Raw genomic sequence first — 288,358 nt, 5'->3', positions numbered from 1 at the left:
AAATACGTATTTTTCAGGAAACTTAGAAAACTATTTTAAAAGAAAGTTGAACACATATCAAAAGTTGTTTCTTCCTTTTTCAAGAGTATGGTTAGTTGAGTAAGCACAATATAATCGCCAGCTCCTAGTAGACACACCCATAACAGTGACTGAAGTGATTAGAGTTACGTTCTTTCTAAAATTAATTCAAATTCTTGTGAAAATTTATCACTGAAATGTGCTATTGTAATCAGCTTAATAATAATTTTATTTTCAAGATCTATGAAACACATAAGAACTGATTTACACAGAAAACTTACACAAATGTATGACATTATTAATACACTGATCGACCAGAACATTGCGACCAGCTACCAAAGAGCCAGTATGTCGACATTTGGCAAGGATAACAGCAGCGACGCGTCGTGCCATGGAAGCAATGAGAGCTTGGTATGTCGCTGGAGGGAAATGACACCACATCTGCACATACAAGTCACCTAATTCCCGTAAATTCCGGGGAGGGGGCCGATGAGCTCGGACGCCATGTTCAATCACATCCCAGAGGTGTTCGATCGGTTTCAGATCTGTAGAATTGGGGGGCCACCACGTCAATTCGAACTCGCCACTGTATTTTTCGAAGCACTACACCACACTCCTGGCCGTGTGACATGCCGCATGCTGCATGACTTCGGGATACATGATCGTCATGAAGGGGTCTGCAACCAGCGTACGATACTCCTTGGCAGTCATGGTGCCTTGCATGAGCTCCACTGGAGTCATGGATGCGCCTGTCAACGTTCCACAGGGAAAAATGGAACCGCCACCAGTTTATCTCCGTCCTGCAGTGCTGGTGTCAAGGAGTTGCTCCCCTGGAAGATGACAGATTCGCGCCTGTCATCAACATGATAAAGACGTTATCGAGTTTCATTAGACCATGCAACGCTCTGCCACTGTGACAATGTCCAGTGCCAATTCTCACGTGACCATTTCAATAGTAGTTGCCGATGTTGTAGTGTTACCATTGTCACACGCATGGTTCGTCAGCTGTGGAGGCCCATTAATAGCAATGTTCTGTGCACTGTGTTCAGACACACTTACTCTGCCTAGCATTAAAGTCTGATGTTAGTTCCGCCACAGTTCGCCATTTGTCCTGTTTCACCAGTCTGCCCAAACTACAATGTCCGACATCTGTAATGAGGGGTGGTCGCCCAACCCCACGACGTCTGAACGTCGTTTTACTTGGTTTCGCCGCTTGTTGAAGACACTCAGCACAGCACTCCTCGAACACCCGAAAAGTCGTGCAGTTTCCGAAATGCTCTTTCCGAGTCCTGGGCCACCACAATTTGCCCTTGGTCAGACCCAGATAGACTGCGCATCCTCTCCATTCTACACATGGGTAGCATGCCCACTGATACTACATGCACTGTGCGTGTGTCTAGCAGTCATTCCACGCCAGCTGAGACTGCTATCGCCTGGACTGGTTTATACTGATAGCAGGTCTGTGGTCATAATGTTCTAGCTGATCAGTGTACATTGCCTTTCACATTAACGGTAATTTGAGGTATCTAACACTTTTTGAAAATTGCACAACAATAATAATCTTATAATATTAACACCTGGCAAGGCAAATGCAAGGCTGCAAACAATTACTTCAAATTTTCAATGACTGTCCAAAATTTCAACGTAAAATTGCTGATAATCTTCAGGAATGTACTGCAAGATCTTCTTCAGGTCAGTATGTTTAGCTTCAGTGATGACAGCTGTCTGTTGTATGCCCTTGTTTGCGGTAAACACACATTTCACTTCCCAGTACCCTGTAGGATGCATGTACGTTCCACTGCTGTGTTGATGAATCGTGATGCAACTACTGCGCCTTGATGCCGAGATGAGTACTTGAAATGTCTTAATGTTGGTATCTGAAATGCAGCACTCTTCTCTCTAGAAAGATGTTCGTTTTTCATTGAATTTACTATTTTCTTATATAGAGTAGGCCACCAATCCTTGAAGTTAATTGCATCTTCAACGTCTACTATAGTAACGATGAACTTCCCAGGGAGTCTTGACTTTACTATTATCCAAAATACTTCTTTTGGAAGATAAATTCGATCGTGATTTTGCGAAAGCCTCTTCACATCACCATAATCACGGTCATTGGGGAGAAAATAATGTCCTCTCAGGGAAAGAAGTACTGGACTTTATGAAAACGCCCTGTTTCTACAAGAGCCATTAAAAACCTTGTGATTTCTGTTTTTACCTCGCAGATATGACTAAAGAGCTGCAGTCCCTTCACGTTCTTTGGAATGCAATCATCTATTTCATTTGGTCCTTTGTTACCCTGGGTTTCACCGTGGAGGTAAAAGTGAGCTTCTCCTGATTTTACATCACGAATTTCAAAAACGTTAAGGGTTAATTCTCGAAGATAAAACAACTCCTGCACCGGAATATTAGGCAATAAAATATTCTGCATGTAGTTAAATGTTATAATAGCTATATCCTCCACTTACTTGCACAGACTGATTGAAGCTTGAAGAGTATTGTAAAAATTTTTAGCACTTCTTTTGTTGGTCATTATTTATGCTTCAGCAATCTTCTTTGTCTTCTCGTTAAGGAACGGGGACTTCAGTTTCTGCTGTAGAAGTTTACATGTGCAGCAGGTTTCTACCTAGTCTCCCAAAGTTGAGGTGCAAATGGTCTTTGAAGTATTTCGCACAGTACTGATCAATAATGTCGACGTCAGGATGTTTTTCCTTAAACACCTGAAACATGATTTTCACATTTTACGAGGGTTGGAACTTTAATAGTGGCAACTATTTATTTACAGCTCATACAAAATAGATACGTGTTTCAAAGTTTTACTGACCTTCAAAGTAGTCACCAGCATTGTGTGTAACCCGTTGCCAGCGATGTGGAAGTCGTAGGATACTCTTAGCAGTGCCAGTTGTATTGACAGTTCGAGCGGCGCTGTCTATTGCCCGACGAATTCGTAGCAGTTCTGAAGCGAATGCCGTGAAGTATTTCGTTCAGTTTAGAAATCGAGTTGAACTCACGAGGACTTAAATCAGGGGAGTGCAGTAAGTGGTATAGCACTTAGCAGCCCCATCAGTCAAACAAATCAGTAACAGATTGCACTGTGCATGCTTGAGCAATGTCCTGCAAAATGATGATCAGATCCTGCAGAAAGTGTCTGGAAGGTCGAATGCGTCGGTCATGGGTGTGTCCTCGACGAATTCAGCTGGCAGGACGAGTGGTTCTCCATACAAGACCTCCGCAAGCGAAGTATTGAAGTCCTCCTTGTGGGCGGAACTGATGCCAAGTAAGACACAAGGAAGTGCCTCAGACCAAAGGCCACCGTGGCACATGAGTGCAGCTTTCAGAGTTCAGTGCCATCGCTCAACCAGGCTGTTCGCTTGTGGATGATAGGCTGTAGTGTGGAATTTCGCTACTTTGCACAGCTCGCACAGTCGAGCAAAAAGCGTGAACTCGAATTGTCGTCCCTGGTCTGTAATAAGTGAAAGGGGCAGCCAAATCTCGCCACCCACGCCGATAAGAAGGTGCGAGCAATGGTCTCTGCCGTAAAGTCGGCCAGAGGGACCCCCTCAACCCAACGTGTTACGCGGTCGATCATAGACAATATCTATTTGTATCCCTCGGAAGGGGGGAGACGACCAACCACGTCAATGTGCATGTGCCGCAGGTGACCCCTGGGGATGTCGAACTGTCCTAAAGGAAGCTGTGCATGTCTACCTCCTTTACACATGCGCGTGTCCAGGAGATGGGCCAGATTGTGTAAAGCGTCGAAGACCCGCACCGAAGAGGTGGGGAAAGCCAGTAGAAACGACGCAGAGGACTTGGGTCGACGACCCATACAGGGAAGAGGTTTTATGGTGAGCGAAGACTCGTTGTCCGAAACCAGTCGCTGTGTGTACGCGTCTTCAGTCTGAAGTCGAGCGAGTTCATCTAAGTTCAAGGATGCGGAAATAATTGAGATACGACATAGACAGTCAGCTACAACATTTACCGCACCGCAGATGTAACAAGCGTCCGAAAAATGTTGGCAAATAAAGTCCATGTGCCGGAAGTGTCGCGGCTGGAGATCCTTCGCCGGGTTGCGTATTGCGTCAACGAGAGGTTTGTGGTCTGAGTAAATAGTGAAAGGACGCCCCTCCATGCCGCTCCTGAAGTGTTTGACTGCGTCATAAGCCGCGAGAAGCTCGCGGTCGAAAGCCGACCATTTACACTGACTCCTGGTTCCTTTTTAAAGAAAAAAAATTATAAAGTGGAGCGGTTGTGTGGAGTCCGTGGTGTGCTGCTGTAAGACAGCGCCCACGCTGACTCGCTAGCATCGGTAGTAATAGAAATACGGGCCTCAGGGTCAAGGTGGGCGAGAGTGAATGGTTTCGCAATGGCCGTTTTCAGATTGTTGAATGCGTCGAGCATGGGCTTAGTCCAGTCCAACTTTCGCTTCCCTGTGGTATTTTTACCAGAGAAAGCATTGGCAAGGGCCGACTGGATGGAGGCAGTCCCAGGTATATGGCGTTGATAAAGGTTTACCATACCCAGAAGATGAAGGAGTTGAGTGTAATCCTCAGGAAGAGGCAGCGCAAGAATGGTTTCGACACAAGAATCCATTAGTCAGAGGCCGTCGTCCGAGGCCGTATGGCCAAGCAATGTAACTGATGTAGAACAGAGTTGAGATTTGTCATGGTTGGTAACCACACAGTTGACTGCGAGAGCCGCACAACTGTGTCAAGGTCAAACTGGTGTTCCTCAGCAGACGAGGAAAAGATCAGTATGTCATCCAAATAGGCAAAAGCGAAAGGCAGAGGTAGCAAAATGGAATCAATGAAACATTGCCATGTCTGCACAGCGTTTTTCAAGCCATAAGGTATATAACGATATTCAAATAGACTGAAGGGTGTGATGATGGCCGTGTTCGGAATATCCAGTGGGTGCATGGGAATTTGATACGCCTTTGAACAGTCTAAGACAGAGAAGAACTTCGAGCCATGCAGTAACTGAACGCAATCCTGGATATGAGGAATGGGATAGTAATCGATTATTGTCCTAGCATTAAGGAACCTGTAGTCCCCACACATGCGTAGCGAGCCATCCTTCTTAGGCACAAGGGGGATAGGTGAAGACTAGTTGCTGTCTGATGGTCAGAGTACACCCAACGCCAATAAATCATGAACGATTTTTTTCGCTCTCAGCAATTTGGAAGCATTAAGACATGGAGCTTTATAATGTACAGGTGGGCCATCCGTGGTGCAGATTCTGTGACAAGTGCCATTGCTGATTTTTGAAACCCTCCAAGGGACGCAGGGAGGGGGGACGAGTGGGGGAGGGGGGGCGACGAGTGACTATGGTTCACCTTGCCGGCCTGGAATGGCGTGGGCGGTGTGTCGGCGGCAGATGACGACTGAGGGCGTGGCGTGGCAGCCACGTGATGTGAGGGATCCCGTGATGTGAGAACATGTGCGTCCTTGCCAGGCTAGAGTGACATGGGCGGAGTGACGGCGGCAGGCTATGACGGAGGGCATGGTGTGGCAGTCACATAATGCGAGGGTCCCATGGGGTGGGAATATGAGTGTCCTGTAGGTTCAACTGCATGGAACCAGCAGCAAGGGGAAGGGAAACTCGGCACAGGAGCGATGCAGAGTGAAGACGCAGTAGAAGCGAATGATGGGTCCGAAACGAACTGCTCTGCAGACAGACTGCATATAGTGCTCCGTGCATGAGCCAGTTCAGCAGAGGTGGCAGCTATGCGGATACTAACTCCTCATTATGTGTGCGGAGCCCATCGATCTGTGTGCGGACGTCCGATAGATCGGCGAGACATGCAGAAATACTTTCGAGCAGAGATGCACATGTGGAAAGTGTAGCGAAGGATATGGAGAGCAGATTTGTGCTGAACTCGTTCGAGCACAGAATGGTAGAACCAGACACTTGGCGGAGCATTGCAGCCTGCAGGTCAGGCGAAAGTTCGTGATGATGTAGAAAGTCCAATCCGATCACAGGTTCATCCACATCGGCAACGTGGAAAGTCGAAGGAAAGGTCGCTACCGGTGATAGGCAAAGCGACTTCTTGATGGAAGCAAGGGCCGCGATCAGAGAGTGATTTGCGGCGATCAAAGCGAGGTTAGCAGGAGAAAGCGTGTTGCCCACTTGCTTGGCCAGGATAACGCTGACATCGGCGCTGGTGTCGACAGGAAAGCACGTGCCCGATGACGAGCCTGTGACGTAGAGGCGTCGCGCCGCTGGAGCAAACAGTGCAGCGTCGGAAGGTAGGCGCTATGGACGATCATGGCGGGACGTGGCACCTAAACGTGCCTGACAGAATCGTTTGGGTATGCACAAGGCACGCAGCTGTTGCAAGCAGCGTCCCTGTAGGGTGGATGGTACCAGCATAGCAGGTGAGCTTGGAGGCGATTTGGTGTGGAATGGGTGGGGGACGCAGCTGACTGTGTTGTAACCCGAGACCACTGAGGCTGCTGTTCGGGCGAGGTCGGCTGCTGTCGTGAGGTCGCAGGCAGTACCTCCTGCAGGCTGCCAGGAGGCAGCTCCTAGCAGGTCACTGAGCTGCTGAGGCGCATGCGCTGGCCCCTGCTGGCAGGGCACGGTACTGAAGGTGCAGGCATCCCAACTGAAGGTGAAGGCGATGTCGTCTGTGACAGGTGGTGTTGGTGCTGAATGCAAAGACGAACGTTGAGAGGGTCAGTTATGTGAGATAGTAGGTGAAGTTGTAGGTTCGAGGAAAGCTTAGCCATCAAATGGTTCAAATGGCTCTGAGCACTATGGGACTCAACTGCTGTGGTCATAAGTCCCCTAGAACTTAGAACTACTTAAACCTAACTAACCTAAGGACAGCACACAATACCCAGCCATCACGAGGCAGAGAAAATCCCTGACCCCGCCGGGAATCGAACCCGGGAACCCGGGCGTGGGAAGCGAGAACGCTACCGCACGACCACGAGATGCGGGCAAACTTAGCCATCCACAAGGTCCACAGTGCGTCATCTGTTAGCGCTTGGTCATCAATTAATGCATGAAAGCGCCGCCAAAGCTGTGAAGGTGTGCGGTCGTCGAGGTGCTCGTCATGGATGATGTGGTGGATAGCCTCTGCTGGAGGGTGAGAAAGGTGTTTGGTGAGCAATATTTTTGCCGTTAAATACTTGAGTGAGGCGGGAGGTGAGAGGAGCAGATCACTGATGAGGTCTGGATGAGCATGGAGGTGGCTCACCAGACAGACAAAACGTGCATCATCGTCCAAAATAACGTGGATATCCAGTAGATGATCCACCAATGTGAACCAAGTCTTAGGTAACATGTTGATGCTGCACTGGTAGGCGAAGATCTGTGTGAGCGGTGTAGGAAGCACCTGACGCCGGGAGTGCAGTAGCGGTGGACGACGCGTCGCTCTAGGTCTGCATGGTTGAGGGGGGGGGGGGCAGCCGCAAGCAGCACACGATGTGGAGTGAGCTGGTGCAACCGACGGCACGATGTGTCCGAACTGCAGGCCCGGAGTCGGACGCAGCGCAGGTGTAATGCTGGTGCAACAGTGGGCGGAAGGCGGTCGCGATGCAGCCAAGGGGGGGGGGGGGGGGGGTTGATCCGGAAACCGGCGCGGAAGAAACGGCCGGTGCCGTTACGAGAGCGGGCGGATGGCGATCATGGTGTGACCACAGAGCGATGGTCGCGGAAACTGGAGTCGTTGAGGCGAGCGGAGTCGCCGAAACGGCGTGCGGGGACGGCACAATGACGTCAGGCATATAAGAATGTGCGACTCCGTGCGCATGAACATTCGAATTACAGTTCACTAACGTCGTCGGCACATCATACCAAACCGAAGGCGACTGCTGAGCTGAAGGATGAAACCAACGTCCTTCACACGATTAACGCTCACAATGTCAATAAGCGGCGTGCACTGTCCGCGTAACAGCCATTGCTGTGAGGAACACTAGTAAAAACGCGAGCACAGATAATAGGGTGCGAGTCACTGGCAGAATACGACGCTGGTGGATCCATTGTTCCGAAGACAATGTGGACCAGTATACGAAGTCCGTTAAAGAAGTAAAGAAGCATAAAATAATTCCCGAACACAATATGACGATGTTGGGGTCACCACTATGGATAGTACGATTTGTAGATCGGTGCTAACACACTTTTGCATTCGAACGAACATTTGTTTTAACACTGGATAAGGCGAATACAATATGGCTGTCTGAACATAGTGCGCAGAGAGGGCTAGCAAGAAGTAGAGTCAAGGATCATCGGGTCCAAAGGCATGACGCTTCAAGCCAGAGGCGCCACAATTACATTAACTACGAAAAATAATTTTTGATAAATGAAACACATATTACATTTTCAACACACAATGATTTTTAGCGTTTTGTGAATGTTTGTTAGAAAAGGTTTACGTTATTGTTTTTTTATTATTCATTGTTCATAAGGGCATGTTATAAGGCTAATGAGCAAGGGCACTACATCAGTAGTGTGTGGTTAAGTTGAGAATTTGGGTCTGATGGGAAGCGTACTGGGGTAGTCCATGCAGTTGATGTGATCACTGTGTCCAGATGGGGTTGCTGTCAGAGAAGTGAGCAGGAGACTCGATTCCAATGCCGGTCTGATACAACTTTTCAACATGCCCCAGTGATACAAATCAATGTCCAATGGCACTGATGTCTTTAATTGCTTTGAGTCGTGATTTACAAGTATGTGGGAACAGTATGCATTATTCACACAACTGTTACATGTGCAGCCCCCTCATATTCAACACTGGAGTTCTTAGTGCTACTACACTGTGACCCCAAAGTTTGGCTAGCAGGAGCTGAAGTAAATATGGTATACAGAAGACCTCCGATTTTTGCCGATTTTTGCCGATTTGTGCCGACTGGAGCAGGGCTATGTTCGGAGTGTATTTTCATCCAGAAAGTAAGTTCCTTAAAGACTGTTCGACAAAGAGCGGAAAAGGTGAAAATCTAGGACCCAAGATCAAATGAAAGAGGTTGGTGCGGAATGACTTCCCAACCCATCTCCTGTATATTGTTTCCTGTCAGTGTAGCAGAATGTGGAACGTCGTTATCGTGGAGTAGCATCACTTCACGCGGTCTTACTGGTCACTGTTCCTAGATTGCGTCCTCAAAACGTCTCAGTTGTTGACAATAAATGTCAGAAGGGATGGCTCCAACTCGGGGACGTGATTCGAAGTACACCACACTGTCGCTGTTCCATCAGATCCATAACATTATCTTTTATGGATGCGCACAGGTCTTTATACGAGGAGTTGCTGGTTTGTCGGGGCTCAACCATTCCTTTCTTTTCCTATATTAGCATGAAGGCACCACTCATGGCACCAGTAAGGACACAGGATAGGAGAGGTCGGTGCTGTTCACGAGCCGATTGATGACAAGCAAACAGAGATGCACTTATGGGAAACCGCAGATTTTTCTGATTTTGAATTAGAGTATGCGGTACTCCTACACCCGATTTTTGAAAGTTCCGCATTGCACGCAGATGTCGCACGATGGTGGAATGATCACATTTCATCATATTTGCCAGTTCTCAAGTATACTGACTTGGATAGTTGTGGTATGATGCGTTTAAACGATCTTCATCAAACCCCGAAGATCTTCCTGATTGTGGAGAGTCACTAATCTCACAACTATCCTCCTTAAAACGAGAAAGCCATTTTCTTCACGTGCTCTGTCCAATGGCGTTATCCCCATACAAGATGCAAATGTTTGGGGCTGCCTCCGCTGCTGTGAACCCTCTATTGAACTCAAACAGAAGAATATGTCGGAAACGTTCCGATTTCTGCACTTGGCCCACCATTTTCTAGCGTCAACAGCTCCACTTACTGTCTCTAAACGACAAAATAAAATATTTACACTCAGATAGCGATAGTGAACCACAAACAAAAAATGTCAATTGATAAATAAAATCATACCAACCGGAGCACCAACATGCGAAACAAAAACGCTACGCCAGCCGCTGTGGCCGAGCTGTTCTAGGTGCTTCAGTCCGGAACCGCCCTGCCGCTGCGGTCGCACGTTCGAATCCTGCCTCGGGCATGGATGTGTGTTGAAGTCCTTAGGTTAGTTAGGTTTAAGTAGTTCTAAGTTCTAGGGGACTGATGATCTCAGAAGTTAAGTCCCATAGTGCTCAGAGCCATTTGAAGCTTTCCTTTTCTGTATCTGTGTCTGTTTCACTTTCAGTGCAATGTCAGCTGATTCACTTTTAATTTGACTTGCAGAATCAGTATCACTTCGAGTCTGTAGCACTTTCCACGTTTATGACCATCTCCAGCCATTGGCCTATTAAACTTTCACCTAAAATATACTGCACCTCAATTTTATTTACGTTTTCACGGCGTTCCTTCCAGTCTTGTTTTGTTACGGAAACAATTTGTTCATCTATAAGTGAGTCGATCAGTTTAGAAACTACGTAACTCCACTTTTTATGCAAAAGCCAACTGCTGTATAGTGGTTTTTGTCAGTCTAGCAGAATGCGGGCGCGTGTTACCGTGGAGCAGCATCACTTCAGGCAGTCTCTTACTGGTCGTTATTTTTGGACTGCGTCCGCAAGACGTCTCAGTTGTTGACAATAAATGTCAGCAACGATGTTTACGTCTCGGGAAAGCAATTCACAGTACATCACATTGTCGCTGTTCCACCAGATGCACTGTATTATCTTTTATGAATGCGCACAGGTCTTTGTACAAGGAGTTGCTGCTTTGTTTGAGCTCATTCACCCCTTTCCTTCCTTATTTTTGCGTAAAAACACCATTTCTCATCACCTGTAACGATAAGGATAGCAATGGTCGGTGTTGCTCACGAGCCAATTGATGACGAGCAAGCAAATGCGCACAAATGGCAACCGCTGATTTTCGTTATTTTGGCTTGGAGCATGCGGCATCCATATATCCGATTTTTGAACCTTCCGTATGTAGTACGATGCCGGGCGGATCACAGTTCAACACATTTGCCTGTTCTCGAGTATACTGACATGGAACATTGTGGACTTATGCGTTTAAATGATCGTCATCAAACCCCAGAAGATCTTCCTCAACATGGAGAGTCACTAAAATCAAAACGATCCTGCCTAAAACGCCTCTACTGAACTCAAACAGAAGGATATGTCGGAAACGTTGCGATTTCTGCATTTGGTACCCCATTTTCTAGCATCGATAGCCCTACTCACTATCTCCAAATGACAAAATATAATATGTACTCTCAAGCAGCAAAAGTGAACTACAAAAAAAATGGCAATTGATAAATAAACGCGTAACAATTGGAATACCGACATGCAAAATAAGAACGCTACGAACTTATGCACCAGCCTAACAGCATAGATACTGATAAGCGGAACTAGTTAATGAAATACCTATTTTCTAGATGATAGCGAAAGAGCTGATGAACGACATTGACTTTGCTTCCCATTTGGATATTACGAAAATTTTGAAAGTACAGTATGAGTAAAAGCAGAGTCTCAAATTTAGTTGTCTGGTCGATATAACGCTACATAGCTGCTGAACCTGATACCAATGATATTATCAATGTTTGCTTTACTCAAAGCAAGGAAATGCGGAATAAATTCTAATATGAACACAGGTCCTGGAAAGTATACATTCTCAACTTTTAGCTATAACTCTCTTTCTAGTTAATAATTTACTGATATGTACTATTAATTTATGAGGAACAAATAAAATCATTTCGTCATTATACATCATACTAAAACCCAATGTACAGTCGATAGGTGTAGATTTTGTTTTATTTTCCCTTTTTTGAAAAAGTTTGTACAATTTGTAATTTATTTACTGCACTGACACTTAATTCGTTGTGTGCAAATTTTTCGAAAAAAAGCTCATTTGAGTAATATTTATCAATAATGCTTAATTTTCATTAAACCGACTTACAAAATTATAAAAAATTATGCTAAATCGCGCAGAAGAAATTGTAGCAAGGTATTTCTACATGGGGAAAGGGGCGGGGCGCATCTTCAAAAAAATGGCTCTGAGCACTATGGGACTTACCATATGAGGTCATCAGTCCCCTAGAACTAGGAACTACTTAGACCTAACTAACCTAAGGGCATCACACATATCCATGCTCGAGGCAGGATTCGAACCTGCGACCGTAGCGGTCGCGCGGTTCCAGACTGTAGCGCCTAGAACCGCTCGGCCACCCCAGCCGGCGGCACATCTTCGTCATTTCTGTCACGGTCGCGACACCACCTCTGTTGCTTACAAAACACTCTTGTGACCTAGCCTAGCATATGCTCTAATTGTGTGTGGCCTTTACTAAACAGGTCTGCAGAAAATGTCGTATGTATTAAAAGGAGAGTAGCAAGAATGGTCACAGGTTTATTTGGCACGCAGTAGAGCGTCACAGAAGTACTGAAAAACCGAAAGTGCCATACCCTGGAGGTAGACTCTAACTGTCCCGTGAAAGCTTGCTTCCAAAGTTTTTAGATGTAATGGTAAGTGACTAGTCTAGGAACATACTACAGCCTCCTGCGTCCTTGTTACTCACGTAGGGAACGCGCAGATAATATCAGACTAATTGCAGCGCTTACATATACTTTGAAGCAGTCATTCTTCCCGCGCCTTATACACGAATGGGAAGAAACTGTAATTATGAGGTACAGTGGGAGGTACTCTCTGCCGTGCAGTTCACAGTGATTTCCAGAAAAGGTCTCTAGGTGCAGATGTAGATGAGCAAACACATACAGAAGTAGTTAGTGCCTTGTATACCTGCAGCCTCACTATAAAAAAATGTTTCAGGTGTGCTTCGTTGCGTAGCTCGACACTTGTCCACTAATGCACGACTTAAACCTTGAAATGACGATCTCTGTCTCGCAGTTCCCTCTCCACACGAGCTGAAGCGCAACTCTGACGTAACATTTCCATGTGAACACGACCTTGTCTTGGTGCATGACGAAGCTCCTTAGGCAACTCGGAACTGCGGTTTGCTTCTCATCGTTAGCCAAAGGACAAATCCTCTGAATCACGTCATCCAGTTCGTAGTTTTCTACCTAACAAGAGCTTATCCTCCCGTTCAGCATCTGTTAAGAATAAACGGACACTGGAAATCCTGAAGACATGGAGACCCGTCTGCTGAAACAATGAGAAGCTCAAATGCAAACTACAATATTTAAGATGTATAGAATTGTTATTTATTTATTCATAGGCGTGAAACGCATCCAATTTCAGCATTCAGGATACAGACACATTCGAGGACGGTTTGATAAGTCTGGTAAATTTCCATGAAAGAATGGAACACTTTTTTTGTGCCTTTACGGTTGGTAAGCCTGATTATTCCATGGACGTATAAAGAATTTCTACACTGTACAGCGTACAATTCATTGTTGACGGCCATTTGAATTTTTCACTGTGCCGAGTGCGACTGAAAATGAAGATAAACGAGTTTCGTGCTATTATTAAACATTTTTATTTGAAGAACTAGACTGCCGCATAAATCAAAACGGAACTGGATGAAGTTCATGCGGACGTGCGCTCCGGCCGTCCAGTTGAAGTCGCTACAAAGGAAAATCCGTGATATGGTAATGCACGACAGCCGAATAAAAAATAGCGAGGCTGCAGAGACTAAGAATTTCAACCGAGTGAGTACATAAATCGTACACTGAGAATTGGCTACAAAGAAGCTGCGCGCGAGGTGGATGCCGCGATTGCACACGGTCGACCAAAAGCGCACCCGACACATTTCAGCACAATATCTGACGATGTTTAATGGTAATCCGTAAACTTTCTGTTGATTGTTGATGAAACCTGGATCCATCATTACACACCAGAGTCAAAACAGCAGCCAAAACAATGGACCAGGGAAGGTGAAATTTCAACGAAAAAGCCCCACTGTTTTCCGAGATACCCAAGGAATAATCATCATAGAGTACTTGGAAAAAGGCAGAACCATAAGGGGACCCTACTATGCTTCATTGCTGGATCGTTTGAAACTTAAGTTGGCTGAATCAGGAGCTAGGCTGACAATTGAAAAAGTGCTGTATCACCAGCTTATTGCCATCTCACACATCAGCGATAACAATGGCAAAACTGCCTAAACTGGGCTTTGAGTTGGTTCCTCATCCACACTATTAACTAGACTGGGCTCCAAACGACTTCTTCCTGTTCCGCAACTTGAAACTTCAGCACGCTGGGAATAAATTTTCATCGGATGAGGAAATGATAGTTGAAGTCAACGAGTATTTGAGTATTTTGCAGAGTTTTAGCAAAACCTGTTTCTCTGATTGGGCGCAAAAGCTAGAGGCCCACTGGACCGAGTGTATATCGTTCCAAGGAGTCCATTTCGGGAAGTAACTGAGCTGTTCACGAAACAAACATTTTTTTCATGCTTTTCTGTCAGACTTATCAAACCACCCTCCCGCGCACATAATAGCGCTTATATACAATTTGTAGGACATAATCAACATTGGAGCTCAGATGGAAACCCAGTTCTAAGCAAAGAGGGGAAAGCAGAAAGGTGGAAGGAGTATATAGAGGGTCTATACAAGGGCGATGTACTTGAGGACAATATTTTGGAAATGGAAGAGGATGTAGATGAAGATGAAATGGGAGATGCGATACTGCGTGAAGAGTTTGACAGAGCACTGAAAGACCTGAGTCGAAACAAGGCCCCGGGAGTAGACAACATTCCATTAGAACTACTGACGCCCTTGGGAGAGCCAATCCTGACAAAACTCTACCATCTGGTGAGCAAGATGTACGAGACAGGCGAAATACCCTCAGACTTCAAGAAGAATATAATAATTCCAATCCCGAATTCCAATTACCGAACTATCAGTTTAATAAGTCACAGCTGCAAAATACTAACACGAATTATTTACAGACGAATGGAAAAACTGGTAGAAGCCGACCTCGGCGAAGATCAGTTTGGATTCCGTAGAAATGTTGGAACACGTGAGGCAATACTGACCTTACGACTTACCTTAGAAGAAAGATTAAGGAAAGGCAAACCTACGTTTATAGCATTTGTAGACTTGGAGAAAGCTTTTGACAATGTTGACTGGCATACTCTCTTTCAAATTCTAAAGGTGGCAGGGGTAAAATACAGGAAGCGAAAGGCTATTTACAGTTTGTACAGAAACCAGACGGCAGTTATAAGAGTCGAGGGACATGAAAGGGAAGCAGTGGTTGGGAAGGGAGTGAGACAGAGTTGTAGCCTCTCCCCGATGCTATTCAATCTGTATATTCAGCAAGCAGTAAAGGAAACAAAAGAAAAATTTGAAGTAGGTATTAAAATCCAGGGAGAAGAAATAAAAACTTTGAGGTTCGCCGATGACATTGTAATTCTGGCAGAGACAGCAAAGGACTCGGAAGAGCAGTTGAATGGAATGGACGGTGTCTTGAAAGGAGGATATTAGATGAACATCAACAAAAGCAAAACAAGGATAATGGAATGTAGTCGAATTAAGTCGGGTGATGCTGAGGGAATCAGATTAGGAAATGAGACACTTAAAGTAGTAAATAAATTTTGCTATTTGGGGAGCAAAATAACTGATGATGGTCGAAGTAGAGAGGATATAAAATGTAGACTGGTAATGGAAAGGAAAGCATTTCTGAAGAAGAGAAATTTGTTAACATAGAGTATAGGTCTAAGTGTCAGGAAGTCGTTTCTAAAAGTATTCGTATGGAGTGTAGCCATGTATGGAAGTGAAACATGGACGATAAATAGTTTGGACAAGAAGAGAATAGAAGCTTTCGAAATGTGGTGTTACAGAAGAATGTTGAAGATTAAGTGGGTAGGTCACGTAACTAATGAGGAGACATTGAATAGGATTGGGGAGAAGAGAAAGTTGTGGCACAACTTGACTAGAAGAAGGGATCGGCTGGTAGGACATGTCCTGAGGCATCAAGGGATCACCAATTTAGCATTGGAGGGCAGCGCGGAGGGTAAAAATCGTAGAGGGAGACCAAGAGATGAATACACTAAGCAGATTCAGAAGGATGTAGGTTGCAGTAGGTACTGGGAGATGAAGGAGCTTGCACAGGATAGATTAGCATGGAGAGCTGCATCAAACCAGTCTCAGGACTGAAGACCACAACAACAACAAATCTACATTGCTATAAGAGCTGCTTAGTATGTTGAACTCCACATTCACAAAGGTGTGGTGATGCGGAATAACACATTTTTGCAAACTGTCTTTTGACCATGCGACTCCAGTTCTGAGTCTGTTCAGAGTTTTCCAACACAAACCATGCTTTAGCGAAACCAGCAGCTAAATTTTCCGGTTATGTCATCTAATGGTGTTCAGACCTCATTTTCCACTTAGATAATCGGGAACACGTCTGTCGGCCAGCGTTATCTCCTGTCCTCATGAATCTTTACAGAGCCGGCCGTTGTGGCCGAGCAGTTCTAGGCGCTTCAGTCCGGAACCGCTTCAGGTTCGAATCCTGCCTCGAGCGTGCATGTATGTGATGTCCTTAGGTTAGATAGGTTTAAGTAGTTCTAAGTCTAGGGGACTGATGACCTCAGATGTTAAGTCCCATAGTGCTCAGAGCCATTTGAAACGTTACAGTTTCGTCGAAAAGTGTCTGTTTGTTTCCCATTAATAAGAAAATGATTCTGAAAGCGGTATTTTAGTTACCGAAACGATTCCATTGAGCGGTCCATAATTAGTCTACAGCGATATTCGTTTTATAGATATGCATTAACAGGGACAGTAAACACAGCAGCGATTGGTTAGAAAACGGCAAGTACCATATCTCGATTTCCCAGAAACTTCGCTCATTGGAAGAGGAGCCAAAATAGCGAACACCTGTCTCGACTTATCCGTAGATACGTGACCGTTTCAGAGAAAACGACCGTCAGATTTCCACGTAATTTAGATGTCTTTCGTGCCTTGTAAGATGTGCCTAACTGGTGGGTCACTGGCTAGCATCGCGACCTCTCACTTCTGCGTCGTTAGTTCGAAACCCTAGCATTGTTTTTATTTATGTCATTTTTTTCAGTTATCTGCTACACGTCCACAAAAGGTTACTTCAAGAATGTTTCTTATTAAGTTAGGGGATACAAGAGTATTATATTAATTGTAAAATTACAAGTGGGTTCCACAATAAGTGTCATACATTTATTATACGTATATACCTACTATGTATGGTATCATAAGAGGCTACAATCTTTCCAATTTTCATATTCTTATACTTATTTTTATATTAGTTCTTAATTTTTATATTTTGTTGTTGTGTTTGTTCTTCAGGAAGATTTGATGCATTCCCTTGGATGTTATCAATCGTAGAAACATTCGAAACATCGTGTGAAAACAGATTTCTTCTTATGAATCTCGCTCGGGGAAGAAAAGTCGTTAACATTGCTGAAGATTTCACGCACTGGCAATAATTTCACAATAAAACACGCATGGCGTATCACTTCTCCGAAAACACGTGCCTGAAATTGATTATGAATTAAGATACACTACTGGAACTTCACCGAAGACAATTTCAAATAATTTTTCTATTTATTTATTTTTTCTGTTTTTATTTCTTGTTAATTCCTTCACCAACATACAATTAGCAGACGAAGAAGGACAACGTTATTCCAGTGTACACTGACGTAATATATCGCAACACCACGAAAGAGTTGTGAGACATAAACGAAAATTGGTAGCCGTATTTCTACATCTTAAAGGTGGTGTCTATTCAAATTTCGCGCCAGTGGAATGTCAGAAGTTTGAACGTGTTCGGGAAGCTAGAAAATCTGAAAAGAGAAATGCTAAGGTTCAGTCTAAATGTAGTGGGATCAGTGAAGTGAAATGGAAAGAAGACAAGGTTTTCTGGTCAGATGAGAACGGTATAATATCAACAGCAACAGAAAATGGTATATATGATAGTCAGTTATGAATCGGAAGGTAGGGCAGAGAGTGTGTTACTGCGAACAATTCAGTGATAGGGTTGTCCTCATCAGAATCGACAACAAACCAACACCAACAACGACAGTTGAGGTACATATGGCGACGTTGCAAGCTGAAGATGTAGAGACAGAGAAAGTATATGAGGATATCGAACGGATAATTCAGTGCGTAAAGGGAGATGAAAATATAATGGTCATGGAAGGTTGGAATGCGGTTGTAGGGGAAGGAGTAGAAGAAAGGGTTACGGGAGGATACGGATTTGGTACTAGGAATGAGAGAGGAGAAAGACTAATTGAGTTCTGCAATAAATTTAAGCTAGTAGTAGCGAATACTCTATTCAAGAATCATACGAGGAGGAGTTGTACTTCGAAAATGCTCGGAGATACGGGAAAATTCCGGTTGGATTACATCGTGGTCAGACAGAGACTCGGAAAACAAGTACTGGAATGTAATGCGAACCCAGGAGCAGATATAGACTCAAATCACAATTTAGCAGTGATGAAGAGTAGGTTGAAGTTTAAGAGACTAGTTAGGAAGAATCAATGTGCAAAGAAGTAGGATACGGAAGTACTAAGGAATGAATAGGTACACTTGAAGTTCTCCAAGGTTATAGATATTGCGATAAGGAATAACTCAGTAGGCAGTTTAGCTGAAGAGGAATGGACATCTCTAAAAAGGACAAACACAGAATTTGGAAAGGAAAACGTAAGTATAAAGAGGGCAACTGCCAAGAAACCATGGGCAGCAGAAGAAGTACTTGAATTGATCGATGAAAGAAGGAAGTACAAAAATGTTCAAGGAAATTCAGGAATACAGAAATACAAGTCGCTTAGGAATGAAATAAATAGGACGTGCATGGAGGCCAAGGCGAAATGGCTGCCTGAAATACGTGAAGAAATCGAAAAAGAAATGATTCCAGAATGAAATGTCTTAAAGATGTGATTGTCGGATGGACTGACTCAGCATATAGAAAAGTCAAAGCAACCTTCGGTGAAACTAAAAGTAGGGGTGGTAAGATAAAGAATGGTTCAAATGACTCTAAGCACTATGGGACTTAACATCTGAGGTCATCAGTCATCTAGTCTTAGAACTACTTAAACCTAACCAACCTAAGGACATCACACACATCCATGCCCGAGGCAGGATTCGAACCTGCGACCGTAGCAGCAGCGCGTTTCCGTACTGAAGCGTCTAGAACCGCTCGGCCACAACAGCCAGCGATTAAGAATGCAATGGGAATTCCACTATCAAATGCAGAGTAGAGAGCGGGTAGGTGGCAAGAGTGCACTGAAGGCCTCTGTGAGGGGGAAGACTTGTCTGTTGTGATAGAAGAAGAACAGGAGTCGATTTAGAAGAAATAGTAGATCCAGTATTAGAATCAGAATTTAAAAGCGCTTTGGAGGTCTTGCGATGAAATAAAGCAGAAGGGATGGATAACGTTCCATCAAACTTTTTAAAATCATTGGGGGAAATGGCAATGAAATGACTATTCTCGTTGGTGTGTAGAATGTATGAGTCTGGTAGCATACCATCTGACTTTCGCTAAAATATCCATACAATTCCGAAGACTGCAAGAGTTGACAAGTGCGAAAATTATCGCACAATCAGCTTAACAGCTCACGCATCCAAGTTACTGAGAAGAATAATACACAGAAGAATGGGAAAGAAAATTGTGGATGTGCTAGACGACGATCAGTTTGGCTTTAGGAAAGGTAATCGTACGAGAGAGGCAAATCTGACGTTACAGTCGATAATGGAAGCAAGACTAAGGAAAAATCAAGATACGTCAGTAGGATTTGTCGATCTGGAAAAAGCGTTCGACAATGTAAATTGGTGCAAGACGTTCGGAATTCTGAGACAAATAGGGATAAGCTATAGGGAGAGATGGGTAATATACAACATGTACAGGAGCCAAGAGAGAATAATAGGAATGGTCGATCAAGAACGAAGTGCTCGGATTAAAAAGGGTGTAAGACAGGGATGTAGCCTCTCGCCCCTACTGTTCAATCTGTACATCGATGAAGCAATGATGGAAATAAAAGAAAGGTTCAGGAGTGGAATTAAAATTCAAGGTGAAAGGATTATGAATGATACGATTCGCTGATGACATTGCTACCCCGAGTGAAAGTGAAGAAGACTTACATGATGAACGGAATGAACATTCTAATGAGAACAAAGTATGGATTGAGAGTAAATCGAAGAAAGACATAAGTAATGAGAAGTAAGAGAAATGAGAACAGCAAGAAACTTAACATCAGGATTGAAGGACACGAAGTAGCTGAAATTAAGGAATTCTGCTACCTACGTAGCAAAATAAGGATATCAAAATCAGACTAGCACAGGGAAAAAGGGCATTCCTGGCCAAGGGATGTCTACTGGTATCAATCATAGGTCTTAGTTTGAGGAAGAACTTCTGAGAATGTACGTTTGGAGCACAGCATTGTGTGGTAGTGAAACATGGGCTGTGGAAAAACTGGAACAGAAGAAAATCGAAGCATTTGAGATGTAGTTCCACAGAAGAATGTTGAAAATTAAGTGGACTGATGAGGTAAGGAATGAGGAGGTTGTGCGAAGAATCGGAGAGGAAAGGAAAATATGAAAAACACTGACAAGAAGAAGGGACAGGATGACAGGACGTCTGTTAAGATATCAGGGAATAACTTCCATGGTACTAGATGGAGTTGCAGAGGATAAGAATTGTAGAGGAAGACAGACATTGGACTATATCCAGCAAAGAATCGAGGACATGGTTTGCAAGTGCTACTCTAAGATGAAGACGCTGGCACAGGAGTGGAATTTATGGCATGCCGCATCAAACAAATCAGAAGACCGATGACTAAAAGAAATGTATGTTTCACATCTTCTCCTAAGTCCCTGGATCGATTGCAAGCAAACTTGGTACACATAACATCTATTTTCTGCAAGAAAAGACTGTGGGGATATGAACCACCTACTCCATTTGGGATGGGAGTGAGTAGGAAGTGGATGTAGAGAGATGAGGGAAGAGGAGGCGGACAGAGATTGAAGAGAGAGGGGGAAGGAGGAGGTGGAAAGAGAAAGGGGGAGTAGGAGATGGACAGAAAGTAGCAGGAGTAGATGGACAGAGACGGGGGTGGGGGGAGAGTGGATGGACAGAGAAAGAGGGAGGAGAAGGTCATAGAGAGGAGGGAGGAGATGGACTGAGAGAGGAAGGGGAGTAGATGGACATAGAGAAGGGGAAGGAGTAAATGGACAGAGGGAGGAGCGAGTAGGTGATGGGCAATGATAGGGATGAGGAGAAGATGGACAAAGAGAGCTGGAGAAAGACATGGACATATAAATGGAGAAGGAAGAGGAGGAGGAGGAGGAGGAGGAGGAGGAGGAGGAGGAGGAGGAGGATGAGCTGGACAAAGAGGGGGAGAAAGACATGGACAAAGAGAAGGATAAGCAGATGAGTGCAAATAGTATCATACGCATACACAGGTGAAGTCGCATGTAAAAAGTTAGCTTGTAGTGAAGTCCAATTCAGGTGCTGGCACGTGGATACTTCGTAAAGCAACTGGGGCTCATCTGAAAAAGGTCAGTGGGTCTACAAAATCTTCCCAAACATCCAGGAAAGGATAAAGCTGCACCATGTCCCGCCTGGTCGAGGCATGGTTCACTTTCTGGCTGGGCACAGTAGGGAGGAATGCGTGGCTGTGGAATGGTAGCAGGTTCTCCAGAACACATTGTATTTCAGAATCCATTGTGCAACTTACGTAGACAAGAGATAATACAAGGAAACCGATTAAAAGTAATTGTTAAATATCCAGAGTTATGGGAAGTTGAGAACAGCTTGGCTGTCAACTGTACAACGAATACTTCAGTAGGTGTCAGGAAAATCACAAAAGAGGCTTTGAGCGCACAGCACAAAACACACGCAGCTTGAGTATCAGTGAAAGTAAAAGTGAAAGCTTTAGTGATGTGAGTGATGTAGTCTGAAATACTATACGAAGCATAATCAGTGCATCAGAGCAGACTGTCACCATTGTCTGAGTCACACACATTCTTTGATCATCTCTTTTAGCCACTGCAGATCTGAACAGTCACAAACACTATTGCAGATGGTAATCGTAGTTTGTCTTACGAACCAGTTAGGAAATTAAAATGTTGGTGGCTGAAGTTGACGATTCCCCCACGTAAAGACGTGAGTGTTTACAACCATAACATCGTGCTTGTCGTCAAGACATCTTTTGTCTCTTTCGCACCAACGTAGAGTAGGTAGGGGTAAACCCAGCAATTTTCAATTTTTCTAATATTGTGGTCAATGAGTGGTTGATTTTCCCGTGATTTCAAATTGAAGTCATAGGTTGAGTCGTTACCTATACCCAGAGAAACCAATAATATAGTGACGCTTTTAAGGGAGATGTCTAACCTCTGACCATGATTTTAAAGGATGTTTCAGAAAGATTTAGTCGCATTAAATTTCAAGTCGCACAAGCACATCACATTTTTTTCGAATGGATGACAGTGGAGTTATAAATATCTAAAACAAAACTGGCATACTTTGGTTACTTTTATTCTCTTATGTCATACAGTATCGTATTTTGGGGTAACTCAAAAATCGAAAAAATGATTTATAGTTCAAGAGTGTAAAATAACACTCCTCGCACTCCCTTGAGCCAAACAGTCTTCATTCTGTAGAAGCACAAACAGAGAAAAAGACTGTATGTCGACAACAGTATCAATTATTACAAGCAAACGTCGCTAGGTCTCTCGGTCAGGGAATAAGAACTATCGACGGCACTTCTCAGGATTAATAATTATAACAGTGATCACTGTTATAATATAGGCGGTCAATAACGGGGGCGGGAGGATTAAACAAAACTTGCTATTACACGAAAGGTCGCGTGAAATATGGGAGAGTTGGTCACCCGGCTTATAACCCATCCAGATCCCAGCTCTGTCTAATTATTAATTTCAGAGAAATTTACATTTTAGCTAGAACAAAAATTGCGGGCTTTTACCTCACGAAATGGGGTAGAGCCCCGCAGTGGAGATCTTTGACACATTTGAGGTAAACAGGAATAAAAATGGATGACTGCATAATAAAACACTTGAAGAAAGCCTTTGTAACACTGTTGTATTGTAGCCAAGCTGCCCAACACAATATTGGATTGAAATGTCTTGTAAATTTGAACATATTTATAAAAATACTTGTACAAAAATAATACTTTCTTCTCCACGAAAGGAGGATTAGTGGGGCAACCGAAAGAGTTCACTTACTGAGGCTAAGCTATCTAGGTACCTATTAAATAGTATATTATGTTAGGTCCTCTGATTCGCCTAGATGTCCCAGGCTCTTGTTCTTCTTCTTCGACCGAGCGAGGTGGCGCAGTGGTTAGACACTGTACTCGCATTCGGGAAGACGACGGTTCAATCCAGCGTCCGGCCATCCTGATTTAGGTTTTCCGTGATTTCCCTAAATCGCTCCAGGCAAATGCCGGGATGGTTCCTTTGAAAGGGCACGGCCGACTTCCTTCCCCATCCTTCCCTAGTCCGATGAGACCGGTGACCTCGCTGTCTGGTCTCCTTCCCCAAACAACCCAACCCAACCCCAACTCTTCTTCTTCGGATACTTATACGCCAAATAGTAAGTCCATCTGTATATCTGAGCTTCTGTCATGATGTGAGAAGTCTAAATCTGACTCCGACGAATAATCAGCAGCCTGTTTGATCTGTTTCCTACTTTTTTTGGTACTGATGTAATGCAATCTAGCTTACGTTGTTTTGTTTCTACAGCACGCTCTTTTCTTTCTTTGGCACGTATTTCCGTCTCAGTGGCAAAAAAAAAAAAAAGTTCAAATGGCTCTGAGCACTATGGGACTTAACATCTGAGGTCATCAGTCCCCTAGAACTTAGAACTACTTAAACGTAACTAACCTAAGGACATCACACACAGCCATACCCGAGACAGGATTCGAACCTGCGACCGTAGCAGTCGCGCGGTTCCACACTGAAACGCCTAGAACCACTCGACCACCGCGGTCGGCTCTCAGTGACAAGTTTTTCTTTTCCCATGCACTCTTCTTCCATTCGTTCCTTATTAGCTGTTGATGTTAGGAAGGACAGATTTCAATGCTTTGGCAGAAAGTTTCCCCTAAATCCTTATTTTAGACAGCGGAATTATTTTTCCAGGTGAGATAATCTGTTGGGAGTGTGCTTTGAATGTCATCTTTTGCAGGAGTTATCGTTGAAGATTGTCGTCACTTGGACAAACTGCCTGTTGACTTCTGTCTCGGGTTCTTTGCTCGACGTTTGCTTGATGATTTTTCTGATGCTTCGCCAGCACGACTGGTTGACATTGCCAAAGCTTCACTCCCCATTGCTAGAAGTGGACTGGAATCGAGCTCGCGGCCGCAGATTACATGTCCCTGGCGCCCCAACGTCCAAGGGTTTTTTCCATGCTCATTTTCGGTGTGGTTCTCCCCTTGCTACCCGCAACGGTCGTTCGCTGCAGCCCGGGAATCTGTGATCAGTTCACCTCGTGGTTTTCCTCTTTCTTGTTGAGAGTATTGTCATGTTTGTGTATTTCTAAAGCTTTTCTGAACAAGCGGATGTTATAGCTCTTCTCTACAGCAAGAACTTCCGTGCCGGCGAACTTTTTTACTACGTGATCGGTCCCGCACAGCATGTGTTCTGCCACGAACGATTTCTCCATCTGACCCAAGCTGCAATGCGGCTTATGTACGCTCGCGACCGCGAGCTCGACCTAAGTCCACCCCAAGCAATGGAGAATGAAGTTTTGACAATGTGCCAGCCACTCGTGCAGGCGAAACGTCAGAAAAATCATTAAAGAAACGTTGGTCGAAGAACTCGTGAGAGGCAGCTTGTCAAGTGCCCACGAAAGCCTCAACAATTTTGTCGTCATATTGTTGGACCTACGAGGATTTACGTAAAACACCAGCGGGGATTAGCCTCATTCCGCTATGTTTGATAAATGCGCCCTTGTAACTCTTGAGGCTTTCCCGGCGATCTAATGACATCTTGGGTTGTCGGGTGTTCTGCCGGATATCAGCGTCGTACTTGCACGATATTTCGGTCACGTAGCTCTTGACCTTCATCAGGTGCGACCTGAGACTGCTCCTCGAGTGGACCTGGTCCAGTATTTATGCCTATGGCCTTCCCCCTCCACCACCGGCTGCAGGCGCTTCCTCTGTGGTCCGCGCCCATTCCCTGCGACCTGCTGGAGCGTTGCTGCTCCGAGGCTCAGAGGCACACTAGATTAAGACAGGTGACTAAGTCAGCCATGGCTGAACACTGTCTAGAACTTGATCATGCCATGAAGTATGAGGATACCAAGATTCTAGCACAAACACCCAGATTTTGGGACAGTGTTATAAGAGAATCGATAGAAATTAAAATGGCTGACGATCTTATGAACCGTGACACAGGGTACCAGCTAAGCAGAGCCTGGGATCCGGCTCTGGAATTGTTAAAGGAGCAATGGGGCCAGCTGCAACACTACACAAACAGAAGAACCAGATACATGGAGATGGGAAACGAGCCCCTGACGGAACGCCAGGCGCACCAGACCGAAGATGGAACACCCAGAAGTGGGACTGGTGGGCGCGGACCGCAGAGGGAACATCCAGAGCCGCAGCGGACGAAAAACGGAGCGGCAACGCTCCAACAGGTCGTGGTGAGCGGGCGCTGACCGCAGGGGGAACACCTAGAACCGCAGCGGACGGAAAACGGAGCAGCAACGCTCCAGCAGGTCGCAGGGAATGGGCGCGGACCACAGAGGAAGCGCCTGCAGTCGTTGGTGGAGGGGGAAGGTCATAGGCATAAATACTGGACCAGGTCCACTCGAGGAGCAGTCTCAGGTCGCACCTGATGAAGGTCACGAGCTACGTGACCGAAATATCGTGCAAGTACGACGCTGATATCCGGCAGAACACCCGACAATCCAAGATGTCAAATGCGACCTTGTTAGTTTTGATGACCAACTGAAATAATTATCTCCAGACGAAAGTGAAGCTTAAACGCAGTAGTGTCAACAAGTAATTAATTGACTCTTCTTTTCAGCCCCTACATTATACAATGTTCCAGTGAAACACCAGAAAATTTACATGTAAGCGGTAATAAACGGATTTACGTCATTCTCTCAACTCTGGAGCGTCCTACCAGGACGAAATTTCATAGAACAATAAGTTACAATAAGGCAAACCTGTCACCAAGTGATCAACTTCTAAACCGTTGGCAGTCAATTCAAAAACTCGATGCAGGGTTTTACCACACATGGTGGTTCACCCCCACGTACCATAGTTGCATGGTGAGATTCAAAAGCCAGTGAGTCGTTCAATAATCTAATGGACACGCTTACCAAATGTTTTTGATGGAATGAAGACACTAAAGTGGGGGGGTCAGCGATGCTGTTATTGCTTTTAATGATGGCAACATCGGTAGGGTGAAAGTGCTACAGCATATGGGAGTTAATCCTACATCAGAGTACTTGAACGGATGGACAAGGTTCTCATTGATAAAGCAGAGTATGCAGCACAGTTGGGCACTAAGGAGTCCAGAAAGAAGAAAAGAAGAAAAAAACTCGGAAAAAGATCAAGAGGATGATATACAGTATGGTGCAGGGTGCTTCTGAGTGACTAAAAATATTAACTTATGCGCAGTAACTAGCTTGAGCTCGTCCCACGCCTCAAATCGTTGCTGAGTTCAGTACAGATTCTAAAACACACACAGGTAATAAATTAAATTGACATGATATATAGCCGGCCGGCGTGGCCGTGCGGTTAAAGGCGCTTCAGTCTGGAACCGCGTGACCGCTACGGTCGCAGGTTCGAATCCTGCCTCGGGCATGGATGTGTGTGATGTCCTTAGGTTAGTTAGGTTTAATTAGTTCTAAGTTCTAGGCGACTGATGACCTCAGACGTTAAGTCGCATAGTGCTCAGAGCCATTTGAACCATAGCCATGATATATAAATGGCAAATAGCGCACCTGCCTCCAAATATGACAGAGAAAATGAGAGCAGACATCTGAGTCCGTGTGAATCACAAGCATTTGGGGTTAACAGTGTATATAATTTACATAATTAGATAAACTCTAAAACATAAATAGACCTTTTAGTCTTAACTGATAGTTAAAACTTTTAAGATACCTAAACCCACAGAGACAATGCACCAGTACCACAGTTAAAGGCAAGTTACCTAGCAATGAGAAATTTTAAATATACCTTAGCCCAGAAAATATACACACACCAGTAGAGCTAATGACGACAAATCTTTCTCGAGGAAGGTGAACAGACAATGAAAAAATTTTTAAGATACCTAAACGCAGAAAACACTTGCACCAAAAATGCAGGTGCAAAGAAGTTTTTGTAGACCAGGCACTCACAAACAGATGAAAAACCGGTACACCACCTTTGTCCTACTAGTCCTGATCCATGGTGAAATTACCGCAATGCCCAGTACTCAAACAGTTCAAACAGCCATGAACATTCCATGCCAGCAGCAGTTATGGATGCCATAAAACCTATTTACAGAGACCTGGCAAATCCTGAATTCCTGAAGAAGTGTCTGCATGGTCAGATTCAAAATCCCAGTGAGTCGTTCAGTAATCTTATTTGGACAAGTTTATCAACAAATGTTTTTGTTGGAATGAAGACACTAAACTGGGGGCTCAGCGATGCTATTATTGCTTTTAATTATGGCAACATCGGTAGGATGAAAGTGCTACAGCATATAGAAATTAATCCTACATCAGAGAACTTGAACGGATGGACAAGGTTCTCATTGATAAAGCAGAGAATGCAGCACAGTTATATGGAAATGGAAATGAGCATATGGCATCGTTGGCCGGGGAGCCACATTGGGCGACTTGCACGCCGGTTTTGAGGATGAAATGATGATGAGGACAACACAACACCCAGTCCCCGATCAAAGAAAATCTCCAACCTGGCCGGGAATTGAACCCGGGCCCGCTTGTATGGAAGGCGAGCACGTTACCACCCAGCTAAGCAGGCGGACTGCGTCGGTTATAAATACCCCTGAATTCACTTTCAAGCCACATGGCAGTACACAGAACTGACAGCTTTTTCCAAAGAAAATAAAGGCATTGTATTTCCCAGACCACTGAAAGTGAGTCTTGCCCAAACAATTTCGCATGCAGCTGCAATTTTTATCTCGGTGGATTTGAGTTTCTTGTCTACTGCGACAAGTACACCAGCTCCATTCCCCACTAGCCTGTCGTTTTGATATAAACTTAAATTTTCCCCAAAGGACTCACTGGTACCAACTCCAGCTTTTAACCGGATTTGTATACCTAGTATTACATGAGCTTCACTGCTTTTCAGGAGCGCTTCAAACTCTGGCAGTCTGTTACGAATGCTTCTATCGTCAACTACAAGGATTTTAATTCTCTCGCCCTTAGGGGGTGGGGCGGGGAGGAAGGCATTCCTTTGGACATTACATTAATACTTCCAGCTCTGAACTGGATGGAGAATCGCCTAATCTAAAAAATTCATGAGTATGCCCCACACCTGGGGAGTAGTCTCTGATGTGTAGTACACACCTGACCCATTTAACGGAAATCTACAATTATCAGCCCTGCGGTGCAAGTCCAGGAAGTAGCAGCCTAGCTTTTCATAGAACCGAGCCTTTAGTTCAATCCTTCCTCTTGATTCAGAACTAGATGGCCATGATCAGTTCTAGGACAGTGCTGCAAATTGCGAGCTTCGTTGAAACTCTGTGTGCAAGGTTGGTCGTCTCAACTTTCTCTGTCAGTCGTGGAATGATCCAAATGTCAAGGGAGAACTCAGACAACAGGCATCAATTGTTCCAACGCGCGCCACAATCTGCAGTTGATTGCACCTTTTTTCCTCAGTGGCTGCCAGGAGAGTCATTTAAACATCTTGAATGAGAGCTGCAGGCTTACACACTAAGTTTTTTCCATTTTTTCCATCCATTTTTCCATGGAAAAACTGGTAGAAGCCGACCTCGGGGAATATCAGTTTGGCTTCCGTAGAAATTTTGGAACACGTGAGGCAATACTGAACCTACGACTTATCTTAGAAAATAGATTAAGGATAGGCAAACCTACGTTTCTAGCATTTGTAGACTTAGAGAGAGCTTTTGACAATGTTGACTGGCATACTCTCTTTCAAATTCTGAAGGTGGCAGGGGTAAAATACAGGAAGCGAAAGGCTATTTACAATTTGTACAGAAAGCAGATGGCAGTTATAAGAGTCGAGGGACAGGAAAGAGAAGCAGTGGTTGGGAAGGGAGTGAGACAGGGTTGCAGCCTCTCCCCGATGCTATTCAATCTGTATATTGAGCAAGCAGTAAAGGAAACAAAAGAAAAGTTCAGAGTAGGTATTAAAATCCACGGAGAAGATAAAAAAAACTTTGAGGTTCGCCGATGACATTGTAATTCTGTCAGAGACAGCAAAGCACTTGGAAGAGCAGTTGAACGGAATGGATTGTGTCTCGAAAGGAGGATATAAGATGAACGTCAACAAAAGCAAAACGAGGATAATGGAACGTAGTCGAATTAAATCGGGTGATAATGCGGGAATTAGATTAGGAAATGAGAGGCTTGAAGTAGTAAATAGGTTTTGCTATTTGGGGAGCAATAAAACAGATGATGGTCGAAGTAGAGAGGATGTAAAGTGTAGATTGGCAATGGCAAGGAAAGCGTTTCTGAAGAAGAGAAATTTGTTAACATCGAGTATAGATTTAAGTGTCAGGAAGTCGTTTCTGAAAGTATTTGTATAGAGTGTAGTCATTTATGGAAGTGAACCGTGGGCGATAAATACACTCCTGGAAATGGAAAAAAGAACACATTGACACCGGTGTGTCAGACCCACCATACTTGCTCCGGACACTGCGAGAGGGCTGTACAAGCAATGATCACACGCACGGCACAGCGGACACACCAGGAACCGCGGTGTTGGTCGTCGAATGGCGCTAGCTGCGCAGCATTTGTGCACCGCCGCCGTCAGTGTCAGCCAGTTTGCCGTGGCATACGGAGCTCCATCGCAGTCTTTAACACTGGTAGCATGCCGCGACAGCGTGGACGTGAACCGTATGTGCAGTTGACGGACTTTGAGCGAGGGCGTATAGTGGGCATGCGGGAGGCCGGGTGGACGTACCGCCGAATTGCTCAACACGTGGGGCGTGAGGTCTCCACAGTACATCGATGTTGTCGCCAGTGGTCGGCGGAAGGTGCACGTGCCCGTCGACCTGGGACCGGACCGCACCGACGCACGGATGCACGCCAAGACCGTAGGATCCTACGCAGTGCCGTAGGGGACCGCACCGCCACTTCCCAGCAAATTAGGGACACTGTTGCTCCTGGGGTATCGGCGAGGACCATTCGCAACCGTCTCCATGAAGCTGGGCTACGGTCCCGCACACCGTTAGGCCGTCTTCCGCTCACGCCCCAACATCGTGCAGCCCGCCTCCAGTGGTGTCGCGACAGGCGTGAATGGAGGGACGAATGGAGACGTGTCGTCTTCAGCGATGAGAGTCGCTTCTGCCTTGGTGCCAATGATGGTCGTATGCGTGTTTGGCGCCGTGCAGGTGAGCGCCACAATCAGGACTGCATACGACCGAGGCACACAGGGCCAACACCCGGCATCATGGTGTGGGGAGCGATCCCCTACACTGGCCGTACACCACTGGTGATCGTCGAGGGAACACTGAATAGTGCACGGTACATCCAAACCGTCATCGAACCCATCGTTCTACCATTCCTAGACCGGCAAGGGAACTTGCTGTTCCAACAGGACAATGCACGTCCGAATGTATCCCGTGCCACCCAACGTGCTCTAGAAGGTGTAAGTCAACTACCCTGGCCAGCAAGATCTCCGGATCTGTCCCCCATTGAGCATGTTTGGGACTGGATGAAGCGTCGTCTCACGCGGTCTGCACGTCCAGCACGAACGCTGGTCCAACTGAGGCGCCAGGTGGAAATGGCATGGCAAGCCGTTCCACAGGACTACATCCAGCATCTCTACGATCGTCTCCATGGGAGAATAGCAGCCTGCATTGCTGCGAAAGGTGGATATACACTGTACTAGTGCCGACATTGTGCAAGCTCTGTTGCCTGTGTCTATGTGCCTGTGGTTCTGTCAGTGTGATCATGTGATGTATCTGACCCCAGGAATGTGTCAATAAAGTTTCCCCTTCCTGGGACAATGAATTCACGGTGTTCTTATTTCAATTTCCAGGAGTGTAGTTTAGACAAGAAAAGAATAGAAGTTTTCGAAATGTGGTGTTACAGAGGATTGCTGAAGATTAGATGGGTAGATCACATAGCTAATGAGGAGGTATTGAATAAAATTGGGGAGAAGAGAAATTTGTGGCACAACTTGACTAGGAGAAGGGATCGGTTGGTAGGGCATATTCTGAGACATCAAGGGATCACCAATTTAGTACTGGGGGCAGCGTGGAGAGTAAAAATCGTGGAGGGAGACCAAGAGATGAATACACTAAGCAGATTCAGAGGGATGTTGGTTGCAGTAGGTACTGGGAGATGAAGAAGCTTGCACAGGATAGATTAGCGTTGAGAGTTGCATCAAACCAGTCTCTGGACTGAAGACCACAACAACAACAACAACACACACTAAGTGCACATGGCGTCCTTTCCTGTGGTCTGCTGCCATTTCCTTAAGGGGCCCCATTATTCGTCGTATGTTTGAATGGCTGACGATTAATAGACGCCTATCCTTTTGCGTCTGCAACCTTTTGGCACAGGCCAAAGCAAGTTTCCCAACAGGCAGAGTGAGTCCCACCGACTCAGTTTCAGTTTCACTGGAAGACAGCACTTCGAACCTGTTAGTCTTGGGGACACCCTGGTCTCTATTTACTATTTACAGGAGGCCCATACCAACCACTGACACGCCACTCCCGAAGTGGACGAGTAGTAACAGATCGCATACTTCCTGCAGAGGAGGCAGGAATCACAGAAGGTGGTACTTGAGATACCATTGGTAACTCTGGTACACGACTGTTGGGAACTCTTTCAACACAGCTGCCAATCGTTTGACTGTAGTCTGTTTGACAGAGTTCACAGTGGGGCTGCACTGTGACTAGTGCAATCTTTTACAGGGCAGTAAACAAATAAGTTTACACTAAGCCTCCTGATTACCTTTTAATCTGTTGAGCAAAAAATGTTACTAATTTTCCTTTAATAACTGAAACAGTTAGTACACAAAACGAGATTTCTATTAAGGCAAGAGAATAACCTGTGGAAAAAATTACTGGTTTCCCAACTTTTTGAAGTTACCGTCGCTAAAAAAATCGAAAATAGCTTTAAATTGCGATAAATGGACATAATATATACTCCTCTTAAAAGGGAAAACCAGACGCAACACAATATGTTAGTTATAAAATGTGCTACAGTAACTAAATCACAAACACTGATTTGCTGCAAAATGGTTAATGCAAACTACCATGGTACCTTCCGAAAATTTTCAAAAATGTACGTTTATTGACGTTGATATGTACTGAAATTCGGGCTGATAGAAACAGTAAATTACAAACGTTGATCTGCTACGAATTAAGTTATAAACAACACTTGTAACTTACGAAAATTTTCAAAAACATACTTTCGTAAATGTATCAAAGTTCTCAAAAAGAAACCTGTTTATCCATGTGATTGTAAAATGAAATTAGGAAACTATTGTTTCTGAAAGAGGATAGGCCTACTATTAAAAATTTCTTAAAGAGCGCAATATACGTTTAGGCGTACAGTTGATAGTAACAGAATCAGCGTCACTTGCAAATGTTAAAAAATTCGCAATATATCACGACGCATACGACTACTGACACAATTCACTTGGAGTCAACTGTAATACAACAATTGTTGTACACGGACACAGTACATGTGAACGCAGGCTTCAGCACATCCCCTCATTGACGCCCGCATACGTTCAAAAATCCCAGGCATATTCTGAAAGCTTTGATAACCAGCCGCAATGCATTTCCGGAATTCATCGCACTACTATCGGGGCTAGAACACACCACATCTTTTAAATATCCCCACACAAAAATATCTGATAGCTTCAAGTCGGGGGACATGGGCGGCCATGCTATTTGCGAACTATGACTGATTTACTTGCTATTGAAACGGTATTTACTAGTACTTAGGTAGCCAGAACGATGATAAATTCAAGTGAGGGTACTGCTGTGGCTGTGAAGATTCCGGCTCATTTGCTTGCACATGACTGACCCAGGTCATTGACCTTTCAACTACATCGTAAGATTACAACCCTTCATCTATGAGAGCACAAGCCACGCCCCTTTTTTTGATGATCTCATCAGGAGATGGACACCATAAAGTTGAAAACTAGTGAGAAATTTTAATATTAGGAATGGTGGTTATTAGTAATTTTTAAAAAAATGCATACCTATTTTTGAACTATTCACAAAACACACACACACACACACACACACAGAGAGAGAGAGAGAGAGAGAGAGAGAACACATGCATGCACACATGAAGTCAAAGATAGTGATAGTCAAAGATATTTATGTACAATGGCAGCCATCACTCTCCACTGACCAACATTCTCTCCACTAACCACCTTTCTCACCACTGACAATAAATCTCTGTTGATCATAATTCTCTCCACTTCATAGTATGCATGGTAATGGTGCTCACATATTTCCACATCTGCTGTACTACCTCTTCACAAATTTTCATTCCACACGCATGCACACAATACCAAAAAGATTACATACATTATTTCCACATCTGCCGTAGCATCATCTCTCTGATTTATACACCACAGTAAATTTCCTCTCTCTCTATCTGTAATACTTGCTGTGATGAGGCAACAATATTATAATGTATATTGCAGACAGAATAAAAGGCTGTAATGCTAACTTTAATTACGAAAAAACATTTTAATACATATTACAGAGGGAATATAGTTTTCCGTTGTGTAACAGCAAAGATGACGATGTTAGTACTGTACTGTTGTAGGCCTTCTGATCACGTTGCCATTCATTCCAAGATGTAAGGCAAATGCTTTTTGTGTTGATGTCATTGTTTACTTTGTTAAGTCTTGGTGTACTTTAGCCTGTATGTTGGATCTGTAGTACTCTAAATGAATTTTACTTTGTCAGTAAGCGAACTGTGTGCATTTTAATAAGTTATACAGACAATTTAGAAGTGGAAATATTTAATTTGAAGTTCCATTGAGCGTGTAAAGTGTGGTACGCCACCGAACTTTCTTCGTTAACCGAAAGGTTTTATCAGTAGTGCCAATACGCGAGCACGTCATTGTATGGCAGTGAATCATAGACAGGGAAAAACCGGAACAGAAGAGAACGGAAGCGTTTGAAATGTGGTGCTACAGAAGAATGGTTCACATGGTTCAAATGGCTCTGAGCACTATGGGATTTAACATCTGTGGTCATCAGTCCCCTAGAACTTAGAACTACTTAAACCGAACTAACCTAAGGTAATCACACACATCCATGCCCGAGGCGGGATTCGCACCTGCGACCGTAGCGGTCGCGCGGTTCCAGACTGTAGCGCCTAGAACCGCTCGGCCACTCCGGCCGGCAGTTTTATATCTTTTGCTCTGTGTATTATAATAGTGGCTTTATGCTAGGGTATGAACTTCATCTTTTGCTGCCACAGAGTGATAGCTATATGACAGTAAGATGAAATAGCGTATTTTCCTGGCGAGACATTACCTGGCTTCTTGTTCAGAGAAGTAGAAGTACTTAGCCACTCAGCCAGTACTTTCGCAATCTCCAAGCAGGAGATATATCAGTGACTCGACAAAATGTATGTGTGCTTTTCTCAGCACAAGTTGAGGTTTGCAAAATGCATTTTCAGCAAGTTGAGAGTTGCTAATGTCTAACTGGCACAAATATCATATTATGCCAAGTCGAGAGTCAAATGCAATATTGTCTGTCACATGTGTGCAATCATTACTTTTAGTAAAAACGTCCACTTTATTTTCAGAGGGCATAATAAACCTTGATAAGAATTAGAAGTGAATGCTACTTCAATAGCACCTTCTCACGACACTGTTTGTAAGCTCTTGATGTCGTGATGAAGAAATATCGTACAAATTATTGAGTAATTACCTACTTGAACTAAGTTTCGTCTCAGCTCTAATACTGAAATGGTAGAGAGCTAAGATATGGGAGTGGAAAGATAGTGAACATAAGGAAAATAACTCATTTTAACCCATTTATTTACCACAGAGGCCAAATTTAACATCGGCAAAGATGACCAATACTAATTCGCCACAGAGCCTAAGTTTAACTTAAGCAATTATGAACCAATAAGCTCACAGGCACACCACAAATGAAAAGTTTGAATTATAGCTTCTATAACAGCACAGAGAATTCCTTTTTTGTTATCAAAATTAAATACATTATTTGAACTCTATAAAGATTAGAAAATCGCCTGCGGTACTTGCCAGATCTAACAATAGTTTTTGCTACTTGGAAATCAGTAAAACAAAGACCACAATGTGCGCATAGTTTAAACATAAAAACTTCCAAGATAATGGAATACACAACGTCTATATAGGCTTTAAGAAAGTGAACGTTATCAAAGCGACAACCATGACCAGTTCATCAAGAACAACCAAACACAAATCCAAAGCAAATAAAAGGGCTGAAACACATCGATTAACTTATGAGCAGTAACTGGCTTGAGCTCGTCCCACGCCCCAAACGGTTGCTCAATTCAGTACAGATTCTAAAACACACACAGGTAATAAATTAAATTCACATGATATATAAATGGCAAATAGCACCCGTGCCTCCACATATGACAGAGAAAATGAGAGCAGACATCTGAGTCCGTTTGAATCACAAGCATTTGGAGTTAACAGCGTATGATTTACATAACTGGATAAGCTGCAAAACATAAACGGACCTTGTAGTCTTAATTGATAGTTAAAACTTTTAAGATACCTAAAACCACAGAGTAAATGCACCAGTACCGCAGTTAAAGGCAAGTTACCTGGCAATGAAAAATTTTAAATGTTCCTAAACCCAGAAAATATACACACACCAGTAGAGCTAGTGAAGACAAATCTTTCTAGATGAAGGTGAACAGACAATGAAAAAATTTTAAAGATACCTAAACATAGAAAATACATGCTCCAATAGTGCAGGTGCAAAGAAGTCTTTGTACCCAGGTACTCACAAACAAAACAAGATGAAATGGAAGTCCCCTTACGGACGAATAATATTGAACTCGGGCACGTCCTTGTTACTTGCGTGGTGATCCCCATTAAGCGTTTCGGCCAAAACAAGGACTAGCAGTATAAGCCACATCAGCTTACAGGGAGAACGTCAAACGAAATTCAGCAGTAAAAACACAGGGTTTTTCACGAACCATGGTGGACAATTTACTGTACACAAGAAATGATGCTCACTGTTACTGCTGTGTCAAGCCTACGAGAACTAAGGACGATGTATGTGGCCTCTCGTACGTAGATACTGTTTACGCTCCTAGGAACTTACATTGTTATCCAGAGAAAGTGCGAAAACATGTGCTTTTAACTGCTTGAGGAGACATTGTAACTCTTTGTAGCTGGCTAGTTCTCGCGTGCATTGTATTTTATCTGCCTTTAAGGTTGTCATTTGTAGCTCTTGGAGTGCCATAAAAAAATTTGCTGCGAAAATTCTAAATTAATAGTGAAAACACCCATGGGGCGAGATAGAGTGTTTAAGGCATAGTAAATGAAGAAGTAAAAAACTTATACCGATACAGTAGTGTCTGCTGGAGTATCTATCGAGCAAGCGCAAAATACTGCGAATGTTGCAAACATTGAATAAGGGTTGTTACTTGAAATTAGTATAATACTGTTTGCTGTGCTAAGAGCTAAGCAGTAAAATTACATTGGAAACAGAAATGATGAAAATCGAAATACGTCGAAGTTGCTTTCCACTTATAAGAACCAGAAAGATTTAATTTTTTTTATCAAAATACGCGTAGCAAGAAGAGCTGTATGGGTTGGCGAATATCGCGACAAAGGGAATCACATATTCTGAAGCCTCACGAATGTTCACAATAAATCTATATTATCGGATCTGAAGACGTGTTGAAAAACTCTCTATCGAGTAACTACTTGCTACCATCATAACACTCATACAATGTGTTCGATGATCTAGTACATCTGTTTATGCTCTAATCTAGCAGGTTTACGTCGCTCACAATCTGTATCTGCTCCACCCTTTAAAATCTAATCTCGACGACATCGGCACCTTTCCATTAACAACGAGCAAGTTTTGTTACATGGGATTCGTATAACTGCAAACTTTATAATAACCAGATGGAGCACAGTTACTCGCCGATATCTCTCCTCATACGCTAGAACTTGTGTCACATACCGTTAGTAACTTCTCACGTCAAAATTGACAGCTCAACAACTCAGTGTCAGCGATTCTCCTGGTCTCCACAGAATCTAATTTGCTTGTTCGATCGAAAATTCTCACAGACCGAAGGTGACTTATCTGTGATATTCAGACGATTGCTTATTTGATCGAAAAAATCAGAACTGCATCGCAGAACAGCTAGGAGACTTAAGAGTTACGAGAGTTAAGCGTTGCGAGAGCAGGCTGTCTGGGCATGGTGCAACACATGTTACTTGAGATATCTACAGACAGCTGTCCTTTTAAAGCCCACCGCCAGCGCACGGTGTCTGCTGAGGCAAGAAAATTTAAAATACGGCATGCTTCAAGGTTGCTTCCTGGATGTCAATAACTCATAATTTTTTTTGAGACATCAGTTTTCTGACTGACCGCCACGAATTCCTCTCTTGCTCTTAGCTCTTCATCTGAGAGTAGCACCTACAGCCTACGTTCTCAATTATTTTCTGGATGTGTTCGTGTCTCTGTCTTCCTCTACAGGTTTTATCCTCTACAGCTCCCTCTAGTAACATGGAGGTTATTCCCTGATATCGTAACCCTTGTCCTATCATCCCGTCCCTTCCTATTGTCAGTGTTTTCCATATCATCCTTCTTTCGCAGAGAACCTCCACATTTCTTTCCTTATCAGTTCACTTAATTTTCAACATTCTTCTGTAGCGCCACATTTCAAACGCTTCCGTTCTCTTCTGTTCCGGTTTTCCCCTGTCCCTGATTCACTGTCATACAATGACGTGCTCCAAACGTATGTTCTCAGAAATTTATTTCTCAGATTAAGACCTATGTTTGAGACCAGTAGACTTATATTGGACAGGAATGCCCATTCTGCCTGTGCTAGTCTGCTTGCTCCGTCCGTTGCTGGCTGTTTTGCTGCCTAGGTAATAGACCTTCACTTCATCTACATCGTCACCATCAATCCTGATGTTAAGCTTCTCGTTATTCTCATTTCTGCTGCTTCTCATTTCTGTTATCTTTTTACGGTTTACAAGCAATCCATATTCTGTGCACATTAGACTGTTCATTCCATTCAACAGTTCCTAGAATTCTTCGCTTTCACTGTGGATAGCAATGTTATCAACAAGTCTTATCACTGATATCCTTTCACCTTGAATTTTAATCTTACTCTTGAACATTTCTTTTATTTCGTCATCTCTTCGTCGTTGAACAGGGTGCAAATTTTAAGTTGACAAACCAGAATAACTGGAAAAATAAGCTTCACATCTTTTCTGCAACCATTTCGCCTTTACTGTAATGTACTTCCTACGCGTTTCATTCCTGAGGGATTCAATTGCTGTATTCTTGTATTTCCCTGAACGTTTTTGTACTCTTTCTTTTTTCGATCAGTTAAAGTATTTCTTCTGTTACCCAAAGTTTTTTCACAGTTTCTAGTATGTCCAACATCTGTGATTGCTCTTTTTAGATATGTACACTCCTCTTCAACCGAATTGCCTACTCTGGTATTTCTTACTGAAGTATCCACATCCGTAGCGAACTTCGAACTGTCTCATCATTTCTCACTACTTCAGTATCCCACTTATTCTTCTGGACGATTTACTTAAACTTCAGTCTGCTCTTCATCATTACTTAATTGTGGTCTGAGTCTATATCTGCGTCTGGGTACGCCTTACAATTCGGAATTTGATTTCGGAATCTCTATCTGACAATGACGTAATCCAGCTGGAAGCTTTCAGTGTCTCTGGGTCTTATACAAGTAGACCACCTCCTTTCTCGATATTTTAACGAGGTATTCGCTATTACTATATGAAATTTATTGCAGATCTCGGTTAGGCTTTTTCCTCTCTGCTGCCAAGTTCATATTGTTCGTAACCCTTTCTTCTATTCCTTCCCCTAAAACCGCGTCCCAATCTCCTTGATTATTAGATTTTTATCTCCCTTTACAAACTAAATTTCCCATTTCGTATCTTCATATTCTTTCTTCGTCGTGCTTGCGACGTTGGCATGTGTACCTGAACCATCGTTGTTGACGATGATTTGACGTCGAATCTGACGAGAACAACTCTATCACTGTACTGTTCACTGTAGATAACTCTCTGCCCTACTTTCCTATTCATAAAGAATCCCTATCCTGTAGTACCATTTACTGCTGCTGCTGAAATTACCGTATATTCGTCTGACCAAAAATCCTTGTCTTCTTTCCATTTCATTTCACTGACCCCCTCCAAATCTAGACTGAACCTTTGCATTTCCGTTTCCAAATTTTCTAGCTTTCCTAGTACTTTCAGACTTCTATATTCCACTCTCCGACGCATAGAATGTTATCCATTGTTTGTCAAGGTCCCCTCCCCATTGGCACTCCCCTACTGGCAATTCGAATGGGGGACTAATATGAAATCTTTTGCCAACGGACATGTCATCATGATGCTTTTCAGTTATATGTGTCTTTAATGCAGTGACTTCCATTGCCTTCTGCATCCTCATGCCATTGATCATTCCTGATCTTTCCTCCTTTAAGGGGCAGTTTTCCTCCCTAAGGCAAATAGAATGCCCTGAATCTCTGCCCGCTGCTCCATCGTCTCTGACAAGGCTGTTGGCTGGATGAGGGTAACTTGTTACGCCGTGTATTACTGTTACCCAGTCTTAAAGCAAACGTTATAAGTCTTTAGCAAAAGTAAAAATAAGTATGAGACAACCACCATAGAGTGTTGCGTTAGCAGCCGTCAGCTGGTAGTCACCAGTGTGACATGTGGATCACAATAACAGACACAGAGGATTGAAAGGCAAGGATAGCTGTGTGCAACAGTAAACTACAACGCACAATGGTAACCGTGTAACAAGCAGGGCGATGTCACCACACCAGGGCAAGTGTCTTGTTATGGGCGACGCTACTAGTGCTGGGTTTAGCAAAACAAATGCGCTCCGGAGGTATATGAATAAATCTGCATTTTGAAGCAGGGTCACTTCTCGTCGCCTGTAATCAGCAGCATCGCCAGTCCTTCATAGGGCTTGGTGCCACAGCCCCGTCAACCTGCCGTCCGTGCCTGCTGCCGACAACAATGAGTTCCTCGTGGGACTTAGCACTACAGCACCAGCCATTGTCCGACTCTTGCCATTGGCCAGCGAGTCATACCCCACACTCAGGTCTCTTCATGTGCTGCCGCGGTAATACTGTGAGGGCTCCACAACGTGGGGAAAGTGGTGCACTGATGACGTCAACGGCCGAGACATCGAACACATGATTGCCATCAGCAACATAATAGGGTGCCGTCCGTCTCAGCAGACAACTGCCGACCTTGTCAGCGGCGGTCAAGTACAACAGAGGGACATTTGGTTGTCTCACTGTGCCACGTATTGCAGTCAATAAAAGTCATTCTTAATTACTAACAGTGTTTCCAGTGGCCTCCCAGCCCACCACTCACCACCATACCCTTCAGTGTGATGTCTGAAGTGGGATCTCCAAGGCCATCAGGCGACGTTTGGTGACAACGGAAGGAGCAAAAATGCCTATAATTTCTTCAATGTGGGGTGAGTGCACCGGGTTTTCTCAAGGGCTGAGCTGTAGTTCAGTGAGTGACAGGGGAACACAGGCGGTATTTTTTGAGGAAACGTAAATATGTGTTAGTTTCCACTTGGTTGATATGGGTAGTATGGGGATCATAAGAAAGGGGCGAGGCTCATTGTCTAGTAGTATAAAAGCTGTTAACCCTCAGTAGTGATTTGGGAGTTGAAGCTAAGTTCAGTCATTTTTTCAGTGTATAATAATAAGTGTGCAGCCACTGAGGCGAGAGTGATTAAATTGTAGTAGGGACTAATATGAAAGTGTTACACTTAAGTGCCTCGTAATTTGGTTTGGTTTTGCGCGGATAAAATAATGAGGCTCTGTATTTAAGTATGTAAGATCTCACAACCCTGCGTGTGTTAGGATAGTGGTACGTTTGAGTGATTTTTCTCGTTGAAGATTGTGTAACTGCTAATAGGCATTCATGTAGTGGTCGGTATCGCAGGTAGCAGGGTTGTCAGTTGAAATATTACTGTATCTCACTGCTACCTATTAGAACCCCTCGGAGAGCAATAAAGATAAACACCAGTCCTAATTGTCCAATTGTAAAGTGATCTGTTTCCAAATTACATAAAAAAGTAACCAGTATACATATAATTCGAAAATGATGCTTTGCTGATTAACATTGTTCTTATGTGAGAAACACAATATAAATGTGAAATTAATACTGTAACTAATCGAAAGAAATGTAGCACATGGTCAGGATGTACCAGTAAACCTATCATTATAAAATTACTACAGCAAATTAAATAGGACATATAAATAACGCACGGTAAATGAATCTCCAATATATGTTAGCACTAAAATTCGGGCACTAGTTGATGTGTTATAAACACATTTAGAAATGTAATTGTTACCTGTAACATAATTGGCCAGAAAATGTTATATTAACTCGTAACTAAGTTGAAAATAGGTTCACCTTGTTCAGTCTGAGATTGTAAATTTTTAGCAATGTGTAGCTCATATTCGGTTTAACTTTTAATTGTGATTTTACATAAAATTGTAAATTTCATTGTAGGTAATTGTTAACAAAAGTATAAATAGTGGTCATGCAGGCGCCTTGGGGCACTCGTTTTTTGGCTAGGGTTGCGAGCAAATGTATTGTAGGCTCACTCGTTTGTTGATTGTTGAGAACTCTGCGTCGTTTGATGTCAAATTTGGGTACATGTGATGTAACTGGCACAGTTCACCAGGCTCGGACACCAGAGTCCTGGAAATATATTGGTGTTAAAAGTGCACTGTATTTTGGAATTTATTTGGGAGTCTTCCGCAATCCTTTTCATAGGCTGCACAGCGACGAGACATGAATCCAGGAATTTTACAAAACCTCGAGAACTAAACAACTCTCAATGTTGGTAGAAGTGACATGAAAACAACAGCGCATCAACTGGGCATTTCACTCAAAACATTTGCAACGCGGAGGTGGAAAAAAATAAAAATTTCACAGTACTGCAAGGAGCTACCTGGGAGCAGGTATTGGGATTCTTAAGAGACGAAGAAGATAAGCTACAAGACGAAACGATGGAGCAGGATAAGGAATTAGAAGCACTTGATGCCGATGTGAAGGAAATGACTATCATAAAACTCTGGATTATTGGGAGAAGTTGCAGAGAGAGTACAAGGAATGAATAATGGAAAATGGGTATACTGACATGAAAAATATGTTAATTATGGAGAGGACGGAAAGAAAGAAAAAAGGGGGAGCAGAAAGAAGAGAGAATGTGGATGATGAAAGGGGAAGGAGCAGGGTTGTGGGTGTTTTACAAGTTCCTGCAGAACGTCTGATGTTGATGTTTAAACCTGTTGATCCAATGAAGAGTAGCATTGAATGTCTTGATTGGTTAGACGAGTTTTTTGGCGGAAAGATTAAATTAGTTGTAGATGGTGTAGTAATAGTAGTTCCTGAGAATTTATGTGAGGCACAGTATGACGACGTTGTCGAAAGTAAGACCAGTAAAGTAAAAGTACCAGCTCTAAAATCCAATGGAATTGTGGAGTCTGTGGTTGTGGGAACGGATGTGTGCTCTTCTAGAGTGGCTAAGTGTGGGGTTATCAAGAAGGGTGATTTCAGAGCAGCAGTATCTGCGTCACTGAATGATGATTGGGTGTTGTTTTGATGCCGGAGAGCTTGGGCCGCATACACAGGAAAGGGCATGTGCTGGTGATTTTTGTATCGTGCAATGTGGAACCGCAGATGATGTTGTTTTTGATACTATAGGGAATAAATAAGAAGTTATTGATAGCTGTGTTGTAGATGTCGTGACAGAAATGGTACAGACACACACATTTTCCAGAATCAGGGTGAACTGAGGAAAAGAAAGAGGAGGCAAATTGGTTGAGTGGCTGATCAAGTCGACAGGACTGAATCTGTTGAAGAGTATACGGCAGAGGTTATGAATGTAGCGTGAACGCAAGTGCTGGATTACAGATTTGCAGAGCAAGCACGCCATGTGCGCAGCGAGCTGTTTACAGCACGGCCGTGGTCTGGCGTACGCGATGAGTATGAAGTGGGTGAGGGGTGCAAAGCGAGTCAGGAAGTAAATATTTTGGCTGGACATCACGCCAAAGTTAACCTTCGGTGACAGAAAGCTGTTGCCAGTGTAAACATGTCACGAGGCGAGTAAAATACACAAGGCAAACCACTTAAACCGTGTATGAATACAATAAGGAGTAATTCACGTGTTACTGTGCCACCAGGCACCGGGAAGTTGTTTTGGGTGAGCAGGAGTACCAGATAACCAAGCATTTCGAGTAGAATGCGACCGGTAATGAGAACGACAGTAGGTGGGAGAAGTGTGACTACCTGTCGAAGTGTTGTGAATGGTAGTGTTGAATGTGATTCTCTTGTACGGATGGTTTTGGGAGCGTGTTGCCTGTAGAAGCATAATGAGAACTGTTGTCTCAAGGACGAAGTTCCGAAAGTTGTTAAACAAATGGTTAAGAAACCACTGGACACACAGATGAGATGCCAAGCGGAAGAAGTTAATGAAGTCAGGCCATGTCTTCTTGAAGTTGATACATTAAAGATAATTTATTTAGAAAGAAAGATGAAACGTCCCCTTATGAAAAATTGTACATGACTGAGCTTAAACTGACACACAATATTTTTAGCGCAACGCAATCTGACTTTCAAAAATCCCTACAAAAGAATGGCCCTGACTAACATTAACCTATACGTTTCACAAATCACTTACCTCACAAAAATCTTGGTTACACGAACTACTGCAATACAGCGAGCGCCACTACTGCCAGCTAAATAAAAGATTCAAACTACGGAAGGCACTAACTACTGATAGGCATAGTTAGCAAATGAAAGATTTTGATAGAGAACAGACAATGTATTTACCTTAATAGTGTTGAAAAATCATAATATACATAGCAGTTCATGACATGCAGTCATACAAATTTCATAACTCCGCCATTTCTCTCCCCACATCCACCACTGCTGGCGGCTCACCTCCAACTGAGCAACGCTATGCGCTGTTAACATCCAGCTGCCGCTGCCCCACACTACAATGGCAGACAACAATGCAAACTAGCCACAGACGGCACACAGCACAGCCAGTGATTTTCATACAGAGCGCTACGTAACGTTACCAATAAGAAAACATAAACAGCATACTTACAAAGATAGTCATTCTAGTTTATAGGTATGGAATGGAGAGTTTAAAGTTGCTGTTGCATAAGCATGGCAAGGGGCCTAGTAGTGAAATATATTTCGTAGTATCTGAATTAATGAGGAGGGCAGAGGGAAAGCTAGGGATGAAAGATGGATTTACGAAGGTACATATTAATACAGTAATTGCATAATAGTTAAGAATAGCCTATTTAGTAATAAGTGATTTTTTCAGATTAAGGATAAAGGTAATTGTGAAGTTGGTTCGATGAACCCTCTGCCAGACACTTAAATGTGATTTCCAGCGTATCCATGTAGATGTAATTGTAGATGTAATCACAGTAGAGTCAGAGCAAGACCCGAGGGACTGAGTCTGAGTCTTCTCCAATAAGGGGGTATGTGGAGAGGGGGGGGGGGGGAGAGCAGTGTAGTGCCACTACCCAGTCTTGCAGGAAAAGTTATAAGTCTTTAGCAGTTTAGTATTCGCTATTACCATATGAAATTTTTTGCAGAACTCAATTAGTCATCCTCATTTCTCATTGCTGCTGCGAAGCCCATTTTCTCCTGCGACCTTTCTTCCATTCCTTCCCCTACAACTGCGTTCCAATCTGTCATGATTATTAGATTTTCATCTCTCTTTAAATGCCGAATTACGCGCTGGTGCCTGCTGACGCTGTCCGACTCCTGCCAGACGGTAGCAATTCATACTCCACGCCCAGACATATTCACGCACCGCTGCAGAGACGCGAGCAGAGAGAGGGTCTGCAAGAGGCCATGAGGGCTCCATGATGTCCAGGAAGATAGCACGCTCTGTCGTTAGTGACCATGACCTCTAAAGGTTCCTGGCCTACACGGGCCAACATCAAAAATGCAGGTCGCTGGCACAGCAGCCGCGATGGATACCGCAACCTATACGTCAGTGCTGGGCAGCAAAACAGAGATGGGAATGATTGCCTCTCTACCTCATGTACTGAAGTCAATAAAGTCATTCTCAATTGCTAATAGTGTTTCCACTGAGCCCACCACTAACCACCATAACCTTCAGCCGGAAGTCTTCTGCTGATGGTTTTTATTCAAAATTTGAGCTGTGGTTGGATTCGCACTCACTGAGCGAGGTGGCCCAGTAGTTAGCTCACTGGTCTGGCATTCTAGAGGACGATGGTTCAAATCCACGTCCGGCCATCCAGATTCAGATTTTTCCATGATTCCCCTAAACCGCTGGGATGCTACCTTTGAAAGGACATAACCAATTTATTTCCCCATTCTTCAAACATTCCGAGCTTGCGCTTCGCCTCTAATGATCTCGATGTCGACGGGATGTTAAACTCTAATCTTTCTTCTGTTTTTCTGTTTCATATCCTTCACACAGGATGTTTTGATTACTTGTTAACTTCGCTACCCCTAGATCACGAGTCTCTTAAACTCATACTGTGTACATTACGCTAATGATTGTTTATTTTTCGCTCTACAGACACCCAGCATGACCCTACGAATACATGATGAGTACTACAGGGTGGGTAGAAAGTTTATTCCTTTTTTAAGCCACCAAAGTGTGATGCTGTGTGGAGATAGTTCCACCTCACACCAACAGGTGGTTCTGGCTATATGATCTTAGTGCTAGTCTGTGTTACTTGCTGAATCACTGTGAACACATTCCAACAGTTGTTTGTCTGCTGCTGACACGTGTTGTAGTGGCTCAAAATGGTTCAAATGGCTCTGAGCGCTAGGCGACTTAACTTCTGAGGTCATCAGTCGTTTAGAACTTAGAACTAATTAAACCTAACTAACCTAAGGACATCACACACAACCATGCCCGAGGCAGGATTCGAACCTGCGACCGTAGCTGTCGCTCGGCTACAGACTGTAGCGCCTAGAACCGCACGGCCACTCCGGCCGGCCGTACTGTAGTGGTTCACTTCCTCTAATCAGATCATGTTCTTAAACTTATCATATCTGTTTTGGTAATTTCATTATAGTTTTTCATTCAATAATTTTTTAGGTATTCTTTTATATTTACCTAAAAAAGAACGAAAAAATAATTTATATTATCATTAAATTGCAATGAGAGATATAAAAATAGACAGTCTCCAATTTAATGGGTTGATTACACATTGCGTATTTAAATTGATCTTGAACTTTGTTTGTATACTGCTCTGTGGCTATTTGTGTATCTCATTCTTTTTCAGGGTGCCATAATTAAGAAATGGGACCAAAACATGAAAATGGTCCTTCCCAAATTCCAGGCCTCCTTTCCAGTGGAATGTCTAATACCATAATTGCTCGAACTTTGGGTGTTGATCCAAAAAACGTTACACATTGGGTTAAGAGAGGTGATCGTAATGTTAGTGACAGCAACAGAGTTGGATAACCAACAAAACTCGCACCAAACACAAAATATATTTGGTGAAGGATAAAATTAGTGTCAGTAGTTGGGCAGATGCCAAATGTCTGAATTTCTCAGATGGCTATCAACAAAGAGAGAAGACCAATCATAAGACAACTATAAAAGGCTTTATTTGTAGACCATCCGTGGGAACAACACACTTACGTTTAGCCAAGAAAATCCACGCAGTCAGAAAAAAAGTGTTGATTGTAAGGCATTATGAGAAAGAATGAACTATGATGATTTCTGTGATGCCAACCGTTAACGAAAGTCCAGACACAAGCCCTGTAGAGCATCTGTAGGTCAGACTACAGGATGCAGTCTTCAGGGAATCTCATCCTTGCAACGGAGGCCAGCTTATTAGTCATGGAACTTTCGGAAGATGGGAAAGATAATGTCTTCATAATCAGGGATGCCATACAAAATTCTGAAAAAAAGTGAAAAGATGACTGTCAAAATCATTCATTCATATGTAGAAATGAGTTTTTGTAAAAAAAAAAAAAAAAAAAAGTCTGTATGATGAAGATATTCCAAAGATACTTCAGGGGCAAACGTTCTCTTCAATCTATATAATATACATAGGGGTCATCGGCTGCTGTGCTGGAAAACCTACTGTTTCGTTAGGATGGAGGCCAAGGAATCTGCGTGGTGTCATTCAACTCAATAAAATAACATTAATTTTTACTTCTTTTATTCCTCAGAATATATCTTGTCGCCATGTCCTCTGCAAAAGCTGGTGATTTTATAAGCCAGAGTGGAATCTGCTGAATCCAGAGGCAGACTCACGGCTGCCGAAGATCCCTGCATCATCCTCTAGCACAAGCTGATGACTCGGAGTATGGTAGGTTGCCCATACATTGGTTCAGAAGGCGCTTCCCATTTGCTGGTCTGCTACAGATGAGGCCATGATTGAAGCACGTGTGTGTATGGCTCACACGCCATCCTGAGAGGGCTACATGAGGTTTCCTATCATGGGGTTTCCTACAAGGGTGCAGCAGGTATCGAAGCTGTCCCGAGCAACCGGTTCCCTAATGAGGTGTTTGCGAACTGAGCCTCCCCTACTGCTTGTCTATGCCAGCCGGAGTGACCGTGCGGTTCTGGGCGCTACAGTCTGGAACCGAGCGACCGCTACGGTCGCAGGTTCGAATCCTGCCTCGGGCATGGATGTGTGTGATGTCCTTAGGTTAGTTAGGTTTAATTAGTTCTAAGTTCTAGGCGACTGATGACCTCAGAAGTTAAGTCGCATAGTGCTCAGAGCCAATTTGCTTGTCTATCCCAGTCGCTCACCCTCAGTGCAAGTGTTGTCACCGTTTCTCAGACAGTGTCGTCGTCGATAGTTTTCGTTTCGTGTGTTTTCCTAAACGACTTCTGTTCTATGCAGTGTACACAATGGAAGTAATAACAACAACAAAAGGACGCCGTGTCTTTTCAAGGATTTATAGGAAAAAATGAAAGAATATACGAACTGGATGTGCGTCAAATACGATCGGAGTTGGTGCAAAGACCGTTTAAAAATTGCAAATTGTGAAATCTTTGCTTAACAGCAACATTCGTATCCACCTGAGAAAACAGATGTGGAGATAAAGAAAAGACTACATAATTGCAGAAAAATAGTTCGTGAAGAAAAGACAGTGCCTGTAGCCCAAATTTTTAAGCAGGAATTTCAAGATTTGTAAGATAAAGGATTGGAATTCGTGGCATATATTCCGAATTATGACAGCTCCAAGACTCAATTGTGTAAGGCGAGAAGAGGAGCTATTGGGACAACCCAGAACCCTGGCTCTAGTTCGGAAATTCACCTTAGCGAAGACGTTTTGAAATTAACGGAAGCTAATAGTTTTTGAAGACTGGTGATGGCTGTGTTCCAGGCAAGAGACTTCTAGTGTTTGCTTGTGAAGAAGCAGAGAAAATCCTTTGTGACAATGGAACTGGCTTATGGATGGGACATTTGAAAGCTCTTCGAAACAGTTCAAACAATTGTACACAATCCACGTCAACATCGGAAGTACAGAAGAGGCAACTAAGATGTTTCTTGTTTTATTTGCTTTGCTGCCAGACAAAAGTCAAAATTCATATAAAAGACTTTTTCCGGATTGAAATCTAAGATGCCTGGGTGGTCACCATAACTGCAGTGCTAGATTTTGAAATGGCTAAAATCAAAACAATGAATTCAGTGTTCCCCGAAACACAACTTTCCTGTTGTAATTTTCACTTTAACCAATGTCTTTGGAAGAAGATACAGGAACTGGGATTAATGGAAGACAACAGGGTAGGGAGGAAGTCCGATTGTTCTGTCGCATGTGTGCTGCAGTGGGACATCTTCCACTTAGCACTGTCGATGAAGCGTGGATTTTAATAATGGAACAAATGCCCAGTGGAGAGAGGATCACAGCATTTGCAAACTATATGATTGATCAGTGGATGGAAAACCCTAATATACCTATTGAAATGTGGAATGTTTTTAACCAACGACACAGAACGACGAATGCTGTCAAAGGTTGGCATAGAAAACTGAACTCCTCAATAAATCGGAAACATCCAAATGTGTACTTTCTGATTCCAAAGCTGAAGGAGGAGGCAGTCAATGCTATTTTTGAAATTAAAAAAGATTCCATTGGCCTAGCTCTTCAAAAGAGAAAGAAACGGTACATAGACCTTGACAAAAGATTAAAAGACATTATGAAAACATATGAAGGCTCTGGAGATTTGAAAAGGTGTTTCAAATCTCTAGCCATTTTACAAACAATTAATAAGAAATTACGATTGATAAGAAAAAAGGTTATCAATTTGCTGCTGTAATGTTGAACAACAACAATAACAACAAAGACTAAATAAAAATAGATAAAATGAAAAATAAAAAAAATTTAAACATGCCCATGTACTACGTGCATTCTGTTGTTCGAATCATGTAAAGATTTCTGTCGTATAAGGGGCAACATAGCTATAAAATATTAGCAACGAGATTACGAGAGCAGTCACTTTCAGTGTTACGAGAGCCTCAATATGTTTTGCCGGCCCGGCCCTCTGACAGGTTAGTGCGTCACTGAACGTAGAAAACCCCACGGTAGGAAACCCCACGACACCGTTGCTCGGCCACCTTTGACCAGACGTTTTCAATTGGTGAGAGATCCGGAGAATGTGCTGGCCAGGGCAGGAGTCGAACATTTTCTGTATCCAGAAAGGCCCGTACAGGACCTGCAACATGCAGTCGTGCATTATCCTGCTGAAATGTAGGGTTTCGGCGGGATCGAATGAATCGTAGAGCCACGGGTCCACTGTTCAAAGTGCCGTCAATGCGAACAAGAGGTGACCGAGACGTGTAACCAATGGCACCCCATACCATCACACCCAGTGATACGCCAATATGGCGAAGACGAATACACGCTTCCAATGTGCGTTCACCGCGATGTCGCCAAACACGGATGCGACCATCATGATGCTGTAAACAGAACCTGGATTCATCCGAAAAAATGCCGTTTTGCCATTCGTGCCCCCAGGTTCGTCGTTGAGTACACCATCGCAGGCGCTCCTGTCCGTGATGCAGCGTCAAGGGTAACCGCAGCCATGGTCTCCGAGCTGATAGTCCATGCCGCTGCAAACGTCGTCGAACTGTTCGTGAAGATGGTTGTTGTCTTGCAAACGTCGCCATCTGTTGACTCAGGGATCGAGACGTGGTTGCACGATCCGTTACAGCCATGCGGATAAGATGCCTGTCATCTCGACTGCTAGTGATACGAGGCCGTTGCGATCCAGCACGGCGTGCCGTATTACCCTTCTGAACCCACTGATTCCATGTTCTGCTAACATTCATTGGATCTCGACCAACGCGAGCAGCAATGTCGCGATACGATAAACCGCAATCGTGATAGGCTACAATCTGACCTTTATCAAAGTCGGAAACGTGACGGTACGCACTGCTCCTCCTTACACGAGGCATCACAACAACGTTTCACCAGGCAACGCCGGTCCACTGCTGTTTGTGCATGAGAAATCGGTTGTAAACTTTCCTTATGTCAGCACGTTGTAGGTGTCGCCGCTGGCGCCAACCTTGTGTGAATGCTCTGAAAAGCTAATCATTTGCATATCACAGCATCTTCTACCTGTCGGTTAAATTTCGCGTGTGTAGGACGTCATCTTCGTGGTGTAGCAATTTTAATGGCCAGTAGTGTAGTTATCAGGAGTAATGTGTTTATAGTTTGGTTAATACCTCCAAGTATATGTGGCAAGAGCAAATCATTAATGCTTATTTTCCTCTGGGCAGCACGCCAGGTGTTGAAGTGTGGACGTGTCGATGCAAAACAGTTAGTCTATAGTAACTGATGAAGTCCACTTCGTGGTGAAATTACGACTGTGCATAAAACATCATATAGTAAATTATGTGATGTGTTTGGGTGAAGACTGTTAGACGCAGAAAAAAACAAGTAACACAGTGAACCAGATCCATATTAAGGTACCAGTGATCACAATACTTGTACGTATAGCCCTAACACCAATTCTTTCTCTCTGTCTCTCTCGTTTTGTACACACGCACACCCACCCACCCACCCACCCACACACACACACACACACACACACACACACACACAACATCAAATCACATCACATAAGTTCTTCCCCAGCAGAGAACGGCACAATAGTTCTCACGAAACAATCAAAATTAGCGCCACGCTAAACATATGACAAACGATGAACAAGTGAGCAGCGACATCGACATAGCACCCGAAAAGGTGAGAGTGAAATTATATAAAATACCGGTATGGAGTGTACTCAGTAGCAAGACAAAGAGATATCCACTAGAGATACGCAACAGGACGGAAAATGTTAAGTTAAGTAACATACATAACCACTACCCACGAAAAAGTACTTCAAAATGCACAAATTTTCCTCGGGAATACTTTGCAGAGGACGTACTGCCAAAACTACAAAGAAAGGGCACAAAAACCGATCTCTAAGAATGCATTTTCACAAGGAATGTAATTTTTAGGTGAGTATTCGAAACAAACCAAACAAAATGCACGTGTTGTAATTTTTGGGCATACAGTAAGTAATGGATTAAAAATTTGTGTTATACTTTACGGAAATAAATTTGACTCACATAAGATGACACATAAATGTCGAAATCTGTCTGGGTGAATAGAAAGAAATAAACAGCGTTTTGCGCAAGGCGGATTTTAAAAAACCCAGATTTTAAATCGCAAACACAGAAAGGCGTCTAGAGGAGCTTCCAACCTGAGCAAGATGATTCTTTCAACCAAGTATTGTTGGTAAGCCTAGCGAAGTAGGATTCTTAAGGCGGTCAGTAAGACCTGCACACTTTAAAACTCGAATATCGTGCTCTGTCTGTTGTTAGTTGCAGAATAATTTTCTGGGGAAATAGCTGTGGATCTCATTCGATTTTAAATCACTCAAGCAACCAGTGACAATTTTATCATTTTAGAAAAAATATGAACACTGTAAGCCACTACTCAAACAATTTAAATTCTCTCCCTAGTGTGTATAGCAATGGAGCATTTACAGACCTAACACAGAAACTCCGATCACCAATTCTCTAACAGAGAAAAGCCAATTAGACGTCTCGCTGGGCAACAACATTTTAAAGTGCTTTGGAATCAAAATGTGCAATAATAGTGTGATAGTTCCATTAATGAAAAACACATCGTAATACTGTCATTCATGCAATGGCAATTATACGGTCCACCACTCCTTTTTAAATTTTCGATAGTTCCGATCCAGAAAAGGCTATTAAATGCGAAGAAAATCTTTTAAAAATATCTGGAACTGAACCTCAAGTGGGATTAATATTGTTAGTAAAATAAAAATAAAATGTCTCATATAACTTTTTCTTGTTAAGGCCGACTGATAAAAGAAGCGTGTGAAAGTCTTAAATCTCGCATCAACTTTAACAGAGATCGAGTTTACCGAGTGGAGCAACGAAGTGCACTATCTGATCAAAAGTGTCAGCACACACCTTTAGTGAACATCAATATAGAAAGTGCCCACCATTCTCATTTATGGCGGCTTTAATTCTGCTGCAGGCATTTTCAATGAGGTGTCCGAATGTCTGAGGAATGGTAGCCCGTTCTTTCTCAAGAACCGAAATCAGAGAATCTAGTGATGGATGCTGAGACCTAAGGCGAAGTCGACGTTCCAACTCATGCCAGAAGTGTTTCGCTGGGTTCAGGTTGGGACTCTGAGCAGGCTAGTCCATTTCAGGTATGTTATTGCCCACACACTATTGCCTCAGAGATGCTGCATTATGAAAGTGCACTTTTTATACTGAAACGATCATCGTGTCCGAATGAGACGTACAGTACACTGTACGCAATGTTTTAAAACGTGTCCGTATCCTTCCACATTTAGCGTTTTCTTAAACACGGGAACACACACTAACCACGGAAAACAGCCCCATACTGTAAAACCACCTCCTCCGTAGTTCACTGCTGGCGCTACCTGACGAAACGCAACATTTCAGGGCATTCGTCAGACCCAAATACAAACTCTTCCATAGAATTTCCACATGGTATAGCGTGATTCATCACTCCAAACAACTCATTTCCAGTCATCCACTGTCCACTGAAGCCGTTCTTTGCACCATTTCAAGCATCACTTAGTACTGACTACAGAAATGTATGGCTTATGAGGCACAGTTCGACCATCGTACCCCATTCTTTTTAACGCATTATGTACTGCGCTCTTAGAAAAAAGTGTTCCGAGACTGTTACCTGAAATGCTCCTCCATGATACTGAAAAGAGGGACATTGAGTTAATAATTAAATCACTAAAGACCAAGAACTCTCATGGATATGACGGGGTATCTAGCAGAATACTGAAGTATTGTTCTATGTATGTTAGTCCAGTTCTCAGCCATATCTGTAACTTTTCCTTTAGGAGTGGTCGGTTTCCTGACCGATTAAAGTACTCGATAGTGAGGCCACTTTATAAAAAGGGAGACAGGGATAATGTTGACAATTTTAGACCTATTTCTATGCCATCGGTGTTTGCTAAAGTTATCGAGAAGGTTGTATATACAAGGTTACTGGAGCATTTAAATTCACATAATTTGCTGTCAAATGTTCAGTTTGGTTTTAGAAATGGTTTAACAACTGAAAATGCTATATTCTCTTTTCTCTGTGAGGTTTTGGACGGATTAAATAAAAGGTTGCGAACGCTAGGTGTTTTCTTTGATTTAACGAAGGCTTTTGACTGTGTTGACCACAAAATATTACTGCAGAAGTTGGACCATTATGGAGTAAGGGGAGTAGCTTACAATTGGTTCGCCTCTTACTTTAAGAACAGAAAGCAGAAGGTAATTCTCCGCAATATTGAGAGTGGTAGTGATGTTCAGACCCAATGGGGCACTGTTAAGTGGGGCGTTCCCCAAGGGTCGGTGCTGGGGCCACTGCTGTTTCTTATTTATATAAATGATATGCCTTCTAGTATTACAGGTGATTCAAAAATATTTCTGTTTGCTGATGACACCAGCTTGGTAGTGAAGGATCTTGTGTGTAATATTGAAATAGTATCAAATAATGTAGTTCATGAAATAAGTTCGTGGCTTGTGGAAAATAATTTGATGCTAAATCACAGTAAGACTCAGTTTTTACAGTTTCTAACTCACAATTCAACACGAACCGATATTTTGATCAGACAGAATGGGCATATTATAAGCGAGACGGAACAGTTCAAGTTCCTAGGCGTTCGGATAGATAGTAAGCTGTTGTGGAAAGCCCATGTCCAGGTTCTTGTTCAGAAACTAAATGCTGCTTTATTTACCATTAGAACAGTATCTGAAATAAGTGACAGTTCAACACGAAAAGTAGTCTACCTCGCATATTTTCATATGCTTATGTCGTATGGTATTATTTTTTGGGGTAATTCTTCTGATTCAAAAAGGGTATTATTGGCTCAAAAACGGGCAGTTCGAGCTATATGTGGTGTAAGTTCGAGAACCTCTTGTCGACCCCTATCCAATAGTCTGGGAATTCTGACATTACCCTCACAGTATATATTTTCTTTAATGTCGTTTGTTGTTAGCAATATTAGCCTATTCCCAAGAGTTTGCAGCTTTCACTCAGTTAATACTAGGCAGAAATCAAATCTGCATGTGGAATGCACTTCCTTGACTCTTGTGCAGAAGTATTCTGCTGCATTCATTTTCAATAAGCTACCACAAGAACTCAAAAATCTTAGCAGTAGCCCAAACTCTTTTAAGTCCAAACTGAAGAGTTTCCTCATGGCTCACTCCTTCTATTCCGTCAAGGAGCTCCTGGAAGAACTAAAAAATTAAACAAATTCGAGTGTTACGTTCTTGATTTTCTTTATTTAAATTTATGACTTGTCGCCTTTTTTATATTTCATTTTATCTGTTTCTACTATCGTGTTATAATTTCATGTATTGACTCGTTCCATGACCATGCAGACTTCTCCTTAATTTGGTCCCACGGAACAATAAATAAATAAATAAATAAACAGCTACTGTGGGCAACGGCTTTGCCGCAGTGGATAGACCGGTTTCCGTGAGATCACCGAAGTTAAGCGCTGTCGGGCATGGTCCTCGTAATGCCAACTGAGGAACTACTCGACCTATTAGTAGCGGCTTCGGTCAAAGAGAACCATGATAACGACCGGGAGAGCGGTGTGCTGATCACACGCCCCTCCTATCCGCATCCTCATCTGAGGATGACACGACGGTCGGATGGTCCCGATGGGCCACTTGTGGCCTGAAGACGGAGTGCTTGCTTATGTACAGTCACTGTGCTAGCTGGAGTAATGGTAGCACTTTGGAACTCACGAGTGGTTCCCTCCGCTTGTTTCATGCAATTTTTTTGCAACCATCCTCTGCAATGCTCGATTTTACCTGTCTGCCAGTACGTGAAGTCTGCCTGGCTTTGATCGAGCGATATGGCGCAGTGGCTCGCACACTGGACTCGCATTCAAGAGGACGACAGGCTCAGTCCCGCGTCCTGTCATCCTGATTTAGGTTTTCCGTGATTTCCATAAATCGCTCCATGCAAATGCCGAGATGGTTCAGTTGAAAGGGCACGGCCGAATTCCTTCCCCATCCTTCCCTAATCCGATGAGACCCATGACCTCACTGTCTGGTCTCCTCCCCCAAACAACCCAACTCTACCTGACGCTGGCTTAACTGAAGTTGTTCCTCCGCATTTCCCCTTCACAATCACGTCACTAACAGTCGACTTGGCAGCTTTAGAAGGGTAGAAATAACGCTGATGGGTTTTGTGGTAACATCCAGTGACTATACTTCGTTCATCGTAAGAATTAACCTGGTGTAAACAAACACAAACGGGATGTTTTGTCATAAGCCATAGCACACGTTCACTGGTGTTGTTATGCTCTTGGAAGTAGGTCCTACTTATGTGCCGTCGGAAGTAGATTACTGGAAATTGTGTACAATCTAGAGGTATTAGCTGCTGAGTCCATACCACAGACAATATTAGCTTATTTAGTGTAAATCTGAGTCAACTGAGACACTGATGGCCTTCTCAGGTATTCAGCGATGGGTCTCGCTTTTGTTTGTAGCGGTCAAATCGACGCCAACAAGCCTGTAGATGTGTAAGATCACAGGAAGCAGCAATTCTCGAGTCCCTCCTCATGCTGTGTTCTGTTTGCTAGAATCTCTTCAATCCAGTCGCACAGTTGGTCTGATATTCCATACACTCGCATTTCATTCATTAGGCGGCAGTGCGGAACTGTATCGAACTTCTTTCGTAAGACAAGAAACACGGTACCTGCGCTTGTATCTACTGCTCTCTGTGTCTTGTGGACGAGCAGAGCGAACTGGCTTCCACACAATCGCTGCTTTCAGGACTTATGTTGGTTCCTACAGGGCAAATTTTCGGTCTCCAGAAACGTCATAATACGCATGAAACACGTTCCAAAATTCTACAACAGACCGACGTCAGAGGTATAGACCTATCTCGACGACGCTTCCTCTTACACATAGTGTTACAATCGATAAATTCACGCTAACATGGTGAAGTGCTGAGTGTCGTTCGTACCGCGCACCATCCACAATTCCCTGCACCAAGCGTCGGTCATCTGCAGGTCTTCCTTCATTGCGCTATAATTTTCTAACGTTGCAACTTCTCTGTATTACCAGCAAAAAGCCTGATGGAACTTCTGTCGTTATCTACTAGGTCACGTCTGCTAGGGAATGGGAAAGGTGGTTTACAATGATATTCGTACATTATGTACTCTCCGGTAGGCATTATACGAGGCATTTTCAGAAAGTAAGTGTACTAGATTTTTATATTCTTTTAGAAGAAGTGTACCTAAAAAAAAGAACTGTAAGATATTATTAGTACACTTATTGACTATTTTTCCACATAATCAGCATCCCGTTCAGTACATGATGTGAGCCGTTCCACAGGCTTCTTTATGTCCTCCTCGAGGACCCCCACCGCAGGCTCCTTCCCCCACTTCAGAACCTCTGTCTGCATTTGCGCGTCAAGTGCATGTTTAATTCCACTCATGTGTGCCTTCAGAGAAGTGTAAAGATGGTAACTGAAGGCACTAGCTCAGGGGAATGCGGGGCGTGGTTCAAAACATCTGAACCAAACGAGTCCAAGAGCTTTTTGGTGGCTAAGCCTGTGTGAGGACGGGCTTTGTCGTCCAACAAACATGCTCCTCTCTTCAGCATACCTCTCCTTTTATTTTGAATGGCCGTTTAGGGGTATTTTAGGGTCTAACATTATCATTGCGAGTTGATGGTATCCCCCTGAGGCAGAAATTCGACCAAAATGATATCTTTTCGATCCCAAACCACTGAAGCCATGACCTTTTTGCGCGAAACTGTGCTTCTGAATTTTTTGGCCACTGCGACGACTGTCTTTTTGTCTCAGGTGTGTAATGAGCCACCATGTTTCATCTCCAGTCACAGCAGAGCTCAGAAAGTCCTCACTGTCGAGTTCAAGTAGCTCAAGAAACACGCGGGTGCTATTGACTCAAAAAAAAAAAAAGTTCAAATGTGTGTGAAATCTTATGGGACTTAGCTGCTAAGGTCATCAGTCCCTAAGCTTACAAACTACTTAACCTAAATTATCCTACGGACAAACACACACGTCCATGCCCGAGGGACGACTCGAACCTCCGCCGGGACCAGCCGCACAGTCCATGACTGCAGCGCCCTAGACCGCTCGGCTAATCCCGCACGCCGCTACTGACTCGATTTTTCTTGTGCAGCTCTGTCAGCTGTTTCGGAACCCATCTTACCCACAGTTTCCAGTATCCCAGCGTCTCTGTGAGTGCATCGTGAGGTAATTCTGGAGAGTTGTGAAAATATCGCAGAAATTTCAAAAATGGTTCAAATGGCTCTGAGCACTATGGGACTTAACATCTGTGGTCATCAGTCCCCTAGAACTTAGAACTACTTAAACCTAACTAACCTAAGGACATCACACACATCCATGCCCGAGGCAGGATTCGAACTTGCGACCGTAGCAGTCGCGCGGTTCCGGACTGAGCGCCTAGAACCGCTAGACCACTGAGGCCGGCCGCAGAAATTTCATCCGCTATCAATCATCGGTCTTCACGAACAGTTTCCTCTATTTTTTGCACCAATTCATGAGTGAAAATGGGAGGTCTTCCACGTCTCAGTTCGTAATGAAATTTGTTCGGCCTCCACTTAACTTCTTACATCATTTAAGCACAACCGTTCTGTTGATAACACCTTCGCTGTAAACAGTTTTGATTCTCCAAAAAATGTGGTAAGTGTTGCTCCTTCTGCGAGTAGAAAGCGGATCCCAGCAAACGGCTTGTTCTTGGCGGGATTTCTCACTGACATCTTTCAGGCATTTGGACAACACAACGTGTGTTTATGTACTATCGTGTTCCTGCTAAGTGCTATACCACCTGTTGCACTCTCCTGACTTAAGCCCTCGTAAGTTCAACTCTATTTCTAAACTGAAGGAAACACTTCACGGCATTCGCTTCAGAGCTGCTACAAATTCCTCGTGCACTAGACCGCGCCGCTCGAACTGTCATCACAACTGGCACTGCTAAGAGTATCCTACGACTATCACATCGCTGGCAACGAGTTATACACAATGCTGGTGACTACTTTGAAGGTCAGTAAAACTTTTAAATACGTATCTATTTTGTATGAGCTGTAAATAAATAGTTGCCACTATTAAAGTTCCAACCCTCGTATATGAATGCTACTAAGTGGCAAGGCTTATCTCACTAGGGGTAGGATAGATACTGCCTAAGGGAAAATTGGAGAGACCTTTGGTGAGAAGAGAACCACTTTTATGAATATCAAGAGCTCAGATGGAAACCCAGTTCTAAGTAAAGAAGGGAAACCAGAGAGGTTGAAGGAGTATATAGAGGGTCTATACAAGGGCGATGTACTTGAGGACAATATTATGGAAATGGAAGAGGATGTAGATGAAGATGAAATGGGCGATACGATACTGCGTGAAGAGTTTGACAGAGCACTGAAATACCTGAGTCGAAACAAGGCCCCGGGAGTAGACAACATTCCATTAGAACTACTGACGGCCTTGGGAGAGCCAGTCCTGACAAAACTCTACCATCTGGTGAGTAAGATGTATGATACAGGAGAAATACCCTCAGACTTCAAGAAGAATATAATAATTCCGGTTCCAAAGCAAGCATGTGTTGACAGATGTGAAAATTACCGAACTATCAGTTTAATAAGTCACAGCTGCAAAATACTAACACGAATTTTTTACAGACGAATGGAAAAACTAGTAGAAGCCGACCTCGGCGAAGATCAGTTTGGATTCCGTAGAAATATTGGAACACGTGAGACAATACTGACCTTACGACTTATCTTAGAAGAAAGATTAAGGAAAGGCAAACCTACGTTTCTAGCATTTGAAGACTTAGAGAAAGCTTTTGACAATGTTGACTGGAATACTGTCGTTCAAATTCTAAAGGTGGCGGGGGTAAAATATAGGGAGCGAAAGGCTATTTACAATTTGTACAGATACCAGATGGCAGTTATAAGAGTCGAGGGTCACGAAAGGGAAGCAGTGATTGGGAAGGGAGTGAGACAGGGTTGTAGCCTCTCCCAGATGCTATTCAATCTGTATATTGAGGAAACAAAAGAAAAATTTGGAGTAGGTATTAAAATCCATGGAGAAGAAATAAAAACTTTGAGGTTCGGCGATGACATTGTAATTGTGTCAGAGACAGCAAAGGACTTGGAAGAGCAGTTGAATGGAATCGATAGTGTCTTGAAAGGAGGATATAAGATGAACATCAACAAAAGCAAAACGAGGATAATGTAATGTAGTCGAATTAAGTCAGGTGATGCTGAGGGAATTAGATTAGGAAATGAGACGCTTAAAGTAGTAAAGGAGTTTTGCTATTTGGGGTGGAAAATAACTGATGATGGTTGAAGTAGAGAAGATATAAAATGTAGACTGGCAATGGCAAGGAAAGCGTTTCTGAAGAAGAGAAATTTGTTAACATCGAGTATAGATTTAAGTGTCAGGAAGTCGTTTCTAAAAGTATTTGTATGGAGTGTAGCCATGTATGGAAGTGAAACATGGACGATAAATAGTTTGGAGAAGAAGAGAATAGAAGCTTTCGAAATGTGGTGCTACAGAAGAATGCTGAAGATTAGATGGGTAGATCACATAACTAATGAGGAGGCATTGAATAGGATTGGGGAGAAGAGGAGTTTGTGGCACAACTTGACAAGGAGAAGGGACCGGTTGGTAGGACGTGTTCTGAGGCATTAAGGGATCACAAATTTAGCATTGGAGGGCAGCGTGGAGGGAGACCAAGAGATGAATAAACTAAGCAGATTCAGAAGAGATGAAGAAGCTTGGACAGGATAGTGTAGCATGGAGAGCTGCATCAAATCAGTCTCAGGACTGAAGACCACAACAACAACAACAACAAGTGGCAAAATGATCTTCACTGTTATATGTCCCACAGCGCTCGTCTAATGAGCCGGCCGGCGTGGTCGTGCGGTTCTAGGCGCTTCAGTCTGGAACCGCGTGACCGCTACGGTTGGAGGTTCGAATCCTGCCTCGGGCATGGATGTGTGTGATGTCCATACGTTAATTAGGTTTAAGTAGTTCTAAGTTCTAGGGGACTGATGACCGCAGATGTTAAGTCCCATAGTGCTCAGAGCCATTTGAACCACTTCGTCTAATGATGTTGCAAGTGGAAAATATCTGTATCTCATGCACAGTGAATAGCCATAGGGCGAGGATTGAGCGTGGCTCATGAAGGCATGACGTGGGAGAGCATAGTGGAGCCACTGCACGTTGCAGGTCGGCCTCGACCGGTCTATCCGCAACGCTCGCGTAGCCGCCGAGAAATGCGGGTGGGCGCGTGGCCGGGCTGCCTTCCTTAGCGAGCTAGCTGGAGGGTCCCAAGGCGGCCCACACCTGTCTACTTTCTCCTGGCACGCCCGCCGATTAACGAACAGACCACGGCCGGCCTCGCGGTAGGTCACAAACCGTTGATTAGTTCAACCTCGAGCGTTCGACGAGAATTCTTTACGCTCGCTATTTAGATTGACCAAAAGAATTAGGGGAAGATGACTTTAAGGCGCCCGCCACACTCCACTGAGCAGTAATTGAGGATTAGATACATTTGTCGAATTATACTTTTGTCTTTCAAAAATGAAGTACACGACAAAACACGATTACATCTTCGATCGTTTATATAAAAAAGCTGGAAACAAGGTGCAAAGAATCATACATCCCGCCGTCCCGTGTGCTTTTCATTGGAGCTTCTATAACGTGTATGCCCTCCGTGAGCGTTTGTCACTGCCTGACACCTACGTCATGTACTCTGTAAATGTCTGCGGAAGTCACCCTGTGTGAGAGCCAATAAGAGTTCTAGGGGAGCCTGTGGTGGAACAAGACGACCCCAAACACGTCTGTCACGCTTGTCCCACAAATGCGCTATGGGGTTTAGGTCGGGAATCACCGCCGGGCATTCTATTATTTCTATGTCCAGGCTTCGCAAGTTATTCCTACTGACGCCAGCCACATAGAGGCTGGCATTAGAAGTAATTCAGGTCCATCACCGTATGCAGCAGCCAGTACAAGGTCCAACAGGATCTGTTCGTTGTAATGGCTGGTGGTAAGACGACCGTGGACTACTAAAAGATCCGTATGGCTGTCAAAACTAAAGCCTCCCTACAAAATCACAGAACCTTGGAAATCGATTTCCTGTGCGACATTTGGCTGGTACTCTCACCATGAGTCTCCGCACATGATATCTGGACTCGTCTGTGAATAACACGTATCGTCAGTGGTGAAGTTGCCAGTTGTAATGGGAATGGCAGAACTGAAGACGGCTACAAGATGTTGTCATGTCAAGCGAGGCACTCGAACAGGACATCTGGGTCTTAAGGTCCTTTCCCGTAATCTGTTCATTACAGTCTGATCGGCCATAGCGGCTCCAGTGGCCCTTCTGAGATCTTCTTGCAGTGCTCTGGTGGTGTCGGTATGAGGCTGCAACCCAGATATGGCGAGATATCGGTCTTCACGTGGGATTTCAATGTTTCAACAACCTTGTCCATCTCGCCTTGTGCACTGACTTGTCTCCCTGTAACATCTCCACATCCTATGTATGCAGCAACACGACCGAGTTCATCCATTTTGAAGCAAACAGACTGCCCTTGCAACTTGCATTGCATTAAGATGTCGTACTGCATGTGCTTGGTTGGTTGAGTTGAGGGGAAGGGACCAAACAGTGAGGCCATCGGTTCCATCGGTTTAGGGAAGGATGGGGTGTGAAGTCGACCGTACCCTTTCTAAAGAGCCATCCTGGCATTTGCCTGAAGCGATTTAGGGAAATCACGGGAAACCTAAATCAGGATGGCCGGACGGGGGTTTGAACCATCGTCCTCCCACTGCGCCACCTCGCTCGGTGAGTGTGCTTGGCTGAATACAATACCAAGTCCACACTGGAACAGCAACAATCACTTCCTTCCGAGGGGTCACCCAACGCTGTAATGCACAAAGCAGCCAATAGATGGTGAATGATTTTAATTGCTGCCTACATTGAAAGCGAGTATCTCAAGCCATGTAATAAGCCCATCCCCTGTATCAAAATAGATTTAACATACCGGACGGCGATACTTCTGTTCCTCCAATTCTTTTGAACATCGTGCGGGCATATTACTAAGTGGCTATTCCGAGAGACTGAATTCATACCCAGTTGCAGGTATCTAGCAACAAAAATTTGATTTTCGAGATTTCGTATAAATAGTGACAGAAGTAAAAAGTGTAAAACGTTGTCAGACTTTACTCATTAAGAAGTACAAACTTGTCTGAAAGCATCGGCGTAGTAAGACAAGTATTACCGATAAAAACTGTGTGTCTGCATTGGAGTAGCGTAACTCACTGCACGCGAATACGCAGACTGTATTCAGCAAGTAATTGAGAATGAGAGCACTTAGTGACTTCCAACAAACTTTACACATAATTTCTAATTTTTGCGAAACTTTTACTCGCTAACAACCCCCACAAAATGACGAAAGGGAAAAAGTTCGACAATGAAACTGCCGCATCAGCCATGACGTCCCAATTTATCCTTTATTCTAATTTATTACTTCTTTACAACGCAATGCTGGTGTGCGCACAAGTGGTCCAGAGCACACCGTTCATTGTACACTGTTGAACATCAGGTCTGCAGGAACCACCCCTACGTGTTCACATTTTGACCCAACGACATTGTCAATTACGACTGCAGTGGGCACAGGACCATCGGGTTTCGACCGTCGATCAATGGCAACGTGTCGGTTCTTCGGGTGGATCACATTTTTGTCATACTAGGTCGATGGTCATTTACACAAACGCCGTCATCGAAGTGAACGGCGCTTCGAAACGTGCATCTTGCCACGGACACTGACTGGTGGGAGCAGTATTATGCTGTGGGAGACATTCTCGTGTGCTTACGTTGAACCTGTGGTAGTAATCGAAGACACGTTGACAGCTGCGAACAACCCGCATCTCTTTACGCCTGATGTCTTCCCTGACTGCGATGTCATTTTTCAGCAGTGTAATTGTTCCAGTATCGGAGCCTGAACCGTGCTACAGTGGTTTGAGGAGCATTATAGTGAACTCACGTTGATGTATCGGCCACCAAATTCGCCTGATATAAATGCTCTGGAATCCATCTGGGCCGCTAACAGGCGGCATCACCGCGTACGCAAATCAGCGGCCCGTTATTTACGCAAATTACGTGACCTATACGTAGACACCTAATGCCACAAACCTACCAACGAACTGTCGGATCGCTGATACGCAGAATCAGTGATGTATTTCGATCCAAAGACGGTCAGACAAGCTATTAAGCAGGTTCAGATCCAAATGGCTCCAAGCACTATGAGACTTAACATCTGAGGTCATCAGTCTCCTAAACTTACAACTACTTAAACCTAACTAACCTAAGGACATCACGCACATCCATGTCCGAGGCAGGATTCGAACCTGCGACCGTAGCACTAGCGCGGTTTCGGACTGAAGCGCCTAGAAACGCTCGTCCACAGGGGCCAGCTATATTTAGCAGGTGGTCATCATGTTTTAGCTCATCGGTGTATAGCATATTAACTCATTTGCAAAGACGCCAGAAAGTTGAAGCTCTTTTACACAGAAAGTTGCAGCTCTTTTACAAATAATCGAGAGCTGCTGGCGTAGGCATAATGTGTTATCAAAATAAACTGCTATTCTGCCGCTATTCATGACGAGAATCTGCACAGCAAATGTATAAGATAGGAGGATAGGATTTAACGTTAAGTCGACATCGTTATAATTTTATAGGTGTTATTATCAGGTGTGACTGTACCCCACTCGATAGCGAAAAGATCTCATTTTTTCTCCATGTGTTCTTTCTTTCTTCAGTCTATTTTGGTCCGGTGTCTTCGCAGTATTGACTTGCCAGTGTGTCAAATCTGGTCTGTACGAGTTTCTGTCTAAGATTTTTGAGGAATTTGGTGTCTTCCAAAATACACTCCTGGAAATGGAAAAAAGAACACATTGACACCGGTGTGTCAGACCCACCATACTTGCTCCGGACACTGCGAGAGGGCTGTACAAGCAATGATCACACGCACGGCACAGCGGACACACCAGGAACCGTGGTGTTGGCCGTCGAATGGCGCTAGCTGCGCAGCATTTGTGCACCGCCGCCATCAGTGTCAGCCAGTTTGCCGTGGCATACGGAGCTCCATCGCAGTCTTTAACACTGGTAGCATGCCGCGACAGCGTGGACGTGAACCGTATGTGCAGTTGACGGACTTTGAGCGAGGGCGTATAGTGGGCATGCGGGAGGCCGGGTGGACGTACCGCCGAATTGCTCAACACGTGGGGCGTGAGGTCTCCACAGTACATCGATGTTGTCGCCAGTGGTCGGCGGAAGGTGCACGTGCCCGTCGACCTGGGACCGGACCGCAGCGACGCACGGATGCACGCCAAGACCGTAGGATCCTACGCAGTGCCGTAGGGGACCGCACCGCCACTTCCCAGCAAATTAGGGACACTGTTGCTCCTGCGGTATCGGCGAGGACCATTCGCAACCGTCTCCATGAAGCTGGGCTACGGTCCCGCACACCGTTAGGCCGTCTTCCGCTCACGCCCCAACATCGTGCAGCCCGCCTCCAGTGGTGTCGCGACAGGCGTGAATGGAGGGACGAATGGAGACGTGTCGTCTTCAGCGATGAGAGTCGCTTCCGCCTTGGTGCCAATGATGGTCGTATGCGTGTTTGGCGCCGTGCAGGTGAGCGCCACAATCAGGACTGCATACGACCGAGGCACACAGGGCCAACACCCGACATCATTGTGTGGGGAGCGATCTCCTACACTGGCCATACACCACTGGTGATCGTCGAGGGGACACTGAATAGTGCACGGTACATCCAAACCGTCATCGAACCCATCGTTCTACCATTCCTAGACCGGCAAGGGAACTTGCTGTTCCAACAGGACAATACACGTCCGCATGTATCCCGTGCCACCAAACGTGCTCTAGAAGGTGTAAGTCAACTACCCTGGCCAGCAAGATCTCCGGATCTGTCCCCCATTGAGCATGTTTGGGACTGAATGAAGCGTCGTCTCACGCGGTCTGCACGTCCAGCACGAACGCTGGTCCAACTGAGGCGCCAAGTGGAAATGGCATGGCAAGTCGTTCCACAGGACTACATCCAGCATCTCTACGATCGTCTCCATGGGAGAATAGCAGCCTGCATTGCTGCGAAAGGTGGATATACACTGTACTAGTGCCGCCATTGTGCATGCTCTGTTGCCTGTGTCTATGTGCCTGTGGTTCTGTCAGTGTGATCATGTGATGTATCTGACCCCAGGAATGTGTCAATAAAGTTTCCCCTTCCTGGGACAATGAATTCACGGTGTTCTTATTTCAATTTCCAGGAGTGTATTTTTTGTCTTCTTGAATCCAAATACCATTTTCGCTCGTTCTCTGTATATTAACATTTCTTGAGTGGGTCTTGTTGCTGGGAGTCAGTAGGTGTAGCAATAGTACACTCATGTCGGATGCCTGCCGCAAGGTTGGATAATTCTTACGTTGTTTTCTGGGATTTAAGTCAGTAGTCATCTTCCATTTACTGCGAAAATCTTTCTCAGAATTATGTGTTACCCTTTCAGGACGTCTGTCTGCCGCGAAGCTGTTGTTTTCAGGGAATTAAGTCTGAGCCGTCTTTTGTTTTCTTTGAGGAGAAAACCTTTGCTATTATTTTGCGTTCCTCTTTCAGCATGTTTTACATGTCACCTTTTATGTAAAGTGTGAATTTTTTGCTGGCGGACAAGCTTTTGATTGGATAACCTAGTTATAGTATCTCATTTTTACTTTTTCGGAGAGACATTTTTTGTTGTAGATGTGGTGAGTTCTTCCACAAGCTCTCTTGAGTTTCCATAGGTGAATTCTCCATTCTGTTTTTTCATCCAGTAGACCTGAGATCTAGCCTAGGTACTTAAAGTAAATGACTCTCTCGTCTGAACCATGTCCGACGGAATAGACGCACACATACATAGTACAATTATCTGTAAGCTTGACTGCTATGATATCTTCTGTGCAGATGCACAACAGGGTACGTGACTCTTGCGGGCATACAGGAAACGCTGCGAGAAAATGAGGTAAATGGACAGTGGATGCTTCTAGTCTGTGACAAGTTTAGAATTTTTGTGTGGATGGCCGAGGGGGTTAAGGCGACTGCTCACGTAAAGTTTCGAGACCCAGTCCGGCACAGTTTTCAACTTTCACCATTGGATTATTTCAAATAATATGGAAATATTTATTTTATTTAGTGTATTTAGTTTACTATAGAATACGGAGTTTTCATTGGGTTACACCTTCATCCTAAGCAGGGAGGGATTCATGATAATTCTATTCTCCTAGGTAGTATTGAAAATGGTGTTAAAAGATGTTATTATGAGCATAGTGGTCTTAGACGTATGTGAAGAAAGAGGTAATTAAGACTCAACGAGTGGAAAATGAAATCTTATTCTCACAGCAACCGCACATTCTTCTCACGAACCAGAGGTCGCTAAAACTCACTGCTGACGTCTGGGAGGCAAGAAATGAAGCACGCCGATTACATGGTATGTTCATAGACTTAGCTACTGAAGCAATCAAAGAGGAATTCTAATGGATATACAGACTGAATATAAGGAATTGAAGTTTTCCTACGAGAAACTAAGCGCTCAATTGCAACTTCTGACAGGGATGCTTCCTGAGTCACAAGTGCGAAAGAAGAGATGTTATTTAGACGCTGGTGGAAATGGTTCAAATGGCTCTGAGCACTATGCGACTTAACATCTGAGGTCATCAGTCGCCTAGAACTTAGAACTACTTAAACCTAACTAACCTAAGGACATCACATACATCCATGCCCGAGGCAGGATTCGAACCTGCGACCGCAGCGGTCACACGGCCACTCCGCTGGTGGAAAGCTGTTGAAAATAATATTTGGGACATCAGATAATAAGGACGTCGTGAATTCAAATAATACTATAGGGATGATACAGGAAATAAACAGCTTCACAGAAACGACTAAAAGTTTGGATATGACATAGATCACGAATATGGAAGAGGGAATGTTGAACAATATAAAAACTATGCACAAAATAACAACAACCGAGTTGCAGCAGTATGCTAAAGGAGCGATGGAAACGCTAAACAAAGATTTTAGAGAGATACAAAATAACTGAAGGACACTAGATGAGAATCTAGTAGCAGCCAGACTAGTACACAAACTAGCTGTTAGCTTCGGAGATGCCAGAATAGAAACTGAAAGATTACTAAAAGCAGTTCACCAAGCCGTACGCACTTGGACAGTTAAGTATAACAGTATTAATACTACAGCAGTTTTTACTAGAATTACATCAAACAGAAAAAGAATTTCCGTCAGGGTAATGACATGTTGTACCTCTAGTAAAAAGTAATACAGCATTTTCCTATCACGTTTATTCGGTTAAGGTTTACTCAGGTCGGATTAGAGCATACATTAACATACAATTTCGAGTAGCGGGTTTAATATCTCGATGCGAGTGTTTAACGTCAATAACGTCAATAAGACAGCAGTTATATCAAGGTGTCAGTCAGCATTTGTCCAGCTTAGGTGTTGCGAACTCAGTTAGTCCCAGGAAAAATGGAAGCACCAGAATGCAGTAGGATAGTCTCAATGCGAGAACCACACTTTCAGCCGTTTGGCAATCATTGTACTTATTCCACGTTCTCGCCACAGACATTAGTTGTTAACTGCAATAACAATAGAACATTTAAGGGTATGATAAAATTAGAACTGCGACTGTGTAGCTTACTGAATAACTGAAACACAGTTTTATCTTCCTGCTACAATTAGAGGCACAACGGTAACTACAAGAAATCGACGAATGTTGTATCGCCTGGAGAAATCTCGAAGCGTGTTACCCATGCTAAACCTAACCTTGCTGAAAAGTACATTGGATCTCACTTTGCTTCAGGCGATAGGTGAATTAATTATTTCAGAAAAAGGAGAAATTTCGATAGATAAAATGATACAGAATGTAAGGCAATATCAAGAGAAACGTAGACGGAATATCATCATGTTCAACGTATCAACCATTAGTGCTATCGGGATACTAGCATTTACCTGAGCAGTTTACTTTTGTCTAAGACGGAAAATCACTGTTCATGAGATTCCCATGGAACGGGTTCGTACTAGAAAGTAAGTCATTCTGGAATACGTAATGTACAAAGAAACAAATTAGGAAGATAATGTTAAACTAGGGCAAGATTTCTGTTACGATTAAAACAACCAAAGATTCAGAGTAAACGTTAATATGCGAGACAGGTAACTACAGGACAAAAGCACTGTGTCTTCAAGCCACAAGTGGCCCATCGGGACCATCCGACCGCCGTGTCATCCTCAGTGAGGATGCGGATAGGAGGGGCGTGTGGTCAGCACACCGCTCTCCCGGTCGTTACGATGGTTTCCTTTGACGACTACCGGACAACATAAGAGTAAAATTCAGGACGAATTTTATTAAAGTGGGGGAGAGTATTACGCGTCAAGATAGCAAGGGGACGGAAGAGATAAAATTTTTCTAACTCCCTACCTCCATTGTTCAAACACACAGAAGTATCAACACAAGCCAGGCACTAGGCGTAAACAATTCGACATGGTTGGTTGGTCCCAAGGGTGCGACACCAACATTTTTGTGTGCGAGCAACTCCAACAGGAAAATGTAAGACTAGTGCAGACCAACTTGTTCCCGTTACTCTCGTAACATTTTGTAAGAAGCACTAGGTAGGACGCAACAACATCTATTAGGGATTTGACGAAGCAATTATCATACTGAAACAAACTGACTAAACCAATACAGAAAAACTGTAGACGCCGACAACTCGTAATGAGCGAGACCGATTTGTCCATTGCAAGTGACGTTGCACAGCAAAATCGCTCCTTCAAGCTAAATACTGCACCACGCTAGCCTAGGGGCAATCGATAACATACCGTTATGCGTATGTAGGCGAGCGATTTGGCCACTGGAAGTGGCATGACGGAAGATGAAATTGTTGTATAGCTGAACGCTAGCGATACCAAGGCTCAGGGCACCCCATGTCAAGTTCGGCTAGATGGCCAGTACGGGCGGGCCCAGGTACAAAGACGAGCAGCGTCGCCAGAAATGCGTAAATCCCAAAGCTGGAAACCTGGACGGCTGTTGTGTTCATGGACTTTGTGCAGAAGATGCACCAGGAAATGGCGGAGTGTCAGACAAGCTGAAAGAGGGCTTCTTGCAGCTCTTTGAGAATCTATAATAATTTATAGTCAAATATTAAAGCAAATTTTCGATCTCAGAAAAATAAGGTGCATCCAGTGACACGACAATGTTTTCAATATCTTTAAATCTACAGAAGTTAAATTTCATAGTGACTAAACATTGTCAGGATGAACCTCAGAATTAACGACATTTAAACGTTTCATGCGATTTCAACAAATGATATCTCAGATGATAACATTGCACTGTAGCTATCATCCCTGAAACCCAATCTCCTCTATTTGTTTTATTTATTGATTTACAACGCCTTTTATATCTTTTTTATTAGGCAAATGTTTGTAAGAACATCGTGTCCTCCACTATTGCACAGCAAATGAATACAGTATGATTACCTCACATGTTGTCATACTTCTGTAATCATTTAATGAACTGTTTACTATTTTTTCCAAGGTGGGAATTTAAGGAGATGGGACCTGGATAAACTGAAAGAACCAGAGGTTGTAGAGAGTTTCAGGGAGAGCATAAGGGAACAACTGACAGGAATCGGGGAAAGAAATACAGTAGAAGAAGAATGGGTACCTCTGAGGGATGAAGTAGTGAAGGCAGCAGAGGATCAAGTAGGTAAAAAGACGAGGGCTAATAGAAATCCTTGGGTAACAGAAGAAATATTGAATTTAATTGATGAAAGGAGAAAATATAAAAATGCAGTAAATGAAGCAGGCAAAAAGGAATACAAACGTCTCAAAAATGATATCGACAGGAAGTGCAAAATGGCTAAGCAGGGATGGCTAGAGGACAAATGTAACGATGTAGAGGCTTGTCTCACTAGGGGTAAGATAGATACTGCCTACAGGAAAATTAAAGAGACCTTTGGAGAGAAGAGAACCACTTGTATGAATATCAAGAGCTCAGATGGCAACCCAGTTCCAAGCAAAGAAGGGAAGGCAGAAAGGTGGAAGGAGTATATAGAGGGTTTATACAAGGGCGATGTACTTGAGGACAATATTATGGAAATGGAAGAGGATGTAGATGAAGACGAAATGGGAGATAAGATACTGCGTGAAGAGTTTGACAGAGCACTGAAAGACCTGAGTCGAAACAAGGCCCCGGGAGTAGACAACATTCCATTTGAACTACTGATGGCCTCGGGAGAGCCAGTCATGACAAAACTCTACCATCTGGTGAGCACGATGTATGAGACAGGCGAAATACCCTCAGACTTCAAGAAGAATATAATAATTCCAATCCCAAAGAAAGCAGGTGTTGACAGATGTGAAAATTACCGAACTATCAGTTTAATAAGTCACAGCTGCAAAATACTAACGCGAATTCTTTACAGACGAATGGAAAAACTGGTAGAAGCCGACCTCGGGGAAGATCAGTTTGGATTCCGTAGAAATGTTGGAACACGTGAGGCAATACTGACCTTACGACTTATCTTAGAAGAAAGATTAAGGAAAGGCAAACCTACGTTTCTAGCATTTGTAGACTTAGAGAAAGCTTTTGACAATGTTAACTGGAATACTCTCTTTCAAATTCTGAAGGTGGCAGGGGTAAAATACAGGGAGCGAAAGGCTATTTACAGTTTGTACAGAAACCAGATGGCAATTATAAGAGTCGAGGGACATGAAAGGGAAGCAGTGGTTGGGAAAGGAGTAAGACAGGGTTGTAGCCTCTCCCCGATGTTATTCAATCTGTATATTGAGCAAGCATTGAAGGAAACAAAAGAAAAGTTCAGAGTAGGTACTAAAAGAAGAAGTGAAAATTTTGAGGTTCGCCGATGACATTGTAATTCTGTCAGAGACAGCAAAGGACTTGGAAGAGCAGTTGAACGGAATGGACAGTGTCTTGAAAGGAGGATATAAGATGAACATCAACAAAAGCAAAACGAGGATAATGGAATGTAGTCAAATTAAGTCCGGTGATGCTGAGGGAATTAGATTAGGAAATGAGACACTTAAAGTAGTAAAGGAGTTTTGCTATTTAGGGAGTAAAATAACCGATGATGGTCGAAGTAGAGAGGATATAAAATGTAGACGCAATGGCAAGGAAAGCGTTTCTCAAGAAGAGGAATTTGTTAACATCGAGTATAGATTTAAGTGTCAGGAAGTCGTTTCTGAAAGTATTTGTATGGAGTGTAGCCATGTATGGAAGTGAAACATGGACGATAACTAGTTTGGACAAGAAGAGAATAGAAGCTTTCGAAATGTGGTGCTACAGAAGAATGCTGAAGATAAGGTGGGTAGATCACGTAACTAATGAGGAGGTATTGAATAGGATTGGGGAGAAGAGAAGTTTGTGGCACAACTTGACTAGAAGAAGGGATCGGTTGGTAGGACATGTTTTGAGGCATCAAGGGATCACAAATTTAGCATTGGAGGGCAGTTTGGAGGGTAAAAATCGTAGAGGGAGACCAAGAGATGAATACACTAAGCAGGTTCAGAGGGATGTAGGTTGCAGTAGATACTGGGAGATGAAGAAGCTTGCACAGGATAGAGTAGCATGGAGAGCTGCATCAAACCAGTCTCAGGACTGAAGACCACAACAACAACAACTATTTTTTCCAGTAACTTTATTTAAATGATGATTCTAAGTGCTATTAAAAACTCATGGTAATTTAAGAAGAGGTCAATTGCATGTGTTAGGTGACACCACTATTGAAAAGAGTAAGAAAAGACGCTTCTAACAAGCTGGCCAAAATAATTATTTAAATAACATTTAATCACAATTCGTTGTCATTTAAAGTGAGTTCACTTGTGTACGAATACTAGCTTATTTATTTATGAACAAACTTTTATTAGCAATTATTCTGAATAAACTGTGTGTGGATATTTATAGCATTATATGGGATGGCGTTTTGAAGAGCAATTACACTAGCAGTAACCGCCAGGCATTGACATAATCAGTCGGATCAATGGCATTCATGTGTTTCACATTCGATTCTCTGATTATCATATTCTTACATCTTGTGTGATATTGTTCCAGTTTTGGGCATACTCTTGCTACCGAATGTGATGACCACCAGTCTATAGCCACATATGAATATGAACCAGCTTCAAGTACTGAAGCTTCCACTGATGGGTAGTCTACAAGACTACCAACACCGTTATAGTTCAAGGCACCATCTGATCTGAATTTTCAGCATAGTTCAGGTCAGATGGCCTACCAAAGGGGTAGCCCAGGATCAACATTCATCACGACATCAGTCTGATGGAAAACACGGGCAGTGACGTGAGAGGGACAGAGTACTGTCAGGGGTGTCGTGGGGTTTCCTACCGTGGGGTATCCTACGTTCAGTGGCGCACTAACCTGTCAGAGGGCCGGGCCGGCAAAACAAATTGAGGCTCTCCTTGCTGCCCCCTCCCACCCTCCTCACTACACAGGAGTTCTCCGAGAGTTTCAAACGCAAACGGGAGGTAGTCCCACATTACTTAGCACCTTCATTTTGTGTCGTGATAATTTACAAGGTATAACGTTATTTTACGTAACACTGAAAGTGACTGCTCTCGTAATCTCGTTGCTATTATTTTATAGCTATGTTGCTTCTTATACGACAGAAATCATTACATGATTCGAACAACAGAGTGCACGTAGTACATGGGCAAGTTTAATTTTTTTATTTTTCATTTTATTTATTTTTATTTATTCTTTGTTGTTATTGTTGTTGTTCAACATTACAGTAGCAAATTGATAACCTTTTTGTCTTATCAATGATAATTTCTTATTCAATTGTTTGTAAAATAGCTAGGGATTTGAAACACCTTTTCAAATCTCCAGAGCCTTCATATGTTTTCATAATGTCTTTTAATCTTTTGTCAAGATCTATGTACCGTTTCTTTCTCTTTTGAAGAGCTAGGTCAATGGAATCTTTTTTAATTTCAAAAATAGCATTGACTGCCTCCTCCTTCAGCTTTGGAATCAGAAAGTACACATTTGGATGTTTCTGATTTATTGAGGAGTTCAGTTTTCTATGCCAACCTTCGACAGCATTCGTCGTTCTGTGTCGTTGGTTAAAAACATTCCACATTTCAATAGGTATATTAGGATTTTCCATCCACTGATCAACCATATAGTTTGCAAATGCTGTGATCCTCTCTCCACTGGGCATTTGTTCCATTATTAAAATCCACGCTTCATCGACAGTGTTAAGTGGAAGTTGTCTCACTGCAGCACACATGCGACAGAACAATCGTACTTCCTCCCTATCCCTGTTGTCTTCCATTAATCCCAGTTCCTGTATCTTCTTCCACAGACATTGGTTGAAGTGAAAATTACAACAGTAAAGTTGTGTTTCAGGGAACACTGAATTCATTGTTTTTATTTTAGCCATTTCAAAATCTAGCACTGCAGTTATGGTGACCACCCAGGCATCTTAGATTTCAATCCAGAAAAAAAGTCTTTTATATGAATTTTGACTTTTGTCTGGCAGCAAAGCAAATAAAACAAGAAATATCTTAGTTGCCTCTTCTGTACTTCCGATGTTGACATGGATTGTGTACAATTGTTTGAACTGTTTCGAACAGCTTTCAAATGTCCCATCCATAAGCCAGTTCCATTGTCACAAAGGATTTTCTCTGCTTCTTCACAAGCAAACACTAGAAGTCTCTTGCCTGGAACACATCCATCATCAGTCTTCAAAAACTATTAGCTTCCGTTAATTTCAAAACGTCCTCGCTAAGGTGAATTTCCGAACTAGAGCCAGGGTTCTGGGTTGTCCCAATAGCTTCTCTTCTTGCCTTATACAATTGAGTCTTGGAGATGTCATAATTCGGAATATATGCCATGAATTCTAATCCTTTATCTTACAAATCTTGAAATTCCTGCTTAAAAATTTGGGTTACAGGCACTGTCTTTTCTTCACGAACTATTTTTCTGCAATTATGTAGTTTTTTTCTTAATCTCCACATCTGTTTTGTCAGGTGGATAAGAATGTTGCTGTTGAGCAACGATTTCACATTTTGCAATTTTTAAACGGTCTTTGCACCTACTCCGTTCGTATTTGACGCACATCCAGTTCGTATATTCTTCATTTTCTCCTATAAATCCTTGAAAAGACACGGCGTCCCTTTTGTTGTTGTTATCACTTCCAGCGTGTACACTGCATAGAACAGAAGTCGTTTAGGAAAACACACGGAACGAAAACTATCGACGACGACACTGTCTGAGAAACGGTGACAACAGTTGCACTGAGGGTGAGCGACTGGGATAGACAAGCAAAATGGCTCTGAGCACTATGCGACTTAACTTCTGAGTTCATCAGTCGTCTAGAACTTAGAACTAATTAAACCTAACTAACCTAAGGACATCACACACATCCATGCCCGAGGCAGGATTCGAACCTGCGACCGTAGCGGTCGCTCGGTTCCAGACTGTAGCGCACAGAACCGCATCGCCAATCCGGCCGGCATAGACAAGCAGTGGGGGAGGCTCAGTTCACAAACACCTCATTAGGGAACCGGTTGCTCGGGACAGCTTCGATACCTGCTGCACCCTTCTAGGAAACCCCACGATAGGAAACCCCACGAAGCTCGAGCAACTGGCTAGTTACAATAAACCAGTCACTACTCTTGATGAACTGTGATATCTTGTTGAAGCTGTATGGGCAACTCTACATCTACACATCATCCAAGCTCTGTTTGACTCAATGCCCAGGCATATCAAGGCCGTTATTACGGCCAGAGGTGGTTGTTCTGTGTACCGATTTCTCAGGGTCTATGAACCCAAATTGCATGAAAATGTTATCACATGTCAGTTCTAGTGTAATATATTTGTCCAATGAATACCTGTGTATCATGTGCATTTCTTGTTGGTGTAGCAATTTTAATGGCCAGTAGTGTATAATTATTAGCCTGGAAATGACTTGCTCTTGCCACATATACTTGGAGGTATTAAACAAACTATAAACACACTACTCCTGATAACTATAATTGTTAGTCTGGAAATGAAGTAAACACCGATTTATTGTCGTTCAGTACATTGTCCTCAGCCACCAATAAAAACATCTGCACTTATACCCCTAACACCCCGTATATACTCTGTACAGGGTAAGGCAGCTAAGACAGGCCACCCAAAATATATCCAGAATGCACTTATGCGCCTGACACCCTCTATATGCTAGGTACACGGCGTGGAAACTAAGACCGGCCACCCCAAATACACTGAAGAGCCAAAAAAACTGGTACACCTGCCGAGCACGTTGAAATGCCGCAACACGACATGGCATGGACTCGACTAATGTCTGAAGTAGTGCTGGAGGGAGCTGTCCATAAATCCCTAAGAGTTCGAGGGAGTGGAGATCTCTTCTGAACAGCATGTTGCAAGGCAACCCAGATATGCGCAATGAAGTTCATGTCTGGGGAGTTTGGTGGCCAGCAGAAGTTTTTAAACTCAGCATAATGTTCCTGGAGCCAATCAGTAGCAATTCTGGATGTGCGCGGCGCTCCATTTTCCTGTTGGAATTCCCAAAGTCCGTTGGAACACACAATCTCCATGAATGGATCCAGGTGATGGGATAGGATGCTTACGTACGTGTCACCTGTCAGAGTCGTATCTAGACGTATCAGGGGTCTCATATCACACCAACTGCTCTCGCCACACACCATTACAGAGCCTCCACCAGCTTGAACAGTCTCCTGTTGACATGGCAGGGTCCATGACGTTGTCTCCATATCTGTACATGTCCACCCGCTCAATATAATTTGAAACAAGACTCGTCCGACCATGCAACATGTTTCTAGTCATCAACAGTCCAGTGTCGGTGTTGACGGGCCCAGGTGAGGCATAAAGCCTTGTGTTGTGCAGTCATCAATGGTACACGAGTGGGCCTTCGGCTCCGAAAGCCCATATGGACGATGTTTCGTTGAATGATTCGCACGCTGATATTTGTTGATGGCCCAGCATGGAAATCTGCAGTAATTTGCGGAAGGGTTGCACTTGTGTCACTCTTCAGTCGTCGTTGGTCCCGTTTTTGCAAGATCTTTTTCGAGCCGCTGCGATGTCGGAGATTTTACGTTTTACACGATTCCTGATATTCAGGTTACACTCGTGAAATGGTCGTATGGAAAAATCCGCACTTCATCGCTACCTCCCAGATGCTGTGTCCCATCACTCGTGCGCAGACTATAGCACCACGTTTAAACTGACATAAATCTTTGAAACCTGCCATTGTAGCAGCAGTAACGGATCTAACAACTGCAGCAGACACTTGTTGTCTTATATAGGCGTTACCGACCGCTTTGTGTGTTTACTTATCTCTGTATTTGAATACACATGCCTATACCAGTTTCTCTGGCGCTTCAGTGTATATCCAGAATGAATAAATATATTGGTGTGCGGTTTTCGGTAAGCTATTGCTGGCAATATTGTGAATTTCCTGACATTCACAGGTATTTTTTATCGTTTACAGTCACCTAATTACCACATGGACTTCGTTTTTCCAATGGAACTATGTTCTTTTTTCCGTGGAATTTGAAAGAACTTTCTAAGAGACCTCCAGTGACATAACATGTGTGTGCCTTGATCAAATAGTATCAAGACAACAGCGCCACAAACCACTGCCCTACTGTCAGGTGAAAAGGTTCCACAAACAGGGCCCTACCAAATGTAAGCAAGCATGCAACTCAGATACGATTCCTTTGTTTATTATCACGGCTGTCATACCATGCACTCAGAGTGTTCACCTTGCATTGCTACACGCTAAAAAGTGGCTCTGGAGAGACAGTACTGGACGTTGAATTTCATCTGGAGTTAACGGCAGAACAGGCCAGTGTTGCAAGGCATTTCATGCCCTCGAGAGTCGTCGGTGTTTCCTAACAGGCCTTTTGTTGCAGTTTTCGCCAAAGGAAAAAGTACAGAATTGTTAGGTTTGCTGAGTGTGCAGACCCTTTTGCGTTTCAACAACGACCGTTCCTGTGCTCTCCAAATGTTTTCTTAAGAGGGTCTTTTGATACAGGTGCGGAATGTGAGGGACATCCGTCAGGTTGGTGCCACACTGTTTGCATTATGTCCAGTGGGATGTCTTCCAATAACTGCAACAGCAGTATAACGTAGGAACTCGAGACACTTGAGTGTATCTAGATTCCCATCAGTAAAACTGGGACCAATGATGCGAGTCTTCAAAAACACGCACCAAACGTTGATAGCGCAAGAATGTTGTTTTTATCCACTTCTCTGAGTCAATTTGGATTATCAACTGAAGATTAATGCATGTTTCGAGGATTGATTTGCCCATGGTTTGTAAACGATGCCTCTCCCTCAGATAAAATTTAGCATAGATATACCGCATCACTTTGTACTTTTCGTAGATATTCGGATAACTGTAACCAATTTTGGAAGTCACTATCATGAGGCTATAGATGCACTGAAATGTGAAGAGGATGAAATGCTATGGAATGTAGCGTTCGAAATGGTTCAAATGGCTCTGAGCACTATGGGACTTACGCGTGACCGCTACGGTCGCAGGTTCGAATCCTGCCTCGGGCATGGATGTGTGTGATGTCCTTAGGTTAGTTAGGTTTAAGTAGTTCTAAGTTCTAGGGGACTGATGACCTTAGAAGTTAAGTCCCATAGTGCTCAGAGCCATTTGAACCATTTGAACTATGGGACTTAACGTCGGAGGTTATCAGTCCCCTAGACTTAGAACTACTTAAACCTAACTAACATAAGGACATCACACACACATCCATGCCCTAGGCAGGATTCGAAGCTGTGACTGTAGCAGCAGCGCGGTTCTGGACTGAAGCGTCTAGAACCGCTCATCCACAACGACCGGCTGTAGCGTTCGGGGAACACTCCTTTTGTTGATCCCTCTCGTACTTCCGCGATGTCTCTTAGTGGAATTTGCATCACGTGTAACTACTGAATCCCATCGCTCGTGCGCCGACTATAACATCACGGTCAAACTCACTTAAATCTTGATAGCCTGCCATTGTAGCAGCAGTAACCGATCTAACAACTGCACCAGACACTTGTCTTATATAGGCGTTGCCGACCGCAGTGCCGGCTTTGCCTGTTTACATATCTCTGTGTTTGAATACGCATGCCTATACCAGTTTCTTTGGCTCTTCAGTGTATTTGATCAAGCCCCATACATATGTCGCTGAAGTTGTCGTAGAAGCTTCTTTCAAAAACTACAGAAAAAGTATACAGTTCCATTAGAAACTAAAATTCAATGTCGTAATTCGACGACTATGAACGATAAAAATTACTTGCGACCGTCAGGAAATTCATCATATTGCCCGCTATAACTTGGCGAAAACCGCACCTTAATATGTTTACTCATTCTGGATGTATTCGAAGTGCCCTGTGTTAGCTGCCTTAACCTGTATGAAATTTAATTCAGAATGCACAATTTACATTGACATGGAATGATTAAGCCGATTTTCCTCTGTCCATTCGACTAGTGATAAACTTTTACGGTGACCTGTATAGGTAACTCGCGAATCTACGAAATGTTTAGTCAGTTCGGTGGTCCTGTTTCTCCTTCAAGTATTCAGAGTCGTTCATACAACAGCTTCCTACTGTCAAGGGGCATCGGCTAAGAGAGAGTAATAGTGCAAATTGACACAATACACTCAAATTTCGAATGGTACAGTTTACACATCATCTATTAGCGTGCCCAAACGTTTTTGTGTATCCTCAATATTTTAAGTAATCTGTCTGAAGATTCATTATACTTGCAGTGGCAGTATCAAGCTTGCCTATAGAAAGGCCTTTACAAGTTGATTTGAAGTGCTTCGATAGCAGTTATCTACACGTAATAACGCACAAAGCAAATGACGACCTGTGTATGTGTTCTCATCATTGTATTTCCTCTAACATGTGAACACCTCTTTAGCACTAGGTCAATACTTTTTCAGTCGCTAGAGAACTGTAAAACGGCTAGTAAAGTAACAACGTGGGAGTTCGTTAAACAGCTGTTATTCGATGTTTTTGGTCGTCGAGACATGCCGTCACACTCGGATGCGGAAGCTTACGTCAGTATTCCTCCCCTCCGCTTTGCGCAGCCAAGCACGTGCGAACAGTAGACCGTTGTCCGTCTGGACACGCGTCAGCTTCTGCATTTGGGAACAATAAACTCCATTCCTCAGAACTCGACGCCTGCTGAAATATGCATAACGAAAAGACTGTCGAAACAGTAATGTTGCCTCCGCGTTTTATTACGTAGTGTGACGAGTCGTCACTCAAACCGTTAACACTTCAATTTGAGAAGACGAACATATACTTTTCCACAGCGCTTACTGACAATTAGGTTATCGGAACATAAGAGATGCTGGGGACTAGTAAAACCATAATCAACGTTGCGGAACATTTTTGAACAGAAGCCGTCCATGCGGTGTAGATCGTGATATTTTACATACTGTTCAGCAAAGTTGAAAGATGACACTGCTGGAAATACTTGAAATCAATAATAATATGCTACAGAAATCCAGTTTAGCTGTAAATGAGCAAAACAATTTTCTTTCTCCCTTCTCTGTTAAATTAAGTTTCCGTCAGGCAACTGTTAGATTACAATAGTAATCTATATTTCACATCCTTTTTGCAAATATGATGATTTTCACATACAACAAATAACTTTATTTTAATTTTTTTCTTAAATGTAACGATTTCTGCGTAATATAAAGAAGCACTTTTCATTGTAAACACTTTTTATCTCATCATCTGTGTATCTTCTGTATCTGCATCAGTAATATCTGTGTGAGTCGTTCGTCATTCTATCTGTAGTTGCGATATTCAGTTGTCACCAGACGATGGCTTAAAATGGCGAATGGCAGTTTGTAATCAAATATATAACATTTTGTACCTCACCAGGAAACTGGTTCCTATTTAATACTGGTATACCTCTGTTTCAAACCAACAGCTCAGTTTACCGAATCAGTACTAGGAATAAAAACAATCTTAGTAGCTGTTTAAAGCAACATGGGCATAGGGACATATACTGAGAGCTGGTGACAGAATGGTTATGAAGATATTTAAAGCTGTGCTTGAAGGTGCCAGCAGATTTGCAAGAATAAAGCTAAGGTGGGAGAAAGGTATCTGAGAGGACATAAGGAAAACTGGAATCCAGTGTTCTGTTCAAATGGATTGCCATTTTAACTCTTCAGCGACCTGGTTAACCATAAATTAATCGACACGATATCCAAGGCCAAGTTCAGAGGAACATTTCCGAAGGCCCTCATGAAAAAATCTGAGGTCAGACGGGGAGACAGACTCTCCTTTTTGCTCTTTAGCTGTGTTCTTAGTAAGGTGATCAGGGAATGGTCACGAAAACATAAAAGAGTGGATAGAACACGACTGGAATATAAGAAAAAAGGAGTACAAATAAACTGTTTGGTATTCACCAACGATATTGTGTTTTTATCGGAGTCATGAGAAGAAGCAATTAACCAAACCGTTTTCCAGAGACAACCGGCTTCTTTGTAGAAGTACACAGTATATGACGAACTTCTAGACACTGTTACACGGACGACATCAGAAGGAGGAAAAATTCAAAACGGCTAAATTCGTAGGAAAATCGACATAAACTTATCTGAGAGAAGAAAAATTACAACATCACGGACAAATAAGAGAAATTTAGAATACAAACACACAATGAACATCTAGAACAAGAAAAATCTGTAAAAGTGTGACATTACCAGACAGTGATACCCTGAAGCCTTACGCGCTATAGCACGTTCGAGCTTTGTAGAAGCACGATTACTTAGGATGCTATACATTGTGGAACGAAGGATTCTCAGGTGGATATTGTGGCCTCGGAGATGTACACGGACAGACATCCGACATCATTAGGAAAGGAAGATCCATGCTCATCAGATCGTAGAATGGACCGGGAAAGGCGGACACATCAGATATTGCAGTTTATTGTGAACAATAGGACCAAAGTACGCCGGATCCAAGAACAGCAAAGGACTGAATTAGACCCAGGACAAAAACATGATGGACAGGAGAGCGGAGAACGTAGTAAAGAATAAGAATGAAAGAATATTGGACAAGGGTAAAGACCAGAACAAAAGACGCTGATCTGAGTTAACGTAGTCTTCAAATGATCAAGAAAGACGAAATATGAATGTCATACTTCTACTAAATTCTGGCGGAAACTCATCCAAAGTTGGTGAAGATTTATAAGGAGTATGCTTCTCCATTATCAACAGTTGAGAAATAGGCTCACCAGGGAAGGTATTAGTAACCCCCTTAAAAGAGCACAGTGGTCACATTGGAGCGGTCTAGAGGGTGCTGAATTGTTACCAGCTGGTCACTGACGCTTCACCGTTGACGTAAGTCATGCTAGTGAAGCGGTGTGTGTATGTGCCAGTGGGCTGTATGAATTGGATGGGTCAACGTGGAGAAAAGCAGAAAAATGAACTCTCATATTTGGACGCTTACGCCACCATACCGTGAGTGGAAGTGCCCGATTTGTTTTTATACCAACGCGGGCTGTCCACCATATCTACAATGAATGGGGTCCCGCTGGTATCCATTTAACACGGCGTAATAACAGTGGTCGTAGAAAGATCCTAACCGACAAAGATTGGAGACACGTCCCACGTCTTGGCAATGAGAGTCGGGTTCAAAGCTGACAGGAATTTTTCTGCCAGTGAATATATGTGCATTTGAACCAGTTTCTGAGCGAACATTGCGAAGGGAATACATGCAATGGACATTTGGAGTCGGGTACTTTTGCTCGCAACGACACATATGGCTTCACTTGTACAGTGGGCGAAATACCACAGAAACTGGACAGTAGCTGACGAGTAGGGTGATGTAGCACGACGAGTAGCGATTTTGCCTCTTTCCAAGTGAAGTAAGGTGTCGATTGAATTGTGACCTGCAGCGACTAAAGGGTGTACTTCAGATCGAAGATGTTTCCGTGACATTTTCAGGGTGTTTTTCGTATCATGATTTGCACACACTGATTTACTTTAGCTGAATCTGAACCGAGACGTTTATTTCAACATCCTAGTTTACAAAATATTGGCCTCTCCTTTATATCTTCATGATGAGTATACTGTGGACAATGCCGTCTTTCAAGATGATAACACACGTGTTCACAGGCGTTGCACGCACACATTCTTGGTTTGACGAACACCCAGGCCCTCAATGGCACCACGACCACCTCGACTGGGCCCCCCATTAAGAGTCAGGATTCTGTTCGGCCAGTTATCAGACAGGCTGATTAGGGGAGGGGGGGGGGGCAAATGGAGGATCCCGACTGGGAATAAAAGGGAAAGGCTTAACAGTTCCAGCATGCACCTTAGAACCAAGGGAAACCCCCCAAAAACCTTGGTCGGAACTGGGGATTGGAAACACATTAATTTATACATGGTACATCATCCTTCGTTGAGGACGTTATCCCAAACAGAAATTAAACTGTTGTGTATGTGTAAGGTGTGTAAATGTTGTATATGTGTGCATGTACGAGTTTTACTGAACAGAGTGACATAAATTCCATACAAAACGCCTGGGACTATTTCTGACTGCAGGAGAAACGTAACGATCAACAGGCCCGCAATTTGGTTGCTCTACGGGATCAAATTATCAATGAGTAGCTTGAGCCTACCTGAAGCAACTTGCGGAATTTCTACCTCTTCGAACAGCCTTCATCATCCATGCTAGAGATGGAGTTCAACGGCATTAGCTTCACATACCCTGGAAGATGACTATTTTTTTCCGGAGCGCTGCAGCTTTATTCAAATAAGGTCGGACTACTCTTGAACATGGTACACTCAATGAACGTTCCAAGAATGCAGAAACTTGTAAACCCATCTATAATTTGTGCAAATACGGTATTGGATGATTGGCCATAGGCAAATCAGAGAAAGACTGTGTTACATTTTGCTTGTAGTATTTACTGTAATTTTGACAAGGTGAATGTCGTATTGCTTGAGTGCTGACAGAAAGGAAATTTGGAAACCCACATCCCGATCATTTATGAACAGTTTTAAAAATATTCCAACAAACTTTGTTCGCCGATATGTGACTGTGGATGAGATGTGGTGCTAGCTCACGTCAAAAATGAACGGCAATCAAAGCACCGATGGAAGCCACTAGAACTGCACGAGAGAAGATAAATATCGATTTCGAGCTGTTGGTTTAGGAACACCAAAGACAATATCGATTTCATTTACCTGAAATACAAGTGTTTTTCCAACTATACAAAAGGGGCTCTAGTTACACACCACCTTACAAAGTAGAGGCCTGTAACTGGCGGATATTACCGCATAATAAATGCCCGAGAATAGGAACTGATTTTTAGAAAAATAATTCATCGAGATAACGCAACTGGTCACTTAGCAATGGGAAAACTGAGGGATTTTAGGTACTAATTGTTGTAATATCCATCTGCTCGAATTTGCCCATGTGTGACCTTTATCCATTCCCATCTCAAACTTTTTTTTTCGGCTGAAAACATTTCGACTAATCAAGAGTTTCTGGCAACTGAAGATGGGAATTTTTGCAGACCCTGTCGAATCGCAATTATGTGACGTGACCTTCTTACTGGGAGGACGTTGGACAAGAAGCAGTAACCTAAAAGTGCACTTTTGGTCTAAAATTATCGATCATTATAGTAAGTTCGACGTAAGGGCCCATTTCCTTACATGTGCCTTGTAAGAAACTGTGTCGTCTCAGACACTTACTTTTTTTTAGTATAAAAAGAAGGTATGGAAAAGTGTTGCGAACTGATACACAGTATGGTAAGCACCCTAAGAAATTTAATTTCTTAGTTTTTTATGTCACTGATTGCGGAATATTATGTAAGACGTCGTTGTACTGAAACAATATTTTCTTTTGTTCCCTTCATGTGAAGCGCTGTGAGTCATGGGAGAGATGAACACTCTCACAACTGAAGGCGAAGATGTGGTGCAATGAGAACTTTCGCGGCGAAATCACCTTATTTCTGAATTTTGGCAACAGATGACTCCAATGTTTCTACCCACGCAAAAATTTAAACGTTCATTCAAACAAAAAAGAACTGTATAATAATGTATTGATTTAATGTAACTAAATGTTTCATTGTAAAAAAAGAGAAATTGTAAATATTTTATATGACAGAGAGACCATACACACTATGTGATCAAAAGTATCTGGACACCTGGCTGAAAATGACTTACAAGTTCGTGGCGCCCTCCATCGGTACTGCTAGAATTCAATATGGTGTTGGCCCAACCTTAGCCTTGATGACAGCTTCCATTCTCGCAGTCATACGTTCAATCAGGCGCTGGAATGTTTCTTGGGGAATGGCAGCCCATTCTTCACGGAGTGCTGCACTGAGAAGAGGCATCGATGTCGCTCGATGAGGCCTAGCACGAAGTCGGAGTTCCAAAACATAGGACTGAGGTCAGGACTGTGTGCAGGCCAGTCCATTACAGGGATGTTATTGTCATGTAACCGCTTCGCCACAGGCCGTGCATTATGAGCAGGTGCTCGATCGTGTTGAAAGATACAATCGCCACCCCCGAATTGCTCTTCGATGGTGGGAAGCAAGAAGGTGCTCAAAACATCAATGTAGGGCTGTGCTGTAATAGTGCCACGCAAAAACAAGGGTTGTAAGCCCCCTCCATGAGAAACATGACCACACCATAACACTACCGCCTCCGAATTTTACTGTTGGCACTGCACACGCTGGCAGATGACGTTCACCGGGCATTCGCCATACCCACGCCTCGCCATCGGATGGCCACACTGTGCACCGTGATTTGTCACTCCACACAACGTTTTTACACTGTTCAGTGGTCCAATGTGTACGCTCCTTACTCCATGGAAAGCGTCGTTTGATATTTACCGACGTGATTTGTGGCTTATGAACAGCCGATCGACCACGAAATCCAAGTTTTCTCACCTCCCGCCCAACTGTCCTAGTACTTGCAGTGGATCCTGATGCAGTTTGGAATTCCTGTGTGATGATCTGTACAGATGTCTGCCTATTACACATTACGACCCTCTTCAACTGTTGGCGGTCTCTGTCAGTCGGTCGGTCTGTACGCTTTTGTGCTGTACGTGTCCCTTCACTTTTTCATTTCACTATCACATCGGAAACAGTGGACCTAGGGATGTTTAAGAGTGTGGAAATCTGGCGTACAGAAGTATGACATAAGTGACACCCAATCACCTGACCACGTTCGAAGACCGTGAGTTCTGCGGAGCGCCCCATTCTGCTCTCTCAAGATATCTAAGGAGTACAGAGGTCGCTGATATGGTGTACCTGGCAGTAGGTGGCAGCACAATGCACCTAATATGAAAAACGTATCTTTTTGGGGGTATCCGGATACTTTTGATCACATAGTGTACCATAACCGTTAAGAAAACTATGTCTATGTGATCTATGATCACTGTTTTTTGAGTCTGTCGAACTGAAATATAGCTCGTTCTTCGCTTGTTGTTTTGAGTGACTAAATGTAATGTAATGGTTATCCGTGTAAGAAATTTTATTGAGTATTTTGTAGTAAAAAGCTGTTAAATGAATGTCAACTGGACTTCTGTGCACCAGTATGAGGAAACACTTTGATTAGGAAGATCAAGAGTATTAGTGGTTTTATCTGTGAAGGATGTAATTGTAAATGTGGTTCTGTGCAGTTCCGAACTGGTCTCACAGATCTAATTTGTCGTTTCAGTTTGTATTGAACTTAAAGTTTTAATTGTAATGAGGTATTTATTGCCGTTTATGCTTCTTATTACTCTAAAAAGTGAGCAAAATACACTCCTGGAAATTGAAATAAGAACACCGTGAATTCATTGTCCCAGGAAGGGGAAACTTTATTGACACATTCCTGGGGTCAGATACATCACATGATCACACTGACAGAACCACAGCCACATAGACACAGGCAACAGAGCATGCACAATGTCGGCACTAGTACAGTGTATATCCACCTTTCGCAGCAATGCAGGCAGCTATTCTCCCATGGAGACGATCGTAGAGATGCTGGATGTAGTCCTGTGGAACGGCTTGCCATGCCATTTCCACCTGGCGCCTCAGTTGGACCAGCGTTCGTGCTGGACGTGCAGACCGCGTGAGACTACGCTTCATCCAGACCCAAACATGCTCAATGGGGGACAGATCCGGAGATCTTGCTGGCCAGGGTAGTTGACTTACACCTTCTAGAGCACGTTGGGTGGCACGGGATACATGCGGACGTGCATTGTCCTGTTGGAACAGCAAGTTCCCTTGCCGGTCTAGGAATGGTAGAACGATGGGTTCGATGACGGTTTGGATGTACCGTGCACTATTCAGTGTCCCCTCGACGATCACCAGTGGTGTATGGCCAGTGTAGGAGATCGCTCCCCACACCATGATGCCGGGTGTTGGCCCTGTGTGCCTCGGTCGTATGCAGTCCTGATTGTGGCGCTCACCTGCACGGCGCCAAACACGCATACGACCATCATTGGCACCAAGTCAGAAGCGACTCTCATCGCTGAAGACGACACGTCTCCATTCGTCCCTCCATTCACGCCTGTCGCGACACCACTGGAGGCGGGCTGCACGATGTTGGGGCGTGAGCGGAAGACGGCCTAACGGTGTGCGGGACCGTAGCCCAGCTTCATGGAGACGGTTGCGAATGGTCCTCGCCGATACCCCAGGAGCAACAGTGTCCCTAATTTGCTGGGAAGTGGCGGTGCGGTCCCCTACGGCACTGCGTAGGATCCTACGGTATTGGCATGCATCCGTGCGTCGCTGCGGTCCGGTCCCAGGTCGACGGGCACGTGCACCTTCCGCCGACCACTGGCGACAACATCGATGTACTGTGGAGACCTCACGCCCCACGTGTTGAGCAATTCGGCGGTACGTCCACCCGGCCTCCCACATGCCCACTATACGCCCTCGCTCAGAGTCCGTCTACTGCACATACGGTTCACGTCCACGCTGTCGCGGCATGCTACCAGTGTTAAAGACTGCGATGGAGCTCCGTATGCCACGGCAAACTGGCTGACACTGACGGCGGCGGTGCACAAATGCTGCGCAGCTAGCGCCATTCGACGGCCAACACCGCGGTTCCTGGTGTGTCCGCTGTGCCGTGCGTGTGATCATTGCTTGTACAGCCCTCTCGCAGTGTCCGGAGCAAGTATGGTGGGTCTGACACACCGGTGCCATGTGTTCTTTTTTCCATTTCCAGGAGTGTATAATAATAAACTGAAAATGTTAATCTGCTAAAAACTCAGAAACCTTTTTTTTCTTTCTTTCCCCCCCCCTTTTTTTTTTACAAACGACACGAGAAGTAATGATCCGGTATAAAGACAAAACTGTTTTATTTTAGTCTGTGAGAGAAGTACGTGGGCTGTCAAGATAATAAATACTTCTGCACTCTTATACACAATATCTATACAGCCCTATTTAGACAACGAAGAAACCTGTGAGTGATCGGAGAGGCGTAGTATCTGAACGCTGAAACAGGCGTGTAAACCGGCCAATTCATATGAGGAAACAGTATCATCCGGGATAATCTGTCCTCTGGGTTTCATTCAACGGCTTTTGTTTAAGGGTTACGGTCATGTCGAGATTCTCAGAGGATCCCTCGGGATCGACCCAGAGTGATATTATTCCTGCCTTAGCTCGAATACCCTTGCGCAGCGATCAACCACAAACTTGGAACTACCTCCAGGTTTTCCGACTGAATTTTGCACCATGACTCTATTATAACAGTTACACCTAATTATGTAAAACATACCGCTCTATCAACAAAACACTATTTTTCGGTTTTGTAACGGTATTTAGCAAAATTCAGCAGACACAGCGTGAGGTTTAAGATGATGAATGTCATGGCAAGTCATGTCAGATTTGGTGACGGTTACGCGAGCGAGACAAACTGAAAATTACTGAAGTAAAGATTACAGCAAATGAAATTCATCTTTGCCGCCGGCCGCGGTGGTCTAGCGATTCTAGGCGCTCAGTCCGGAACCGCGTGACTGCTACGGTCGCAGGTTCGAATCCTGCCTCGGGCATGGATGTGTGTGATGTTCTTAGGTTAGTTAGGTTTAAGTAGTTCTAAGTTCTAGGGGACTGATGACCACATATGTTAAGTCCCATAGTGCTCAGAGCCATTTGAACCATTCATCTTTGCCACAATACCTTATTAAAGACTACAAATATCGAAAGATAAATCCTTTATCTTTAGGCACCTGTTAAAAGTGACTATATTATTAATCAATCGAACAAAACGTAAATGAAAATAATGAAGAACATATATTGAACCGCCAAAGAAACTAGTATAAGGTTGCGTATTCAAATGCAGAGATATGTATACAGGCAGAATACGGCGCTGCGGACGGCAACGCCTATATACAACAACAAGTGTCTAGCGCAGTTGTTAGATCGGTTACTGCTGCCACAATGGCAGGTTATCAAGATTTAAGTAAGTCTGAACGTGGGGTTACAGTCGGCGCACGAGCGGTGGGACACAGCATCTCCGAGATAGCGATGAAGTGCTGATTTTCCCGTACGACCATTTCACCAGTGTACCCTGAATATCAGGATAGCGATGAAATGCGGATTTTCCCGTACGACCATTTCACCAGTGTACCCTGAATATCAGGAATCCGATAAAACATAAAATCTCCGACATCGCTGCGGCTGGAAAAAGACCCGGCAAGAAGAGAATCGTACAACGTGACAGAAGTGCAACCGTTCCCCAAATTGCTGCAGATTTCAATGTTGGGCCATCAACAAGTGTCAGCGTGTGAACCATTCAACGGAACATCGTCGATATGGGCTTTCGGAGGCGACGACCCACTCGTGTACCCTTGTTGACTGCACGACACCACAAAGCTTTACATCTCGCCTGGGCCCGTCAACAAATATGATGTACTGTTGATGACTGGAAGCATGTTGCCTGGTCGGACGAGTCTAGTTTCAGATTATATTGAGTGAGTGGACGTGTACGGTTATGCAGACAACGTCATGAAACCACGGACCCTGCCATGTCAGCAGGAAACTGTTCAAGTTGATGGAGGCTCTGTAATGGTGTGGAGTGCGTGCAGTTCGAGTGATATGGGAACCCCGATACATCTAGATGCGACTCCGACAAGTGACGCGTATGTAAGCATCCTATCTGATCACCTGCATCCATTCATGTCCATTGTGCGTTCCGACGGACTTGGAAAATTCCAGCAGGAAAATGCGGCACCGCGCACGTCCAGAATTGCTACAGAGTGGCTCCAGGAACACACTTATGAGTTTAAACACTTCTTCTGGCCACAAAACTCCCCAGGCATGAACATTATTAAGCATATCTGGGAAGCATTGTAACGTGCTGTTCAGAAGAGATCCCCACCCCTTCGTACGTTTTCGGATATATGGATAGCTCTGCAGGATTCTTGCTCTCAGTTCCCTCCAGCAATACTTCAGACATTAGTCGAGTCCATGCCACGTCGTGTTGTGGGACTTTTGCGTGCTCGAGGGGGTCCTAAACGATATTAGGCAGGTGTACTAGTTTCTTTGGCTCTTCAGTGCCTTAATACTACAATATTAAAATATTTTTGGTCGATTTGTAGCTTACTTGACGTGAGTAATTATAATCACATGGCATATGATGGAGTACTTTTACAGTATCAGTCTTATTTTCCTTTAGCTCATAGTAATAATTTAGTCATTTTTAACCGACGGCTGAAGGTGTAGGATTAATTCCGAAACCGGTAGCCTTTAACGAGGGAAATTATAGCAGAACCGAATTTTATTCCTTGCAATTAATAAATGATAAGTCAGAAGTGGATAAGTTTATGATCTACAGATATTTTGTGCAAATAACGCTCTCCTGGCCACTACCAAGTACGCACCACGTTTGTTACTTAAACAGTTCTCTTAATGCGTAAATAGGTGTTTAAGTGAAATGGAGACATCGCATGCGTAACAGAGAGAAATGGCGTAAACTGAAAAGAAACACTGCTTCTGTACACGTTCGGCGAGAAAACTCCGTTCGAGGAATTCCGCATGCCTCACTGGAGTGGGCCAAGGGTAGATGCATTATTGATTAAGGTCACAATAGAGCAATAAAGCCAGTGGTACCACTACAGTTCGACTCCACTTCGCTGTTGTATGTCAGTTTTAACTCGAAGCGCAGGAGTTCGTCGGCACTCAATAACAGCAGATATATTTGGAAGAGGTTGCAGCTTTTACTCTAAATGTCATAAAGATTTCAAGATCACAAGAATAGGAAATAACAATTCGGAACATCGCCTTTAGCCGCAGACAGCGATCGTGCAGGCGCAAGGAAACGGTTTTAGGGCCGAGGTCTTTTCCTTGAGAGAGCTCGCTGGCACGTCAGAAGCGAAGCGGTCTCCGAGCAGGCAAGCCGAGCAACTACAGGTACGTGTCTTGTCAGTGTAAACAGTGTGAGATAAGTGAGGGCTTTTTCAGTATAGGAGCGTGCACTATGTTCACTGCTTCAAGTTTAATTGTCGCTGACGGTAAGAGTCAGTACAGGACTTAACGGTTCCGACAAATGACATGGAAAGACGATACGCCAAACGCTGAAGATTATTGCGGGCGTGCTCGTTTGCGAACAACGTGGTAAGCAATAGAGAATCGTCAACAGTAGGATGTATTGTCTCAGTACTAAATAAGATGTATTACGAAAAGAAGGGATTACTAAGTCGATCGCTTTTACTGCTCTTTTGAGTATTTGTAAGCTGCGTAATTAGGTGTGCTAAACATGCCAAGCCGGTTTGGAGTACACTCGAGCTGAAGGGCTGCTTTCGTTTATCTTAATTAATATAATTATATAGTTGTGCCTGTTAGCTAATGTACCGTTATTTTATGATAGACGAAGCAAGTAAAAGTTATGCCTTCTACGAAACTTTTTCATTTTACTTTTATGTTTTATTCTACAAGACCATTACAACATTGTCATACGAATGTACAGCATGCCACCACATTAAATTAATACTTTTTAAAGTAAAACTGTTGAAGTAAGGATTAGTAACCGCCCCCTACCCGATTCTTTAAAGAATGAATAAAACAGCTTCAAACACTGGAATGGAATGGTCTTTGTAATCTGACTCCGTTTTAAGAAAGTCTAGTTTTTCACGCTTATCAAAATTTTTGACGTCATATCTCCTGAATTGTGTGCAGTACATTGATATAATTTTGCAGGTACTTTCAATACTATATGTGGATGGTTTCTATAAAATGTGTTGCGAATAGATTTACTAGTAAAGAAGAAACAAATGATAGCGTTATACCTGATGCTCTAATTTTACTGAATGAACAGCGAAAATGTAGCAAGCAATAAACTTTTTACTTTTCATTATTTTGTGGGTAGTATAGAGAGAAATGGTTTAGAATAGGCTCGAAATGTTTTCTAAAGTTTATTGGAAGCCACTAAGTGCTCTCATTATCAAATAATGGATAACTTTATTCTAGGTAATTTGCGAGCCGTCAGTTGGCTGTATCAAGACCCCTAGACAGTTACCAATTTTAATACTTAACTTACTGTGTTAAACTTTTAACGCAGGATTATACCACTTAATGAGTAAATTATGACATTTTCAGATTCGGTGAATAATAATATGAAACAGCGAAAATCAAACTTTTGTTGTCTTTGGAAGTCGTTATGCAAATTAAAATTGTTAGTATTCGTCATGAGTGTGAAGATAACGTCCATGGCATGATATTCGAAGCCATATTCGTAAAATGTAATATCTACATCTGCACAAAAGCCACTGTACGATGTGTGGTGGAGTGCCAATATCATCGATTTTCTTTCTTGTTTCATTCGATGCTGAGCGAGGGAAGAGTGACAGTCTAAATGCCTTTGTATGGGCCCCAATCTCTTCTATCTTTTTCTCATTATTCCTAAGCGTGCTATGCGATGCTGGCAGCGTAATGGTGGCACTATCTTCAGTAGAAATGGTTCAAATGGCTCTGAGCACTATGGGACTTAACATCTATGGTCATCAGTCCCCTAGAACTTAGAACTACTTAAACCTAACTAACCTAAGGACAGCACACAACACCCAGCCATCACGAGGCAGAGAAAATCCCTGACCCCGCCGGGAATCGAACCCGGGAACCCGGGCGTGGGAAGCGAGAACGCTACCGCACGACCACGAGATGCGGGCTATCTTCAGTAGACGTACTCTAACTTTACCCACAGGGTTTCGCGAGAACTACAGCCCCTTTCTTGCATGTGTTCCCATGTAAGTGCACCGAGCTTTTCTGTTACACTTTCGTATTGTACCTTATATGATGCGACGTTCTCGATATGTTTACCGCTAATCTTGTAATCAGATACTACAGGGTTCTTTCTCTTTGTTCTAGGCATCGTAACCTGTTTAACTACATTTAAAGAGAACTGTCATTCATTACACCTTGCAGCAAATTTGCCCTAATCTTTCTGCAGTGCCTTACGATGGTCCAAAGAGGATGTTTTGCTGTACGCAACACTACCGTTAGCGATCAATCTTCTTGTGCCTCTGATCTTTTTTGACAGATCGTTTATACAGGGTGTATCATAATTAATGGCGTAAACGCATACAGTTGAAAGTACACGATATTAGAAGCAAAAGAGTCTCAGTAAACATAGGGTCGAAAATGCATACCTTAAGAGCTACGAGCAATTTTTCATCTTCGATACTGTGAAAAAATCTCTTCTACTGCAAGTTCTTTGCTTTCCATGTTTTGGGAACTGGTAGTATGGACCAAAACAAGAAAAAAATGTCCAACAAATATGTGCTCTAAAACGCATACCTTAAAAGTTACGAGCACTTGATCATTAGAAGACTTGTGTTTCAAAGTAGCAAAGATGAGCAAGCGCTCATAGCTCTTTGTTGTAGTTGTGGTCTTCAGTCCTGAGACTGGTTTGACGCAGCTCTCCATGCTAATCTATCCTGTGCAAGCTCCTTCATCTCCCAGTACCTACTGCAACCTACATCCTTCTGAATGATAGCTCTTATGGAATGCATTTTAGAGCACATGTTTACTGGACTTGGTGAGGGTAATTTAGTATTGCGGGTATTTTATCACCGATATCCATAACTTGCTTACAAACATTTAGCGGTAAGTCCAATTTTTATTTTCCTAAAATCATCCAATCTCAAGTTAGGGTCAAGCCTTTCTAATTCAATTGTATTTTAATGTAGGCCAATCTGAAGATGCCTTGAATTAGGCGAAAAGCGCGTCAGTATTGAATTAATAAAAGCAATGCAACATCGCAAGCAGGTCTATTTTCTTCTCCTGACATTATTAGGTTGGTGCGTAAGTTCGTAGCGTTTTTGTTTTGCATGCTGCTATTCCGCTTGCTATGGGTTTATTTATCGATTGTGATCTTTATTTGAAGCTCACTGTTGCTATTTGAATTTACATAGTATCATTTTGTTATTGGAGATAGTGAACGGAGATGTGGACACCAGAAAATGAAGTGCCAAGTGGAGAAATCGGAATATTTCGACATATTTTTCTTTTAGAGTTCTATAGTGAGATGACAGCAGCGGAGGCAGCCACAAACATTTTCACCATGTATGGGGATAATCTGATTGGATAGAACACGGCAAGAAAATAGTTTTCTCGTTTTAAGGAGGATCGTTTTGACATTAGTGACTCTCCATGTTTAGGAATACCTTCGGGATTTGATGTCGATCTTTAAATGATTTTATCCACAGTGAACTACGCCAGTATACTCGACAATTGGTGAATGTGATGAACTGTGATCATTCCACCATCGCGCGACATGTGCCGACGATTGCGAGGTTCAAAACGGTACGAAATTGTGCACCACCCAATATTATTAAGATCTGTTACATAAAGATTATGTGATTAGTGACTGATGGGTTTGCAGTGCTGGGACTGTAATATTCTGCTTACGTACTGCAGTAGTACATTGTCAGTTTGTCGCAGCCAAATCACTTCAGGGAACGTCTATTAGTAGAACCTATTTTACCATTAGATCACTAGTGCTACCGCAAGTGCTCAAGAGGACTGTGTTAATTTGGTTTATATGTCTAGTGACGAGTGCCGCCAAGTTCTACTACCACAGTTTTCCTCGACTGTTATGATCTGGCGCAGTACATAACAGCAAGGACTGTTACGACCTTACCGTTTTTCTCTGTCCTACACATTCTGTGTAGAACGTAGTTTGTGATAACTGATACTAACGATGACGCAGAGGCCGATGAAACAAACGGCGATTCCTGTGGTCGATGACAGCGGAGTTCACGAAGTGAACGGCTAAAAGTCCAGAGCGTTGCGAAAGTCGTATGCGTGCCACGAACAGTCCAGGAAGTGATCCGAATCGACAAACGTAAACACATACAAGGTCAATCACACTATCAATGGCACGTATCGAAGGTTTCAGAGAATAGCGAGAAGTATCGAACTAGTACGGGCCGCGATATTTACGTAGAATGTCACGTCCATGGGAGCGATCTGCGGCCGTGATATGAAGCTGGAGTATCTCCGTCCTTTCTTCCACATCGATACCCGGGTTGGTGGGCAACCCCAATCACCGTCAGATACAAAAATATGTTTCAGTTAAGACCCGATGCTCGAGCCAATCACACGTTTGCGAAGAAGGATCGTACACTGCTGGAAAAAAAAAATTAGTACACCAGGAAAGACGACGTCTACTTTGATCCGATGACGACACATGCCACCTGGGAGATAGTAGACGTATTCTTAGGGTCCCAACGTCGTCCACCAACAGATAGCGTAGTGGCGTAGCTACCAGAGCGCCATCTGTGTTTACCCTTTAACAGGGAGTGCTCACAGCCAGAAGGCTTTGTGTGGTGCAAACGTCTGAAGCAAGCAGTCAGCCGCGCCACGGAGACGCACTCGTGCTTCCTACAGCCAACTTAGCGAGTTTGAAAGGGGTCAAATTGTGGCCTTTCGAGTGGCGGGGTGGTCCTTTCGGGGGACTGCCGCGCTAGTTGGACGTGCTGCCTCAGTTGTGCAACGATGATGGCATCAGTGATCACGTGAACAGTTTCACACTTGTAGACGGGGTTCTGGACGTCCAAGCAGCACAGACGTCCACCAGGATCGTCGTATTGTAAGTGCAGCAGTCGCAGATCGTGCAGCTACCACAGCACAGATGAGGACTTGTGAGCCCAGACGTGTCAACACGAACTGTTGCGAGCCGGTTTCTAGCAGTGGGACTACCGGCACGCACACCTCCAGATCGTCTTCTACTCATGCCATACCATCGACGTACACGGCTAGACTGGTGCCATCAGAGGATCACTTGGAAGATAGAATGGCATGAAGTGATCTTCCGCGATGGAAACAGATTCGGCCTGCACGCAAGTGACGGTCGTTTGCGCGTGCGATATAGACCTGGTCTCCTACAGTGCATTTGTCCAAGACACATTGGCCCCAGCCGATGCCTTATGGTCTAGGGTGCCATAAGCTACAAATCTCGTTCACCTTTGGTGTTTCTGGAGGGCACGCTAGCCAGTGGTCGGTGCATGCATAATGTTGTTAGACTCATTCCTTTGCCGTTCTTGCAAAGGGAAGATGATGTGTTGCTCCAACAGAATAATGCTCGCCCACACACTGCACGGTTAGATTAGATTAGTTTTTCGTTCCATAGATCCGTGCTGAGGACATCCTCGTGGATGTGGAACATGTCAATTTTTTTAAAGCTGAAATAACAGCACTAATAGTATGAGTATATACAATACATCATTTGTTTCTATTAAAAAATTCGTCATTGGAGTAGAAGAAGTTGGCCACTAGTAGGTCTTTCAGGCTCCCTTCAAACTGATCTTTATTTGTAACTAAATTTTTTATGTTTGCTGGCAAATTATTGAAGATGAGTGTTCCTGAGTAGTGGACCCCTTTTTGAACTAAAGTAGGTGCTTTTAAGTCCTTGTGCATTTTTGTTCCTGGTATTGTATGTATGAACTGAGCTGTTTGTTGGAAAAAGAGACATATTATTTAGGACAAATTTCGTTAAGGAGTAAATATACTGAGAGGCAGTAGTTAGTATACCCAGTTCTTTGAAGAGGTTTCTGCAGGACGTCCGTGAATTTACTCCACAAATAATACATATTACACGCTTTTGGACTCTGAAAACTTTTGTTTGACTTGAAGAGTTACCCCAAAATATTATACCATATGCCATTATGGAATGAAAGTAGGCAAAGAATGCAAGTTTTTTTCATTTTTATGTTGCCTATGTCTACTAACACTCTAATTGCAAATATAGATTTGTTAAGGCATTTCTGCACTTCTGCGGTGTGCTCCTCCCAAATGAATGTATTATCAAGTTGTAATCCCAGGAATTTAAGACTGTCAACCTCTTCTATCTGCTCTTCTTCATACTTTATGCATATGCTGGATAGAAACCTCTTACAGGTTCTGAATTGGATATAGTGTGTCTTTTCGAAGTTTAATGTCCAGTGAGTTGGCTTTAAACCATTTATTAATATCCATGAAAATATCATTAGCAGATCTTTCTAGAACTACATTCGACATACTATTTATTGCAATACTTGTGTCATCTGCAATCAAAACGACCTCTGCTTCTGGCAGTGAAACTCAACGTGCTCTGCAAGATGTGCAGCAACTTCCTTGTCCAGCACGATCTCCAGGCTTGTCTCCAGTCGGGCACGTGTGGAATACGATAGGACATGAAATGACTCGTCAACCAATAACTCTTACAGAACTACGTGAACAGGTCGAGCAGACGTGGCATAACCTACCTCAGGACAGTATTCGCCATCTGTACCATCGACTGGATGCCAGAGACAGTGCCTGCATTCCCACCCATGGAGGCTACATAACGTACCAATGTGTGTGTTTCATCATGGATCGAGAAATGGCACCTCAGAACCGCTTGTGCACTCGTCTGTAAATGTAATCATTTCACGAACTCCAGATGCACTACTGCAGCAACAAATCTTGAATGAACTGGAAATCTCTGAAAGAGTGCACCATTTTTTTTCCCGGCAGTGTATTCTGGTTACTAGTCGACGATGTGGCACAGTGTTGAAGAAGATGAAATGTATTTGTTGACATGCATCCATTGTTTTTAAGATGTCTCGCATCAGTGAAGAAAGCTAGTGCTTTTCCTGAATGTTGTATGGTACTGTTGGGTAGAAAATCCCCTAGGGTTCAGTGATCTAACTCGAGAATGGTTTCATTCTTCGCACCGAATTTAGTGTCTTGAGAGTAACTGTTTTGCTGTAGATGACTGTGACGTGTGGTTGTTGAAAGGAATCTCGTATTTGTATTGTCGATGACGAAAGAGAAGAAAGAGGGTGAACCTCGGTGCTGATAAATAGACTACTCCCCTCGAAAAAAACAAAAGGGCGACGAGCTCGAAGTACTCATCCAACGGATGGATCACCCTTAACAATGTCACATATCCTCTCTACGTGACAAACTGCGGAGGGGTATTAAATGTAATTCGAGACTTCGCTGCAAATTATAGTGATTAGGAGGTTTACGCCACCACCAGTCCTACCATTGCCAGCTAAATACTGTAGGCACAAGTTTCTACTACCAGTTTTCATAGCAGCTAACCTCAGAGTCTAGTGCCCTACGTGTCTCACTTGTGTAGATATGTACCACTACATTTCACAAGCCACCTTATGGTGTGTGGCATAGCATACATGGTATTCTATTGTCACTTCCTTCTTTCCTGTTCCATTCACCAAAGACCAGCGGAAAGGAACATTGAAGAGTGGAGTTGGAAAACGTTGTAACTGCCAAATCTGACATTTGTCAGGAAGATGATAAACCAACGTGTCTCTATTGAGATCTGTATCCAAAAAAAATGATACCATAGAATTATGCTGCTCACCGCATCACCAGAGTATATAATGAGACAAATTACAAAGTAAATACTACATTAAGAACGTAGTAATTGCCGTACCAGGAAACCGACTGATTCTAAATATCAATAGGACAGTTTTTTGCAAGTTGATTCTTGCAAAGAAGAAAATAGCAACCAGTCACTATTAATAAAGCTACTGACTTACTGTTTTCTTTTCCAGCAACTAATGAAAGCAACGAAAAATGTAATGTAAACGTGAACAGCCGTCTCAAAATGAACCTGTCAGTACGAAACCGGTAACGGAGATATTTAGTAAATGAACATTAATTGTGGCTGATTGCTGTTTTCTTCTCTGAAAGATCAACTTGTATTTTGTACGCAGCCATGGGCTCAGAAATGTCAGTTATCGACAAAAGAGCAGAAAGAAAGTTTTCGTTTATAGTACCACTAATACTGAGACACTGTGTTTTGTTTGTGACAAAAAGAATACCGTAATACAGCATTAGGTTTCTAACTAGTAGAACTGTAGTCAACAAAAATCACTTCTCATACTTTTTAAATTTTAGAACTCCTGAGGGAAGCACAGCGTGACACAAAGATCAGCGCCGGCCCGAGTGGCCGTGCGGTTCTAGGCGCTACAGTCTGGAACCGCGTGACCGCTACGGTCGCAGGTTCGAATCCTGCCTCGGGCATGCATGTGTGTGATGTCCTTAGGTTAGTTAGGTTTAAGTAGTTCTAAGTTCTAGGGGACTGATGACCACAGCAGTTAAGTCCCATAGTGCTCAGAGCCATTTGAACCATTTTTGAACAAAAATCAGCTAGAATCTCACTACTTTTCCCTACATGGCATTTTCGCGAGATATACGTATGAGGAAGCAAATATATTGGTTAACTTTTCTACAAACCCTTCACGTTTTCTGAACAAAATTTCATGTTTACTGAATTAACCTTTCATGCTTACTGAAGTAACCTTTCTCATTTACCGAATGAACCATTTGCATTTACTGAACGACCCGTTTGTGCTTACTGAATGAACCTTTAAAATTTACTGAACAAGCCTTCCATATTTACTGAATGAACCTTTCATCTTTACTGAATGAACCTTTCACAGTTACTGAATGCTTTCGAGCTTACTGAACAAATCTTTCGCATTTGCAGAACTAACCATTTGCATTTACCAATTAAACCGTTCATGCTTACTGAACAAACCTTTCACACTTGCTGAATGAACCTTTTGAGTTTAGTGAAAAACCTTCCTTGTTTACTCAAAGAACCTGTAACAAAACATTCTGCTTCCCTTTACATTTTCTCTATTCCTCTATCAGTCCTATCTGATGCCAGTCCCAGAGTGGAGAGCAATACACAAGTTTCGGCCAGTCAAGGTTTCCACGGGTTCCTGTTGTCTAAATCGTCTACTATATTGCAGCTAGGCAATAACCTTTTATCGATTTGTACTCACTTATTTCTGGTTATAAACCTTATCTCACTGATATCAACAGTATCTAAAGCAGGGAACTGTCACATCGATAAACTATTCTAATTTTTCATTAGATGAACCTTACATAACTAGAATAATTCCTGCCTTTAGACAAGCTAACAGTTTTCTAAGTCTCTTGTGGTTTTGTTTCTGTAAAAGATAACAAAAATTAGGACTAACTTATTACTTTAATATTGTGGAGACGCTTGTATTACTTATATATCGCAGGAAACTGCCTATCATTTACACTGCTATTCTCAAAATATACTATCTGGCACGTTGTAAACATTTCAATGTTGCAAAAGTAGATATATGAAGTATACAAAAGTGCAGATTATATTCCAGAAAATTTTATATTCAATATATTGTTGAGACAAATACATTATCAGGGGTTCAGTACGTGTCTCTGTGACACTGAGTGGTAATATACATACGAATTCTTTACAGAAATAGAAAAACTGGTAGAAGCCGACCTCGGGGAAGATCAATTTGGATTCCGTAGAAATATTGGAACACGTGAGGCAATACTGACCCTACGACTTATCTTAGAAGCTAGATTAAGGAAAGGCAAACCTACGTTTCTAGCAATTGTAGACTTAGAGAAAGCTTTTGACAATGCTGACTGGAATACTCTCTTTCAAATTCTAAAGGTGACAGGGCAAAATACAGGGAGCGAAAGGCTATTTACAATTTGTACAGAAACCAGACGGCAGTTATAAGAGTCGAGGGACACGAAAGGGAAGCAGTGGTTGGGAAGGGAGTGAGACAGGGTTGTAGCCTCTCCCCGATGCTATTCAATCTGTATATTCAGCAAGCAGTAAAGGAAACAAAAGAAAAATTTGGAGTAGGTGTTAAAATCCAGGGAGATGAAATAAAAACTTTGAGGTTCGCCGATGACATTGTAATTCTGTCAGAGACAGCAAAGGACTTGGAAGAGCATTTGAATGGAATGGACAGTGTCTTGAAAGGAGGATATAAGATGAACATCAACAAAAGCAAAACAAGGATAATGGAATGTAGTCGAATTAAGTCGGGTGATGCTGTGGGAATCAGATTAGGAAATGAGACACTTTAAGTAGGAAAGGAGTTTTGCTATTTGGGGAGCAAAATAACTGATGATGGTCGAAGTAGAGAGGATATAAAATGTAGACTGGCAATGGCAAGGAAAGCATTTCTGAAGAAGAGAAATTAGTTAACATCTAGTATAGGTCTAAGTGTCAGGAAGTCGTTTCTAAAAGTATTTGTATGGAGTATAGCCATGTATGGAAGTGAAACATGGACGATAAGTAGTTCGGACAAGAAGAGAATAGAAGCTTTCGAAATGTGGTGCTACAGAAGAATGCTGAAGATTAGATGGGTAGATCACATAACTAATGAGGAGGCATTGAATAGAATTGGGGAGAAGAGGATTTTGTGGCACAACTTGACTAGAAGAAGGGATCGGTCGGTAGGACATGTTCTGAGGCATCAAGGGATCACCAATTTAGCATTGGAGGACAGCGTGGAGGGTAAAAATTGTAGAGGGAGACCAAGAGATGAATGCACTAAGCAGATTCAGAAGGATGTAGGCTGCAGTAGGTACTGGGAGATGAAGCAGCTTGCACAGGATAGGGTAGCATGGAGAGCTGCATCAAACCAATCTCAGGACTTAAGACCACAACAAAACAACATGCTGGTAGCCAACGCATCACTTCAGATACATAGTACCTAAAAATTTACTTGCTTTAGATTGAGAAGTGCCCTTGTACATGTCAAGTTCTAGCACATGCTTTATATATATATATATATATATATAACCAAATGGCTAAAACAATCGCCTTGTCCCAGGCAGACAGGTTGCTTCGAGAAACAACAAAATTTTGACTTTTATTTAATATACTTATTAAGAGGTACAATCTTATGTTAAGCCCTTAACACAGCAAGCCAAGTATTAAAGTTAGAAACTGTGTATGTCTTGAGACAGCATGTCTGGCGGCATACAAATTAGATCATATTCGTCCAATATTTGAGAATGAGAGCACTTAGCAACGTCCAACAAACCTTACACATAATTTCAAACCTTTTTCTCACTGACACCCGCTACAAAATAATGAAAGGAAGAAAGTTGATTGCTTAGTACATTTTCGCTGTTCATGCAGCAAAATTTCAGCATCAGGCATCCCATTTTCATTTATTTCTTGTTTGCTACTAAATCTATTAGCAGCAGATTTTGCAGACAATATCCACATACGTCACTGAATGTACCTGCAGTCAGTGTACTAACCACACTTCAGGAGATATGACATAATAAATATTGGTATGCGTGGAAAATTAGCTTTTCTTAAAATGGAACGCCAAGTATCCAGGATGTACTCATCATCTGTAGAATAGCCAGAGGTTTGAAGTTGTTTTATACTCGTACACATAACAAATGTCGTAGATTTTTGCAATAATTTTGAAACAGTTTATTCTGTTCTTCTCCAGAAATTATGGAGTATCCAATATAACAGATTTCTGAGGACTTTGAATCTTAAAGTATTTTCTTCCATGTTCTGTTGACATTTCGTGGCTGCCATACGGTAGATGGCTAAGGAACAAAATACTGTGATATATATCCGGCACACGCAGACAGCTACAGTTTGTCATCCAGTTTAGGTAAAGATCAATGGGTAGAGGTCATCAGCTGGCACGTTCAGACAGCTGCAAAGACATAATTCTTTAAAATACGCAATCACCTGCCCCATACAGTGTCACTTGACAGAGATGCATACAAGTGAACAATATTTCATAGGTATCAGTACGATTGTATTGACTTGGATGATCCAGAATTTTGGAGATGACTAAAGTAAGTTACTCAAAGGTAGCGAAAAAAACCGTAGTAATTCTGCTGTATCATTTCAAAACTCACGTGTCATCTGGACATTGACAGTCTTATCGGAAAAATGATTCTACTTTATTTTCACTTTTACTTTCCTCAGTAATCCTAGTGTCGCGGAAAATAACGCCAAGGGAGGAAGTAAAATGGGCAAATTAGATACTGTATGGCATATTGTCAAACGGGAGAAAGGACATCCAGTCAGTTTACAAGTTAACATAACAGTTAAACTAAATGACTATGTTGTGACTGATAATTCACAAGTATTTTTTGCCATCACATTGTAAATGTAGGAGCAAAAACAGGAATAAACGGTTCAGTTGAAGAAGCAAGAGAATATATTAAAAACAGAAGTCCGCAAAACTACCGCAGCTACATGTAACATCAACATCACATAGCAATTAACAGAATATTAAGGTTTCTAAAAAACAAAAGCACTTATGGTGTCGATGTAATTTCAAACAGAGCACTGGAAAGTTGTTCTAACTGAACAAGTAGTAGCCTCGGTGATATATGTAATGCTTCACTGACAGAGGGAGTTTTTCCAAACTGATTAAAATATGCAATTATTAAACCTCTTTATAAGTAAGATGTCAAGAGAGACTTGAATACTTATTGTCACAGTTCCTTAATAACATTTTTTTCCAAAATATTGGAAAAAGTAATTTACTTAAGAGTAATCTCACGTTGAAGTAGAAACGATTTGCTTAGCATATAACAGTTTGAATTGCAGAGTGGTTTCTCGACTTAGAATGCTTTTTATATATTCACTCACCAAAAACTAAAAGCCCTAAAACCGTCAATTTTTTTGCCCATTTGATCATGTAGATCATGTTACTCTCTTAGAAGAACTTTATATTTTTATGGAACTGATGGCTTTACACACAAGTGGTTTGAGTCATAATTAACAAACAGAACACGAAAGTCTGGGAAGGGTGAAAAATTTTAGTGATTGGAGGGAAACCAGGAAGGGCACCGCACATGGGTCACACCTATTCCTTATGTAAGTGAATCACCATCCATGTACCACTGAACAAGCAGAATTGGTGCTTACTACTAGTATTATAATAAACTCCACTAGAGAGAAAGCAAGAGAAAGAGCTTAAGAGATGTTTTTCAAAGAATTGTTAACTGTGTCCCTAAATTTTGAGAAAACGACATTTTATTCATTTCTGTACAACAAATAGAGTCATACCAACAACTGATGTAGCGCGTGATCAGGGATCAGTAAATAAAGCAGAATACTCCAAATTCTTCGGTGTACTTGTCGATAAAAACTTGAAACAGAAGAGGCGTATTAGTGAGCTACTCAAACAATTAAGTTCAGCCACTTTTGCTCTTCGTGTAATTGCTAGTCTTGGAAACAAACGAATCAGTCTCCTGACGTATTCTGCATATTTTCATTCAACAAAGTCTTATGGAATAATTGTTTTGGTGTGGATAGTGTGTCACGATGAATACGGGCATGCATCAGTGCAAGAGGACGTGCTACTGGGTATTAGAAGTACCGGTGTGTACAGCAATCTGGACCACCACCTCTGAAGACTCCCCGTATGGTGGTACAACATGCAATGTGTGGTTTTCATGAGCAATAAAAAGGGCGGAAATGATGTTTATGTTGATCTCTATTCCAAGTCTCTGTACAAGTTCCGGAACTCTCGGAACGGAGGTGACGCAAAACTTTTTTTGATGTGTGTATAAGCCAGAAATCGGTTGACAAAATAAATTAACAGTGAATAATATACTAAATACTTTGCTTTTAATTTGTGGTATCAAAAGACGAAATTTCGATGTACTAATGAAAAATGCTTACCTCTAAGGTATGAGGTGTGGCTAAAATAACGGGACTAATGCCGTCACAGTTAAATAGGCATACTCCAAAGAAGAACGACCAATAACTGTGAAGCGTCAAGCCTCCGAATGCGGCATCTCTGGTTCTGTAGAGAAATCTGTGTGGCCATGTCCTCCGTAGGTACAAAAATAGTTACTTTGTTTTGACTGAAAAATTATAAGTGCAATAATTGATCAAAGAACTGTCGTGAAGTTTCACATGAAACTGCTATTGAAACCTATCTTTTACTAAAAGAAGTTTATAGGGAAGAGAGTTTATCACGTATGCGAATTTTTGAGTGGTTCAAGCGTTTCCATGATGGCCGAGATGATGTCGAAGGTGAGTCAGATCGGAGGCGCCCTTCAACATAAAAAATAGATAAAAATATGAAAAAATAGATGATCGGATTCGATCTGACCGTCGGTTGAGTATTCCATCGATTGCTAAAACTGTAGGATATGACAAAGAATGCATAACGCAAATTGTACGTAACCAATTTAACATGAGAAAAGTGTACGGGACAACTGTTCCGAAAATCCTCAAGATAGAACAAAAAGGAACTCGTAAAATAGTTTGTACTGGCACTTTGAATACCAGTGAAAATGATCCTCATTTCTTGGTTTTTCACTTTTGATCAGGAACCGAAACGCCGATCGATGCACTGCTAGGCCGCACCTTCATCGAGAGCGAAAAAAACCTTGAATGAGGGAATTAAGAAACAAAGCGATGATGATTTTTTTCTACATGCAAGGAATTGTGGATCTTCAGTGGGTTCTGAATGACAAACTGTTGATTAACATTACTACCTTGAGGGTCTTGCCAAAGTCCGTGAGAAAATAAGAAAAAAAGGACCCGAGTTGTGAAAGAACAAGTCATGGCTTCTGCATCAAGATAATGCATCTGCTCGTACCGCACTGTCTGTTAGAAGGTTTCTAGCGAAGCACAGCATCCCATTGTGAAACCAACTATCTTATACGCGAGATCTAGCACCATGTGACTTTTATCTAGCCCCCAAGTTCAAATCTGGATTAAAATGAACAAGATTTCAGCCGTTCAAGTGGTGAAAGAAATTGTGGCATGCGTCATCAAGGAGTTCACAGAGGAAAACTTCATGTAGTGTTTCCATCAACGTAAAATTCGCATGGAGCGTTGTAGGGATAAAGGGGAGGGGTGGCAATAACTAAATTTGTACGTTTTTTTTTTTTTTAAACGTGTTGCAGCAACAGTCCCGTTATTTTACAGCCACATCTCGTATAACAGTAATCTACCTTCGATAAAATATTGACGGGGTAATTTCCAGACGTTTATGATGCTGTAATTCTTGTGAACTTCTTGTCAAATTTATTTCTTGGGGCACAACACGTTATCAAACTCAACTAATCAGCTGCTGAGTATAAAACTTGGCACTTTTTGAATCCTGCCCCTTCGATGCCTATGTTTGTATCAAAAAGTTGTTTTTCTTTCGCTGTTTTTGTAAAAAAAAATAAATGGTATTCCTCGTACTTGACTTTGGAGAGCGAAATACGCGATGCTGAAGACGCGACGGCTTGCAAACTAACGCCCGCTGGTCTGCGACTGCGACTTGCCGTGGCGGTGACCTTAACGTTCGCGGAATGATGTCACCGCCGTTGGTTGCTACTCCACGCCAACGCAAGCTCTCTCTCTCTCTCTCTCTCTCTCTCTCTCTCTCTCTCTCTCTCTCTCTTCCCTGAGACACGGTTCGTTTTAATTTTTAGCCTCAGTCATTACTATTCGCCACCTGCCTCCGAACAATGGACACTAGCTGGTTACGAGCATGAACGGAAGGGACTATTAGTTTTAGGCTGCCATCTCTAATCTGAGTAGGAGGACGCTGGAAAACGAGCTACTTGTATTGCATTCAGCAATATTTTTACGGAAACCGAAGGTTATCTGAGATGTGCAGGCAAAAACGTTACTCCTGTTTCGAAGTATATCTGTTGTCCGTACGTCGTCAGGAGACAGCAGTCAGACACAAATGGAATATGGGCGCCGGAGAGATGACCGTTGGTTTTGCGCGCCGGTTAATCTGGGTGGGGTCGTTTAGGTCTCCTCACCCGTCTAGCCGATTCCTCGGCTGATTTCCTACGTGTACCTGGCATAGTAGCTTTCTTTTTATTTTTTTCTACCTGTGTAGCTTTCTAATGGAGTCTTCTGTTTCTCGTCACCCTTCATTACTGATCTCCTATTTCAGGCATAGCCCTGTGTTGCTCTTCCCGTCGTGTGGTTCTAGGCGCTTCAGTCCGGAACCGCGCTGCTGCTACGGTCGCAGGTTCGAATCCTGCCTCGGGCATGGTGTGTGCGATGTCTTTAGGTTAGTTAGGTTTAATAGTTCTAAGGCTAGGGGACTGATGACTTCAGATGTTAAGTCGCAGAGCCATTTGAACGATTTTGAAGCTCTTTCCGTACTATCCTTAGCAGTTTGATTAACTCAGCTCATATATTGAAGTCTTTCTCTGCTGTCTATTCTTGATGATGATGAAGTCTCATACTCCATGACGGAGCGTAGGGGAACGATGCGGGAGACTCGCACTGCCGTACTAGGCAAGGTCCTAGTGGAGGTGGTTTGCCATTGCCTTTCTCCGACCGTAATGGGAATGAATGATGATGATGAAGACGACACAACAACACCCAGTCATCTCGAGGCAGGAAAAATCCCTGACACCGCCGGGAATCGAACCCGGAACCCCGTGCTCGGGAAGCGAGAACGCTACCGCGAGACCACGAGCAGCGGACTATTCTTAGCAATCTGATTATCCCAGCACGCATTTCGAAGACAACAGCTTACTGTAGCCAGTAATTTATGCTTCTTTACGTCCAAAACAGAGTGTTAATCGCAGCCAGTATTTTCATTGTTTCTAAAGTTTCCGGTACTTTGAATATTACTTTGTTGACAATCTTGTGGCAACATCGGAAGTGAAACGCGAAGGAAACAAATTAAAAGATTACACAGTGCTACAGCGAACACCTAAACTGCATGCAACCAATTAATTCTTACCAGTTCCACTGTGCTGATAACTACCATCACAAACAAAATTGAAATTTCGCTCTGATTTTTATTTTACGAAGTTTTTTATCCATATAGGAAAACAGAAGGAATACACTGTCAAAATAACTCTTACATATGACAAGAATGAAAGAATATAATAAAATATCATTCAGCATTCAAGACATAACAGTTCAGTACCTTATTACAGTTAGTAATGCAGCTGGTAGTGATTGTAATTGGTCCTTCTGTTTTCTTCCAAGGCGATTTTTAAACAACTAACGAAATATTTTGCTAGGGAAATAAATCATCTTGTGGCCGACAGATTCGAGGGCTTTTCAAAGACAAGCAGTTGGTAATATTTTGCACAGTGATGAGAAGGCTGAATTTGAAAGTCTTTAAAAATATTGACTGCTTACTACTATAAAGCTTTTAACACATACACCGTAAGTACTTTCTGAGGTAAGACAAAGAAAACCACGCACCACGAAGGAATTATCTGAATGGGATGGAAATCAGTACATGTGATTTACGTGTACAGACAAACAAATGGTCACAATTTCAGAAAAATTACGCCTTCGATGCCCATGTTTGTATCAAAAAGTTGTTTTTCTTTCGCTGTTTTTGTAAAACCGCGCATCCCTTGATGCACAAAATGTGTCCTACCAACTAATCTCTTCTTCTACTCACGTTGAGCCACAAGTTTCTTCTCTCCCCAGTTCTATCCAGTACCTCCTTTACTTTGGTAAGTGTGTGATGGGTACCCTGTGTTCTTACGTCGTGATGGTTCACTTTTCCAATTGAACTGAGTGGAGCGCAACATTAAACATCACATGTGAAAGGAAACGATCACTTTCCATTTCTACGTCCAAAATGATTTCACAACTCTATACATTGCTGCTCATCACCATCGTGAAGGGCTTGAAACAACTGAATCATGTACTGTTTGAAACTCACAAGGGCTGAGTGCACCTAGCTTGCCAACAGCACTCGGCAGACCGGATGGTCACCCATCCAAGTGCTAGCTCAGCCCGACAGCGCTTAACTTCGGTGATCTGACGGGAACCGGTGTTACCACAGAGGGAAGGCTCAATAACGCGTTTGTCCACCTCTGGCTCTCATGCAAGAAGTTATTCGGCGTGGCACTGCTTAACAGAGTTGTTTGCTGTCCCACCACTGTCTGGGACGTCTCCAGACACTCTTTCTTTGGTCATCGGGGCTCAGTTAGAGGCGGGAGTCATCACTCTAGCCAATGATATTCTGTGCCGAAGACATGTCAGGAAACACACTGGACAGCGGCGTGATACCAACCTGACTGTCGCCTGCCATACTGCCCGAAAACCAGGAGTGTTGGTCTGGGGTGGCATTTCGTTTCGTAGCAAGACCTCCTTGGTTTTCACCTGCTGCACCGTTACAGTGCAGCGGTACGTCGGCCATGTTCCACGCCCCGTTTTGTTGCCCTTCATTTCAACAAGATAATGCCCCACCCGCGCACTGCTTATCTTCGTGCTTGCCAAACCCTACCTTGGCCAGCGATGTCGCCGATCGCTCCCCAGCCAAGAACGTTTGAAGCAGGGAGCTCTAACCAACTCTGGATTTTAACGATCTGATGCGCCAGATGGAGGGAATTTCGCACGATACCCCACAGGATGACATTCGACGACTCTATCAATCAATGCTACGCCGTATAATTGCTTGCATACGAGGGGCGTTTCAAAAGTCCGTGCAAAGTCCGAGAGATGGCACCACTGGCGTGTATCGACGTCATGTTTAGTTAGTAGCATCTTTGGAAAGAACGCACACCAAGTTTCAGCCATATTGGTCTATTTCTTTGTGTTCGGCATTCGTGTGAATCAAGGATGTCGAGTGATTGTCAAAAAATGGACGAAAAAGAATTTCGTGTGGTGATTAAACATTACTTTATGAAAGGCAAAACGCCTCAGTAGACTAAATACAAGCTTGATAAACATTACGGTGACTCTGCACCTTCGATTAGAACAGTTTGTAAGTGGTTTCAAAATTTTCGGAGTGGCCATATGGGCACAATCGATGCTGAACGTTCTAGACGGCCTGTGGAGGCTACGACTCCAGAAATCATTGATAAAATCCATGATATGGTGATGGATGACAGAAGAGTTAAGGTGCGTGAGATTGCTAGTACTGTGGGCATCTCGAATGAACGGGTACATAATATTTTACATAAACATTTGGACATGAGAAAGCTATCCGCAAGATGGATCCGCGATTACTCACGCTTGACCAAAAACGGAATCGTATGAAGTGTTGCAAGGATGGTTTGCAGCTGTTCAGGAAGAATCCGCAGGACTTTAAGCGTAGTTTCGTCACTGTGGATGAAACATGGATACATTACTATGCTCCTGAGACCAAACAACAATCTAAACAATGGGTTACCAAGGGAAAATCTGCACCAAAAAAGGCGAAGATCATTCCTTTGGCCGGAAAGGTTATGGCGACTGTCTTTTGGGATTGGCAAGGGATAATCCTCATCGACTATCTGGAAGAGGGTAAAACCGAGCTGCAAGAAAAACGACGGCGATTGGACCGCAAAAAAGTCCTTTTCCATCACGACAATGCACCAGCACACACATCAGCAGTTGTGGTCGCAAAATTAATGGAAACAGGATTCCAACTCGTTTCACATTCCCCCTATTCTCTAGACTTGGCTTCCTCGGACTAATGTTTGTTTCCCAATTTGAAGAAATGGCTGGCAGGGCAAAGATTTTATTCAAACGAGGAGGTAATAGCAGCAACTAATAGCTATTTTGCAGACTTGGGCAATTCCCATTATTCGGAAGGGATCAACAAATTAGAACAGCGTTGGACAAAGTGTATATCCAGTTTTTCTCAAATTGTTATCATTTGTTTGTCCATACACGTGCATCTAAAACTAAAAAACAAAACTCCTCCCAAACAGGCCATGAAGGTCCAACGGTACGGACAGGCCGGTGTGTCATCCTGAGCCCACAGGCGTAACTGGATGCGGATGTAGAGGGGCATATGGTCAGCACGACGCCCTCCCGACCGTATGTCAGTTTACGAGATCGGAGTCGCTACTTCTCAATCAAGTAGCTCCTCAGTTTGCCTCACAATGTCTGAGTGCACCCCGCTTGCCAACAGCGCTCGGCAGAACGGATGGTCACCCATCCAAATGCTAGCCCAGTCCGACAGCGCTTAACTTCGGTGATCTGACGGAAACCGGTGTTACCACTGCGTTGGTGTACATGTACATCGCAGCTACCGAAAAACTGTTCCATCTGGGTAATTCCTTCGTGGTGCTTTTTCTTAATTTTTAGCTTAAACATAGGGCTAAGAACTTTTTTTATTTTCAAAAGAGCTATCCGATTTTACAAGAGAATATCTTTTAGATTCATACACATACAAACTGTACTTTTGCGAGCATCTCTGGAGTTATTGCATTCACTGTTATTGCTATGTGGGAGGCACACGGACAGAACCTCTCACAAAGCCCCACAATAGAAGAATGGCATACCGCGAGACCAGTGATGCAGCGCGAAATCGTACGCCCCTTACAGTTGATCTATCCTTCAGGTAGCTCATCGTTGAAAAATGCTCTTAGATACAGGTGCCAAGGGGCGGTGCTCTGTCCTGTTGAAAATCAGTTTTGAGTGTTGTTCTCTTAATAGTGCAAAAAGCCAGATCTCCGACATATACAGGTATGTGGTTCCAATAATCGTCGTTTCTGCACAAAAAAAGGGACTCGGCGGAAAACACATGAAGATTTGGAGAACCTCTCTCGCGCTCGACTTTGGTACGTGTGTGATGGTTTCCCCATATTCTTACGTCGTGGTGGTTCACTTTTCCAATTGAATTGAGCGGAGCACATCACTAAACATTACATGTGAAAGGAAACTGTCACATTCCATTTCTACGTCCAAAATGATTTCACAAAACTCCATACGTTGTTGCTTATCACCATCGTGAAGGGCTTGAAACAACTGAATCATGTACTGTTCGAAACTCAAATCTCACCGAAGAACACGCCAGGCAAACACACGAAGGATGTTTAACTCTTGGCTAGCACAGCGAGTAGACTTTTGTGGACAACGTGTAAATCTGTGTCTAATGCGGTCCACGTCTTTAACGAGCACACGGGGCGGTCTGTGGATTTCCTCGCAGATAGTGTTTTGAAGCTGTTTGAGCGATCGTCGTATGCTTTGAGCTGTATGAGTGCCGTTCTCTCAACGAAAAGCTAGCCCTACAATTATAGCCACAGCGCATATGTCCAACGCTTTTTTTTTTCTCCCTCATGACTCGTCGCACATTGGGTAACAGACGGGCAACCGAGCTAGCTGACCCAGGGCAATCTCACGAACTGGCAAATTATAAATTACGCCAAGATAAACTCTTAGCTACGATGCATTAGTTAAAATTTACTGCAAGTTTCTAGCATCATTCATATAGATGATATAGTCTTGTGAAACTGGATGAATCTTTTTAAACAATTTGTAATTTATATAGCAGTGGCCAAAGCTTGAACACTTCTATCCGCTAGCATTACAATACACGATAAGTTACCCCCAGCTGTCTACGTAATATTTATTAGATTTTTATCAGAAGTGGATATTCGACCGCAACCCACTTTTACTCCGCAGCTCGTGATCGCGCGGTAGCGTTCTCGCTTCCCGCGCCCGGGTTCCCGGGTTCGATTCCCGGCGGGGTCAGGGATTTTCTCTGCCTCGTGATGACTGGGTGTTGTGTGTGATGTCTATAGGTTAAGTTAGGTTTAAGTAGTTCTAAGTTCTAGGGGACTGATGACCATAGATGTTAAGTCCCATAGTGCTCAGAGCCATTTGAACCCACTTTTATGAGACCAAGAAGACCACTGAACGACGAACAACCTGGCATCTCTTCAGTTGCAGTCAAGTCGGACTGTATGTTACCACTGTCGAGCCGGCCGGTGTGGCCGTGCGGTTATAGGCGCTTCAGTCTGGAACCGCGTGACCGCTACGATCGCAGGTTCGAATCCTGCCTCGGGCATGGATGTGTGTGATGTCCTTAGGTTAGTTAGGTTTAAGTAGTTCTAAGTTCTAGGGGACTGATGACCTCAGATATTAAGTCCCATAGTGCTCAGAGCCATTTTTACCACTGTAGATGGCGGTTACCTTTGTGGTTGTTATGGTCTTCAGTTTTAGTTTGGTGCAGCTCTCTATGCTACTCTATCCTGTGCAAACTTCTTTATCTCCGAATAATTATTGCAGCTTGCATCCTTCTGAATCTGCTTACTGCATTCACCTCCCTCTTCGATTTTTACCTCTTCCCCCCCCCCCCACTTCCCTTCAAAACTAACTAGGTGATCCATTGATGTACAAAATGTGTCCTACCAACTAATCTCTACTTCCACTCACGTTGAGCCACAAATTTCTTTTCTCCCCAATTCTATTCAGTACCTCCTCATTAGTTACATGATCTACCTATCTTATCTCCAGCATTCTTCTGTAGCACCACATTTCAAAAGCTGCTATTATCTTCTTGTTTAAACTGTCTATCGTCCATTTTCCACTGCCATACAAGACTACACTGCATGCAAATATTTTCAGAAAAGACGTGCTAATACGTAAATCTGTATTCGATTTAACGAATTTCTCTTCTTAGAAACGCTTTTCTTGCCATTGAGAGCCTACAGCTTGTATTATCTCTACTTCGGCCATCATCAGTTATTTTTCTGCCCAAGTAACAAAACTCACCTACTACTTTAAGTGTCTCGTTTCCTAACTAATCCCTCATCATTGTTTTGCTTTTGTTGATATTCTCTAAGCCTACAAATGCTTTAAAAGTATGTCTGCTTTATCTTGACCTATCTTCTAAGATAAGTTGTCCGGTCAGTATTGCTTCGCGTATTCCTACATTTCTCCGTAATCCAAGCTGATCTCCCCCTAGGTAAGCTTCTGACAGTTTTTCCCTTATTCTGTAAAGAATTCGTGTTAGTAGTTTACAACCACGACATATGTAACTGATAGTTCGGTAATACTCACACTTGTCAGCATATGCTTTCTTTGGAACTGGTTTTGCTATAATCTTCTTGATATCTGAGGGTATTTCGCCTATCTCACGCACCTTGCACACCAGATGGAAGAGTTTTGTCACGGCTGGTCCTCCCGAGGTTGTTAGTAGTTCTGACGAAATTTCGTCAACCCTGGGGCCTTGACTCAGGTCTTTCACTACTCTATCAATGCCTCTCCCAGTACGATATTTGCCATCTCACCTTCATCTAGGTCCTCTTCCAGTTCTATAATATTGCCAAGTTCATCTCCCCTGATAGACCCTCTATATAGTCCCTCGACCTTTCAGTTTTCCCTTGTTTGCTTAGGACTGGTTTTCCATCTGAGCTCTTCTCTTTTCTCCAAAAGCCTCTTTAAATTTCCTGTAGGCGTTATCATTACGTCTCGCTTATTTTTTAATTACGGCTTCCCGTCACTGAGATTCGGTTTCCCGAGGAAACATTTATCCATTGCTTCGGTTTCTCAAGAATTTGTGAGCTCGGGTTGTCTTAACTCCGTGAGTGCCACTCGCCGAAATCTCTGTACTACAGTCTGGATTGCTCCAGAGCGCTATGAAGGCATCGCAAACGATTCAGAGCTCAAGGAACTACCGAACCCGTAGTTTGCTACAGGTCTCTCTCACACAGTGGCCTCCCAGTAGCTTAGATTACAGGAGTATTCCACGACTTCCAGCCCTTTTCTTGCTTATGAATACATAAAGAGTCAATATCTATATTAACTTAAAACTACGTTAGCAGGGGCAACTACGACTAATTACTCTCTTCAAGGCTAAATTGCGTCACGCAAAAATCAAATGAATGAAACAATCGCACTCGTTCTGCCATTAACTAAAACTAAGTTCTCAGCACAGACTACGGAAAACATCAGTGACCTCCAGTGTCGTCACAACACCACTGAGGCAAATACCTCTCGCTAAGCTTATACCATGGCCGCCCTCACGACTCCTCGTAAGCTGCTTCCGCCACTCGACGGACCGATGACGACATTGTTTGCACCACTCGTGACGTAGTGCATTCGTTCTTCTGGCCAGCGGGGTCCGGGACTATCAGCAGCATTATGAAAACAGCTGCCTATTGCCGGTGTTTTACTTATGTTGATGTTCATAATATAGCCTCTTTTCAAGATACTATCCATTACGTTCATCTTAATATCCAAGTCCTTCACCGTCTCTGACAGAATTGGAAAATGGTTCAAATGGCTCTGAACACTATGGGACTTAACATCTGAGGTCATCAGTCCCCTAGAACTTAGAACTACTTAAACCTAACTAACCTAAGGACACCACACACATCCAAGCCCGAGGCAGGATTCGAACCTGCGACCGTAGCAGTCGCGCGGTTCTGGACTGAAGCGCCTAGAAACGCTCGGCCACACCGGCCGCACAGAATTGGAGCGTCATCTTCAAACGTCAAAGTTCTCATTCCTTCTCCCTGAATTTTAATTCTCTTTCCTAGTTTCTCTTTGGCTTCCTTCACTGCTTGCTCAAAGTACAGGCTAACGAGAATTTCGATAGGTTACCAACCTTCCTTACGCCTTTCTCAACTACTGCTCCACTATCATGTCCTTCGACACATACAACTGCAGTCTGGTTTCAGTACAGGGTGTTGATAACTTTTCGTTCTCTGTATCTTATCCCTGCCATCTTCAGTATTACAAAGAGTGTATTCCGGTCAACATTTTCAAAAACTTTCTGTCGATCTACAAACGATAGAGAAGTATATTTGCCTGTCCCCAATATATCTGCTAAGATAAGTAGTAGTGTCAATACTGTCTCCCGTATTCCCACTTTTTCCCGTATCAAAAAAATTATCTTTCCTGAGATCAGTTTCTACAATTTTTTTCCATTTTCCTGTAAAGGTAATTCGTGACGTAATTTTACAACCACGACATTTTTATGTGATCCAGGCACATTAATGCCACCGCCTACATTCGACGTCAACGTGCAGTAACCACTCAACAGACGGCAGGTGGCACAGCACTAGCAGTGGAGGGTACATGAAGTGTGTTGGGGGGGTCCTGAAAACAGTGCAGTCATGGTCGTAATACCAAGCGGAATGATTTATCAGACGTCCAGAATGGTATGATCATTGGCTTCCGGGCCAAGCATGGAAACGTTTCCAAAATGGCTAAGTTTGTAAACTGTTCCCGTGCCACCATGTTTAAACTATATCATACATGTCAAAATGACGCTACCCAAAACCAGCACCGAGGCAACTGTGGTGCACCACAGGGCATAGATGACGGGTGAATGGTGGCTGCGGAGATGTGTATGAGCGAATAGATGTACAACTGTTGAGCAACTGACCGCCCAGATGAACCAACAGGCTGCCAGCAATGTCTCCTCAAAGACCGTTCAGCGAACATTGATGCTGCAGCGGTAACTTCTGCCACCGAATGTATCAGGATGACTAAATTTAGCGCGCAACATATTAAGACTTGTCCGAGCTATCCAAGTGATTTATTGTTTCCAACTGCAGTGCTGTGTTCTCCTCGGTCTGCATCATGGGATCCTGCAATGCTGAGGACACCACTTTGCTGTCTGTGAAACGGCTTGGCACGTGACCCTGCACGCACTGTGTGTCGGCCATGTTAGTCCAGTCAAATTGCAGATATACCTTGCAAAAGGTGGTGTAGAAGAGTTTATTTTTTCAACTCGTTCTTATTGTTGGAAAGATTAGAAAACCGAGTTTTGCCAACAAAATTTCGCTTGGGAAAACTTTCTGCAGTCAAAAAACTTCGAATATTTGGGCCTTTTTTCAGTTTTTTCAAAATATCTCAGTTTCATTTGCTCCTATCGCTTTAACGTCTATTTTCTTTTTTAAAGAGCACAAAACTCTCTACAAATTTGATTCTTGCCATTTTTTCTACTCCCAATATCTAAGGCGCTACATCGCCTAAAAAAAATGCCAATTTTTCAAATTTTGAGCCATTATACATCATGTTATATGTTGGAATTTACCACCTCACTTTCAGGTACTCAATTTCTCTGTATGCAACATGAGGATTGCTGTGCACCCAACTATTGTGATTCTTACATCACTACCTCAAGTTCAGTATAGGGCATCTCTGCCCTGATATTGTAAAACTATAAATATAAAAATACATCATTAAGACACACACACACACACACACAAAATAATTTGTCTCAGGAAACTGAACTATTATTAGCTGCAATAGGCAACCTAATCAGGTAGATAATTATTCTTGTGTATAAAAGCCACGCAGCTGACATTAAAAATAAGTAGCTTTATTACAATTAAAATGCATTGTGAGTTACTAAAAAATGTTGACAGTTCTGGGTGCTCAATACTTGTAATATCGCACTTCAGCGCACTTGAGACAGATATGAGCATCACTTCCAACGTTTTGATGGGCCAGGTTCCTCAGTGTCACCAGAAATACCTTCAGTTACGGATTCAGGGCCTGTACATAGAGTTGATCCCAGATTGACCTCTTCTTTAAACAGCGAGTCAGCCTCAGCAAGTTCGTTGATTTCGTCAGGGGTTTCCTCAACGTCCTCCATAACATCTTCTTCACTGTCTTTATATAAAAATTTTGGCACGTTTTCACAGTTGACCCCAATACATTTCTTACAAATTGAAGAACATTTCAAACCCGCTTTTTTGCAGGAGCACGCTCCGCCACAGTTCAGCTTGCATGAGCATGAAACAATGTGAAGAAGTGCTTCAGGTGCTGGATCTTGACTCATTATAACGGGTATTGGACCGTGGTCACTGTGATTCCAGCCCCATTTCTCAGGAGGTTTCCAGTTTCCCATCCAACTTTGGACTTGTTGGTAAGTCCGCAACGAATGATGTGCAGCATCTTGTGTAGGTGGCAACCGTGCAAGATTCAGTTTGCTTTTTGTGGCAGACTTGTCGAATAGCTGGTACCGCAAATGGTCTAGTGTGTGGGAACTGCTGACACCTCCACTATACAATGCGATAGTAACCTGTTCTCCTGCTGTTATTATTTCTACACGGGTAGCATGTGGTTTATTGAACGTGCAAAGGGCTGAGGTTAGGTGTTCATTTTTCGCAACAATATTGCAGCACTTAATTTTTCCTTGACCAAAAAAAGCGGATGTTGTATCACATCCGCTAAAGGTGTAAGTGAACAGAATATATTCACTGTCAAACTTGTAAGTTGCAGTGGAAAACCACTTGTCTTCTGCATTTCTTCTTCCTGACTTTAAGAAAAATAAGTTTTCAATGCCTTGCCCCAAACCGGTCATGAGCACAAGCAGGTCAACATCTCCTACAATGACAACACTTCCAAAATCTTTGGTTCTTGAAATGACAGATGTTAGAATCATAACGTCAGCATCTTCTTGTGCCTGGAGCGATTCAGTGCTACACTCCAGAAATTCCTTCTTAAGAAGTGTGATCTAACGCATCTTGTTTCGTTCGTTGTACAAGAACTTGTCCTGAGGGACTTGGTTCACCATCTCTGATTCAACCACAACATCAACCGAAGAATGTTTTTTGGACCTACGAATCCTCTCAGCACTCTTTGTGCTACATTTGTCTCCCTCACATGGATACCCATCAAATACAATAGCAAATTGAGATCCAAAATGACGTTGCAGGTAAGAAACATAGCTTTGGGCTATTGACTTGAAGCAAACATTTCGAGTTCAAGTCACTTTGTGGATAAGGTACCCTCCATCAATGACAAAAAATTTACTCGGTCCACCTGACTTCACATCTTCCACTGGAACGAAGACCAAAGAATAAATACGCTTTTGTCCGCTAAAGAACAATTCCTACATACTTTTTCTTATAACTGATCATTAACGTCAATCAACTGTAGAAAATGTACGGCACCTGCATGCAATCGTATTACATATTGTAACACAAATAAACTTCACGCAATCCGACGTGAATGTGTTCGTAGTTACTGAATATGATGCTGTTTGTCCTGGCCCTGCAGCAGAGTGAGATGGTAAATTCCAATGAATAACATGATGAGTAATATGTTTATACTACACAAATAGAAACTGAAATAACAGTGTTCAAAAATTAGGTAATTTGCCAATTTGCTCGAAATTTGAAAAAAATTGTATTTTTTGACGTGCTGTAGCGCCTTAGATACTGGGAGTATAAAAAAATGGTAAGAATCAAAATTGTAGAGAATTTTGTGCTCTTTAAAAAAGAAAATAGACGTCAAAACGATAGGAGCAAATGAAACTGAGATATTTTGAAAAAACTGAAAAAAGTCCAAAATTTTCGAAGTTTTTTGACTGCAGAAAGTTTTCCCAATAGAAATTTTGTTGGCAAAACTTCTTTTTCTAACCTTCCCAACAATATGAACGAGTTAAAAAAATAAAATCTTCTGCCCCACCTTTTGCAAGGTACAGGCTTTTTTTCTGACAGTTTCACTGGACTAATGTACACCAGCGGAGTTCCCGTCGTCGTCAGAATGCCAGCAGTTGGCTCAGCGGTCTGCATCCCTGCTGACTCAGCGCTGCTTGGTGTGAGCCGCAGACAGCCAACTGCGTGCTTCTCGCCGACATGGCTGAGAATGCGGCGACAACGAGCGCCTGCAATCTGGCATCCGAATCTGCGGCCCTCGCCTCGGGATGCTTCCGGCGTGTGTTGGAAGCCAGAACACCTGCCCGTGGCAGCGTGCTGTGGAGTGGCCCGCTGCTGGCTGTCTATGGACCCCGCATTGGCCTCAGAGGGTCGAACCAGCGACCCATCGTGGACTCTAACGCTGGCGCCCCATCTGCTGCTGCATGTAGCTGGTGGTGTGACACGCCCTGCATTCCAGGAGAGCTGCCACACTTAAAAGAATCTCGTTATAAACCCACACCTATTTATAAGCGGCTGTGCGCCTCTGTTTTGCCATATGTGCCGCTTCATGTCACGTAGTCATAACACGCTAGGTTGACCAGTGGGCCCCTTCTGCCTGTGATTTGTGACATGCAAAACCGCTGCTTATACTCTGTCAGTAATTTTATGGCCCTGTTGCCTCTATTCTACTTCGCAACTGTTGGTATGCATAACTCACTCACAGCAATCCGGCCCACACCTGGCTGTAACTTTTGCTCAGAATATTGCACAAAACTAACTTTCCCTATTCTAAACGTTGGTGCTCTTACAACGTGTATGGTCCTCCATAGTAGGCGCCTGTTTCATGCACCCATGCTGAACGCAGTTCATTGGCAATGGAGGCTGGAATTTGCACGCCAATACCGGATCTGGACGTGCACTGAGTGGCGACAGGTAGCCTTTTCACCTGAATCTCGTTTTACGTTCCATCAGCGTGAACGTCTGAAAATAAATATCCTGTAACAATCGTCGGAGTTTCACACAGCGGAAGGGGCATTATGGTTTGGGGACTGTTTTCGTGGCATTCCCTGAGCGATCTCGTTTTCTGAAAACCGCAATGGATCAACAAAAGTATGCATCTATCCTTGGGGACCATATCCACAGGGTTTGTTTTTTTCCTCAGCACGATGGCATCTACCAACAGGACACGGCAATGTGTCTCACAGCTCGCAGTGTACGTATGTGGTTCGAAAAGCACCAGGATGACTTTACCGTAGTTCCCTAGCCATCAAACTCGCCTAATTTAAACCCAATCGAGATTCTGTGGGGCCACCTCGATCGGTCTGTTCGTGACTTGGATCTTCATTCGAGAAACGTAGTGCAGCTGACCACAGCACTGGAGTCGGCATGGCTCCACATACCTGTTGGTACCTTTCAGAAGCTCACTGATTCTCCTCTGTCACGTCTCGCAGCGGTCCGTGGTGCAAAAGACGGTTATGCAGGCTTTTGACAGGCTTTTGACAGTTCGTCACATTAACACTGGACAGTGTATCTGTGTCACACAGGATTGCAGACATACTTTTCCAGTTCCTCCATCTTGCTTGTACTGAGTGATCTATCTCAGAACCCAGATTTCCATTACTTGCAACGGATCATTTGACGTATTTGAAGCAATCTATCCTCTACAGGCCCGTTCATTATGTCTGCGTCACCTTCCTCGTTTCCCAGGCATGAATACTCCGCTTTCTTTCTGCTGATTTTATGACCTCGTTCCTCCAGTGCACGTATCCAGTCTTCCAGTTTACGCTACACACCATCTTTACTGATGCTGCACTACTGGACCTGATCTTCACTGATGAGCCAAAATATCGTGACCACTTTCAACCGCGAGACTGAATGCTACCTAGTCGCGCAGCAGCGACGTGATGTGAAAGCACAGAAGCGCAGCAGAGACGAGTGGGAAATAATTCTAGCGATGATAAGGACCACAATTGGGAAACAGACTGACATAAACGACTCTGACAAAAGGCAGATGTGCCTGAGAACGAGCATCTCGCAAAGAGCAAAAGTAGTCGACTGGCCGCGTGCTACCATCGTGACGATCTACGGAAAGTGGTTGAAGCACAGTGAAAGCACGACTAGGCAATGTTGTTGTTGTGGTCTTCAGTCCTGAGACTGGTTTGATGCAGCTCTCCATGTTACTCTATCCTGTGCAAGCCTCTTCATCTCCCAGTACCTACTGCAGCCTACATCCTTCTGAATCTGCTTAGTGTATTCATCTCTTGGTCTCCCTCTACGATTTTTACCCTCCACGCTGCCCTCCAATACTAAATTGGTGATCCCTTGATGCCTCAGAACATGTCCTACCAACCGATCCCTTCTTCTAGTCAAGTTGTGCCACAAACTTCTCTCCTCCCCAGTCCTATTCCATACTTCCTCATTAGTTATGTGATCTACCCATCTAATCTTCAGCATTCTTCTGTAGCACCACATTTTGAAAGCTTCTATCCTCTTCTTGTCCAAATTATTTATCATCCACATTTCACTTCCATACATGGCTACACTCCAAACAAATACTTTCAAAAATGACTTCCTGACACTTCAATCTATACTCGATGTTAACAAATTTCTCTTCTTCAGAAAGGCTTTCCTTGCCATTGCCAGTCTACATTTTATATCCTCTCTACTTCGACCGTCATCAGTTATTTTGCTCCCTAAATAGCAAAACTCCTTCACTACTTTAAGTGTCCCATTCCCTAATCTAATTCCCTCAGCATCACCCGACTTAATTCGACTACATTCCATTATCCTCGTATTGCTTTTGTTGATGTTCATCTTATATCCTCCTTTCAAGACACTATCCATTCCGTTCAACTGATCTTCCAAGTGCTTTGCTGTCTCTGACAGAATTACAATGTCATGGGCGAACCTCAAAGTTTTTATTTCTTCTCCATGCATTCTAATACCTAATCCGAATTTTTCTTTTGTTTCCTTCACTACTTGCTCAATATACAGATTGAATAACATGGGGGAGAGACTACAACCCTGTCTCACTCCCTTCTCAACCACTGCTTCCATTTCATGTCCCTCGACTCTTATAACTGCCATCTGCTTTCTGTACAAATTGTTAATAGCCTTTCGCTCCCTGTATTTTACCCCTGTCACCTTCAGGATTTGAAAGAGAGTATTCCAGTCAACATTGTCAAAAGCTTTCTCTAAGTCTACAAATGCTAGAAACGTAGGTTTGCCTTTCCTTAATCTAGCTTCTAAGATAAGTCGTAGGGTCAGTATTGCCTCACGTGTTCCAACATTTCTACGGAATCCAAACTGATCTTCCCCGAGGTCGGCTTCTACTAGCTTTTCCATTCGTCGACTAGGCAATAAGGTTATGGAATTCCACGCTTCATCGCATAGTGTGGAGGTCGGTTTGTAGCCCGGTCTTTACAGTAGGATAGGCAGCGAGCAGGTAAGCGCCAGAGCACAATGCTGGAGCTGGCACAAGTGTTTCGGGCCACACCGTTCAGCTCACATGGGGCTTATCAGCGGGCAACCCCTATGTGTACACATAGCGAGCGAACGACATTGCTAATTGCGATTGCTGTGGCCGTAGGATATTCGAGATCGTGAAACGTCTCGCCTGGTCCGATGAATCACATTTCTTCTTACATCAGGTAAATGGAAATGAGCATTTGGCGTCATTGGCCGGGAGGCCCCCTACGGGCCAGGTCCGGCCGCCTTGGTGCAGGTCTCATTACATTGGACGTCACATTGGGCGACCTGCTCGCCGGATGGGGATGAAATGATTATGAAGACAACACAACACCCTGTCCCTTAGCGGAGAAAATCCCCTACTCAGCAGGGAATCGAAGCCGGGCCCCTTAGGACGGCAGTTCGTCACGCTGACCATTCAGCTATCAGGGCAGACCCTACATCAGGTCAATTGTCGTGTTCGAAACACGCTCCGCGTCACGGACGCAAAAGTGTGGGGGCTTGCGATTGTATGGGAGACATACGCCCGAGTTTCCGTGGGACCGGTGGTAATGTCGAAGGCACCACGCCAGCTGTGGATTGCGTGAACATTTTTGCCGATCAGCTGAGTCCCTTCATGCTTGATGTCTTCCTCGTTAGCGATGGCATCTTCCAGCAGCATAACTGTCCGCGTGACAACGCCAGAGTCGTGCTGCAATGGTTTGAGGAGCATGACATTTTATTCACGTTTGTTTCTTGGCTATTGAATTCGCCTAATGTGAACTCTATGGAACACATCTGCGACACTGTCAGACATCTATCGGGCATCAGCTCCAAGCCCAAACTGTGCGAAGACATCTGTTGTCACGTATCTCTGCAAACCAAGGATTTGTCGAAACTATACTACGCAGAATAGCTGCCGTATTGCGTTCTAAATGTGCACCAACACACTGTTAAGCAGATTGGTCAGACTGTTTTGGGCCATCAGTGTGATTTGTTCCATAGATGAGGTATGGACGAACACATCTACGATGTGACATGGCTGTATTCTTCAGAGCCTTACACAACCGCTATATCGAATGTAGTTTCAACGAGCCTTGATGTATCTTCTTTGTCCTCTGACAAATATTGAACTATAACTGTGACTAATTTGTGTTGTTGGGGAAGGGGTATCCTTTTGCGAATTGGGGACGGATCTCGAGCAAGTACACTGCCGTCATGTTTGTGCCTGGTCTTGTGGAACTAAGCCTTTCTACAGCTCTTTAAGGGATGATGGAGGAAATGACGAAGAAAAGATTAGAGGCTCTTTTTTGGTAATGTTATATAAAGATTTACGCCGTCATTAATCCAAAACAGCTTAGAAACCAACCGCGTGCCGAGAAAATTTACAGTGAACAGTCTGGCGATCAAACAAACCGTTGGTATATATTATTTGCTAAGACCATACGTTTCCTGCTACACTCCGCAGCACAGCAGGATCACAGACAATCGTTTCTAGAAATGCATGGGAATTTAGTAATGAATAAGTAATCTGTAACTCAGATTCCAAGAGCTGCAATTTCCTGTGAACAAACAGATGAAAGGGATTGGACTTTTCCAACAGCGAAACTTGCGATCCTGAAACGAGATATAGTGTGTCGGTAAGAATCGCCAGATTGTGCAAAATGTAATACAAGTATGAGTGATACTAATACTGTATGTGATTAATTTGAGTTGCTAACGAGAAAGACAGCAACGAAGTTCCGCAAACCTAAATTGATGGATAGCAAAGCATTAAGCACTGTAAAGTAACTTTTGTTGTTTTGTGTGGTGGAACGTGATGGTATACGAGCCTCGGACATTTGAACTGGATTAACCAAATCGTGTTGCAACTTGACACTTTTCACACAAAGTTATCATACCTATAGATAAAAGTGATAGGAAAAAATCTCACGAAGTTGCTTTACACACTGGCCTTCTTCAGTTATCTTCAAAGATACAGAATTTGGTCGGTTCTTAAAAAAAATAGCTCCATAAAAATCGCCTTTAAACATCAGAAGACTTCTGAATGCTGTTAAGTACATAATGTTTCCACAGTTATACTAGATTGCCCTATAGTCAAATATGTAATGTATTAATTTTAAAATCGGAAAGTCCCTGGTTCAGTTATCGATAGTACCAACATTTTTTGGCTTTTATTTAAATGTCATGTTATTTTTATTAATAAAGTATGATTAACGCTTTTGTTAATTAACATTTCCATTTGATAATACATATATAATTTAAATCAGAGAAGTAAGAGTCGATTGCGGGACCTCATAATTACATGACTTATACGATGTGTGACAAGGCCAGAGGAGCTAACGACTTTGTTAAACTAATCGAAATGTTTTGTACTTGTATTCAGAATTGCGACGTACATACATTAAAGGTACGAGGAAACTGAAGAGGGCCATATCGTGAGATACACTTGTAAGACCAAATGCTGGTTGAACCAAGATTTTTGGATTTGTATCCACGCGCTATTTTAGAGTGTATACATGCGTTGATTAGTTCAAGAATTTATCTGCTGTGAACAAAGAAGCAAAAATTTAAAAAAAATATTTTAGCTGATGAGCAGTTTGATGAAAAACGGTACTAAACACACTAATGTAAAAGTGATACCAGAACATGTGGAAACAAGAAAAAAGCGCCATTTTGCATCTATTACAATACTATAAATTGTTTTTGAATTGCATGAAGGCAACAGCAGATACAAATACATTATTCTGAATCGTTATTTCAAACTCCGATACGTGAAAGGACATTACACTGAGCCATCGAGCCACACATTAGTTTTATCAAACAGTGACTCGATAGTATGCCTCGGACTTGGTTTTTAAGAACAATTCGTCTATGTCCACTACCCCATTCGGTGATCACATTGGAGATATACTCCTACGCCAAATGTAACAGGGGCATCAGAAGGAAATGTCATATGGATTTTATAATGTAGTTTAAGACTGAATTCAAGAACGTTCTGTTACATAATTCTTTGTACTTCACTAAAGAGTATATTTACAAAAATTCGTAGATTTATATTCTAATCAATATTAGCACAGTTATACGATAATGTTTCCTAGTGTTAAGTAATGTCTTCGTACTGCATTTGAATAAAATGTACATCTCTGGCGTCTTTCCATACCTTTTCGCTATATAGATCGAATAAAATTAAAGTAATGTAGGGAAGCGGTGGCTTTATATCATAATCAATATTAACGCTGTTATATAATAACATTTCTCAATGTCAAGTAATTTGTGTTGCACTTGTCTAAATTGTAATTTTTTTTTTTTACTTCTTTATATATCTTTTCGCTGTGGTACCTATGGAATAAGAATAATGTAACGAAGAATAGCAATAGATTTATATTCTAATCAATATTAGCACTGTTTTATAATAAAATTTCTTAGTGTTACGTAATTTCATAGTGTTGCATTTGAATCAAATGCGCATCTTTGACTTCTTCCCACATCTTCTCGCTGTATCCATGGAACAAGACGAATGTAATGTAGCAAAACGGTAGCAAAAGTATTGCGTGCTAAAAGCTGATTAGCATGAGAGTGACTGATTGGTTTACCCATATTGGTAATTTCCAAGAATGATTGCCTATCGAAGTCGGACGTGCGATCGTAAATCGATCATGCGACTCTGGTGGCGGGCGTTATGAATATATTTACGTTGGTAACTACAGCAACGACAAAAGAAGAGCGTTACAAAAATACTTGTAGGCCTAATTGCAAAGGAGATGACTTACCTTACTCGTCGTCGGTGTTGTCGTCATGTGGAAGTCCATTACGGTGGTCTGGATGGATAATTTGGAAGAGTCGAACCCTGTATTCTTCCTGATACTCGTTCGTTTTCCGCACTGTCCGCAATGAAATTGTAACGGTATTTCAGCATCGAAACTGTTCTTACACTTCGCACCACCACAGTCTACTCAGTCCATTCCTTCCTCGTCCAGTAGTACTTCATATATGCGACAAAAAGTCGAACAATTTTCTATGCTTTACAAACGTGGAATTATATTCTCCGATGTGAGAGAATCCGCTGAAGAAACATCAAGAACACCAGACATCCCACTCACTAACGACGTAAATCGTCTGGCTTTACCTAGCAACTCACAAATATTTCGCGGAGGTAGGTAATTTAGACAAGTAAGGGAATGACGGAAGACAGATAAAAATGACGATCACAAATCATTGATCACAACGCCCGCCACCAGAGTCGCATGATCGATTTACGATCGCACATTCGATATGTATCATTTGGACCCACTGACTTCGATAGGCAATCATTCTTGGAAATTACCCCCATTCTCATATAACTTTGTTAAGAATACGAATATGGAAGTCAAAATTATCCTAGTATTTAGGAAGAGTCGGATTTAAAGACTTATTCTAACACTTCTAATTAACTCTTTGTTTGTGTCCCTTCCTACTGATGACACTTTCATTCCATTTTTTATCGGTTTGCAAACTTTTTGTCTGATGCGATGGCTCCGTAGATTTAACAGCAATGCTTCAGTCTGATATTATATACCTATAACATGCCAGTTGGAAATTATCCAATTTTAAGGAGACCGACCAGTCAGTAAACAAAGTGCAAAATCAGTAGAATAAATCGTATTTGATTTGACTATTGCCGTGTTCTATGATTTATTGTACGCCTTTTGACTTGAATTGTTTCATTCGTGGCAACTTTAACGTGAGCAGTTCATTTATGTTCACGAATGATAACTTACCCATTCATAGAGGAGTGCTATAAAGTCGTTTTATTCTCATTATTCACGATCCCACTCTCTGAGTGTGCGTCAAGGATTTTATTTACAGTTACTGATTACGTAAGTTTTACTTAACAATGCATTTCAACGAGTTCGTTCGTGGAGCACTGGCTGAAATTCAGGACGCAGTGTAAAGTGTGACGCATTCGTTGGGCACAGATTTTGTATTTAGCAACTGACAGTTCTCCGACATTGTTTCCAATCCCAAATCTAACAACAAAACACAACCTCTGGTCACTTCCGTTTCCAGTCGCATTTCAGACGCTGAAACGCTCACTGTTAGTATTCTGCTTTGCGTGTTGTTGGAAGTTTGTCTGTGACAGACGAAAACGAGTGTTGTGTGTTTCGAGAAGATGCCATGGAAACTGATGAATTCCGTGTGTTTGTTTCTCGGGGGTATCTACATTTGCAGCAGGTGAGTATAATACATGGCTTTTGTTCTTGACGTTAGCCGCCATACATTTTTTTTGGTTCATTTTTCTGTAATTGCGTTGGTTAGAATCGTTATGGTACGTTGTAATTTCAAGAAATAAAGGTCCTCAAAGTTTTTCGAACGTGGTTCTTCCGAAAAACATGGTAAGTTTGTGAAACGTAATTTCAATAAACCAGAGTTCACGAGAGACTCGTTAAATGTTATTACAATTCATAACAAATATATAGGAAACGACACTCCTGTTAACACGTAAAACGACTTTTCATAGTTTAATTTTCTTTGTTCAAATCACTGATTTTCCAATTTAAATTCGACGGCGGATAAGTTCGCCAACAGGCAAAAGGACGATATGAAAGTGCCAGTGTGTGCGTTCTCGTGGGAAACGAGTACCTACGAAGATAATTTCTTGCATTGTTTGTGAAACTTGAACAGATTGTCTGTTATTTGGCCTATATGCTTATGTCAGCCGTCTGAATCTTTGTATCTTTCCCACGTAACCATTGTCACATCTATGTAATATTTTGTCGAGAGCGTTGTAATACTGTGTACACAGCGTCTTCTGCCGAAAACCTACGTAAATATTCCTCTGTGTAATCGTGGTATCGGTAAACTTTTCTTCGCCATATACAACCGATGCAACAGCTAACGACTGATTTTTATTGTAGTATTGTTTGTCTTTGACTGAAAACGTGTTCTTACGGACGTTTTGCAATAATATGCACTTAATCTGCATTTACATCCATGCTCTTACCACGGTGAAGTGAATAACACATATTACGGTTTCTTCCATTACATCAGGGAGCGCGTGAAGAATGATTGCTTCAGTACCTCTGTACACACTGTATTTGGATAAATTGTTATTGGCGATTTTTTCAAACGGGATAAGCCATAGATCAGTTTATTTTTTTAATGTCACGTTCGTCGGCTTCGCCACTTCCAAACTAACCCATACCTCGGGCGTAGTGACAGATCAAATGTGTCACAATAACGAGATTTTTCTTTTTTTTCTTTTCTCTTAAAACTGTGGATATGTGCACCAACATGTGATATGACAGCAGTCATTAACCTCACTGGCCAGAGCCGACGAATCTTATTAAACACCCTCCTTGACCCCTATCTTAGTAAGTAGTCTAATCGGTGCTAGGCGCCTGTGTAAATTCTTATAGATTCCTCACTTAATACTGTTTCTTGAAACTGTTAGTAGACTTCCGTGTAATAGTTGGCGTCTGTTTGTCTCCCAGTGCAGATTTTGCAGTATTTCCGAGACGCTCTCCCTGGAGTCAAAAATATGTAACTATTTTTTTATTGTTAAGTCTTTGATTTTTTTTATGAAACAAATACACATGCTAACTAAGAAGCCTGTTGATGGTTGACCCGATCGAATCCGAAAGAATAATTGACGCCTTACTGTACCGTTACTATTGGTAATAACATTTCTTTTCTTCTCTTTTATCGTTCAGGAGTTTTTGAGAAACTTAACGTGTTTTTCCTCAGAGAGTGGATCTTGGTAAGGAGAAGAATATCAATTTTCAGATTTCAGTGTTTGTTGCCGCATGTCACTAGTGCCCAGTAACATACCATTTCTTTTAGAAATGTAAACAACGGAATGCTGATCAGTGAAAGCTTTAAAATTTACCAGATGCAGCAGGCAGTTCGTTATTCTGACAAAAAGAATGGCGCAAATACGGACGCAGTTTTTTCATTGATTCGTTCCCTCGCACAGCGTTTACTGTACCGTTGTGTCCAAATTGGAGGAGAACTCTCAGGAATGTGGAGAAACAGCTCAAAAAATAAATGTCTACAACAATGCTCCTGTCGCTGTATTTGTTGATTCCCTATATTGATAAATAACTACCATTAACTGTTGTGGCATTAGTTATTTGGCAAATAAGCTATCCATACTCGCATTTTCTTCCACAAGGGGCTATATACCATTTTTCAGTTTGATCATTTGCTGGTATCGCCAGAAGGTTAACGTGGCTTAAAGCCACACCCTAATGGCCTCAACTGGCAAATTCAGTTGTTCAATTAAAAGTATGTACCGCTGAGGAAGAGGGTACTATATGCTGATGGCGGTAAGATACATCAAAAGACATGTTGAGGAAGTCATCGACTTTATTTTGTTACGCACACGGTCATCTATACAAACTGGGCTTCCATATTTTTGTCTATATTCTTTCGTCCTAGAATCAAGATATCAATAGATCCAATCTCTGATTCTGGTCAATTTTTCTGGGAGGTTTCCCATGACTGTAAGGTAAATGAAAGAACTATTAATCCTCCGCCAAATATTCCCATTTGAGAACGTTGGTGCCCCACCAACAGCTCGCTGTGATTTGACTGAAAAGAACTCAGTTTTACATGAGCTGGATGTCATACTGCACCCTCGTCCCTTCGGGATAAATATCGAATGTTGACGAAAAGGAACCTTACATATTCAGTATATTTATTACAGACTTTACAAAGAAAGATCGATGGGTGTGACCACAGATGTTTGCTTGAGAGGAATACCCGTAAGCTACACTAAAACTTCAAAACATAGAATGATGAGCGAAATTCGTACTTACGTTGTCTATTTAGTTTCTAGGTTTTCTGCCTGTAGAACCTGTAGTACTTGAAATTCGTTCTGTTTGGTAAAGCAAAGATGTTCTGATTTGCCTGTATCTATAGGCAGAAGAAGCAGCAACTGTTACTCATCACAGAACATGGAAACAACGTTCTACCCTCTCGTTCTACTAGCGTTACTTTCGGCCAACCAGATTTAGGTCTTCATTAGTGCCCAAAATCACTTAAAGTTAATGTCGGCATGGTTCCATTTAAAACGCTACGGACGGCGTCCCGTCTCATTCTTGTCAATTAGATCGTGTTCTCCGTCTCTAAAAGCACGTAAATCTTCAATTTCGCTAACCTGATGAGTATAATTGTACATGTTTAGTGTGTTTACTCTAAATTGTCCAATCCTTTTCCTAGAGCTGAATTGGTAGAATTTAGAAGGCTTCGGCTACTAGTCATTTGTTTTTGGTTGCAGCCAACGTTAACTGGCTTACTGTACCATGTGAGGTAGCCATAGTTGTCTTCAGCGCTGTTCTTGTTGTTGTTGTTATGGTCAATCCGAAGACTGGTTTGATGCAGGTCTCCATAGTACTCTATTATGTGCGAGCATCTTCCTCTCCGAATAACTTCTGCAATCTACATCATTCTTACTGTATTCATCTCCTGGTCTACCTCTACGGTTTTTACCCCCCGTTCTCACACACACTTCCCACCAGTATCCTTTGACGTCTCAGGATGTGTCTTATTAACTGAGCCGTTCCTTTTGGTCAAGTTGTGACACAAATGTCGTGTCTCTCCGCTTCCATACAGTACCTAGTCATTATATAAGTGATATACCCATCTACTCTTCAACATTCTTCCGTAGCACCATATTTCGAAAGCTCGTATTCGCTTTTTGTCTGAACTGTTTATCGTCCGTCGGCCGCTGTGGCCAAGCGGTTCTACGCGCTTCAGTCCGGAACCGCGCGACTGCGACGGTCGCAGGTTCGAATCCTGCCTCGGGCATGGATGTGTGTGATGTCCTTAGGTTAGTTAGGTTTCAGTAGTTCTAAGTTCTAGGGGACTGATGACCTCAGATGTTAAGTCCCATAGTGCTCAGAGCAATATGAACTATTTGTTTATCGTCCATGTTTTACTTCCATACCTGGTTTCACTCCGTACAAATACTTTCAGAAAAGACGTCCTAACCCTCACATCTGCATTCGAAGTTAAATTTCTCTTCTTCAGAAATTCTTTTCTTGCCATTGCCAGTCTACATTTTATATCCTCTCCACTTGGCCATCATCAGTTATTTTGCTGCCCAGATAGGAAAACCTCATTTATTACTTTAAGTATCTCGTTTCCTAATCTAATTCCCCTGGCGTCACCTGATTTAATTCTACTGCATTCCATTACCCTTGACTTGCTTTTATTGATGTTAATGTTATAGCTTCCTTTCAAGACAATGTCCATTCCGTTCAACTGCTCTTCCATGTCCTTTGCTGTCTCTGACAGAATTACAGTGCCACCGGGAAACATCGTAGGTTTTATTTCGTTGCCCCGAACTTTAATACCTCCTCCAAATTTTTCTTTGGTTTCCTTTACTGTTTGTTCAACGTGCAGATTGAATAACATCGCGACACGCTACAACTCTGTCTCATTTCCTTCTCAACCCCTTTCATACACCTCGACTCTTGTAACTGCCGTGTGTTTTCTGTAAGAGTTGTAAATAGCCCTCCACTCCCTGTATTTTACCCCTGCTAGCTTCAGAATTTCAAAGAAATTATTCCAGTCAACATTGTCAAAACCTTTCTCTATAGGCGACTTCCGGCTTCATGTAAGCACGAAGCACAAGTTACGGTGCACCCAAATCGCTCGGCTTCGTACCCCGCTGCTGTTCATGTGCTCGCTTCTGCTCTCCGCAGCCTCCTTCGCCCCCTCTGGCTGGCTATCGTTCAGCGTACAGCTAATACACTGTGAAGTCTTTTAGAAATGGATCGAATATGGTACTATCTCGTTCCATTTAGGTACGTGAATTAATTTATTACATTAAAAGCTACGCAATTTATAGTACAAAAAATATGCATACATGTGTATATAAAATTTGCGTCGAGCCCTGTAGGATCACGCAAAGCATACTGCCTCATTTGAGCATTGTTTCTGATCTGACACGATTCTCTCTTTTTTTTCTGCATGGAGTCTTTTTGTATCCTGAGTCCACTTTTTCACTTGTTTCTTTGAGACTTAATTCTCTGACCCAACTTTCCACTTGTATAGCTTGTTTCTTTATATGTTTCTCTCTTGAAATTCTATTGGATTGATTTGTGAATTTTGTAGGTCATATTTGGCTTTTGTGATCAGTGGTATTGTTGACTTGGCCCATTTTATGTGTGTCGGAATTCTGTTGGTGACCCTTGTTGGTGATAGCCTGCTGATGTGCCCATGTAACTTTAAACATCTATTCCTGACATCTCCTGCTAAGTTTGATGCCTTCTTTCGAGTCTGCTAGAGTGTAATCTACATCACTTCAAAAATGGTTCAAATGGCTCTGAACACTATGGGACTTAACTTTTGAGGTTATCAGTCTCCTAGAACTTAGAACAACTTAAACCTAACTAACCTAAGGACATCACACACATCCGTTCCCGAGGCAGGATTCGAACCTGTGACCGTAGCGGTCGCGCGGTTCCAGACTGTAGCGTCTGGAACCGCTCGGACACCCCGGCCGGCCAATCTACATCCCCGTTCTGTCTTCTTTGGGCCAAGAATTTTCCCATGATATTGCGTTCTCCCTTCAGTATGTTTTCCATGTCACTTTTTGTAAGTAGTGTGAGTGTCTCACTTGCATACAGTATTTCAGGGTTGATTACTGTGTTGTAGTGTCTGATCTTTCTTTGAATGGACATGCATTTCTCATTATATATGTCTCGTGTTCAGCCGTAAGCTCGCTTCATTTTTTTTAAATAGTGTTTTCTGTGAGATCTTTTCTCCTACTGTAGGTTCGAGGATTTCACCTAGATATTGAAATGTGTGACTCTGTTTATCTTGCCGTATGTTGTGTACAATTTTTATATGTTTAATTTTGAGCAAAGAATTCAGACTTCTGGAAAGAGATTTGCAGACCAACTTTTTCTGCACATTTCTTTAGTATTTCTATTTGATTGGTTGCTGTTGCTTCGTTACCCGAGAATATGGCCAGGCGTCTGCCAGATCTAGGTTTGATATTTCTATCTTCTCCCGGGATCGTCCCACTCGTATTCGTGTCCAGTGTCCTTGGAATTTCAGTTCTTTTCCGAGTCCCTCATTACTTTGTCTGGAAACAGGTTGAACAATTGTGGGGATAATCCGTCGCCTTGGCGTACTCCAGTTTTGATCTTGAAGGGGTCAGAGATTTCACCCATGAATTTAACTTTCGATGTTGTGCCAGCCAATGTCTCTTTGATTAAGTCGTATTGCCTTGGGGTCGAGTCCCTGTTCTAAGACGTTGAATATCTGTGTCTATATGTGTGTGTGTGTGTGTGTGTGTGTGTGTGTGTGGTGTGTGTGTATGTGTGTGTGTGTGTGTGTGTGTGTGTGTGTGTGGGCGGGAGCGCGTATGCTCACGTATGTAACAGAAATATAGTGAAAACGTCAGGGGGTTGTAGAGGATATGGCATTTGGTGGTGAGCTAAATCGCACGATCCTTAAAAAAAAAATAGTTCTGGAGCGCACTTATATTAAATAATAGTATCCAACTACTTATTTTTAATGAGGTAACAGTATCCAAAAATTGAGTGCAACTATGTGAACTATAATATTGTATTTTTAATAGTCTGTTACAGTATTACTGTACTACCCATCAATAATCAGTAATTGGAACCAAATTATCAAATGGAATCAAAGAATTATCAAAAAATATATTAACAGAATCTTCCGTCGGTTCTTCGTAGAACAACATTATAATAAATGGAAAGCACCAGTTTGCTTTTGTTCTACAATATTACTCTGTTAACCGGGTTTGGGTTTACAAGGCCATCATCAGACATTTACTGATGATGGCCTTGTAAGCCGAAAACCGGTTAACAATAAAAGTAATATTGTAGACCAAAAGCAAACTGGTGCTTTTCATTTATCAAAAAATATTACAAGCTAAATACATATTGAAACAGAAGATACTGGAAGCCAATCCAGATTCCCGTTTTCTAGGTACAGAAAATCGTTAAGATATTAATGAAATCCTGTTGATTTGCAAATATCATATGTTCCATAGTAGAACTTCCGTTTCAAGGTACAAGATGGTGCACGATCGGCGATATATGGCTTAAACATCTGCATGCTACATAACTAGTTTTAATAATATATAGAATTTTACTTGCCATAACATTTAACAATAACTTCCAAGCCCTTGAACTAGACAACACTTGAAGTATACAACACCTGAAATGCTGCACAAAACACATCAAGTCTTACAACAAGGTTTGCCGGATTACATTGACAGAATTACCGAACATTGTTTGGCGAAGTATGTGCTGAGCTGATGGCTAAGGATTAACACAATTAAACATACAAATTATATTTATCATTGCTAGTTACAGCTATTAACAAGTTTTTGTTGCTTTTAATTTTTTGTAAAAGTCGTGTTTGTTGCAAATTTTAATTTACAGTGAACGTTGCTTTTACCCTATATCGACACTCAGTTTGTTTCTAGCGTCATACCATAAATGACCCATGTGACTGAATTTGTGATATGAATGGAATTCGAAAAATACCGAACCAGTCATACTTGTGTACCGAACAAGGGACTGAAACGCGTAAGAGTTCGGTGGAAAACCGAACACCCAGCTCTCAACAACAAAACAGTACTAAATGTCGGGAACCGCTAATGGCACCCTCTAGTGCACAGTCCTTCATGTCATTCCCAAATTGGTTACTATATTTTCTTCATCGTGAGAATAAACCTGATGTAAACAAATACAAACGTGATGATTGGTAAACAGCCGTAGCACACGTGTTTTGCACTCTTCGCAGTATGTCGTATAAGTATTAGATGTCATATTGGTTATTTACTGTAAACGGAATTTAAAGATTTTCTAATTTTCGAAAATCGTATACAGTCCCAGTGGTTGTGCTCTGATTGTCGCGCTATTAATACGCTGTATAAAAATGGCTGACGTTGTTTCCTGCTCCGCAGGGAAACAAGCACTTAAAACACCGTTAAAAAGTGGCGAGAAAAACAGGTTGTTCCTAATATTTTTCGTAAGTTTGCAGAAAAATAATCTGTCCTGAAGTTTTCCAAGGAAGTGAGAGTGTTTACCATTAAGGGAGACTTAGATGAATCGATACTTCAACAGAACGGTACTTACGTCTAGTCCATAGATCCACGGTTCACACATGCTTTCGCCTTTCTTTTTTTCGTTCAGTTTGGATTATCTACATTTTTGACAGTTAATACATATCCATTCATTATGTTTTATGAAAAAATCACATCTTCTTGTTTCTAAATACATCTTGCACGCAAAATCCCAGTTTTCATTGCAAATATAAATTCTTCATTATCGATATTTTATGAAAGATTGTTAATAAAAGTTGTTTAAATTAAGAAATCATAACAAATTAAAATTTTGGGACAAATGAAAAATCATATCTCCTTTTTGGGACTATATTCATTGTTATATACCACAGATGTGGTCTGTCAGGAGCCATAGTGATACGTATGATAGAAACATGAAAACCAATAATTTTCACAACATCGAGCACACCGTACAGATGCGGCATTTTTATAGTTGAACCATGCTATTGTAATATGAGCCCAACAGAACGGATCTAGAGCCAAGTTAAGGGATTTCTCGCGAAAAATAACAAGACATTTAAGCTGCCAGACGTGCTGGAACTAATGCCGAACCTTTTTTGCACATCACTGCCGAACAGCACGCTGAAAGAAGAAGGGAAAACGTGGCTTTAGATGGCTTTGTGGATCTATTGTTGATCGACGTAACAGATGACAGTTCCAATGCTAAAATGTATTTCTCGGGTTCGGAAATGTAAGGCGTTCACAGATTAGCAAACGAGTGACAACCTCTACGGTTGCAGGTTCGAATCCTGCCTTGGGCATGGATGTGTGTGTTGTCCTTAGGTTAGTTAGGTTTAAGTAGTTCTAAGTTCTAGAGGACTGATGACCTCAGATGTTAAGTCCCATAGTGCTCAGAGCCATTTAAACCATTTGAACTGTAAGTAATACACTCAGTGCCTCCAATGTTTAACTATACGATAAAATCTCTGGAACACGCTTTTGCGTCACACACGCTCGCTCAGAAAAATTACATCTTGTTTAAGTTGTGAATTTTCATCTCTCTTGTTTTTGATTACAATGTATTGAACGAGAGCATATTATGCATTCCGTGTGGTCCCTGAGAAGCGTGCGGTATTGCTGGAGTTTTATTATCACTCAGTCTATGCACTCTAACGCACAGCATAAAACGTGTCCTTATTATCGTACTTTGCTGTACCCTAGACAGCTTGGCTTCCATTCTACTTGAAATAATATCCAATGAGAGTCCAGCAAACGCGGAAGAATACATGATGTATGCTTACATCAGGTTTATTTGTATGGTAAACGCAGTTATAGACAGAAAAACCTCGGCCGCACAAAATACCGCGGCCGGTAGATGTGCAATTGGCAGAGCACGTGTGTGGTTAGCGGTAGTGGTGGGGGTTATGGGCAGGCGCTTTAAAAGAAATGCCAAACACTGAAGCTCACTTCTTTTGTAAATCTTAAGTGGTGCCCTTCCACACCCACACTTGCATGGTGACCATTCAAAAAAATCTGTCACCTCTGCTTCTTTAGTGTTGTGTACATAGTTCCGCGTAGTCAGCGCGCACACAACTTTCCCACTAGAGCGCGCCCCGTTAAGCACAACAGCACGGGCGCAGCGCTCGTCCGTCTCCGCACTACGAGATGGCGCTGCCTTAGAGACGGACCAAATTCTGCTTCCGCCGATCCGTGTACTAATATGTAACGCAGCCAATGAGATTGCTGCTAACGTAGAACCTTTTCTCCTCGCGGATCACACTCGCGCAGTGATACCTGAACGCGCGAGGTATTATAACGAGTGTACAGACCTCCGATTAGTCAGTCTGCATTAGCCAAAGGAACTTCAGATTGGCAATTGTAAACAGCATCCAGAATCAAGTTACGTAATATCTATGATTTTTATTATTTTAATAAATGTGTGTGAAAGTTAATCAAGTTCTGTTTAAAGTTGGTCACCGTCAATCTGCTACTCCAAGCATGCAAGTGGCATTTCTATCGTCTGACCTAACGGCAGAAGATAAACACGCCACAATAAGACCACGAGACATATTGCTGACACTCGCCTACTTCACTAGAGCGACAAGTCAAATAATCTGATGGTGCGTGTACTGAAGGTCTTACAGTACGCACACCACAATTAGCGTGTAAAAAGAATTCTGCTGAAAATGCAGCGATTTGTTTTCACTTAGCTTGTTAACCATTGTAACTCTCAGAGAAGCGTCATGACTGGCGAATTTTGTGTAAAGCCTACACATTTCTCGTGCTTCCACGTTAAAATTTACTTCTTTGGCCAAAACACAGCAGATTTAATAAAATAGTACCTCACTAACATTTTTTGCAGGCACAATTGCGAGAGAATTCTGAAATGGGTAACTGAGAAAAAGTAAGGTCAGTAGCTTATGTAAAAGCACATCCTTGGTACAAAATAAACGTGTAATACCTTCAGTTATGTTGTTCCCAAAGACACAGCATTTCTCGTTCCACCAGTTGTCGATGGTCCTTAAAAATTAAATTCTATCGTTAAAAAGGTCTGTAATTAGTGGAATAACACGATAGATAATGAAGTTTTGCATAATAAATATATGGAAAAATACTCTCCTCTTTGCATGCTATCATTTGCCAAAATGTCTTTTCAATATCTCTAATCGTTTATGAAGTAGCAGGAGTGTTGAGGATATCTCACCCTGGTTTTATCGCTGGCGCGGCGCGATCGCAAATGAGCGTGCTATATCGGATCAATTTTCTCAAGATTTGTGACAATTGAGACCTACTCCCAAGTCTAAAGAAAAATTCGATATGTTAGCTAATTTTCATACACAGCAGCGTATTTTGTAATATGCACCAAACGCAAAATCATAGCGACCAATATTTTTCATTACAAACTTTTTCGAATTTCTCCCAAGTCTTGCTTCCATGTAAATATCGCAATAATTATGACCATTAACGAAATGATGGTATTATCCTCATGAACCTGACATATAAAGCTGTAATTAAAGCATAAATAAAGTTTCTTACCAAATAACTTCCGCAGGATCGTTTGAGAACGATTGCAGGACTTGCGCCTCGACTCTGTCATCACCGACCGGACGGAAGATGGCGAACAGTCAGCCTCCCCTTTGGAACAAACGAATGAACTCGCCCAGCACTTGGGACGAAAATTGGTCACTGCGCATCGCCCACGTAGCCTGAGCTAAGTCTACATTATCCTCTTGTAAGTAAAACACTCTACACTACTCGCCTGTATGAAATGACGTATGGAACAAATCTACTCTCTGCAGGATCGAACTTCCACCTGCCAAAATACGCTAACACTTCTTGTAAAAGTCTTAACAGTTTTACCAATTGACGTGCTATGTATTTGCTTGGGTGCTTCTGGGATTTTGACATGAGGGAGAGCGAGATTTGGGAAATGTATGTTGATTTGATTTATACCAGTTGTTGACTAAAAAATTTTGCCTAACCCGTACAAACTATAAAAATAGATGTATGTATGTACATATATATCTATGTAAGTTCCACATCTTCTAAGCCACAGGACCGATTGCAACCAAACTTGGTACACATGCACTTTACTGTCTGGAACCAATCACTGTGCGTCTAAGAACAAGGGGGTGGATGTGGAGGTGGTGGTGAGAAAGCACTGTGGCCCGCTATGTGCTCTATTCATTCAGTATTTAAGAATGAGAGCACTTAGTGACTTGCAACAACGTTTATACGTAATTAATAAAACGTTCTCGGTTTTCAAGTCGCGTCAATTCGAATAAAATCCTCGAGCTTTCGATGACCATCAGCGCCATCGTCGTCAGGAGTTCACTGACTGCCTGGGTTGCTACGGTTTCTCGCTTATATAGGCATGATGACATCATCAGCAGCCAATCAGATAGATCCAAAGTGGCACGTGCGCGTAAGTCTACCTGGACCTTCAACCATAGATACTAGTAGACTGGCCTTGCTGTGCAGAAGCTAGAGGGCTGGTGTGGCTCCAACATAAACCACGTGACTGTTGGCAAAACGTGGCGGGATTTCAAATCAGCGGTCTGCCATCCTATGTTTGCATCGTATTTTACCCACATTTCTCAATTGACTGCCAAACGCTTCCAACAAAAATTATTTTTCTTATGTGTGAAAAATTATGACAGAACTACATTAGACCTGGATTTGTTCACAGTACCATTTATAAAATCTAACAAATACATCGAACGCCCCTCTGGTGGGCAGCGGGACGAAATTACTATAAACTATCAATTAAAGTAAAATGTCGTTAAAATTCTTTTAAACAGTAAGAGTGGGCTCGTGTCAAAACTTTAAACATTGGATTCGCCGCGTTTTGAGCTCTGATCACTTATAAAAGAAAATGGGATATGGGAATTATGTCAACTATAGGTGCCAAAATTGTCGACTTTAGGAGCAGGTCTATTTTAGAGTATCAATTTTAGGTGAACTTCAAAGGTTCAGTTCCTACTATTTTTACAAAAGTTTAAACTATCAGTTTTAAAAAATGATATTTTAGATGAAAAGTGACACTTTGAAGTTTCAGAAAATAAGTTTGGAGCCTACATTTATTTAATAGTATTAGAAGGTAGAAAAAAATTATCTTCATGTGTCGACTATAGGTGCTCTTACCTTATTATAATCTCACTTGTATATACAAAAAGGCGCGTATGTGCAGATGGCTTAAAATTTTTCTGTTTCAGGGCCTGTATCCAAAGCTGCCTTCGGTTTTCATCCTTAGGGAACCTATGAGTAGGAACGAGAAACAGTTATACTTCTGTAACCGAATTACCGCAGGTACTTTCCAAAATGTAATATGAGTCTGACTTTACAGGCATCACTTTCAACACTTTAAATTACGTGATACTCTATTTCAAGTGTAAAAAACATATAAAAGTCACGTCAGCAGATTTCAATAAAAGAATCTGCACTATTATAGAAACACACGTGAAATGTAATGCCATTTCCCCCGACAAAACGCTGAGTATAGCCATAAGCGCAACACGAAACAACCATGTTTTGCCAACATTCACGTGACCTTAACCCAGAGATGTTGGAGCCACGAAAATGACGTCAGGGCCAGTCTATTATATTTATGGTCGAAGACCTGGACAGCTAGCGGAGCTATTGCCCGTCGCAGCGCCGGTGACGTCAGGTAGCGCCCAGGGCAGGCGCCACGTTTGAAACTGCCGCTCCCGCGTCGCGCATCTGTCTTCGCATTCTTTCGATGTCCAACGTTCGCCCCGATGCCCTCCTGTGTGTGTGTATCCCTGGACTCTGTTGAAATTGTTGTTGTTTCGCTGTTAGGAGTCCGTGAAGGTTTCGACGTTAATGATATTCAAAAACGGCGTCCAGACTGCCGTGTGATGAAAATTGTTTCGCAGGAAATGCCGTCTGTTTACATTAATGCGCAACTGTATCTGTGTACTAATGATTGTCTAACACGTTCAAAACAACCAGGTGTTTCACTTGGAGTGTCTGTCGGTGCTTCGTCCCCCCCCCCCCCCCCCCCGTTTCAAACAAAACCTAGGTACTGGGTCACTGTTCCCAGTCCAACAGTTGGTAAAAAAAAAAAAAAATAAATAAATAAAAATAAAAAAACTCTAAATGTTCTCTTGACATCAACTGTAATGTCTGGTGCGATCCCTCATGCTGGAACCATAACCGTTGCCCGACTGCTTGCGGGACATTCTCCAACAGTTCTAGAAGCACTTCGCGGAGAAAGATACCGTCCACCGAGCACGTTCAGCACAATACCAGCCATAACATATGGTCCATATCTGTTGATAGTGAAACGCACGAATTGCCTTAGCACTTTTCAGTTGTCAAAACAACCTGGTGTTTCACTTATAGTGTCTGTCGGTGCTTCGTCCGCCAAACGACTTATCTCCCCCCCCCCCCCCCCCCTGCCCGTTTCAAACAAGCTTCCTCAAACTGGGCGACCGAGCGAGGTGGCGCTGTAGTTAGCGTGGACTCGCATTTGGGAGGACGACGGCTCAAACCCGCGTCCGGCCATCCTGATTTAGGTTTTCAGTGGCTTCCCTAAATCGCTTCAGGCAAATGCCGTGATGGTTCCTTTGAAAGGGCACGGTCGATTTCCTTCCCTTTCCTTTCCTAATCCGAGCTTGTGCTCCGACCTCGTTGTCGACGGGACATTAAACACAAATCTCCGTCGCCACCTCCTCAGCTGGGCAGTTCGCAAACTGCAGCATCTACCAGTTTCCCGTGAATCTGGGCTAAGGGATCCTGTTTCACGCAGACAGCCATCAAGTCATCGAAATGTGACATGATTTGGTAACTTCCTCCCTAAAAATCGCTCTGCATATCGGCGCCTTGCTGCTGAACTGTCGCATCGTGCCTCTCTGCGAATGAGATGCATGTCAGCTAACTCAGTTAGGTGCCATCAGCCATCAAGAACGTACGGACTTCGGCAGAAACTTTCTTGTAAACACAACACAACATAAACCACAGTCTCACATATACAGACACGGCACTCACAGCTGTGAAGTTGAAGTTGTTATCGTTTGACAGTCGGAACAACACTAGCGCCCCTAGGGGCGAGAAAGCAAGTGGTAAGATTAATGTTTGTTTTTAATTATTTTTCTACTTAATGAATGAAACAGTTGTTATATTTTTGCGTTCCACGCATTAATAAATCAAGTGGCATGAATGATCGTGAAATGAGTAAAAAATCAGCCGAATCTCACTGATTCAGTGACATAAGGTACAAATTATTCATCAATAAATTCTTTCGAATTTGTGTATGATTGGAGTTTATTCTGATACAAAGCAAAGAATATAAACACGTATTTCACGCGTGAGAAGCATTACTTCTGTTGTCTGTTCTTATTATGGTAGACACTTTCCTTGACAACTAAAAAAATAATGATATGGAGTTTACTGATTCTTATGTTCTTGGACTTCACTCGACTTTTTAATGCAGGAATATTTTTGTAAATTTATTTACTTTTGCTTCAAAAGCGAATGTCTTGAAGATTATTGCCATTTGTGGTTCTGATTTAGCAATAATATTTTTAATTGATTTCTACGGTGTTGGGAAACAGTTTTGTTGCTTTTGACGTTTTCTAGTCACGTCTGTGTGGTCCTCCCATCAGTTACAGTTGTGGCTCCTTACTTGGTACGTTAACTACTGCAGGTAGTGCGTTCCATACAAGTTTCTTAAGTACCAAATTCACTGACTTCAGTGGAAGTCTAGTGAATAAAACTTCACATTGTTGAGTAAATATGCAGAATGCCAAGTTTTCTGCTGTTTGTAATCCATTTATTTGTTGTTAAAAGAAAACGACATTCTTCAGTAAATATCTGCAGGTTACAAGAGGATCGTAAATAAACTGGCCTGTAATGTACCGTTTCATAACTAATTCTTCAGTAAATATGTTTAGGTTACAAGAAGATCGTAAATAAACTGCGCTGTGACATACATTTTCAGACCTACCATGGTTCTTAGGATACTAAAGAAAGACAGTGTGGTGTCATTTTTAAATTATCGCTGATTTTTGTAGCACTACGTGCCCCCTACATTGTAAAAGCTATATCACAAATCAATGTAGACGACCGCATTCGCTCTCATCCGATATCGTAATCAGAAATGTAGCATTCTATCCTCTTGGAGAGTTGCCGTCAGAATGTGTAACAAAAATGAACAGGAGTGTTGTGACTGACATAAGCACTGATAATGCAATTGTTTGTACAGGGACGCGGACATAAAAAATCTGTCTTTGCTAACAGCAAGATATAATCGTGTTGCGAATCAGATTCCAATGTCAACCCGTTGCATACGAAGCAGTAAAAACAACTGTGAACGTTGGTTAAAGACAGAGGTTTCCAAACTACGGCCCACGGGCCAAACACCGGCCAGCAAACACCATCAATCCTGCACGTGGTTAACGGGTGAAACATCCGTGATGTCCGCCCACCGTAATTTTTTTTATTGCAGTCGAACGTTGTTTATCGAGCATCATCCATAACGACTGATTCGCACGAGTGGAAGAAACTGTAAGAAATTAATTTTTTTTATTGCAGTCGAACGTTGTTTATCGAGCATCATCCATAACGAGTGATTCGCACGAGTGGAAGAAACTGTAAGAAATTAACTCACCCAACGAACGATGATTCACATAAAAAGCCTGTGGATAGTGTTTGTTTATTTTGAGTCTTTAATAATTATTTCAAAAACCACCACCTGGCCTTGATCGCCCTCTTTGGCCTCTGTAAATGAACATTAAGTTAACGTGTTCTCCTATAAGTCGCCGCTCTGTAGAGTAGGAGCTCCGACAATGTTGTATTCAGTCAGCTGTACTGATGGAAATGCATCTCGCGCCGCTATAGTGTCGCCCGTACTACTGCTCGGGTTTCCGCGACGATGTTGCAATTCTGTGCAACGATTTTGCAGGATCTTTTCTTCGCCGGCGCATGGTAACCCTTTCCCTTGCAGTATCTGTTTATGAATTCCAGTTCAGATTTGTCATCGTTAATGAACACCAGTTCACTAAAGATGCCCATAAGGCAGTAGCTGTACACTTTACGAATATGCTGTCTGTTTATTGACGAATTTTGAAGCACAGGCACAAACAAATGCCCTTAGACATCTTTCTTCTAAAACAGGATGTACTGTACTATGAATTACTCATTACAGTACTGTATTATAAATCTGTTTCAGTACCTTTTTCCGGAGTGGAACTCATTGACGTGCTCTACATGGATTTCTACAGTAAAAAGTGTTTCACTTACCGAGTGTTAATTACGAGTAAGATGCACGAACGAATCATGCTTATTAACCGAAGTAACAGTGTAAAAACATTTGTTTTTATGACCAGTTAAGATACACGTTAACTGACAGGTATAATGTTACTCTAATTAATTATATGATATTTCCCGAAAATTTACAGTGGCTAAGTGACATAATTCAATTCATATAATGAAATTAAGCATAGTAATTATGATAAATGAGGTTAACGTAACTAATAATTTCCCACTTAAAATTGTTTGCGGTAGAGGATCAAATTTATTAGTGGATCAGCAGCGACTTCAAATGCCCATCAGTTTGTTTAATCTGTAAGTATTTTTTGTATTTCATTTTGGAGAATATTTTCTCACGGGTAACTAGTGCGAAAGCAGAACAAAACAAACGAGCAAATTTATACAACTGGTCAAACTATGGGAGTGAAAGTCTTACAAAGTTACAGCAATGATGACTTTAAATACACTCCTGGAAACTGAAATAAGAACACCGTGAATTCATTGTCCCAGGAAGGGGAAACTTTATTGACACATTCCTGGGGTCAGATACATCACATGATCACACTGACAGAACCACAGGCACATAGACACAGGCAACAGAGCATGCACAATGTCGGCACTAGTACAGTGTATATCCACCTTTCGCAGCAATGCAGGCTGCTATTCTCCCATGGAGACGATCGTAGAGATGCTGGATGTAGTCCTGTGGAACGGCTTGCCATGCCATTTCCACCTGGCGCCTCAGTTGGACCAGCGTTCGTGCTGGACGTGCAGACTGCGTGAGACGACGCTTCATCCAGTCCCAAACATACTCAATGGGAGACAGATCCGGAGATCTTGCTGGCCAGGGTAGTTGACTTACACCTTCTAGAGCACGTTGGGTGGCACGGGATACATGCGGACGTGCATTGTCCTGTTGGAACAGCAAGTTCCCTTGCCGGTCTAGGAATGGTAGAACGATGGGTTCGATGACGGTTTGGATGTACCGTGCACTATTCAGTGTCCCCTCGACGATCACCAGTGGTGTACGGCCAGTGTAGGAGATCGCTCCCCACACCATGATGCCGGGTGTTGGCCCTGTGTGCCTCGGTCGTATGCAGTCCTGATTGTGGCGCTCACCTGCACGGCGCCAAACACGCATACGACCATCATTGGCAACAAAGCAGAAGCGACTCTCATCGCTGAAGACGACACGTCTCCATTCGTCCCTCCATTCACGCCTGTCGCGACACCACTGGAGGCGGGCTGCACGATGTTGGGGCGTGAGCGGAATACGGCCTAACGGTGTGCGGGACCGTAGCCCAGCTTCATGGAGACGGTTGCGAATGGTCCTCGCCGATACCCCAGGAGCAACAGTGTCCCTAATTTGCTGGGAAGTGGCGGTGCGGTCCCCTACGGCACTGCGTAGGATCCTACGGTCTTGGCGTGCATCCGTGCGTCGCTGCGGTCCGGTCCCAGGTCGACGGGCACGTGCACCTTCCGCCGACCACTGGCGACAACATCGATGTACTGTGGAGACCTCACGCCCCACGTGTTGAGCAATTCGGCGGTACGTCCACCCGGCCTCCCGCATGCCCACTATACGCCCTCGCTCAAAGTCCGTCAACTGCACATACGGTTCACGTCCACACTGTCGCGGCATGCTACCAGTGTTAAAGACTGCGATGGAGCTCCGTATGCCACGGCAAACTGGCTGACACTGACGGCGGCGGTGCGCAAATGCTGCGCAGCTAGCGCCATTCGACGGCCAACACCGCGGTTCCTGGTGTGTCCGCTGTGCCGTGCGTGTGATCATTGCTTGTACAGCCCTCTCGCAGTGTCCGGAGCAAGTATGGTGGGTGTGACACACCGGTGTCAATGTGTTCTTTTTTACATTTCCAGGAGTGTATATATCTTTATAAAAATCTCTACATTACAAATCAACACATTCCAAAGTTGTGTGAAGAACTGGGTCCTGAGTAAATAATTGCAGTGGATTTATCTTAAAGGCAATTTTAATTAAATACTCACTGTTAAACATATTGTATCTTCACTAAGAAACTGTAGTCACAAACCACACTACTCCCATTATACCCTACTGGCCATTAAAATTGCTACACCAAGAAGAAATACAGATGATAAACGGGTATTCATTGGACAAATTTATTATACTATAACTGACATGTATTACATTTTCACGCAGTTTGGGTACTTAGATCCGGAGAAATCAGTACCCAGAACAACCACCTCTGGCCGTAATAAAGGCCTTGATACGCCTGGGCATCGAGTCAAACAGAGCTTGGATGGCGTGTACAGGTACAGCTGCCCATGCAGCTTCAACACGATACCAAAATTCATCAAGAATAGTGACTGGCTTATTGTGACGAACCAGTTGCATTGACCAGACGTTTTCAATTGGTGGGAGATCTGGAGAATGTGCTGGCCAGGGCAGCAATTGAACATTTAGTGTATCCAGAAAGGCACGTACAGGACCAGCATCATGCGGTCGTGCATTATCCTGCTGAAATGTAGGGTTTTGCATGGATCGAATGAAGGGTAGATCCACGGGTCGTAACACATCTGAAATGTAACGTCTACTGTTCAGAGTGCCTTCAATGCTAACAAGAGGTGACCGAGACGTGTAACCAATGGCACCCCATACCATCACGCCGGTTGATACGCCAGTATGGCGATGAAGAATACACGCTTCCAATGTGCGTTCACCGCGATGTCGCGAAACACAGATGCGACCGTCATGATGCTGTAAACAGAACCTGGATTCATCTGCAAAAATGTTTTGCCATTCGAGCACCCAGGTTCGTCGTTGAGTACACCATCGCAGGCGCTCCTGTCTGTGATGGAGCGTCAAGGGTAACCGCAGTCATGGTCTCCGAGCTGATTGTCCATGCTGCTGCAAACGTCGTCGAACTGTTCGTGCAGATGGTTGTTGTCTTGCAAACGTCCCCACCTGTTGACTCAGGGATCGAGACGTGGCTGCACGATCCGTTACAGCCATGCGGATAAGATGCCTGTCATGTCGACTGCTAGTGATACGAGGCCGTTGGGATCCAGCACGGCGTTCCGTATCACCCTCCTGAACCCACCGATTCCATATTCTGCTAACAGTCATTGAATCGCGATAGGCTACAATCCGTCTTTTATAAAAGTCGGAAACGTGATGGTACGATTTTCTCCTCCTTACACGAGGCATCAGAACAACGTTTCACCAGGCAACGCCGGTCAACTGCTGTTTGTGTATGAGAAATCGGTTGGAAACTTTCCTCATATCAGCACGTTGTACTTTGTGTTTATGCTCTGAAAAGCTAATCATTTGCATATCACAGCATGTTCTTCCTGTCAGTTAATTTCTCGTCTGTAGCACGTCATCTTCGTGGTGTAGCAATTTTAACGGCCAGTAGTGTAGTTTTGCGAGGTGCCGGGGCTAGCAGTGTATTTAACACTCAATTCTTCTAGAATCTACATATGTACATGATGCTCTAAGCCCCCCTATTCTAACTCCAACTTTTGCTGTTGCACAAGGATAAAAAAATACGCGAACTGACTCTAATCAACCCTGCCAGTGGAGTAGAAGAGAGTTTGGCGCCTGCAATAATTTAATTTGATAAATAAGTTAAATAAACGAAGGTTTCATTAACATAGTGAGGAATGATGGGGTTGCACTACCGATTAACAGAATGAAAGTTCTGTCCAAAATAACAATATGATTTATTAAGACTAAACACAAAATAATAAACAAAAACACATGAAACATTTACAATACATCAAATTGGCTCAAATTGGATACTCAAACAAACGCAGTGAATGTGAAGTTGTCCCTAAACTAGATTGTGAGATTATGACGAAGTGGTATGTGCAGCCAATTCCTTGCAACTCAAATCTTAGAGAAAACACGTAGCCAACCCAACATTAATTGCTGCTACCCAAGACAGAACAAAGTTAGAAAAAAGACGAACAGGCGCGCTCTGCTGAGCTCTGATTATCACCTAGGAAAATCGCTATCTGCCGGTGCTGCGGACATACATTACCAAACTGTCTTCTTGACTGCCAGGACACGATCTGGCGTACCGGAGCCGTTGGCTGGTTGCTTCGACGTCCTCGACCGAAAAGCGAGAGCCGACTACCCACAAGAGCACCCGTACAAAACCGAACACAGAACATTCCCGCCCCCACGACAGTGGTTATACGTTCCAATCATCAACTCGAAAACCGGCGGAAAATTCCACTCCATTGCCGGAACGCTACCATTCCACCAATGGAGATTCTTGGCGCCAATTTCTGCGCCGATCTTGTTACGTCACGGAGCTATGCCCTGAGCAAGCCAATCACAGTTACTATTTTGCAGAAAGCGCGGGAATTTTCCCGCCACAGCTGCCTGGGTACACAAGTCATTCCCACGCTTCGCTGGTAGCTGCCAGAAAGTGTTTTCGCTAAGTTTCTGTGAAGTAACAGAACCTCTAGCCCAGCCGCTACTTCAGGCCCTGCGGGCGTGCCTCTTGACAATGTCGGCGTCTGGAAAGCATTCACTCGACTCCCTCACACCTGTCGGCTTACCCTTTCAAAGTCAAACAGAGCCCGCCTGTCACTGGACCACCCGAGTGATGAGAGACGCTGTGTGGGAAGTCCGCGTGTGAAGGAATAGCAACTTTCCACCGCATGCAATTAGAGAGGAGAATCGTAAGATAGAAATATGAGAGGGTGCTCATGCCACCTCTTATAGCCACTACGCCATTTTAGATTGTAATTGGTGAGCGGTTGGCTCACTTAGGAGCAAGGTAGTGAGTCAATCGCCCAAGAACAATCTCGCAAACTGGCTGCACATGCCGCACTCTATAAAGAAAATCACTGCAACTGAAAAATGCAGCTCATAGAGGGAGGATTATTTATGATGTAGCCAACTTTACCTTCTTAATATGGAACACTAACACTCACATCACACATCCATACCCAGGGAGCCCCTTCCAAACACCGATTCACTCAGACATTCACTCTCTAAATATGGCCCGGACATGTGAGCCAAATATGGAGCAATTTATTCTTTACAATCAGAGTTGGAGTGCTCTGCAATTAAATGCCCAAGATGTTACAACAATTTTAATCATTAAACTAACCTGAACTCACTCACACATGATACTATTTAAGTTAACAATCTCCTTGTGAGCTTTCAGAATCTAATTACAACCTCCGATTCATTCTGTCTCCCTTCAGCAAGAATAACCTTTACAAAATGTTCCCTGAACTGATGGTCCATTCACAATGACAGTGGTGGTATCTGCTTCAGTTTATGGGGATTTCAGGCACACTGTTTGCATACACACAACAATAAATATAAGATACAAAAAAAACATGGTGTGGAGAACAATACAGTAATTTGTAATAAGAATTACAGTGTAAAACAAACACATACAAGGTATCACATACATTACAAAAACAACACTAGAGAAAGAAATTTAAGAAAAAAATAAGGTTCATGGGACATTAAGTTGTGCGTGCACATTGCACACTGCTCTTGACTGTGCTGAGAATGAGGCACTAAATCACATTGTTAGAAATGTTCGAAGCACTTCACAAATTCATTAGTTTCTCTGAGGGGGTTGGTATGTTGAGTCATATGCATTGATGCACGTGGTTCCATGTCTTGAGCATCGGAGGGGGGCTTTTGGGATGGGGCCACAGTACTGACATCACATAGGGCTAAATGTCGGGTGTTGTTGCTACGTTGTTGCAACAGCAATAGGGAGTGCTGGAGCGTCTGCAGTACGCTGTTGAGATTGTAGTCAGACCCATGCATATGCTCACGGCAGTACGGTAGGAAGACACAGTGATAGGCCCTCCTCACGTCGATTAATTGTCTCTGAGGTCTACTTGTTGGGATTCATCACTAGTCTAGGTCTCTTCTCTCGCTGGACAGTACTTTACGTTTCCCAATATTGCAGTTCGACGAGGGATGATGGCATGTGGAGTGACTCCACAAGTGTGTGAGGTCATCCATACAGGATCGAACTAGGAGCGACGATTGCTAAAACAGCTCTCTAATAGAGAGGAGAAGTTAGAAATGAGACCATACATTTGTTAGTGTGGCACGATACTGCTTTGTGTATGCAGATCGGCCAATGCTAGTGAGTTGTAAAAACCCAAACAGGTGAGTATATAGCGTCCCTTTCTGTCCTGAGGCACATGAGACGCTGGTTATGACACCATAAGTGATCTTCTTCGTGTACTCACGACAACGTGGTCTGCCGCAGGGAATCCCTCCAAATGGCTGCCGCGTCCAGAGAGCTAGCTGGCTGTCGCGTGTGGGTCGCGTGTCAGTGTCAACGGCCAGCCTCACTTTCGCTTGTGGCCTGGCGAGGGCTGTCTGCCGCCTAATCCCTCAGGTATACGGCCCGGTGACTGTCAGCTTGTAGAACCGGATGTTCTCGCACCCTTCGCGTCAGGTGGCCGAAGACCTCTTGTTTTTGCGCTGGCTGGCCTCTGCATTGCCACGATACCCGTCATCTGCACAGTTCTGACAAAAATCTTATGCCTAACTTTTTTTTCATGACCTTCTATGTTATAATAAATTTACATAATGACACATTGATGGTCTGTCATTTCAGACACTCTTATTTTACTTTTATAGCTATTAATCTATGGCTATCATTATAACAAAATAGAGACCGGTCTCACTACTGTACATGGTGTGTGACGCTACACTGGATGAACAGCTAAATGTGTGGGCCCGCACTAATATTACTATTAATTATATAGAGCGACAGTAGACATGCTCAAGAATTAACTACCATTTGCCAACGATCTACATTCTATGTATTTTAATTAAATTATGTTGTTATGCAGGTCTAAGTTTTACTGTGCTATAAAGAACATGCAACTATGCTACTTTCGCTCGCCAGCCTTCCCTCCATCTCGGGTCTGTGGTTTGGTGATCTGAAAAATAGCATCTCAACAGGCGCGCTCTGCTGAACACTAGTGGTAGAAAACCGCCACACTATTAAGGATCTAGTTATTGTAAAATCCTAAAGTTTAATTTATCCTAGTATATGGTACTCTCTCTATTATTATTATTATTATTATTATTATTTACCTTATACAACACTCTTACATAATTCCTGTTCCGCTGAGATGTCTCGCTGCACGCCGCTATTGACGACAGTGATGTGCGCGCCATACGACATGGCCTCCGAGTTCTCACTACGCCTCACTAAAACTCCAGAGACTGGGTTAGCCATGGCTATATAAGACAATAAATTTATAGTTGCAACTTCTTTTTTTTTATGTTATGCAGTATTCGCGATGAAAGCACACCTTTGCAGAGGCAATGTAATATGACCAAGCCAGGACTGGTTCCTGTTGAGGATTCCGTCGCCCAACACACGCCAGCTACACAGTATGTCACGAATATCTAAGTATAAGTCCCTGGTTATTCATCTGTGACAGTCACGAGCAGCACGCTAAATCCCCAACCAGCACATTGGCGTGGTAGGCTTTATGCCCGCATTTCTCTCGTCTAGGGCACCATTGGAGTCAAACGCTCACAGGTTCACCCCGACTTGCAAGACAACGAAGCTGGCGCAGCTCTGCAAAAAAAACTATACTGCCCATATTCATCCTTGAAATCACGCAATATACCACAATCTTGCAGTGCACTGACGCGTGCCTGCAAGCATTGGTATGAACGTCTCACGAACTGGTTGTGGCCGCTGTGGAGCGTATCACGACTTCTCAGAACGCTTCTAAGAGCACGTTCTTGTATGCGCCCGTTTGTGCGACATCTCGTCACTCATCTTTATCCCTTAACATGGACACCAGATAGGAAAGGACAAAAACATTGCTCATGGAAAGGTAGTGCCTCTTATCGCAACGACAGAGGAGATCCCGAACATAGACAAAAAAAAAAAAAGTTAACAGCAGTAAATTCTTATGTGAGAAAACGCAGCGTGTTAATATTTTAACAATCTTAATCTATTAATGCAACAATTATTGTTCCCTGAAGAAAGGTTCATATATTTGCCTATTCTACTATGTACATTACTTAAACTACTATTATTCCACGAACTTCTTTGTGTGAGAGATGTGGTGGAATCCTATGGACTAGCGCCAATCCCTTGTTAGACTCCCCCTCTTCTGACGTGCATTAGGATTTGCAGGTCTAATTTCAATCTCCTGGTTCTCCTGTTGTCCTTGATTTCGCTCTCTCCAATTACGGTCGCTTTGCCGTTCGTTATTCCTCCTGTCCCAGATTCCTTGTCTAGATTGACCCTGTTCCCTGACGTTCTGGTTTCCGTGTCTCTCGTTTCCATAACCTTGAATAGCGTAACCTTGATTTCCGTAACCCTGGTTTCCTAACTGACGAGTGCGATTTTGCGATCTGTTGTCGTCTTCCCTTGCTGGCCCGTGGTATTTGTTATTTTGCGCCTTCTTCCTGTCCTTTGCGTCTTGTTTATCGAAGACTACTTCGAGTTCGCGCAATAGACTCTTGAATGCTTCTATGTCAGATCCACACTTCCCGACAAGTGTCTGTTGATACCTAACAGGCAATTTGGAAAAGCAAAATTTAATGATTTCTCCGTTGCTATATGGACTATCTAAAAACTGATTCTTCTTGAGTAAATCATCAAAAAATTTGGTTGCGTTCCTATGCCCGGACACTTCCAGTTCAGGACAAAATATTATTTCCTCCTTAATCCTGTCTTGCGTTTCCTTTGACCAGTAGGTCCGCAGGAATGCACCAACAAATTCCTGATAAGTCCGACACGTCGCTGCCACACCCCGCATCTTTTCCGCGGCTTGGCCTTCGATGTGTCCACACATGAATTCTAATTTTGCCTGGGTTGGCCATGATGACGGTAATGAATTTGTAAACTGCGTCACCCAGCTCTTCGGATGCATCGACCCTCCATTATCTTTGAACTTCTGGAATTTTAGTATCGACAGGAAGTGATTGTGATCAAAATCCTGTCCGATGCTCGCACTTCTGTTGTCACTCGTTTCCGGTACTTGCACGTCTGCTGAGTGTCCCGATCTATCTTGCTGATAACTGTGATTTGCTGCCTCTGTATTACAGTGGACGTGGCATTCAGCATTCACTCTCCTAAGTGGGCTGCAATTATTGGAGCTATTACTCTCTGTTTCTGCGTGTGAATTGTTAGTTCCGCAGTCTGTCACTGGGCTAGAGCACGGCGGGCTTTTCCTCGGAGACACAATTCTGTGTACTCCATCATTGGTATCCGAACGCGCAGTGTTCGTGTGCCCGTTTCGCTCTAGTTTTGCTATCCGACTCTCTACTTCTTTCATTCGTTTCGTGATGTTCGTAACCACAATATTACCTTGAGTCTTTAAGACTGCTAGGGATTTTGAGTGGGCTTGTGTCGCTCGTCGCAAGCGCCCTGCGAGTTGAGAAGTTGCTTTTGCGATTTTCATTGCCCATGTTGCTGCCGTTTTGGCTAGGCCTGCTACTTTTTGTGCTACCATTGACATTTGTTTTGCTTCTCCACATTCTTTCTTTATTGTTTGTAATTCCCCACGAATTTCCCCCATATGCGAAATTATTGCTTGAGTGTCCTTCTTGCGCTGTTCGTCAGCTTCTTCTTTCATTGACCGTAGGAAACTCAGTATCGGGTTTACGTCATCTTTTTGATCCTCTTCAAACGTGGGAGATGTAACTCTGGACACCTGGGCGCTAGAGCTCTGACGTGGCCGAGCTAGCCCCTGTCTGCTCTCGTTCGTTTGATTATAAACTTCTGCTACCGTCTCGACCTGTGTGCCTGTCTCTGTTTCATCCTCTAAATCACTATCATAATCACGGCCGCAACGCTGCTCTGAGATCGCGTCCAAACCACCTTCCTCATCAATGACCCTGGCGTCCTGTCCTGCTAAAAATGTGCCCATCTCATCTCTGAACCTATTCCCGTCAGTAAACTGCCCCTTATCCATTATGCTATCCTCTTTTGTTTTAGCTTCGCTCGATAATAGTCGTGCCTTACTTCTCGTTATCATTCACGAAAAACTAATTTATCTACGATGCACAGTAAAAATAATCTACTCCATATATTTTTCCACATAGACATAAAATTTCAACAACGCCGTTCCAACGCTGCAATTACATGCACGATTTGTTGTGGTACAGAAAGTGCACAAAAACCCGACAAAATGTGATGTGGTGCGGACACCACATCAAAGAAACACATAAAACAATGAACAAACAAATATATACACTGAAAACTAAAACTGTAATCATGCGCCGCTACTTAAAACTAAACGCAGAACTACCAGAAAAAAAAACTTGGGTATTAATCAATAAAAAAATTAGAGAAAAAAAATTTGAATTGTTCGTACTAAGAATACTGTTTGTTAATCAGTGATTCTCAGGAAAGATCCGAGGCTAAGGGTCGCCATTTTATGCGAGGTGCCAGGGCTATCAGTGTATTTAACACTCAGTTCTTCTAGAATCTACATGTGTACATGATGCTCTAAGCCCCCCCCTATTCTAACTCCAACTTTTGCTGTTGCACAAGGATAAAAAAAATACACAAACTGACTCTAATCAACCCTGCCAGTGGAGTAGAAGAGAGTTTGGCACCTGCAATAATTTAATTTGATAAATAAGTTAAATAAACGAAGGTTTCATTAACATAGTGAGGAATGATGGGGTTGCACTACCGATTAACAGAATGAAAGTTCTGTCCAAAATAACAATATGATTTATTAAGACTAAACACAAAATAATAAACAAAAACACATGAAACATTTACAATACATCAAATTGGCTCAAATTGGATACTCAAACAAACGCAGTGAATGTGAAGTTGTCCCTAAACTAGATTGTGAGATTATGACGAAGTGGTATGTGCAGCCAATTCCTTGCAACTCAAATCTTAGAGAAAACACGTAGCCAACCCAACATTAATTGCTGCTACCCAAGACAGAACAAAGTTAGAAAAAAGACGAACAGGCGCGCTCTGCTGAGCTCTGATTATCACCTAGGAAAATCGCTATCTGCCGGTGCTGCGGACATACATTACCAAACTGTCTTCTTGACTGCCAGGACACGATCTGGCGTACCGGAACCGTTGGCTGGTTGCTTCGACGTCCTCGACCGAAAAGCGAGAGCCGACTACCCACAAGAGCACCCGTACAAAACCGAACACAGAACATTCCCGCCCCACGACAGTGGTTATACGTTCCAATCATCAACTCGAAAACCGGCGGAAAATTCCACTCCATTGCCGGAACGCTACCATTCCACCAATGGAGATTCTTGGCGCCAATTTCTGCGCCGATCTTGTTACGTCACGGAGCTATGCCCTGAGCAAGCCAATCACAGTTACTATTTTGCAGAAAGCGCGGGAATTTTCCCGCCACAGCTGCCTGGGTACACAAGTCATTCCCACGCCTCGCTGGTAGCTGCCAGAAAGTGTTTTCGCTAAGTTTCTGCGAAGTAACAGAACCTCTAGCCCAGCCGCTACTTCAGGCCCTGCGGGCGTGCCTCTTGACAATGTCGGCGTCTGGAAAGCATTCACTCGACTCCCTCACACCTGTCGGCTTACCCTTTCAAAGTCAAACAGAGCCCGCCTGTCACTGGACCACCCGAGTGACAAGAGACGCTGCGTGGGAAGTCCGCGTGTGAAGGAATAGCAACTTTCCACCGCATCCAATTAGAGAGGAGAATCGTAAGATAGAAATATGAGAGGGGGCTCATGCCACCTCTCAGTTTTGCTTTTCAGATCTCACATGTTGCGCAAAATATGATGCTGTACTACTGCATTCAGTGTTTCTACTCTTCAGAAAACTTCATTACTATATATTTACCATTGTCGGAAGTAGTCGTAACAATACGTAAAGCGCAGCACGCACATTGTTTATCTCCGCGCAGTGAAGTAACATGGATGCTTGCCCGTAAGGGCCAACTGAAATTGCGGAGTGAAGTCCATCCCCGCTCCCTGTGCTGTAGATATCTCAATCACCGTCTAGTCCTGAAACGAAAATTTGGGGGTAATTCAACACTTCAGTATGTTGTATGATGAGCTATAGTCTGTCCAACTTTTCTTGAGCCACGTCAGCGGTGACCGCAGTGAATGAAGAAGTAACTAACCATTATGTCGCCACTTGACCAAGAATTTTACGGTCAGAAGATACATTTTATACCACATGCAGCTTACGCCGCGATCTGACCACCTGTGTGAGGTCAATGACACACGGAAGTAACAAGGCTTCGTGGAAGCGCGTTACAACGAATGCGTGATATTTATTTGTTGCAGTGTATGTAAAATTAAATTCAGGCGACAGCTCAAGGTGAAACAGTAAGCTGTTCACTTCGCAATGACTACTGCAGTGTCACTGAGTGTCAGCTCGTAAAGATTGGCAGCAATGGCAAGTGTCACGAAAATTTCTGGAATGTACAGATGGTTCAGATGGCTCTAAACAGTATGGGACTTAACTTCTAAGGTCATCAGTCCCCTAGAACTTAGAACTATTTAAACCTAACTAACCTAAGGACATCACACACATCCATGCCCGAGGCAGGATTCGAACCTGCGACGTAGCGGTCGCGCGGTTCCAGATTGTAGCGCCTAGAACCGCTCGGCCACCACGGCCGGCCTGAAATGTACAGAGGAGTCCGGAGCAGTGCTAGGGTATCAGGCCTCAAGACAGTTTAGACAGTCTATGCTGCTTCCTGGCCCCTCCTCCAAGCTCTACAAATTTGTATACCGACAAGGGAACGGTCTGACTTGTCATGCCGAAATTTGTTTAGAATTTTTTCATTGCTAATCAACTTAGCAAAAATGCCTCACGTAAAATTTCAGCGGCCAACATGAACCGAAAGTTAGTCAAAATTAGTTATGCAGTATGACTTTTTTCGCTTGGTTCCCATGCTTGCAACTTCCTCGTGTACAGCTCTGAATTCTCGCGCTACGCGGCACGGCATTGTCTGCTTCCATTGTTTCTGCGAGGCCAGCGCTGAATCGTGGATTGAAAGAGATTGAAACATAACTTAATATTCATAGAATAATACGACTTATTTCCTACATAAGTGAGAAGTATACGGAAAGAAATACAAGATTACCAGAATGTCATCATTTAATTTATTTGTTATAAATATTGCAAAAGCATGAACTATTGATAAAATGTTGGCGCAACGGGAAATCAAGTAAGGACGACGTTTCACAGTCATGAGACTCGCATATAGACTTTCATGCTTTTACGCAAAAGTAACAAGAGCTAGAAAAGAGTCGGGCCTGTTACCGGTACATTTCGAAATGCACCATGCGCTGCTGATTAGATTTTGAAGCTTAGAGAGAGAGAAGATACTGTGTATTAGTAATTACAATTGAAGAATATTATCACTGTGCTGGTCTGAAAAATGCACTGATCTGTCGATGGTATTTATTTGTCTTGATGATCTATCAAATGACTTCCAATGATGGAAAAATTCTCATTCTAATGGTTGAAATAGATTCGTCGTACCAGGTGGAATCCGACATAGCTGTATTTCTTTCCCTCGTTGATAGACATGAAATTACATATATCTCTTCATAAAAATTTTCTCTCTTAATGATCGATAAAATGCGTGTCAGTGATGGAGAAGTCTCACTCAAACGACCGAAGTACATTCATCATGCCAGCTGAACTCCGACTCTGTATTTCTTTGTCAACGTGATTTCGAAAATCTGTAGATAATGATTGAGGAATCTTATAACCTGAATAAGAATCTAGAAGCAGGAAGACCAAAAAAAAACGACGTTCCACGAAGCAATTATCCAAGTGGAATGGAAATTGATAGATATGATTTCAATGTGCAGACAATCAAATGATACGATTTCACAAAAATCGGATAATTTGTTCGAGAGAAGGAACTTAGATTCCCTCCTGATGGTCACTGTGCCAGATTCTGTTCAATTGAGGCGTTACAGCGTCAAAATCACGAGATGGGTGGGTGGGGGGGCTGCCCGTAATGGTCTAAAAGTGGTCAATTGGGGAGAGATCCGACAATCTTGCTGACGAAGGTAAGGTTTGGCAGGCATAAGGAGGAACAGCAGAAACTCTTGCCGTGTACGGGACGGCGTTATCTTGCTGAAATGTAAGCTCAGGATGGTTTTCCATGAAGGGCAACAGAACAGGACGTGTAATGTCGTCGACGTAACGCATTGCTACAAGGGTGTCGCAGATGACAACCAAAGCGGCCCTGCTATAAGAATAATAATGAGCGTATGGCATTGGTGGCTGGGAGACACCTTGCGGGGCGGTTCGGCCGCCGCTCCACAAGTTCTTTAACTACGGCGACTTGCGAGGAATGAGAATGAAATGATGATGAAAGACACACAACCCCCAGTCATCTCGAGGTAGACAAAATCCTCGACCCCGCCGGGAATCGAACACCTGACCCCGCGTGCGGAAAGCGAGAACGCTACCGCAAGACCACGAGTCGCGGACGGCCCGGCTGTGAAAAGAAATGACACGCCGGATCATCACTCCTCGTTTACGGGCCGTATGGTGGGCCACAGTCAGGTTGGTACCCCACAGTTGCCTGGAGTTTCTCCAGGCTCGTCTTCGTTGGTCATCGGGGCACATTTCGAAGCTGGACTCATCACTGAAGGATATTGTGCTCCGAACCGCTCGGCCACACCGGCCGGCAAGGTCGCCAAGTTTCTCGATAATTATGGGCAAGGCTCTCCAACCCTCTCAAGATTTTATCGATCTAAAGCAGGGGTCTCCAAACTTTTTAGTCCGCGGGCCGCATTGACTCCTCCACGAAGTCATAAGGGCCAAGATCTACATAGTGGGATTAAAGCACCCTAGCACTCCATGATCACCGTAATGTAAGGCTAAAGGAAAGACGAAATCGCAAAAATCTAAGGTTGTGGGAATAGCTAGCACTGAAACGAACTACGATTTTTATTTAATTACATAATTTTGATTGGTGGACGTACCTGATCGAAATTCTGGCGTATTTTATTCTGGCGAATTTCACCGACAAAAAAGTATGTCAGTGCACATTCTTCACGAAAGCGTCCTGCAAAGTTAACGAAATCTCAAAATCATTGTTAGCAATTCTATTACTACAAGACGTAACAGAGGTAGAGTATGTCAACGCATTGTTATTTCAAGCGGCGCAACAATAAATTTAGTTATGTAGTCTTGTAGCGAGTAGCAGAGCCAATGTCGCGGTGTATTGGTCGCGATAGGCCTCGAAACTCAATTGTTGGCAGTATAGGTACCACCTAAAATATTTGGCGGGCCGGATACCGGGGATGTCCGGCCAGCTAACGCGGGCTGGTTTGCCGGCCCTCGCGAGCCGGTTTCGGCCCGCGGGCCGTAGATTGGAGACCCCTGATCTAAAGCACCAATTGGACAGAATTTGGTACGATATCCCACAGAAGGACATACAACAACTCTGTCAATCAGTGCCAAGCCGAATAAGTGCTTGCATATGGGCCAGAGGTGAAGCAACATTTTATTGACTTGCTCAGTTTGTGAAGCTCATTCTCTTCAATAAATAATCCAGTTTTTCTGAACCACTCGGATAATTCCTTCGTGGTGTGCCTTATTTATGTGTTTTCACGAAACAGGGGAAAAGTGTGACACATGTTAACGTTCTCCTTTCTCTTTGTTCCCGATGTCAGTGAGGCTACCACAAGTTTCTCTGTGTATACTGTTATGGTCCGAAGTGTCGGTTCCATTCAAACAGATAATAATCATCCAGATTAACAACGGGCTTTTTTATGTATAAATATGTAAGTGCAGAAATCGTATGTTCTTCCCCCCTTGAACGACAGCTTCCTTTTAGTGTGCATTGCTTTTTCGAAATTAGACTAATTTGCATTGAACACACAAGATTCACGCAAGCGGCTCTAGGCGCTTCAGTCCGGAACCGCGCTGCTGCTACGGTCGCAGGTTCGAGTCCTGCCTCGGGCGTGGATGTGTGTGATGTCCTTAGGTTAGTTAGGTTTAAGTAGTTCTAAGTTCTAGGGGACTGATGACCTCAGATGTTAAGTCCCATAGTGCATAGAGCCATTTGAATTTGATTCACTAAAACTAGCGACGTTATCCCCTGAATTTGTAACAAATCATAATGAATCATATTTATATTCTCCAAGTTCCTAAATAAAATTTTGCTATCATTCTATCTGCAGTTTTATACTCTTTTTTAAGAGAGTGAGCCAATTTGGCTAAGCTGTAAATTCGTTATAACACGTAAAATTAAGATCTAAGATGGTACGTATCGAAAATAATTAAAAAAGAATCTTATTTAAATAAAATCGCCATAATTTCCAATCGACTCTTGTGTTCTACTGCAACTTCTATTTCCCTCCTATATACGATGACTCTGCCACATGTTTCTATTTGCATAACATTCACACTCAGAACGGGCAAAGCGAAATCTCTTTTCAGTACTACTGCATTCTCCACGCACGACAAAAACATTTTAGTCCTTGACTATTATTTAGGAACACTAATTAATCAATTTTGGTATTATTACTCGCAGATTCTTCGTGAGAATAACTATCTTCATGCCGGCCGGTGTGGCCAAGCGGTTCTAGACGCGTCGATTTGGAACCGCGAGACCGCTACGGTCGCAGGTTCGAATCCTGCCTCGGGCATGGATGTGTGTGATGTCCTTAGGTTAGTTAGGTTTAAGTAGTTCTAAGTTCTAGGGGACTGATGACCTCAGATGTTAAGTCCCATAGTGCTCAGAGCCATTTGAACCATTTGAACTATCTTCATCATCATCGTCATTGGATCCGCAGTATTTAATATCGAGTGTTTTCAATCGCTACGAACCATATGTTTGCACTGTTATTGATGTGTTGGCAGATGTGCCAACACCTTGTAGTTAGAGGAGGCCGAAATGCACGCTATAATCTAACGCAGACTGGCGTGAGGTCTGGAACAGGATACGTAATGAATGCTATAAAGAAAAGTACGTAGCTGCTGGAATACTTAACTTTAATCCATCATTTGTATACAGCATTCTTGATGATACAAGTGAGACTCTCTCTAGAAATGGTTAATGGCGCCTTGCTAGGTCGTAGCCATGGACTTAGCTGAAGGCTATTCTAACTGTCTCTCGGCAAATGAGAGAAAGGCTTCGTCAGTGTAGTCGCTAGTAAAGACGTCTCTCTAGACCTGCCGTGTGGTGGCGCTCGGTCTGAAATTACTGACAGTGGCGACACGCGGGTCCGACATGTACTAATGGACCGCGGCCGAATTACAGCTACCACCTAGCAAGTGTGGTGTCTGGCGGTGACACCACAGTTATATTCTTCTAGAAACTTGACCATCACTGCCTGCATCATAAGATCTTCACGCCTATTTCCTGTTTATAGAGTCAGTCGGCGACTGTTGTAGGGCTATATCTCCATATGACCAAAAAATAATTTCTGGAGTGCGAATTACGGACAGAACCATTTTTATTCAGCCGTTTACTAGAAATTAAAAGAAACAGCAGCAAAAACGATATACAATTCCAGAGCTACACTTACGTGATAAGTAACAAGAACCCAAGAGATCGTAAGTAGAACCAAACAGTAATTTAACCACACGAAACTTGCGCTTCAAAATAGTTGTTTCTTACTTAAAACTGAGAGAATAACGAAAAAACTCTAACGAAAATGAAAACTGCTCCCAACATAGCACAAAAAGGCGAAGATATCCTGGGCAGAGTTAGGAATCTAAAAGAAGAGAACTAGTGTTTCGACTTACCTGTCAGCTTCAGAGACATTTAAATCAAAACATCTAGACATATTCGCTCTTTCTCACTTGTTTGTATTAGTACCCATGTAATATAATGCACCATATCAAGTAAAGCCGGCCGGAGTGGCCGAGCGGTTCTAGGTGCTACAGTCTGGAACCGCGCGACCGCTGCGGTCGCAGGTTCGAATCCTGCCTCGGGCATGGATGTTTGTGATGTCCTTAGGTTAGTTAGGTTTAAGTATTTCTAAGTTCTAGGGGACTGATGAACTCAGAAGTTAAGTCCCATAGTGTTCAGAGCCAAGTAAAGTAACATGATGCGTCCCCCAGGTTCAAATCCACACCCAGAAATTTTATCCCCCCCCCCTTTCCCCAGAAAAACGTTTTTTAGCTATTGCATGTATATTCTTCAACCATATGACATTATTACATATTTTGATGCGGCTGGCGAATTTTATGGGTTTTTGGTACAGAACCAATTATTTTAGCCTACAAATTGCAAACTGCGGGTGTGCCAACAACTTGCACGGAATAGAGCTCACTGCGCTGGAGAAGTTGGATAACCCGCAAGAAAGCACGAATACGTCAAGATATTTCGATTTTTTGCAGCTGACAGGTAATTCGGAAAAGCTAGTTCCCTTCTTCTAAATCCCTAACTCTGCCCAGGACATATTCCCCTTTTTTGTGCTCTGATAGCATTTTTAATTCCGTTTCCCTAGTTTTACCCTACCATAATTTTGATGTGAGAGCGCCATAGCTTGGCGACCGATGTAGATTTTTCTTGACTTGGGCGACAACTGATCCGGTAAAGCTTTTTATTGTCTTTTCGAACCACGTTGCCTATATCGTAGCAGCGGATAAGCTTTCACAAAACAACAGAGCGCCAGTTAATTACACTGTATGTATTTGTCTATCTTCATACAAATTTTGAACCGAATCACACAACTTTGAATCATATAATTGCAAACATAAAAAACTCACAAAAGCGTGTTTTTTGCACGTACGAGGCGTGTTTTTTAAGTAAGTACCGTTTTGAAATTAAAAAAAAGACGTGCTAAGATATCTCAATAATTTTATTTTTACGTGAAAGCATGTACCTTAATATACGCACTGACGCCATTACAGTCAGATTCTTCCTTTTTTACGTTGTATGCTGAGTGTTTAAGCTGCCTCTGATAGTCGTGAGTCCCGCCGACTGTGAAGTACGGGCTGTCATAAGATTTCTTAGCGCTAAAGGCCTAAAATCGATCTATATTCATCGTGAGATCTGTGCAGTTTACGGAGAAAACATTATGAGTGATGGAATGGTAAGAAAGTGGGTGAAAGCATTTAAAAATTGCCGCACAAATGTACATGATGAACAACAGTGTGCGCGTCCTTCGGTCGTTAATGAAAGTTTGGTGCAGGAAGTGGACAATAAGGTGAGAGAAAACAGACGCTTTACGATTTCCTCCTTGCGGGATGTCTTTCCTATTGTTTCTCGTAGTGTTTTGTTTGGCATTGTGACCGAATACTTGAATTACCGAAAATTGTGCGCACGTTGTGTACCGAAAATGTTGACGGATGTGCACAAAACCAAACGATTAGTTAGTGTATTGACTTTCCTTGAGCGGTACCACAACGACGGTGATGATTTCTTAAGCCAAATTGTTACGGGCGATGAAACATGGGTGGCCTACGTCACACCAGAATCAAAGCAACAGTCCATGGAATTAGAGCAAGGGCATCGTTTTGCTGCAAGACAATGCCCGTTTGCATGTGGCGAATCAGACCAAAGATCTCATCACATCTTTTCGATGGGAAACTCTAGATCATCCTCCGTACAGCCCCGTTCTTGCGCCCAGTGATTACCATCTGTTCCTGCACTTGAAGAACCATCTGGGCGGTCAGCGTCTTCAAGACGATGACGAAGTCAAAACAGTGGTGATGCAGTGGTTAACTAGACAGGCGGCACACTTCTATGAATAGGGTATACAAAAACTGGTACAACGTTATGACAAGTGCCTCAATATTCACGGAAATTATCTAGAAAAGTAGATTAAGGTACAGGCTTTCATGTAAAAATAAAATTATTGAGATATTTTAGCACGTCTTTTTTAAATTTCAAAACGGACTTACTTAAAAAACACACCTCGTAAAATCCGAATGAAGGTGGATTTTTGAAAACAAATTTTTAATCTTATGGTAAAAACGCATTTTTTATTAACTTGAATCACTTTAACCCGTTTCCGCGCTTTCAATTCGCGTAAGAATAATTTTTACGTCGACTTTAAACCATCGTATCTCGGCAACGGATAAAAATTACTCGATAAAAAAAATCTCTTTTTCCTTTATCCATTTAACTACCTTTGTGCAAAACTATTCGTATAATTTTAAAGTGGAGAAGTGGTGCGCTCCGATAACCACCCAGATTCTGCGCTATAACGAAAATGTACGTGTAAATTTTATACAATACACTTGTTATAAGCAAACTGCCCCCCCCCCCCCCCATGAACCATGGACCTTGCCGTTGGTGGGGAGGCTTGCGTGCCTCAGCGATACAGATAGCCGTACCGTAGGTGCAACCACAGCGGAGGGGTATCTGTTGAGAGGCCAGACAAACGTGTGGTTCCTGAAGAGGGGCAGCAGCCTTTTCAGTAGTTGCAGGGGCAACAGTTTGGATGATTGACTGATATGGCCTTGCAACACTAACCAAAACGGCGTTGCTGTGCTGGTACTGCGAACGGCTGAAAGCAAGGGGAAACTACAGCCGTAATTTTTCCCGAGGGCATGCAGCTTTACTGTATGGTTAAATGATGATGGCGTCCTCTTGGGTAAAATATTCCGGAGGTAAAATAGTCCCCCATTCGGAACCCCGGGCGGGGACTACTCAAGAGAATGTCGTTATCAGGAGAAAGAAAACTGGCGTTCTACGGATCGGAGCATGGAATGTCAGATCCCTTAATCGGGCAGGTAGGTTAGAAAATTTAAAAACGGAAATGGATAGGTTAAAGTTAGATATAGTGGGAATTAGTGAAGTTCGGTGGCAGGAGGAACAAGACTTCTGGTCAGGTGACTACACGGTTATAAACACAAAATCAAATAGGGGTAATGTAGGAGTAGGTTTAATAATGAATAGGAAAATAGGAATGCGGGTAAACTACTACAAACAGCGTAGTGAATGCATTATTGTGGCCAAGATAGATACGAAGCCCACGCCTACCACAGTAGTACAAGTTTATATGCCAACTAGCTCTGCAGATGACGAAGAAATTGAAGAAATGTATCATGAAATAAAAGAAATTATTCAGATAGTGAAGGGAGACGAAAATTTAATAGTGATGGGTGACTGAAATTCGTCAGTAGGAAAAGGGAGAGAAGGAAACGTAGTAGGTGAATATGGATTGGGGGTAAGAAACGAAAGAGGAAGCCGCCTGGTAGAATTTTGCGCAGAGCACAACTTAATCATAACTAACACTTGGTTCAAGAATCACAAAAGAAGGTTGTATACGTGGAAGAATCCCGAAGATACTAAAAGGTATCAGATAGATTATATAATGGTAAGACAGAGATTTAGGAACCAGGTTTTAAATTGTAAGACATTTCCAGGGGCAGATGTGGACTCTGACCACAATCTGTTGGTTATGAACTGTAGATTAAAACTGAAGAAACTGCAAAAAGGTGGGAATTTAAGGAGGTGGAACCTGGATAAACTGAAAGAACCAGAGGTTGTAGAGAGTTTCAGGGAGAGCATAAGGGAACAATTGACAAGAATGGGGGAAAGACATACAGTAGAAGAAGAATGGGTAGCTTTGAGGGATGAAGTAATGAAGGCAGCAGAGGATCAAGTAGGAAAAAAGACGAGGGCTAGTAGAAATCCTTGGGTAACAGAAGAAATATTGAATTTAATTGATGAAAGGAGAAAATATAAAAATGCAGTAAATGAAGCAGACAAAAAGGAATACAAACGTCTCAAAAATGAGATCGACAGGAAGTGCAAAATGGCTAAGCAGGGATGGCTAGAGGACAAATGTAAGGATGTAGAGGCTTATCTCACTAGGGGTCAGATAGATACTGCCTACAGGAAAATTAAAGAGACCTTTGGAGAAAAGAGAAACACTTGTTTGAATATCAAGAGCTCAGATGGAAACCCGGTTCTAAGCAAAGAAGGGAAAGCAGAAAGGTGGAAGGAGTATATAGAGGGTCTATACAAGGGCGATGTACTTGAGGACAATATTTTGGAAATGGAAGAGGATGTATATGAATGTGAAATGGGAGATATGATACTGCGTGAAGAGTTCGATCGACAGAGCACTGAAAGACCTGAGTCGAAACAAAGCCCCGGGAGTAGACAATATTCCATTAGAGCTACTGACAGCCTTGGGAGAGCCAGTCCTGACAAAACTCTACCATCTGGTGAGCAAGGTGTATGAGACAGCGAAATACCCTCAGACTTCAAGAAGAATATAATAATTCCAATCCCAAAGAAACCAGGTGTTGACAGATGTGAAAATTACCGAACTATCAGTTTAATAAGTCACGGCTGCAAAATACTAACGCGAATTCTTTACAGACGAATGGAATAACTAGTAGAAGCCGACCTCGTGGAAGATCAGTTTGGATTCCGTAGAAATGTTGGAACACGTGAGGCAATACTGAACTTACGACTTACCTTAGAAGAAAGATTAAGGAAAGGCAAACCTACGTTTCTAGCATTTGTAGACTTAGAGAAAGCTTTTGTCAATGTTGACTGGAATACTCTCTTTCAAATTCTGAAGGTGGCAGGGGTAAAATACAGGGAGCGAAAAGCTATTTACAATTTGTACAGAATCCAGATTGCAGTTATAAGAGTCGAGGGTCATGAAAGGGAAGCAGTGAAGGAAGTAAAGAAAAATTCGGAGTAGGTTTTAAAATCCATGGAGAAGAAATAAAAACTTTGAGGTTCGCCCATGACAGTGTAATTCTGTCAGAGACAGCAAAGGACTTGGAACAGCAGTTGAACGGAATGGACAGTGTCTTGAAAGGAGGATATAAGATGAACATCAACAAAAGCAAAACGAGTATAATGGAATGTAGTCGAATTAAGTCGGGTGATGCTGAGGGAATTAGATTAAGAAATAAGACACTTAAAGTAGTAAATGAGTTTTTGCTATTTGGGGAGCAAACTAACTGATGATGGTCGAAGTAGAGAGGATATAAAATGTAGACTGGTAATGGAAAGGAAAGCATTTCTGAAGAAGAGAAATTTGTTAACATAGAGTATAGGTCTAAGTGTCAGGAAGTCGTTTCTAAAAGTATTCGTATGGAGTGTAGCCATGTATGGAAGTGAAACATGGACGATAAATAGTTTGGACAAGAAGAGAATAGAAGCTTTCGAAATGTGGTGTTACAGAAGAATGTTGAAGATTAAGTGGGTAGATCACGTAACTAATGAGGAGGCTATGAATAGGATTGGGGAGAAGAGAAGTTTGTGGCACAACTTGACTAGAAGAAGGGATCGGCTGGTAGGACATGTCCTGAGGCATCAAGGGATCACAAATTTAGCATTGGAGGGCAGCGTGGAGGGTAAAAATCGTAGAGGGAGACCAAGAGATGAATACACTAAGCAGATTCAGAAGGATGTAGGTTGCAGTAGGTACTGGGAGATGAAGGAGCTTGCACAGGATAGATTAGCATGGAGAGCTGCATCAAACCAGTCTCAGGACTGAAGACCACAACGACGACAACAACAACAAGCAAACTGCAAAGTGTATTCTATGCCACTGGTGATGCTTCGTAAATAAAAGGAAGCACAAAAATAAATAGTTCTTTATTTATTTGCATAGACGGATCACAACTTCAAAAATATAATAGTAATAATAACAATGATAATAATGTAAAAGCAACTAGGGAACGACAGAAAACACAAAAATAATGAAAAAAGAATATTAGCTTCCATTTTTAACAAAGCTTCGAACCAAGATTCGTCTTCAATGAGTGGTGAGCCTTTTATCAGACAGCTTCACTTCGCCGATCATGCGCAGTACTTTCCCGAATCCAGTAATAATCCTCTCTTACAGATATCTGCAACCTCCAGTCCCAGAAATACCTTTTTTTTTTTTAAATTTCCATTGTATATCGACAGATTAACGATGAGTGGTCAAAACATCACAGCAGTTTTCGACATGTCAAATGTGACAACTCCATTGTAAATTTCGAAGCTTTTATGAATCAGAATTGTGAGCATATTACGCTTATTTCCGTGAAGCATGTCTGGCCCAAGTAATTTTACTATTGGTTTACATAATCACTGTATTATTTCACATTTCTTATGTGAAACTACAATTGTTGATTGGAGCATGTCACTTGGTACTATTAAGCCTCTTTTTATTTTGTATTTGTTTATTTATTTGTTGTGACTTAGCCTGAAGACCATGCAGTCATCTTTCAGTGTTTTGGAGTTTTACAGAGTAAAAGAAATTCATAATTAGTTTTAAAGCTAAGATATTATTTTCGTCAAGGAGAATTGCTATATAGTAGTTGGTAATGGTTGCTGACATCTGATTAGCTGCATGAAGTCCATTTGCTGGTTTTCAGACAGTTTACATTAAAAAATGTGATTAATATTTCCTATTCTTATTCCATCACATTCACAATAAAGATTATCTCGAACGTGTATTCGGTGAAGATGGGAGGGAATGATCCATGATTAAATCTCATGTGAATTATGAAACTTATCCGCCTTAATTGTGTGGAACCTGGAGTTCGAGGGAATCTTTGGTTGAATTTCATCATAATATTTCCCGTTAGTGGGTACTTGTAATTGATATTCTTCTTTTCACTGGCGTCTTATTCTTCTGTGTAGCGTAGTCTTCAGGTCTGATGACCGTAATATGATTATTTTCAAAATGGCCGCTTTGAGCGGCGGGTTTCGCTAATACATCGATCATTTCATTACATTTAATGTTAACATGCCCTTTGATCTGTTTACATCACTGCTGACGTCGACAGAACAGGAATAAATTTTTGTTCAGTCGCTCAGCGTTTCTTGTAGTTTCTTTGGCTGTGTTATTAACATTCCAGAGATTGTTAATTCGTGAGATAAACTTATCATGTTTTCGTGACACTCCGTAAATATGGGTGGTAAGTTAAATTGTGAGTGGATTATTACTACATAAATAATGAAGACGACGATGATGCGAGTTTTATCATTTCGTATCTGTGAAAGAAGCTTCGAAACTGGCTAAGTGAGTGACGAGAATGACTTACGGTAAGATAGTATAAGAAACCGCTAACGAATGGCTAAACCGCAGTCGAACTACTATGAAAATGTGTTTAGTGCGGTAGCTGTAAATAAAAGAAAAATGTCGGAGCGTATAATTTTGAGCAACACTATACCGTTAATATATTGTTATCATAACAGACAGAAGTGAAACCGCGGCCGTATTTTATGCCGTGTAGTTAAATTGCTAGAGAGTACCTGAACCCAAGAAAAACAGTGTTCCCGCATTGTGGCACCTGACGAAACTTCGTATTTACATGTAGAAACTGCACGGTACTCCCGTCGTTCTGTTAAACAGCTACCTTTCGCATTTCCCATCATGTTGGCTGCTCTTCTCAGAGTCGTTGCATCTCGACTTCACGCAGTACAGATAGGAACTTTGTTTTGGTGAAGCACCACAGACACAACACAGTGCACCTACGACTTTCCTTAGAAGATAGATTGAAAAGACGATCCACATTTATAGTCATTGTAGATTTAGAAAATAAGCATTTGATAATGTTGACTGAAATACACTCAGGAATACTGCAGTTGCGTGTCCAAGGCCACGAACGGGTTCCAGTGATAAAAGAGAGAGTGAGATAGTTTTGTAGCTGTAAATTTAGAAAGAAATTTAATGTTCGTGAAGAGGGTGAAAAATCTTTAACTTCACCGATGGCAAAAGTCCTGGGTAGTTTCCAAGAATAATTGCCTGGGTCCAAACGATACATATCGCACGTGCGATCGTAAATCGATCATGCGCCGCCGGTGGCAGGCGTTGTGATCAGTTATTTGTGATCGTCATTCTTATCTGTCTTCCAGACGATTTATGTCGTTAGTGAGTGGGATGTCTGGTGTTCTTGATGTTTCTTCGGCGGATTCTCTCACACGGAAAAATCTAATTCCATGTTTATCCAGCGTAGAAATTTGACTTTTTGTCGCAAATATGGAGTACTACCAGACGAGGGAAGAAGGGACTGTGTAGACTGTGGTGGTGCGAAGTGTGTAAAACTTCGTAAGAACATTCGATGCTGAAATACCATTACAACTTCACTGCGGACAGTACGGGAAAAGAACAAGTATCAGGAAGAATACGTGGTTCGACCCTTCCAAATTATCCATCCAGACCACAGTAATGGACCTTAACATGACGACAACACCGACTACGAGTAAGGTAAGTCGGCTCCTTTGCAATTGCAAGTATTTTTGTGACGCTCTTCTTTTGTCATTCCTGTAGTGACTACCGTAAACATACTCATAACGCCCGCCACCAGTGTTGCATGATCGATTTACGATCGCATGCTCGATATGTATCGTTTGGACCCCGCGACTTCGATAGGCAATCATTCTTGGAAATTACCCGAACTGCAAAAGACTTAGAAGAGAATTTGAACATATTATATAGTATCGTGAAAAATTAGGAATATTTCTGCTAGTAATACTCTGCATTCAATCATAATGTTTTATTTTCCAATGCGTTTTGCAGCTCCAACTTAATTTTCAGGGACTTCATTGACTTTTTTGGCGTTACGTAGATCTGCCTCAGTTTGTGGCCTTTATTTGGCGGCTTCTGCTTTGGTGAAAATGCGCAGGTAAAAATTTGAGTCATATTTCCATAAAAATCCATAAGATAATACTTTGACTTTGTGGCCATGCATCGTAAAACAGAAAACAGTTTACAATATTTTCACTATGTGATTAAAAATATCTGGACATCTGTTAGTGGTCATTAATATGGGGAGGGTCCAGCCTTCCCTTTTGTGACGGCTTGAACTCTACTGAGTACACTTTCAGCGAGGTGTTTGAAACCTGTGGAGGGATGGCAGAACATTCTTCCTCAAGAGGCGAAAGAAGAGGCGGACGCTGGGGTCTGGAGCGAAGTCGACGTTCTGACTCAACCCCAAAGGTCTTGTGTTGGGTTCGGGTGGGAACTCCGAGCAGGCCAATCCATTGTTAGAATGTTATCGTCCACAAATCGTTGCCTCACACAGATGCTGCTTTACGACAAGGTGCATTATCATACTGATAGAAACAGTCATCTTATCGGAACTGTTCCTCTATGGTATGCAGTACACAACGCCGTAAAACGTTTTCATGTACTTTCGTATTTAGGGTTTTGTTAAGCCTGATAAGGGGACTACACCCTACCACTTCGTGCCTGGTGGTCTTGCAGTAAAGCGCGTACCTGGAAACCGAGAGCTCGCGGAGTCGAGACTCGTTAGACCACGAATTTTTTTTGTTTTAATCTAGCCTTCACCTCTCAACGATGTGAGGAGTCGCCAGAAACGACATATGGTTCCGATTCGCGCTAAACTATAGGTCCACTTTCCCCAGTTGGATAATTGGGGTAGGCTAGGGAGACGCAAGTCAGTGAAGTGGCGTCCAATGGAAGAAGTTGCACCAGGCTGAGGGCCGCACGGAATTATTATTATTAGCCCAACTACGAAAAATTACCCCCTGCCGTCAACACGGTCTTCTCCGGACTGCACTGTTGGCACTACACCTGATGACAGGTCACGTTCTCCAGGCCGTTGCCACACCCAGACCTTCCATCAACTGTCACACCAGTCCGCAGCTCGTGGTCGTGCGGTAGCGTTCTCGCTTCCCACGCCCGGGTTCCCGGGTTCGATTCCCGGCGGGGCCAGGGATTTTCTCTGCCTCGTGATGACTGGGTGTTGTGTGCTGTCCTTAGGTTAGTTAGGTTTAAGTAGTTCTAAGTTCTAGGGGACCGATGACCATAGATGTTAAGTCCCATGTGCTCAGAACCAACCAACTGTCACACCGAATAGCTCGATTTCACCACTCCAAATCGCTCGTTTCCAGTCACCCACAGCCCGGTAGTATAGCTCTTTACACCACCTAAAGCGTCCCTAACGATTCACCACAGAAATGTGTGGCCTATGAGAAACTGCTCGACCAATGAACCCCATTCTTTTTTAATTGCCTACGAGCAGTCATTATGCTAACTAGACTGCTGGAAGCACTTTCGAACTCACGAGTGGTTCCTTCCGCTGATTTCATGAGGTCATTTACAACCATCACCCGCAATGCTGAATGGTCCCTGTCCGTCAGTATACAGGGTGAGTCACTAACTATTGCCACTTAGAATGACTCCAAAAATATGATAGTAGCTGAAAAGTTTTTGGGACAAATGTTGCGTGGGAAAACGGGGGCCATAATATGACGTTGGCTTTTTGTTGCTAGGTGGGGTCACGTCAGATATATGAAGATAAACTTTGTTTTTTTAAGTGGGATGCTATAGTTTGGTACTTATTTTCTGATAGCGGCTATCGAGACGAATCCGATGATGTGTAATAGTAAGGTCTTTGAACCAACGAAGGTCAAAAAGGTGGTATGAACGTCCATTTACAGAAGGTGTTCGAAGTGGTGACCATTGGTATCAATGCAGTGCTGCAATCTTCTTGTCATGGATTAAGTGCTATTCCTCACCACATCAGCACTTATCGAAGCACATACGCTGACAATTCTCTCTCGCATATCTTCAGGTGTAGCCAGAACGTCTTTATAAACAATGTCTTTTACGAATCCCCACAAGAAAAAAATCCAGAGGTGTCAAGTCTGGCGAACGTTTTTGGAAAACTAAAAGCTTCTTCATAAAAATCAGGATGAATTCCATAAGCAGAGATCTTTTGAAACACAACTCGCTTTCTTCCTCCATGAAACACAGAGCGCCATAGAAGAAACGAGCCCAGGCTGTGTTGCTTGACTTCCAGAAGGCTTTCCATGCAGTGAACAAAATACGAGCTTTCCAGCTGTGACCAGATTTATTATTAGATTCAAGAGCTCCTAGCATATAAAACTCTATGGGACCAAATTGTCAGATATACGAGGGTTGCTCAGAAAGTAATACACCCATTTTTTTCTTCAGCAATTCTTTATTGAACATAATGTGAGTTACAACACGAAAGAATGGTGTTTTATCTGCACACCCTATTTCTCCATGTAATCTCATCCCGTCTTTGGCCATTCTCCAGCGCGAAACAAGGGCGTGTATGCTGCGTCAGTAACAGTCCTTGTCCTGGTGGCGGAGCCAGTGCTTCACTGTGTGAATCACCTCCTCATTGTCCTCAAAATGTCTTCCACGAATACGTCTGTCCTTGCAAATGACAACATCAGCTCGCTGCAACCTGTCAGGTGTGACAGTCGTGGATGGTCTTCCCGACCGCTGCAAACCGTGGAGCTCCGCCGAACCACCTTCTGATGACCTCACCCTCCGTGCCCAGTGACTAACTGTACTGCTGTCGACAGCAGAAGCTCCATAGACTTTGTACAAGCGCTTATGAATATTCTCCACAGTTTCTTTCTTTGCAGTGAGAAATTCAATGACAGCACGCTGCTTGTAACGTACATCACCTACAGACGCCATTTTGAAAGTGTCCTGCAGCTACGCTATCTGTCTGAAGTGGCGGCAACTTGGCGCGCTCACTCAGGAGACTTCAAATAATACATACGTAACGTTTCGCGTTCGTAGAATTGTTTTCGGCAGAGAAAAAAATGCTGTGCATTACTTTCTGGGAAACCCTCGTAAATCTACATCTGTATTCTGTAAACCATTGTGAAGTGCATCACAGAGGGTACTTCCCATAGTGCTAAATATTACGGTTTCATCTTGTTCCATTCACACTGAGCGAGATAGCGCAGTGGTTAGCACACTAGACTCGCATTCGGGAGGACGATGGTTCAAGCGCTTGTCTCACCATCCAGGTATGGGTTTTCCGTGGTTTTCCTGTATCGCTCCAGGCAAATGCCAGGATGGTTCCTTTGAAAGGGGCGGCCGATTTCCTTCCCCATCCTTGACATGATCCGAGCATGTGCTCTGTGTCTGATGATCTCGATGTTAACGGGACGCTAAACCCAGTCTTCCTTCATTTCTTTTTTCATTCACGTAAGGACGGGAATAACGATTCTTAAACGCCCCTCTAAGTGCAGTAATTAAACTAATCTTGGTCTTCACGATCCCACTTGGTATTAGTACATTCGGGACTCTACACTGTCCAGTCACATTAATGTGACATTTTCCAAAAGCCTAAATAACTACCTTTTGCAGTACAGATCAGTGCAAGATCTACAGGACGAGAATAAATCAGGTTCTTGAACGATGTGGAGCCATGCCGATTCTACTGCTATGGCCAGATCCACTAGGCTTCTTGGTTGAGGATCCGTTGCACATACAGCTCAATCAAGGTGGTCCCACAGATTCTTGACTGGGTTTGAATCCAGGCACTTTGGTGCTCTTCAAAACATATACGTTCGCTCCAAGCTGTGTGGCACATTGCACTGTCCTGCTGGTAGATGCCATCGTGCCGCAGAAAAAACAAACTACATGCAAGGGGTGGACATAGTTGTTCGGGATAGATGCATACTTGTGTTGATCCATTGTACCTTCCAGAATGACTACATCGCCCAGGGAATGCCTCAGAAACAGTCTCCAGAACTTAACGATCCTTCCTCTGGCCTGGGCCCTTCCACCAATTATTACAGAATGTTTGCTTTCAGATATTTCGAGTCTTACACGTTCCGTGGAGCATAAAACGTGATTAATTTGAAAAGGCCACCTGTCACCACTCAGCGAATATCCAGTTGCAGTATTGACGTGCAAACTCCAGCCGCTATCACCAATGAACAGCAGTCATCTTGAATGCCTGAAACAGGCGCCTTCTGCAGAGGCCCTATGCTGCTACGTTAGCTGAACGGTCGTTGAGGAGACACTGTTGATAGCTCCTTGGTTCATTTGGGCGTTCAGTTGCTCAACAGATGCACATCTACTCACCTGTACATGTCTTCGCCGCCATCGTTTAGCCCTCTCGTCTGCAGTTCGTGGTGCACAACAGTTGCCTCAGCGCCGATTTTGGATAGCGCCATTTTGCAGTGCACGATATATACTCATGTCATAAATTAAGGATAATTGCAAAATGTGGTGTCACACAACGTGGCACTACAAAAACTGGTGCTAATAGCATAGGCACATAGGGAACACACACGACACAGATCTGTAAGTCCATGGTATTGGTGATAAGTTGAGAAAAACGTCCCGAAACACATTTGCTACAAACCACCGCTGTTTCCTGCACATGTATTCCGACATCAATATCGAATATGATCACCACGCACACGTACACAGGCCGCACAACAGGTTGGCATACTCTGGATCAGGTGGTCGAGCAGCTGCTGAGGTATAGCCTCCCATTCTTGCACCAGTGCCTGCCGGAGCTCCTGAAGTGTCCTAGGGGTTTGAAGACGTGCAGTGATACGTCGACCGAGAGCATCCCAGACGTGCTCGATGGGGTTTAGATCTGGAGAACAAGCAGGCCACTCCATTCGCCTGATATCTTCTGTTTCAAGGTACTCCTCAATGATGGCAGGTCGGTGGGGCCGTGCGTTATCGTCCATCAGGAGGAGGTGGGACCCACTGCACCCCTGAAACGGCGGACATACTGGTGCAAAATGATGTCCCGATACACCTGACCTGTTACAGTTCGCACCTTGCAGGTCTCCGGGCGAATAAACCACGTCTGTTCAGTCGTCCGTAGACTGTGTGTCTGGAGACAACTGTTCCAGTGGCTGCGGTTAAGGTCCGGAGCGAGGCTGTCTGCAGTACTCTGGCCGTCTGCGGGCACTGATGGTGAGATATCGGTCTTTTTGTGGTGTGGTACACTGTGGACATCCCGTACTGTAGCGCCTGGACACGTTTCCTGTCTGCTGGAATCGTTGTCATAATCCTGAGAGCACACTTTGTGGCACACGGAGGGCCCGTGCTACGACCTGCTGTGTTTGACCAGCCTCCAGTCGCTCTAGTATTAGTATTCTACCCCTCATAACGTCATCAATGTGTGTTCTTTGAGCCACACAGTCACCATGAGCACATCTGAAAACGGCTGCACATTTACTCGCTGCACCATACTCTGATATGCACCAACACACCTCTGCGTACGTGGACTGCTCCCAGCGCCACCGTGCGACGACCGCAGATCAAATGAACCGCATGGTCATATCCCGAGGTGATTTAAAACCGCAAACCGCCCACCAGATCGTTTTTTCACCATGTATCAGCATTATGCTTAATTTACGATCATGAGTGAACTTTAACCACGGCGGCACGCAAACAGTTTACAAACTTAGCCATTGCGGAAATGCTTCCACCCTTGCCCCGAAACCCAATGATCATGCCCTTTTGCACGTCGGTTTCCGCATTACGACAACGGCTGCACTGCTTTGCGCATCCCCCTGACACGCTTTTATGTACCCTCTACTGCTAATGCTGCCTCCAGCCTCTGTGAGTGGTTATTGTACGTTGAGGTCGAACATTCGCCATGGTCATATTAATGTGACTGGACCGTGTAGTATATTCTTACATTCCTCTATGATGCCGGTTCTTGAAACTTTGTAAGTAGGCTCTCATGGGATATGCATCTTTATAGTTAATCCTATCTTCAAGCTTTATGCCAGTAGAGATTTTTCAGCATCTCTGCGATGCTCTCCCAAGGGTCCAACAAGCCTGTGACCATTTCTGCTGCCATTCTTTGCATACATTCAATTTCCTAAGTTAATTCTATTTTGCATGGATCCTACACAGTCGAGCATTATTTTAGGCTGCGTGGTGTAAAGTTAATTTCGGGTGTGCTCTAAGGGAGCTGTTACTTTTTACAACAGGGTTTAACAATTCGCTGAGCGTAAGCATTTTCGCTTGTTTCGGCTCTTGCTCGCGAGCAGAGCAATTGTGGCTTATTGGGGAGTGGGATACCTTATTAGGTTGTGACAGTACATGAGAATCGCTAACTGTGAAATAGGAGAGGGTCGGTTTTGACAGCGGCGTCATCTAATAGTAGCAGTGGCGAGTCAGCATTGTGTAACACCGACAATGTCTTCACAGTTCAATCTGTAGTACGAAGAATCTGATCATTTTACACTAAAAGAAGTATTCGCAAAATGTTTAGTGTATCGTAAGACATTGAATGCTTTCAGAAAGTTGAATTTACAAAGGCACTAAACATCTTACCACGTCAGAGAATACGGAAACGGAAAATGTGGATGACCTGAAAGTGTACAGGAGGTTTTAAAATTGTAAAGGAATCTCTCTGAGGTGGAGGAGGAACAGCAAGAAAAATCAGGTGAGTATGCCTTGCAGATGAGCTACAAAACTGCAATACTTTTGGTGAAGTTTTTGCACCTTTTCACAGATAGTGAAAGTACAGGGTCTGTCATTACTCGTCCACCTCACTGCAAGTGGCGTATCAGTGGTAGATCTAGGCGACCTGTACAGGGTGGACAGGGATCCGGGAGGACTCAGAGTGTTGGACCAATCCCCCTAACCAACGAGTCTGAGGTGCTGCCTTTCACTGAAACTGAAACTGGGTCAGTGGGACTCACTTCACCTGCTATGGGCAAACGAGTTTTGTCAGGTATGCAAAAGTGTGTGGGTCCATTAACTGTCGGCAGTTCAAACATACAGCGAATTATGGCACCCTTCAGGGAAATGGTAGCAAGGGACAAGAAAGTACATATGCACGGGGGCCTCATTCAGCATGTTGAAGAGGCTGTTCCAGCAGCCATTGAGGGAACACGGCGCACCCGACTGCAGAATATGGCAACGTTGGAACAAATGATGCCTGTCGTCTAGGCTCCGAGATCACTCTTGGGTCATTCCAGCGACTGACAGGAAGGTTGAGAAGACCAGTCTTGTGCATGGAATTACAACGAAGCTCACAATTTGCAGCTTTGTCCCCAGAACTGATAGTGGGCCTTTGGTTCTGAGATCGAGTGGGAGGACTAAACCAGAGGCTTCGAAAGTTCTGTGACAATCTAGGTTGCAACTTCCAGGACTTGCGCCATAGGGCTGAGAACTGTAGGGTCCTCCTCAATGGGGCAGATGTGCACCACACATCAGGTAGCTGACTGTGTGTGGGGTGCACACAAGGGTTACTTAGGTCAGGCAGCTCTTCATCCAATCCAGATAACGATAGCTGTAGGAAACCTAGAATTATCAGTGTAAAATCAAAAGAAATACCTCCCACAGGTGAGAGTATTAAAATCCTAATGGTAAACTACCGAAGCACTCGCAACAAAGTGCCAAAGTTTGAGGCGCCCATGAAAAGCAGTGAAGCTCACGTAATACTAGGTACAGTAAGCTGGTTGAAACCTGATATTGGTTGCATTGAGATTTTTGGGGGAAATTTAAGTGAATATCGAAAGGATAGACAAATGGCAAATGGTGGTGGTGTATTTGTTGCACTAGAACTGCAGTAGAAACTGAAGCTGCATGTGATATTGTTTGGGGAAGACCCAGTATCAAGGGTCACCATAAAACAATTGGATCCTTCTATCGCCTGCCAGACTCGTCTCCTGATGTAAATGAAAACTATAGAGAAAACCTCACTCCGCTTGTACGTAAGTTCCTCAGTCCTCCTGTAATCATCGATGGAGACTTAAATCATCCAATAATTAATTGGGAAAATTACGATTTTGTTAGTGGTGGGAATGATAAGACATCCTGTGAAACTTTACTAAATACCGTCTCTGAAAACTATGTAGAGAGATAGTTAGGAACCCCACTCATGATGGAAATATACTGGATTTAATGGCAACAAATAGACATACATGGCCTCTTTGAGGACGCCCACATCGAAACTGGTATCAGTGACCATGATGCAGTTGTGGCAACAACCAAAGTACAAAGGACAACTAAAAGAAGCAGCAATATATATATATATATATATATATATATATATATATATATATATATATATATATATATATGCGGTATACTAGATTAAAAAATCCATAAGGTCATATGCGAGTGAGGAACTCGAAACTTCCAGCACAGAGCAGGGGCATGTAGAGGAACTCTTGCTCAAGTTTAAAAGAATAGTTGACCATGCACTGGATAGATACGTACCCAGTGGAACAGTTCATAATGGGAGACCTTCGTGGTATACAGTCACTGTAAAGAAACTTCTAAACAGAAATTACTGCATAATAGATATAAAATAAAACATTGGGCCACACATAGAGAGATGCCGAATGATATGCACTTGGCTGTCAAAGGAGCAATGTGTGACGCCTTCAATGACAACCGTTGGTAAAATATTGTCAAGTGATCTTTCAGAGCACCCAAAGAAATTCTGGTCGTATGTAAAGGCCGAAGTTAGTGTCCAGTTTCTAACGAATGAGACGGGAACTGAAATTGAGGGTAGAAAAACAAAAGCTGAAGTGCTTAATTCCGTTTCCAAATATACCTTTGCAAAAGAAAACTCAGGGAAAGTGCCCCAATTTAACCCTCTTACCACTGAAAAGATGAATGAAATAAGTAGTAGTGTTAGTGGTGTTAAGAAACAGCTGAAATCGTTAAAGTGGACAAAGCTCCAGGCCCCGATGGAATCCCTGTCATATTGTATATTGAATTTGCGACTGAGTTAGCCCCTCTTTTAACTATAACTATAATCTATGGTAGGTCCTGAAACTTCCTGGCAGATTAAAACTGTGTGCCGGACCGAGACTCGAACTCGGGACCTTTGCCTTTCGCGGGCAAGGGCTCTACCAAAGAGCTACCCAAGCACGACTCACGCCCCGTCCTCACAGCTTTACTTCTGCCAATACCTCGTCTCCTACCTTCCAAACTTTACAGAAGCTCTCCTGCGAACCTTGCAGAACTTTTGAAAGAAAGGATATTGCGGAGACATGGCTTAGCCACAGCCTGGGGGATGTTTCCAGAATGAGATTTTCACTCTGCAGCGGAGTGTGCGCTGATATGAAACTTCCCGGCAGATTAAAACTGTGTGCCGGACCGAGACTCGAACTCGGGACCTTTGCCTTTCGCGGGCAAGTGGTCTACCAATTGAGCTACTCTACCAACTGAGTCGTGCTAGAGTAACTCAATTGGTAGAGCACTTGCCCGCGAAAGGCAAAGGTCCCGAGTTCGAGTCTCGGTCCAGCACACAGTTTTAATCTGCCAGGAAGTTTCATATCAGCGCACACTCCGCTGCAGAGTGAAAATCTCATTATGGTAGATCCCACTAATAAAATACTGTGCCCAATTCTTGGAAAAGGCACAGGTCACAACCGTCTTTAAGAAGGGTCATCGATGTGAACCACAAAACTACCTTCCAATCCTTGACATCGATTTGTTGTAGCATCTTAGAAGATACTCTAAGCTCAAATGTAATGAGGTATTTTGAACAGAATGACCTTCTCAATGAAAACCAACATGGATTTCGAAAACATCGATCATGTGAAACCCAACTCGCACTTTTCTCTCATGACATACTGAAAGATTTTGATCAAGGTATCTACATCTACATGACTACTCTGCAATTCACATTTAAGTGCTTGGCAGAGGGTTCATCGAACCACAATCATACTATCTCTCTACCATTCCACTCCCGAACAGCGCGCGGGAAAAACGAACACATAAACCTTCCTGTTCGAGCTCTGATTTCTCTTATTTTATTTTGATGGTCATTCCTATCTATGTAGGTTGGGCTCAACAAAATGTTTTCGCATTCGGAAGAGAAAGTTGGTGACTGAAATTTCGTAAATATATCTCGCGGCGTCGAAAAACGTCTTTGCTTTAATGACTTCCATCCCAACTCGCGTATCATATCTGCCACACTCTCTCCTCTATTACGTGATAATACAAAACGAGCTGCCCTTTTGCATCCTTTCGATGTCCTCCGTCAATCCCACCTGGTGAGGATCCCACACCGCGCAGCAATATTCTAACAGAGGACGAACGGGTGTAGTGTAAGCTGTCTCGTTAGTGGACTTGTTGCATCTTCTAAGTGTCCTGCCAATGAAACGCAACCTTTGGCTCGCCTTCCCCACAATATTATCTATGTGGTCTTTCCAACTGAAGTTGTTCGTAATTTTTACACCCAGGTACTTAGTTGAATTGACAGCCTTGAGAATTGTACTATTTATCGAGTAATCGAATTGCAACGGATTTCTTTTGGAACTCATGTGGATCACCTCATACTTTTCGTCATTTAACGTCAACTGCCAACTGCCACACCATACAGCAATCTTTTCTAAATCGCTTTGCAACTGATACTGGTCTTCGGATGACCTTACTACACGGTAAATTACAGCATCATCTGCGAACAACCTAAGAGAACTGCTCAGATTGTCACCCACGTCATTTATATAGATCAGGAACAGCAGAGGTCCCAGGACGCTTCCCTGGGGAACACCTGATATCACTTCAGTTTTACTCGATGATTTGCCGTCTATTACTACGAACTGCGATCTTCCTGACAGGAAATCACGAATCCAGTCGCACAACTGAGACGATACCCAGCTTGTTTAGAAGTCGCTTGTGAGTAACGGTGTCAAAAGCTTTCCGGAAATCTAGAAATACGGAATCAACTTGAGATAGCGGCCATTACTTCGTGCGAATAAAGAGCTAGTTGCGTTGCACAAGAACGATGTTTTCTCAAACCATGCTGATTACGTATCAATAGATCGTTCCCTTCGAGGTGATTCATAATGTTTGAATACAGTATATGCTCCAAAACCCTACTGCGAACCGACGTCAATGATACAGGTCTGTAGTTCGATGGATTACTCCTACTACCCTTCTTAAACACTGGTGCGACCTGCGAGATTTTCCAATCTATAGGTACAGATCTATCGGTGAGCCAGCGGTTGTATATGATTGCTAAGTAGTGAGCTATTGTATGAGCGTAATCTGAAAGGAACCTAATCGGTATACAATCTGGACCTGAAGACTTGTCTGTATCAAGTGATTTGAGTTGCTTCGCAACCCCTAAGGTATCTACTTCTAAGAAACTCATGCTAGCAGCTGTTCGTGTTTCAAATTCTGGAATATTCCATTCGTCTTCCCTGGTGAAGGAATTTGGGAAAACTGCGTTCAATAACTCCGCTTTAGCGGCACAGTCTTCGATAACAATACCATCGGCAATGCGCAGCGAAGGTATTGACTGCGTCTTGCCGCTTGTGTACTTTACATACGGCCAGAATTTCTTCGGATTTTCTACCATATTTCGAGACAATGTTACGTTGTGGAACCTAATAAAGACATCTCGCATTGAAGTCCGTGCCAAATTTCGCGCGTCTGTAAATTTTAGCCAATCTTCGGGATTTCGCGTTCTTCTGAACTTCGCATGCCTCTGCAACAGCGTTCGGACCTGTTTTGTGTACCATGGGGAATCAGTTCCATCTCTTACCAATTTATGAGGTATGACTCTCTGTTGCTACTATATCTTTGAATTTGAGCCACATCTCGTCTACATTTGCATAGTCAGTTTGGAAGGAATGGAGATTGTCTCTTGGGAAGGCTTCTAGTGACACTTTATCCGCTTTTTTAAATAAAATTATTTTGGTTTGTTTCTGGTGGATTTGGGAGAAACGGTATTGAGCCTAGCTACAACGACCTTGTGATCACTAATCCCTGTATCAGTCATGATGCTCTCTATTAGCTCTCGATCGTTTGTGGCTAAGAGGTCAAGTGTGTTTTCGCAATCAGGTAAATACTGTATTTCTTGATTTCCGAAAAGCATTTGACTTAGTACCCCACCTACACTTATGTCAAAAGTAGGATCACATGGGGTATCAAGTGAAATTTGTGATGGGATTGAGGACTTTTTAGTAGAGAGGACACAACCTGTTATCTTGGATGGGAGTCATCATCAGATGTAGAAGTAACCTTGGATGTGGCCCAGGGAAGTGCGTTGGGACTCTTTCTGCTCACGTTATATATTTATGACCTTGCAGAAAATATTAACAGTAAAATCTGTGTTTTTGCAGATGATGCAGATACCTATAATGACGTACTATCAGAAAGAACCTGCATAAATATTCAGTCAGATCTTGATAAGATTTCAAGGTGGCGCAGAGCTTGGAAACTTGCTTTAAACGTTCAGAAATGCAATCACCAAACGAAAAAAACGTAGTACCTTCTGGTCCAGACTTTATACCAGTTAGGTTCCTTTCGGAGTATGCTGATGCATTAGCTCCATACTTAACAATCATATACAACCGTTCGCTTGACGAAAGATCCGTACCCAAGGACTGGAAATGCACAGGTCACACCAATACTCAAGAAAGGTTGTAGGAGTAATCCACTAAATTAGAGGCACATATCGTTAACATCGATATGCAACAGGATTTTGGAACATATATTGTGTTCAAACATTATGACTTGCCTCGAAGAAAACGGTCTATTGACACACAGTCAACATGGGTTTAGAAAACATCGCTCCTGTGAAACACAACTAGCTCTTTATTCACATGACGTGTTGAGTGCTATTGACAAGGGATTTCTGATCGATTCCGTATTTCTGGATTTCCAGAAGGCTTTTGACACTGTACCACACAAGCGCCTTGCAGTGAAATTGCATGCTTATGGAATATCGTCTCACTTATGTGAGTGAATTTGTGACTTCCTGACAGAGAGGTCACAGTTCGTAATAATTGACTGAAAGTCATTGAGTTAAACAGAAGTGATTTATGGTATTCCCGAAGGTAGTGTTATAGGCCCTTTGCTGTTCCTTATCTATATAAACGATTTGGGAGAAAACTTGAGGTTGTTTGCAGATGACGCTGTCGTTTGTCGACTAATTAAGTCTTCAGAGGGTCAAAACAAATTGCAAAACGATTTAGAAAAGATATCTGAATGATGTGAAAATTGGCAGTTGACCCTAAATAACGAAAAGTGTGAGGTCATCCACATGAGTGCTAAAAGAAATTCGTTGAACTTCTGTTACACGATAAATCAGTCTAATCTAAAAGCCGTAAATTCAACTAAATACCTAGGTATTACAATTACGTACAACTTAAATTAGACGGAACACATAGAAAGTGTTGTGGGGAAGACTGTGTTTTATTGGTTCAAATGGTTCAAATGGCTCTGGGCACTATGGGACTTAACATCTGAGGTCATCAGTCCCCTAGAATTTAGAACTACTTAAACCTAACTAACCTAAAGACATCACACACATCCATGCCAGAGGCAGGATTCGAACCTGCGACCACACTGAAGCGCCTAGAACCGCTCGGCCACTCCAGCCGCCCATTTTATTCGCAGAACACTTAGAAAATGTAACAGATCTACTAAGGAGACTGCCTGCACTATATTTGTCCGTCCTCTTTTAGGGTACTGCTGCGCGTTGTGGGATCCTTACCAGATAGGACTGACGGAGTACATCGAAAAAGTTCAAAGAAGGGCAGCACGCTTTGTACTATAACGAAATATGGAGAGTGTCACAGAAATAATAGAGGATTTGGGCTGGACATCATTAAAAGAAAGGCGTTTTTCGTTGCGACGGAATCTTCTCAGGAAATTCCAATCACCAACTTTCTCCTCAGAATGCGAAAATATTTTGTTGACACCGACCTACATAGGGAGAAACGATCACCACGATAAAATAAGGGAAATCAGAGCTCTTACGGAAAGATATCGGTGTTCGTTCTCTCCGCGCGCTGTACGGCATTGGAATAATAGAGAATTGTGAAGGTGATTCGTTGAACCCTCTCCCAGGCACTTAAATGTAATTTGCTGAGTATCCATGTAGATGTAGATTATGACTATAATATCAACGAATATCCGTTGGACTCGGTCAACTCATACAAATGCCTGAGTGTAACACTTTGTTGGGATATTAAATGTAATGATCACATATGTTCAGATTTGAGTAAAGCAGGTGGTAGACTTCGGTTATTGGTAGAATACTGGGGAAGTGCAATAAATCTACAAAGGAGATTGCTTACAAATCACTCATGTGACCCATTCTAGAATATCACTCAAGTGTGTGGGACCTACTCCAGGTTCGGGATATTGAACGTTTACAGAGAAAGGCAGCACGAATGGTCACAGGTTTATTTAATCCGTGGAATAGTGCCCCAGAGCTAATGAAGGAACGGAACTGGCAGACTCTTGAAGATAGATGTGAATTATCCCGAGAAAGCCTGTTAATAAAGTTTCAAGAACTAGCTTTAAATGATGACTCTAGGAGTATACTACAACCCCAATTGTATCGCTCACACAGGAATCGTGAGGATAAGATTAGAATAACTACTGCATGCACAGAGGCATTCAAACAATTATTCTTCCTGCGCTCCATACATGAATGGAACAGGAAGAAACCCTAATATCTGGCACAATGGGATGTACTCTCTGCCAGGCATCTCACGTTGGTTTGCAGAGTATAGATGTAGATTTAGATGGCAATTTAATAAAAGAATGCTTGGTAGTTGTAGCTGAATATTTATGTCCACTCGAGGTTGACAATTCATGTGGTGCTGTTATCAAATATGACAATCATACGTCCTGCACAGGTTATGACAGATGAAGTTCATAGCCTTTGTAAAGATTTTTTAGCATGTTAGTTAGTGCTCTGTGAATGTGTAGATATCATGGTCACATACCTGAATGTGACATTCTTACCGGCGATGAAGAAAGTGTAGAAAATGTAAGCAAGTCAAGGAATTATTAGTTTATGTGTCTACAGACGGAGCACTAATCATGTTGGAAAACAAATCAGGATTCGTAGCGCACCTGAATGGAAACTGAAGGATGTTACAATATCCAAATCGCGCTGATAAGATAAGAGTACATCGACAGTACAATAAACTCCCACCATCGCTTCTAAAAAGCGAAGTTGAGGAACCTTCTATCTACTATAGCGCTTCCGGAAAGTCAGACCAGACGAGAAAAGTAGTCAAATTATGATCACGGAGCGAGCGAGCATGGTAACTTGTTTTCGTTTTCGATTGGAAGTGCTAGATATAGGCGAACGCTAGCTGGACTGGTTCACATAAATAGTACTTGAATCAGACCCTCTCTCTAAGTGTGCTCAGATGTTTTAAGACAGTATACAGGTATTCACATAATGCTGAGCTATGCCACCAGCACCAGCTTCCAACTTTGGGACGAAGACTGCCCGCAATATACTAGCATTCAGCTTGTCACATGCTCTGGACTTAAGCTCCAGCAACTGCAAGTATTTGCCTGAGCAGAAGATTGTTTGTGGACTACATGACAGCATCTTTAGACCACCAAGTCACCTTCTGAGTGTGTCCACCTCCTTGATGGGATATGTGCACAAGTTAGGAGTGGTAGCTGTTGGCTACTCTGTCACTGCATTCCCGTACTTTTGGGACACCATGTCGCTGACCACCACCCAGGGTGGGCAAACACCTTCGAAGTCGGTCATCCTGGGGGCTATAGTTTGAGTACTTTCCTTCCCTGTGCTGTGTTCTATGGCATGAGCCAGGCAACCAGCCTGTTTGTAGTTGTAACTCATCAGCCACAGTGCTAGGTCCCTGTCAGCTACTGTTGTCTTGCTGACATCAACGGGTGATGCTGCCTATGCACGCCACTGCCCAGGCAGTCTTGAACACAGCGGCTTGCTGAGCTTCTGTTGCCCACTACATCACCCCAGGGCCAACGACTTCCACACGAGCGGCTACCAGATCTCTGTACCTAACATTAATAAAAGTCTAATTTGTTCAGGGATGTCGTACTAGCGATCTGCCACTCGATTTCAGTCACCACATCCACTCCCAACACATGTCCAGACGAAGAAAGCATTGCTCCACCCTGGCCTTCATGCAGCTGTTTTCTCAGTCACCTCCCAGCCCCAACCTCATAACGGTACTATGATGTGGTTGCTATCACTGAGGAAACAGCTCAGTGTAGTGCATTTGTATTGCCCTTCTGTTGCATTCACTGACCCAGACACGAGATGCATACTGACCAACTAGTCATCCATCGATAAACCTATCTGAAGTGTTGTGTATCACTATTAATGTACAACTAACACTGCATCTACATCTACATACTCCGCATACCACCACACTGGGTGGCGGAGGGTACCTTGTACCACTACTGGTCATTCTCGTTCCTGACCCAATTGCAGATGGAGCTAAGGAAAAATGACTGTATACTTCCGTTCGAGCCCTAATTTCTCTATCTTGTCATCGTGATCTTTATGTCAAAAATACGTTGGAGGCAGTAGACTCGTTCCGCACTCTATTACAATGCCCTTTCTCTAAATTTTCTCAATAGTATTTAGCGAAAAGAACATTATCTTCCCTCCAGGGATTCCCATTTGAATTCACAGAGTATTACCCCAAAGCTCATGGATTTATCAGACCTGCCAGTAACAAATATACCAGCACACATCTGAATTGCTTCGCTGCCTCCCTCTGGTCCGACCTGATGTGGATCCCAAACACTCGAGTAGTGCACAAGAATGGGTTTCACTAGTGTTCCACATTCGATATCCTTCATAGGTGGGCTACAGTTTCCTATCAAGCAGCACACCACTATACTGTATTCGAACATTAGAAGATTATTTTTCCTACTCATCTGCATTAACTTACATATTTCTGCATTTAGACAAAGCTACCATTCGTCACACCAAAATACAGTCGATACAGTCATTTAACGACGACACTTCCCGATACACCACAGCATCATCAACAAACAGCCGCAAATTGCTCATGCTTCGACTATTGACTGTTAAAATGTTGACATTTGAAGTATCTACTTTTTATCCGATCTGATTTCGTTACCCTGTTATCTGATTAGCTACTCCCGCTGGATGGTGAACACCTGACCTATCGAGAGATCGCCGACAATTCCGCACATCTTAACGCAGGTTTAGAAATCTGCAGCCAAGACGGTCACAAAGTTGATGGATCCTCTGGTTGAGACTTCCCATTTCTAAGGTCCCCGACTAGTTCTTGGTACAATACTGAAAATTATAAACCCACATCGAAAACGAGCCTTCATCACATCCTGTACGGACAGGATGGCCTCAGAACCCAAGAAAAAGGCGCACTGGTGCTGACATGAGCCACAAGTACTATTTGCAACAGTAGCTCTAATACCTTAATGGCGACGTGAAGCTACACAAAAAAGTCAGCTCACACAAAAGCTAATGCACGAAATAGCAACACAGGAATATAGAAAATGTAATCAAACACCAATCACGACAGACAAAAACACAAATATTATTCACTTTTCAGAATCTCGTGAGAAAACACTAAACACTCTGTGCAAACAGAAACAACTACTGCTGCTAATTCCCCCTCCTGGGCGGCTGGGGCTCTACTGATTACAAGCTTGAGAACGAAGTCATGAAGTGGGTGTTACTGTTGTCAGTAGCACATACCCTAATTGAGTGGAACAAGTTTGCTTCCAAACAACACGCAGGGCGCTGACCGTCGACGTTCGCATTGTTGTACATATATTTTAATTACAATTCAGATAAATGGGGTTAAGAAATCATATTAAATGCTGTTAACTCTGTAACACACTACTGCAGACCACGGGTCTCTTGTACCAAAATACTCAGAAAATATTCCGGAAATACTCAGCTTCACCCTGTCTATATGAATATGTCACGACATTAATAAAACCTGAAAATTCCTTTGCAGACAAATGATTTGTATTTGAAGTGTACACATTTTGTATTTATTTATTTATTATTAAAGACATTAGTTTTTGTCATGATTCAGTTCAATTAACATTTTCGGTTTTATTCAGGAAAAATATTTAATGTCAAAAGTAGCCACAGATACAGAACGGGAGACGACAGATGGCGTTAACGATTTTCAGTGTTTCTGAAGTCGAGTACAAGATATCAGAATCATTGATTCCAGGCACCACCCTTGACCTTTCCTTCAATCGTTGACTGATCAAAATCCAAGTATGTACTTCAATAATAATGATCTTCAAAGCATTAGCATACACCATGCTCTCCAGTTCCTCCAACGCTCTTCCAGCATAATTTTGGAGTTCCTAACTTTGGCATACAGTTTCATAGCTCCTATGGCAGAATGTCTAGTTTTTCCCAAAAACTCATGTCTTTCCACACAGCTTGTGTGGCACTCTGATACACAGATAATTTAGACATATGCAAAATGTAACCATTTATTTTCCCCATGGCAGTTTACTTCCAGTTATTCCTTGCAAGTAATAACCAAGTATGTTATCTCCTGTAATGGAAAATACTGTATGTCCTACGGTTGCTACCTTCCCTTAAAAATTAAAAGCCTTTAAGGGTGGCCCAGATTGAGTTGTAAAAAGGAACAGCATGGCTTGCTTTACATTTTCGCTACCTATATTGGGGTCACCCGGACAATGTGATCTGCGAAAAAAGAAATTATTTAGCTATCAAAAATAAAGTAAACAGTCGTCCTGCATTAGATAATGAACGAATTTATCATGCAGAAGCAGCATTTTGCAAAGCTGTTAGTTTTATTTTTTTCCCTGTTTTTTTCCGATTTTGTAGGCCAAGAGGGCTCCTCGTCCTGTTATCCCACGGACCCCAAATTTCACACAGCTCATTTTTACATGGAATGAAATCAATCAGGGTGGTAGCCTCAGAAAATTTAACAAAAATTTTGAAAGAGCCACCCAAATATTCATGTATTCAATACATCCTCAGTGGCACCTGTTAGTTTTTCTTGAGACTGGATGAATCCTCGCTGTTTGTGCAAGTGTGCAGTCCATTTTTGTTCCCTTGATATTTTTGGTGTGGTGGTGATTTCACTGGCGATACTTAAAAACCTGGTCTCTGCCTTCATGGTTGTTTCCTGTTGGCTTGATCACTCTAATGTTTTAGTCCCAACTATTTAAATTTGTTGTAATATTGTCAAGACAGGCATAATCACTTTTGCCACAAATAGTCCAAAAGTTTTTCATTAGGGTCATGAAGGGTCTCTCTTTATGACTGTTCTCAGTAATGTGTGTTTTGAAATTATCTCCAGTCCCATGTAAATTAAGTCAATACTGAAACCATTTAGAAATTTTACACATTTGGTTGGCTGTGAACCATTAGTCGTACACTATTTAATTACAGGACGTATATCCAGCCACTTTGGTTGCACAAAATTGACCACAGTTTCGATTGCACTAGAGCAATCTTCATCAGAATAAAAAGTTACATGGAATACGTGTAATCACACCATGGTTTAAAACGTCTGAGCAAAGGTGCTCACATAAAACAGAAATATCATAGAAATAAAAGCTAAAATATAAAAGTATAACATGGAGTATTTCTTCTGGTTGACAATCATGTTATACTTTTACATTTTAGCTTTTATTCCTATGACATTTCTGTTTGACAAGAGCACTTTTGCTCAGAAGTTTTAAACCATGGTGTGATTACATGTATTCCACATAACTTTTTATTCTGATGAAGATTGCTCTAGTGCAATCGAAACTGTGGTCAATTTTGTGCAACCAAAGTGGCTGGATATACGTCCTGTAATTAAATAGTGTACGACTGATGGTTCACAGCCAACCAAATGTGTAAAATTTCTAAATGGTTTCAGTATTGACTTAATTTACATGGGACTGGAGATAATTTCAAAACACACATTACTGAGAACAGTCATAAACTGTGGTCAATTGACAAAATTTTGTGGAGCCAAAGTGGCTGTATATATGTCCTGCAATTGAAATCATTTATTTTTATTATATTTGTAAATGACATTGTACAACATTCTCATTCCTGTGTAATTACTTATGCTGACAACGCTTCTCTGCCTTTTTATTGTGGCAATGAGAAGGAGAGAACACGTTTTTCAATGTATTGGACATCAGAAATTATTAGATATTGTAGTAACCAGGACCTGAAACTCGGTGTCGTAAAATCACAGTTATTGGATTTCAAAGCCGGCTACACATACTACAAATGTATAGCAAATATTGTGGAATTTCGTGTAGAGACAATGAAAACTGTAAATTTCTTGGCCTGCACATGAATGACAAGCTTCTGTAGGAAAACAATGGAAATTTGTTGTACAGAAAAATAAGCAGTGCTTTATACTTGCTTAATCAGCTGCACAAAGTGTATGTAAAAAATGCCAAAAATATTGTCCTATGGGACAATTTTGTCACTTATAAGTTGTGTGATAGACATGCAAGTTGTTTCATTTTATTTTATTACTGTTTCCATTGGTCCCAACGATATTAAAGTTGCTAGGATATGAAAGTATTTACAAGTTTAGGGTCAAGATCATTTTATAAAATTTTCAATAATCTATAGTAGAGTATAATGTGGTAGATTCATGAAATTACGTAATCCTTTCATGTAACCACACAATAGGGTGAAAATAAATAAGGAATATAACACAAGATATCAGATTTGCAAATACACTATGGGATTTTCTTATGAGTCATATCTTAATACTTCAAAATCAATATGATATATTTTACTGAAAACAAATTATCAGAAGCAGGCATTGGTTGTATGGAGAATGGCTGTTAAAACTTAAGTTTTTGAAAATACCAGGAAACAAAAAAAAATACAAAGTGCAACTTGTGGCTGTTTTCAAAACCTTACTTAAAATAATTTACATTTGTACTTGCTCTAAAGGGGCATCCCATTTATACAACAAAACCACACTCATGCAACTCATTTATGCAAAAATACTAATTAATTGAGTGGAATGACTTTTGTGCCCGGTATTCTATCAGTTTGCTCTAATTCTGGTGTTTCAAGAAAAAGATTTTTGATGACAGTAGGTAAGCATTCAAAACCTTCATGCCTGAATAATTTACACCTTTCTCCACAAGGGCGAAACATGCCCCGTTATTCTGTAAGTCCAATTTTCACCTCATATTGTGACCATGATAGACGCTACTGATTTTGAAAAAAAGAGCAATTCTTTTTAATGAAATATACTAGGTGGAAATATTAAGATGTAAGTGTGAGAAACTGTAGTTTCTGCAGTAGATTCCTGCAAGTGTGTGTGTGGTGAGCACCACTAATATGGCATACCAGCATAACTCACTTTGAGAATTCATACTTCTTTTTGTAAAATAATAGAGCATGTAAATACCCTAAGTAAGCAGCTCTGGTGGCATCCTTATGCGCAGATGATGCAGTTATGCAAAAAAATATGAATTTCAGAATGAAGTCTTTTTGTCAGATCTAGGATGTGATGGGACCAGTTTGAAGTCTTTTTGTCAGGTATAGGATATGGCAGGATCAGTTTAATCTCTGTGTACAAAAGGAAAAAATCCTGACTGACTGACAAACTATTAACCAGTCAAAACCGTTAAGAATAGAAACTTGAAATTTGGAGAGGGTGTTGATGTAATATGTAAGCACTGTTTAAGAAGGTATTTGTCGAAATTACATCACTAAGAGGGCGAAATAGGTTATGAAGAATTTTCTGAAAATATGATGCTATTAAGGCAATTTTGAAGCTATAACTCCTAAACTTTTATTTGGTTTCTCAATCAGAAATTTAAAAAAAAATCATATTTCAGCATTTTTGGAAATTCGATTCCTAAGTGGGTGAAATAGTGGGTGAAACGTTTTTGAAAATAATCCATTATTAAAGAACTACTACAACACTTTCAAACCTACATCTATAAAAATCTGTATCTGACATCTCAGTTGGAAATAAAAATGAGCATGTTTCAGTGTTCTTTGAAATATAACCCCAAAGGAGGTGAAATAGGGGATGACAAGTTTCATTATGAAACCATTTTTAAAGCTAAGTCTAAGAAAAATTGTTTTGCCTTCTCAGTATAAAAAAAACACAGGTTTCACTGTTTTGTAAATTCAACCACTAAGGAAGGTGAAATATGGGATGAAAGTTTTTATGTAAATAGTTCATTATGAAAGCATTTTTGAAGCTAAAATTATAAAAATTTATATTTTTTCTCAGTTACAAATAGAAGAATATGTGTTTCAATGTTTTTGGAACTTCGACCCTTGTAGCTGATTTCAGGGACAAAATTTTTTATGAAAATGTAATGATGAAGGTAGAACTATGAATATAGATATTTGGTTTCCCCTAAGGGAATGAAATATTGGATAAAAGATTTTTCAGAAAATAAATTATTAAAGAACTGGTATAGCATTTTTAAAATTACATCAATGAAAACAGTAATTTGACTTCTCCATTAGAAATTTTAAAAAAAATGTTTCTGTGTTTTAGAAAATTCAATAAAAAATATTTTTTCAGTGTTTTTGGAAATTGAATCCCTAAGGGAGTGAAAGAGGGGATGAGGAGTGTTATTGAAAATAGATCATTATGAAAGCAGAATCACTTTTTGGTCAGAAGTACATTCAAAAAAGACAATGCTTCTATGGTATTAATTAACATGACAAGGGTAAAAGGTCTTACAAATGAGAATTAAGTCAAATAGAGCTATTTAACAGTCACCAGGACAAATCGTATGCCACAACTGCATAAAAAAGAAACGGATTTTTCATATTTTAATTTTTCAGTAACGCTGTAATAAGTTTACAAAGTTCGTTTTGCTGTAATTATTACACAACCTAATCATTCCTGTGACAAATCAGCCACAATTTTTAAATGCAATTCCATGTAAGGAATATCCATTTTAGATGAGAGAATTCAGAGTCACGTTAGTTTTAGTAATAATAGAACCATTTATCCAACTTGTCTCTCTTTTTTCTAACTTGCCGTATGGAATTAAATTGGACCTCTTGGAAGACTTTAATTATGCAAAGACTGACAGCCATGCAAAGAATAACTAATTCTTTGTATAATGTGTAGATTTACACATGAGCAGTGGCATAAAAGTTATATTAAATAAATACAGAACAAAAAATCTGTGCGGGTCATATAGTCTATGCGAGCAAAGCTGCAGGTGCTAAACTAGCTTACTATAGATATACATTCCCAATAACTTAGCAGAGTCCACCTGCTGTATTTATTGTCCATTACATTTTATATATACTGAAGCGCCAAATAAACTGATATAGGCTTGTGTATTCAAATACAGACGTGTAAACAGGCAAAATATGGCTCTGCAGTCGGCAACGTCTATATAAAACATGTGTCTGTCAGAGTTTTTAGATCGGCTACTTCTGCTACAATGGCAGGTTATCAAGATTTAAGTGAGTTTGAATATGGTGTTACATTCAGCCACGAGCGATGGGACACATCTTCCCCGAGGTAGCGATGAAGTGGGGGTTTTCCCGCATGATCATTTCACGAGCGTACTGTGAATATCAGGAGTCCGGTAAAACATCAAATCTTCAACATCGCTGAGGCTGGAAAAAGATCGTGCAAGAACGGGACCAACGACGACTGATGAGAATCATTCAGCGTGACAGAAGTGCAACCCTTCCGAAAATTGCTGCATATTTCAATGCTGGGCCGTCAACAAGTGTCAGCATGCGAACCATTCACCAGAACATCATCGATATGGGCTTTCAGAGCCGAAGACCCACTTGTGAACCCTTGATGACTGCACAACAGAAAGCTTTCGCCTCTCCTGGGCCTACCAACACCGACATTGGACTGTTGCTGACTGGAAATATTTTGCCTGGTTGGACGAATCTCGTTTCAAATGGTATCTAGTGGATGGACGTGTATGGGTATGGAGACGGCATCATGATTCCATGGACCTGCATGTCAGTGGGGGACTTTCCACGCTGGTGGAGGCTGTGTAATGGCATGGGGCGTGTGCAGTTCGAGTGATATGGGATCCTTGATACTGTTCAGGCTGGTAGAGGCTCCATAATGGTGTGGGGTGTGTGCGGGCGGAGTGTTATGGGACCCCTGATACGTCTAGAGACGACTCTGCCAGGAGATATGTAAGCAAGAATCCTGTCAGATCACCTGCATCCATTTATGTTCATTGTGCATTCCGACGGACTTAGGCAATTTCAGTAGGACAGTGCGACACCCCACACGTCCCGAACTGTTACAGAGTGGCTCCAGGAACACTCTTCTGAGCTTAAACACTGTCCACCAAACTCCCCAGACATGAACATTATTGAGCATATCTGGGATGCCTTGCAACGTGCTGTTCAGAAGAAATCTCCACGCCCTTGTACACTTGCGGATTTATGGACAGCCTTGCAGGATTCGTGGTGTCAGTTCCCTCCAGCACTGCATCAGACGTTAGCTGAGTCCATGTCATGTTGTGTTGCGGCACTTCTGCGGGCCCCTACACGATATTAGGCAGGTGTACCAGTTTCTTTGGCTCTTAACTGTATATGTCCTGTTGTTCTTTCTGTCTATATAATGACATGCAAAGAATAACTAATTCTTTGTATAATGTGTAGATTTACACATGAGCAGTGGCATAAAAGTTATATTAAAGAAATACAGAACAAAAAATCTGTGCGGGTCATATAGTCTATGCGAGCAAAGCTGCAGGTGCTAAACTAGCTTACTATAGATATACATTCCCAATAACTTAGCAGAGTCCACCTGCTGTATTTATTGTCCATTACATTTTATATATACTGAAGCGCCAAATAAACTGATACAGGCTTGTGTATTCAAATACAGACGTGTAAACAGGCAAAATACGGCTCTGCAGTCGGCAACGTCTATATAAAACATGTGTCTGTCAGAGTTTTTAGATCGGCTACTTCTGCTACAATGGCAGGTTATCAAGATTTAAGTGAGTTTGAATATGGTGTTACATTCAGCCACGAGCGATGGGACACATCTTCCCCGAGGTAGCGATGAAGTGGGGGTTTTCCCGCATGATCATTTCACGAGCGTACTGTGAATATCAGGAGTCCGGTAAAACATCAAATCTTCAACATCGCTGAGGCTGGAAAAAGATCGTGCAAGAACGGGACCAACGACGACTGATGAGAATCATTCAGCGTGACAGAAGTGCAACCCTTCCGAAAATTGCTGCATATTTCAATGCTGGGCCGTCAACAAGTGTCAGCATGCGAACCATTCACCAGAACATCATCGATATGGGCTTTCAGAGCCGAAGACCCACTTGTGAACCCTTGATGACTGCACAACAGAAAGCTTTCGCCTCTCCTGGGCCTACCAACACCGACATTGGACTGTTGCTGACTGGAAATATTTTGCCTGGTTGGACGAATCTCGTTTCAAATGGTATCTAGTGGATGGACGTGTATGGGTATGGAGACGGCATCATGATTCCATGGACCTGCATGTCAGTGGGGGACTTTCCACGCTGGTGGAGGCTGTGTAATGGCATGGGGCGTGTGCAGTTCGAGTGATATGGGATCCTTGATACTGTTCAGGCTGGTAGAGGCTCCATAATGGTGTGGGGTGTGTGCGGGCGGAGTGTTATGGGACCCCTGATACGTCTAGAGACGACTCTGCCAGGAGATATGTAAGCAAGAATCCTGTCAGATCACCTGCATCCATTTATGTTCATTGTGCATTCCGACGGACTTAGGCAATTTCAGTAGGACAGTGCGACACCCCACACGTCCCGAACTGTTACAGAGTGGCTCCAGGAACACTCTTCTGAGCTTAAACACTGTCCACCAAACTCCCCAGACATGAACATTATTGAGCATATCTGGGATGCCTTGCAACGTGCTGTTCAGAAGAAATCTCCACGCCCTTGTACACTTGCGGATTTATGGACAGCCTTGCAGGATTCGTGGTGTCAGTTCCCTCCAGCACTGCATCAGACGTTAGCTGAGTCCATGTCATGTTGTGTTGCGGCACTTCTGCGGGCCCCTACACGATATTAGGCAGGTGTACCAGTTTCTTTGGCTCTTAACTGTATATGTCCTGTTGTTCTTTCTGTCTATATAATGACATGCAAAGAATAACTAATTCTTTGTATAATGTGTAGATTTACACATGAGCAGTGGCATAAAAGTTATATTAAAGAAATACAGAACAAAAAATCTGTGCGGGTCATATAGTCTATGCGAGCAAAGCTGCAGGTGCTAAACTAGCTTACTATAGATATACATTCCCAATAACTTAGCAGAGTCCACCTGCTGTATTTATTGTCCATTACATTTTATATATACTGAAGCGCCAAATAAACTGATACAGGCTTGTGTATTCAAATACAGACGTGTAAACAGGCAAAATACGGCTCTGCAGTCGGCAACGTCTATATAAAACATGTGTCTGTCAGAGTTTTTAGATCGGCTACTTCTGCTACAATGGCAGGTTATCAAGATTTAAGTGAGTTTGAATATGGTGTTACATTCAGCCACGAGCGATGGGACACATCTTCCCCAAGGTAGCGATGAAGTGGGGGTTTTCCCGCATGATCATTTCACGAGCGTACTGTGAATATCAGGAGTCCAGTAAGACATCAAATCTTCAACATCGCTGAGGCTGGAAAAAGATCGTGCAAGAACGGGACCAACGACGACTGATGAGAATCATTCAGCGTGACAGAAGTGCAACCCTTCCGAAAATTGCTGCATATTTCAATGCTGGGCCGTCAACAAGTGTCAGCATGCGAACCATTCACCAGAACATCATCGATATTGGCTTTCAGAGCCGAAGACCCACTTGTGAACTCTTGATGACTGCACAACAGAAAGCTTTCGCCTCTCCTGGGCCTGCCAACACCGACATTGGACTGTTGCTGACTGGAAATATTTTGCCTGGTTGGACGAATCTCGTTTCAAATGGTATCTAGTGGATGGACGTGTATGGGTATGGAGACAGCATCATGAGTCCATGGACCTGCATGTCAGTGGGGGACTTTCCACGCTGGTGGAGGCTGTGTAATGGCATGGGGCGTGTGCAGTTCGAGTGATATGGGATCCTTGATACTGTTCAGGCTGGTAGAGGCTCCATAATGGTGTGGGGTGTGTGCGGGAGGAGTGTTATGGGACCCCTGATACGTCTAGAGACGACTCTGCCAGGAGATATGTAAGCAAGAATCCTGTCAGATCACCTGCATCCATTTATGTTCATTGTGCATTCCGACGGACTTAGGCAATTCCAGTAGGACAGTGCGACACCCCACACGTCCCGAACTGTTACAGAGTGGCTCCAGGAACACTCTTCTGAGCTTAAACACTGTCCACCAAACTCCCCAGACATGAACAGTATTGAGCATATCTGGGATGCCTTGCAACGTGCTGTTCAGAAGAAATCTCCACGCCCTTGTACACTTGCGGATTTATGGACAGCCTTGCAGGATTCGTGGTGTCAGTTCCCTCCAGCACTGCATCAGACGTTAGCTGAGTCCATGTCATGTTGTGTTGCGGCACTTCTGCGGGCCCCTACACGATATTAGGCAGGTGTACCAGTTTCTTTGGCTCTTAACTGTATATGTCCTGTTGTTCTTTCTGTCTATATAATGACTTTCTTTTTAAATTCAGAGACAGACCGTTACAGCTAAACCAGTTGAGAGTGCCATCAAATACATTATCAGCAAAGGGTTTCAGGTTTATCCCTGTAGTGGTATCCAGTATAAGAAAGGTATCATCTGCAGAAAGAATTAACTTGCTCAGTGTAGTAGAACAGAGTGGGAGGTCATTTGTAGTTATAAGAAATTGTCACAGCCCCGTCATCAAGCCTTGAGGTATTCAATTGTTTACTGTATCCCACTTAGACGAAGCTAGTATTCCATTACTATCAGTAATTGTTCCTCTGTTAGACTGAAGCTAGTATTCCATTACTATCAGTAATTGTTCCTCTGTTAGACTGACTGTTGTGGATTTCAGGAGATTAACAGTTCTTCTGAACACCTGTTTCTCTATGGCCTTGGAAGAAATTTGTTGACAGGGAGGCTGGGCAATGGTTAGAGACATCAGTTTTCACTCTTCTTGAAAAGAGGGTTCACGGTGTATATTTTAATCACAGTGCGGTAGTACCTTGATGTGAGGATTCATTACATATATGACACAGAACTGCTTGTGTAATCATGACATGGTAGTAGTATCCACCACAGAAGAACTTTTTATTTTCTTCTCTTTGATTCTCTTCTTGATTTTATTAAGTGTGCTGCTGATGTCTACTCGAACGGAATACTGGTGGCACAAAAGAGAACTGTTCGCTGATACCTAGTCTGATATAGGTGGTGGTCAGGTGTCATGCTCTTATCGCAAATGAATGTGTCACTGTATAATCCTTGGATTTATAGAAAGTTAATCATATTTTCGTATACAGTCAGGACAATATGACCAAAATATTAAGAAAAACGTAAGTAGAGGGCGAAAAATAAACAGTTATTTCAGTTAAAAGTAAAAAACCTAATCCACATACGAGCAGCTCAATGTGGTATAACAGATTGCCAGAATTCATAAGAGCTCATACAGGAGGCTATTAATAACAAACTTAAAGTACTTTTTTAGTATGTAAAAGTTTGTTTTCACTGAAATATTTCTAAGCTCCTTAAAATACTGTCATCAGCCCCAGCCTATGAAACCAAAATTTGCTAGACAGGAGAAACTGCAGGTTAGTATAGGATGTCGATTTGTACAAGCAGTGAAGAGAGATATAAAGGTATCAGTAGTATCTATTCCTTTTCAACTGAAATGCTCTTGATCTCCAGAAAGCCTGTCGCACTGAAGCCGGGTCATCAGTCTCAGGAATAAAAAACCTGGTATCACGACATTCTTGGGTCATGTATTGAAGTCTTTTTTCTTTTTTTTTTTAGTTCTAAAGTTTTTGTTTTCTTCCGTCGGTTTTTTAATATAGGATCATCGTTTTTTTCCATAGGAAGGGAACTCTACGTTGACGGGAGAACGTTCTCCGCAATGCCTACTTTGTGCCTGATTAAATATTTTGAAGCTTTACAGTTATAATAATGCGTGTTTTTACTTTCACTATTTGCGATAATTTCGGTTTTATATTTTGAAGCTTTACACTTATAGTAATGCGTGTTTTTACTTTCACTATTTGCGATAATTTCGGTTTTCGATTCTGGATTTAAGCTTGCTTGTTTGATGTAATAGCTTTTAATAGATAGCACATTGCGTTCAGTCACAACAGATTTCCCAAATATTGATGCATTGAAACACACCCTACTGCGCGCGTGTGCCTTTGAGCATTTGAAGGTTGTCATCGATAAAATTTTTGGACTTAATAGTTGATAGCCTATGTGCAAAATCTGTGACTCAGCATCTGTAATTCTCTTCTTTTCTATTGGTGCGTTCGAAGCCACTACATACAGATTAGTTTTGGAGTTGTTTTAAATGCTAGATATGTGTATAATATTGCTTTTCATGCATGTGTACGAATTCCAGTCTCTGTGGTATGAATACTTGCAGTTTGGACAGGTATCTGTTTTAGCATTGTATCACAACAGGCCTGCGCCCGCAGAAAAGTTTGAATTTCTATTTTTAAAGATGACATGTGCGCGTATCGCCGGAATGACGTGATGCACTGGGAGCGGGAGCCGGTGTATTTGAACCACTTGTTGTGCAGTGCTAGTGGAACCAGTGCTGTGCAAACTCGTGTGCTTTAGGAGGTGTACGGTTATTGTCTGCATAAGTGCGAGCTGATTGTGTCGCAAAACTTTTTCTGCACATATGCTGTGTTTATATACACGTAGATTTAATCTATAATCTTTCTTTTGTTCAGATACGGCATGGGCGGCGGAAGGAGAAGGCGGGCATATAATAAGAAGCAAGCCAAAAGAAAACGCATGCAAAATTTGTTAAAGCGCGTGAATGAGGAGAAGGAAAATTTAGTGGAGACTGATTTATCAGCATTTTCTGAAGACTGCGGTGTAGACAACGTATTTGATGCAGGGACTCCTGAACGCCGCCAAAGTGTGAGTGAAGCAGCTGAATCTTCTTGTTTGTCAGAAAAAAGGAAATTAGATTTCTCCCCTGCAAGAAAGATTTTCAAGAGAACTCGGACTTCGGCAACGCCAAGAAGTGAGCTGAAATGGCCCAGCAGTGGTTCTCGCACACCGAATCTATCGTCGTGGTTATTGGAGGCTGAACAGATATTTCGACCGTCGGCTGATCAAAGTGATGATTTGAAGAATATCAGCAGCTGTAGCACTATAAAGAAAAAAGGCACTAGGAAAGATGATAGTCATTTTAGAGACGAGGGTAAAATTTTTATTCATTCAACTCCAAATATAAGACAAAGAACGCCATCGCTTTCAAAGTTAGACAGAGTTGGAGCCAGTTGTGCAGACTGTTCAAAAGGGTTCTACAAAAAACGAACAAAAAGTTTGAGTTATGGCTCAGTAAGTGAAAATAAGATATCGTCTTCAAAGTCTTTGACCCAATTATGTTTAGACTACTCTACAACGCCAACAGCTAAATCAAAACAAAGCATCAAAACACAGCTGAAGCTTGTTCATCTGATACATCAAGGAGATGTCAAAACATATGATGCAGAAAACATCCAAGTTATGCAGGCTTCAAGTGCTGATGCAGCACAGGTATGTATAACAGCTGTAATCTGTGCAAACACTATTGCTCTGTTTTTCCACTTTTAATGCCAACTTTAATTTATAATTCCTCAGAGTGAATCAAAGAATGGGTTAACCTTAATGCAGTCAGCAAGTGGAGATGAAGCTCAGAAGACAATTTGTTCCTATGACCATACGGAACAAATGAGTACGGTGCACAGTTCAGGCTCCATTGAGAATAGTGTGTGTGTGTCTCAGGTACATATGCTTAGTGTTAACAGCTATTCATTTCATTAGTTATCTCGTTTTCTATATTGGAAGAGTATTATGGAAAGCATAAGATAACCAGAAACCGGTGTGTTCTGTTCAGTATAACCTGGAGACACCTGTGTGAATATTAGATTACAAATAATGTCTCTCTTTCTCCCCCCCCCCCCCCTCTCCCTCTCTCATGTGGTCCAGACTTTCAGGTAATATCTCCATCTTTTCAGTAGTTATACTTTTACCCCTTCTTGCATGTATTCAATTTGCTCAATACACAAGAAATTTAAATGCTGAAGATTTCAAAGTGTTTAAATTCACTTGTCTCTCATATTTTTGTTGATTTAGACTCTGCATGTTGTTATGTGCCTTCTTTGCCATTTCAATTTTCACTTCATATTCTGGAAACACTTAAGTGCATGGTAGAGAGTATTTCCCATTGTCCCATGTCTCAATGTTGAATGCGTCTGTGCATGCTGTAATCGGTCTAATTTTCTGAGAGTGATTACATACGTGGGGGAGGGGGGTATATTCCTCACTTAATATTTGTCATTGAAACTTTTTAACGTAGGATTTTGCAGTATAATTGACATCTTTATTTTAAAGAATCTGCCAATTCAGATGTATCGCCATTTTCGTGACACTGTCCTGTAAATCAAGCATGCTTGATAGGCTGAGTTGCGCCAGTGCGTTTTGAGTAATCTCCTGGGTAGGCTGACTGCCTTTATGCAATAATCGACCAGTGAATTGAAGTATGCCATCTGCTTTACTTCTGTCTGAGCCTAATTAATGATCCTATTTCATATTGTCATAGAGTTCTACACAGAGATAGTAGCGTGAGTTAAGATTCCAGTTTGGGCTTACAAGTCATGAACAGCACGGGTCCAAATGCACTTACCTTGGTATGTCTGAAATTGTCGTTTATTGATGACTCTTGGAATGTGTTGTGTACTCCCTCAAAAGAAATCCTCATGACTGTCGCAGATTTATTTTGACAGGCACTAACTCTTATTATTGTAATTCTGAAACAGTGATAGTGAAAAACAGCTTTGCGGCTCACTTTTTTGTTTTGTCTGTTACCCTTCTTGTAGATGGGTGTGATACGGGTTTTTTTCCAACGAGATTTTGTCTGAGATGTGTATTATGGATAACAGAGTTACTAATGCAGCTGCATATTCTGTGTATAATCTGATAGCTCCTTGGAGCCCTGGATCTTTGTTCAGTTTAAGTGGTTTCAGCTGTTTATGCTAAATTCTACACTCTGTATCGCTCATCTTTGCAGTGGTCCAAGAATTAAACTGAGTAGCATTCCTGGTAATTCCATTGTAAAGAAACATTGAAAAATGAGTTAAGCATTCCTGATTTAGGTCAATGGAAGTGCCAGATTCCACCCATCTGCTTTGACCTGTGATGTAAGGGTGTTGTGGTGTGTGACGTCATTATGGTGTGGAGTTTGAGTTTGATGTGTTTGTGGATGTCGTCTTGTTTTGTTTGATGTTGGCCTCTGGTGATTTTTCTCGAGTTGTAATGTTTTGTGTATTGGATGTGTTATGATTTATGTATGGATGTTTGATTTTTGAGGTGTTTTGGTTTTATTATTCCTAGCTGTAGGGTTTTTTCTGATTTTTCAATAAGACTGCTAAAATGTTCAGTGAAGGCTTCATGCATTTCCCTTTTGACAGCCAAAAGTGTTTCATTCAGCATCTGTCTGTCTATAGTCATGTACTTAATTTTTCACTTATTATGTTGTAGTCTGTTCAATTAAAAGTTTCTTTGTGGGAACTGTATACCATGCCTCCACGGGGTTCTGCCTATTGTGAAATGTTCTTTTATACTGTGAGTAAAACTTTGTATAATTTTACGTTTGATTTGCTGTGAAATCAGTTACCTTGTTTAGGACTCAGACAATAGGGAGTGGTCTTTGACATGGGAAGAACGCATATTTGTCTGCTTTGACTGGGCTGCTGGCAATGCCTGATGACAGATGTGTGTACAGCACACAATTCCATAACTCCAAATTGAATGCTACTTCGTTGTATGCCATTGGCAACAATGGCAGTCCACAAGTAACATTAGGAGCTCTGGTTGGAGGAACTAAGTTCCACGATGTGAAGTGCCAGTCAGCACGTTATCGTTCTCATACTATACAAACATACCTGTGCAATCCTAGGTCAACCGTTTTTCTACACTTGGTACATATGTATGCATGTTCCTGCAAGGGGGTAAATTTTTGAACTGTGGTGCTTCTATTTGGTTTACTGAATGTGTAAATCTTTCTACTTGTTTTAGTTGTCTTTTTTACTGTGGTAGCCATTAACGTTATAAAAATCTCATCCCCACTGGTAAGTTTCAGTGTGGGCATCTTCAACCTCAGATCTATATTGTGTGTTACTTTCAGAGAAAGCATTTACTATTTATTTTATATTTAAGATGCTCCATTACACTGCAATATTATTTGTTTGTGTATTTAGTATTGCTTCGTAGGGTGTCTTGTCATGCTTGCTATTGGGCTCAGGTTCTCTCTAAAGCTTCTGGTTTTATCGTGGGTGAAGTGGTGGCTGATAGAAGGATCCAAATAAACATCTATGTCTACCCTTGAGAATGAGCCTTGCTGACACTCTCTCACATTGAGCAACATTTCTGATCTCAGTTAGATTTGAGTTCCATGTCTTCTGTTATGTATGTATTCGTTTTTAACCAGATTTCTGTACTTCGTATTACGTAGGCTTCATTGTTTTGTGCTTCAAACTCTGGTACTTTGTTGTTAATGCTGAGGTAACAAGGGTCTATCCCATGTCAGTCTTACAGTATAAGGGGCAGTCCATTGAAAATGAGACAGGTGAGGAAAATTAAGTAAATGGTTTATTTTTTCAAAATTAATCACCATATCTGCTAAGTTATCCCACTGAAAATCAGTACAGTCAGTGCCTGCTTGGAAAAATGTTCGAGGTTTTCTACAGAACCATGATTGTATCCAGATGTGCATCTTTTCATCCAAAGCAAATTGATGGCCATGAATGTCTTTCTTAAAGACTCCAAAAAATATGGAAATCATAAGGAGAGATCGGGATTGTGCGGAGGATGTGATAGTGCTTCACAGAGAATCTTCTGCAGCATATTTGAAACAACCTCGGCATTGTATGGGCCTGCCCATGTTGTGGTTACAGGCAGGCCGCTGCATGAGAGCAGCGTTTGGTTTGCTTGAATCCCTTGTCTGTTATCTACTAATTTGACCTCGCAAAATAATTGCAGTTTTAATGAGCTACTTAACCACTTGGAGCTTGGCATATCACTCTTGTGCAGTATAAGATGCCTACTTATGTCTTTCATTTAGGCCTATACCAAAAGCTTTTGACAATATTGACTGGAATACTCTCTTTCAAATTCTGAAGGTGGCAGGGGTAAAATACAGGGAGCGAAAGGCTATTTACAATTTGTACAGAAACCAGATGACAGTTATAAGAGTTGAGGGGCATGAAAGGGAAGCAGTGGTTGGGAAGGGAGTGAGACAGGGTTGTAGCCTCTCCCCGGTGTTATTCAATCTGTATATTGAGCAAGCATTGAAGGAAACAAAAGAAAAGTTCAGAGTAGGTACTAAAATCCATGGAGAAGAAATAAAAACTTTGAGGTTTGCCGATGACACTGTAATTCTGTCAGGGACAGCAAAGGACTTGGAAGAGCAGTTGAACGGAATGGATGGTGTCTTGAAGGGAGGATATAAGATGATCGTCAACAAAAGCAAAACGAGGATAATGGAATGTAGTCGAATTAAGTCGGGTGATGTTGAGGGTATTAGATTAGGAAATGAGACACTTAAAGTAGTAAAGGAGTTTTGCTATTTGGCGGGCAAAATAACTGATGATGGTCGAAGTAGAGGATATAAAATGTAGACTGGCAATGGCAAGGAAAGCGTTTCTGAAGAAGAGAAATTTTTTAACATCAAGTATTGATTTAAGCGTCAGGAAGTCGTTTCTGAAAGTATTTGTATGGAGTGTAGCCATGTATGGAAGTGAAACATGGATGATAAATAGTTTAGACAAGAAGAGAATAGAAGGTTTCGAAATGTGGTGCTACAGAAGAATGCTGAAGATTAGATGGGTAGATCACATAACTAATGAGGAGGTATTGAATAGAATTGGGGAGAAGAGGAGTTTGTGGCACAACTTGACTAGAAGAAGGGATCGGTTGGTAGGACATGTTCTGAGGCATCAAGGGATCACCAATTTGGTACTGGAGGGCAGCGTGGAGGGTAAAAATCGTAGAGGGAGACCAAGAGATGAATACACTAAGCAGATTCAGAAGTATGTAGGTTGCAGCAGGTACTGGGAGATGAAGAAGCTTGCACAGGATGGAGTAGCATAGAGAGCTTCATCAAACCAGTCTCAGGGCTGAAGACCACAACAACAACAACCAAAATGGCACAATGGTATATGTGCACAGACCTTGGCCACAGAGTGCCCTTTGAGTTTAACACCCTCTATTGTATACAGGCAATCACAGCGCTGGTGAAGGAGAGGATTTGCTGCGAACTGGATGCAGTTGTGAAACTACTGTTTTCTCAGCACACAGATATGGTATCTCTCCTGGAAATGGTTCAATGATGTAACATGGGCAAGTCAGACTGGGCCCGTAAGGAGCCTTCTTAAAGGCAGTCGTCAAAGTTCATCCACCTGTCACAGATGTCATTCAAAATAAGTATTGCACAAATAAGATGTTGGAGAATGCAACACTGTCGCTTGTGCCTAAAAAAAAAATAAAAAAGAACACTGACACTGAATTTATTAATGCTATTGAAGAGGCTGTTAGACCTCTCTCTAGTGATGCAGCAGAAGAAATTAAGAGTGAAACACACATAAATGCCTCCTCAGAAATGTAATATTTTCTCCATGGAAAGGGCATCTATATAAGCGACAAGAAGATCCTCACATGACAGTTCTTTTAATGAATAAGTGAAATGGTACCTTATTTTACCTACAACAAGACAATCGCCACCTGTTTAGTGAACCATAATATTGATATATTGGTTACTCCTACCTCTCTCTGCATTTATGATGTGCATTTTATCAATGTTTTTTTGCTGGGCGCTGACTAGTTCTGTTCAAACAAAGTGCATTTTATGTAATTGTACCAATGTGTTTTCCCCCTTCCTGGTCCTGGGGTAAGAATAGGGCCAAGGTATTCTTGCCCGTTGTAAGAGGTGATGTTTCGGCCTTTGTGCTGGACCCCTGTAGTGTTTGACCTCCATTTTTCAAAATTTTCCCGAAGAGCTAGCCAATTGGGGAAAGGCGCCTTATATGGTGCATTATGTCCATCGTGCATTGAGATCTTTAGCCCGCTTTCTTGTCGTCACATTGCAGTCCCGCCTATTCTCCCATCTCTTGGGCGAGGACACCTTCCTGGGTGCATTTTCCACCATGCACTATGCAGTGTCACTTTCTGTGCCGACAATGACCATGGACTTCTTGCACCTAATATCCAGCATGGTAGCCAGTCTGTTGTGGCGGGGCCACCGTGTACCCTGATGGTTGTAGCTCCAGATAACACAGGGATTGCTCTGCTGATGCCTGCGCTGTTAACTCCACACATATGCCAAGGAGTAGGTGCCCATCATCCTGGGGCATCAGGATTCCCGGCAATGGCCATCGTGCCAGGTGGCCTTTGCTGCGGCTGGGTGGTGCCCGTGGAGAGGGCCCCTGGTTGGGAGTGGGTGGCATCAGGGCGAATGACACGCCATGAAGCGTAGTACATCATCTCTTGCTGGTGGTGCACCGCCAGCAGTCTCTAAGTGGGCAAAGTCTAACTTTAATGCTAAGGAAACCTGGTTCCCGGCAATGCGGGCCCCTGCCCTCTGTAGCTATAAGGGATATTACAGGAACCATAGAGACTATAATTGAGTGTCAGGTGGAGTTTGCGTTTATGTCCTAAACTCAGTCTGTAGTGAAACTGTGTCCCTTCAAACCCCTCTTGAAGCCGTGTCTGTCAGAATACGGACGACACAGGAAATAACTGTCTGCATTGTATATCTTCCTCCAGGTGGTGCAGTACCCCTGAAAGTATTAGCTGCACTGATTGATCAACTCCCTAAACCTTTCCTACTTTTGGGAGATTTTACTGCCCATAACCCCTTGTGGGGTGACACCGTGCTTACTGCCAGAGGCAAAGATGTCGAAACTTTACTGTATCAATTTGACCTGTGCCTGTTAAATACTGGGGCTGCCACGCATTTCAGTGTGGCTTGAGGTAGTTACTCGGCCATCGATTATCAATTTGCAGCCCTGGGCGTCTCCCATCTATCCACTGGAGTGCACAGTGACCACTTTTCCATCTTCCTGTCACTGCCCCGGTGTCAGGCCCATGGATGCCTGCCCAGACGGGCTTTAAACAAGGCGGACTGGGAAAATTTCATCTCTGATGTCACTGTTGACTCTGCATCACATGGTAACATCGATGTGATGGTTGAGCAGGTGACGCGATCCCTCGTTCTGTAGGGTGCCCCCCGGCGAAAGACAATCCCTTGGTGGTTGCCGGAAGTTGCTGAGGCAATTACAGAGCATTGGCGAACTCTACAGCGATATAAGCGACACCCTTCCCTAGAACATCTGATAACCTTTAAGCAGGTCCATCCCCGTGTACGCCAGCTTATAAAACAATGGAAACAGGGGTGTTGGGAGAGGTATGAGACAACCATTGGGTGCCACATGTCACCTTCCCCAGTCTGGACAAAGATCAGATGTTTTTTGGGTACCAGACCCCAACAGGTGACCCTGGCGTTATAATCAATGGCATGTTATGTACCAATGCAAACGCAATTGCCGAGCACTTTGCTGAGTACCATGCTAGAGCCTATGCGTCAGGTGACCAGTGTGCTGGTGGAGGCCGGAGTCCCTCCATTGCAGATCCGACGTGCACAACTGCTTGCCAGTTACGTTGCATCCATTCATAGTTCTCCTGAACATCTGAATTACCGTCCCCTTTTCCACTCGCGGCAGTTTATCTCCTGCATCGGCGGGCCAGGTCACGGCTAACGATTACAGTTTGCGTGCGATCCGTTCTGTCTGAAGTGGAGTTCTTCCTTTTCCCACCTCCCTTCCAGGTCCGTCCGCATACACCTCCATGGTGTACATCTAGGCCGTAGATTAGTCTGGACCTTTTGTGTGACCCTAAGGAATCAGTTACTCCTACCGTTGTCGTTTCCTCTCGATTCTTGACGTATTCCGGGGCTCTGAAGTGGTTTACACAGACTGCTTGATGGCTTGATGGTCATGTTGATTTTGCCTACGTCCACAGAGGCCATTTTGAACAGCATTCCTTGCTCGATGGCTGCAGTGTATTCACTGCAGATCTGGTTGCCATCTCTCATGCACTTCAGTATATCCGTTCATGCCCCAGGAAATCATTTCTTCTATGTACTGACTCCTTGAGCAGCCTACAAGCTATCGACCAGTGCTACCCTTGCCATCCTTTGGTAGCATTCATCCGGGAGTCCATCTATGCTCTGGACTGGTCCCATCATTCAGTGGTGTTTGTGTGGACCCCAGGACACGTCGGCATCCCAGGCAATGAACTTGCCAATAGGCTGGCCAAACCGACTACATGGAAACTGCTTCTGCAGATGGGCATCTCTGATCTTGACTTATGCCGTAGGGTTTTTTGGCTTTGGAAGACGGAACGGCGTAACAGTACACACAACAAACTGCGTGTGACTACGAATATGTGGAAGTCTTCCATGGGGGCCTCTCGCAGGGAATCAGTTGTCCTCTGCTGGCTCCGCATTGGCTACGCTTCTGCGACCCACGGTTACCTCCTGCACCGTGAAGACCCTCCTGAGTATCACTGCGGCGCCTGGTTGACAGTGACCCATATTCTGGTGCACTGTCCCACTTTGACTGCCCAGCAACGAAATCTTGGGTTACCGGACTCGTTTCTGCTAATTTTATCTGACGACGCCTCATCGGCTGATTTAGTTTTACGTTTTATTCATGAGGGTGGGTTTTATCATTTGATAAAAGTTTTAGCGCATGTCCTTTGTCCCTCTGTGCCCTCCACCCTAGTGCTTCTAGGGTGAGATTTTAATGTGTTGCAGAGTGGCTGGCTTCTCCTTTTATTCTCATGGTCAGCCAGCCATGGTAATTTGCTTTGTTGTTTTAATCTCTTCTTCACATTTCTGTGGTTCTCTCATCCTCCTTTGTCCATTTACATGTTTGTTGCCCTTCATCGTTCTTGTGATTTTTCCCTTCATTCCGTTGAGAGTTGTCAGTCTCATTTGTTTTATTCTCACACTTGTGGCTTTGTTTATTCAGAACAAGGGACTGATGACCTCGTAGTTTGGTCCCATTCCCCCTCTTTTAATCCAACCATCCAATGTATTTTCACTGATAATCTTTCATGTATTTCTCTTGTAGAGCCTTGGAGAATAGCATAAAGCCAAAATGTGTAAGCCAGTATAAAATTAATAAATACAGTGGTAAAGACCAGTATCAGATTTTGAGTGCATTAAAAATGACTGCAACATCTCTCGAAGCAATATGCATTTTACTGTTGAATAAAGTAATTGTGATTGACAACTTGCAATGTTGGAAGGCAGTTTTGCCTGCTTGCAGCCAGCCACATTGACGAGGCTCTCTGTATACCAACGGAACAGGCAGCACAGTGAGCATGTGGCACATGAGGAAGAACAGCAGTTGGCTGACAGCTGCCCTACGACTCAACTTGTTGAAATGTTACTTTAAATGAAGTATGTGTGGTCTTCCTGAAATCCACAAGGAAGGCCTACCATTATAACCTGGTAAATTATCCAGTAAAGGTGAAGTGATATCTGAATTCCACAAGGAACTGTTTAGGGCCTCTACTTCTCCTAACCCATATAAACTATTTAAGAGAAAGTCTGAGCAGCCCTCTTGGATTGTTTCCAAATGATGTTGTCATTTACTGTCTAGTAAGTCACCAGAATGTCAAAACCAGTTGCAAAATGACTTACACACAGCATCTATGGTGCAAAAAGCGACAATTGACTATAAATAACAAAATGTGTGAGGTCATCCACATGAGTACTAAAGAAATCCATTGTATTTCGGTTGCACGATAAATCGCACAAATTCAAAAACTGAAAATTCAACTAAATCCCTAGGAATTATAGTTATGAACAACTTAAAGTTGAAATGATCACATAGATAATGTTATGGGGAAGGTAAACCAAAGAGTGCATTGTATTGATGGAACACTACTAAAGGTGCAACAGGTCTACTAAAGACTGCCTACGCTATGCTTGTTTGTCCTCTGGTAGAATATTGCTGTGCGTTGTGTGTCCTTCTCAGATATTATTGACAGAGGACATCAAAAAAGTTCTCAGAAGGGCAGCTCATTTTGTCTTATTACAAAATAGGGAAGAGTGTCATGATATGAGAAGCAAGATGTGGCGGCAATAATTAAAACAAAGGTGTTTCTCTTTGGTGCAGGATTTTGTCACGAAATTTCAGTCACCAATTTTCTCCTCTGAATGTGAAAATATTTTCTCAGCAACCTACATAGGGAGAAACGATCATCATAGAAAATAAGAGAAATCCTAGCTCGCACAGAAAGATTTAAATGTTCATTTTTCCTACACATTGTTAGAGAACGTGATTCGAAGAACGCTCTGCCAGGCACTTACGTGTGAACTAGAGAGTAGTGAAGTAGATGTGTGAGCAACATCAGGGCATTGGCAGAATTAAACCTAAAGTCTTCTGACAATATGTAGACTGTACTTTTTCAGTGTTTTCTCCATGTTGAGAAAGAGCTGCCAAGATGGTAACATCTAAATGAAATGCAGAGCATATGAAAGGTGCACGATCCTTATTGCCACGTGTCTTTTGTGACCAAGTAAGTCAGCCGTAGTAGAGCATATCATCTCCGCATGACATTTCATTGATTTTTCTACTATGAAAATCTTGTCCACAATGAAATCCTTCTGGGATTCAGTTATTAAGGAATCTGTGTAAATGTGTTTGTTAGAAGGTCTTATTAATTATGATGGCAGTCTTCAATTGGTCTAGTTAAGGCTTCAGGCCAGGGGTGATTTTAAAATTTAATTAGCCACAGATAGGAGGTGTCTGCGTACACACACACACACACACACACACACACACACACACACACACACACACACACACACACAGACAGAGAGTGATTGGGGGGGGGGGGGGCAGGGGAGTTAGTGTTGTCATTGTGACCCAGAGGCGAGGGGGTGCAGGTGCCAATTATAGCTCTACAGCTACATACACAGTAGGCCAACGAATGACAGCCCGCTATGTTGTTGACAGATATTTGCTTAGTGTGTACAGGTGGCAAATCGGAACCAACAAAGTGGTTGGCCTTGGTTGCTGTTTGGTTTGCTGGCTTTAAAATCAAAGCATTGGCAGTTGGTTGGTGTTGGGACCCCTCTTATAGTGTTGATGCCAGATGAAATATTTGTTGATTCAATAGCGATTTTGTGTGTCTCTGGAATGGGTGTGTATGTGTTTCCGTACATCAACAAGACATACTGAGTATGTTTTGTTCATCTGTTTTGCTCTTTGATTTAATAAGAGCATCATCAGAAACTCTGGAACTTACTGTATAAAGTACAGTAATTTGCTGTTAAAGAGCAAAACCAGTCGGTAAAACATACTGAGTGCTACTCGTGGCTGTCCTGAAAAACTTAGTCGCTGCTTCCCCTGCAAGCAATGACTGCTCTTGCTAAGGGTAGGTATTCATTGTATTTAAAAATACTGGAGTATAGAGTGGAATATGGAGAAAGCATTAAAGCTTATAGTTGTAACACGAATGGGAATTTTATGGGCCCTTACTAACAAACTGAAAAGACTAGGCACTTGGAGGGAAATAACTCAGCTATTAGAAAAGGGAAATAACTCAGCTATTAGAAAGTGATATGCACTATATAAAAAAGAAAATGGTGTTCTTTATTGGCATGTTTTCGCTGTGATGACAGAGATACAAACAAAAGTGGGAGTATCTATGAACTTTCTGCTGCAGGTACAGCTCTCCTAAAAGAGGTGGTATCTTTGGGAATTTTAGGGCTTACACAGTTCAGTAACAGATATTATGACATAGCCTATATTCTAATTCAACTTTAAGATAGACATTAATTTTGTCCTACCTTTTCTGAACATCAGCTTCTTGTAGTAAAATAAATATTGCGCATGCAGTGACTGCTAAATCCTCTTCTTTCCTTATTAGTCAGTGAAATTGTAATTAAAACTCTACAACAATAACAAAATGGGAGCATCAGCAAGCTATCAAAGCCAACTGTGATTGCACATGACCAAATCCCTTGGCTCAGGCTCTTTGTATGGTGTGGAGGAGAAGCCCAACACCAGTGCCCTGGTGACCAGTGTTTGGCTGAATGCAGTCTGTCATTCACTGGCCTAGTGTGTACGTGTCACAGAATTAACCATGCTCTCCTTCTTATTTTAAAGTTCTGCGTTGATTAGAATCGTATGACTTTTGTAATGAAAGTGTTGCTAATCAAATGCCTGTTACTTTGTATTTCACTATTTCTTATGAAGGCTCCTTCCATGTTCTACTCTCCTAGTGCTTACTAGCATAAAGACACTTAATGCATTTAACTGTAACATGATTTTATTAAGTTATTAATTTATAAATGGCTGTGTAAGTAGTTAGTTTTACCATTCAGTAGCCCTGAAATGGTCATCTAGGATGTTTCCTTTGTTGTGCATGTGTACAGTATAGTTTGAATTCTGAACACACTGCGTTCTGTCCGGTATTTTGTTGCATAGTTTTTAATAGTTTAATTTGTGGTTGCTTTTGTCGAGACATGTAATAAGAGGAGATAGTTGCCTTTTTGAAATCTTGGGAACCGATCTCACAAGGGGCTGCACTGCTATCAAATTTCTGTAATTATTCATGTTTATGGCATGTGAACTTCAGAACTCAAATATCAGTGTCTGAAAGCAGTTAGATGAAACAGTTGGAAATTCTCGAGAAAATGAGAAAATAGACTTTGAAGTTCTCAGAGTGACCTTAATTTAGTAAAGGTAGGAGAGATTTTGGAGTGTTGCATGGCTCTGTCAGTAGCACTTGATGGTGGTAACCAGTGGACTGCTGGTTTGAGATCCTCTTTGCTCATAATTTTTTTTCTCGTTCAGTTCAAAAACTTGCACTGTTTAAATATAAAGTTCATTAAGTATATGACAACTCACACCCCTAAATATCATTTTTTATGAAAAATGTGTGTTTTCTTACTTCTGATTTTTGTAATACCATGGAAAAAATTCCTTTTTTCTGTCCATTGAACATAATTACCTCTTCACATGTTACATACTGTTTTCGTGTAAGGTTTGTAACGTATAATGGAATAAGTCTGCTAGTAACATTGCTTCTTCAGAAATTACTGCCACTGTTTGTGTTGGTTTGATGAGGCTATTTTCTGTGATGATTTGCTTTTAGTATACATAGATATATCTCATGTGTAATCTTGAAACATCACTGCTTAAATACCCTTCAGCATCATCATCTTGTGCGGGATCAGGCAAATTGCCATTGCCCATGCTCCCTCCCTCCCTCCCTCCATTAGATTTTAATGTGTAAAGCTGCAAAACACTATCTGCTGCTTAGGCATCGAACCCTGAAATGTCACTACAGCCGCAGCTGTCCCTTGTAAAAGATGTTATTTCCCTTCCCACTGTTGTGGAATTCACCAAAATCCTTTACCCCAACCTACTGTGGTCCACTCTGCAGGTAATACTAGGTACTGGGGTAAGTGTTATGACAGTGGCATGATACCCCCCTCCCCCTTCAGAGAGGCTCACACCTCTTTTGTGAGTAAGTGCTTGGCTACCACAGGGCCCCAGCCTTCACAGCATTACTTCTTCCTTTCCGTGCTGCAAGCTTATACTTCAGTTTACCCTTTCCCCTTCTGCCTCTCTATCGAACAGCTTCCTTGGTGCAGACTCTGCCTTGACCTGGTTTATGATTGGGACTAGTTTCTCCACTTTCAGCATTTCCTACAACTTCTTATCACTCTCTCTCTCTCTCTCTCTCTCTCTCTCTCTCTCTCTCTCTCTCTTTCTTTCTCTCTCTCTCTCACACACACACACACACACACACACACACACACACACACACACACACACACACACACTGGCACAACTTGACTTTTGCCTCCTGGCTACAGATAACATCACACCCTTCAGTGTGAACACAGTACTTTCTTGGCCATTGACCTTTCCATTTGCAGCCTTGTCTTCTGCCATCCATCCACTGGAGAGTCCATGATGACCTGTGTGGCAGTGAGCAGTTCACAATCTTCTTATCCCTCCCTCAGCATCGCTCCCCTGAATGCCTGCCCAGATGGGCTCTCAATGGTGCTGCGTGGAGTGCTTTCACCTCTGCTGTCACCCTTGGCTGGCTGCCAGTGGCTTTCGGTTTTGAGCGGCTAAGACTCAATTTGTGCACTTTTGTCAATGTTGTACTGTTCATCCACAACCAGAACTTTACTTCAACAACCAGCTTCTCAATGTGGTGGCAACTTATCGCATTTAGGACTGGTCTTTGATTCTTGGTTGATATGGATATCCCATCTTTGCCAGCTTAAGCTGGCTGCATATTAATACACTTCGCTACCTGATAAACACCAGCTAGGATGAAGCTCGCACAACCCTTCTGCAGCTCTACAGAGCCCTGATACAATCATGTCTCGACTATTGGAGTCTGGCATACGGTTCAGCATTGCACATACTGGATCTGATACACCATTGTAGGGTTTAACTTGCGACAGGAGCCTTTCGAACTAGTCCTGTGACCAGCTGACTCACGAAGGATGGGGTCCCTCCATTGTATTGTGGATCAGGCACCAACAGCAGCTCGTCAGGTATGTAACCCATGTCCGCAGCTCTCCTGAGCACATAAACTATGATCTTCTCTTTCCTAACACGGAAATCCATCTTCCACAATAGTGGCCTAGATCAGGGATTATGATCAGTCCACGTTTGGTCCGTCCTCTCTGAACTCCAGTAGTTTAATCTTCCACCTCTCCTCTGGGCCCACTCACATACACCTCCATGGTGTATCCCTTGGCCACAGCTTCATCTTGACCTATCACAAGGTCTGAAAGACTCGGTCCCTCTCAAGGCCCTCTGTCTCAAATTTTTCTCTGTCCTTGGCGAATCCTGGGGTTCAAACGTAGTCTATATTGATGGCTTGATGGTTGCTGGTCAAGTGGACTTCGCTTATACTCACACAACACATACTGAACTGCATTCCTTTCTGAATGGCTGTAGTGTTTTCACTGCGGAGTTCATAGCCATCTCTCGTGCTCTTAAGAGTATCGCTTACTGCATCGGTGGGTCCTTTCTCATCTGCAGCGACTCCTTGAGTAGTTTGCAAGCTGTCGACCAGTGTTAACCCCATCCCTTGGTCATTACTGTCCAGGATTCTCTGTGTGCCCTCGAACAATGTGGATGCCCAGTCACTTTCGTCTGGACCCCAGGTCATGTCGGGATTCTGGAGAATGAACTCACTGATAGCCTGGCCAAACTGGCTACCAGTAAACCGACTCTTGGTATCAGTATTCCGGAAACAGACCTCCAATCAGTATTGTGCAGTCAAGTGTTAGGAGTCTCTGTGGTCGCCCTCCATGTAGGCCCCTCACAAGGACTCTGCTGTCCTTTGCCGGGTGTGCATCACCCATACGTGGCTGAGGCATGGTCATGTCCTCCATCATGAGGACCCTCCCCATGGTCGTTGTGGTTACCATTTGATGGTAGTCCACATTTTGCTGGACAGTCCCCAAACTACCCACCTTGTGGCAGACTCTCAATCTCCCTGACTCGCTACCCCTTTTGTGAGGAGGTGATGCCCCAGCTACTGACTTAATTTTACATTTTATTTATGAAGGGGCTTTCGCCTTTCTCGTTAAGGGAAGGACACGTAACTTTATTGAGGGGTTGGGAGAAAACTCTGTTGCCTCCTCTGCCCACACCAGGATGTGGTTGTCTAGGCTTGGTGGTCCAGCTGGGTCCTCGCTCTACCTGCTCTTTTACTCTTCTCCCTTCTCCTGTTGTCTGTTAGACTTGTTCATCTTTTGTCTTTCTATGCTTTTCTGAGTGGAGTTAACTGTGGTAAGTGTCGGGCACTGGGAGATGTATGTTACTTTGTTGCTACTCTCCAGATGGGGCACCTTGAATGCCCATCATCCTCCCTTTTGTCCCTTATCTTGCCTTCATTGGCATTTCGTACACTCTCCCCCCCCCCCCCCCCCCTCTGGTGCTAGAGTTTAGCATGGTAGGCTATCTCTGATGTGCAGTCATGTAGACCTGTCTGTTTGAGGAAAAAGGGACTGATGACCCCGTAGTTCGATCCCTTTACTCATCCAACAACCCAGCCAACGAACAGTGGCATGGGATCTCAGTTTTGCCAACTGATGTCAATGTTAACCAATAGTAACGGGCATACTGCAGAGGTTGTAAAAACGCACATATGAGACTCTCTGTGAAGACACACACTCAAATGTCGCATTTCTATTAAACTCACGTGCACTTCTCATAAAAATGATAGATGTGTGTTAATTATCATATATTTAATGAATTTTATATTTAAATGATGTAGGTATTAGAATTAAACTAGATAAAAAAAATACTGAAGCAAGACTTCAACCAGCACTCCAGCAATTACAGCTCAAGTGCCCCTGATAGAGCTACATGTCTCGTTATAAACTGACCTATATTTAGTAAATTAAGGCCTGTTGGAGAACTTCAGGATCAATTTTCTTGAATTTTGAGAGCTGCGTTAAACTGCTTTGGCCAATTCATATTTGAATTCTGAATGTCGCATACCATAGATATGAAAAATTACAAAAATATGATTACTGTACCCCTTATCAGTATGCTGTTGAATGTAATTATGTATAAGTATTTGTATTCCAGGAGACAACAGGAAGCCCAAAAGACACCAGCATAAAAAGTATAAGAGAGCATGGGAAACCAGTTAAGACATTAGAATGTGTAGAAGAAGTGGACACACCAGCAGATAGAGGAAACTGTGATATGACATATCAGGTAAATAGGTTGTAGAATTTTGTAGCACTTAAGGTTTTTTAGATTTCTTAAGGATTTAAATTTACTTAAGTCTGACATCATTTTAACAGTTGATGTACTAAGTGGTGAAAATGGAAAGTTTAAATGGCAATTGAAGCCTTATGATTGTTCACTGTTTCCCACAATACACCTTCTGCGCAGTAGCTCAACTGTAGTTCATAGCCATCCAGATGGATAATAAACTGAGATGGTTCTAGCACATAAGTAAGTTAACCAAAAGGTCCAGTTTTGCTTGCTTCAGACATAGAAATATCTCTTATTATGTTAACTAGAAATATCTCCTATGTTAACCTGCAGACAGAATTGCTGAATTACAACAATGCATTTTGACATTTGCTTTGCAATTCTTCCTAGTTCGTAAATCTTGAGGCTAACAAATTTTTAAGTGCTAAAATACACTGGTGGCTTGATGCCCTCTTTTGTAGTGCTACTACCAGAAGAGGTCAGCATTCCTGTGTCAGCATTGGTGTTTGCCTTCTTCCTTGTTTCTCATTGGTTATAATTATACAACACCACTACCACATGTAGAACTCTTAATTCACCCACATTCTGTAGTTATAAGTACTAAACAAATATACTTCAGACACCTTATGGGCAATCCAATGATGTTTGGTTGTTATTGTAGAATAATTCACTGAATTCAGACACAACTTTTGCTGTTTTGAATGTGAGACATTGTCAATGTTGTGTGTTCCCCACCTAGATGTGCTAAAAATTTATTTAATTTTTGTAAGGTAACTCCTGACATCTTTCGGAACTGAATTATTAACATTTTTTATTGTCATAATTGTTCATTGTGTTTGTTTGATTATGCAAGTGGATGATAAAGAAGACATATTTATATCTTAAGCAATGTTTTCTCCCCATGTTCAACATTATCAGTGGCAATTTTTTGTTAAATCCTGCACTTCAGTTTTTGTCAGATTGTATGCCGTGCTTTCATAAACACGCTGTCCATATTCTAGCGGACAGGGACAGTATTATGTCCATGCGAATGCAATTTTTATACTGTTAAATGAGTGTTTGGAAAGAATCTCATTTTAGTGAAAATTTGGGCATGTGTGAAAAAAAAGTTGCCACTGCTGACGTCTTTGGAAATAAGAATGCAAAACATGCATAGTCTAAGTAACTGTCACAAATTTCAGCTGCATAGAAGATTAATACACAAACTGAATGAATTATTATAGCTCAGGTAACTATGCACTTCATACACATGGAAAAATGCTACTAAGTTTAATGAATGGTAGTAGGTGAATAACTGTCAATTTGTTGTGTTTGTTAGACTCTTCTGACTTGTTTTAATTTTTGTGCTAGTCGTGTGTAAAGTATTATTGTTTTTAGCAGGCCTTGCAGAGCATACCACCTCATGTGCAATGTCAGCCATTAGACTTGTGTGAGCCATTGAATATTGGTGAAGCCATCAGGAGGTACAGAACGTCGTTTACGTTGAATTGGTCCTCATCTTTAGCAAAGCTCATTGAACTATTTTCGTGGCTAGCAAAGAAAGTGAGAACCTCTGCTTTACTGTTAATATGTATGATATGTAGTTCAAATTCTGTAACAAAGTGGTTGAGTAGTAAAATAAGTGCGTAATTAGTGTAAATTATTAGTTATATTCAGTGTCTGTAGATATGCAGTTTCACGCCAGTTGGATAAATTTTTCAATTCTGTACTGTATTTCTTTGGTTCTATTTATTAGCTTGTTTTTAAATAACTTCGGTTCTTAAGCATGCTTTTAATTTCTGTCATGAAGCTGCTGACGCAATAGTAAGAAAATTTATGATAATACATGTTAGCTGTACTGAGTACTGGATTTCCATAAGATAACGTCCTCAGAGATGAAAATCGTACTTCTTTGATGAATGATAAGAAATAAGGATCAAATATAATCATGGTATTTTCAGTTATAAATGTTAAATCTTGTTCCTTCTGCTGCTGCCCACTCCTCTGCTCGATAACTGTGTATCTATCTTTGATTTCGTGCGATGTACTTAAGATACTTGGACTGTGGAGCTGCACCACATTTATTTAAGAAATCGGAGGCCAAAAATAGTAGAAATCAGTTGTGAACTATAAATTCAACCACCACCACCACCACCACCACCACTAGCACCACCACCCCCAAAAGTTGTCATCACATAGTTTCCAAACAACTTATTGTCAATGGCATATGAAATAGTGTCTTCCGCGTTTGTTGATAATTAACCCTTTTGCTGCTACAGGCGTCCTCTCTGCATTCGGCATAAGGATGGCTTTGTTATGGATGTACTGCTCGCCAAATGTTGGTGCCTGTGTTGAGAGACGCTGTTGTAGATGGTAGGAAATACATATATGGTTTTTTGAAAGCTATTCAGCGAAACAAATTGATTTTTGCACATATTATATGCTGATATCTTCGCTTGATGACTGACTGAATTTCATTTCCTTATATGCCATAATTACTGTGCTGCATTAAATTACTTAAAACTGTGTGTGAAATTTTAAAAGTTTCGCAGAGATAAAAATGCATTGCATAAACTTCGCATATGGTTGATTTTAGGCCGTACATTACAGCAAATGAAATGTAGAGAAGATCTCTAAATTTTATTTGAAATTGAAAGCAGAACAATGCCTCACTTTGTTCTAGAGTTAATGGGTTTTATATCCGATGAGTGGTCCAACGCGACACACCCATTCACGTCCTTACTCATTGCGAATCGTGGGCATAACAACTGTCATATCTAATAAATGATTAAAGGTATCACAATGAGGTTTTCTGTAAATGATAGCACATAATGAGGCACATATGTTGCATGATAAATACTCAAAAATTTGTATGATAAAAACTCAAAACTTTTTTGTTCACTTAAAAATGGAAGTAACTCAATCGACGGCAGTGAGAGATCAGTGGCTCAGGATGCTTATAGACATCCATAGCAGTGAAGGAAAACCCATGTGTCCTGCATATACACATCCAACAGCACCTGGGGAGCAGTGGGGAAAATATGTGTATTCATGTCCACAGCAGCGCAAAGTTAATAAGTTTAAGAATTATCCGTACTCACTACAGTGGAAGTTATGTAGGAATTTGCTTTGCTTGTGAGAACGGTGTCCTCCTTAATTTATTTTAATAAGAACAAGAAGAGGGCTTCTGACACAAGCAGTGTTGAATCTGAGGCTATAAGAGTTCCAGAGCTTATGCTCATAAGGAGAAGGGACAAGTAGAAAAGGGGAAAATGTAGAAAATGACAACTGTATAGGAGAAGTGACTTGAGGTAAAGTCACTCCAAATTCTGAACCAGAACAGACAAATGCAGAAAGTTAGAAAGAAAGAACAATGCACTGGAAAAGAAGTCAAAATCCTATAATACATTGTTACTTTCTATAATTTTTCTACAGGTTCTCTCTCACCAGAGTTAGTTTGCTTTCTCACGTTTCCTAACTGTCTGTATTGCATCTCCTATACAATTGCTTATAATGAAAAATATTTTTTTATAAACTTATGGCGGTTAGTAAAAAAGCTTAAATTAGCTTTCCAAGAAAAGCAACTGACTCATAACATTGTTGTGGTCTTTTCTGTATCCCTCAGGATACAAACATAATCCACTACATCCATGCAACAAATGTCCCACAAACCAGGGTTAGACTCTACAATCAGTAAATGCTGATGGATTAGCAGGAGAACACAAAGGTTACATTCAAAGTTTCTACCTGCCAGGAGATGATGGGGGTGAGCAACTTCACAAGAAAAGTAGTGAGTCAACCATTCTGTAAATAGAGCAGTGTCTGTCAACAGGCAGAGTATGAACATCCCAAGGGAAATCAAAGTAAACAGTGAGGTCTTTTAGGTGGGCTAATTTGGCAGGTTCTGAAAAGATTCGTAAGGATACCAATAGCTCATGAGAAAGATCATTAAGGCTCCACTGGGGACTGAGTCTCCATCATCTCAAATGATGCAAACTGAGGGCTGTCATCTGATGTAGATCTGTGTGGTGCTTACTCTATTGCAGCTATGTATGCGTTGCCAGGAATTTTGCAATAGTATTCTTTAAGGACCTCTGGGTGACACATTTGGGATTGTACACTGTGTCCAACATCAACAGCTACATTGTGCCTTTAGAGTGGTCCAGCATGATTAATGTGCACTGTATCCCAAGAATACTTTTGTTTTGGCTATGCAGAAAATGCTGTGTAGTACGTAACATTCTGGGAACATACATGCTGAGAACAGACTGTTGTTTCAGTTGCCTGACGAGTGCATGGCCAATGTATGTATCGTTGCACTAATGATTTCATGCTGCTCGTGTCCCAGTGCGACTGGTGAGGCAACTGTAGAATTCTTGGCTGGAACGTAGGTTAAATGTCAATCCAGCAACTCACAGCCTCCATGGCCAACATAAAGACAGCATCCTTGTCATTGATATGGCGTCAGAGGGAGAAATGGGTAAGATATTCTGGATGTGCTCGTTTCGTTAATTGCTCTGGCTACCCTAGCAATATCCTGCAAAGTTATGTATCCTATCCTGTGGACTGGGCTGTTGCTTGGGTTGTGATTATGATAAGCTGACCGACAAAAGCATAAGAATACCTGCTAGGAAGAACTGCTGAACTTTCTCATGATGATAGGCTAGACTCACCTGAAGCCACTGGAAAAACAGGACCAGCAGAAATAATGAGTCAGCAGTATGGTGAAAGGTCGGAAATCAGCAGGACCAGAGGAGATACATTCTGAATTCCATAAGTTGTTTGATGAAGAACAAATAGACTGGATGATAAAACCATTCAATAAAAATTATGTGTAATTCAGGTACCACTCCTCAGTGCCCTCAGTCAAGAGTTTGTAATCTTGCCAAAAAAAAAAAGCCAAAATGTACTGATTTCACAACAAATGTGATGAGTCTTGTCATGAAAATATTTCTAAAAATTATTCACAAAAGAATCTACAAAGTCTCTCCATTAAAACTATATTGGAGGTGAAGACATGAACTGTGGTGTCTGTGCTTGTTCTACTGATTATCAAACGGCTTTTTAGTGAGTACAACATTGCAAGACAGTCAAGGTGCTGAAAAACAGTGGGGTATATGACAACGACCTGGATCATAATTAATTTGTATTGGAACCAATATGCCACTACAAGAATAGAAAATGATAAATATGACACATTAAAGATATGCCAAGAAGTGAGACGGGGCTGTATTTTGTTGCCACCAATATTTTAGCTCATATTCCCTTCAAAGAAGCCCATGAAAATGTTTAAGAAAGAATTGCCTTGAAGCTGAACAGTATCCACTATTATAACTGTAATATTTGCCAACAGCTTAAATAGCCTTAGATATCTTGTATCTTGCATCACCAAAAGAAGAGAGTGTTGTGGCCTAGAAATAAACACAGGTAAAACAAAATTCATTGTCATCAGCAAGAAGTATACACCATACTGTCACTTAAACCATAAATATGCCATGTTAATTATTAATTATTTGATGTAAGCAGCTTCTTGGTGGTAGTTTATTTTGGGTGTTGCCTTTCATCAGCAGTATGTGTACTACAAAAGAGCTTTCTTCTAATACATTACTTCTAGTATATGTAGTAGTGTTTTATGCGTGTGTGATTTTTCTTGTCTTTATAATGTAACTTGCCATATGCATAATGGTTTTTAGCATCTGCCAATGATATTATTTCATAATAATCTTGTTGTAATAAGATAATGTGCTTTATACATACATAAATGCAATAAGCATAAAGTGTTTTTATAAAAATATATGCAGTTGTCATTGACAATTACTGTACATGATAATATATCTAAAAACAAAGATAATGTGACTTACCAAACGAAAGCGCTGGCAGGTCGATAGACACACAAACATACACACAAAATCCAAGCTTTCACAAGCAACGGTTGCTTCATCAGGAAAGAGGGAAGGAGAGGGAAAGACGAAAGGATGTGGGTTTTAAGGGAGAGGGTAAGGAGTCATTCCAATCCCGGGAGCGGTGTGTGTGTGTGTGTGTGTGTGTGTGTGTGTGTGTGTGTGTGTGTGTGTGACAAAACATAGTGCCTGTCAGTTCTATATATTGCTGAAAAAGGCAGCTTACTAAATACATAGGAAGAAATATGCAACTTCCCCGTATAACAATACATCCTGTCCGCCCCAATAGCTGAGTGGTCAGCTTGACAGATTGCCTTTCTATGGGCCTGGGCTCGATTCCCGGCTGGGTCGGAGATTTTCTCCGCTCTGGGACTGGGTATTGTACTGTCTTCACCATAGTTTCATTCCCATCTGGCGTGCAGGTCGCCCAATATGGCGTCGAATGTAATAAGACCTGCACCAAAGCAGCTGGACCTGCCCAGCAAGGGGCCTCCCGGCCAGTGACACCAAATGCTCATTTCCAATACATCCTGACATTCTAAATTAATAGATTAGTGATATGAATGTAATAGAGGGAAACATTCCACGTGGGAAAAATATATCTAAAAAGAAAGATGATGAGACTTACCAAACAAAAGCGCTGGCAGGTCGATAGACACACAAACAAACACAAACATACACACAAAATTCTAGCTTTCGCAGCCAATGGTTCCCTCTTTCCTGACGAGGCAACCATTGGTTGCGAAAGCTAGAATTTTGTGTGTATGTTTGTGTTTGTTTGTGTGTCTATCGACCTGCCAGCGCTTTTGTTTGGTAAGTCTCATCATCTTTCTTTTTAGATAAATTAATAGATTGATCTACAAAACCAAAAAATGTTGAAAATTTCATTAGTATTCTTGAATGACAATAATCTTTGCATGTACAGCAATTGCCAGTGACAACTGTGTATATTTTCATTAAAAAAAATACCTTACGTTTTTGCATATAAAGCTTATTAAGAAATATTGTCACTGGCATATGCTAAAAAGTGTTGCATAGAAGGCATGTGAAATTGTAATCATATGAAAAATCACATACACAAAAAATACTACCTCATATACTAGAAGTAACATAAAAGAAGGTCCTTTGTAACCCAGATATGCCCAAACCTGTGCAGTAAAATAAAATACTACAAACAAGCAGGTTACATCAAACAGTAAATCATTAATGACATATTTACAATTTATACAAAGCTGCAAAGCACCAAATGTAACAGACATTTCGTATTGCCTAAACATTAATGGTGAATTTATTGAGCAAGAAAACAAATTATACATACCTATAAACTAACATTAACAACAAATGGGATAACTTGAAAGAAATTAAAGTTCCTGTTGAGAAAGCGGGAGCTGCAGTTCGTAAAATGACAGAGCCATCACCTCTTAATAAAAACAAAGTTAAGATTTCTACATTGCTACATGTTTTCCATTCTTTTCTGTGGATGTGGGACCTGAACTTTGACTGAGATTGAAAGGCAAATGACTTGAGGCATTTGAGAGGTGGCTATCCAGGAGAAAAGCTAAGAGTACCATGGACAAATAGAATTATTGACATGGAATTTTCGTGAAATGAAGGAAAAAAAGTTTCAAAGGTAGTAAAATGTGGAAAACTACTGTTACAACCCCCTGAACTGGGATTGTAATACATCAGAATGACAGAGGGTTATGGCTTGGGAAATAACGGTGATTCATGCTGAAACATGCAGAGAAACACTGTCAAGAATGTCATTGATTTTATTGCATTGAAGGTACACAGTGAGCCTTCTGCTGATCCCAATGATTGTGCTACGCAGAGTCCATGCATGGGTCAATGCCAATGGCAGAATCAGCTGCATCGGTGTCCAGCTGCCCCGCCTTGCAGATGTAGCCCTCCTACTCACGTCATAGGTCAGTGGCCACCGCATGTGTCGGTTTTGCCGGTAGCCTGGGACACGACTGGCGGCTACCTCAAGCACAACTCGTGGACCTCATGTAGTTTGCCAGACGGAAACAGCTGACCACCATCAATGTAATGAGCCTAAGCAGCTCTGACCATCCACCCAACTCAGTTAGGGACTGCAGACAGCTCTGCATCGAGGAGGCCATGAGTTACAATGCCCCTGCTCCGCCTCTACAGACAGAGCTTGCAGTCTGCTGGGCAGTGTCACCCAGAGCAGCAGAGGCTAGCAGACCTCTCACTCCTTGTGCTAGTGCAGCTCCCAGATACGGCTTGCCCCGCCACAGCTTTGGCGTGTCTCTGCAGTGAAGGTTGATGGTAGTTTAAGTGGGCAGGTTAGGTGCTGATATCCATCACTAGAAGGTTGTTGTGATTGGCCTGCAACTTTCATTCTGTCCGGTTTTAGATGCGAACAGAATGATAACATGACTGCCCTCTTTGAACTTCCAGCCTCGCTTATTTATACGTCTTTTCCCTATGACTCTGAATAAATTCCTCTGAAGGGAACAAGTGGAGTGCTCTTCAATAATACCATGTCAGTTTTCCTTAGCCCACTTCGGCCCCTACACATAGGTCACTAGGTGATGATGCAGCTGCAATGTATGGGTTCTTCACAGCATGTAAGTGCCCTCTGCTGCCCTTAGTACTTCACACTTGTATACAGTGCCCGCCAGGCTGTGCCTTCTTGCCTGCACACTGTGTCGTAGACCTGCCTCGCAGCTGTTGTTTGCTAAATATCAACATTGCCTGCTCCTGCCATCTGACATAAGTCTCTCAGCTACTACCTTACAGCCATAGATGCAAGAAATTAACAAGAATTCCCCAAATCCATGCCTGCACTTATTTGTGGCGCAGCACTATAGTATCTCACCCATGTTATGAGGCCTGGAAACAGGTATAAACTTCCGCATAACACTTTTTTAAAGGAAAGACATCTGGTAAAATGAGGCTGAGGGAGAAAACAGCATCTTCACTCAAACTTAATGACATGGACTTCACACAGGAGAGGGAAACTCTCTTGAACAAACAAAAATAATAATGTTGTGATGGTCACCACCATATTGAATGGATAAGCACTAGGAGGAGGATAAGACATACTTTTTGAAGTAATGATTGTAATTCTTCCAGATTTCTGGTAGTAGGCAGAGTATCTATGGCTCCACTTGTTAGACAGTTGGTTTTACCCCAACGATAACTTTCTTCTTCTTCTTCTTCTTCTTCTTCTTCTTCTTCTTCTTCTTTTCATGTATTAGGCATATTGCCTGTTATGGTTAGGCTAAATGTAATTTTATATGCAGATGACCTAATTTTGATAAGAGAGAATGATTACATTCAGATGGGAGTCTGTAAGCTGCAGCAGATAGCCTAAGATTGCAACCTAACATTGTCTGTAGATAAAAACAAAAGTGATAGTATTTCAGTGGAGTCAATCGGTAACATCTAAAATAGGCTTGAATAAACATTTTAACTACCTAGGATGCCACATCACTTAACATAGGCTATAAATCCTTGACATTAGGTTGGTAAAACATTTATCCAGGTGCACAGCATAACTCATTTGAATGGGGTCCATCAAATTGCACTTGTAGATTCTGAAAGTGTAGCTATCTTGTGGCTACGGTGACAATGTCATACAGATAATTTATGCATTGAGGGATCGTGTATGAGAGTTGCTCCAAGTATCTTTGAAAAGTGGCTAGTGCACTTGATATGCCAAAAGGTAATCTGGTCTACCTATACAGTCCCTGTTGTGTATTTATCACTGAGATTTTCCAGGTTTCTACATCCAGTTTTAACTAGGTGTATCTGCTAAATCTATTTTGGGGACTAGCTTTGCCCATAGCTCCTCTGGCATTGGAATAGAGTAGATATCAGAATTGCTCTGGACATTGTTGGGAGCGCTAATATTGACATGACTATATTAGATCCTGTAGGTTTCTTAACAACTAGCATAGACTTTGCTTACTATCAATATGTAATGGATGCAATAAGCACAGTTCCTTGTAACCTGGCCAGTTCTGCATTTACCAGTTCACACATGGCAAATAGAAATGTTTGAGCTCTGCTAAACTGAGGCTAAGCTGAGTATTTTGGTTATGTGAACTGTAAAATGTTTTGTACGGCCCAGTTAAGGTTTAAACAATTGTTTATATTGCTGGTAGTGGTCTTCAGTCTGAAGACTGGTTATGATGCAGCTCTCCTTGCCATGCTACTATATCCTATGCAAGACTCTTCATCTCCGAATAACTGTTGCAACCTATATACATTAGAACCTGCGTACTTTATTCATATCTTAGTCTCTGTTTGCAATTCCCCTGGCCCCTCCTATCAACAAATCCCTTCTTTTGGTCAAATTGTGTCACTAATTTCTCATTTCCTCAATTATATTTCAGTACCTCCTCATTAGTTAAGCGATCTACTCCTATAATCTTCAGCGTTTTTTTGTAGCACCACATATTCTCTTCTTGTCTGAACTGCTTTTCCTCTAAACTTAATTTTCATTCAAGGCTATACTCCAGACAAATACTTTCAGAAAAGACTTCCTAACACTTGAATCTATATTCGATGTTCATATTTCTCTTCTTGCTGTTGCAAGTCTACATTTTATATCCTCTCTATTTCGACCATCATCAGTTATTTTGCTGCCCAAATAGCAAAACTCGTCTACTACTTTAAGTGTCTCATTTCCTAATCTAATTCGCTCAGCATCACTTGATTTAAACTCCACTACATTCCATCACACTTGATTTGCTTTTGTTGATTTTCATCTTGTATCATACTTTCAAGACACTGGACATTCTGTTCAACTGCTCTTCTATGTCCTTTGATGTCTGTGACAGAATTACAATGTCATCAGCAAACCACAAAAGTTTTTGTTTTTTCTCTCGGAACTTTAATTTCTTATCCAAATTTTTCTTTGGTTTCCTTTATTGCTTGCTCAAAGTACAGACTGAACATCATCGGGGATGGTCTAAAAGTATGTCTCACTCCCTTTTCAACCACTTCTTTCCTTTTATACCTTTAGACTCTTAACTGCAATATGGTTGCTGTAAAAGTTGTAAATAAGCTGTATTTTACCCCTGCATTTTCAAAAGCTTTCTGTATGTCTACAAATACCTGGTACATCGGGTTGCCTTTCCTCAACCTATCTCCTAAGTCATAGTGACTGTATTGTCTCAAGTGTTTCGGTATTTCTCCAGAACTCAAACTGATAATTGGTGTCAAGGTCATTACATCTCAAATGGTCTAGAGGTCCTTGCATGATCATCGTGGATTTTGATGAAATTTTGTGTTCACTTTCACATGTTCCCACTGAACATTGGTAAAGTTTTACTTTTGTCATTATAATATCTGTAGAGATATAATCATTTGTTAGATCTCGCAGCACAGCTTTCAACAGTGCACCCAAGTTTTCGGCAACTTTTGAGGGCAAAATGTTCTTGAAAGAAACAAAACTTGGCCATCATGTACAACTTTTCGCACTCTGTTAAGTGAAATAATTAAAAAGGAACTTAGGGAACTTTTGTATGATTAATTCGAAGTAGAGAGCTCAAAACATGGTTGCTCGAAAAAGAAAAGATAAGTTGTTTAGCCTTTTTATATCTCCGGAAGTAATTGAATAAATAAACCTGAAACTTTGCATGTGATATCTTACCATACCAATACAAAGTCTTAGAATACAAAATTATTCCTCTGCTGCTTTTCAGTACTTTACAAACTAAAGTTCTACAGTTGTTTAGTACTGTCTGGAGAAGGTAATACCAAAACTTCTGATTACTAGGAAGTGAGGTGGAAGAACTCGAAAAACTTCAAAGAGGGGGTGTCTTGTCATGACGCATGATATATTTCAGCCTGTTTTTCTGCTATAAAAGCTGCAGCATCAGATGGGATACAAACTTCAAAATTTGACTGTACATTGCCGGGGCACTAGAGATCTACATTGTTACTGTATTAATTATATTTAAGTGCCTGACAAATGGTTCGTCAAACCACCTTCAGGTTACTTCTCTACCACCCTCGAACAGCGCATGGGAAAACTGAACACTTAAATCTTTCCATGTCAGCTGTGAGTGCTCTTATTCTATTATGATTATCATTTCACCTGATGTAGCTGAGTGCCAACAAAATATTTTGCTATGCTAGTAAAATTATCGCACAACAGCTGCAACATACATCTTATGAACTGCCTTAGAATTTTATGCTACTGTCACATTGTATAAATTTTGGAGAAGTTCATAGCAGTCTGCCTGACATCTTTTGGAAAGGATTCCATGTTATAAAGAATTTTGAGTATGTCTTTATTCTGCAATGCAATTGTTGTGCTAGTTTGATTCCTGTTAAAAGTACAGCATATTTCGTGTTTGCATAGTTGTGATTTATGTGGAAACTTCAGGTAGGAATGTCAACAATGTAGGAAAAGAGATTGCTACTTACCAGAAAGAAGACATGTCAAGTTGCAGACATGCACAATTAAGACACTCACATAAAGCTTTTGGCCACAGAACTCGTCAGTAAGATATATATGCCATTCTCTCTCTCTCTCTCTCTCTCTCTCTCTCTCTCTCTCTCTCTCTCACACACACACACACACACACACACACACACACACACACACACACACACACACACAAAGCAAGCAAGCAGGGAGAGATGAATGCTGTCTGGTGAAGTGTGCAGGGACAAGACTGTCAACAGGCACAGTGCAGAAGGTTGTGGGGCAGGGAGATGGGGGCAAAAAGAAGAGAAAAAGGGGGGTGTGGAAAGACAGTTAGATTCCTTGGCAGAAGGCTGCAAATAAACATGGTGGGAGATGACATGGGGAGGAGATGATAGGACAGAGGTGTTGGAAACTGTTGGGTGGAGGGTGTGGGGACAACCATAGATTGAGGCTGGGGTAATTACAGGAGTGGACAATGTGTTGTAAGGATAACTCCCATCTGCACAGTTCAGAAAAGCTGGTGGTGGAGGGAGGGATCCTGATGGCTCAGGTAGAAAAACAGGCATTGAAATCAAGTACGTAATTTTAAGCTACGTGTTGTTCCACAGGTTGGTTTGCTTTGTTCTTGGCCACAGTTTGGCGGTGGCCGTTCATCCTGGTGGTCAACTGGTTGGTTTCATAGCAATATAGAAAGCAGTGCAATGATTGTAATGGAGTTGATAAATGATATGGCTGCTTTCACAGGTGGCCAGGCCCCTGGTGGGGCAGGATAAACCTGTGACAGGACTGAAATAGGAAGTGCTGGGTGGGTGGATTGGGCAGGTTTTGCACCTGGTTCTTCCACAGGCATATGATCCTTGTGCCAAGGGGTTGAGATTGGGAGTGGCACAGGGATGGACTAAGATGTTGCAGAGTTTGTGTGGGCAATGGGACGTCGCTGTAGGAGGGGTGGGAAGTATCTCGGGTAGGATGTCCCTCATTTCAGGGTATCATGATAGGTAACACCACGTGATAGTGGCATTCTGGCCTGAGATGTTGTAGTTGGCAGTCATTGGTGCATCAGGGGTGTGTGTGTGTGTGTGTGTGTGTGTGTGTTTGTGTGTGTGTGTGTGTGTTTGTGTGTGTGTGTGTGTTTGTGTGTGTGTGTGTGTTTGTGTGTGTGTGTGTGTTTGTGTGTGTGTGTTTGTTTGTTTGTTTGTCTGTCTGTCTGTCTGTCTGTCTGTCTGTCTGTCTGTCTGTCTGTCTGTTTGTTTTTACTGATGAATGCTACGGCCAAAAGCTTTATGTGAAAGTCTTTTAACTCTGCCTGTCTGCAGCTTGACATGTCTTCTTTATGGTAAACAGCAATCTGTCTTTTCCTACATTGTGATTTATGTGGAACAATAGTGCACTAGTGAAAAAATTGTAAAAGTGTGTTACTGTTATCCATGGTAGCTTAACCACTGCTGGTTTCATTTAGAGACAGAGAGAGAAACAGCATCCCCATCATCATATAGGGACCATGTCTGATAGCTGTAAAACAGCAGCCAAGGTTAGGTTTAAGTGTTAGAGGCCAAAGTTAGAAGAAGTCTCTTCTAGGAGCCTAAGCTCATGCTTGCTTCTAGCTGCTTGAATTTTTTACTGATTTCAGTACATTGCTGTTGAAAATCATGAGGAAATCTGTACTACTGGCCATGTGGTGCCACTGATGGTGCTGAAGTAACTGCAATAATGTGCTGGTCCAGAACCCAGCATCTGTCATTCCTTGATTGCCAATAATATTAATTTGCTGGGCCATGTGGGTGCATAAAATTTATTAAAGCATTCTTCTGCTCAGAAGCGGCCTCACAGATATTTCCAATCCACGACTATTGCTCGTAAATGCATGCAACATATTATCCTGACTGGAGGTCCAACATTAATATGAGAGGATGGATCAAATATAAACCATGATTGTTGTTTTACAAGCCTTTTTGTAAATGGACAGCTGTGCGATATGTGCTGATTGTTGCTTTCATTTCCAGCGATGGTTCTCCACACCTAGAATATTGTTGTACAATTTCTTCAGTCAGAATGGCAATGTCAGAGGTATTTTGAAAAGACTTGTGGCACATTTTGGGAACAACACTTTGTGAGAGAGACTCAAGTGTAAACATGGCACAAACAGTTTTCACAAGGATGAGAAACAGTTGAGAATGCCTCACAGACATCACCAAGGATTAACAAGACAGAATATCCGCATTGTTTGCCAGCTTATTGGAGACGATCACCAATTACAGATGAAATTACCACTGAGGAGGCTGGCATAAGCTGTGGTAGAGCTCAGGTGATCATTACTGACAGCTTTGGATTACGGAAAGTGTCCACTGTGTTGATGCCCCATCTTCTCACTGCAGAGCATAAACTGCCTTGTTTCATTGTGCAGATGGCTAATGACAGGCTACAAAACTAAAGTGGGACATTTTTTGCACTGGATTGTGACCTGCAATGAAATGTGGTTTCACCCTTATACCCCTGAATCAAGGAGAAGGAGGAGGAGGGAGGTGGCAGAGTGTGGAATGGTGCAAAAAGGACAAATCTACACCCATCAGAGAGAGAAACTCTCTCCACGGGGAAAAATCCTGCAGAAGTCTCTTTTGATTTTGAATAAGTTCTCTTAATCAGTTTTCTCCACAAATTTTGTACTGTGAATGTTGCAAACTATTGCCAACTTTAAGACCAAAAATACCTGCATATCCGAGAAGGTGCATTTGCCATCCAGGATGTGATCGTGCTTCATGACAGCGCTTGGACCCCTGAAGCTGCCCGAACTAAACAAAAAAATTCAGAAATTGTTCTGAACCACACTAGATCATCATCCCTACAGTCAGGACTTAACCACCCAGCAATTTTCATTTGTTTAGACCTCTAAAGGAAGCAGCTGGAGGGCACAGATTTGACATTGATGGCACTGTCAGTGTGTTTTTGCATAACTGGCTGCCTCCAGAGCCACATTCGTTTTACAAAAATGAGATCAAGAAAATGCTTATCTGCTGGTAAGACTGTTTTTCCCATTAAAGTTCGTATGCATGAATTTTTCTGGAACTTAAACAAACTTACAAAGAAAATTTGATTTATATTTCATTCTCTCTTGTATCTCCTTTGCTACTGTCACTAATTTTGGCCAGAAAAGATGATGCATCATTTGAAACTCTGTTGACCTGTATTATTTTTTCATGAAAAGGCAAAAAGTGATGATTCTCTGTAGTTCCTGCTGGAGTATGCCCATGTTTAAATCTCCCTTCTTGTAACACTGTGCGAGGTGGTGCAGTGGTTAGCACACTGGACTTGCATTTGGGAGGACGATGGTTCAAACCTGCGTCTGGGCATCCTGATTTATGTTTTCCCAAAATCGCTTCAGGCAAATGCCAGGATGGTTCCTTTGAAAGGGTATGGCCGACTTCCTTCCCTAATCCAACGGGACGGAAAACCTCGCCATTTGGTCCCCTCCTCCAAATTAACCATCCTCATCCCTTCTTTTAATGTTTTATTTCATTCAATTTATTCTTTCCTGATGAAAGCAAATTTAATACCGTTTTGTCAAATGACAAAACAGCAAATCTGGTCAGCTTAGTTTCAAATGATGCAACATCTTTGCTGAACAAAATTAATGATAGTAATGAAGGAGGTCTATTAACATTGGATCTCAAGACAGGATAATATGCTGCATATGTTTACAAAAAACATTGACATTGATGGGTTGGAAATATCTTCTAGATCTGTGCTGACAGAATGATTAAATAAACTTTATGCACCCACATGGCGCTGCAATTTCATTTTATTGGCCATCAAGGAATGACAAATGTTGAGTTACGGAACAGCACGTTATTGCAGTTATTCCAACATCATCAGTGATATTGTCTGACTGGCAGTATGGTTTCCCTAATGATATCAAATAGAAAATTATTCAAACCTACAAAAATTCAAGTAGCTTGAAGGAAGCTTGAGCTTAGGATCCTGAACGAGACCTCTTGAAACTCTGGACTCACACTTAAATCTGTCTTAAGATTTGGGAACCTGCAGTAAAGAAAAGCACCCATTGGTGCTGTTGCACAGCATCAGCAACAGCTCCAGTGGCAGTGGGGATGCTGGTTTTCTCATTTTAAAAGAAGCCATCAGTGGTTAAGCCATCATGGACCACAACATATTTGTACAATTTTTATCAGTACACTAATGTTCCATATAAACCGTTGTTTTGTGAACACAAAATACACTATACTTTCAAACAGAATTAAACCACGACAACAGTAGCATTGCACAGTAAAAGGACACTCAAAAAAAAAAAGTTCTGAGTTGAACTCAATTCCTAGTTAGCAGTACTTCCAATACTAACCTCTCCAGTGAGTAGTAAACAGTTGTAGAACTTAATAAAAGATGTCAGGTTAGAGTACCAGTAGACTGGCGCATTTTCAGTGCTCGTCCCCATTGTCGTTTTTATATGCCTGTACTGCAAAACCTAATCTAGGTTGTTAGGTAGTTTAGAACATAGTCTTCCTAATGAAAATGTTTTAAGAGAGTTTACAGAAGTTTGCGAAAAATACCCAGTTTTGGCATTGTTACAGAAATCAACTCTGCCCTCAATTTGTAAACTACTGGAAAGCAGTAGAAGAATAAAATTTTATATTCTAGGACTATATATATATTGGTAAGTTATTATGTGTAAGTTTTATGAAAAGCTTAACTTCACATTTTTTTCATCCAACTTATCCATACTAAAATTGCGCAAGAAATCTTTATTTATTATTGTTTTACTCAAGAGGTTGCAAGAAGTTGTAAAATATGGCCAAGTTTTGTTTGTTCGAATGTCTCGAAGTTGAAGGCTGCATTATGGGTTGAAGCAAATGACTATATCTCTGCAAGAATTATAATGGTAAAAGTAAAACTTTACCTATGTTCGTTGGGGACATGTACACATGTTCACACAAACTTTTAGCAAAATCCATGATGGTCGTGTGGGAACTTTTTCCAAAAATAGACCACTTGGCATGGAGTGTCCATCAGTATTTTTGCAGCTGTGACATATTAAACAGATAAGGTTGTAATAATCACACCTGTCAGTATGTGCTTTCTTGGAAGTTCAAATTATTACATTCTTCTTGAAATCTTGGAGTATTTCACCTGTCTTGTACATCTTGTACACTAGATGGAATAGTTTTGTAACTGGCTCTCCCAAGAATATAAATACCTGTGAGGGAATGTTATCTACTCAACATACCTTGTTTCCACTTAGGTCTTTCTGTGCTCTGTCAAATTTACATATATGTATTTTAGCATAGTAAAAGCAGTTGCTGCTGTTAAAATAACATACAGCCTAATGCCCTGTTGATTTCCTTTGAAATTCTGTTCTGGAGGTTAAGTAGAACTGCCAGTTCATCATAGTAACAGATTTAGTGTTTTCGTGCTATTTCTTTACAAAGAGTCTCTTAGTTTATTCCAAATATTTTTTGTTGTTATCATTCCAGTATATTAAAGAAATGTTTCATCCCACTAATGCAGTAAGTGGTGGACATCTGTTCGTGGAATTCCATGTTTTTGACTAGCTATGTAGTATTCTTTGCATAATTGTGTGTTGGTGTGTACTGAACCTTGTTTTGTACTCTTAGGCATACTTGCTGCGTTTAACATCTGACATTTCTTGCACTGTTGATTTTTATTGTCTTCCGCAAAAACATTTTCTTCCTCCTTGTATTTTTTACACTTTGAAGGAGACTATTCATATTAATGTGATAATATTGTATGCTGCACAGGCTACATTCCCTGTAAAATTTTATGACTGAAATAATCTCTGTAGAGTATTGTTTTTCACTTTTGATCACTTGCTTGCGCTCCATATTTTTGTATATTTGTTGCTTAACTGTTTGTTGTAAGTCCATCATTAATTTTGTGCAGGTGTACAGTGTTTTGAAAAGGCTTGCGAGCAGATCATCCACATCAGAAAGCTACTGCTGCAGTTGCTCTAAGCATGTTTCACAGGTAATTTCTCATACATACTAAACATGTATCAGTTAAAAAATGCTAGAAAGGTGAGCATTTGCAGAAGAAAGATGATGTGAAAGTAGATACTTGTACATTTACTTCATTTGCATGGTACTGTAATATATTTTAGAGATAGCAATCGTTGCTGGACATGTTCAGCTTTTCTTGTTCGATCAGTCTCTGGAGCCTGCAAAAAAACATTCAGTGTTTTTTATCTACGATTACATCAGAATTTTAAGAAACGCTTCAAAAAATTGGGGGGCTAGCTTTAATGAACCAACACAGTTTCCTTGCTATGAACTTTGTGTCTTTCGTATCTCTCCTCTTCTGTTTACAGTTGAATGATAAATTATAATATAGAATTAAATTGATGTTAACAGATGGAAGGCATCTTAAATGCCCTAATGACAAAATAATCATAATCTTACGCAGTATGTTTTTATAAAATCGGAGATAAGCAAACCACAGCTAATTACAGAACTACAATAAAACCCTGTTTTTACACTTTTCAAGGGACTTGGAAAAAATGGCATAAACTGTGGGCAAATGTAAAATGTAGGAAATGACGTAAGTTTTACTGGCTGTATGTGGGGCACCCTTTCATTTTCATAGTTTTCTATGATATGTGTAGACAATAGGCAACAAAATACTCAGCAGGGAATGTTTATTATTTAATAAAGGTTATCTGAATTTTGTGCTATGTTTAGCAGGTGACATGTCATTCACAAGAACTATAGCACAATAAATTGCATTATAAACAACTTAAACCAAGCAGCCACCATGATGATTTACATGTTTGCAAAGATAAAGTGATGCAATTGGCGGTGGCGGTTTTAGTATTTACACTTGATGCCTATGAAAAGTGCAGGTGAAGAGTATACTGCATTAAAGATCTCTCTAAACTACGTCATTTTTAGTGTAACTTTCCTGCAAAAGTGATGTCAGCAGATGTATACAGTACCAGCCACTTATGTAGCCGTTTTTGATTTTGTAAATAGAGGTGCATGAAATATTGTAAAGTGCATTAAATATGGCACTACATTACAGATCAATCTGCCACTGTTGCCTTTATTTCACAGTCACTGTCTTAGCAGCTCGCAGCCAAATTGTCTTTTTCAAATCAACATAGACATCGGGACTGCAATAGAGATTGGTCTGTACCACAGTAAAGATTACAGGGAAAGGAACCATATTACACTTAACCATTTTAAGCACACATTTACAAAACACTAATAAGCCATTCTTATTTATTATACAGACCTTTAATTTGGGTTGTCTCTAAATGTGACATGAACAAATGGGTACAGTAGTTACTGCTTTTTAGCCAAAGAATCCAAAATTGTGGGTTGTTTTAATTTTTTCTGGTGAATTTTTTCATTGTGGTTATCAAGTTCGTAAACACATTGGAAAACTTTATCATCAACATCTGCAGCTGAAATATATTTTTAAATTATTCTCACTGCTGCATTAACAACTGCAATTGAGGGAACCTCATTGTCCTTATCACTATCACTGTCACTTTCTGCACTTTCAGCGTTTGTGTGTGAAAGTCTATCATGTCATCAACAGAAACACGTTCTACAGTGACAACATGATCGTCAGTGTGTACAAAATTGTGAACCCGAAGTTGCAGCTGCAGCCTTTCCCCATGATGAAGCGAGCAGTTTTTCACTGTTGTCACTAGCAGTCAGGTCTGGTGCATCAGATCAATTTCCTTTGTCGGCTTCAATGAACCCTGCTTTTCGGAAGCAATTGGAGGTGGTGGCCGCCATAACTTCTGTCCATGCCTTCGCAGTATAATGCAAATCATCTAAAACTGACACTTTAAAGGAGGCATCCAAAGGCTGTAATTTGCTTGTGCAGTTCGGTGGCAGAAACTAGTTGCACATTACGCAGACTTGTATTTCTGGGATGTGCAGGGCAACAATCCACAATAAGAGAAAGTATATGCTGTGCATCAAGGCAATGTAATTGCTTCTCATATAATTCTGACATCAGCCACGCTTTGTTGTTTGGCACTGCAGTTCGTTGGTAGTGGTTTTTATATTTTTAAAACACCCTGGTTTTTTAGATTTGCCAATCACGAACGGTTTAATTTTTTCAGAACCATCTGAAAGTTCATGCCTAACGTTGTCAGGCAAACTTTACTGTGTTTACCTACATGGCAGTCTTCGCCTTTGAAGACAAGTATTTTATTTGGCAATATGCTGAAAAAGAGACGTGTTTCATCAATGTTGAAGATACCCTTCAGTTTATATTGTTACAAAAGTTCCTGTAACCTGCTGCTCTGCCATTTAGTAACAAATTTTATGTCCACACTCTTTTCTTTGCCAAATACAGTTTTATTCACTACATACTGCCACTTCTTAAATCTATCTATCCACCCATTAGATGCTGTAATGTCTTCAACCCCAAGTGCATTGTCAACTTTAGTGCCTTTTCGTGCAATGTCACACTGTTTAATGGAATTTTGACACACGTGCTGTCTGAAATCAGTTTTCATAATTTCTTCCAGCGCTGCATATTTCGAGTAGTTGACACATTTCATTTTTTTTGTAATATGGCCCACTATTGCTTGCATTTTCCTAAATAGTCTCTGCTTTTCACAATAGTGTTCAACATAGATACGGGTATTCCTATACTTTGTGCTAATGCAACACATGTTGCACGGCAAGCTTCAAGTATTTCCAGAATTTTTAACTTTTCTTCCATAGAAAGAGTTTTCCTGTCTCTTTTGGCGATACTGGCTTTTTCCATCTTAAAACTGCAACATGAAAGGAGCAACTAATGACACACTTCGATCTCATAACACAAGGCTACAATCACTCTGCATCTATATTTCAGACTGATGTGCCTCACATCAGAGATTCAAGTAACAGTGCACTAACTAAAAAGAATAGATAATAGTAATTTCAAAAAATATGTTGTTATATGTTTATAAGAGAAGCTGGAAGGGAAGTGGTAGTCAACTTTGGAGACAGTGTTGCCACTTCACAAGTAATTCGACAAGAGATGATTAATCAGTACGTGAGGTGTATCCGTTTCATGTGGGACACCCTGTAAAATCTGGTGCAGAAGTATTCAGCAAGGTCCAAACTAACTTAAAGCAGGACATTGGGAATCCTTACCAAGAAAACTGCTTTTAGATGTGGGTTGTCCACTTTTCTGCCATACCCCATTTTCTGCTTTAGAGGTAGGTCTCTGTTGAGTGGTGTGTGCGCTTTAATGCCTTGACTACACTGGAACAGGGGATGGGGCTTTGGGTGAAACTCACATTGTACATAAGCCCTCGGCAAGCCCAATTGTTGCTTTACCTATTTCTCTCCTCTTATTGATCGTCCAACTGATGCTCATTACTATTTTGCCTTCTTCCTTTTACTGTGCTGAATCTGTCAGTAGAAGACATTCTTTGCTCTGTAATGGTGTTTACCCTTCATTGGGCTTGCAGGATTTGGACACAGAGTGGGGCTTTCTTCACCAGTGGATAAGCCCTGGAAGACCCCTCGCCTGCTCTGACCTCCATACTGGCCTGATCTATACTCTTCTCTGCAAATTTTTTCTCAGCTCTAGCATCAGTATTGTCATCAGTGCCTCAGTCTCACTGTTCGTAAGTACATTTGTTGTCAGAACATGTACTTCGCTGGTGTCACTAATTCCTCGTGAATTACCCCTGTATCGAGGGCCTGATGGCCTTGCTATTTAGTCCCTTAACCCCCAGTTAACCAACATGCCTTACCAAGAAAATTAACAACATACCTAATTAAGCACTCCTGTAAATTATCTGATTATCTAAAATTCAACTATTGGAAACCCATATGAAAGACATAAAAAGACTCCTAGATTTCATGCCTACGTATTGCAGACCATCTGGCAATTCTAGCAGAGGGGCTGACAACAATGGAACAGATAGAAACTCTCAAGGTATTTATTGAAAGAGATGGCCTCCATATATTTTTCAAAATACAAAATCCATTGCTCGAAACAACCTACTGAAAAACTGATTACAAAATGTGGACGAATACAGTTCCATGCTTAAAGTATTTCGGTGAAATCCTTGCATTATAGGGAGAGAGATGTTGGCACAGAAAATTTGCATACAAAAGCTGAGAAGAGCTCATGGTACATCATGTACAACAGTATGCCCTTAACACAAAAATCAGGCAGTATAACACAGTTACCAAGCCTGAAGACTCATACGCTTGAAAAATGCTTACATTCCACAGACAAATTATCCTGAAGATATCCTACAAAAAATAATGCAAACTTCTGAAAAAGCTACATGGCCCAAAAAGAACATAAGTGGATATAGGTTATAATGCCACCCCACCCCATGGCAGACATCGGAAGAGGAGGATTGAAACTTTGTGGACTTGTACACAGACTCGCCAAAACACATACTTACAAAATTATACTGTACATAGAACTACACAAAACCATACTTAGGAACCAGCAGATCAAAAAGGATTTCAGAAAGGCTCATAAAAGTCGGGACATTTTCAACAATAACTCAATCAAAAACAACAAATGGGAAGTACTGCCAGAAAATAAAGTCATCACCACACCAGGGACACAAATGACTGAAGGAAGAAAATTAAACTGTTGGAGAGAATCTGAGAACTTCTTGGAAACCCTGATGATCAAAATGTAACAATGTTGCATGATCAGATGAGGTCCAGTTGCACTTAATAATAATAAATTTCAGATCTGAAAAGTAGCAACTTTCAGTGTAAAATGCGTGACAAGTAGTAATGTATAATAAAAGAACATCTGTATTTACAAATTGTAAATGTGCTACCAGCATTTATTGTTATAGTTGATAAAAATTTAGGCATCAGACTAATCTGTTAGTGTGTGTGTGGGTTTTTTTTTTTTTTTTTTTAAGCAGTGTTCTAAATCTTGTTCATGTGGCCACAGCTGCATGGTGACGTAGTTACCCCCTATTTCTTCCATTATTTGTGTGGTTATTCCACTTCAAATTGTGACAGACAGGTACCCCTAGAGACTTGAAGAATATGGCTGATTTCATAGACTTATTGAGAGATGTGTAATTGACCAGTAATAGGTCCTTCTGCATATGTGTGTGTGTGATAAATTATGTATGTTCAGTCAGCTTACCAATCATTGCCACAAGGTGCTGAACACTTGCAACCTTCTTCGCATCTTGTAACAGTTTAATGACCACCTTCCTGTATACATCTGAGTTATCTGCAGACAGACTTGGAGAGCTCCAGACATTACCTGCTAAATCATTTATGCATGTTATGGGCTGTAGCAGCCCTATTAAAATGCCTCTCCAACAAGAAAGTATGCACGTATTTTGTTTACCATCCAGTACTGCAGAACTGAACAAAGCCAGTTTTGAATTTCATAAATGTGACATTAGTTTGTGCTCTTCTAGGTATTGCCTTCTGGATGTTGTGCACGAACTGAGTAAATTGTGATCAGTGTTTTAGGAAACCATGTTGACCCCTACAGTGGAGATGTTTTGTCTCCAGAAAAGTTATCAGTATCCAAGCACATGATTTGTTACATAATTACGGTATGTGCTAGTATTAGAGTTTTCTGCAACTCATCTCGTGTCGTCTCTTCTCTTTACCTCGTTCTTGGGAGACAACAGTGCATCTATTTTGGTAGTGAAGGAATATGTTTGAAAGAAAAGCTATTTTTCTCTCTTTCTGTACCTGCACACTGCTCAGTGCTTTCTCTGTTTGGCATATGCATATATGCATAAATATTCCACCCTGAATGTTCCAGTATTGTGAACATTCTGGTCTTTAAGATTTAATCTAATGAATGAATGAATGAATGAATATTTTTGAAAGGTTTACTGACACACAGTAGTTTAATCTGAGTTGTGGGGAAGAACAATTGAGTGGTTTATGGAGTATAGATTGTAGAAAAGTTCAAATTTCTTATTAAATGTTATAGAATAATTTGAATCAAATTTTGTCTTGAGTCAGGCTGTTACAATGTTGACTCATAGGGTGCGGGCACTGCTCAGCTCACCTTCGGGCGGGCACAACTGGTATATGCTACCTGCAAAGCAGTCATATGCATGCTTTTTGCACAAGTGCCATGTACTTCGCCACCCCTGTCCGCGTGGACTCGGTCAATGCTGTGGGATCTTGTCGGTTGTGGCCCGGCTGTCTGGGCAGCAGGCGTTTGCTCCTGCTTACCTATTCTCATGGGCACAAGACTGTCCACCGGTGGGCACGTGAGCTAGAACAATGTGTCTTAAGACATGTTGGGGTAAATCTGAACAGAAAAGAGGAGAAAGATACATGTATGGTGAAAATATTTTTCGCCTAAAAGCTAGGTCTCTTTCTTGATTCAGCTGTCTCGAGGTAATAATGATTACTAATTTCACTGCAAATACTAACTTAAATGTGTAAACACTTAGAAACAGCCTGTGTTTGGAAAGAAAGTTGAGAATAAATAAGTAATGTTGGAGTAGCATTAATCAAAAGATAGAAAATGGGACAAATTTGATTAATTCCATTTTTTGGCAAGTGACTAGCCATCACGAATAAATGGCTGTCATCTTGAATGAAGGCTTGCTGGTGGAACCAGATTGCATAACTACTACGTAATAAAACAATGGAAAATCCAGGATGGAATGTAACAATACAAGAGAAGGAAAGGGAGATGCTGAGCCGTGATAGGCACAATAAAAAGAATCGCACAATCTTAGCTTTCAGCCATTAAGGCCTTTGTCTGCAGTAGGCACGCATGCAAGTGTGTGTGTGTGTGTGTGTGTGTGTGTGTGTGTGTGTGTGTGTGTGTGTGTGTGTACTGCTGACAACAGCCTTGATTGTGCGATTCTTTTATTGTGCCTATCGCGGCTCAGCATCTCCGCTATATGGTGAGTAGCAACTTTCCTTCTCTCGTATTGTTAAAACTACATAATAAAGTAAAGATACCGGAGATTTACTCTGGTGCTTACTAATTTAGTTGATAACTGACATCAGTTCAAGGCTGTCTCTTGAGGGGATGACAAAAATTACTAGATCACTAAAAAGTAAAGCTGTCAGTATTCAGAAGCACAGATGTTGTTGGAGATGTCAGGCAATAGGCCCAGAAGCTGAGAGAAATTTCAGTGTGCCTCATGTGATGAATCAATTAAATTAAATCATTGAGCATTGTAACTTGCATGATATGTTGCACTTCTTTTGTTGTGGTGCACAAGCTAAGAGAAACTTAGAGTGCATATGTTTAGAAATGTTTAATGGTTAAAGCACGAGTCGAGTTAATTCAGTATTTCCAGTTGAAATAGCACTTTCCAGGGGTCCAATGAGGCATATGTATCGGGCTGAAAGAAGTGAGTTTGAATGCTGTAATACAGAGATAAAATTGTGGCATCAGAATGTACAGAGTACCAGTTAATCCCACGGAGGCTGAATTTTTGTTGTGGGATTTGACTTAAAATGAGTATCAGATTATTTTTTTCCATTTAAAATATTAGCCTTTACTCAATGTAGTTGCTCACTTAAGTTGACCTATATGAAGGTGTGGCTTGAGAAACGCAAGCAAATGTGTAATAATCAGTTATAAAGCTCTCAGCTAACATGCTGCTTCACTTTTTGATGCTGCTTATTAGTTGTAAACTTCCTTGTCAGCGTGTGCCCATTGGTCAATTGGCGCATTGAATGGAATGTGTGTTGCAGGTGGCCTTAGAAGAAAGACTCATTCAGGTGGAGCGAGAACTGGCGACACTGCGACAGCAGTTGGCGTCGTGCCTGACAGCCATTAGTACAGCTCCAGCGCCACCTGCACCGTCACTGCCATGTTCAACTGGTGCTCCTCCTCCTCCTCCCCCTCCACCACCACCACCACCACCACCACCTCCACCTCCTCCCCCTCCTCCACCACCGCCACCACCACCACCACCAGGATTACTGGCTCTCCCTGCAAATAAACTGGGCATTGTGAGCAAGAAGAAAGATCACCAGCAGCAAAAGGCAGACACCCGCATGACAATAACTGTGGACGATCTTCGTAAAGTGCAGCTGCGTAAGACGCCGTCCGTGCTCCCAAAGGTGAGAAAATGGGTATTATTGCTGTTAAGCATCGATGCAGTAACAAAGGCTGTTGCTGAATCCTCCACTTCCAGCCCCCAAACTGTAATGTGAAAAACATTTTAACTGAGAATTGTTTTGTTAAGTATCTAATTGTTCCTGATGAAACTACTCCCAGATGTAGTAAGATTCAATTACAATGATTGTTTTAATGTGAAACAAATTTATCTGCAGTGTGCATAAAATGTCAAAGGTGATGTAGATGTGTATGAAGGAGCAGTTGCACATAAACCTTAGAGGATCATTGAAATATAAACCATAATATCATTACGTAGCTTTGTTGGTGATACATATCAGTACAAATCGAGTGTGTTTTTGTATATAGTTTCTGGCGAAAGAAATACTAGTGTTGTTTTGTACATAGTTTGTGGGAAAAGAAATACTGTTTCTTCATTGGATTGATAGCTTTCTGATAGCTTTGTGAAAGAAAACAACTCACTGTCCCAGTAGCCAGTTGCACACATACAATGTGATTGAATTGCAGTGTTGTGTTGAAAGCATTCCCCTTGTAATGTCTTCTTTAGTGGGCCAAACATGTGACAGTTACAAGAGAGCAAATATGGACTGGAACATGGATTTTCAAGAGGTTACCAATGTAGCTTTGTGGGTGTTGCAACCTCAATAACAGTAATGAGGGGATCATTTTCCACAAGCTCATACATGGCTTGAATATTGTCTTAATTGACGGTAGACATCAGATGCTTTTTATGGCTTTGACTATCTATTTTATCATCACTGAACTGTATTTGGAGTCCTTTCAGAATGTCATTTGTTGCCACACCTTTGTTGGTGAGAAAGTTAATAATATGTTGCACAGCAGACACTAGTAATTCCTATTTACTCATAGTATTCCAAAATGACAGATCTGAGTGTCCATCAGGTGCTTGGCTAACCCCGCTCCATTCTCCTGCGAATGATCACCAGCTCACTGTGCTGCTAATATCACTATTAAAGTAAAAAAACAGGGTGTATACGACCCGGGACAACCGGGAGATCTGGGAAAAACCCGGGAATTTTTTCATCCGGGAGAAAACCGGGAAAAACCCGGGAATTTTTTAGAATTCCGGGAATTTTTCATTATTTTAGGTTTCAGTTAAATTTTTGCAATATTGACTGGTAAGAATCGATGCTCTAACAAAGGATATTACTCTATCCCGCTACTGCAGAATAATACTACAACAATAAAACGTGAACGAGAAAAAAATATGAAAATAAAACATAAATTGCAAAGGAAATGTGCCATATACAACAACAAAACACAGTGCTCATACAAACGTTTGCCAACAACAAAGTGTGTCAAAGGTGTTAGGAAGACTATGCAATGCTTTATAACAACAAAATGTCTCCGATGAGAGTGACGTCACAACGGTTTAACTAGATTCATTATAGGAGTTTCGAGCGGGCTCATGCGCATGCGCAGTTGAGTGGCGGGGCAAACCGATGTATCTGACCCGAATGACAATTACGGGGGTGGAGGGGGCGCCAAATTCATATTCTTGAGAAGAAAAAAATCATGTTTCACAAAGAGCCTAGTACCCAGCGCACGTTGGTCTACCGATTACTCATGATTTTGACACGCATCCCTCTTGGTTTTTGAACACACTCTGTAAGTTGATTTCTGAATGAATCATAAGTTAGATTTTGAATGCGTGCCTAGTGTACGTGATGTCTGTCAGGGGAATCCTCATCGCATCTAGAAATAAACTTTCCTGCAAGCAAAAGGGGACCGGGTTATACGAGCTGAGCAGAGTAAAGCCGAACGAGTGAACGCCAACCGCTGTCTGATTATGTGGTTGATTGGGCTTGGAATGATCAGCTGTGCTATAATTACTAGCGAAATCCATAGAGTCAGACTACCAGAGTGGAAATAAACGACTAACAGGAATAACAGGTAAGAAAGATTACGTATTATCTTCTCGGTGTATCCAAGAAAATGAAATTTTGTCAGAAAATTTTTGGTCAGATCGCTCCACTTGTAAGGGCCAGGTGTACAGCTCCCTTCTAGCAGCCGATCAACTTCTATTCTGGAGGTAGGGCGGAAAGTGGTTTGTACGAACATCATAACGCCTAACCGGAGAATAATCAGGGATAACTAAACTGGTGATTCTGGCAGGGTTAGTGAAGTTAACCAGCGACTAAATTTTGACAAAGGCAGGAATAGTTCCAGAGATAGTCATGACAAGATTGTTTGTTAGGACGAGGAATGGGGACACCACACCAATTAGGGAAGAATATGACGATTCCAAATTTAAGTAAAAATCTCGTACTACTACTTTTCGATCTCATGCTCGAGAAACTGGGGCGTATGAATGAAATGTGAAACTATTTTCTAACATTAAACTATTTGCTTGTAGTAGGCCTAATAGGCATTTTATGTTGGTCTTTGTGAATTATATTCTGTTGTGTTATAAAAATGACCATTTGTGCAAAAACAGTCTCGTTTATTTGGTATGTGTTACAATTTCTGCAGTGTTAGAAAGACCTATTTTGTTTTATCTAGCAGACAGCGACAAAATAAACGTAATCAGATTTGAGACACCACACCAGTCATGGGTAGTATTTGTATTAACAACGTAAGCAGCATTAGACACCGATATTTCGGCCTCTTTTCTTTTATGACATAACATAAGATCTTTTAATGTTTTACACATACGAACATACGGGCTTCCTGCGTCATCGTAGCTGCCAAAGCGCGGTGGCGCCTCTTACCTGGCGCTCTCTGACGACTGCTGAAACGAACCTATTTCTAACAGGTCGCGGGAAAATATTGCGAATGGCTGTTTGGAAAACGTTACTTTCAAAGCAAATTTATTCTTTCGCAAGTGGAACTATGTCTGAGAATGTGCGATGAATTCCTTAAATCACAGAGCGTTTGATGACGAGCGATTAGAAGTATTTAGAGCCCAGATCAGACAATCGTGTCGTTATTACGAGTAAATTGATGTAGTGCTACGGGAAGCTCTCGCTCCTCTGCGGTAGCTAATTTATTTGTGGAAAACTTTGAGAACAAGTCACTGGACTCGGCTAAAAATTTTACTGGCACATTTGTGTGATGTATCTTAAAGTGTAACACGGACAAGAAAAATCAACATTATATGTGAAAGCTTAGCTTCTGTTGCAGCTTATTAACCTTAGAGACCAATGTTGTACATGAAAGCTTTGCTTTCCTTGTAGCAACACTATGTATATTAATTTAAAACATTAACTTTTCCTGTTTGTGTATCCGCGCTACTTAACAGTGATATTGCTATTAGCGGACTACATCACGTGTCCTACGCTCTGAATATCCGCTGTCATCGGCTGGCGGGATCACGTGACATGAGCAATGACTCGCTTACAAAAGCGTATCGTAATCTCGATTACATGGTTCGGAAAGTAACATGCGGTGTTTGGTGGGATTCGAATTTATACTTTCGTGATACGAAAATATACAGCGTACTTATTGATGCAAAAAATAAAAAAAACCTGTCACTTAATAGCACGGAAAAAGTGTGTTTTCATCCGGGAGAAAGTGTATTTTTAACCGGGAAATCCGGGAAAAATCCGGGAATTTTTTTTCCTTGTCCACGTATACACCCTGAAAAATGAATAACGTTGTGACAATATTTCAATGATCCTCTGTTTTCATTGTTCAGAAAGAAAAATAGGTAAGTACATTTGATTCATCGTACCGTTGTCCGCAAACACAACTTTACATACGGCGTCTTTGTTCTTAAAGTGTAATGTTTTATCATTACTTTTCAGTTAATATTTTCCACTGTCCTACAGAAAATACAGCTGTGCAAGAATCTTTGTTAGAGAGAATGAAAATGCAATACTTTTGAGTCACAAAACGCAGCAGACATGAAAAATCTAGAGGTAGTATTGTAACACAGCAGATTGTGTATGATCAATAACAATAACAATTACAATAGTGTGGAGGCCAAGGAAAGGGTGCCCCATTGACATAAATGCAATTGGGAAGCGTTGTATGGATAAGTTGAGACCTGTAAATGAGTTTGTAATAGAGTGAAATTACATGCGAATTGAAGCTAAGACTCTTAATTGTGTGCAGGATTTCTTACAAAAAAGCAAAATTTTGTCCTGTGACAGTCTTATTTTGTATTTGTGTCTAGGTTAATGAAAGTCTGGGAGAAATTGAGATATGACATGCTGGCTATCAAAATGTCTTGTCATGTTTCTATACCAGTGACACCATTGATGCACGCCATCACTTGCGACAATCAGTCTGTGTACGACAGATTTCACAATGAATGTCAAAAGCTTTGATTTTTTAAATTCACTAAAACCACATTATATCTGTATCTTGACAAGTGCGGAATGTTATCTAATGTTCCACATTTTTCAAGATTTTTAAGTGCAATCGTCAGTTTGAATGACTGCTGTGGGCAAGATAGTTATACCGGAGGACACGTGCAACTGTGAAGGCTTATTAGCGTGCCTGCAGGCAGACACAGCTGGGTAAGCTACCTACCACAAGTAAACCTTATAACAGTGCCTTCTGCACATGCAGAAGCTATTGGCTCACCCCTGCCCAGTGGCATTTGGCTGGGGCAGTGCAGTTGCTTAGGCAGCGATCTGGCTGCCTGACTTCCTGCATATCAGCTTGTTGCCCCTCAGTGCCCATGAGTCCCAGCTACCCACAGGTGGACATTAAGCTGGAACAGCTTGATCTAACAGTTTCATTCATCAAGAAACCATTATTCATGATTCAGTGTATTAACAAGTGTTTTTGCCCCCCTCGCGTACTATACTCCATGTTACTTTACTGTTTTGTTGTGTGCATATGTTTCTTATGTTAATATTACATTATTTCTTTAAAATACCATCTCACCCCCCCTTAACTGTGACTCTCTTTTTTTTTTTTCCCCCCTCGCTCTCTATAATTTAATTTGTTTTAACATTTGTAACATTGTGCCTCTGAATATTATTGTTTTTAGTGCTTCACCCAAGTATGACAGGGCATTTTGCCAAATTCGTCATTTGTGAATACAGGGTCATTTTAAATATGCTGATTAAACTTTGTTCATGAGGTCAGTGCTTTTACATTGTGTAATAGCTTGGGACATGAAAATGTAGGATCTATTTTTGGTGAAATTATCTATTTTTCTGTGGAAATTTGCATCAACTTTTTTGTTTGTAAATGATTAGACATATAATTTTGCCTGAAGACAGAGTATGAGTGCTTGAAATTGAGTGTTAAAAACAAAAGTTATGATTGGGGAGCTTTTTGACTGGATGTTTGTTTTCACAAAAACTTCAACAGTTCTTTCTGATAAGATCTTTGCGTGTTTTCTTTTTGGCATTATTCCCCCCACCCAATTTGATAATTACAAAATCTGCAGAGTACTGACTTCAACCCTTCATGGAAACTCATAGCCGTGCAACCTGTACTTAATGCTACAGATGGTACCAACAAGATATGTAGCATACAACTAAAACTGAAAATGCCTCTATTTGCACATTAGGGGAAAACGTTGTGTGGTTAAAATATGTTAATTGGTTTTGTTTTCAGGTTGCTATTTCGTGAAGTGCGAACAGTATAAACTGGCAATCAGCCGTCAACATAAAGAAACTAAAAACATTATCACTAGAGGGAAGAGTGCTAAAACACAAGCCCCGACCCCATGTCTCACTGGCAGTTAGAGTTAGGCTACATCCGTGTTTTGGAAAAGCACAACCGACTTAAGGTCATAGCGATTGTCAACCTCTTCTGGTCTTGTTAGGGCCATAATTGTAATCTGTAATGAATTAGGATCACTCATTTCAAAATAAAAAAATAACAAACAACCCACAACACAGAGCCTTCTGTGGCAGCTACTGTGGAGTTGCTTACTGAGGTTCACAATGTCATAAACGAGATAGTTCAGAACTGACCTGTACTGGTATTTCGTGCAACTAAGGTTCAAAACATGTGCCACGTTAACGTGTTCACATTATACCAACATTTGAACCCCAGGGAGCAGAAAAATGTAAGTGTTCTGAGGTGTTTGGTCCCGTGGCTGAGTCTTAGATTACATTACACAGTGTATCTTATACAGACCGTTCTGCTGCTCACCATTGGCGTGGCACCATAGTATTGCGTGCATTGATACACAGTTGCATTTGCATTTTTTATTTTGCTAACACCTTATACACATTTGACTCATCATGATTTGCAATGCCAGTAACTGAAAAGTGGCCACATTTTCAGTATCTATATGCAGAAAATGAAGCTATTTGAAACTAGCTCTGATAAAATAACTCATCTGGATAAAATTCATTTTGAAATAGCACTCCTTAGACAATTTTATTTTTTTATGTTTTGAGGCAGAATTCACGTCTATTTTCTACACCTGTGAATTTTTCAGGTCCCTAGCAATAGTTTAATACATGGTTTTTCTTATATCTACAGTTCAAACTTCAGCAGTTTGAGGTAACATACAGGTTTAATTTGAAGAATTTGTAAGGTTCGGAGGGGAAACAGTGTCTCCAGCTCAGTCTGGCACTAAGGCAAATGTGAGGAGGGGTCTGGCGAGCAGGTGACAAAGTTGGTGTTGCTGCCAAGCAAGGGAATATGTACTACATGCCTTGGCTACATAAACTGCACTTCACCTGAAGTCAATTGTAGCTGGAATTGAATTTAGTTTAAAAGTGGACAAACACTCAACCATGGTACATATTTCTAAAGGAGACAAATTAATGCTAATAAAAATACGTTCTCACAGAGCACTTGAAACATGGCACAATAAAACTGGAGCTTCAAAATGGTGCAGTAGTTGCTACTACTGCTCTTTAGTACTGTTGATGTTTTAATGTTGGCAACAGCATCCACCCAAAGTGGTATGATTTCTGCCAATCTAGCTGTAAAAAGAGTCAGAGAGGACAATGAATTTTTGTCATTCAGTTTGCTTATTTTCTCAACACTCCAGGAACTGTGAATTGTAGCAGTCGATAACGGATTCTAATCGCAGCTGTGACTGTTGAAAAATGTGGCTCTAAGAGTTCTTGATTCACTACTGGTTCACTGACAATATGATGACAATTTTAGGTTAATGACAATTCATAAGGCAGTGGCCACAAACAGCTGTGCAGTGGGAAGGATATTATTTGCATCAGATGGAGAATAAATTAAAAGAATTCTGGTTCTATAACTCAAATTTTTGAGGAACAAACCAGGGAAAGTCATGAATTGGAGGAGCAGGTCGCTCAGTATGTGTGACAGAAACGCAGAAAATTTCCCACTTGCTCGAAAAATTATACTAGCGAATGTGCCAAGGCTAAAGAATCAACACAACAGTATTGGTGAATATGGTGTGTAGGAAAGGGGGAGGGGAGAGCATCAGGCAGAAGGTTCAGGTGTCCTTCAGATTACATTTAGCTTGTTGATGTGTTATGTACATTATAGGTGGAGCATAAACGTATACAGCAACATGAAAGAAGACAGATGTAAAATTTTGTGCCATAATTGTGTATTGTGTTAACAGTTCAAAAAGTGACTGCAGAGGAGAAGCATATTATTTAGGACTGCTGATATTTTTAAAAATATCCAATATATCAATATTTAAAAAAATATCATTATCTGTCCTCAATGTATTTAATTTGTATCAATATAACGACAGAAAAAATATAAACGTACAGGTCTATAAAAATATCTGCTGCACATTGTAAATGTACGGATGGTTTTAGAGCTGCATATTTAAATATTGATTTAGTAGTAGATATTCTGTACATCAACAAGCTAGCAGTCTGCTTTTCTCCCTTAGAACAAGGATTCAAAGGAAAATGATGCATGTTTACACTTGATGATAACCACATTGCTAAAAATGGTAATTGCATGTAAGTGGCACAATAAAATGTGCCCGATGGGAATGTTATTCGGTTTCATCACATCAGATTTGTCTGGAACTCTTCATGTCGACTTCCTGTTTTCCCATTTCTGCAAATGCCAGCGACATAGCAGCTGCAGTGTCAAAATTGCATAGTGAAGTTCAACATTGCAGTTGCTGTTCGTAATGCAGAGTGCATCAGCATTTCCCCTCAAACATCTTCGTCCACTGCAAAGACCAATCTTGTCGCTTACATTTTTGTTCACCATTTTAAACAACTGTTTTTGAAGAATGCCGATGTGAAGAAATAGCACACCAGTTGCATTAAAAATTGTTTGTTAACGTAACTGATGTGGTATTTCTTCACATAGGAAATATTGTTATTCCATTCACACCACCACCTCCCAGTGCAGTTGGACTTCCTTGTGCCACCTTACTTGCTTCACACAGTCAAAGAGAAAGACTGGATGTGATGAAAGCTTGAAAAGTAGTAAGTCTCCATCGCACAACAAAAGGAAAAATTGTTTTTTTACAATTTCAAATATTTACCAAAGGTTGCTAAAAATTATATTATAAAATAAAAATATTGGCACTTGATATTGCAATTTTGATGTTGATGTATTGGGGGAAAAATTTTGCCGATGTATATCAATTTTTGGAAATGTCGGTATTTAATCAACAACCCTAATATCATCTCTAAATCTTTCTATGTGAAGCAATAGCCTGACTATGTATTGAACTGGAATCATGAAATTTTATCTTCGGCAAAATAAATCGTAACACTTGCAGAGGTGAGTTATTGAAAATGTGTTAGTAATGATTATGTATTAGAAAGAGATACCATATTAAAATGATGTTCTTTCTTGTACTTCCCCCCACCCCACCCGTAGCCGTAGAACTCAATAAAAATGCTGCATTGTATCATAAATCTCCGTAAACTTTGTTCAGTCTGTGTACACAAAATGTCAACTGCTGTTAGCACCCCCAAATGGTCTTTATCAAAATATTTTACCAGATAATCTAAATCATATATTGTATAACATAGGTGTGCACTAAGCTAAAAATATTAGTTATTTGTAGTTCACTACTGAGGCAGTTAACAACTGTTTTTGAGATATCCCCTACCCATAGTCCATTCTGGACTTTCCATTGTTTGGGTTTACTAATTGCTTCCTTTTCATCCCACAATCCTTGGTGCTGCTTCCCTTTGTTACTATTCTTTGTTGTATTACATTATTAAGTGTCTGTCCTCTTTTTTTCTCTACTTTCATATGTTTTATTTGGCCTCTTGAACCACACAAGCTGACTTCTAAGCCATCCTCTATCAACAGTACTGTGGCCAGGAGACAGCTGGACAACATGGTTGCTGAACATGCCGCCCAACATGATTGTTTCACTTTTATGACTGTTTCATTGCCTGTGCCATCTGGATTCCCCTCCCCTCCCCTCCCCTCCCCTCCTCTGTCAGCACTGCCTCCTGTTGCTGCACGTAACAACCCTATCTTGTCCCTGCATGTTCCCACAGGCAGCATTAGCATCTTCTCCCACCCCTTTCCTGCTATCCCTCCCCACTCCCCCTCACCCCACACTTCTTCCTTACCCCCACAACCCACCCCAGCTAGATTGCTGCTCACATCAAATGCAGCTGCAGTCAAGCTTTAGCACTGGAAACAATGGCCATGTGTGTGATAGTTGTTCTTGTGTAAATATAGTGTGTGTGTGTGTGTGTGTGTGTGTGTGTGTGTGTGTGTGTGTGTGTTTTCCTACTTCCGTAGAAGTACTTTATCCGAAAGCCAAAATATTTCTAATATTCTTTTTCATTGTGCCTGTCATCAACTCAGTGCCTTTTGTGTTGTTATTCCACTATAGGTAATATTTAAAAGGATCACCTTAATCTTTTGAACCCTCTGCCTGGTAGCATGGACTTGCACTATCTTTCCAAGTGTGGTGGTACATATGTTTAAAAATATATCCAGCAAGAGCAGGGTTAAATCACTGTCTGGCCAGTCTAATACATTTCCTATTGTTTTTCTGAATCGGGCAAATCCCAGTGTGATGATTTGCTGAAGTATCTTCCTCTTATTGTAGGGCACATGTTGACATTGGACATGGCTGTATTGTGTGTTCTTATTAATAAATTCATATTTCTCTAAACATGAGTGCCCTGAAACTTCTACAGTGACAAAAGTACTAACATTGAAGCCGACCCTAAATGCAAAAGCGTAAAAGCTTGTAGCACAGACATACAGACCAGTGATATGGTGGCAGCTCACAAAATATAGCTTAGTGATGATTTCAGTCTTGTTTATGTGCCTATTTGACCTCTCAACTCTATTGAATTCCAGCAACTTTTTGCTTTTTGCCTAAGATGTTCCACATAGTATTTATACTGTTTTTATGTGATCAATGTTGGAAAACAAGATTTGTTAAAACAATAAATTGTTAAATGCCTAAAATGCTTGGGGTGTACCTTCAAACTTTATCACTAACCCTAGGCACTATTTGAATGAAGCAGTTACTGTGATTGTATTCATGTGCATGAATTTTTGTCCAGATTGAAGGAAGATATGTATGTAGAATTGGTTCCTTTGTATTAATTTATTTTAGTCCATCTGTTCTTTTTGCTCATTGATTCAATCACACTAATTACTGCTGAGGATTCCAGAACTTTTGATAATGAGTGATTAGTCACATGTTATGTTTGTGACTAATTCAGTTGTGTTGCAGGCCTTATGTTCATATGAAGTCAATGTATTGTGCATTTTCAGTTTGATAGTGTCAAGTTATTGTGGTGTCTGATGTTTTCAGAATGAATCATTACGAGGCCCTGTTGTATCTGTGGAGATGTTGCGTTCGGTAAAGCTGCGACCCAGCCACAGTCGGCGCAAGAGCACCTGCCGTAATTATTCACAAACTGGAGTTGGTGCATCGCCTTCTTCGTCCAGGTACTTGGTAAAGCCAGCTCCTCCTCCTCCTCCTTTTCCTTCAGATTTTTTCCCTTTTTCTTCATTGTATTAATGTTGTTAATACGTAAAGCAATACATTGTTGTTAGTATATATTTTAAAAAATCAAATTTAGTGTTTTCCATCACACCTCTACTCACTCTGACCAGTCCACACACCAGAGTTTCTGTGAAGCATGACATGCGGGAGATGACGTACTGCTGGAAGTAAAGCTAAGGTCATGAGTAGTTGTGCTGGGATAGCTCAGTCAGTAGAGCACTTGCCTGTGAAAGGCGAAGGTTCCACGTTTGAGTGTTGGTGCAACACACAGTTTTAATTTGTGTAAATACTGTTCACCTTCAAATTGCAGGCTACTCTCTAGTCTCAGCATCAAGTAAATTCCTTACAGTTGTTGAGTAGAAGAAAGCCTCTTCTGGTACTCCATCTGACAGACAGAAAGAAAACTTTGGAATAGATTGAAAAATCAGCCAACCAGTTCAAATAATTGTTTATTATCCCTTGACCATGGTTTCGATATTTGTAAAAATATCTTCTTCAGAAGTATTGGTCCTAAAAGATTTTGAAATAAAACTTTGTTTCTAAAGATGTATTTTATAAACTGACAAGCTGTTTATGTTGATAGTGTTTTAAGTGTTTACTGTTTTGTTGTAGTTGATAGATTGTCCTTTCTTGTTTGTCCCAACAAAACATTAGGTTATTTTACAGAACATAAGTCATAAGCCCCCCACCCCCACCCCCCCCCCCTGCCCTCCAACCTTGTCAACTAAGGAAGGTCAGTCACACATTGTCCTGTCCTAAGACCATTGCGCAACAGTAGTGGTGCATTGTGAGAAGAGAATGCACCTTCTGGGTTCCCTGCAGAGATTTTGCTGCAATACGGATCATATGTGCATCACAGTGTGAGTGAAAAGGTGTAGCAGTACTCCAAAGTTAATTTACACCAGATAGTAAAATTCGTTCTATGCAATATGCAATATTGACATTGCTATGCTATGCCATTGATAAAAAGCAGGTATGGAAAATTAAGTGAAGGCACTGTTCTCTTGCACAACACGACAACACCCTACTACACACCTCATTCAAAATTAGCTTTGCTTCAGGGTTTTCGAAGAGAGGTTTAGAAGCATCTACCATACAGTACAAATCTTGTACAATGAATTTTCTACTATCTTTTGGGAAACTGAGAACACCTGTGGATTTAGAAATTTTCCAATGATGACAATGTTCCTACAGCAGTTCCCGAATGGCTCAGTGACCAAGGACCAGATTTTTTTATCGTCGAGGAATTGAATGATTGCTAGAATGTTCACACCGTTATTTATAGGGACTTAGTGCATGTGTTGAAAAATAGTATTTCTTATCAGTGTCGCTTGTGAAAAATAGTATTTCTTATCAGTGTCGCTTTGAAGTTTGGTACAGTATTCAGTAAGTCACTTGGTCTTCCATAATAATCCTGTAACCCACTTATTGAGGTCCCCTTGTATTACATTTATTTGCTAATGTGTATGATCAGTGGCCTAGATAATGACATATCCATTATCAATGAATATGTAATTTATACACAATAATGAACTGTTTGATACAAATAATTGGGTTGGGCAACTAGAAAGAAGACTGGAAAAATATATTAGACTAACAACAATGAATGTGTGCACAATAGCAGAACCTTACCAGTAATGATTCTTTGTGTCAAATATAAGCCAAATGCAAATGGCAGCATATTAAGTCTTACTCCTGTTGTATTGAAAATGTAGTGTTTCAAATAATCAAATTAAATTAAATGAATAAATGATAACTACTCATTGTGTGGTGGAGGTATTGAATGGTAGTTAGGCAAGGAAAATGAACAGCTGACTGCAAAATGATAAAATAAATCTGTCTCAAACAGTTCCCACTTAGTGAGAGCAGGCATTGCCTACAGAGGAAAAAACTACCGCTGAAATTATTTTTTCAGAATAACCACAAGTCACACTCCACATGTTTTATTGACAGTTCACTCTTTAATTTAACAAGAGCATAATGAGAAACTCTGGCATTCATTATTTCACACTGTGAAGTATACGACAAAGTGTGACAATATGGAATCTTACATTGGCATTAAAGGACGTATTCCATTTACAATATGACTTATGTTTAAAGTGCAGTGGTTGGCTGATCAGATTGCCAGTGCCACAGATTAAGTTGGCTTACAAAAGTGGTTGCACCATCCATGGCCATGGCCAAAATCATCTTCACTTCAAGATTTAGCTCTTTTGTATTTTGACTGTTACGGTACCCATCAATGCAATTCAGTTATTACACTACCATAAAAATATGGCGAACTACTGCAGTTTGTTATGAAATTCATATTGCTACAGGAAATACAAATTTTCTTCTCAGTCACAACTTTTATGGGCATGTATAGACATGTCATTTCTGCACTTGACAGAATTTCATTGTACTGCAGTTTCTGGTGATGCTCTAGTTTAATTAAAGAATGAAACTAATCAATACAACATACTGAGTGTGGCTATCCTGAAAAACTTAATTCACACTTATACAATTCAGAGAAAGTAATGTTGGAAGAGGGCTAGGGAGTGGCGAACCACAGATAATACATGCTAGAAACAGCCATTGAAGTATATGTTGTGCTCAGCGACACCCTTGGCTTTGGTTGCAGTTTGATGATGGCCTGGCCAAGTGGAAAACTGCTCTGTCATTATGCCAATCTCATTTACTGATGTTTGCCACAGGACCATACCCATCTGAAAGAACATGTCTCAATGTCCTCAATACCATGGTACTGGCACTTCGGAGTTTATGAAAAATAGTTCAAATTTGTAGACTCAAGCTAGGGAGTTTATAAAAAAATAGCTCAAATTTGTAGACTCAAGCTACAATTTGTCTGCACAGGTGTGATTTGTGGCTTGGAATCTGCTGCACTCTAGTGCAGGAAACATGTTTGAGTAAGCTGTATGTTCAATTTAGTGTTTCTAGTCTTTGCTTCCACATGAAGCTTGTCTATTCAAGACATTCATAACAGGTTGTATATAAGCTTCAGACAGGTAATTGAAAATCCCAGACACACTGAAACAAAGTAAAAGTTACCTCATTGACCCCTCCTGTAATTTATTAGAATATATGGAATTATAAACATGTAGAAAAGTGTAAAATGATGGTGATTATGAAATGAAATGATCGTAATTTATACATGTATTTCTATTTGACGCTGCTTCAGTGACTTGCGCATTGATGAAGATAAGATGAAATGAATAGGAAAACATAAATACCTGGTAACCTAGCAAGTAAACTCCCTGACCCGACCAGGAATCAAACCAGAGATCCCACAGTCTAGAGGCAGCAATTGTCCTGACCAGTTTAATTGTTCATTCTACCTGACATTTACTTTACAAGTTGCAAACTTGGCCCACAGAAAAATTTTCTACACAGGGTAATGTGCTGAACTGAAATATCTTTTGCAAGTACATGATCAGTTGCTGCTGAAATTCCTTCCCTAGACTGACCTATAGCAAGCCAGCGGTAGATTAAAACTGCCATGCGAATGCACAAGACTTGCAACAGTTTGTACAGACAGATGTCCACAGTGACAATGCTCAACCCTGTGGCAGTGTGTATTGCTGATCACAACAATCTAAACTTCAATACAGCTGCTTCACAACCTGTACTGTGTGGTGTCGATCCCTTCCCAAACACAATTTCTACGGAACTGGGTATAGGGGTACTGTTATTCTCATACCCTGGTTACATAATTTGCTGTCATTGTCCTTCATCTACCTCATCACCACTTCATCCTGGCCTGCCATAAACATTTTACATTATACTTCACTTTGACAGGCCTTTCCCCTTCCCCACTCTGTAGTGCTATTCATAGTCCATACATTTATGATCCTAAATCCTCGTAGTTCCCTCTGCAGTCTTCCTCTCCTTCTGTTCTATCCTGTCACCATTGCCTGTCTCTGATGCCCTTATCAACAGAATATTAAACTGTGTTCCTCCTTGCCTCCAGTCTCCACCCCTCCACCCCAATCCTTAGCTACTACCTCTGTCTACATCCGAGTACACTCTCTGATGCTGTATTCGTTCCCATTCTACTCCTGTCCTGTGCCTCTAGACTTTAACCCAGCCCCACCCCACCCTTCGTTTCACCCTCCCTTTTCCTAGTCAGCTTCATATGTTACGTGAGTAACTTAGAAGTAGATACCTGTGGTGTAGCAAAGCAGTTCAAATCACTTAATAAAGGCAAGGCCTCTGGTTCACATTGTACAGGGTGTACATAAAGTCTAGGAACACTTTCAAATATTTATTGCACAAGAACCAAACATTGTACAGATATCGTACACATGTCATTTTGAAGAGTTTTTTCCCTCTCTTCATGTATACCACCAGAGTGTAGTTTGGTAATTTTCCGGTAGTCAGCGCTAGTCTCAAACGTGGCGAGTTCAAGTTTAGAGCGAGCTTTCTGTGTGTTGAGTTTGACAAAAACAAGTGTGCTACAGCTGTGCAACAGATGTTTAGAACCAAGTACAGTAAGAAGCCACAAACAAGGAAGGCAATTTACCACTGGCACAACAAGTTCGTTAAGACGTGTTGCTTGTGTCCAGCAAAGAAAAGCGAATGTTCCAGTGTGAGTGAAGGGAATGTGGAGCGCATAAGAGAGACATTCATAAGAAGTCTAAAGAAATCGGTGCGTCGTGCATCCCGTGAACTCAAAATGGCTCAAATGACTGTGTATAAAATCCTGCAACAGAAGCTGTCTATGAAACCATTCAAATTGAGGCTAGTGCAGAAGCTCAATGATAACAGAGACAAGCGTTTAGAATTTAATTCGCAGTTGCCACAATTGAATGAGGATGGGGATGGCATTATTGATCACTTACTTTTTAGCGACAAAGCCACTTTTTACACTAATGGGAAAGTGAATAGACGTAATTGTTGAATATGGGGTACAAAGCATCCACAGGAAATGCATTAAATTTGAGCATGATTCCCCAAAAGTAAATGTTTTTTGTGCCTTGTCATGTCAAAAACTGCACGGGCCATTCTTCTTTGCCAAGAGCACTGTCGCTGGATATTCCTACTTGGACATGTTGCAGCAATTTACTGATGCCTCAAATGCAATCGGACTCTCCGTTCATCTTTCAGCAGGATGGGGCTCAACCCCATTTTCATTGTGAAGTTCATGGGTACCTGAACACAGAGCTGCTGCATTGGTGGATCGGCCATGCTGCAGAACTGTTTCATAAAATGGCCCTCCCCGATCACCAGATCTCACTCCGTATCTTTTTTCTGTGGGGACACATTAAAGATCTGGTGCATGTACCGCATCTACCACGTGATGTAGCAGAGCTCCAGGAGAGAATATAGGAAGCGACTGCCGCAGTCGACGATGCCATGCTGGGACGGGTATGGCAAGAATTCAATTACCGTATTGATGTCTGCCAAGTCACTCGTGGTTCGTGTATTGAATGTTTGTAAAAAAGACTTCCAGAGTTTCTCTTCAAAATGCATTGTGTATGACATCTGTGCAATATTTAGTTCTTGTGCAATAAATAATTGAAAGTGTTCCCGGGCTTTATGCGCACCCTGTATGACAGACACGTTCCTTTCAGAGTATGCTGATACAATAACACCATACTTGTCAATCGTATAAACCTCTCTCTCGTCGAAAGAGCCACACCTAGGCAAGTCAAACGAGTACACAAGAAAAGAAATGTGGATTCAGAAAATACCATTCTACTCACGAAGTAACAAGTGTTATCCACAGGGGATGTTGAATTGATTCCATATTTTTAGGTTACCTGAAAGCTTTTGAACACCATTCTTCACAAGCAATTTCTGATCAAACTGCGTGCCTTTGTAGTATCGTCTCGTATGTGTGACGGGATTCATCTGATTTCCTGTCAGAAAGGCCACAGCTCATCATAATTGATGGACACTCATTAATAAAACAGAAATAATATCTAGCATTCCCCACGGAAGTGTTATAGGCCCTCTGCTGTTTTTGATCTACATAATTGATTTAGGAGCCAATCTGAACAGCCCTCTTAGATTGTTCGCAAAAATGATGCTTTAATTTGCTATCTTATAAAGTCATCAAATGATGAAAACAAAGTGCAAAACTATTTAGACTATGTACCAATTGACTTCAAATAATGAAGTCATCCATATGAGTACTAAAAGGAATCCACTAAATTTCGGTTACACGACAAAGCATACAAACCTTAATGCTGTAAATTCAACAAAATATTTAGGGATTATGAGCAACGTAAATTGGAATGACCACATAGATAATGCTGTGGCGAAAGTAAGCCAAAGACTGATTTATTGGCAGCTCTCTTAGCAAATGCAACAGATCAGCTAAAGAGGTGGCCCTCTTCTGGAGTATTGCTGTGCTGTGTGGAATCCACATCAGATAGAATTGACAGAGGACACCGAAAAAATTCAAAGAAGGGCAGCTCATTTTGTATGATTATGCATTGGGGTGGCAGTCATTAAAATAAAGTAGTTTTTTGTTGTGGCAGGATCTTCTCATGAAATTTCAATCACCGACTTTGTAAATATTTTGTTGGCACCATCTACATAGGTAGAAATGATAATCATAATAAAAGAACAGAAATCAGAACTAGCACAGAAAGATTTAACTGTTCGTTTTTCCTCGGCACTGTTCAAGAATGAAATAGTAGGGAAATAGCTTGAAGGTGGTTCGATGAACCATCAGCCAAGCACTTAATTGTGAATTGCAGAGTAATCGTGTAGATGTAGATCTAGATCTGGTTCACGCAGAGCACACACTTATTGTGGGACATAGTGGTGTATGCACACACGTGCATGTTTGTGAGAGCGTGCAGTGTTCCAGTTGTATAAGCCAGAACATATATCTTTCAAAAATATTGATGAAGTTGTAGAATTCAGATTCATATACGAAGGGATACCCTAAAGAAACTGAACTTACTGTTTTATAAACTTATTTATCACATTTTCAGCACAAATCTTCAATCCTCTTCAGAGTACTCTCCACTTGCACTAATACACTTGTCTAATCTTTTATTCCATTTTTCAAAACTTTGTTTAAATTCATCATTTGTGATGCTTGATAGCACCTCCCCCCTTCTTCTTTCCCCCCCTTTTTTTTACCTTAGCAACATCAGTAAAACTCTTTCCTTTTATACGATAATGCAGTGCCTGTGTCATACAGGTGACTATGCACTGAGGTGATCACAGCCATTATGAAACATACCAAATAAATTCGCTATTGCGAATATTGACTACCATCAGCTGTAGAATGGAATGACGACAATGAAAATTTGTGCCGGACCAGGACTCAAACTCGGATTTCCCGCTTATCATGAGCGGTCGCCTTACCATCTGGCTATCCGTGCACAACTCGTGGCCAGTCCCAAACTTCATATGTCGTTAACCATGCAACTACAATATTGTATTTATCTGCTGATACCGGGCATGCAACTTTCCAGTACATGTCTCATCTGTACGGGAATACACATAATGGGTGTACGAGTACAGATCGTAGGCACATGGTTGATGATATATGGAAGTTTGGGTCTGGCCGTGAGTCATGCACGGATAGCCAAATGGTAAGTCAACCGCTCACAATAAGCAGGAGATCCGTGTGTGTGTCCCAGTCTGGCACTAATTTCCATTGCCGTCATTCCATTCTATAGCTGATGGTATAATCCGTTCATCATAAGAATAAACCTGTTTGTAAACATTGCACTATGTATTCTTCCGTATTTGCTGGAACCTCGTTGGATTTCAGTTTCACGTGGGACTGCAGCCAAAACATCTTGAGTACTGTCAAATACGATAATAAAGGTAAGTTTTGTGCTGTGTGTTACGCTCACATCGACTTAGCCATAATATGGGACAACAGCTTTACCAGCGCATTTAACTTGGATAGCACTGGCCGGTCAGCTGGTACAGCTAGCCTGCAGTGACATGGCCAGCTGCAGTTCACATGTAGAAAGAGACGAGCAGAGGAGCATTATAGCTTCAAAGGTCATTTAATTTTTACACAGAATGAAATAATACACTGTAAATCTACTGTTATATGCTCCTTAGAAGACTAGGCGAAAGCCACAACACGTTATCATTTTTAGCTGACATACTATTGTAATTAAAAACAAGAATGATGAATATTCCTGACTTAATCACAGGGTAATTTTTCTGCATAAGCTGTGTGTAATGTAAGAGAGTATTGAAGGATTTCACTGTGTAGTTAAATATTGAAGCCACTGAAGGTATTACCTACATACAGTCTGGTAATCTCTTAGCACCTTCCTTATCCGAATCCGAGAAATACATTTCAGTTCTGGAAATGTTGCCTGCTACTTTGATAACGAGCCTATCAACAACAGAATCCATGAAGCCAACAAGGCACAGCATTTTCTCATCCCCTTTTGTGACAAGCCATTGTATATCGCACCAGCGTTTGGCAGTAATGTGTGAAAAAGCTGCTTAATGTTAATTCCGGTACGTATGGCAGCTTAAAAGTCTCGTTACTTCTCGGGCCAAATCCCGCAGCTTGGCTCCAGATCAGTTCTGTTGGGTTCATATTGTAATGGTACAGTACCAAATGTAAAAATGCAACATTTGGATGATGTGCTTGATGCTGTGAAAATAATTGTTTTTTGTGTTTCTAAGATACTTATCAACCTCTGTGGTATAAAATGATGGACATAGTCCAAATAAAGAGGATTTGGTATTTCATTTTCGCCTTAAAAATTGAATTGTTATGTTTTCTTAATTCAGAAAACTTGTATCAACAGTCTTTTATAAAACATCGATAATTAAGAATTTGTATCTGAAATGGAACAGGAATTTCATGTCCAATATGTAATTAGAAATGAGAAGACATGTATTATTCATAAAAAACTCATATGAGTTTTATAATTATGAGATGCAGGTATTTCAGATTGAACGAGGAAAAACAAATGGATAGGTGAAGATTTGAACCAGTGCACGGATAATCGCATTTGGTTCTTACTTATTACGTTACTATCTGTGCTACACATTCTGTGCGCAAAGGTTAATCAACTGCATAGTATACAGCCAGGGGGAAGATTTCAAATCCGATTATCTCCGTAAATTTACGAAAGACATTAAAAACAGCCTATTTCTCAGCACTTTTTAACCGTGTTCCACACACATACTTTACTACAGAACAGAAAGCAGCCTCAGTCATTTTTATATTGCTCATTAACAGCGTGACAATTGGAGTACAACACTGCAGAGGCTGTAACTACACATGATTTTTGAAATAAAAACTACATAGGTAAAGCCTGATTAAGAAAAAAGTTGATTGCTGTTAATACATTTGAATATCTTAAAGCTTAATTAATGTAACTTAATAATAATGATATGAATATAATAGAGGGACACATTCCATATGGGAAAAATATATCTAAAAACAAAGATGATGTAACTTACCAAATGAAAGCGTTGGTATGTTGACACACACACACACACACACACACACACACACACACACACACACACACACACACACAATCCCAGGAGCGGAAACACTTACCTTAGGGGGAAAAAAGGACAGGTATACACTCGCACTCACACACACATCCATCCGCACATATACAGACACAAGCAGACCTATGTGAAGGCAAAGAGTTTGAGCAGAGATGTCAGTCGAGGCAGAAGTACAGAGGCAAAGATGTTGTTGAATGACAGGCGATGTATGAGTGGCAGCAACTTAAAATTAGCGGAGATTGAGGCCTGGTGGGTAACGGGAAGAGAAGATATATTGAAGGGTAAGTTAAAATTAGCGGAGGTTGAGGCCTGGTGGGTAACGGGAAGAGAGGATATATTGAAGGGTAAGTTCCCATTTCTGGAGTTCTGATAGGTTGGTGTTAGTGGGAAGTATCCAGATAACCCGGACGGTGTAACACTGTGCCAAGATGTGCTGGCCGCGCACCAAGGCATGTTTAGCCACAGGGTGATCCTCATTACCAACAAACACTGTCTGCCTGTGTCCATTCATGCAAATGGACAGTTTGTTGCTGGTCATTCCCACATAGAAAGCTTCACAGTGTAGGCAGGTCAGTTGGTAAATCACGTGGGTGCTTTCACATGTGGCTCTGACTTTGATCGTGTACACCTTCCGGGTTACAGGACTGGAGTAGGTGGTGGTGGGAGGGTGCATGGGACAGGTTTTACACCAGGGGGCGGTTACGAGGGTAGGAGCCAGAGGGTAGGGAAGATGGTTTGGGGATTTCATATGGATGAACCAAGAGGTTACAAAGGTTAGGTGGACGGCAGAAAGACACTCTTGGTGGAGTGGGGAGGATTTCATGAAGGATGGATCTCATTTCATGGCAGGATTTGAGGAAGTCGTACCCCTGCTGGAGAGCCACATTCAGAGTCTGATCCAGTCCTAGAAAGTATCCTGTCACAAGTGGGGCACTGAGGAAGTGGCTCTGGTTATTTGTTTCTGTACCAGGTCGGGAGGGTAGTTGCGGGATGCGAAAGCTGTTTTCAGGTTGTTGATGGACTGGAGCAGATTTGTCTGCCACGAAGACCTAGGCTGTAGGGAAGGGTCCGTTTGATATGGAATGGGTGGCAGCTGTCATAATGGAGGTACTGTTGCTTGTTGGTGGGTTTGATGTGGACAGATGAGTGAAGCTGGCCATTGGACAGATGGAGGTCAACGTCAAGGAAAGTGGCATGGGATTTGGAGTAGGACCAGGTGAATCTGATGGAACCAAAGGAGTTGAGGTTGGAGAGGAAATTCTGGAGTTCTTTTTCACTGAGTCCAGATCATGAAGATGTCATCGATAAACCTGTACCAAACTTTGGGTTGGCAGGCCTGGGTAACCAAGAAGGCTTCCTCTAAGCGACCCATAAATAGGTTGGCGTACGAGGGGCCATCCTGGTACCCATGGCTGTTCCCTTTAATTGTTGGTATGTCTGGCCTTCGAAAGTGAAGAAGTTGTGGGTCAGGATGAAGCTGGCTAAGGTAATGAGGAAAGAGGTTTTAGGTAGGGTGGCAGGTGATCGGCGTGAAAGGAAGTGCTCCATCGCAGTGAGGACCTGGACGTGTGGAATATTTGCGTATAAGGAAGTGGCATCAGTGGTTACAAGGATGGTTTCCGGGGATAACAGATTGGGTAAGGATTCCAGGCGTTCTGAGAAAGTGGTTGGTGTCTTTGATGAAGGATGGGAGACTGCATGTAATGGGTTGAAGGTGTTGATCTATGTAGGCAGAGATACGTTCTGTGGGGGCTTGGTAACTAGCTACAATGGAGCAGCCGGGATGATTGGGTTTGTGAATTTTAGGAAGTAGGTAGAAGGTAGGGGTGGGGGGTGTCTGTGGGGGTCAGGAGGTTGATGGAGTCAGGTGAAAGGTTTTGTAGGGGGCCTAAGGTTCTGAGGATTCCTTGAAGCTCCGCCTGGACATCAGGAATGGGATTACCTTGGCAAACTTTGTATGTAGTGTTGTCTGAAAGCTGACGCAGTCCCTCAGCCACATACTCCCGACGATCAAGTACCACGGTCGTGGAACCCTTGTCTACCAGAAGAATGACGATGGATCGGTCAGCCTTCAGATCATGGATAGCCTGGGCGTCAGTTGTGGTGATGTTGGGATCAGGATTAAGGTTTTTCGAGAAGGACTGAGAGGCAAGGCTGGAAGTGAGAAATTCCTGGAAGGTTTGGAGAGGGTGATTTTGAGGAAGAGGAGGTGGATCCTGCTGTGACGGAGGATGGAACTGTTCCAGGCAGCCTCATTTTCTTAATCTGCCACCATAAAACCACTCCTTTTAATACATTTACATGCAGTTTTTTCGAAATTTTCCCAAATTTCTCCACCCTTTAGTGTGTTTTGGCGGCAACACAACCACCTAACCTTTGTGCACATCGTTGTTTACCAACCCAAGTTCACCACAGGATCAACATAGCTCAGCTTTAACCAACACTTTTTTGACTTTTTTCACGCCAGATCTCCAGTTGCTTTCTAGTTCACCCTTATCTCTCCCCATATATTTTTATTTTAATTTTCGGTTCAGCCTCATATTACTCTTTTCCACCTTCTAATACCATGTCACCCTCACAACATCCCCACAACAACCCCATTAAGTATTATTTACATTCCCTCCGCAAACATGCCTTCGCCCTAGCCAGATTACGCTCCCATATTTTATTTACTCAGGCTTGTCTGACATTTGGCATTACCCCCAAAGGCCTCACACTTAAATTTCCCATCTCTGGCTGTAACCCTTCTTTCCATCAGTCCCTATACCAGTTCCAAACTGAACAATCCATAGCCCTCACCCACCTAATCCTTCGCCTACACATCAACTCAGCCAGTGAACACACCCATCAACTCCTATCCTTAATAAAAGTCCTCAATCTTTCCTCTCCCACATCCACACCGGCTGTTCAGAACATCCTCCTACAGGCCAACCACAAATTAGAACAGCATGCCACCCTCCACCTCAAAAAACTATCCAATCTCCTGGTTTCCCACCTCCGGAAAGGCAACTCGCTCACCCTTCACAACCTTTCCAGCAAACCTCAACCTCTTCTCATTGCACACAAACCCAGTCTCTCCCATCTACTCAATCTCCCACTTCCAGCTCCACTCCCTCCAAAACCTCAAAATTCCAATCAACACAATCTGGAACCACAACACCCCAATTCAGTAGTTAACCTTTCCTCCAAACCTCTCTCCCAATCCGAAACCTCTGTCCTATCCAAAGGCCTCACCTTCAGCCCTACTCCCAGATTCAACCAAACAGCCTTCATCAAAGATTTACTGTCCTATACTCGTACTCTCTGCTGGAAATATCACTTTGTCACAAAGAAAAATAATCCTAATCCTACTCCACATGATCCAACTCCCCAAGACACTATCCAAATTGAACCCTGCCTGGAACAGTTCCGTCCTCCGTCACAGCGGGATCCACCTCCTCTTCCTCAAAATCACCCTCTCCAAACCTTTCAGGAATTTCTCACTTCCAGCCTTGCCTCTCAATCCTTCTCGGAAAAACCTTAATCCTACTCCCAACATCACCACTGCTGAAGCCCAGGCTATCCGTGATCTGAAGGCTGACTGATCCATCGTCATTCTTCTGGTAGGCAACGGTTCCACGACCGTGGTACTTGATCGTCGGGAGTATGTGGCTGAGGGACTGCGTCAGCTTTCAGACAACACTACATACAAAGTTTGCCAAGGTAATCCCATTCCTGATGTCCAGGTGGAGCTTCAAGGAATCCTCAGAACCTTAGGCCCCCTAAAAAACCTTTCACCTGACTCCATCAACCTCCTGACCCCCACAGACACCCCGCACCTCTACCTTCTACCTACTTCCTAAAATTCACAAACCCAATCATCCCGGCCGCCCCATTGTAGCTGGTTACCAAGCCCCCACAGAACGTATCTCTGCCTATGTAGATCAACACCTTCAACCCATTACATGCAGTCTCCCATCCTTCATCAAAGACACCAACCACTTTCTCGGAACGCCTGGAATCCTTACCCAATCTGTTACCCCCAGAAACCATCCTTGTAACCATTGATGCCACTTCCTTATACACCAATATTCCACACGTCCAGGTCCTCGCTGCGATGGAGCACTTCCTTTCACGCCGATCACCTGCTACCATACCTAAAACCTCTTTCCTCATTACCTTAGCCAGCTTCATCCAGACTCACAACTTCTTTACTTTCGAAGGCCAGACATACCACCAGTTAAAGGGAACAGCCATGGGTACCAGGATGGCCCCTCGTACGCCAACCTATTTATGGGTCGCTTAGAGGAAGCCTTCTTGGATACCCAGGCCTGCCAACCCAAACTTTGGTACAGATTTATTGATGACATCATGATCTGGACTCACAGTGAAGAAGTACTCCAGAATTTCCTCTCCAACCTCAACTCCTTTGGTTCCATCAGATTCACCTGGTCCTACTCCAAATCCCATGCCACTTTCCTTGACGTTGACCTCCATCTGTCCAATGGCCAGCTTCACTCATCTGTCCACATCAAACCCACCAACAAGCAACAGTACCTCCATTATGACAGCTGCCACCCATTCCATATCAAACGGACCCTTCCCTACAGCCTAGGTCTTCGTGGCAAACAAATCTGCTCCAGTCCATCAACAACCTGAAAACAGTTTCGCATCCCTCAACTACCCTCCCGACCTGGTACAGAAGCAAATAACCAGAGCCACTTCCTCATCCCCTCAAACCCAGAACCTCCCACAGAAGAACCCCAAAAGTGCCCCACTTGTGACAGGATACTTTCTAGGACTGGATCAGACTCTGGATGTGGCTCTCTAGCAGGGATAAGACTTCCTCAAATCCTGCCCCGAAATGAGGTATATCCTTCATGAAATCCTCCCCACTCCACCAAGTGTGTCTTTCCGCCGTCCACCTAACCTTTGTAACCTCTTGGTTCATCCCTATGAAATCCCCAAACCATCTTCCCTACCCTGTCTCCTACCCTCGTAACCACCCCCTGGTGTAAAACCTGTCCCATGCACCCTCCCACCACCACCTACTCCAGTCCTGTAACCCAGAAGGTGTACACGATCAAAGGCAGAGCCACGTGTGAAAGTACCCACGTGACTTACCAACTGACCTGCCTACACTGTGAAGCTTTCTATGTGGGAATGACCAGCAACAAACTGTCCATTTGCATGAATGGACACAGGCAGACAGTGTTTGTTGGTAATGAGGATCACCCTGTGGCTAAACATGCCTTGGTGCGCGGCCAGCACATCTTGGCACAGTGTTACACCGTCCGGGTTATCTGGATACTTCCCACTAACACCAACCTATCAGAACTCCAGAAATGGGAACTTACCCTTCAATATATCCTCTCTTCCCGTTACCCACCAGGCCTCAACCTCCGCTAATTTTAAGTTGCCGCCGCTCATACCTCGCCTGTCATTCAACAACATCTTTGCCTCTGTACTTCTGCCTCGACTGACATCTCTGCCCAAACTCTTTGCCTTCACATAGGTCTGCTTGTGTCTGTATATGTGCGGATGGATGTGTGTGTGAGTGCGAGTGTATACCTGTCCTTTTTTCCCCCTAAGGTAAGTGTTTCCGCTCCTGGGATTGGAATGACTTCTTACCCTCTCCCTTAAAACCTACATCCTTTCGTCTTTCCCTCTCCTTCCCTCTTTCCTGATGAAGCAACGTTAGGTTGCAAAAGCTCGAATTTTGTGTGTGTGTGTGTGTGTGTGTGTGTGTGTGTGTGTGTCAACATACCAACGCTTTCGTTTGGTAAGTTACATCATCTTTGTTTTTAGATATAACTTAATAATAAAATATTTAATACATAAGTAGGACCTACTTCCAAGAGTGTAACAACACCAGTGTACGCGTGCTAAGACTTCTGACCAATCATCGCGTTTGTTTGTTTACATGAGGTTTATTGTTATGATGAGCGGATTGTAGTCACTATTCGCAATTGCGAATTCATTTTTTATTTTTCCTTTTATATCTTTTTTCATTCTAGGAAACTAAAAAGTCACATGGGGGCAAGGTCAGGTGAGTATGGGGGGGGGGGGGGGGGGTGAGCAGCAGGGGTTGTATCATTTTTGGTCAAGAATTGTCATACAGATAGGGCTATGTGAGCAGGGGCATTCTCAGGATGGAAAAACCAGTCACCTGACTGCCACAAATCAGGATGCTTCTGCCACACACTTTTGCGCAGTCTTTTCAAAACTTCCAAGCAGAAAGCCTGGTTACCTTTCTGACCTTGTGGAACAAACTCTGAATGGATGACTCCTCTCACATTGAAAAAACAAATTTGCATGGTTTTAATATTTTATTTCATCTGACAAGCTTTCTTGGGGCAAAGCGAATATGAAGTCTTCCACTGCCTTTATTGGTGCTTTGATTCAGGATCATAAGCATCTCACTAAGTTTTGTCACCTGTGATAATTTTTGAAGAAAGTTTGGATCATTTCGAGGCTCTTCTTTCAAAGCACTGTGTGCTTCCACCTGACTTTGTTTTTGTACAGTAGTCAGCAGTTGTGGCATGAATTTGGCAGCCACCCTTTTCATTCCCAAATCTGCTGCCACAAATCACTGCACTGAACTCGAGTCACTCCCGGCAGCTCCACAATTTCTTCAGTGTTCAGTTGTCAATCTACGTTGATGACTGCATGAATGTTTTAACTTTTTCATGTGTTTGGACCATAAAATGACGACCAGAATGAGGTTTGTTATCAGTTGACATTTCACCATTCTTGAAACTGGAAAACCAGTCAAGCACATGAGTCTTCTCTGTAGCTTCATGCTTAGGTGCTGTTTTTAACATTTCAAGAGTTTTTCAGTTTTTCCAAGCAAAAAGCATAACTTCACCACCACATGCTGTTCATGAAAATCGGCCTTTGCAAAAAGAACAATCAGACAAAACAGTTGTCACAATAAACTCTACCGAAACTAGGCCTGACCACCTTCAGTGATAGCACTCAGCTTACCGACTCTGAAATGTTCTTTCTATATGCTCCTAGTGGCAAAATGCGTACAAAAGCTCGGCCCACCAAAAAAATTTTTGTTCGGTGTCTTTTGGGTACCCTCTTGTAAACTGCATTTGTGGGGGAGGAAAAAAGAAAATGAACAACTTTACAAAACAGCAATATATATAATAGTACTTACAGTGGAAATGTCATATTTTGCTTGGTTCATTTTACAGCAGAACTAATCAGTAAGTGACATTGGTTTTCCTTTTTTGGCTGTAACCATTATACAACAGTCTACATAAATATTCCCGGTAGTCTAAAATTGTGTGCCGCTCCAGAACTCGAACCTGTAACTTTTGAATTGAGTGGGCAAACACTTGACTGACTTAGCTATCCCAAGGTGGCTCACAACCCATTTGGCGCAGTTGTTAGCACACTGGACTCACATTTGAGAGGACGACAGTTCAATCCCGCGTTCGACCATCCTGATTTAGGTTTTCCGTCATTTCCTTAAATTGCTTCAGGCAAATCCCGGGATGGTTCCTTTGACAGGGCACAGCCGACTTCCTTCCCCATCCTTCCCTAATTCAATGAGACCGATGACCTTGCTGTTTCTCTCTTCCTCCAAACCAAGCCAACCCAACCATCACAACCCATTCTCTCTTTCCCACTTTCCGAACTTCACAGGAGCTCTCCTGCAGAGTTTCTGACACTAACACTTCTAGAAGAAAGGATTTTGTGAAGAAATGGCTTGGCCACAGCATGGTGAAGGCTGTTTCAACACTTCTCCATAAGATAAGAAGTTTGCTCCTGGACAGGAATAAAGCATACAGGTTTTCCACCAGATGGCCATATTATGCATGCTCTATACATGCACAAGCTGTTTGGCCACTCTCGCCCGAAGTGTACAGCCAGTGGAGTAAGATTGCATATGCTACAGCTCAGCTGCAAGACTGTCCGCACATCAGCCATTTGCCCATCCGTGACCCTGTCCCATGTCCATCCATCATCCCACCAACAAGTATACAATCTGGCACAGCCTAGCCTAGGGGGATTGTTTCCAGAATGACTTTTCACTCTGGAATAGAACATGTGCTGATTTGAAACTTCAAGACAGTTTAAAACTATGGACCAGACGAGACTCAAACCTTTGCCTTTTGCCAACGAAAGGTCTAGAGACTGAGCTATCCAGACATGACACACGACCCACCCACACAGCTTAACTCCTGCCAATATCTCTCTTACTTCCTAAATTTCATAAAAGTACTCCTACGTACCTTGCAGGACAATAAACTCCTGGAAGAAAAGATGAAGGTTCTGTGTTTGAGTGCTGGTCTGACAAAGTTTCTGTCTGGCAGAAAGTTAAGATTGGTGTGCACACACACTGGTGGTGAGTGAAAATTCATTCTGGAAAAGTCTCAACATCCCACAGTGCCTCATTGAGTTTCTTTAACCATTTTTAAGTAATCAAATCAGCTAACTGTGTGGGTCAAATAGATTTTTGTCTAATAATTACATGCAAATAAAGGAAAATGTCAATAAATGGATTTGTACATAGTCATTTGCATTTTGGCTTAGTGTCTTTGTTGAAATTAATGGTATTCAGCTTTGTTTATTTATATTGTTACTGTATATCACATTTTTTTATATAAAAGTTAAAATAACTTGGCTGAAAAATAAACAGGGTTGCATTGTGTTCTGACATCACTTCCAGAAATTGGCTGTCAATTGAAGTACTTCAAAACTTATATACAAACGAGTGCTCAAAAACAAGGAGAGTTATTTTTGTTATGTGCACTGAAAACAATTAATTTCTTTTAATGTGCTTAACTGCTGCTATTAGAAAAGACATTCTCGACTTTTGAAAAATTTACTGAGGCATACCATTAGACACAATTTGATAGACCACATAATAATTTTAGATGTTAGGACTCTGTTGCATTATTTTCAATATAAAATAGGGGAAGATGTGAAAACTGAAGGCATCTGGCCTTTCTTATTTTAACAAAAAAGTTTGCATGTTTTAGAGTTTTAAATTTGAAGTTCGAGATACTTGAACATTCCATGCCTTGTGTCCTTCCCCTCAACTTAAAAATGAATGAACTAGGTCATCTGTGGAATACAGTAGTATAGTTGTGTCTATTAAAGTGTTATTTCTATGTGTGCGTGTGCGTGTGTCTTTTAGATAAGTCGTAACATAGTAGATGTACTGAAAAGTATATCTAGGAAGAGGTTCAAGATATAACTTATTAGTAAAGTATTTCACTTTCACTGAAAATTTTTTCTATGGAAATCAGGATGTCTTGATTATTTTTATTATTATATTGACTTTTTTATTTAATTATTTAATATAAATAATTTTGTTGTTTATTGTCTTAGTATATTTTATAGAACTGAATTTTTAAATCATAGTATATTGGTAATGTAAGTGTTATATGAAATATTATTTTACATTTTTTAAAGTAGCCCTCCTACTTTACAATTGTGTGTCTTAACAGCAGTTTTCTTCTTATTGTAACAGGGAAGGATTTCCATTCCAGAGGGTACTTCGGAATGTTGATACAAATATTAAGGTTGTGGACTCCTCTGGACACACAAGTGCAGAAGATTCTTTCAGGGAAGTGAAGAAAGCTATGCGGAGGCTGAGCACATCAACGAAAAGTTCAGAGGAGCACTGAAATGCAGTTTGTTTTCATAAAGATGCGCAGTGGAATGAACATACCTTTCGAAACATCTGCTACAGTACAGGGCTAACAAGTTTTATATTTTTAAAGATATCTGTGATACAGTATTTTATAGGCAGCATTTTTATCTTTTAACAATAATTCATAAAAATGTATTGTTGCATATGTGTACAATAAATTTTTTGATATCGCATCATTTTCTTTTACTTAAAATACCGGATTAGACATGTCTGGTGTCAATCTATCTTTTCCAACATTGTTGATACTCCTACCTGGAGCTTACATTTTTTATTGAATTTCTGAATATTCCTAAAGGAACATTACATAATTGGAATAAATCCCCTTACTATTTCCAGACTCTCACTTTGTTCAAAGCTTCATTAACTCATTTCAAGGCTGTAGGTCATATATAATGTCTTAATATCACTTCAGGTAATTTCAAATCTGCCGCTTCCTCTGTCCACCCTCTCACACCTTCCCCCTCTTTTTACCATATTTAAAGAAACTTTTCTCACATTTTGTGAACTTGTGAAATCAATTGAGACATGTCACTTAATATAAACAGGGTTGCCACAGGTTCTGGAAAGCAGGGAATTTCAAACACATCAGGAAAAATTGAAAAATCTCATTTTTGTCTCAGTAGATGAAATGGTTTGTTTACTGAGATGTCGTACATCATCACTGGCTGGGTGCAGCTGAGTACATTCACTGCTTCCGTACTCTTTCGTTACTACTTCTTCTCCCCTTCCTATCACTCCCCTCACCTTGCAGTTAGTGGTGCCACCACTTCGTGCCGCTAACATAGCAGCTTTATTGATTGTCAGAGTATTTGAACAAGTTATCTGTTGCACAGATTGATCATCATGATTTCATTTCATCAATATGTTGTCTGTTGCTCAGTGAATAGCTGGTCACACGAGTGGATTTCCATGACAGGCTAAAACCACAGGCCATTTATGCAGTATCTGTAATGGATCAGGCCTGCTGATACGAAGCCATTTGATTCCCACTAACATACAGGCCCTGCCCATCGAGTCTAGTCTGCCTGCAGCCCAGGTCTGTTTTGTGTGGTGTAATGCAGCAGACTTTCATGGTTTGTACATGGACTGAAGACTGCAGTGCTCTTCAGCAGGCCAGAGGCCATGGGCAATGGATTTCAGGAATTGAGACTGTCTCACCAAAAGTAAGGTGTACAGTGTAGCATTTTATTTGTTCTAGTACATTTTGGCACTTCAAAAGTAACTTACAGATTAGAAAGTATGGATGATAAAAAGAAGAAAATTGCGTCAGTTGCTGCTGGTTTGTACGCTGAGTACTCGTATATTTCTCAAAAGAAAAACCTCGCAATACCTTTAAAATAATAGATATAACACAATGGGTAATAACCAACAACAACAAACATAGTAGAATCAACATTTTATTGATGGTCACCTACACTGTTGGGTTACGCAAGTTTTACCACTAGATGGCGATGTAAATGTCTTAACGTAAATTGGGTCGGCTACAAATGACACATGAAAAAACAATATGACGACGTTTCATTTTAGTTGCACATTACAGCAGATAAGCCCATTCACTGTGACAAAGTTGTCACACCAGATGGAAAAATCTGTTTTTAATTGTCCTCAGGCCAAAAACCAGATAAAGAGCAAAATGAAATCAGTTTCTAACTGCCGTGAGACTGGTGCAAGACCTCTTAAATATGAAGTGTCTCTTGGATCACATTCAAACTGGGTTGTGCAATGTATCTTCAATTCAGCTACATTCGTACAAGGTTTATTCCAAAATTAAGGTCAGGTGACTGATATTTAACTAAAGATAGGCCTGAATGATGTGTGCGGTGCCGTATACAGACTCTTTAGGAAACTACTACGGCGTTTGTTTGATTCAGAAGTTGTTTGCCAGTCAGTGAGAGCAGATCACAATGGCCGATACATTTTACATCTAATGTATGCACCTGAAATAATGAGTGACAAACAAGTTTGAAAATGGCGTCTAGAATTTCAAAATGGCCTTACAAATGTTCATGATGAACAGTGTGGTTGCGGGCCCAGTATTCAGACTGATAACATCGTTGATTGAGTGAACCACAAACTTCAAAGTGATCTGTGATTAACGTTTTAGTGGTCTCGCTAATGAATTCCAAAATTTTGCTCGATCCTCAATTTACAAGATTGTCATTGAACAGCTTGAATATCACAAACTGTGTGTGATACGGGTTCAAAAAATGCTCACAGATCAGCGCAAAGAATGCATAGTGTGCAGCAGTCTTTGGAAAGTTAATAGACAAGATACAGGTGATTTGTTTTCGCACATCATTATGGGTGATGAGGAGTGGAAATTGTACACGAGTGTAGAATCAAAATAATGGTCAATGCAGTGGTGCTATTAAAGTTCACCCAAACCAAAAAAGTTTAAGAAACCCGTGTTCTGGAATCGAAAAGATGATGGCTACCGTTCTTTAGAATGAAAAGGGCATCCTTTTGATTGATTTCATGGACCGTGGGTAAACAGTTACAGCTGACGTATACTGTGAAATGTTAACTAAACTGAAACATCCTATCCAAAATAGACACTGCAGGAAACTGTCTTCTGGCACACTCCTCCTCTGTGACATTGCACGTTCTCACACTGCTGCCAAATCCAAGGAAATGGTTCAAGATTTTTGTTGGGAGCTTTCCGATCACCCTCCGTACAGTCCTGACCTTGCACCAAGCGACTTATTTCCTCTGGCTGTATTTGGAAAAGTGCGTGGGTGGACAACGATTTCAAAACCATGATGAACTCAAGACTGGCATTACCAACTAGTTAAACTTCCAGGCAGCAGAATTCTATGTGGAGGGGTTAAAAAAGCTGCTGCAGCATTACAGAAAGTGTAAAGATGTGAAGAGCAATTACATGAAAAAGTAAAGTAGGTATGTAGTAAAATTTTACTGTGAATTAAAAACTCTTTCCGAGGAGCTTTTTTAATGACCAAATGGAGCTTCGTTTTCAAATATGCTTCATAATTGAAGCAACCAAGATAACATATTTCAGATAATCCTACAGCCAGAAATTACACAGATAAGGTCAGGTGATATGGATGGCCAGCTGTAAGGAAATGACACCTGATAATTGTAGCATTTCAGCAATGCGTATGCAGAAGCCACTTCACTGGCTGTGCAATGTGTGGACGAGTGCCACTTGCATAAATATGATTGTGCCCCTGAATCTATACTGTTGAAGGGTTGGAATGACGTTGGTGCTCAAGACACTTATAACACTTATCAGTTACAGTACAGGTAACAGGACTCATCTCTTCAAAAAAAATATGGCCCTACTATAAGATGCTGTCATTCTGCACCACACTGTCACCTGTAAAGAATGAAGTGGAACGGGTTGATGAGCATGCGGATTTTCCATTGGTCATATTCTGCAGTTCTCCATATTGACATGTCCTTGGAAATGGAAGTGGGCTTTGTCTGTCCACAAAATGTTCCATGGCCATTCATTGTCCACTTCCATGCAAGCAAGAAATTCCAGAGTGTACATTTGTCTTGGTGGAAGATCAGCACGAAGCAACTCCTGAACATGGATGATTCTATATAGATAGCAATGCAGGATGTTTCGTAGGGCTGTATGCACCAGGTACTGCACTTCTGCACACCACCGCTTGACCTGACCTGCAGTGCTGTGGCCACATCTTAGACAGATGTCAGGTCAACTGCGACATCAGATCAATTGCGTTCCTGTCTCTGCCACATTGCACTTCAAAAGAACACGTGTTTTTTTTTAATTTTGTAATCATTTTCTCCATACCCTTAGGAGACATCAGACAATGCCTTTCTCTTACCCTTGAGTGTCCAGAACTTGTACAGGACTACTGGCATAGTCACTTCTTGTAAAAGAACTTTACCAGCAGTGCATGATCCTTCATGGGGACAGTAATGTTGGGTGTCTCGGACAAAAACTGAAGAACAGTCATGTCCCACTCATCCGTTGGTGTGCTTATTCTGACACTTACAGATCATCTGTTGGTCAAATTTCCATCAGTTTTTGTTCCTTGAAGTTTCCCCCTGCATCAGTAATATGCTGTTCAAATTTTTCATCATTCTAAAGTGTTTCAAAAATGACCTAAAACGGTTTGGTTAACACACTTTCAGTATGATACAAAATGGACCCAGGAACATGAGATATACGAGGTTGTTAGATGGTGCTGCTGCACCATTAATAAGTATAGGCATGCATTTGGGGAATTCTTAAAAATTTTGTGCAGCTGTGACCAGTAGTCAGGTGAAACTCAGGGCACTGACATACAATGGCAGTTACAACAGCACTTAGCAACCTGTATGTGGAGGCCAAAGCAGGCAAAATTTTAAAAAAAATAAAAAAGAAGAGGAACTCTCCACTTGTCCTCTCCAGAGGGTCTTCAACAGAGATGTAGGTAAAGGAGCTTAAATAAGGGAGCCCAGATTTTCAAGGCAAGCAGCTGTGCTGCCATGCTGTCTGTGTCTGGAAATGGAAAGAATACCACTTGTTTAAGTTGCAAGCGAACAATGACAACCATCTGTGATAAATTTCGGCAGCCAGCCAGCCCGCTGAATCATCCACCAAGCTCCGCTGTATGGACATGCCGCAGCCGTGGTGATGTGAGTACAAAACTTGGCGCTGCACAGACACAGAGAGCAGGGGATGACCAACCACTGCTCTTTGGGTGCTGTCTGCAAAGGCGGAGCCGGGGCATGATCTCACAACCTCCTGGGTCCAACGCTGTCCTCTGTCACCAACCGAGCAGCCCTGGGTGGGCGACTGAAGCTGAGACTCTGCTACAACAATGGCTGCTGGCTGTTTTCCTTCGGAACTCTTCCTGGAGACTATGAGTAATGCTTGAGGGAACAGCCAGCCATGCTCCAGCTTGGCCAGCACAGGGCTTCTGGCTCATCCGGCACATGCTGCTAGCCATGCCACCCATCTGCAGGGACAGAACAGCCAGGTGCCAATGCAGGAGACTCCAGCGCTGGCGTTTGCTCTGACACACTACACACATCGCACCACCAACGTCTGGATAGGACAGGGGATCGTAACAACTCAGAGTGGGCTTTAAGCTACCCAACACAAGAAGTTGTGTTAGAAAATGTTCGCCCACATCGAGCACTACGTTGGTTTTCGTGAGTAGTGAGTGAGGCAGTGACACTTGACGTACTTTTGGTGGTATCAGTTCAGCACGGAGTGGTGTGGTGAGTCTAGTTTTGTTTATGTTGGCTCTCGTCATCGTAGTTGTTTTTGTGAGCTAGGGTACAAGATATTTAAGCCCGCTGCATGCAGGGACAGTAGTAGTGGCCAGTACAGCCAGCCAACAAACTGGCTGCGACAGTAGATTTACACATGAAGACAGTAATGGCTTCCAGTGAAACTGTTGTAATAGCAGCCAATAACTAGTTTGTGCATAGACGTGGTGAGTGCAACATTGTCCAAGGATATGTGAGAGCATGGAAGAGTTTGACGAAGAGTATGAGGAACCTGTTGATGAGGCTGTGAGTGAAACTGTACATTAAGTTAAGAACTTCAAGAAGTATTAACCAAAAATAGGTTGTGATGGGTTAAAGACTGGGTGTGTAGTAGAGGTCAGCTTGGAGCTTCATCTACAATATTTCTGGAAATTGCCAAGGAGGATCCTCTAGAATAAAAGAGATTTATGAGAATGAGTGTGGAGCAATTTAACGGGCTGTATATTGTAACTGAATGTACAATATAAAAAACAGATATGTTAATGAGGAACACAGTTCCTGCTCATCCGATACTAGAGGCTGCCTCAAGATTTTTAGCTACTGGTGATAGAAACCAAACTCTAGCCTTCTTGTTTTGAGCACCCTGCCAGAAGTGCAGCAATAACCACAACATTACAAGAACATATAAAGGTATGATCTCTCAAATAATTGCTTGCTAACGAGTTAATTTATAGCTGTGGTAGAATAAAAGAGTGGGCCTGTTTTTATATATTGTGTAATAAACATTTCTAAAAAGAGGAGCACATTCTTAGCAATATTGATTCACAAGAGTAAATAAATGCAGAAGTGTGCATGTATATTTTGGGATTGTCACACCTGACAATTATGTCAACCATAGAAGATTTTGTAATAATAATCCTTTTGTAGGTTCCGAAGACAGCGGAGAAATGGGTGGAAATACAACAAGATTTTGAAACCAAATGGAATTTTCCTTTATGTTGGGATGCTATTGACAGAAAACGTGGCCGTAAAGTGTCCGCCTGGGAATTGCTCTCAGTTTTACAATTACAAATGACGGTTACAGCATTATACTTTTGGCATTGGTAGATGCTGATTGTATGTTTCCATACACAAATGGAGGAACCAATGCAAGAGCCCAGGGTGCAAGTGTATTCCAGCTTTCCTCACTTATGTCAGCCCTAGACAATCATACACTAAATTTTCCTGATGACCACTTTATTTTGGGTGACAACGCATTCCCTTTGTCACCTACACTAATGAAGCCCTGTGCCAAACGAAATTTGACATTAGGGAATGTATATTCAATTATCATTTATCACATGCATGCAGAATGGTGGAAAGTGCATTTGGTATAATGGCGGCATGATTTAGAACCTTTCGAAAAGAAGTTGTAGTTGATTTAGAGATAGATTTGGTTGTGCAGTGTACATGTACTCTCCACAACTGTTTGCAAACAATGTCACCAGCAATGTATTCTGAAAGAGGATGGGTTGACCATGAAGACACTGACAGTGGAGTTTTTCACATCAGTCTGTGGCATTCCACTGGGGCTGAACTACCATCATTGAGAGGGGCTCACTCGACAAACACACATTCGAAAACTGCTTTGGAAACAAGGAAGAAATTGGCTGAGTACTTCAGTTGTGAAGGACAAGTATGTTGGCAGATGAAGGCTATTGGCTTGTAATAAGCGACATTTAGGCTCTACCTAGCTACTGATGATCTTTGTAACTTAAATTGTTCTGAACTCTTACTAGTGTTATTGTTCAGTGAGTCACAGAGTTCATTTAAATGTTAATAGTTGATAACATTAACAACAATGCAAAATGTTTTAAAATGCAATGGGTTCATAGTCATTTGATATAGCCTAGTACCCTATTAAATCACATGTTCAGCGGAGTATTTTCTTTTACAGTAATTATTATTATCCATTCCTCCTTATGTTTAAAAATGTTTGTTTTTTGTTTCTGTTTTAGTAAGTAACCTAACATCTAGAAAGGTGACAATTAATTGAATACCTATTTACTGATTTACCTGGGCTCACAGTTTTGATTTAACAAACACAAAAGATTAAAAACCAAACTTATCAGATTTGATGTTGACCTCCTCCTCTCGAGAAACTCTCGACTGTAGTGAACCCTGGTAACTTGTGTACGTAGATGTTGTCAGTGCTCGCTCTGCTTGTGTTTGACGAGATCTCTTTCAAGACTTCACCTCTGTTCGTGGTCTTGTGGCTCTCAAAAAGCACGTCAGGAACTGCGACCTCTAGTCCTATTAAGTCACTCTTTTACTTCACCATAGAAGTCTCCCTCTTCGATTTGTTGGTATGTTCACAATGCCATATGTTCTGTAATAGTTCATAATTTACAGAAGTTTAATAAAAATGTATGTATCTTGTCTGCACTCCATTTAACACTAGCAGTTGGTTTTGAATGCACTTTTTCTGATATTGAAGTTGTTTCGCAACAACATGCACAACAGTAGTTCCTCTCTCAACAGTGTCTAGTGCTCTATTGGCCGTCTGTACCTTGTAAGACACATCCAGTAGTGGCTGCCACTAAATCACGTGACCATGTTACTGGTGTTTTGGCGTTCACCAAATTCAAACATGTTTGCGTTTGGTGGTTGCCAGTAGCCTACTGGATGGTAAAACGGAAGTACCTCTACACACAGGGACAGTGGAGGGATGATAACTAGTGGCCAGTACTGGCCTTTGTGCAGAGGGCTTTCGAGTTCCTATGGCTTCACAAAGTAACCCATGGACTTCTCTTTGTTTAGTGGTAATGATGGATATGATAATATAGACCCAGTTAGGTATCCATTTTATTATTTGACTGGCATGAATTGCAGTGTACCATAGTTTTAGCATCTACTTGTTCAGTGTGTAGACGAACTGGCCATCTGACTAGTAGCTGCACTGAGTGTAGATGGGCAATGATTTGCCAGTAGTAATTGTAGTAGTAGTAGTAGTAGTAGTTTGTGATTAGATTTTTGTGTATGGGGGTGGTTAAATGGGAGATGGTGTGTGTGTTTTTTGTTTAACAATTGAATTAAGGTAGAAGCAGAGTACGATAAATGGTGGAAAGACATAGTACTACTACCACCATGGAAACAGCTGCTAACTCGGTGAGTGCACTTGTTAACAGATGAATTTGAGCACGAGAGGCAGAGAAATTTTGAGCTTACTTGTGAGTTAATAGCTGGGAAAGCAAGCTGGGTTCAGCTGCAATTGGAGTCATGAAAATATCTGGATTGAGAGTGCCTTCTGTTCCATATGATCTGGCAGTGGTCGCATTAATTAATCCCTTTTTGGGCAAGGCAACAGAGGACTTGACAGTGTTTATTAAGATTGTTAGGGACACTGTGGAAGCACGTGTATGGTCAGACAAAACAACCCTCCGTGTTGTTAGTATGTGTTCGGGAGGGGATGCTGAAGCATATGTTGTACACCATGAAACATTGAGAAAGCACAAATGTTTCAGGAGTGGGCTGTTCATTTATGCCATTCGTACCAAAACCAAAACAGTATTCTGTTTTTTGTTTTGAGAGAAACTAAGTACTTTGTCAATGCAGCGTGACGAGTCTGTGAATGCATTCTTGGATAGAATCCATAAACTGAATGCAAAGACATATGAACATGCAGAAACTAATAGGGTGTTGTTGTGAGAGGCAGAAAATAGGGCAGTGGACATTTTTCTGTGTGGTATACCGATAGACATGTCATGAAGGGTAAAAAAGGAAAATCCAGAGGACTTAGTGTCAGCTTTTAGGATCACATCTTGTATAGAGGAAGTTGATATTGGCACAAAACATAGAGTGGACGTCCAGGTGTTTGCTTCCAAAATCAGGTGTTATAGATGTGGTTGGGAGGGGCAGTGTATACAGTCGGAGTGCTACATGTGTGGTGGTGTGGGCCAATAGGCATCTGATTGTAGAAGTAGGAAAAGTGGGAGGCAACAGCAAGGGAAGCAGCAAGTGGGAGTGCTTCAACCATCAGAAGACAGTCCTGATAGACCATAACAGTGCACGAGTTAGTGCTCAGGCGTAATACTGCTTAGTGGGCTTGTTGGGGAGGGAGGAGAGAGAGGTTTTTGATAGCCACAGGGGTGCATATGTCCATTATTGATTTGGACCTTGTGAGAAAGAGGAGACTGTGACCACCACAGTTACATTATGTGGGGTTGGCGATAATAGTTTAGACTCATTTGGTATGACTTTACTGGAGTTTCCAGTTGGGAAAACTAAGTTCAGCAAATGCATTTAGGCGTTTCCACGTGGTAAGCGAAGGGTTTTCAGCAATTCTCAGGCAAGAGTTTCGTGACAAACATCATGCTAAGGTTGATCTTTGGCAACATACAGTAGAACTCAATGGTACTTAGTTCCATTTAGGGAACACAATTGCAACTGAGGCAATGACACAAGGCTCACTTACAGTGGGGGTGAGACCAACTGAACTGTATACATTTTCAGTAAAGATCAATCAGCAGGGTAAAATATCAGCAGATACAGGGAAGATAGTGTGGGTTTTAGTTGATACCAGTTTGCTGAGAGAAACATTTTATGTTGTTGAATCACTCTTAAGCAATGAAGGTGTTGTATAGTTCACATTATTTTGTCCATTGGAGTTTGGCGTGTGTGAGTGACATTAATGGGGAATGTATGATTCCGGTTGGTATAGATAACTTTGGCAGAGGGTAGGTGACTATGTCAAAGGGTACAGTAATAGCCACTCTAGATGTCTTGGATGTAGAAGACTTCTATACATCAAGTTCAGAGGAAAACCGCAAACAAACCATCAACATGGGGAGGGAAAGTGGGTCACTTGAAGAGCAGTGATCAGAGGGCTATGAAAAATTTGTTGTTGAGGTTCAGTGATTTATTTTGTATAGTCTGAGATTTATTAGCAACCTCAGTGACATAGCATCATATACCAACAGGGGATTGTACTCCAATATTCATAGGAAGCCATGCTATATAGCAATTCAACTGCAACCATTACTAGAAGAGTGTATTGAGCAATGACTATGGGGTGGGATCACAGGACTGCGTGATAGCCCTTGGAGTGTGAATATAGTGGTCATGCTGAAGAAATCAGTGGAGAAACAAGGAAATACCAATTTTGCTGTGAGTACAGATAACTAAACACAAGAACAATTTTGGATGCTTATCCAATGTCAAATATCACATGACTTTGGATATCTGGATCAGTTTTTACAACTGTGGATCTCAGGAGTGGGTACCATAAATAAGAAGTGGCACCTCAGGATTGAGCTAAAACAGCATTTACAGTACTTGGTGGCCATTTTCATTATGAAGACGTGCTGTTAGATGGGGTATGGAGAGAATTAAAATCAAAAACTTGTGTGTTGTATCTGGATTACATAATCATCTACTCAAAGAATTTACTGGAACATGTGAGACATTTGGAGGATGTCTTTAACCAACTAGGGTCAGCACGTTGACATAAAATAAAGACAAGAGCAATTTTGTGCAAACTCTGGTAAACTATGTGGGGGACATGATTAGTGAACGTAGCTCACAGACTGATTCTTGTCTTATAGACACAATTCAAAATTTTCCAACACCACAAACAACTAAGCCTTTGTGATTGTTATAGGTGGTTTGTGAGAGACTTTGTAGGAATAGAAGAACCCTTGAACAAGCTACTGAAAAAGGGGGTGAAATTCCATTGGTCGCAGGACTGTCAATAGGAATTTAAAAAATTAATAGAAAAATTAGTTTCAGATCTTATATTGGTTTCTCCGGATTTCAAGAAAGAGTTTATCCTTTCATGTGACGCTTTGAATGAGGCAGTAGATTGTCATTTTGGCTCAGATGGTAGATGGTAGGGAACATCTAGTAGGTTATGCTTCAAGGCAGATAAACAGGGAAAGATCTCAATGACAAAAAAAATGTTGTCAGTCATACAGTGTATTACATGTTTTCGATGTTACCTATATGGTAGGAAGTTTAACGTCATGACAAACAATGCCTCACTGAAATGATTGCTTGGTCTGAAAGATCTGCCTAACAGATTAACTCTGTGGATACTTAAGCTTTGTGAATTTGAGTACTAGGTAATCCATAATCCAGGAAAATCACATGCAAACACACATGGGGTAAGTCATAGGCCAGTGATGTTTAGTACATTATGGAAGAGTGCAAGGGGCTTAGGCAAAGGATGAGGAGTGGTAATTTAAATCACAGCAACCACATTTTGTTATTCATGAGGGTTTGTTGTGTAGGACAATGAGCTGCCAAGTGTGGTAGTTCTGGCAGACATTTTGCAGCAAGCTCATGTCCATATGTATTCATCAAGCTCTTATCCATATGTAGTCAGATCACAGAAGTCAACATGTGACACACAGATATATGGGAGAGCAGTTTTGGTGGAGGAACAGGAAGCTCGATATCGAGCAGTGTGTTAGCGGTTGTGTGCCATGAACGCAAAGGGCTGACATTGCGCATCAGAACATGCCATTACAAAGATTACTAGAGGTGTCATGGGACTGGATGTCCTTCGGGCATTTAATAAAATACCTGCAGGGAATATGATCTTTGACAATGGTACCAGTGCCAGATCAATGGCTAGTACCATGGAAACACAGGTGTTAGTAAATAACTGGATATTGAAATTTGGGTTACCTGATACCTGTTTGACATTTTGAGTCCTAAATTAGAGCCAGATGGCGAATTGGTAAGGAAGTTTGCCAGAAGAATAAGGGAATTTGGAGGCATGTACAGAAGATGAGCATAACGGGCCTATAACAGCTGAACAGATGCATAGATGAGCTGCCTAAGTACCACAGTGACAGTGGGTGATGGTCATGAATCCCTGTACACCAAAGGGAAGAGCAAAGAAATTTTTAACTAAGTACCAGGGACCTTACCAAGTTGTTGAAATAACATCACCAGTCAACGTAAAGCTATAGTTCCCCACAAAAATTCTGTTTTACAAGTCAGTCACATAAAGCAGTTTAAAGGAACGGTAGAGGGGATACTGCAGTCATCAGCATCCAACCACATGGAGAAAGGGATAAGAAGAAGGGGCCTGGAATTGGCGAGAAACATAAGGTGCGTGATGTACCATGTAGATTAAGATTGCGTAAGTAACTTGTAGGATTATACTTTACTGCTGTTTCATGTTAGTGTATTGGGGAGTGTGTGTGTTTATTGCCATAGCATTATTTTCTTTTCTTTCTTGTGTTTGAGAAGGAGCTTCTGCCAGCTCGAACTTACTTCCAGAAAATGGGAACACTTTAGTTTACTCAGTATTTATGCTGAAAACTGTGTAGTTGAAGTGCTATGAAGGAGGAAAATAGGTAAGTTTGAGGAAACTCGAGTTTCAGGAAATGGGAATGATTATTAATGCCACAACTTGTGAAGTAATCAGGTGGACTTTCATCTTCAAGCTATGACCACAGGCTCAGCTGTTTTAACATTGTCATGGAATATGTTGTATTGGCCAGAAGGATCTATGAGGGCGTTATTCATTCAAAATTTAATGTATTAAAAAAAAAAAAAAACAAAAAAACAAAAAAAAAAAAAAACCCTCACTCAACCCAGAATTTATGCACCATTTCTGGGAACAACAGTAGCAGTATTGGTGATAGTAGTAAGTACATTGGCTGCCAGTTGTTGCACGTCTCTAACAGGCTTTTGCATACTGTATTTCTTGCTAAAACACAAGCAGGCCACAGGCTGCAGACCTTCCAGTACACCAATTATCAGTAGAATGGTTGACTGGCATTGGCAGGAGAAGCAATTAGTTTTAAGGATATAATTAGTATATGAGAGTATAATAGGCATCTATGATAGTTCGGGGCCAACCTACATTGTGAATTGGGGGAAGGGGGGGGGGGGGGGGGGATTGGCCTCAGGGATTGGCCTCAATATGTAAATTACTAAAGTGAAGGGGGTTTAGTGGAAGCCCGATATTAAAGATTTGGGACAAATTTGCTCAAAAGGGAGGAGGAATGCTGTGCCACCAATAAGTATAGTTGTGGGTTTGGGGAATTCTTAAAAATTTTGTGCAGCTATTGCCCAAAAGTAAAAGTTAAGGGACCGATGTACGCATAATGTAGTGGACACTGGCAATGTTGATATTAAGCACAGTTCTGTAAGACATGTTTTTGACATCACTCGCAGGCAAGGGGAGAGAGCCTGGTGGACACTATAAACAAGTGTGGAGACAGGTACGAAGTTATCAGGTGCAACACAGTGCACTGAGATGCTATGAGAAACCCACATATTGCAGTTACAACTGCACCCTGCAACCAGTATGTGGGAGCCAAAGTGGGCTAGAAAAAGGCTGATGTTATAATTATTAATGAAAACTTTCCTCATACACTCCCAGAAGGACTGTGTCAGAGGTGTGGGGAAAAGGTTATAAACAGAGGAGCCCAGAGGCTCAAGGTAAGCAGTCATACCATCATTCTGTCCATGACTGGACCTGGAGAGAATGGCGATTGTTTAAAAAGTTGCAGGCCAACCACAACGACCATCTGGTGGTGGTGAAAGGCCAGCACAAGGTGTCCGGCTTGGTCAGCGCACGCTGCTGGCTGCACCACCCAGGTGAGAACAGGGGGTGTTTCATCTAAAGGAATGGAACGGCTGGGTGCTGAAGCAGCAGATTGCGGCACCAGCATTTGCACTGATACTTGTATACACACGTCTGGGTCAGCAGAGACACTTTGTATTCTTTGGTGGAAAAAAAGTCAATGCCAAACTTGTCAATGTATCTCTGCATGCCCCATCTTGAGTCATCCTTGTCTGCCATACCATATCTCTGTCATCCTGGCACATTACTCCCCCCAGGAGGTCATAAAATAGCCAATCGAGAGCATAAGATCCAGGCGATGAGTTGCATGGTTGGACTGGGATGAGTTATCATGACTCAACAAGGTGGTCACTCATGCAGGCATCAGGTGTCCAGTGAGGGCCAGGTTTCATGGAACAATCATTACATCTACATCTACATCTACATGATTACTCTGCAATTCACACTCAAGCGGAATTAGAAATATCTTTGCAGAATTCGTAATGGTTGTGCTCAAATGAAGGTTGTTATTACAAAACAGAAGTTTGTCCATAAAAGTCAAACATAGATCAAATAAGAAATACATATAGAATTAGGAGATCTGT

At 42.0% G+C, this 288,358-nt stretch overlaps 1 protein-coding gene across 8 annotated transcripts; it reads left to right on the top strand.

The window, feature by feature from the left end:
* The first annotated feature begins 91,181 nt into the window (after positions 1 to 91,181).
* LOC126100287 (cyclin-dependent kinase 12-like) lies at positions 91,182 to 274,168 on the top strand. Of its 8 annotated transcripts, none has more exons than XM_049910894.1 (9): positions 91,182 to 91,281; positions 200,619 to 201,435; positions 201,520 to 201,663; positions 217,587 to 217,718; positions 219,099 to 219,263; positions 235,920 to 236,003; positions 243,671 to 244,042; positions 254,698 to 254,834; positions 273,824 to 274,168. In XM_049910894.1, exons 2-9 carry the CDS (start codon positions 200,626 to 200,628, stop codon positions 273,978 to 273,980), a joined length of 2,001 nt encoding a protein of 666 aa, XP_049766851.1. In that variant the 5' UTR covers positions 91,182 to 91,281; positions 200,619 to 200,625; the 3' UTR covers positions 273,981 to 274,168. The 8 variants fall into 8 exon arrangements, with proteins under 8 accessions (XP_049766851.1, XP_049766847.1, XP_049766846.1 ...); XM_049910890.1 differs by lacking the exon at positions 91,182 to 91,281 and adding an exon at positions 170,916 to 170,938; XM_049910889.1 differs by lacking the exon at positions 91,182 to 91,281 and adding an exon at positions 200,194 to 200,314 and having other exon boundaries at positions 219,102 to 219,263.
* The last annotated feature ends 14,190 nt before the right edge of the window (positions 274,169 to 288,358 follow it).

This window comes from Schistocerca cancellata, chromosome 9, assembly GCF_023864275.1.
Source record: "Schistocerca cancellata isolate TAMUIC-IGC-003103 chromosome 9, iqSchCanc2.1, whole genome shotgun sequence".
NCBI classification, from domain to species: Eukaryota; Metazoa; Arthropoda; class Insecta; order Orthoptera; family Acrididae; genus Schistocerca; species Schistocerca cancellata.
The sequence above is the reverse complement of the archived record's forward strand: the minus strand, read 5'-3'. Positions and strand labels throughout refer to the sequence as shown.

Excerpts from the sequence above, each read along its gene's own strand:
- LOC126100287 (XM_049910888.1), top strand. The coding sequence starts at position 200,265 with ATGTGTACGAATTCCAGTCTCTGTGGTATGAATACTTGCAGTTTGGAC. Across the intron at positions 200,315-200,618 it reads AATACTTGCAGTTTGGACAG|ATACGGCATGGGCGGCGGAA; the intron begins GTATCTGTTTTA and ends TCTTTTGTTCAG. Across the intron at positions 254,835-273,823 it reads GCATCGCCTTCTTCGTCCAG|GGAAGGATTTCCATTCCAGA; the intron begins GTACTTGGTAAA and ends TTATTGTAACAG.